Source organism: Tinamus guttatus, unplaced genomic scaffold (assembly GCF_059628265.1).
Source record: "Tinamus guttatus ecotype Peru unplaced genomic scaffold, ASM5962826v1 Tinamus_guttatus_pri_ptg000208l, whole genome shotgun sequence".
Lineage (NCBI taxonomy): Eukaryota > Metazoa > Chordata > Aves > Tinamiformes > Tinamidae > Tinamus > Tinamus guttatus.
Window position 1 is genome coordinate 6,692,762 of NW_028288742.1, and position 279,895 is coordinate 6,972,656.

A 279,895-nucleotide genomic window follows, 5' to 3' on the forward strand; every position below is an offset into this window, starting at 1 on the left:
GTCCAATCAAAATTAAGTAAGGTTATTGTCCCTACCACAAAGGCTCTTACTTGTCTGCATGGTGTCAACTGCGCTGTGACCAGCAGCATGGTCTCTTCATGGCCCTGCCTTACATAGGAGGTATCTTCCCTGGCGCTAACCGCTATTTTGAATCAGGCAGGTGAGCTCTTCTTAGAACTGTATTTTAAAGGAAGTTTTTCCATAGCCTTATAACTTACAGACATGCAAAGTGTCCTGCTATGGCCAAGCCACCTGCTTGCCCAGAAAACTGTCAGACCCAGCGCCTGGTGGACTGAGGATCTGCATGACTAGAAGCAGCGAGAGGACTGCACTGCGGAGCTGGGAGCCACCATCACGCTCTCGGGTGTTCAGCTGGGTCCTCTCTGCCTGCCATCACTGATGGCTGCGAGGCTGTTCGGCGGTAATGAATTTTAACCACCATGTGTCATACTAAGAGAGGTCTCTATTAAGAGATGTTCATTCCAGCCCTTGGGAGCTTCTGCATTGATGGAGAAAAAAAAAAAAAAAACAGAAAAAAGAGCTGTGAATTAGATCATATTTAATCCAGTACTTATGGTAAGTGCTAAACACTGCTGCTAAAAGCCTGGGGCGAGGCAATGGCTATAACCCTGTGGTCCTGATGCAGAGGCTTCCCAGAATATCCAGTCAGAGGTAGACTTTGTGGTGTTCCTCCTCCTCACACAGCCTGAATTTTCTAATGTGCTAAAAGCTTTGATGTCAGCTTCTGGAAACCCAGTGGTTCAAATGGGCATCAACAGTCTGGAGCCAGTGCCAAGGACTCCGTGGTGGATTTACTACCATAGCTTTTAGCCTGTCCTAAAATTGGATTTTATATATTAAAAAAAAAGAAAGAAAAACTTAGTGATGCTAAATTTGAGCTTATGCTGCAAAGCTTTGAATGTGGATTTCTCATGGGGAAAGGCAGACCCTGAGCAGTTGGGGCATTGAGTTCCCAGAGACTTGCAAAGGAGCTCACGCCCCCCAAGTAGGTGACCATGCGGAGAGGGGGTAGCATCAGACCACTGTGTTGTTTTGGTTTGGTTTGTTTTCTTTGTGGAGCTTGAGATGATCCTGGTTCATGTTTTTCTCTTTATACTGGAGAAGGAGAGACTTTGCAGCTCACCCAGAACAAACCCATCCAGATCAGAGAGGTTTAGGGAAAGCTCGGGGCACAGCAGGCCCTAGTCTTGGATCCTTCTTTGCCTGCTTGTAGCACAAGGAGATTCACTTGGAGCTTAGCTGGAGGTGGCAGCTTTTACAACTAAATTGATCTAATATGAATTTCACACTTTTCTACAACCACCCCCGGTGTTATTATTTGGGAACATTGCATGCTGCTGACTTCCTCTTTTCAGCACATCCTGCAATCTGTCCCCAGGGACTTGCAATTGCCATAAATATACACCATGAGGGCAGTGGGAGAAATCCTGCTGCTGCCGCCCAATGAGACAGTGAAGAAGTGACTTGGTAACAGTGACACTCCAGTGTCACCACCAGGCTTCTGCAAGCACCGGCAGCTCATGTCCCCAGTGCCTTCTTCTCTGGCTTTGGGAGCTTCTGGCTTGTGTGTAGGTGCTTTGCTGGTTCATTTTAAAATGAAGGCTAAATGTTTGGATATGAGGATATGATTTAGCAGGGAAATAAGTATCTTCCCCAAAGTAGTGAGGATGGGGAATCTGCAAGATGATATGCTTTTTAAAAAAAAACTTCTAATTTTAGTTTCTAAGTAAAAGTGACTAATGTCTGGGAGAGTTTTCCGAGGCTGCTTACTAACGTAGAAACCCCACAGCAGTCAAACTGCGAGTGGGCGCGTAAACCGTTGTGACCTTCCTGGCGTCACCACCTGCGACTGCGCTCTAGTTGAGCAGATAGGGCAAGCAAGGGCTGTGTGCTCAGCGTGGAAGCACCCTGAAGCACTGATGTATGCAGAGATATTTCTACACATATCTAGCTGACCGGGTATGGGGCTTGAGTTCACGTGCCCTCGTGGTTTGCTGTGGGACCGAGTACCCTGAATTCTACTGCACTTTGCCAGGTATGTAAAAATAGAATAAAAGTTTTTATTTAGAAATGAGTAGGTAGATGGTGTTTCTGCTTGATGAGCCTGACAGGCTGGGAGAAGGAGCCTGGAGGTGCAACCTGAGGGCACAAGCCCTCGGTGTTGATGCCTGACTTTCGGCCCTTCACGCGGCACCGCTTGCCGAGGGGCATCCTTGGCTTCGGGGGAGGGGGGTCGGTCGCCCGGCTCTTCCGGGAGGCGAAGCCTGAAGGGCACCGGGACGAGCTCCCGCCACGGCCCCGCACGTGCTCGTGTTCGTGTCCGCAGAGCGGCCGTCCCGGCCGGTTGCAGCGCCCGAGGGCCTCGCAGCACCGGCGGGAGCAGCGCGTCCCTCCCCGCGCGGAGCCCGCGCGTTTGGGCGCGCTCTGCCCCGCGGGGGCGGGGGCCGGCGGGCGGGCAGGCCCACGGGGAGGGCCGGGGGCAGGGCCAGCGCCGGGACCGGCGCGCCCGAGCCCCAGCTCCAGCCCCAGCCCGGCCGTGCGGCGCGGAGAGGGGCGCGGAGCGGCGCGGAGGGCGCGCAGGTGCGTGGGAGCCGCCGGCGGGGCGGGCAGCGGCCGCGCGCGGCGGGGCGGGCACCCCCTTCCCTCGCTTCCCTCCTCCCCTCTCCTCGCGCCTTCCCCTCTCTCCAAAAGGCGCAAGCGGTGCCGACCCCCTTGTCCCGCTCCCGCCGTCCCGGCTGGCGCCTCTGCCCGGGCCCGGCGGCCCCGCGGGCACCGCGTGGCGCCGGCGGCGTTTGAAGGCGGCAAAACGCGGCGTTTGAAGGCGGCAAAACGCGGCGTTTGAAGGCGGCAAAACGCGGCGTTTGAAGGCGGCAAAACGCGGCGGCAGCGGCAGAAGAGGAGGAGGAGGAGACTCGCGCCACCCTTGCAGGCGCGCAGCGGTGGCGGGAGAAGCGGCGGGAGGAGGGAAGCTGCTGCCTGGCGGCCCCGGGCGCTGCGAGCGCTGGGGAGCGGCGTGCGGCCACAGCCGCTTTCGGGGTTGACTCCGGATCGCCCAGCTTTTGTCCCCCCTCAAGCAATGGGGACAGTTTTCTTGCTAACAGCAGGCAGCGAGTGAGCGCCAGCGGCGCGGCAGGGCTCCCATGTGGCGGGCTGCGTGCGGGCCGTGGCTCGGTCTGGGAGGGGGGTGTTTCATGCCCTAGCAGCCTTTTGGGGTGCGATGTTTTCCTTCCTGACCGTTGTCGGTGCCGGGTCCCGCTAGAAGTACAAATCTCCACTCATGGCTATTCCTGGAGCAAGGGGGCGAGTGTGCATGCGTGTGGTTTGTGGCGCGCAACCTGTGCTGATGCTCCAGTCCCTGCGGGCCGGGCAAGCGGGTCCAGGTGCGGGATTTGCCATGGGGGCTGTGCGGTACCCCCTTCCCCCCGGCAATGATGCGCGTCTCCAGCACTGGGGCAGTCGCTGCAGTCGCACACGTGCTGCATAAACCTGCTGGCAGGCACATGGGCTGGACGCCACGTGCTGCTGCTCAGGGAGGTGAGCGGAGCCCCCTGCTCCGCGGGGACAGCGGGAGGTTTTAGTGCTGCTCTGCGTTCCTGTGCAGCTGAGCTGCGCTAACTGCGAGTCTGGTCCAGGCAGGAGCACAGATAGCTTCATGTGGAGCCCTCTGTGCTCACCCTCCCTATCCCCGTGGTTAAACCTCCTCCCTGCAAATGCTGGCGTGACTGACCACCCTGCCCTCACTCGGCAGCACTCGCTTACATCTGCCTTTCGGGAATGGGCTGTAGAGCTGCAGACTGTGGGAAGTCGGCAGTGGCCAAACCTCAGGGCTGTGGGATCGTGTACAAGTGAGCCTACATCCTCGAGCCCCATAGGTTCCCCAGGGCTAGGGGCAGCAATAGGAATTCATGCAGCTGTTGGCCACAGCTGGATGCGCTTCCTTGCAGTGTGAAGCAGGAAGCTGCTCGGCTGCCCCCGAGTTGCCTGTCGCAAGTCTACACAATTGAAGGAGCGCTGGGAATGTCCGCCCAGGAAATCCCACTCCCCTCCTGCACTGCATCTCATCTCCGCTGCATCTTTTCCACTCGTCAACCTCAGCAACCTACTGGGCAGCTGTTGGTTTCCCAGGGCCTGCCCTCACTACAGGGCCAACTCAAGATGCGACTGCGCGGGGGTGCTTTTCTTTGGGGCTTTTGGCTGGCTGGGCATGACTTGTGGGCTACGGTCGCAGTGCAGCATGGACACTGCTGAGTGCTGCTTTTCCTGCTGTTGCCTTTTCTTCCCCATTAAGGACAGGCAGGCTCTTTCTCATCCCACCGAGAGAGTCTTTGTGGAGCAGAGGAACTTTCTAGGTGGCATTAAGGGCTGTACATAGGCCTTAGAAAGTGGTTTGCAGCCTCTCTATTCCCCCCCTCTCCCGACCATTTCAGACAAGGCCATACACTGTACAGGGTACCTGAAGTGAAGGGAAAGGTCTCCTCATCCTGACCCAGCAAGCAGTCCCCTCTATATTATTGCCCTGCATATAGGGCAATAAAGTTGCTCCATCCTGCTATTGTCCGTCTTCTCCTTCCTTCCCCAAGCTGCATAATTAACTACTGGCATCATTTCCCCATCATGGCATTCCTCCTCTTATTATCTGTGGGGTGGGGGGTGTGCTAATGAGCCTCCTGCTCTTTGAAGATGAGTATGGGCTTTGTTCTTGCTCTGGCCTGACCAGTCTTCCTCCTTGTCACGGTCTGGGAGGAAGCCAGGGTGCAGAGGGTACAGCTCCGGGTTCACCCGCTCCTGCACCTCCCGCAACCCGTCCCCCGGCACTGCTCACAGCCGCCCTAGCAAGGGCAGGGCTGGAGACCCACTCCTGGGGCAGGAGGGAGCCCAGAGCAACCAGCTCCTCTGGCTGGGTGGGAAGGGGCTGGGCATAGACTTTGGGAAGCCAACAAGCACCCTCTGGCCTTTCATTGTTTTTTTTTTTGTTGCTGTTGTTGTTGTTGGGGCAGATGCAGAGCTTGGTTGTTTTTGCCCAGAACAATGTCTGGGTCGTTGGCAGCTGTGAAGGAAGCTGCAAGTCCTGCTCTTATCAGCATAGTGCTGTTTGCTTGCATGTGTTGTCAACTGACTACTGACCCCAAAGTGCAAACTACTTTGACCTCCACACATCTTGAACACTAAGCTCTGCCTCCTAGCGCTGCAGCCTCGCAGAGCAATGAAATGAGCAGCCACGGGGCTAGAGCAACTTGAGTTCTCAGGGTCTCTTCTCCATGTTACCTTGGCACTCCCCCATCCCTTTGCTCATCTTCCAGCAAGCACAGGCTTAAAGCACTGTGTGGAATGAGCTATGGGCTTTGGCGGATGGGCAGGAGTCAGGGCTAAGGGCCACACAGCTATTGTAATTTGAGTGGTGTGATGAAGATAAGCTGCTTCCTACATTAATAGGGTGCAAGAAATGGGACTGGGGAAGAAGCGTGTGGAATAGATGTGGTTGGTCACATGAAAATGTGTGATCTGGTGGGTCCTGGGAGTAGGACCTCACTGCTATCAGCTGAAGTAGCAGTGAAGTGTCGCACCCCCTTTCCCTGGCTGGTAGTCTGGATCCTGGCATGGGAGAGGAGCCATGGGCTGCGCAGGGAACAAATACGAGTCATTGCTTCCACAGGAAAAGTAAAGCTGTTGAGTAATGGCAGTGTTCTCTGTTGTAACTTCACTTTTGATGCTGGAGATGTGAAAACAAGTCAGTGTTGTGACATTTTGATCCTGCTCTGGGCTGGAATAGGCCTTTCCCTGATCTTGCTGTTCTTCGATAAAGGGGAAGCTCTGAGCACTGGATTTGCATGGCCATCCCAGGGCCAGGTGTGAGACAGGTCGGTGAGCCTGGTATGCTGGGTGCAGCACTCTAGGCTGTTTATCAGCCTCTTGGATAAGCTGCTGGTAAGCACAGATGGACTTCATCTCCAGGAGAGCTGTCTTCATTCAGGCAGATGAGGGGCAGAGGCAAACTCTCTGCCTGCCGGGTCATGCGGAGGAAGCCAGCAAAAAAACAGAGAGAATTTGCGAAGGTTTTGTGCTCTTCCCCTCACGCCAGTGCCAATGTTCTTTTTTTTTTTTTTTTTTAGCTCATTTCCTTTAGGATTTTTCTGATGGGAAAACACCTCATTGTGATTTTTTCAGTGCCTCCCATTGGGAGCTGGATATTCACTGAGTGAGAAATCTGGGAAGCTGCAGGGAGAAGAGGCAGGCAGGGGCTGGGAAATGGAAAGAAACAGGACTGAGGAGATGCCTTGGTGAGCTGGGAGCAGTGGTAGCACCAGCAGGGTACACATATGGCCTCTTGTGCCAGGCAGCGCAGCCTGCTCAGGGCACATACCAAACCGCTGTACCAGGGCTGAGTCACTGCAGGAGGGCTGGGTCTCGCTGCAAACATGTGGCGTCAGCCTACGAGCTCCGCTGGGCAAAGGACACGACGTCAACCCGAGCAGGTGTCGTCATCCCCAGGCTGGGAGCAAAGCAACCTCCTCTGCTGCAAGGGTCTGGGCTGCAGCCGCGGCCATGGCGCCAGCACGCTATGTGCTCCTGCGCGCCTGTGCCTGCGGCTATGAGTATGGTCACTGCCACTCCCCGGCTAATCGCACCGGGCACAGGAGCCGTCCGTCCCGAGCGGTGACGGGAGCCAGTTTACACACGCGGCTAAAAGCTGGGGCAGTCCCTGGCAGCAGCCGCGGCAGTGACTTCCAAAGCACCTCACGCGGAGCTCGCCGAGGAGAGCGGAGATGGTGAGGGCTTTCTGAGGGGTGCAGCCCTGCTTGTGCTTCTGCGTTTCTGCAGGCTTGCTTGTGGGAAACCCTCCTGAGAGCAGCTCTGACCTTTAAGGCTTGGGAAATACTCCCGGAGAACAGATCCGAGATGGTGGGTGAGACTGCTCATACGTCCTCCTTCTTGGTCTAGCCAGGAGCTCAGTGCTGCTTTCAGAACCCTTGTCTTTTTCTAGCTTTGGGCTCAGAAGTTGACTATTTTTTTCCCATGGTGCTGTGGACAAGCTCCCACGTGGTATTTTTCTACATGGCATCTCTCCTTTCTTCTGGAAAGCCCCCTGCCATGGGGTCACCCGGTGCGCGGTGCCCCCGGGGCACATGAGCAGCTCTCCACGCAGAACCGTAACCACAGCGTGTCGGCGGAGCAGCCAGGCAGAGCACAGGCAGAAATCAAGGGGAGGTGTGTGTTGGTGGAGGCTGTGACTATGGAGCCAGCGCTGTGCCCTCAATCAGGATTAGCAGGCGCTGTGGCTGAGCACTGTGGTCAGTTAGATCTTTGTGCCATCCTTACAGGAGCAGGAGCGTTATCCATTAGCCGTGGGAGGCGGCTCGTAGCAGCGCTCCGAGTGAAGCTTGGCCAAGCCATTTAGAAGCAATCCACCTTTTCCTGCAGCTTCTCCTTCCTGTTTTCACACCCGCTCCCCGCGGCAGTGCGAGCCTGACATGGCCATGCGGTGAACCACATCGGGCAGCCGATCCGCCGGCGCGGCCGAGGCTGGGCAGTTACCCGCGAGGCAGCGGGAGCGGGGCAGCAAGGCAGGCAGGCTGTGGCTCGCCAGAGCCGCGGGAGCCGCGCGCAGGAGTGCCGCTGGCCCCTCTGCTCGGGCGCTGCGGCTGTGCAGCCTTGGCCTGCGCTCGGCAGGCCCTCCGCTGCCCTCCGGCCAACCCTCCGCGTCCTGCGCGGCAGCTGCCAGGCCAAGGACACAGAGCGGGGCTCTCTTCACAGCCGCCTGCCCCCTGCGGGCCTGCCCGAGCGCGGGGGCACCAGCCCCTGCCCGCAGGTCGGCCTTAGTACCAGGCCGGTTTGGCATGGCCGTAGGCGTTGCTGCTTGTGGAATGGGGCATAGTTTCCTTGTACATCACAGCAGCCTTCCCCGGTCACCTCCTGAGTCCTGGCTCACAGGCTGTTGTTCCCTGCTGGGCTTCTGGCGTGCGTAGGAGCTCCAGGAACTGATTCCTTCCTTATGGCTGCACGGGGGAGAGAGCAACCTCGTTCAAGGGTGAAAGCACAGCATGGGCACTCGCCGTCCCCGTTTACAAGTTCAGGTGATGACGCTCTTTGTGGCCTTACAGCTTTCTGGTCCCCTGCCGTCCTTGTCTCAGAGATGGGCCTGGAGAGGAATGTGCTGCTTGGCTTGCTCGGCTGCACGGCTCAAGCCTTAAGGATGCGGTGCTCCTGGAAAGCCAGGAGTGCCATCCCCCCGCTCTCAGCCTGCTCTCTAGCTGCTGGCTCCAGGGGGATCCTGCTCTTCTCACCTTAGGACGTCCCCGCATAGAGACGCTCAGAGAAGGACACGCTCTAGCGGGAGAGAGGATGGGCCAGGCAAGGATCTCATTGCCAATCCTGGAAATAGGGCTAAGCTGAAACAGAAGCACATTTACCCTAGCTGTGCAGGGACAGCTTGACAGCTCTTATAACTACCCTCCATCATACAATGCTCATCTGGAGCAAAGAGGAGCTTTCAGCAAGAAACAAAACATAACACCAGTGAAGTGCCTGGCTGTCCACAAGTCATCCACTACCAGCTGTCCTTTCCTTCCACAGGATTTGGAGGAGGAAGTCTGTGCCAAAAGCAATTGCTTAGGCAGGGTTCAGCCAATGGACTCCATATCATCTGGGTTCACCGTGTGAGAACATCAACAACCCAACATGTTCAGACACCTGGATGAGCTCCAGCAAGACTTGGGTGCCTTGCTGGATGGCCAGCCCACTCTGACAGAGTGTGCAGTGCACTGGGTTCTGTTCAGCAGGGAGACTCAGATCTGTGCTCATCTCCTCCACTCCTTGAATGAACATTCAAGAGGCCCAGTTGTAGGCATAGTCCTTGCCCCAAGCAGCTTGCACGCTAACACCAATGTCTCCAAAGCCCTGTTCATCCAGATGAGCAGAGGAGGCAGCAGGTGGGCACACGCAAGCAGCTCGTGGGGTGGTGCATGCAAGATCTCCATGCATCCTTGCATGGCTGCTGGCATCCCTGACATGTCCCTGTGGACACTGCTTGTCCCGGACACCCTTTGACTTTGTGACTGTGGTGTAGGGGCTGGGTGGATGGTTACATGGAGTTAGTGGTGCATGCAGGATTTAGAGGGGATGTAACTTGCAGTGTCCTAAAGTGTGGATGGACTTCTTGTTGTTGGTCATGCAGGAGAATGCGAGGCCCTGTTTTGCTGGGATTCGGGCAGATGCGGGGAGACCTCTGTACCTCCTGTTGGCTCTGCCTGCCTAATCTTGCTCACATTAAGGTTTTCCTGTCCCATGGCCAGGCTGTTTGCCACGGGTTAGTTGGGGCCAGTGCTGAGCGCAGGAGGTTTGTGCTCTGACTTATTCCCTCCTAGGGAGGTGTCTGCCTGAGCCAGCGACACTTGGTCTGGCTGCACTCTGTGAGATCTTTATTCCTGATGGCATTTGGGGAAGCTGAGTTGTTCACAGAAGAAGGGAAAAGGAGGGAGAGGTGCCCTGTGTCATTTCCGCCATGGGCGTTTACTCCAATTCCTCCGGCCTGCTCCACTTTGCTGATGACTTATTGCTGCCTTTGCCGTCCGTTGTCTTGGTGCACAGAATGTACACAGACCACAGGTCCCTTCTGGAGCTGCCACAGAGCAGGGGTGTGAAGATGCCCATTCTCAGCACCCCTTTGACAGCAGCAGCATCTTCCCAGGAGCTTAATTTAAAGTCAGCTGGGGAAAAATATGGAGAGGTGATGGTGCCCCAAGTGAAGGTGCCCCAACTCCTTGGACTTACAAGGATGGCTTTGCCCCACCTTTGGGAACTGTCTGCAACGCTGGAAATGATTGGCTTTGGGCAGGGACTGTATGAGGTGAGACCAGCAGCACATCCATCCCTTTTCACTCCTCTTGGTATTGGGGATTGGGAAAATAATGGGGTGTCCCACACTGTGACAAAGGGTACGTGTGTGTAAGGCAGTGACAGCAGTGCCCCATAACCCGTAGCAGAGCTGTCTTGTCTCTGTCCATCATGAAATGGCTGCATTTAGCAGCTGAGGCCAATTTGGGATTTGTGAGATTCTACTGCTGTCCAAGAAGCGAGCTGATTTTGGCAGGACAGGCAGCTGGCAGAGGGACTGTGTGGGACCGTGGCTGGTGCCAAAACCTCCTTTCCTGCTCAGCATCCCCTGTTTCCCAGTTGGGCTGTGAACATTTCATGCCGAAAGCAGCGGTCAGCCAGGGTCTGTGTTCCTGAGCTGGCCTACAAGCGAAAGGCCAGCTCTTGGTCTGCAGAGCCCAAAATAGCCCTCATATTTTTGTCCCAGCCACTGACCACAGCTGACGCATAGAAGATAGAGCCAACCTCAACCCACCCAAAGCTCACAGTGGTTGGCTGGGCCAGGCATCCATCCCAGCTTCTGCAAGGAGCTGCCAATTGTCAAGGAAGAATGCCCCTCCAAATTTTGGGAGCTGGAAGGATGGTAGTGCCAGGGGAACATTGTGTTGTTCTGACTCTGGTTTCACTCCTCCACTCTCCCCTCTGGTCCTAAATTAGAAGCAGCTGCAGGGCTTTGTGGCTCACTTGGACTTCCTAGTCCAGCCTGCCCAAACCAGCCTCAAAGAAATTGCTAGGCAGGAGCACAACCAGCTGAACGAGAGCCCTGCCCCTGTGAGGGGCAGACCCCAGGAGGCAGGGCAGCCTCTCTGCACGGTTCACCTGCTGCAGAGGCTGCCCCTGTTCCATCTCAGCCCTGAAATCTGGTCTCTTGCCTGCTCATGGAGGCCCAAACCGGGGAGCATAGCATTGCCAATTCTGGTTGGTGTCCAGCAGACCAGTGCAGGACAGAGACTGCCAGAGGCTGCTTTCTTCAAAGGGTTGTGCTGTGCTATCTCCCATCTCATCCGACACAGGGCAGCTCATACCAGCTCAAGCCAAGGGTTTGAGCCCCAGGACAGCTTGGTTCAGTAATTCCCGCTCACTGCAGGGAGGTCTGGCTTGCTAGGGGGTCCTGGCCACTCCAAGCTCTGCATCCTTCCATCTGGGACCAGCTTGATATGGGAAAGAGCCAGAGCTGGAACAAAGCAGCAGCTCATGAGCCTCTCCCTGTGGATGTGAAAATACCCCAGGATGTGGGAAGATCCTGGGCTCACAGCAGGGAGGGGGCTGTTGTGGGAACGCATGATCTCCTTGGCATTTGGCTGCAGGCTTCCCCCACGCTCTTCCTCCCAGGCGCTTCTGCAGCTGCAAGAGCCCTTGCTGGGTTTCTCTCCAGAAGTGCCCTGCTTCAGGATGCATGAGTGAGGCCAGAGGCTCCTAGGGTGAGAGGAGCACAGTGACGTCTGAGAGGAGGACCACTGCTGAGGGCTCTGCCTTAGCCTGTGGAAGGATTTAGGGGGTATTTTGAAATCTCCAGTGATGCCATAAGCCCGTCCCACACAGCTCGCTGAAGCTGTGTGAAGAGGACCTCCCAGCTGCAGCATAAGTCATTCCTATCCTTCCCCCTGCAGCCTCATGCTGCAGGTTGCTCCTTGCTGAGTTCCCTTGTGCTGCTCCTGGCCTGATTCCTTCCCTCATCTGCCAGGTCTGAACTTGGTCCCAGGGCCAAGGACGTGAAGCAATCGAGAGAGTAGTCCTCTCCCCAGTCCATCCCAGCACACCAGGACCCACCGATGGGCCGGTAGCCTCCCAGGTAGTTCCTCCCCTCTGTTATTGCTTCCTGAGCAGTGACGGTGGGGCTGGGGCAGATACATGTTGCTGTAGCCATGTCAATGTATAGCCATACAATACATAACACTAGAGAAGGCCATGTAGGGAGACTCAGCCTACCATTCTGTTTCATTTCCCAGTTCTCTTAACCAGCTTATCTGGGCTTCTTCCCCTGAATTTAGTTGAGTTCTTATCTTCAGACTTGTCTGGCCACAGATAGTTTTCGTCTCACTTTGCTTCCCTGCTGTGTTTCCTCTCTCTGTCTCTCACTCCTCGTCCGGGGCGTGAGGAAGGATGGTGGAAAGTTCTTTTGAGATTGGCCCATCCCTTTGGCACACTGTTGCCCAAGGTACAGCCTACAGAGATACCAGCTCTACAGAAGAGGATTGCTCTTGAGCAAGCCTGGGCCTGATGCAAGGTGAAACTTCTTCTGGCAGACATGCTCTGGGAGGGTCTTACCTAAGCGCTGCCGCAGCCTGACACTTGAGTGAGTCGCCCTTGCAGCCTGTAAGGTCTGGCTGTGGGGAGCGCCTCAGCTCTCATCCTTTGGGGTGGAGATGAGAAGCACCTTGTGCCTGACAAGGTGGTGCTGTGGGCAGGTAGGAGCCAGCGCTGTGCCTTGTCCTGTGGCACGACTGAGGTTGCCTCTGGCCCCTGTGCGTGACTCTGTGGGTACATGGAGGCCTGTGTCACTGCGGCGCCAAACCGTGAACTCCTCCGTGTGAGGAAGACCTGTTCCTGCCCGGGGGCCGCCGCCGGGCCCCATTGTGCTCCCAGCTGAGTTTCGCATTGACGCTGTCCTGCTCAGGGGTCCTACAGAGTTTTCTTGATTGAGAAGCGGAAACGCTGCTTCCTCCCATTGTGCTGCTTCCCGATGTGTCCCCTGGGCTGGCCCTCAAGGGCCCTGGCTTGTAGTACCTCGCATGGGCAGCATTTATGGCCCATGGAGTGCCACAGCTGTTGGCCACAGAGGACAAGGTGAAGGTCTGGACTGAAGCTCTTTGGGGTCTCCACAAGGGGCTTTCTCAGCACGAGGAGGGGCTGCCATTGGTCTTGGAGGGTATCGTAGATTAGGGTTGCGTGTGGACAGTCTTTGAGGGTGCATCTGCCTTGGTCTCCTGCCATAGTTCTGCGCATACACCAAGAGGGGTAAAGTCCACTAGGGGATAAAACCAATTAGCCTCTTGCAGGCCAGCCCTTTGCATCCTGTGTAGCTTATCTTCCCCTTAACTAATCGGGTCTGGCCTATTAATTAACCGCAAGGCTGAGCCTTCTAGATACCTGCCCCACCTGGCCATCTCCTGCATTTTAGTGCAGCTTGGTGGTTGCCCACTAGTCCCACAGGAAGCCCTGGCCAGATGTTGTAGGCCTTGTGCAAACCTCCATGCCTGCCCTCAGCAGTTCAGAGCCTGCACAGGGACCACGCACTCATTTCCCCTTCCCTTTCCTTGTCACTTAGCCCCTGGAGGACTGAGAGCTGGGGGGAATTCTGGAAAAAAAAAATCTCCTTCCCAAGCCTGCTGACCTTCAGAAGGACCTCCTTCTTGGTGTGGAGCAGATAGTCTTCTTCCCCAAAGGTAGTGGCTGGGAAGAACTGGCACTGGTCATGATTTCCAGAAGGTGCTGGTGAGTCCTAGGGAAAGCAAAGGTAGGAAGTGTTGAAGGAAGATAGGAAGGAAATGAGGATAGAAAATAGCTCTTGCTTAGTTCTGTTTGTTTGTTTGTTTGTTCTGTTTTTTGTTTTGTTTTGTTTTCCTTCATTTATCCCATTTTTTCCCCTTTGAGAAGAGCAGAAGGGCTGAGGTATCTTGTGCGTAAGACAGTGCCGTCCGACGCGATAGCTCTTGGAAATGCTGTGACGAAACTGTGTCTCTGCAAACAGACCTCAAAGAGCTGCTTATCTCTCCCCCTCTGCTGTTGACCCTATCTAGAAGAGTTCTCTCTGCTTCCTCAGAAAGGACGCTCTCCTCTTAACTCCTGCCTTCCCCTGGCTGCTCTGTCTCCTCTCCCTCTCCCAAACCTTGGATATTTGCAGAGCTTTTCCGGGCTCTCCGTACCCTGTGCCTTCCTCCGAGTCACAGCTGCTTTGCATGGCCTGAAGTGACCAGTGCTGAGCGCCTGGGACCAAGCTGCCCTTCTGGTAAGCTTTTTGCGGCAACATTAAAATGCTGCCCTTTGGCAAAGAGGGGGATTGGCCTCTGAGCTTGGTGTAGGTGCCTAATGGGAGGCTGAGCATTAGGTGACATCTGTCTCTGCTACGTGGTGCCTTGAGGGTTTTTCTGCATCCAGGAGACCAGGAGTGCCTGTGGTTAGGTATTCACTGCATGCTGAGGAGAGATGTGTATGCCTTTACCTGTAGGGCTGCCATTGCTGGGGCTTCTCTTCTGCCGTTTGTAATTTTTTTTTGGTCTTTTAGTAGCCTGTCCTTTGCCACTTATATGACAGGACTGGAAGCACCCATGGTGGGGAGACAGAGGCCCGTGGCTGTGGGGTGAAGGAGCTCCTTGATGGGCAGTAGCGTCCAGTCTGAGTTGGTTTGAGGGGTCTTAAGGCTGGCCTTGCTCCAGTGCTGCCCACTGTGCGTTGTGGAAAGCCCTCCAGGGGCAGCTGATGACCTGGCAGCACTGCAGTCCCATTAGGTGCCAGGACCAATTTCCAGGCTGCAACGCGCGGTGACCGCACTCAGGGTCAGTGTGGTACACTCAGCAGCTAGAGCCTGTGACAAAGCAAGTGACCTGACACGGGGCACGTAAGAAGGGTGAATTGCCACATTTAGGACAGTACATGGCATGTGTGATAAATGGAGCAAGTAAATGGAGGGTGTGAGAACTCTTCTTCCCAGTTTACATGCATGTTTGGGCTGCTTTACCTGCTGGGGCCCCGGAGCCTCTCACGGCTTGTTTTACTGTCCAGATAAGGGTTTTTTTGCAGCTGGCTGACGTGTGCAGTTCAAAACATTGCCGTGCTGAGTGTTCCCCGCACCACCCGGCAGGCGAGATAACAGCCCGCAGCGGGTGCTGGCAGTGGGGACATCCCCCATATCTCTGCAGCTTGCGTGGCAGCTGCAGAAATCCCGCTTGCGTGCTGGAGCCTGGCGGCAGGGAGGCTCTGGGCAGCCTTCCCCTTCCTCGGGAGCTGAGCTGGGAGCAGCAGGCCCACGGAGAGAAACGGTGCCCGGAGCGGGGACAGTTCCCGGGCAGGCGCAGATGTGACACAACTCTGCTGGGCATGGGGCAGGAGCCTCTGTGGGGCAGGGGTGCTGGCGCCGGCTGCTTGGCAAGAGCGTGTGCAGCCTGCTAGGGCCCGCAGTGTGAAGGGGGTTGCAAGCAGCTCTGCAGAGACTGGCACGCTGCCTCGCCAAGCTGCCTTTGCTGGACTCCACAAGGAGCCTCTTTGCCCAGAGGCAGGGTCGAGAAAGGAGGAGAACAAGAATAATAGGAACTGTTATCAGCTCCTTGATGGTGAATACTTGTAAATCACATCAGGAGTAGGAAGCCTGCCCTAGTCAGCTTGAGGAGCAGGCAATCAGAAAATGAGGCCATAGCAAGAAAGCTAAAGGAAGGTTTTGCCTCTGTCCACTCCGGAAGAGCCTGGGGGCTTCCGCACCTGCATCCTTTTATTAGAGGGGCTTATTAGAGAATCTTTTATTAGAGGGGCTTATTAGAGTCTACAGGAAAGGTGATAAAACAGACAATATGAAAAGCAACAGGTTGCTAGGATGAGATGATATGCACCGGAGGGCTACAGGAAGACAGGGATGTGATATGCAGTCATTCATTCACAACCGCCCTGGTCCCTGAGGACTGGGAGGTGGAAAAATTAATGACTTTGGGTTTTAAGAAAGACTGGAGGGAGTGTCACAGAAAAGCTGCATAGTAAACATCTGCCAGGCAAATGGGTAGATGGTAACGGGAAATTGAAATCAGAGGCATGGGGAGAGCTGCGGTGCTGGTAGGAGGCGCCTGCCATGGGAAGGGCAGCCTCCCACGGCTAGCGGAGCGCTGTGCAGGGTCTTCCAGGTGAGGGGATGAGGGAGATAGCGCTGCTGGTGTCCACACGGCTTCCCGAACAGCATTCCACAAGGCCTTTCAGCCCAGACTTTTAAGGAAGCTGGCTGGTCAAGAGAGGAGGTGGTTGTGTGGATTAATAATTGGTTAAAAAACAGCAAGCCTCAAACAGCACTAAGTGCTCACTGTTGCAGTGGAAGTTGATCACAAGTGCAGAGCTGTCGCTCATACACCCGTATGGTGCCTGTGTTCAGTCTCATGCTATTTCTGACACATTCATGAGTGACCTAGAAAAGGGATGAGAATTGATATGACAGAGTTTGCTGATGCTGTCGGGTTTCTTAAGATAGTGCGGACCAGAGCCAACTGTGAAAAGTTACAGACCATTACAAGACTGGGCAGCAGGCAGATGGAATTCAATTTAGATAAATATCCAGTAAAACACAAGGGAGATAAACAGTCCCAGATTTGCAAACAAAATGACAAACTCTGAGCTGGCTACTCTCAGTAAGACTTGGAGTTATTTCAGATAGCTCAGTGTACAACCACAGAAAAACATATCAAATCAATAAGGCAAAAAAAAAAAAAGAAAGAAAAAGAAAACAGAGAAAGCAGAAAACAGCTTTGTGCCACTGTTTAAATCCACAGTTCACCTACCCTAAACCTTCATGCAGTTCTGGCCTCCCTGTCTCTAAAAGGGTCTAGTGGAAGTGGGGAAGATTCAGAGAAAAAGCAACAAGGAGGATCAAAGGCATGGAGCTGTTTCTGTGTGACTAAGTAAGCTAGAATTTTTGTGTTTGGAAAACATGATGTAGGGTGGATATGATCCAGTCCTGTAAACTCATGGCTGGCATGAGGAAGGGACCTAATGCTCTTTGAATACAAGAATGAGGGTGCATCAAATTAAGCTAGCACATCCTATGCACAAGGTGAACTTCACAGGTGTAGCCAAGGAACTCCTTGCTGGAGGATGTGATCATGCCTAAAGGGCATGTGAGTTAGAGGGGAAGATGGACATTTTCACAGCTGCAAAGTCCACTGAGGGTTACAAAACAGAAAAACTGTACATGGCTCAGGCAGTTGCCAGAACAGAATCGTCATAGGCCGTGAGAGTAACTAGAGACTTAAATATTTGTTTAACCTGTTCTTACACTCTTTTGGCATCCACCTTTGGCCTCTGGCAGAGACAAGATACTGAGCTAGACAGATTGGTCCGAGGTGCCTGCCCTTGCTGTGTGAGGGCTTGCCTTTGTTGCAGGATTGCAGTGAGATACACAGACGTGCAGACTCATACATCTTGTGAAACACAAGTGCACTCACAGCCAAAGGTGGAGGAGTGCAGGATGCTAATGCAAAAGGAGGGACTGGAGCCACTGCCTCCATGGTTTGTTCCTGGGACACAGCTGGCACGAGACACAAGGACCCTGTGCATGCAGAGGGCATGAACATGAAGTGTCAACAGGCAGTCTTAAAGCTTTTCCTTTTTCCTAGCAGAATCACGGCCACCAGGGTTTCATGTCACTTGTGCATCAGATATTACGCCTGTTCCCTGCCCTCAGATAAACCTTGGTGGGTACCCAGATCAGCCTATCTGCCTGGAGTTTGCTTTTTCCTTGCTGTTTTCCAAAACAGCAAACAGAAATAAGGGATGGGGTGAAGGTTGGGAAGGCATCTGGCTCTGCCCCATCTTGGCTGTGCTTGGAGGAAGTGTGGACCTGCGAAGTGATTCATTGTAATCAATGGTGGGATGACACTGAGATATTCAACATATTGTCTGCCAGCATCCCCTAGACTACAAGGTGTAAGGAAAGGGCTGTGGCTCTAGTGCAGGGTAAAGAGTTTTTCTTTAGAGGGCTGGTGTTCCTGGGTGAAAGGTGTAGCATGCCCATTCATTGCCATGAAACCACTCCTAATTGGAAAGCCAAACTCGTCCTTGCTAACCTTCAGTGAAGGCATCAGAAGCAGAAGAATAGGTGACATAGGGGAAGGGAGGGAGAGGGAAATCTCCAAAGCCCATTGGCAAACCACTGCCTTCAGGTGCATCCCTCCTGCAGCTCATGTTTTCCTAGGGATTAGGCATTTTTCCATGCAGTGTTTGTGCTGTGTTCCCAGGAGTTGGCTCACAATGCGCTTGTGTATGTCCCAATACAATAGGTGTCACTTCGAGTGTGTCATGGCCTTTGTGTTGAGCAAATGGGCAATTATAATTACCCTATCTCTGTTTGTATTTGTTACAAGGAAGGAGATAACCTGTCCTTTATTAAGCCAGTCCTGCTTGTTACCTTGCTGTGACATGGACACCACAGTAGTGCTTACGCATAGTGTGTGAGAAGAGGGGAAGGACTGAGGATGGACGCTTTGTGTCCAGGAACAAAGCGGGTGCTCTTACACCAAAGCTCCTCATCAGGTCCTCCTCCTGCCGCCCTCCTGGCCATGCATCCCACAGCACTGCTGGGACACCTTGCAGGGAGATGGGTAAGGTTGGAGCTGCAGCGTGCCAGCGAGGTGCCTGGGGTGGCCATATGCCGGTCTCTGTCCCCAGGCAGTCACAGGAGTTTTGCTCTCGCTGGGTCGGAGCGTGGTTGCCACCTGTTGCTTGAGCTGGCGGGTTTGACCTTCTGTGTTTATTGTGAGGTTGTTTGTAAGAGCTGGCGGCTGGACGCGTTTCCTGCCGTAATGAGCACTGACACGCGTGCCCCTTGGCAAGGACTGGCTCTTTGTGGAAAAAATTAGAAGGCACTTAGCAAAGTGAGACAGAAAATAAACAAAGCCGGCAGGAGGCTGCGGCCAGGCGGCCGGGCATTGCCTGCCGAGGAGGACAGCGCTCCCAGCGCTCTGCGGATGGGACGGGACGGATGGGAGCAGGACCGCAGGGCGCCGGGCGGAGCGGCCCGGAGCCGCTCTGTGGCTGTGTGCGCTGCCTCCTCTGCGGCACCCTTCCTTTCCTCCCTTGCCCAGGCATCCGGGCGCAGGACCGGGCCGCCCGCCAGCCCTGGTACCTGACACCTCTCCTCCTCCTCCATGGATGCCGCTGGACACGCGGTCCCGGCCGTGACTCAAGCGGGGGCCTGACTCTCGTCCCTGGGAGGAGGAGGGGAATGCGAGGGAGGGGAGAACGCGTCGCCCTCAAATACACTGCCCAGGCACAGGGTGAGGATCAGCCTGCAGGCCGGTGCTGCCTGTCCTCCCCAGGTATGTCCGTGCGGCCTGTCCCCTCCCCAGCGCCCCACACACCAGTGGGAGCTGCAGGAAGCAGGGGGAAGCCGAGAGCAAAGCCAGGGGCTTGTTGGCTGTTTGGGACCTGCTGGTTTTCTCTGCTCAGCGGGGGAGATATCCCAGGAGAGGTGGTTTTGCACGGGGCGACCCCCCGTGTCTGCATGTATGCAAAGGGGTGCAGTCGCACCAGCAGGTCCCCTGCCAACCCAGCGCAGCGGCTCTGCAAGCTCCTGCCTGCCCGCCAGCAGGGGATTTTCCTACGTTTTCTCTGGAAGCCTGGGTAGCTCACAGGGCAGAGAGGAGGCATCGTATCCTGAGCCATGCCCCGGGCGCCTTTCTGCCTTTCTCCGCTAAGAAAGGGCTGAGCTGAAGGACACGCGCGCCGGCAGCGAGGCAGAGCCTCGGTTGCCTTTAAGACACGCCGGGTCTGGTGTGGACTACAGATCCCAGCATGCTGCAGTGAGCCGGCTACCTGGCAGGAGCCGGGCTGCGGCGTCGGGGATGCTGCCGGCCGCGGGGAGGGAGCCGAGGCAGTCGGCTGAGGGCCATGCGTAGCGCCGTGCCCAGCAGGAGCCTCGGTGTGCGTGAAGCCCTGGGAGAAGTGACCGCATACCCAATGCTGTGCCGGCCGGACTGGAAAAGGACAAGGCAGGCCTGCGGCTTCTCCCGGGCAGCTGATCCTGCTCCCACTGCAGAGGGAGGGAGGGACGGAGTGGGGGTCAGGCTCAGCAGGAGGTTTTGTTGTGCAGAGAGGTGGCTAAAGGGGGAGGTAAGCAGTGCCGGGCTCCCCGAGGGATGTCCTGCGCTGGACCTGGGAATGCCGCTTCCAAGAGTGATGCAGGAACGGGCTGCAAGAGCCCTGGGGAAGAGGGAATTTGGAATGGAGGGTTTGTGCAGTTCTGATCAGGGGAGTCATTGAATATGTCCTTTGTCCTGCCGTGCCCTGAGTGTTGCAGGGACGTGGGGATGGCAGGGGGGACCCAGCCCGCTGCGCATAGGCTTTGCTTGCAGCATGAGGATTGAGAGCAGAGAGCTGCAGGCCCAGAAATCTCCTAAAAGAGCCTGCAGTGGAGCCGCCAGGCAGGTGGGTAGAGCAGCTTGGTAGCTCATACAAGTGTCTTCCTTTTCAGAGGAAAGAGTTAAGCATCCTCTGGCCAGCAGCATATGGCCCCGTCCGTCAGCTTCTCGGCTGAAGAACTCGGAGCTGCAGGTTTCCAAAACTGTGGTGCAATGCTCTTGCCAGTGGCAGGGCTCTGTTTGTCTCCCAGGCCTGTGGAGAGCTCACTTAGAGCAGAGGGTTAAAAGCAGTGCTGTCCCTGCCCGGCCTGTGTGCCTCACACCCCAGTAAAACCCTCTGTTTATTTTCCAGACGGAGAGCAACCACGAGACTTGCTGGGACCGTTGCTGAACCACGCTGCACAAGATGACAGCAAGAGACGGGCCCCAAGATAGGTAGGGCTGGGCCTCTCTCTGGGGCCATATCCAGGATACCAGGAGGTCTGAGGGGCACAGGGGCCCTGTCCTGCACGTTTTCTGTGCTACAGGGCTATGATACCAAAGGGCCGCTTGTGCCCTGCCCCTTGGGACACCATGGTGCTGTGAGCTGGAAGCTGGAGGGATTAGAGGTACCTCCAGGCCCCGAAGGCCATTGCCCAGCCCATTCCCCCCGCTGTGCCCAGTTTGCTGTCTGTTCCCTTCAATCTGTGGGCTGGAGAGCATGCTGGAGCTGCCCATGCTGGGTGCCAATCCACTGGCAGTCTGCCCTCCGGATCTTCGTGTTCCCTCCCTGTCTGTGGAGTCCCTTTCCCCAAGACACGCTTGCTGTCAGTTTTTCCGTAGCAGATGGGCTCTACGCAGTCAGTGCTGGGACACGGCACTGCTCTTCCTGGGTAGCGTGACTCCCTCTCAGCTCCAGCAACAGTCGCTGTGCATCCGGGTACCATGTGCCAAGGAGCAACCAGCCTCCCTCTGCTTTCATAGCCTGCTAGGAAACGGTGCCAGGGTCTGGGGAAGGGCCTCCTCTGGCCCCTGTGCAAGGCCACGTCTGCACAGGAGACGCTGTGGCTGGGTGAGCAGGGGCTGTGGGGACTGCTGAGTGCCAGTGGCAGAGCTAGGGGGAAGTAAATCCCTTATGCCACCCTGGTGTAACCCACGGTTAAGAGCACTGGTCCCACAGACAGCACAAGGTTGTGAATGTCCATCCTTGCTCCTCCTCATCATGCTGTGTCCCACAGTGGGCTGGAGGACAGTCAGGAAGAGAGGTGATATTTGTCCCCTGCACTGAACAGCTCTGTCCCCCTCACAGGTACAAAGGTGTGTGGCTGATCTTCTTCATCCTCGGGCTGGGAACATTGCTGCCATGGAATTTCTTCATGACCGCCAGGAAGGTGCCACCACTCTCAATGTCACTAATCATCCAATGTCACTTCTAGGGATGGCAGCGTGGGTGCGACAGCATAGGACAGTGTAGAGCCCCCAATGTTTGTAGATGGGGAGATGGAGTGTGGGTAACCTCAGTGGGATGTGTCACACTGAGGTGGCAGGAGGAGCCCTGGGCTTGGGGAGGTGGCATGTGCAGCCCGAATGTGCTGGAGGAAGCTCTGCAGCAGCTCAGCCCCACCTGACTCCTTCCCTTGCAGTATTTCATCGACCGCCTGGCAGACCCAAAGAATGAGAACTGCTTCTCGAATGAGACTGCTAGGACCACCTTACCCTGCTCCTACCTGCAGTCCATGTTTGACAACTTCATGACTCTCTGTGCCATGGTGCCACTCCTCATCTTCACCTGCCTCAACTCTTTCATCCACCAGCGGTGAGCCTTGCCCCATCCTTGCTCCGGCCAGCCCCTGTCCACAGGACAGCTCAACTCCCACCTGTCCTCCCACAGCAGCACTGAGCCAAAATGCCTGTAGAGGATGGGTTTTCCTCACTGAGATTCTCTCTTGCAGGATTTCCCAGCAGATCCGCATCTTGGGCAGCTTGGTGGCCATTGGGCTGGTGTTCCTAATCACCACAATCATGGTGAAAGTCACCATGGAGCCTCTTCCCTTCTTTGTCTTCACCATGATCAGCATTGTCTTCATCAACTGTGAGTGGGGCATGAGGAGGAAGGAAAGTGCCTCGAACTCTTCTGTTAATTTGAGCCGCACAGCTAGGACTGACCTCTGTGGGGAGGAGAGCACAAACCTCACTGCAGGAGAGTGAGGGGAAGGGGGAGGAGAGAGGTGCCTGTCTTGCTCCTCAGGGACACAGTGCCGGTTGCAAGGTAGTTTCTTGCAGAGGCACAGTCCTTTGGTTGCTCATTTCTGCTCGTCCTTCTCCTCTACAGCCTTTGGTGCCATCCTCCAGAGCAGCCTCTTCGGACTGGCAGGGCTCCTGCCTGCCAGCTACACGGCTCCCATCATGAGCGGGCAGGGCATGGCAGGAACCTTTGCTGCTTTGGCGATGATCTTCAGTATTGCCAGTGAGTAATCGCTGCGGTGAGAGCCCTCCTGCATCGCTGCTGCTAACGGGGCTGGCTAGAGACTGCAATCTCTGCCTGCAGCAAGCAGAGGGGGCGCAAGCAGGGGACCTCACCCTGGGATCACACTGTAGGGATGGGTGGGAGATGGCATCAGGACTTTGTTTTGCTTGCCTCCTTCATCTTGTGCCTTTTCCTCCTTGTGCTCCCAGTTGGTGCTCAGCAGCCAGAGAGCTACATTGGTTACTTCACCACAGCGTGCGTGGTGGTCGTGCTGGCAATCTCCTCCTACATCATCTTGCCTCGCTTGGTAAGACTTTTTCTTCTTTGTGGGGAAGGACATGAGATCTTTCCACATTGCAGCACAAGAACTTTGGCCCACTGACATTCCCACCTTGACTCCTACCAGTATCCACCTCCTGGGTCATGGCAGGGAAGATGTCTGTGGGACTTCCCAGCCCAAATCTCTGTATCCTGGGGTAGTGCATGGCAATGAGCCCTTGGGAGAGCTAGAAAGCATGGGTATCAGGTACACCTGGGACAAATGTTTTGCCCATATTGCGCAGCCTGCTGTTACCACCTGCTGCGCTGTTACCACATAGCCCCAAACACCCATTCCCTGGCAGCCTTCTTTCCCCACGTGGGAATGAGTTCCCAATGACTGTGTCTCTGCAGGATTTCTTCCGCTACTACTCCATGAAGGATAAGACAGAGTACAGTGTGTACCACGCAGAGCTGGAGACCAAGAGAGACCTGATTAAGAAAGGTGAGGAATGGAGAGGAGGAAGAGCTAAGGGGAAGAATGAGATAGAAGGACTGAAGATACCTGCTGTCAGATATGCCCTACTCTCATTTCTCTCTGCAGATGAGCCCAATGGGATGGAGCAGAATAACTCAAAGATCATCCCTATCCACAACCCTGATGAAAAGCCCTCAGTCTTCTCCATTTTTAAGAAGGTTTGTGAGTTACCAGCAACCCCTGCCCTTCACCTCGTGTCAGGGGATGGATGCAGGTGTAGGACATTACAGGTTATTATGGTCCCCCCTACACTGTGTTTGATACCAGCCCCTTCCTTTAACTTCCCCAGCTCTGGGTCATGGCCCTGTCCGTCTGCTTTGTCTTCACTGTCACCATCGGAGTCTTTCCTGCCATCACAGCTAAGGTGTCAACTGAACTTGGGGAGGGAAACAAATGGGGTAAGTGTGCCCAGGTATGGGGTTGGGAGGAAGATAAGTCTGGGAAAGAGCTAAATGGGAGGGAAGAAAGTGGGGTCTGAAGCTATAGGAGTGTCTGAATAGAGGAGTCCGTGTGCGATGACTTGGGTGCAGATGCTGACCTGACTGGAGAGTTTCAGTCCTTTGTGGGAAGCCAGGAGAGTGAGATGGTCTCTGTGCAGCTTGTCATGACATGTTTCCCTTCCGCAGAACATTACTTCATCCCAGTCTCCTGTTTCCTGGTGTTTAATGTCTTTGACTGGACAGGACGGAGTCTCACAGCCCTGTTCACATGGGTAAGTATGGGACAGGGAGGAAATGTTCGGGCTCTGCTCCTGGAGCACCCATGCACTCTCCATTCCCTGGCTGCCTGTCCTTGGCCCTTGCTGGAGCAGCCATGTGGGGCTCCAGGGAGGAAGGAGGCACTGGGCTGACTCCTGCCCTGGCTTTGAGTGCAAAGCAAAACTTTATGGGTTAGATCTGAGAGTCACAGTATCCTCCTCCCACTCCTCTTTTGCGTGGTTTGGAGGAAGCTGCTTTATCCATTCCAGCCTCTTTGTAAACAAAGCCAGCAGCCAGGCAGGATGGCGGCAGGGCAAGCAGGTGAAAGACAAGGCAGCACAGAATATAACCTCCGTGCAGAACAGAGCTGCTTTAAAAAGCCCTGCTACAGAGCAGTGCAGAGCTGTGCCATGCGGGACACTGAACTGTCCCCTGCCATGTCCCACATCGACTCTCCTGCATACTTTAGAGCATGGGCTGCAATGGCATGGTGTGAGGAAGGGAGCTGTGCTGTCTGTCTCTCTTCCTTTCTCTTTACCCACCCCCACAAGCTCAGTTTCCCCCTATATTGCTCAGGCTGTTTGTTTGAAGAAGCTCCTTACAGCACCACACAACATGGGGTGTGTCCAGGCCTAGCTGTGCTGGGTTTCCCTGCAGCCTGGAGCTGCTTCTCTCCTGGCCATCGCTGCTGGCTGCCCTTGGCCACAAGCCAAACTGCCTGGTGTCCAGGCTACAGCCCCAGGAGTGGGATGACCCAGCAAGGAGATATTTCCAACACAGCATTGCATGGAAAGTTTGACTGCATGTGGTTTGGGCCTTGTTTCCCTGGTCAAGGCCCTGCTCTGTTTCTTCACCCACTCACTGAGCAAAAGAGGATGCTGCTTTTGTGGGTTTGCCCACACATATAACAGTTAGTGGCACTTCAGTTACGCTCATGAGGAACCCCAAGGAGACACCACCCCTGGCAGGGCCACCAGCTCCCAAGGCAACTACAGTTTCCTGCTTTTTCTTGGATCCTGTCATCTGAAACCCTGACACACTGGTGAGGGCATCAAACAGAGCCAAGCACATAGGTGACATGTGCTGCGCTGTGGACTGCTTTGGTCCTGGCTGCAGCACAACATAGGGTGACAGTGCCTGCTACTTTGTCCCAGCTCCACTCATCCAGGTACTCCATTGAGAGTTGCCTGCTTGCCTAGGGGATGATGTGGGAAGTTGAAGAGCTGGTTAAAGCCCAGTTTGCAGGTGCACAATGGTCAGGGTCTGCTGCAGGACGAAATGGGGTGTGCATGTGTGAGGAGTGTGTGTGTGTGTGTGTGTAAGCCTCATCTGTTGTTTCCAGCAAGTGCTTAGCAGTTGCTCTTAAGTCTAGCGTAGTATTTTGATAGCCTCTGATGCTAACATGGGTCTGTGAGGCCCGTCTGGTCATCCTCGTGTCTGCTCCCTGCTGCAGCTCTCCTTACAGTGCTAGCTGAAGGCTCCGGGCAGAGCCCACAGCAGTGACAGACATCTGGTAGTGAGAACCTTCTTGTGGGTGATGGCCTAGCAAATACCACGAAGGTTAGTGGAAAAGAGAGAAGAGCCCCCCCAAGCTTCAAATGTCTCTGATGCTGGGGGAGCCCACATAACTGGATGCAGGAAGCTGCAGGATGAGGATAGACAGACCCAGAGGTACATACTGAAGGACAGTAGGCAGACGCTGTGTCAGGAAGCCTTGCAGAGGGGGGCTCAAGAACCGCCCTTATCTCTCCCTTGCATCAGAAGGTGACACTGGGATTTTTTGCGTCGGGAAAAGGCTCTGTGCATCCTCAGATCAGACAGCAGGGGCTGCCCCTTGCTTTGCAATGGGGAAATCAGCTCACTCAGTGTTCTGTGTTTCTCTCCCAGCCTGGGAAGGACAGCTACCTCCTGCCAGTGATGGTGGTCCTACGTGTCATCTTTGTACCCCTTTTCATGCTGTGCAACGTGAAATCCCGCAAATACCTGCCCATTATCTTCTCTCATGATGCCTGGTACATCGTCTTCATGATCTTCTTCTCCATCTCCAACGGATACCTGGCCAGCCTTTGTATGTGCTTCGGGCCCAAGTGAGTAGCATCTGGGCACAAGGGAAGAGCTGGCCTTACCTTTGGGTGCCAGCCCAGGCCCAACGCCTTGTGCCTAGGCCTACCCCTGGCACCTGCACTGCCCCAGGGCAGAGGGGGAGGGTCCCACTGCCTCCACACTGGGAAGACAACCCCTGCGTCCTCTCTCTGAGGCGTGTTACATCCTTAAGACGGGGGTGCTACGGCCTGGGCTCCCCATTTTCCTATATGCCCCCCAGGCAGAGGCTGGACACAGAGCTGAATGCAGCGTAGCCCACACGAAGGGGGAGCAGCCTGGGCCGACACGGGAGCGCAGGCAGCACGAGCAGCTCTGCTGGGGCGCAGCCAGGCGGGCTGCAGCGCGTCAGGGCAGGAGCCAGGGAGCGGAGTCCTTGGCGCCAGGAGCTTCAAGGCAGTCTGTGTGAGGCTCTATTTCCTTTGAGCCCATAGTTTAGAGACAGGCTCTTGGAGCCAAGTGGGATTTGCTCTTGCCATTCCCCTGCCCTGGAGACAAGGCTGCTGCTTAGTGCGTGATCTCCTCCCGTCCCTGCAGGGGAGCTCCCAGCAGGGCATGGAGCATGCGACCCAAGGACGGGCCTGACCCCTCTTTCCCCTGCAGGAAAGTGCTCGCTCACGAAGCAGAAACAGCTGGAGCAGTCATGGCCTTTTTCCTCACACTGGGCTTGGCGCTAGGAGCTGCCATCTCCTTCCTACTTGGAATTCTCATCTAGCAGAGGCATCCAGAGGCCGCACGGACACAGAGAGACAGCTCCACATCCTCCTCCGAGGCCCTGGGCACCTCAACTCTGTGGGGACAAAACACTGCACCTGCCCCAACAAAATGTACTGCCGAAGCACATGTTACAGCCAGAGACGGTTCCACTCCTCCAGGACTGGCCTGGCTCCTGCCACGCTCGGCTGTGTGATGCCTTCAGGCCCACGTGCCTTTGCCGTGCTGCAAGACCCCTGGGATCTCACAGAGGTCCAGTTATCCCCTCATGCTGTGTAACCCCCCAGCTCAAGACCTAAAGCCACTCTCAGCTACCTCCTCAGCAGAGCTGAGGGCTGGTGTCCAGTATTGTTTCCTCTCCTACTCGTGTTCCCAACACACCTGGGCACTGGCTCTCCTTTTGTCTCCTTCCTGCACCCCAGCCTGTCCCCTGCCTGTGAATAGGAAGGAGAGCCCCAGGCAGCCTTGCTGTCCTCATTCCCCCCGTCCGCTACGAGCATGTCCTCCTGCACAGGAGCATCTGAAGGGACCCATGCACGTCCCACTCAAACAGCTGCCATCCAACACCATGGCTAGACCAAGGAAGAACAAGGTGTCAACACCCTGCCTTTCCCCTCCTCTCTTTGCCTTCATCCCTGTCTGCTTATTTCCCAGCCCCCTCAAAAACTGGTTAGTGATCCGGCCTCTGTTTTCCATGTCCTGTTGCTGGGACAGGAGATGACATCATGAAGTGTGAAAGCAGGCTCCCTGTCCCCTGAGCTGCCCTGCTTACCCGTGTGCTGCAGGGGGAGCCTGACCTCCCCCTTGTTTCTCCCCTGCTTTGTATAAACTTTATCTGTACAGTTGCCTTTTTCTATAAAAAGACCAAAACTGGGTATGTGTGTGTGTCTCCATTTCCACCTAAAAGAGGGTCACAGGAGCTGACAGGGCAGGTGGCAGCTCTCTCTGGGCACTCCAGGCCCTGCTGTGGCCAGCACCAGTCAGGGCACACTGTGTGCTGGGCCCAGGGCCTTGCTGCTGCCTCATGCAGCCAGGGGTTCCCGGCACCCCTGAGAAGGGGGAGGCTCCGGTAGCAACTCACGCTCCCGGGGAGCCTCTCCAGTGCGCGAGCAGCTGGGCTGCCACCTCCTGCTCCTGGGGAGAACTGCACGGCTGCCTCCCTGCCACGGCCCGTGCCCCGCTTGCCGCCACCCCTGCTCCAGGGCTCACCCGCTGTGACCCTCCGGGCCCAGGGCGAGGGCCAGGCTCCCTCATCACACCTGCTCGCAGCCACCGCGGGCATCTCCGCGTGCAGAGCTCCGACAGCACCTCAGCGCTGCCCTGCAGGGCGTTCAGACCCACGTGCCTTCAGAAGAAAGGACAGGGCACAGGATTTATCCTGCATGCCCTTAGCTGCTGCTGAACATGATGCTTCCCAAATGCCGTCCCTGCCGAGCTGATTTCTTATGGAGGAAAAAGGCCTTCTCCGCTCCCTGAGCCTAGCTGCCAGCGCCCTGCAGTCCTGATGCAATCCCTGCAGCACATCCTCCAGGAAAATCCTTATGGTGCTGCCTGTGGCCTCCATCCTGCACCTTCCCACCCTGCGCTGCCCCATATGCGCCCCTGCCGTGCACCCATGGTCGCAGAAAAGTCAGGATAGCGGGGCCATGACTTCACCAGCCACAGACGTCCCCGGCACCTGGCACTCCGCACTTGGCTCCTAGACTCGGGAGAGCTGCAGCCTCCCCAGACCAGTAAAGCGTCCTGCACACGGAGGAGCCAGCAGTGCGGGATACGAGCAGCTCTGCTGCCTACCCCGGGCGCTGACACCTCCGCCACCCGCACCCAGGGGTGACCCCAGACCCGGCAGCTGCGCGGAACCCTCTGGAAGAATCCACCTCACCGCCCCCGCGCCCAGGGCGCCCCCGCCGCCACGGGAAATAGTCCCCCCGGCCGGCGGGGGCTGCGGCCCGCCCGGTACGGGCCATGTCCTGCCGGCCTTGCTCTTAAAAGGGCAGTGGCTACGCGACCCCACCGCGCAAGGCCTGAATCTGTGCTAAGCCCCTTTAAGGCGGAAGGATCCAGCGGGCGGCGCGAGGCGGTACGAGCTCTATAAAGACCGTTCGGGGGAACTCCGTCCCCCTTCTAGTGCCAGTGCCAGTGCCGCTGCTGCGGTCCTGGGGTGAGGGAGCGCGGGGCCCGTGGCGGGGCGCCCCGGCCCGGCCTGGCCCGGCACGGCCCGCAGGGCAGCACGGCCCGCGCTTTGCCTTGTAGATGCCTGAGCAGACGCAGCATGGCGAGGAGGAGGCGGAGACGTTCGCCTTCCAGGCGGAGATTGCGCAGCTCATGTCGCTCATCATCAACACCTTCTACTCCAACAAGGAGATCTTCCTGCGGGAGCTCATCTCCAGCGCCTCCGACGTGAGCGCCCCGCCGCGGGCTGTGCGCCGGGCCCCGCGCGGGCCGTCCGGCCCAGGCCCAGGTAAGCGCCCCGCTCTCCCCTGCAGGCGCTGGACAAGACCCGCTACGAGAGCCTGACCGACCCCTCCAAGCTGGACAGCGGCAAGGAGCTCAAGATCGACATCGTGCCCAATGCGCAGGAGCGTACGCTCACCCTGCTCGACACAGGCATCAGCATGACCAAGGCCGACCTTGTCAACAACTTGGGCACTATTGCCAAGTCTGGCACCAAAGCCTTCATGGAGGCCCTGCAGGTGAGTGCAGTGCTCTCAATAGGAGCGTGCTCGGGTGTTGGCACCCAGCTCTGCTGTTATCTTGCCCTGGGAGCTGTGGGGCTGCCTGAGCGCAGCTCCCCACCTCTCCTGTACTGGGGAGGAGCTCAGTGTAGGGCTGACTGCCTGTTGGCACTGCCTGCTTTATTTCTGCGTGCTGACCCAGTTCTTTGCTGCTGTGAATCAGTTGTGGGTGTCTCTTGTGTCCTCCCCTTGCCATTTGTCTTTCTCTCTTACAGGCAGGTGCAGACATCTCCATGATGGGGCAGTTTGGTGTGGGTTTCTACTCCGCCTACCTGGTGGCTGAGAAGGTAGTGGTTATTACCAAGCACAATGACGACGAGCAGTATGCCTGGGAGTCGTCAGCCAGAGGCTCCTTCACTGTCTGCACTGACCATGGTGTGTATTGTACAAGACCAAGTTCATTTCTCTTAGCCAGAAAGCCTCTTTTTGTGGTGGTGTTCTGGGCTGGGTTCTCATTTGTGCCTGTTAAAATGAGGTATACATCTAGTAGCGGCTGGCCCTGAGGAGCTTCCCTGTGTTCTTAGTGCTGATGTTTCTCTTCTTATATTATAGGTGAGTCAATTGGACGGGGCACTAAAGTGATCCTGTATCTGAAGGAGGACCAGACAGAGTACTTAGGAGCGGCGTGTCAAAGAAGTGGTGAAGAAGCACGCCCAGTTCATTGGCTACCCTATCACGCTCTATGTACGTAAGAGAACAGCTTTGGGGACCAACTGGAGAGCTAGAGTGGAGCAAGATGGGAAAGGACAGAGTAATGTCTCTTCCCCTCCCTGGTTCCTGGCTGCTGCATATGGGATAGCAGGTCCTAGCCTGATTTAGCGACAGGTGAATGTGGGCTGGGGGCATATCCAGCATGGAGAGTGGAGAGTTTTCTGCCCCTCACTTCTTTTTCTCAGGTGCAGACCTTAGTCCTGTGAGAAGCAGTAAATCTCTGAGATCTATTTTTGGGAGAGAGTGGATTCTGGGTATTGTGTGAGCTGGGCTTTCTGATACACCCAGTAATGCCTCTGTGGGGCAAAAGGACTTCTAATATTGTTTGCTTTGGGCTAAGCCCATGGCCCTGACTTCTTTTTTTTTGTTTGTCTCCTGGCAGCTGGAGAAAGAGCATTAAAAATAGATCAGTGATGATGAGGAAGAAGAGAAAAGTGAGAAGGAAGAGGAAGAGTTCAGCCTCTTAAGGATGAGGAGAAAACTAAGATCGAGGATGTGGGGTCTGATGAAGAGGAGGATGGAGATAAAGGGAAGAAGAAGAAAATTAAGATGATTAAGGAGAAATACATTAACCAGGAGGAGCTGAATAAGACCAAGCCCATATGGACAGGCAACCCTGATGACATCACACAGGAGGAATATGGGGAGTTCTACAAAAGCCTCACCAATGACTGGGAAGACCACCTAGCTGTCAAGGTGGGTTCTGGGCTATGCTGCCTTGCTGTCAAAGGCTACCAGTGCAGGGCTGAGGGATCAGGGGACATTTGAAAGTGCCTCAGCCTGCCCTGTGACTCCTGTTCAGGTGGCAGAAGGAGCAGTGCCACCCTTGAAGGGGTGTAGGAGGATGTTGGGCTTGGATCAGCATGGCCTCTTGGTGTAGAGCTGCTGGATGCCTGGGAGCCCTGATGCAGTTGGGGTACCAAGGGATGGAGGAGCTGAGGAGGAAGAGGGGGAAATGCAGGACCCTACTGTGTCTGTCTGTGTGCCCTGTGGGATGGCAGCTCAGCCTGCCCAGAGCAGGTTGCTGACTCCTGGCAGAAGCTGCAGAAGGGAATCAACACTGCAGCTGTGTTTCCTTCCTGGCCCCACAGCACTTCTCTGTAGAAGAGTAGCTGGAGTTCAGGGCCCTGCTCTTCATCCCGTGCCGTGCCCCTTTCGACCTCTTTGAGAACAAGAAGAAAAAGAACAACATCAAGCTATATGTGAGATGGGTCTTCATCATGGACAGCTGTGATGAGCTCATCCCTGAGTACTTAAGTAAGCTCCCCTGCCCTCAGCTGCCCAGCTATAAGCTGGAACCCCCACAGCCTGTGGTGCTGCCTCTGGTACAGAGGGGCTGGCTGAAGCACTGGCCTAATGTTGGGGGACAGCAGCCAGTGTCTTATTTGGCATTTCTCCTGCAGTGAAGCTCAGAGCTCCTGACCATATTTGTCCTTTCTTTTTCCCTCATAAGACTTTATCCGGGGGGTGGTGGACTCGGAGGACCTGCCTCTGAACATCTCCCATGAGATGCTCCAGCAGAGTAAGATCCTCAAGGTGATCCATAAGAACATTGTGAAGAAGTGCTTGGAGCTCGTCACTGAGCTGGCAAAGGACAAAGAGAACTACAAGAAATTCTATGAGGCCTTCAACAACCTCAAGGTGAGAGCCAGGCACCCTGCATCAGGTCATGGGTACCCTCCTCCCATTGTGCTGAGGAACAGGAGCATCTAGTGGGTATTCAGATGGAGGGAGTGTCACAAGTGTCCTAGAGAGCCTCTGTGGGCAGCTGCCTCTGCTGGCAGGGGCTATGGCCGAGATGGCTGTGTCCTGAGACTGACTCAGTGCCTGCAGGTCCCATCCTGGAGACTTCTCGTGTTTTCTTCTACCCTAGCTGGGCATCCATGAGGACTCAACCAACCGAATGCGCCTGTCGCAGCTGCTGCAGTATCCCACGTCCCAGTCAGGTGATGAGGTCACTTTGCTTTCAGCATATGTATCCCGTATGAAGGAGACACAGAAGAGTATCTACTACATCACAGGTGAGCCAGACCTCCCCTGTGCCACAGTGGAGGTGGAGAAGAGGTTACCTGCCTAAAAGCCCTGTTGTCTTCAGACAAGACATCTCCAGGCAGGTCCTTCATACCAACACAGCTCATTCCTGTGGGTTGGGGAAAGAAACAGGACCAGAGTCCCAGCTTTCTGCTAGGGGCTGTGGGAGAATGGTGCTATTTGACACCCTGTAACTACATACTAAATCTTGGTGACATCTCATTTCTACCTCCCACCAACCCAGGAGAGAGCAAGGAGCAGGTGGCCAACTCTGCCTTTGTGGGGAGTGTGCAGAAGCGTGGCTTTGAGGTGGTCTACATGACGGAGCCAATTGATGAGTACTGCGTGCAGCAGCTCAAGGAGTTTGATGGCAAGAGCCTGGTATCAGTCACCAAGGAGGGGCTGGAGCTGCCTGAAGATGAGGAGAAGAAGAAGATGGAGAAGAGCAAGGCCAAGTTTGAGACACTTTGCAAGCTCATGAAGGAGATTCTGGACAAGAAGGTGGAGAAGGTGAGATGGGCAAGGAGTTCGGCCCAGGGCTGTGCCCTGGGCTGAAGGGAGGAGGGCTGAGCCCTCTGTCATGCAGGCAAGGGATCCAGCTCAATGCATGCCTCTGATCTCCCTCATCTCCTGCAGAGGAGCTGCTAAAGGAGTCTGGAGGTCCCAGCATTCACTGCGCCATCTTGCTCTAAGCAACCAGGCTGCACACGAAGGGCACTGACCCAAATATGTGCATTGATGGGAGAGGGTAAGTGTGGGAAATGTACTGGGTACTGAAAGTGCTGGTTGAGCTCCCCCCACTGCCTTGTGCAGCGATTCTGGAGCTGCTTGTAGGATCCCTGTTTGCTTTGAGTTGTCACCAGGTGAACCTGGGACAAAGACCTAGGGTTGCTGTGTGTGCTGTGGCTAGGCACAGTCCAGAGCACATGGGGACCACGCTCTGCTAACTCTTGGCTGCAATCGGCAGGTGACTGTCTCAAACTGGTTGGTCTCATCTCCCTGCTGCATTGTCACCAGCACCTATGGTTGGACAGCCAACATAGAACGCATCATGAAGGCCCAGGCACTGCAAGACAACTCTACCATGGGCTACATGATGGCCAAGAAGCACCTAGAAATCAACCCAGAGCACCCAATTGTGGAGATCCTCCGCCAGAAGGCTTGATGTCGACAAAAACGACAAAGCTGTCAAAAACCTGGTGGTACTGCTCTTTGAGACAACTCTGCTGTCCTCTGGCTTCTCCCTGGAAGATCCCCAGACCCACTCCAACAGCATCTATAGGATGATCAAACTTGGGCTTGGTAGGTGTCTGTGCAGCTTCTTGGGCCTGGAGCAGGTCCCGAACTGTATTTGCAGGTTGGGCTTCAGCTCATTGCAGGTCTGCTTGTGATGGTGGTGTCCCAATCTGTTGTAAGTTCACCTGTATCAGCCACTGCAGGGGTAGCCACCCGTGGTCCCTTCTTGCCTCTTTCTGGCCTGAGTGCACAAGCTGCCTGAAGTGCTGTGTCCCACACAGGCTGTATTGGGAAAGGGGTAATAAGCCTTGGTAGAGCTGAGCATCCTGCCTTGTGATGGCCTGGGCAGCTGTGTAGCATGTAGCTGTCTTGAGGGCTGAAGGAGGCAGGTAGGTGAGCCAAACTGCTGTGACATAAAGAAGCAGCCATGTCTGCCTAGTGGCTACAGGCAAGTGGAAACTGGGAGCAAGTTGCTTATGGAGCGCTTTGTGCTTGAAATGGGCTGTTCTGTGAGGATAGGAACCACCACTGACAAAGCTGGGGCTTTTCAGGTCTTCACAGTGAATATCAGTTTGCCATGGGTGATGAGGCTTATCTAGTGAAACAGCTTGTGCTTTCACATAGCTGTTGCCCCCAAATGATTAATATTTTTGTCTAAAAAACAACTCATGAAGTGCTGTGATGTGTGATCACCCCTGCATGCTAATAGCCCTGTCCCTCAGGCAGTGGGCAGGAGCCAGCCTTTGCTTCATGAGAGGCTGATCCTCTGTGGACAGGTGTTGCCCAAAAGCCTCATCTGTTCCCTTCTCTTCCCTTTTCCAGGTATCGATGAAGATGAGGTGACTGCAGAACAGCCCACTGCAGCTGTCCCAGATGGAATTCCCCCTCTTGAGGGAGATGAAGATGCATCCCACATGGAAGAGGTGGACTAAAGTAGAGGAAGGGCTTCTCTCTCCTACCAGGCTTCTTTCTTATCTCATTTTTGCTCAGAAGAGGTTCTGGTCCTACCAGCTGCTACTGACTCCTTGATGGTGTCTCATTTTGTTTTTTTATTTTGAATGGGGAGGGCTTCTGTATTTGTCAGTAGTGAGATGTACTGCCCCATGTCTCTCTGGTCCATGTCTTTCTGCTTATGTAGGAACAGCTGCTGGGGAAGGGAGACTCTCCATGAGTTTCCTGTATATATCAGTAGTCATGAAGCATTTGCTTGAAATTAAGAAAGCCCTTCCTTCAAGCTGCTGACTCCTTGCACCTCCAGGATAGGTGGTTATATTCTGGTTAGTCTGTTTTTCTTGTTTATTTTTCCGTTGTTTTGTTCTACTGGTATTAAAAGTATCAGAATGTGGTTTACGTGGTGGTGGTTCTTTGTATTTTGTGCCAGAGGCTGGTGTGGCCCACAGAAGGGTAAGGGGTTGTCAGTCCAGAGAGGCCGAGTCCTGTGAGAGGGTCGGGCAGAACCCGGCTGCTGCTCTTGGGGGAATGGGCTGAGCACATGCCTCAGCTGTGGCAGCTGAGACCAGGACTGTTGTCTCTTGCTAGGTACAAGTAGCGGGGTTACATACAGTTAAGGCAGCACTTGGAGTGGCCAGGCTTGTAAATCCTTATTCTGGTTTCTCCTGCTGGAAAAATGTTCTGTGGGTGTGTGTCCCCTGTAAAACAAGGTGTGTGGAGGAGTTTCTGCCTCTGAGCAGGAATAGGAACCCACCTCCCCAACCCTTTCTCCTGTCTTGGATCAAGCTTTGGCCTTAGCTCCTCTCTTCCTTGATAAGAAGTATTAAGGTGGTCCTCTTCACATGCATGAAATACAGTGGAGCATCATCTGGAGAAGGTGGAGTTGAAAGCCTGCAGGTCATCCCTCCACCAGGCTCAACCTGGCAGCTGATCTCCTTGATTGGCTTTCAGAGCTCTGCTTCAACTGCTCCTTTCCTCTCCAGTCCTACCCAGGCAGTACTAAGGGATGAGGTGAGGCACATCCTCCTTCTGCTGGGCAGGCACAGCACTAGCTCTGCTCTGTGGTGGTCCTCATGCCTCACGGTCTAGCAAACCATTTCAAGCTGCGCTCCTCAGCTCAGCAAGCCGTGCTGGGATCTGAGCTCGTGCTGCTGCCGGCTGCTCTAATCTGAGCCTCTCTGTGGGCTGAAGCTGCAGCAGGAGCTGTCCCTTGCAGTGCAGCAGGGGAGACGGGACAGCTCAGCACAGGGCTTAGGCTGCCTCTGTTGGGCTTTCATGCTGCACTGATTTCCCTGTGCACTAAACCCCAGCCTCTCCTCTCACTGCGGTGTTTTTTCTGCGCTGTGACAAAAGCTGGGGGTGCAGAGCATCACGCTGCTCTGCTTCCTGCCCTTGCCAAACCTGTGCCCAGGCAACCTGTGCACTGTTGCCTTCAGTCAGGGCAGCCCCCAGGGCTTGGCAGGGGAAAGCGCCAGCAGCTTCACAAGAGGGGCACAAAATGGAGCGGGCTGCAGCGAGCGCCTGTCTTGCACGAGGGGCAGGCAGCGCCTGCACGTCCGGGCACACAGCACTGCGGAACCCCGGGCAGCCCCAGCAGGTGCCGCAGTCCTCGCTGTGGGGCGGCCACGGGCCCTGTCCCTGCTGCACGGCCGCAGGGAGCCCTGCAGCAGCGCTGGTGTCAGCGCAGCAGCCTGACTCCTGGGGGCGGAGGAGAGGAAAGCGCTGTTCCCTTCTCGTGTAGCAAGCGATGTTGCCAAAATAGCTCATGTCAGGGAAGCCAATTTTAATTTTTAACTTAGAAGGAAGAAGTTTTGCCTTTTTTTTTTTTCTCCTAAAGGGAATTATATTAAGAATTAGATTTAAATCAGAAAGGGTAGGATTCTCACATCTAAGCTGGCAGGTAGAAGCAGTTGGGTTTTGACTAAAGAAAAACTTCCCTTATTGGTTTGTTTGGGACAGCAGTAGATTGGAAAAAAAGACATTTGGGTGAATTTTTAGCTAGGGAGTGGAGGCAAAGGGCAGCATTTGGTGTTATAACATCAATAAAACTGCATTGACTGAGGACGGTGCTCTGCACCAGCCCTGTTACTGCTGCAGGCTGGGCTAGCATGTCCCTCTGCTGACTCACATGCCATGAGTGTGCCAGGACTACAGGTGTCTCCACCCGCTGCCCTGTGGGTTCTAATGAGAACCAGCACCATCCAACAGTGCAGTTGTTCCCTGCAAACCCACCTCTGGCCTACACTGCTGCTGTGTGAGGAAGGCTGCCCCAGCACAGCCCCAGGAGAGCACTGCTGTGCACTGCAGTAGGAGCAGGGAGCCAAAGCCTGGCACGCGGGGCCCTGCTTCCTTCCTCCAGTCCCCACAGGCCTCCACTCATCACCCAGCGCTGTGTAAAGCAGCCCTATCTTGCCTGTATTCCTCAGCTGTTTCCACTTTCTCTGGCTCTTTTAGGCCCAGTACCCATCTCCCACCCCAGATCTCATCATGATGGGTCAGCATTAACACCAAGGTTTTCACAGAGTTCTTCTGTGCCAGGGGCATGTGCCCTTCATGCACACACAGCCAGCCCTTGCTGCTGTGGGGGCTGCAGAGCTGGTGTTGGTGCAGCAGCACCTCACAGCAACCACATTGCTGCACTGTCTCTACCAGCTGCAGGGCACAGAGCTATAGGCAGGAGGGCTGACCCTGCTCTACCACGCAGGTGTCAAGCAATCAAGAGTCATGCTCGGGTCTGTGCAGGCTTCCAGCTCCTCCACGTGCACCCCAACTCCTGTCTGAAGGTGGGCTGTGGCCTCTGCTGTGCTCTCCCGTGGCGTGTGTGGGATTGCTGCTCAGAGCTGCCATCAGCCCTTGTAACTGAGTCTCCAAAACCGGCTGATACCTACCTGCCTGAAGGGCAGAGGCGCCCACGTTTGGAAAGGAAAGACAAAAGGTTTCATTGGTCCATAAAGACTATGGACATGAGAAGGGCTGGGGAGTCGCTTCCCTTCTTCTGGGTAGATGGAAAAAGGAACACTTACCCCCAGGATGTTATATGCAGCATATTTTTTAATTTAATAAAATAAAAAGAGAAAAAAAAGTTGCCTTTCAAAAGTACCAAAACCTGCCAGCTTGTCTGTCAGGTTGTGTTAGGGGAAAAAAAGGTTAACCACTAAAACCTGGGCTGCTGTGGAAGAGCTGGCGAAGCGGCTTTCAAGTGCTCTCTGGTTATGGCCAGGCCCCACAAAAAGCTGGGACTGATGGCTCCAGCCAGCAGGGGAACAAAAAAAAAAAAAAAAAAGTATTTGTGCTTTTCTAAATGGCAACTACAAAGCCCAGAAACTGTGGTACAGAGATACTCGCAGGTGATGCCGGAGCACTCTGGGCATTGCAGCCTTTGGCCTGTAACAGCAGCAGGTGTAAATGAAAAGCAACATAAAACAACTCAGCAAGCCTGCAGCTGGCCAGCCCTGCTCTCTGCATAAAGACCAGACTGGACTGGGAGAAGCAAAGAAAAGTGAGTTCGGGCAGGGGAGCGAGAAAACTAAACTGGGAGGTACCGGTTATGATTCCAGAGTGCTCTCCTACAGCAGATCTCCCACCAAAGGCAGGACAGGCTGGGAGTCCTTCCCCTTACCAGGGCTGTCCTACCTGGATGGAGCACATCCTGGCTGGAGAGCCAAGGCTGGAGGGACCAAGAGCTCCTGGCCTCACTGCCCTTGGGACAGGCTGAGTTCGGCACTCACCTCACACCGAGGCGTTTCAAAGGTAAAATGTTTTTCTTGCCCATTCCTCCTACTGAGCTCTGTAGCAGTGATAGAAACAGAGGAGCAGCGGCCAGAGGCAAGATGGTGCCAGGAAATAAAGCATCCCTGGTTCACCAGTGACCTTAGAGTTACACTGTGAGTCAGAGGCCGGGTAAGGGCAGGAGTCCCAGCAGCCCCATGCTGGTTTGCTCCCAGGATCCGAGCTTCCAGGCCCATGCCTTGGCTGGAAGTCTTGACCTATTAAGGCAAATGGAAAGGCTTGGAGTTGTAGCAGCTCGGAGCATGCCTGGCTTCTCTGGACTCGTTCTGGCCTCTTCCCCAAGAAAAGCAGGTGGGAAGGCAAGTCACTGGTCCAGCCTAGCCATCCCCCACCCTGCTTCTCAGTGGGTTCACAAAGACAGGAGAAATCAAGCAGGTGTCCCCACACAGGGGCAGGACAGCAGGCACAGCTCAGGTGCCATGGCCCCAGCTCCTTAGACCTTCTGTACAGGGCTCTCGCCTGGTGGTAGCTTCTTACTTCGCTTCTTCATGCGGCTGCGGGCATAGACACGGAGGAAGAGGGCCACGAAGACGACGGCTACACCCAGCCCACCCACAACGGTGACGGTGTGCCCATAGATGAGGCAAGAGAGGAGGATGGCGAAGGCCTGGCGGAGCGTCATAATGATGGTGAAGACAGCAGCCCCGAACTGGTTGATGGTGTAGAAGATGAAGAGCTGGCCGCAGGCAGAGCACACGGAGAGCAGCACAGCGTGGGCTGTGAACTCCGAGTGGCGCGCCATGAAACGCACCGACTCCAGCAAGGCGCCCTGCTCCAAGAGAGAGCCCACCGTGAAGAGGCAGGAGAAGACGTTGACGCCAAACATCATCTGCACGGGAGACATCTTGTAGGTGAAAAGGGCATCCTGCCAGTTGGAGGTGAAGCTGTCAAAGACGATGTAGCCGGCCAGGAGGACTACGCCTGAGAAAGTAGTGACAGTAGACACGTGCCTGTTGGGAGCACTGGAGAGCAGGAACATGCTGACCCCCACAGATATGAGGGCAGCAGTCAGGTACTCCCAATACTCATAACTCTTGCGTGACACCAGTTTGCCCATCATCATCACAGGGATCACTTTGGAGGCCTTGGCCAGCACCTGTGTGGGGAAGCTGATGTATTTGAGTGCCTCATACTGGCACCAGCTACTGAGGATGTTGGAGAGGGAGGCAAAGGAGTATTTGTACATAGGAGCGCCATGGCGTGGCTGCTTGGTTAGGGCACAGTACAGACCAGCCACCGTGAAGGCCAGGATGCGGTTCATGAACACCAGGAACTGGGAGTCCTTAAATTTCTCGCCGGGGTCTGTGTCAGTAGCACCATATGTCCTTGTCATCACACGTTCCTGGAGGACACCCCACGTCAGATAGGAGGCCTGCACAGCAGGAGGAACACGGGGACAGTCAGGATCACCAACAGGAGCTACAAGCAACCACAGGGAAGAATGGACCCCAAGAGGTCCCTGCCTGCCCCAGCAAGGAAACACTCAGTCCTGAGACACGGTGAGATGGGGATGTGCCCCGCTAAACCTGTCTTTGGAAACCCACACAGTTACAGCTAGGAACATCTAGTTCCAAGCAAACAAAAACAACCCTTCTCAGTTTACAGCTGCAATTCAAGGGAAGAGAAGCCCACAAAGCAAATCCTAGTGTACAATAAACAGTTACATTTTAAGCTGCCTGTTGAACCAGACAGACAGGATCATTGAACAGCACTGATGCATGGTTGGGGCTTTGGTGCCAAGTTCCCTTGACAGCTACTGGCAACTTTCCCAGTGGCCTCAGTTTTCACTTTCAGCTCCCTAGACCCAGTTCTTCTATCCAAAGTAATTCTAGTTTCAAATGTAGCAAAGGAAATCATCCTCCAGGGAAGACCACTGGCTGCCTGTCACCTCTCCTACTCCACAGCCCTGGCACAACAGCGTCAAGCCCCTCCCAGAAGTAACATGGACATCATCTCACCACACATCCCCTTCTGGGAAACTGAATCACAGAGAGATTAAATGACTTAAATGACATTCAGATCCCTGAAGATCTGAATGGACAAGGGAGAGTAGGACAGAGCACTGGATGTTTTCTGCTGGCTACAGGACACGTGGGCTTTCTATCACAATTGCCCGCTTTTATATTTTTAGTCTTCACAGACCCAGAAAGCTGTCCTTCCTAATGTCACTTGGGCTGTAACTGGGCCTTAATGATTAAAAATTCTTCTTTATCTGTAGCTAGATTCAATATTTCTCTTTGGTATCCAAATCCAATCCATCAAGGCCAGGACACACCAGCCCCAGAGGCAGAACACAGAGAAGAGCCTGAGAAATGAGAGGGGTTAAACTGTCACACTGTCACCCTGTTTGGCAGCGGGGCGAGAACAAGAGCAACCTTAACCATGCTGCATCACAGGATTTCCTTTATCTGTGATTGCAGATGACATTGACTGGACAGACAAGAGGTCCCAACCCAGATGATATCAACTGAACAGACCTCCAGAGGCCCTCAGAGGCCACACAGCAGTCGTGCTGGCCAAGAGGCTGTGCCTCAGCCTCCAACCCTGCCCCAGACCAAGGACAATGCTGCATTCCTGGTGTTAAAGGAGCTGGTGGCTAAAGGCCACACGAGCTGTCTGTCTCCTCCTCACAGAGTGTGCTGGCCACCCATACAGACACACGTGGGGCTCCTACCTGCAGACCAGCAGCACAGAAGAGCAGCTTGAAGACCTGTCGGGCTGTAGAGGACTCTGCGGGCTCTGCTCGGGCCGGGAGAGAGCCATCCTCTTGGTGCGCAGACTTCACCTCAGAGCCGAACACACATGATTTAATGACAGGGAAACAAATTCCCCGGCCTGAAGGGGATAAGAGAACACAGGAAAATAATCAGCGATGGTCTGGGAAGCCACAAGCCACACCAGCTTGGGAACGGAGGCCTCCCTCCCTACCAGCCATTTCACTACACAACAAGTGCTGCTAAACAGAGCCTGAGGCCTTGAGCAGGACTGAAACCAATTCTCGCCTTGCCCAAAGTCCTGCCTAGCCTGGTAGAGCAAGCAGGTCAAGATGAGCCCTTGTATTAGTTAAGCAGTCCTGGACTGTGCTGCCTCAGGCAGACTTCAGATTGCTCAGAGAACATCTCCACGTTCTGGCACAAGGGCCTCAGAAAAACACGACAGTTTCAGGGTAGCTCCTGGACAGCCCTGGGAAGCAACGCTGCGAGCACCTCAGACGCTGTCCGACAGACGAGGGCCAGGGAAACCCCCCATCACACTGACGGGGTTGGCAGAGGCGGTGGAGAGCTCGCAGGGAGGCAGGCTGCACAGGGAAGCTGCTCCTCTTACCTGTCTCCAGGTAATTCTTTCTCTTAAAGTAGTGGATGAGCAGGAACCCCGGCACCACAATACTCGCGTAGCCAGCAGCGTTAACGAAGAAACGGAAGAGCCAGAAGTCGCCCCACGCGTCCTGCAGGGCAGGGGCGACGTCTTCGCCGGCAGCCATGGTGGGCAGAGCGGCCAGCACGAGGGGGACGCACAGTCTGCGGAGAGACGGCGGCCGGCGGTGAGCGCTGGCCCCAGGCCAGCTCCGCTCGGCACGTCTGCACCCGCCGCGCGCACGGCGGGCACGCGGCGCCCGGCTCCCTCCTCGCGCGACGCAGCCGACGCAGCGCGCCAGGCAGGAAAAGCCCTCTGGAGTTCAGGAGTGCAAGCACAGCGTTTACTTTTGCTTCTGTTAACACTGTTTGCTCTGGCTTAGGAACACGTGGCCTTAGCAACTTCTTTTTCCAGACTTGCAGAGGATGTTGGAACACTTCTAACGGGCTTTTTCACAATGCCCTTGTACCGAATGCTTTGAAAAACTTTACTGCAGCCCCTGGGTGGGAAAAGGTCATCACACAGAGCAGCTTCTACACGGCAGCTCGCGTTTCAAGGCCATGGCCAGAGCTGCAGTTGGGGAGAGGAGCGTTGCCCGCAGAGGACCAGGGTTGCCAGCCTCTGCCATCTCCCGGCTGAGGCAGCATGCAGCCATGCCAAGGCATTCCCGGAGCTCGCAGGAAACCACCAGTGCTTACCCACTTTGCAGGGCACGGGCAGAGCGCACGGCTGCAAAGGAACTTTGCTATCAGCCTGCTGATTGGGATTTTACCAACACCATCCAACAGGGTAACTGATATTCTTGTAGCACAGCATTAGGCGCTAGTGTAGCCAGATTTAATGCAGCAGCTGTGCCCCGGAGGAGGCCTTCCCTCCGCCATCCCAGGTGGGGAACACCGCTACGGCACGCGTCGGCACGCCGGGGAAGCTGCCCTGCACCATCCCCTGCCGCAGCAGCCTGGCCTGCGTCGAAGCAGCCTCCTGCACAGGGTAGGAGGTATCCCAGGCTCACTGCTCCATCCCTGCCTCAGTTTCCTCGGTACAAAGAGCTATTTAGCCTGCGGTGGGGAGCGGGGTAGCTACATAAAGGAGCAACTGAGAAAGCGCTGAGCTTGGGCGAGGGAAAGGGCCAGGGAAGGGGAAGGTGCTAATCCCAACAAAACAAGCGAGCCTTGCAAAACCAGCCCCCCTGGGAACGCGCCGTGCCCAGAGCCATCCCCGGCAGCTCTAACGCGAAACGCGCGCGCGGAGCAGCGAGGGCGAGACGCTCCCGACCCCGCAGCCCTCCCGCCGCAGAGGCCGCAGCCGCTTCCCTACCCCAGCAGCCGGGAGCCCAGCCCCGACACCAACCCTGCCGCGACCCGCCGGGGAAGGGGCCGCTGCCCCAGGGCGGCCGCGCTGCCCGCGGCGCTGCCGCCTCCCGCCGCCTCCCGCCGCGCCGCGCACAGGGCCCCAGTGTTGGCGGCGGAGGGCGCCGGGCAGGGAAAGGCGCCTCCGCGCCGGTCCCGCCGCGACGCTCTGCCCCGGGCCGGGAATCCCCGCCCGCCCGCAGCGCCGCCGGCCCCGGCGATGCCCGCTTCGCTCGGCACCGGGGCCGCCCTCTCCCCGCCGCCGCACCAGGGAGAAGCGAGGAAGGAAGGAAGCACCGAAGGAGCGAGGAGCGGCAGCGCCGCGCTCGGCCCCGGCCCCGCGGCGCTCCCGCCCCGGCCCTGCCGCCCACCTGCGGGCCATGGCGCCCCGCGGCGCCCCCTCCGCTCCGCTCCGCTGCGCTCCGGCCGGCTCCGCGCGGCTCCCGGCGGCGGAACCCCCGCCCGGGCTGCGCGCCCGCGCCGCCCGCAGCGCCCCCTGCCGCCCCGGCGGCGCCCGGCTCAGCCCGGCCCGGCTCGGCTCGGCTCGGCCCGGCCCGGCGCTCCCCCGCGGGCCCCGGCTCGAGCCCTGGGGCGCGCGGGGAGGGCGGCGGGGGCAGCGCTGCCCACGCGGCGCCCGCGGGGCCGGCCGAGGCTCGGGGAGCGGCGGCCGCGCTGGGGCGCTCAGCGGCCCCTCGTGCGGGGCTGCTCGGGGGCCGGGCCTGCGCCCCGCGCCCTCCCGCGGCCCCCTGCGGGCCGGGACGTGGGGCTGCCGTCACCACTAGGTGGCCACCCAGCATTTATTTTACAAGAGGCTCGTTTATATATATCAAAAAGCATTTATTAAGAAAAAAAAATCACTATTGCTTCTACCTCTTTTCCTCCGTTCCTGCACAGCTGAAGCCCTGGCAACATCAGGCCCCTCAGCCCTGCAGCAGCCGTCGTTCCCACGCCAGGCCGCTTTGAGACCAAAGTGCCTGCTGTCCCACAAAGACAGCATGGATGTCGCACCATGGGTGCTGGTCGGGACCAGCAAGCAGAACAGCGCTTGCTTGCAGCAGGGTCGAGGTCCTGCTGACAGTGGAAGATAGAGGCTCAAAAAATGGAGCAATCCAGGCAAGGGCTGCTGAAGAGACCAAACAAGCTCCAGAGATGCTTGGGTGGAGGGGGAAGCTCATGCTGCTTTCCCAGCATCATTGCCTTGCATCTGTCTTTCCAAGAGGGAAGAGAAAGAAGGCGGCTTGCTCTGGAGCATCTCAGCTGATTGCATCATCCAGGATTTGCCCCCCAAAATAGCAGCTGCTTCCAGGCAACAAGCAGGGAAGTTCCCTGGCTGGGTTGCTGTAAGACACACTCAACATCTCTGTTCCCACAGCACCTTCAGTTGTTGGTTCCCTAATACTCCTTCACACATGCTCCTCTTGCTTGGTGAGGGGGCAGGGAAGGGTGGTGAGCTGCAGAGCAGGAGGGATGGGGAGATAACCCTGCCATCTCCTTGACCTTTAGCCCCAAGGAATCTAAAGTGCAGGGAAGATCCACGGTCTTTTTAAACACCCTCTCCTCCCAGGCCAGAATGTAGATCAGGATCTTTCCACCTTCTTTGTCAAAGAGGAAATCAAAACATGGTAAGGCAGAGAGTGTCAGTCATGACAGCAGAAGCAGGAATCAGTAACTTGGTCTTCCAGCACTTCCTATAGACCATCTTCAGCTCCCATGGCAGAAGGCTTGCTCGGACAGCATGAGAAGCCAGGCCAGGCTGGGACCTCCCAGAGCTGGCCTTGAACACCAGAAAGGCTCTGCAAGCAGGGACTCTCCTGCCCTCCTCTCCATTTCTGTGCCAGCCTCCACAGCAGGCAGTGCTCACCTGCTGCTGCACTAGGAAGGGCACAGGATCCGAGGGCACAGGCAGGCTAGGGCAGGATAGGAAACACCTGCAGCCTCATGCAGCCACGGGATCAGGGTAATTTTCTGCCTCTGTGATGCTGCGGGGGAGTGGAGTGGGTTAGATCACATGAGACCTCAAGCACCCACAGCAAGGACAAACATTTATTAGAGTGTTAACTCTCCTCACCCCACACTTATTCTGATAGTGTTCAGGGGTGCTGGAGGATGCTCCACTGCATAGTTCAGCTACATCTACCTAGTCCATGGCAGGGACAGGAAATTCAGTCTTGCTGGTCTGCAGCACAGACCCTGCCAAGCAGAAACCCTACAGGAAAAAGATCCCCCTCTGTAGTGTTCATGGTGTCACCTTCCTCCACATAGGAAGGCAGCCCGAGGCCTCCAAGGCGGGCAGAGGGGAACAGTATCTCCCAGGCTGGCTCTGTACCCGCTGAACTGCAGGCAGACTATGTCCCAGTGGGCATCCGGGCAACAGCACAGAGGAAGGAGGCAGCCCTATGGGCCAAAGTTGTCCAGCCACTCATTCAGCGCACACAACAGGCTTCCCCGAGATCTTCAGGTCGTCAAAGGGCAGCAGGGCGAGGAGCTGCAAAGGCCAAGGGTGCAGAGATGTAAGGAGGTAGGGTCACGTCTCCAGCAAGCTGGGGTAGGGGCCCAGAACTGCCCAGCCAGCCCTGCAGATTCTCCCACCTCCCTAGGGATAAACCACACCCGGGCTGTCCCTAGAGCTCAAGGCCAAAGGCAGCCACCCCACTGTCCCCCAGTGGGAAACATGCACCCTGATGGGAGAGGTTGACATGGACATAGCTAGAAATTCCTGCAAGGACTCAGGGTGGAGCAGGAGCTCCCCTTCATTAATACTCCAAAACAGCTGACTCTTGCACTCCCCTTCAGGCTCCCAGAGCGAGAGGCCTCTTCGCATGCAGACTCACATCATCGTTGCCATCAGCAAGGTCCTGGGCTGTCTCATTCTCCATGTTCCTCAGCAGCGTGTCAGCCCCAGAGTGCGAGAGGATGGCAGCAATGGCAGCATCCTTCCTGCCCACAGCCAGGTGGAGCGGGGTGCACCCGTTGTACATCTGGGCATCCACGTAGGCCCCGTTGCGCAGCAGGAACTGAACAGCCCTGCGGTTGTGGCACTCCACAGCCAGGTGCAATGGGGTCTTCCCACTCGTGCCCTCCTGGAACAAGCAGATGACAAGGACATGGGTGCAGGGTCCCCCCAGATGGGCCTCCCTGAACCCATCTCCCCCTTTTAGCTAGGTGAAAAGGAGGCAGGCCCCTGCCATAATTGCAGTCATGCAGCCAAATCCCCCCTTGCCGCCTGATAGCCCCTAGTAGGTTTTCCTCCCTGCTCTCTCAAAATCTGGCATCTCCAAGCCCCAAAGCAATCCTGACACTGCCAGTCCCAAGGCTGGAGGGAGCTCACAGCACTGCAGATGCAAAAGGGAGACTGGCTGAGCAGCACCCCAGCAGGGATTACAGGTTGCCCAACATTACCCGAACATCGATGTTGGCCCCGCTCTGAAGCAGCAGAGACATCATCTGAAGGTTCCCATTCAAGGTGCTGATGTGCAGACAAGCTAGGCCTGGGGTGGAAAGACAGGAGAGAGCACCATGGTCACTACAGGTCACCCAGGGGCATGTGACCATCTCCAAGCTCATTGTTATGCACCCAGATTACTGTAGATATAACCTGCACAAAACATACACAAAGCTTGCAATATACTGCAATGCTGCAACGTAAGCATATTATGTAATCCTTATGATTGGAAAAGACCTTCCAGATGATCAAGTCCAACCGTAAGTCCCTCAACACCACACCATACCCCCAAGTGCCTCATCTACACGTTTCTTGAAAACTGCCAGGGACAGTGGCTTCACTGCTTCCCTGGGCAGTCTGTTCCAATGCTTTACCACTCTTTCTGTGTAGAAATTTTTCCCTGAACCTCCCCTGGCACAACTTGAGATAATTTCTTCTTGTCCTATCAGTAGTTATTCTGGAGAAGAGATCGACCCCTGCCTCCCTACAACCTCTTCTCAGTGTAGCTGTAGAGAGCGATAAAGTATCCCGGAGCCTCCTCTTCTCCAGACTAAACAACCCCAGCTCCCTCAGCCACTCGTCGTAAGGTCTGTGCTCCAGACCCTTCACCAGATTTGTTGCCGTCCTTTGGACACGCTCCAGTGCCTCAGTGTCTTTCTTGTGGTGAAGGGCCCAAAACTGAACACAGTGTTTGAGATGTGGCCTCACCAGCACCGAGTACAGGGGGACGATCACTTCCCTGGTCCTGCTAGCTACACTGTTCCTGATACGGGCCAGGAGGCCATTGTCCTTCTTGGCTACCTGGGCACACTGCTGCCTCATGTGCAGCTGACTGTCAACCACCATCCTCAGATCCTTTTCTGCCGTGCAGTTCTCCAGCCATTCTGCCCCAGACCTGCAGCACTTCACGGGGTTGTTGTGACCAAAGTGCAGGATCCAGCACTTGGCCTTGGTGAACCTCATACGGGTGGTCTCAGCTCATGGATCCAGCCTGTCCAGATCCCTCTGCAGAGCCTTCCTACCCTCAAGCAGATCAACTCTTCCTCACATCTTGAGGTCATCTGCAAATTTGCTGAGAGTGCCCTTAATTCCCTCACCCAGATCGTCGATAAAGATATTAAAGAGGACCGGCCCCAACACCGACCCTTGGGGAACACCACTATCGATCGGTCGCCAGCTGGATTTAACTCCATTCACCACCACTCTCTGGGCCTGGCCATCCAACCAGTTCTTCACCCAGTGAAGAGTTCACTTGCCTAAGCCTTGAGCTGCCAGCTTCTCTAGGAGAAGGCAGCAGGAGAAGGTGGCAAAGGCCTTACTGAAGTCTAAGTAGACCATGTTCACAGCCTTTCCCTCATCCACTAAGCAGGTCACCTGGTCACAGAAGGAGATCAGGTTGGTCAGGCAGGACCTGCCTTTCATGAACCCATGTTGGCCGGGCCTGATCCCCGGTTGTCACGCACGCTCTGTAATGTAAATACTGGATGCAACATCCAGTTTCTGACACAGACACAGCAGCTGGCCCCCCTTGCATACACAACTTAGCTGCAGATCCTGGCACTTGTACCTATCTCCGCAGGTCTGGGCTTGCCCTCAGGTCTCACCTTGCCAGTTCTGGAGCTGCAGGTCCTGCTGGTACCCAGCGGGCTCATCCGTGCCGTCTGTGCCCTGCAGCAGCTGCTGGGCGCACTGTATCCGCTGCTGCTCGCAGGCCAGGTGCAGCGGGGTGTTGCCGTTGCGGTCCTGCAGGCCGAGGTTGACTCCCTTGTGGATGAGCGCCTGGATCACACTGGGCTGTTCCAGATACACGGCTAAGTGCAGTGGGGTCTAGTGAGGATGTGGGGACAAAAATTAGGAAGTGGGGGATCTCCAGCAGGCCAGACAGGCTTGCTCAGCAATGCCAACCTACACAAACCACCAGAGCAGCGTGGGCAGGATGTTGTGTAGGAGCAGTTCTCTGTCCTGGGGCTAAGTGTGGCTATTGCAGAGAGACCGCAGAAGGCTTGCTGCCCAGCTGCTCCCCACACCTCGGCTCAGGGGGGAACACCCACGCAGACTGCCCATCTCAACAGGCAGATCTTCCTCTCTGTCCTAGGCTATTTGCTCTCCTATGGTCATGCTGTGGCTGCCACACCATCTGGGGGCATCTGTGATGACCCAGGGCCCTGGCTGTCTAACATGTGCCCAGAGGTGTGTGTGGTAAAGGGCCTGTATGGGCACCTCCTCCCCCTGTGGTGCTGGGAACTGTCATGCCCCTTTCAGGATAATTCCTACTGCTTCCTACTGCCTTCTCCCCCTCCTCAGAAAGGGACTGCTCACATGGGAACTTCACCAAGTTCGGGAGGAAGGGGGTAGGGGAAGCCCAGGGGAAAGGACAAAAAAAGTTGGCACCTATTCAGGGAACAGCTGTAGCACCTGCCATCCTTCCTCGTTACAGCTGCCTACCTGGAAAAGGTCATTCTGGATCTCCAGCACTTCTCTGGGCAGCTGAGCAATGCAGCAGAGAGCCACATCGGGGACACAGTGTATAATGGCCAGATGAACCAACCTAAAAGGAAAAAAAAAAAAAAAAAAAACACAGTGATGAGCATCGTGATCAAGAGCAGAGATCTTCCAGTGCCGCAGAGGGAAATAATCTCCTCACCTTGCCTCCAGCCATCTTCCCTTCCCACCAATTCAGAGCTCTGTGATCCTGCCCTCTCCCAGGGAAAGCTCAGCAGCAAGACAGAAAGGCAGCCCGAGCTTTCCAGGCAGTCCTTCAGCCTGATCATGACAGCAGGATGCAACCTGTCTGTCTCCCTGAGCATCCAGAGGGTCCTGCCCTGACATCACGACATAAGCAAGACTCGATCCTAGCGAGAGCTGCTCAGAGCCAGGCGTCCAGCCTGAGGAGGGCTGGGATTCATCTTGCAGGCCCCATGGGCTGGGTTTGGCTGCGCAGAGGGAACCGGACGCTTGGCTCTGGCAGCTGCCAGGGGAATTCCGCTTCCCCTGTTGCCAGCTACACACCACACTTCTGCTTTCCCCTTGGCAAAGGCAGGCAGCAGAAGCTGGGCAGGAGCCTGGCCGTGCTCCAAGATCACCTGCACAGCACAGTCCCTGTGCCAAGCTATCAGCAGTCCACACGGATTTCCTCTCCTCCACATCCTTCTCTTTGGCACTGGCACAGCAAAGCTGGCACACGTCATGCCAGAGCAGAGGGACACCAGGACTAGGCAGCCTCAGCATATTTGACTGGGTTGCATGACCCTTTCCTCCAGATGTGGCATTTGTGGCTGTTTGGTGGTCCCAGAGCCTGTGGTCTCACAGCCCAAGGTTTTATTTTCAGCCTTCACAGCCCAAGGTTTTATTTTCAGCCTATCTTTCACCCTCCTCTGCCCCAGCACAAGACCACGAGTGAGAGCCTGCAAACTGCACTGGGGTGCGAGTTTCACGGCGGCCCTTGCTGTCCTCGGCACAGTCAGAACAGAAGCGAGACACAGACGCGAGCGGGCAGGGAATTCCCAGCCGCGCACCGTTAACCTGCCGAGCTCCAGCCCCCCAGGAAGCGGCCTCGGGCCTCTGCTCCCCAGCCTCCCTGTCGCCAGGCTGGGCAGGCGCCCCCCTTCAGCAGAGGGGCCTCCCTTGCACCTCAAGGCAGCCCAACGCAGGTCTCTGCCTCCCCATTCACGGACCGAGCTCGCGGGCACGTGCAGGTGAGGGGCGCCAACGAGAACGAGTGGGCGCCAGCTCCCGCTCTCATAACAGACCCAAGCCTTCGGCTGCCTCTTCACCATGCCGGGGCCCCGTGGTCGCTTTTATCTCTGGCAGGGATCAGCTCCAAGCCAAGGCCGAGCACTAACGGCACTGATGCTGCCCACGCTGCTTGGTGGAGGCAGGCAGGGCTGAGGGGTGAAAGGCGGGAGCTCCGCCAGCCGCGGCCTACCTGGCCGCACAGCCCCACGCCAGGCTTTCCTGGGAGCCGGGGCAGCTGCGCCTGGGACAGCCCGCACCCCCCGCACACACAGAGCAACGCTCGGCCCCACGGAGGCGAAGCAGGGCCTGCCTTCTTGCCACCTGCAGGGGAAGGGCATGGATCTGCTGAGCAGCCCAGGGGCCAGCTCCTCCAAAAGCCCTTTCTCTATGTGACACGCGCTCTCCGGTGCGGGCTCTGCTCCTTGTCCGTTTCCCACCTGACAAGGAAATGCAGCACGAGGGAAAACAGGAGCAATTGCTCCTTGGCCAAGGTAATGCGAATACCCCACAGGTCACTAACCCAGGGCTTCCCCACGGCAGGGCAAAGAGACACCAGGTGAAAGGACAGTGGGGGCATGAGGCCCCTAAAGGCTGGAGACACGTGGCAGGGCGGCAGCGCTACCTCCTCCAAAGCACTGCCCAAGGGTGGAGCCTGCGCGTGGCAGCCCAGAGCCCCGCAGCCAACCTGCCCATCCACTGCTAAACAAACACGTTCCTCTTCGCCAAGCCGTCCCAGGGGAGGGCTGTGCCTCAAAGGTTGTGTCCCCGGGGAAGCCCCAGGTCATGCGGAGGCAGGGAATTCCCCGCAGGAAGAGGGGGCCGCTCACATTTGCCTCCGCAGCCCCATGGGGTGCCCCCTCGCCACCAGTGCTCCCAGGGGCAGAGGCCTGGCTATGGGGCCATGCGGAGAGGAGGCAGCGCCCTGCAGCAGCCAAGGGGCCGGGGCCAATCTGGAGGGTTGTGGGGCAGGAGCGAGGGGCAAGAAGGGGGCCTGGCGCCAGCCTAGCAGGAGCTGCAGGGCAGGGGCAGAGCTATGCAAAACTCACGTGGTGGCACAGCCCTCTGTCCATCCTTTCCCACTTTTCCTAGTTCTGGTAAATCAGGACAGGGAGATTCCCTAGAAGGGTTTTCGATCAGACAAGGCTGTGGCACCTGTGCCAAGGTGTCCTTTGCTCATCTTCGGGGACAGCCCCTGTTCTTCCAAACATGCTCCCAAGTGCCATGTGTTGGAAGAAGCTGCAGGATGTGCCTTCTTTTTTTTTTTTTTTTTCTCTCCAGGTATAGAGCAGATAAGACTTCTCAGGCAAGGGACTTTCCAAGGCAATTCAGGTTGAACTTTAAGCCTCTTGCTGCTTTCACTTTCCAGAGCCAAACTCGGCTCCCGGGGGACAGAGCCGCACCAAACGAGAGTGTACGCTGGGGTCGCACCTCGCTGCAGTCAGCCCCAACGCCTCCATCCACCCAGGAATCCCCTGGTCCTTCCGCAGCTCCCCATGTCTTGCCCACAGCACCACATGGTGCGCAGTCACACGCGTGAGGTGGAAACCCCAGCGGCCTCCACCGCCAGCACCTCGCTCTTCCTGGCTTTGGTGGCTCTGCACTTCAGCAGGGTGGCTGAGGGCCAGGAGATCTGGGCTCAGCTCCCAAAGCCCAAGCCAAGAACTAGCAAGTTTGGACGTCTGTGCTGCAGAACATTAAACATTATACAACCGGTGACTTTTCCCAATCAAGCAGAGCTCAGGTTTTCACCTGGAAGCTGGGACATGCCTGCTTCTAAGGACTGGTTTCCCCCTCTGTTCCCCCGCTTCCCTGAGATACAGCCTCCTCCTGCGCTCTCATTTCTGCATTAATTTTCCTCTTTCCTTATTGCCAGGCCTTGACTTCCTAAAATGGGTGCAAAGCCTATGAGTTACTTAGGGGAAGCACAGAGCAGCCGCCAGCGTGGGATGAGCCTACTGCGTGTGTGTGCGCGCACGTGGGGACAGGGGCTCTTTGCTGCGGACAGATGCATTACAGTGACGCAAGGCAGGAATTCGGACTGTCTCTTGCTAACCTGGACACCTCCTAACGCCAGGAGAGGCGAGGTAGTGATGCTATGTGAACCCCCACTTTATGTCAGCCAAGGCAAAAGCCCAGCTCCTGTTTCGGCACAGTAGCCACGAGGCCAGGCCATGGTCAGACTGCTACGCCTGCTGGCATACAGTGCTCACAGCTGAGCCACAAACCCAGGGCATCAGGGATGGAGAGATCTCTATCTGCTGCTGGACACCTCTCCTCATCCAGGCCCAGACCTTTGCCAGAAGGTCCCTTTGCCCTACTACACACCATGCTCAAGCCGCTGCCCTTCCTTCAGCTGCCTGCATGCTGCTCCTCTGCCTTGCACCAACCTCCCTGCTTGCTCTCTCCCATACTCATGCCTGCAGCCCTGGGGAGAGGGCAGTGGGGACTTTTGGAAAGGGCAGCAGGGAGTTTTGAGATAGAGACGCTGTGGCAGGGAAAGCACAGCCATCTTAGGAGTAGACTGCTGGGTCCATCTTCGGCTTGACCACTTGCCCACTAGCTCCATTGTGGAACAAGGAGAATCTTTAGTGCTATATATCACAAAGGTCTGTGGATAGAGAACAGCCATAGCAGATGATGATCTACCCGTCATCAGAGATATCCATCATCCTGGAGAAAAAGGGTCAGAGCTGCCCATCCCTGAGGGTGAACACGCCAGGTCTGAACACGCAGGACTGCCCCGTGAGGCACAACCCATTCCTACAGCGCTTCCAGCTCCCAGGTTTGCAAGCTACCTGAAGTGCCTGGTAGGAAAAGCAGTGCCTGCAACTGGTGCTAAAGTGATACTCAGCTCTGACACATAAGCAGAATTGATGAAGTTACTTCAGTTCCCTGGGTATTTTTTTTCCCTCCCTCTGGAAAAGGCTCTGACTGTGGATACTCCCAGTCCACAGGGCAGGAACCTTGTCCCTCAGAGCTTTTTTCCCTTTCCCAACTCAGACTAGAAGTATCTAGGACAAGGAATCAAGCATCCAAAAAGATTTGCTCTGGCAAATATCTCTCTCTCCAGATAAGCTCACTATTCACAGGCCACAGTAAGAAGAAATTGTTCCTGGCTCCTCACTTTCTTTCAGCAGATGTGTAGGAAATCACACAAACGGTTCTCACAAGAGAAACTTGTTAACAGAAGGAAATGGCATTAGCATCAATATAGAGAAGAGATAGCAGAGAGGAAAACAGCAGGGGAATTCCACACTAGTCCTGCTCTCTCATTCCAGCCCTTTAACCTGCCCTGCTAACAGCTTCCTTGGAGATATCATGAACCTTTGCCAGCAGGCTCAGGAAACACAGCACCATCCTGCCCTGCAGCCCTCTGCTAGCCCAGCGCTCCGCTCCCTTCCTCCCCCCATGCAAACGCAATTCCGTCCTGCTCTGTAAAAACTGTTCCCGCTTTCCTCTGACAGCTCCAAGGAAGCAACTGATCCCAGCCAGCTGCAGCCTTATCCCATGCTCCCTGCCCTGGGTCTCCCACACACACTTGTGCAGGTCCCTTTTCTCCTCCCCAGGGCTGCACGCAGCTGCGATTTGGAGGGGGGCTCCATGGCTAGCAGGAAGAAAAGTCCTGTCAGCCAGAGCGCAGAGGGATGGCTCCTTGGTGGCTGCTTCAGGCTTTCTGACTCACTGAGAGCTCACTGGAGCTCTGGCAGCCTTGCTGGAAAGGGAAGCGGGGAGAGGCAGTGAGGTAGAAAGGGGGGTGTCCAAATGCTCTTGCTGCCCAGCCTCGGCAGCACCACTCTTTCCCAACCTGCTGCTCCTGGGAGCAAAGAGAGAGTTGAAAATCAATGCACAGAGAGGGGAGGCCCCCTTCCTACGTCACCCTGCAGAGGGCAGGTTTTGGGTGCTGACTTATGTGGGCAGGAAGAGGCTATTGGGAGCTGACTGGCAAGGGAGGCACTGAGACAGGACAGCAGGCACCTTGATTTTCAGGCACACACCAAGGTGGGAGAGGCAGAGGTAGAGAAAAGAAGGTGCCTTGTGACTCACCTGCATACTGCAGTCCCTGTGTCACAGCCTCTGCACCCACAGCTTTGAGCATTTGATGATGATGGGCCCCAAATCACAGGAATACTAAATGTCAGGTGCACTTGGACTGCCCTCTTCAAAACAAGGGATCTGTGCTGCAGTGCAGTCACCAGAGGGAAGAGGCAAGCGAGAAGGCAGATCAGCCCACCCAGTCCAGGAGGATGGAGCTAGTTTCATGGACATGGGCTGAAAAACAAGATGAAGGATTGCAGTAAAACCAGGAAACAACCTGAAAAGTCCACTGGCTGGCACAGCTCCATTTCAGAAAGATCAGATTCCCCTTCTTGCTCATCAAGAAGCAAAAACACCCTCCTACAGTTTCCGTACACACACAGGTGTCTTCAGGTCAGAACAGTTCCTTCCAAGAGGACAGTGCCTGGACTTTGCCAGAGTCTGTACAACACACCTTAACAATCATTTACAGCCCTGCAGAAGTATCCTCACCGCCACAAGAGTTTCTTTTAACAAGGCACGGGCTTTGGGTCTAGAATCTTACAGGGCCTCCCTTTCACCCTTACATCTGCTCTAATCACTGGGACTTCCTGTCTCTGGGAAGCAGAGACCATCCCGCACAGCTAACTGAGAGGAGCACAGCAATCACTTTCAGACCCCACATCCTCTCTTCCTATACTGCCAAATCGGACTCCTCTTTTATCCACATTGGATTAAAAAAAAAAAAAAAAAAAACCCCAGTAACTACTACAAATAAAATAAAATACTTTCTTCATTAGTTCAGCAGAGCTCAGCTTCCAAGCCTGCCTGCAGATTGCAAGGACTCAAAACGCTCCCACCTCAAACGATCTATTATACCAGGCAATGGGCTTCTGCAGCCCAGGGCATGGAAATTTCCAGCTGTTCTTTCCTTCTTACTGAAGTTCCCTATGTCTTTCCCCAGCTCCAAAGTAAATCTGTGCAGGTGGAAAGTCTGAAGAAACTTCCTCTAGGCCAGGCTGAAGTCATCAGAACAGGGAAAAATCCCTACCTCAGAGGACCAACCCCTACATAAGAGGCCTTACCCGTGCACGTGTGACCCTGCAGCATGCAGGAATGTCTGGCGTTTGGGGAAAACTCAGGTAAGAAGTTGCAGGCAGGCATCCTAAGGGAACCTTGCCCAGAGCAGCCTGCATTCACTTTAAGGGGCTCCAAGGCCTTCCCTGCTAACCCAAGTCCTGACATGCACAGAGCAAGAGCCGACAGTCCAGGCAAAGGGAGCTCGACACAACCCATCCCCTCCTTCCAGCCAGCCACGTTACACCTAATTTTCTTCTTTCCTCCACAGCGGCAAATGTGCTAAGGAGCAAACAAGGATGGATTTGAATTCCCTTGGCAACTGAAAAGGACAAGAAGTTTTCCAAAGTGCCTAAGGAGAAGAGCAGCAAAACAAGGGTTTCAAAATCGGTCCAAGACATGTTCCATTAACCTCATTTTCACTGAGTAGCTCTCTGGAGATTAGTTACTCCCAGGAAAGGATTCTGCCTGATGTAAGACCCTAGAACCTGGCCCACAGCGGGGAGAGGCCACACATGAGGACTGTCCCTCGATATAAGAGCCTCCTTGTCTGCATGCCTGCTCACATCTGGCATGAGGTCTATGCCTCTTAAATGGCACCAGCTGGTGTCCTGTGTGCCCAGTCTTGAGACATGGGGCAGCTAGAGAAATGGGAAGGCAACTGAGTGCCCAGCCATTGGCAAATGTGACCCGCAGCCTCCAATATGGACTCACCTGCTCATAGCATGAGGCAATCGCACAGCACATCTGACCGAAAGGCCACGTGCCTATTAATCAAAAGCAAAGTGTGGAGACACAGGCTGCGAGAATGCAGGCTTAGGGCATGGAAAGGGCCCGTGAAAATGTCCAGCTCCACCACAGGATGCCAGTCCCTATTAACTATGACCATTCCACTGCTGGGCAGCCAGGAACAACCCAGCAGAGCTATGCTCCCTGCAGTGAGCACCTTTAATCCTGCCCCTAAAACTCTGTCTCTCCGGTCCCCTGCTGTTTCTTTGCACAGTGGATCTCTTCTCTGCTCTGCCATGTTGAGTTTCCCCCCTAGCCTGCCATGCCTGCGAGCTGGGATCCAGAGTACAGAGTATTCAGCAACACTTGTATTCAGCAGGACAGGTTCTGAACAAGCGGCAACACAGGAGCAGACAGTCTGAATGGTGAATGTCTCTATTTCCCTGGACGCAGAAGAACCCTAGGGCAGGGCCATGGGAGATGGGAGAGTTAAGGCTGGCACATGGTAGTCAGCTGTTAAAAGGGGCTGTTTGCCCTACAAGATGAGGCTTGATACTTGATGGTTACCCAAGCCAGGAAGGGTTCCATGGGAAAGACCCTCTTCACTACCACAGTTGCCAGTTACCATCACTTGGAGGACAGACCAGAACATCAGCTCTTGCAGGGACCAAAATTTGCTTAATTAACTCTCCCCAAACCCCTTTTAACGCATCTCAGCCCACGAGTCACCAGCACGTGATTTCTTATCAGCAGCCAGGGCAGCACTTGTCTCTAGTGGAAGGAGGAAGTCAGGCTTCCTCTATCACCCTCTCTCCCCAAGACACTACCCACTCCTTACCCACAAATGTCTGACCAAAACTGCTCTGTCCATTTTCCACCTTTCTTCTCAGATTTGAGCTGGGGACCCCCGACCTTCAAAAAGCCATGCTGCTTTGCATGGAGAGCCCATGCAGAAAGCAAGCACCCCTCTGCAGAGGCGTAGCACAGCACAGCACGGCGGGCTGCCTCAGAGCGAGACTATGCAGGCCAACTTGCCTCATATACACTGTGCCTAGCTGCCCACTGTCAAGGAGTCCATCGCAGTGGCATCAGGTACCGATGACGAAAGCTGGTGTATGGCCCAAGGACCAAGACAGCAAGAAAGGGAAACATGCGTAAGATATACATATTACTAGAGAGGAAGCTCAGCCTGATTTCCTCCACTGATAAATCAATTCTATCTCTCTAGAGCTGGCAGAGGCTGCCATAAGACCTAGCGAAAGGAGAGGTTTTCCCTAGTGCCAGAATGCGTCAGTCAGTCCGGCCACATCCCATCCCACCCCACGGAGGCTGGCCCCACACCCACCCCTTTCCCAGGACACTGAAGCTCTCGTGATCAGGCCAGGGACAAGGGGGTTTCCTCCGTGACTCCTAACAAAGGTTGAGTTTGTTTGGAGGCCAGGGCACAACGATAACAAACTGCGGCCTGCCCGGAGTTAGCCATTCCTGCAGCTGGAAAGCCCCTCTCTTCACTTCCACGCAAAGCCATCCCTTTGGGATTAAATTCGTCAGAAGAAGAGCTGGTTCAAAAGGAAAAGACAGATGCTTGGAGGAGACAGCCTGAGCTTGAGGGCAAGGGAGCAGCCTCCTGACAGGACTTGCTCTCCACCCTGCCATGCAGTAAACAGGGTACTGCTGCCCTAAGTGCACCCGCCATCCTCCGCCTGTCGCTCCATGTTTCCTCCTGTTCCTTGACCTCTGCTGCTATTCCAGCTCTGCTGATCCAGCTCCAAGGCTGATGTGCCACTGCCCAGTTAGCACAATGACTTCCTCAAGGCAAAGAGGCTACCACTTGCACTGGGGAGGGCGCGGGCGGTTGGGTTTGGGTTTCAGCAAATGATTCTTGGAAGGCAGCTGCTCAAACAGAGGTGCCCACACATTTCACTGACCATTACACCCATAGCGCCTGTGTTAGCTAACTTCCTTCCTACGTAAACAGGTCCCTCTAATTTTGAGGGAGGGAAACAGTCAATTTTAGCCTCATTGCTTCATCCTGCCTTAACTAATGTCCTTCTCCTGCGGAGGTGGCAGGAAGCAATTCAAGGAAGATCCTCTTGAGATTGTCTGAGTGCACCCTTCTCCCCTCTGCCTTCGCCTGGCATACTTCTGCCACAAGCACCAGACTGACAAACACAGCTTCCCCACGTCTCGAGGCCAGGCTGGCCAGCCTGGGGAGGCTCTGCATGCTGGAAGGGTAGTGCAGAAGAACAGCCAGCCTTTCCATGAGCTCCTTGTGTGCTGGGTGCAGTGCTCCTCTCCACCTGGTACTGGCAGGGGCAGTTGGGGAAACAGGAACTGTTTGAATAAACCCTGAACTTTTTGTGTTTACAGAATTACAATGATTACAGGGAAATGTTATTGCCTAAGTCTGCTGAAAAAAAAATAATGATACTATGATTCTAGGCCTAGTCTTGGGTCTGTCTTGTGATAGACATTTAAGCAAGGCACACAAGATAAAGTGCAGCTGACTGAGATGAAAAGAAATAGTCAGGTCTGCCTCAATAGATGAAAAGGAATTGGCTGATGACCATATCTGATCCTTCCCACCCCCTGCAGACCTCTAATCATACGGCGAGTGATTTCTCCTTAGACTTTAGCACTGCTATCAGCCCGGATCTGTTTTTGCATAGAGAAGTAGCAGTAGTTCAGGGACGTGTTGGGCGCTCACAGTCCTATTTGCATTGAGTGGAGTGGTGGATGTTCTGCATTGCTAAAAATAACCCCCGCCTACCTCTCCCACAGGCTCAGGAGACAAATCAGGAATAGAAGAGGCAGAAGTCCACAACCTCATCACGCTGACCACAAGAATATGTCCGTTTCCCAGCACTGGGAGCAGATCTCAGGCAAGCAAGCTCCCTGCACTGACTTCCCTGGCCCCAAGTTCTATGAGCAGCACTAACAGCAGATTTTTCACTCCCTCCCTTACTCTTTACAGATTTCCCATTCTAAACTGCACACGAGGGAAAACAGAAGAGTGACTGCAACCACTTGGAAAGCTCTCGGAAAGCCTCTCCTGCCTAGAGTAACTAAGGCAGCACCAATTAATGTTTCCCTAGTTAATTAGATGCTTGTGTTATGTTCCAGCCAAGCAAGTCTGACAAGCCACGGGTTCAGCCACCTTGCGAGACAGACTCAAACAGGAAAAGCATCTCCAGGCAGCTGCATGTCCTGGACTCACTGAACAACAGAGGCTGGTGAGCCCTCCCACCATATAACATAACGGGACCACGGAGCGGGGGAGCTTTCCTGCGGCCTTACTTCCACTGGCCTAGTAAAGACCTGCGGTTCTCTCTGCGTGCACGTTGCCTCTGGAGTTGCAACTGTGTAAGCCAGCAAGGTCTCCCATGGAGAGAAGCTGCAAAGACAGCATAGAGACAGGGCAGCACAAGCACTCCGCTGGGGAGTGTGGGAGGCTGCGTTTCGTCTAAGCTCACTGGCTGTGAGACTTCCAGCCAATCCTCTGGGCAGATCCCCCGGCGAGCACTAATGAGCTAATTAACAGATGAACAGGTTCCTCGCTAACCAGGAAGTACACACGTGGGCTTGCTCCCATCTCAGCTTCCACCTCAGAGACAAACATGCTCTGCCAGGCAAGGGCAGAGTCTCCTTGCAGCTCCTGTTTAAGCCTCCCGCATGGCCGCCATTCAATTCATCTGTCTTGCTTATGTTAATGCCTCCTAGTTTCTCTTCCTCTTGCACCATTACTCAGTATTCAACTCTAGCCTGGGCTTGGGTCAAAGCTCTGCGTTTCTCAGATGTGAGCGCATTTCACTCACACTCTGCCCTCACTTATGATTAAGATCTTCCGTTGAGGGAATGTACAACAGGAAAGAGACATGATTAGCTGCATGTAGTTACCAGAAGCCAACCCAAATACCACCAATATGATGTTTCTGCCCTCGAGAGGGCATTACGAATGTGGGAAGCCCCTCTCATCAAGAAAAAACTTGTTCTCTCCATTACAGAGACATGGAAGGACTGTCCCTTAGCAGAGCGTGTGCCACAAATTTGCAGAGCTGTCCATCAGCTAGCAGATAGGCAAAGCAGGAGGATTTTGACCACAGAATAAGTAGTTCACAGGTTGCTCAACTAAGCAGCATCTGTGGGCCTAGCAAAGCTGTCACCAGGTCGTGTTCTGCCTAGCTACTCTTGTTTTGGGTCTTGCTCACGTGCCATCTCATACAGACAAGCCAGCCACACCGGTGATGAACATCCTCCAGGGTGTGCGTGTGGGGAGGCTGATTTGCTCCCACACCACCATCCAATCGCTAGTAGCCGCACAGCAAGTGGAAATTGGCTTCTTGCAGCACGTCCATTCTGTGCCCTGATGGTGTGGAGCAGGAAGAGCAGCAGGGCTGCCTCGTCCTACTTGACCCGCCGGACCTGCCTCAGGTGACTTGCTCGCCATCCACCCAAACCCGTGCCACGGAGCCGAGCGCTTGTGCGCGGCCTGAAACAGGAGGCCCTGGGGATCGGGGAGGCTCCCGCAGCGCAGCCGGCCGGCTGTTCCTCGGGAGAACTACAGATAAAGACCCCTTATCTCCGCGGCAGGGCTCCCCGCGAGGGGCCGCGGCGGCCGAGCCCGGCGCGGGGGGCAGCGGGCGCGGGGGGCACTCACGTGTCTCCGTCCTCCGAAATGTAGGCGAGCGCCTCGAGCTGCTGCTGGCTGAGCCCCGGCGGCGGCGGCGGCGGCGTCTCGGCGCGGCAGGCGGCCGGCAGCGCGCGCAGCGCCTCGGGGAGGCCGCCGGAGCCGTAGCAGGAGTCCAGGCGCTCCTCGGCGCCCGCGCTCTCGGCGGCGCCCGCGCTCTCGGCGGCCCCCGGGCCCTCCCGGCCGCCGGGCAGCGAGCGCAGCGACTCGATGCCCGAGTCGCACTGCCCCTCGTCGCCCTCCCAGCCCGCCGTGTCCTGGCGGCACTCGCCGCCCGCCGCCCGCGACATCCTTCAGCGCCCGCTGCGCGCCTGGCCCAGCGCCGCGGCGAGCCCCGGCGCCGGGGGGCTCATGGCCGGAAAGCCGGCGAGCCGCGGCCGGCGCGGAGGCTGAGGCGCCGCGGCTCCTCCTCCCGCCGCGGCCCGCGCTGAGTCAGCCGCGCCCGGCCCCGCCCGCCCGGGATTCCCCCGGCCCCGGCCCTGCTCCCGCCCCGGCCCCGGTCTCGGCCCTGCTCCCGCTCCTGCTCCCGCCCCGGCCCCGGCCCTGCTCCCGTCCCGGCCTCGGTCCTGCTCCCGCTCCTGCTCCCGCCCCGGCCCTGCTCCCGCCCCGGCCCCGGCCCTGGCCCTGCTCCCGTCCCGGCCTCGGTCCTGCTCCCGCTCCTGCTCCCGCCCCGGCCCTGCTCCCGCCCCGGCCTCGGCCCTGCTCCCGTCCCGGCCCTGCTCCTGCTCCTGCTCCCGCCCCACTCGCCCTCCGCCGCCCCGGCCCGGCCCCGGCCTTGGCTCCACGCGCAGGCTTGGCACCCCTGCTCCCCACACTGCTCCCACGAGCGTCCCCTGAATGGGGGGCTGCTCTCCCGGCCCGTTCCATCTTCCTGAGCGGGAAGCAAATCCCAGTGTGGGGTGTACGTGTGTGCAAGGGCTGGGCAGCCCGGGTGTGCAGGGACATTGCTACACTGTGTTACACTACCCGGGACAGCCTGTGCTGATGTGGCCCTGGCCCTGCCACCTCCCTAAGTGTGTTTGTTTGGGTTCTTTAAATAGCTGACAGGTTACCTGGAGGTGGGAGAGGGACCTTGTCAAACCAGGTTGTATGGGCGAGGATGCTGTTACATGCACAGGTGCTGACTACAGCTTCAGGCTCGTGAGAAACGATACGGTAGGTGTCACTTGCAGGTGTGAATGAGCCATATGCTTTTTCCATGTGCATGGTTTAACTCATCTCACCCATGGAAACACCGTCTTGCCTGTTCTGCCTGTACCAGTGAAGGGAAAGCCCAGGCAGTTGCTACAAGTCACTCTGTCCTCAGCTGCTTCATGCCGTGTTTCTATGTTACCAATAACCAAGGACTCACACAGGGACACATCCACTACACAACATCAAACCCGAAAATAAAAGCTAAAAACAAAGGTCCAGATCTCAGCCTGTTACTGACCCAGTTGCATTTTGGTGCTCTGCTTCCAAGATCAAAGTTACCCCACGGTGTTGTGTTCTTTGTGGACCTGCATAGCCTTTTTCTAGCTGCTTTCTAATATCCTGAGAAGTTACTTTTCCTCAGAAGAGAATCTAGATAGCTCTGATGACACTTCTTTAAAATCAGTTTCACTTGTTGCCTCTACCGCTTAGTTCATCTGCCTCCTCTGCAAGGTGGAGCAGTTTTTCAGTTCACCCAGCAGGAGAGGATCTGTCCATGGCACGCACTTGCAAAGGAGCTCACCTGGCAAGAGCTTGGTGCTGGACGTGGGGACAAAGCTCGCACAAACCGCATGCAAAGTGCAAATGACTTCCCCCTCCTGTGCTGCAGCTGCGCTCGGGGGTTGCGTCACTCCCTTAGCACTGGCCAGACAGGCCTTAAACCGCAGCCTTGCTGCTTGCGAGCTCACCAAGACAAGCACCTCTGTGCAGGCAGGAAGAGATGTTTTGTAGGGACAGAGGGAGCATAGTAGGAGGCAGGCAGAGGAAGTCTCTGTGGGCATCCATGACTTCCTGTCACAAGTTTGCCTCCCACTCTCCGGACCTCTTTCAAGTTCTCCACTTGTATTTTTGGCACTGTCTGGATGCAGGACCGCAGCTGCTTTCCGGTACCTCATCCCCTCTGTTCAATACAGAGCAAATATCCAAGTCACATATCTATGTATACTGTCACACTGTGGCAGTGGCTGCATCTGAACTTAGGGTGCAGCTGCAGCTGATGCTCCTGGGCTGCAGGGCCCAACACTGGGCAGAATCTGACTGTGACTCTTGGATCTTTCATGTTTACTATTTTACCATCACAGCTGACCCCAACTGCAGCACAGAACTTGTGGAGTTAGAGAATCATCTCAGTGTCCGTAACCCATCTGTCAAGCTTTTACATGTGTTCCAGTGCAGGCTGCTTTCACATCCACAGAGTAAAGCACAAAAGTTATCCCTTTATTCGCACTCACCCAGAATTTCTGCTTTCACTGTTATGTACCCAGCAGTTACTAGATTACCACCTTCCCAAATGCCTCTGCCTTTTTATCTAGCACCTTTCTTAAATCCCATCACAGACTGATGTCTGAAATTCTTTCGCATGGATGAAACCAAGTATTAGGTGAAATCCGTATTGATGTTATCAGTACTTTCCTGGTGTAATCAGTACTTTCCTAATGTCCTCCAGATTGATGACTGCTGATACAGAACAGGAATGTGATCTCCCCAATGGACATGCATGCTCCCATCACATACCAAAGCGTGCCTGTCTTGTCCTAGACACCAGGCATCTGTGTGGTCATCCACACAGGATTCATTTTTCTGCTAACTATTTGATGCTTGGCTATACCCCTAGAGACAGTCATGCCTCAATTATCTGGTGATGCCCTGTCCCAGTTGTAGCTCAGATGCACAGACTGCTTCCAGGGCCGGCACAGGTTCAGAGTGGTTCAGCTAAAGCACAGAGTCAGCGCTAATAAGCCCTGAAGAGCTGAGTGAGCTCTGTGGAGGTGCAGGTCAAGGTGCTTGACCCTAGGGTCCTCATACAAAAAATCTGCTGTTTCCTATGCGGTTAGTATAGATCTGTCGTATGTTCACTTACATGGGCTTGAAATGATTCCTAACTCTCCCCACTCTACACTTTCTGGCAGCGTTTCTCAGTCTCAGCGCAGATCTGGGGAAATGTATGGGAAGTGCTTATGTGAGTCTAGTTGGAGCGAGTGATCTAACAGCCTCCTTGACATGAGCTTTGAACTTTCTAGAGCAGGCGAGTGTTCTCCCAGGCTCATCTCACAATGGCCCAGGACTCATGTCATTTCCCCATAAAAGTCAGCTATACAACCCAGATCCAGGTCCAACCACCCTGTGCTCTGACCTTCTCACTACTACCCAGCTGTCTTCTGACTTCTCACTAACACCCAGCTCGGACACCAGGTTCTTCCCAGCCCTCTTACAGGTGTCTGTGCTTTTACTGTCCCTTTGGATAATGTGAGCGGAAAATCTCAGGCATGAACTTTGCTTGTCAGTCTCCCTCCTTCTTTGCCTTCTGTTCTTCATTCAGCAAGGCTTGGGCTTCCTTTGATGATCTCTTTCTAGCAGAAAAGTTTTCTGTCTAACCACACTGGTTTGGAACTTCCAATCTCTTCACAGGCTTTAAATCCAGACTGTTATATGTGCTTTTGAGGGAGGTGGTGTTGTAGAGCGTATGAATATTTAAATGCAATATGTGGCCAATCTTTATGTTCCAGATTTGCTTTTGAGAGTGTAAAAAAAAAACAAACCACCAAAACCCAAAGCTTTAATTCTGCTCTCTCTCCAGTTCCCGTTAAAATGTGTCACTTAAAACACTTAAAATAGTTAAAATTGCACAGAAAAGAAAGGAATCTATTCCCACTAGAGGTCAGTGTCAACACACACCGCTCAAAACTACCTGCAAAAAAAGCCTAGTCCGATAGAGACCAACAAGAAACCTAGCTCAGAGAGGTGGTCCTGCCACACTGCGCTGCCTGGAGTTATGGGACAGAGCTTGTCCCAGGGAAGGATTCCCCAGGTGATGTGCAGCTCCCAGTACTGTCCCTGATGATGTACTGCCCTGAAGTGCAGCCCTTTAATTTCCTAACTGAAATAGAGATCTCTGCACTTGGCTTCTTGGACTCAAACTCTGCCTATTTCATTGGCAGGTTGACTCTCGTGCCTTCCTCTTTTCCAGAGTTCCTCAAGCTGTTACCCTGAGGGGATAAATAAGATGAGTCTGGGTTACTTGCAGAAGGGGAGCTTATGCACAGTCTGTGTCTGGTCTGAGATAAAACAGAGGTACCTTAAGTCCCAGCTGTGTTTCCTCACCATGTTTAAGCTCTCTGGAGTCCAACAACCCCATATCCCCGTGTCTGGTTCTGGTTATTTTCTCATTCCTCACTGAAGTTAGGCTAATATCTTCTTAACTATTCATACTGAGTTTTATATGCTCTTTTCTATGACACTTAACAATTTGTTTTTGGCCCTCCACAGCACTAACCTGACGTTACGAAAGAATCTTCAAAGTGAGACATTTTGGCTTTTGTGAATGTCTCATTTCATCACAGGATTGACCCAGAACTGCATGGTTTACTGAGTAATAAAGTAGGGCTCCAAATGCTGTCTCCTGGGGGTACCAGGAGAGTGCTGTCATGGCTGCTGAGCCTCTTTCAGAGTGCAAAACTTGCTCAACCTAAGTGCAGCAACACTACTGCTCCTTCCCATGTGGATTTTCCCCCATGCAAGCTGTACACCACACAGCTTTAGTTCTACTCAGCACAGGTCTGCCCTGTTTCCTAGGGATGCAGCCCTATCCATGCTGTCTTCAGCAGGAGGGTTCCTGTGACCTTCAGGAAGATGCCAGAGCCCAGTCTGGCGAAGCTCCAAGCAAATTTTCAATACCAGGGATGCCTTTGAGTACCACAAGCAGCAACCTAGACCTCTACCTGGAATTCCAGCTCCAGCTCATCTTCTGAAGAAATATGTAGCAGGCTCCTGACTTGGAGCAGAGACCTCAGGAGCACAAGGAAAGGCACAGAAAACACAACAAGGCTTCTCATTGGCTTGCTGTTCTGTATATCTCATAGCAAATCAGCTCTGTGATACACCAAACTGGGTCACTTTGTTCTGACCTAACAGAGTAAAGCACAAACATGTTTCAAGGATCCAGTGCCTGGAGGCAGGGCCAAGTTTTCTAGCAGACCAGGGTAAATTGGGTTCTCTCCAACGATACTTCTCTGGGCACCTGTTTCAGTGCTTGGCTGTTTTTGTAATGAAGAACTTTTCAGTGAACAGTTTTCCTCATTACATTTTTTGTTGGTTGCATCTTGTCCTTTCATTTCGCACTCGTCCAACATTATGGGAACCACCACTTGAATGAGGTACCCCAGACTGCAGCAGGAGATCAATTTTGTCTGTGTTCGGTAGACAGCCAGCAAAGTTCTCAGCTGATGCGTTTCACAACAAGAAGACTGTTGCACTGCCTGCAGTCAGCGAGGCAATTTCTATCTCCTTCTCTCACTTGTGGCATATAAGTACATATGAAATGTATGAAATTGGGCAAGAGGAATGAATTTATCCTTTCAGTGGGGATCATATTTAACTTATCCCGCTTTTGGCCACTGGTTTGCCATTGCATTCACTTCACTGTGCATGATGTGATAGAAATAAATGTACACTAAAATAATTAAGCTTATAAAGAGAATAGAACAGAGAATATGCAGACATTTTAACAAAACTTTATTATAAATATGATCCTCCTTGTGTAACTGTCATCTCAGTGACTTTAGCAGCAATACTCTGTGTTCACATTTGTGCACATAACTGGATAATTAGTGCTGGAGTAAGTATGTATAGATATTTGTGTGTGTTTATGTGTGTGTCTGTGTGTTTTTCTTTTAATAGACCTTTATCTGAGGGATCTACAATCAAAACACTGTAGCCTGGGAAAATGCAGGACAGCCTGAAACTGCTGGCTTGTTTGTACAGGGAAATAATCTGAAGGACCTAAGCTGTACAGACTTTGGCTTGCATTAATCTCAGCCAAGTAAAAGCATCCAACTATGATACCCAATCTGGCAATTTTGTGATGGGTTTAAGTTGATCTACGGAGAGGCTGCTGTTAAAAGGATCTGTCTTATCTGTCCTGTATTTCTGCCCACTGTGGTATTCCTAGGCTGCAGCTATGGGAGCTCCAAAGCTCTCTTAAAGGAGATGGCACATGTAGCTATGAACAGGGGAAGGATGGTGGGTGATCTTAGTGGGTCACCCCTTAGCGGGTGACAACTGATAGCGAAATTCATGGTGAAACAGTGCCCCAGGTGACAAATCTCACCACTTGGGCCTCCCTTTATAGATAGTGGGAAGGCAGCCTCACTCCAGGAGGGTGGTTGTGATGACTTTTGGCCATGAAGTTTAATGAAAAGCGTTCCTCCCTCCTGTGAAAGAGCAGCGTGAGCTCTGTGCTCCAGCATTGGGCTGGAGCCATGACTCTCTAAGCACAGTTCACCCAGCAGGTGCTATCCAGGAGGGAGCAATAACCCCAGCTCAGCCCACCAACCCTCAACTCACCTTGCCGAAGAGTGCAGAATGGAGCTAGCCTCTGACAAGGCCTGTGCATACACAACCATTTTCCCTTGGTGTTTGCTGCATTTTGCTGCCAGCAAACCTGAGGTTCAGAGCTATGTCTCTGAACTTGATGGCAGTGGCAAGGAGGATAACTAACTTTCATTTGCTGAGTTGCTGGCTTTACACCATTCTCTCTCTTCCCCAGCCTTGAAGCCCCTCTGCTTGGCCAGCCCTCCCCTGCTAATGCTGAAGTGGCTACTGCTCTGGTCCCCAGTAAGCTATATAGTGCTGCCAGATGGGTATTGCTCATGTAGGCTCGGCTGTGCTCTCGGGAGAGTTAAACCTCTGAGCTGCCACACTGAATTAGAGCTTGTGTCTCTCCACCCTTGCATCAGCGTGATTTGCGAATAGGCCTGGTAGAGTCACACTACTGTAATTGGGGAACCCAGGAAGCAGTCAGGAGAGACGGGTGAGCCACAAGAGCTGGCGCTGTGATGGGAGCTGTTTATCTGCTAAATATTCAGGTGCTGAGCACAGAGCGCGCATGGGCAGGTGGCTGCTCCGCAGGGACAGAGGGGCCTTGGCCCAGTGAGGGCTGCAGAGCCCTGGCGCCATGAATAAGAGATGAAGCAGCCTGTGTTGCCCAGGTAACAGGCTGCTCCTGGTGTCCCGAACCTGCTCTCGGCCTCCAGGCCCAGGATGTGCTCCTGGCTGCCGAGCCCAGCGCTGGGATGGAGGCAGGAGACCAGCCGTGCAGGGGGCTTTGGGGCCTGGGGGGAGTTGGATGAGGTGAGGGTGCTGCTGTGGAAAGCCGTGAGCTCCCCTCAGTGCGGGGAAGGGAAATTTCAATAGGGACCTATTTTCTGCTTCTGGGGAATCAACTGCCCGGTCTACAGCTACTGATATGCTAAATTCTCTACATAACTTATTTCTGGGACTTATTCCTTTCCAGGAGTGATAGGCCAAAAAAACAGGCAGAAAAAAAAAATGTTTGCAATTAGCTCAGTTTCCAGGCATTTGGGGAAGTTTCCACTGCTCAGCAGTTATATTGGACAAGACAGTTGTTCTGAAGACTGTCAAGCAACATCTGGATAGCTGTGAATCCTCTTTTTATTTCTAGAGGAGGATGTGAGGAAGAGCCCTGAAGAGCCTGCTGGGCTGCTATAGAGGAGAAACCAACCTAATGTGAGCCTGAAGTCTCAGTGGAGCCTCACGAATAATTGTGATGAAGAAATAGACTCTCACGGGGCTGGATGGAAAATACACAGGCTGCATACATGTAGTCTGCTGGAAAACGAAGGATTAGAGCAGGAACCAAAGTGTTTCCAATGACAGCAGTTCCCATGTGTGAGCTAACACCACTGAGTATGAACTAGAAAACCACCCACTTCATGGGTTTTCAAGCTTTTCCAATCTGTGGACTATGGAAACCTTGCTGGTGGAGATGCAGACCTGTTCATTATGTTATGCTGAACAGGAGGTTTGGGTTTTTTAGCTACTTCTAGCATGTTCTCCAACACACCTTAAGAAACCGATTCCCCAGCCATTAGTGCTCTGGCTGGAGGAAAAGAACCCAATGAGTTTAAGTGGATTTCTTTCCTACAGTTAGAAAAAAAAGGTTGTAAAGAAGCGAAAATTGTGTTCATCTGAATCTCTTCCCAGCAGACATGAAGGCTGAATGTAGTCAAGAGAAACGTAATGGCACAGCTGTCCCACTGTTCCTGTGAGAACAGTGACTGCAAAGGCACGGCACCAGAGTTGTCAATAGTGCTGAAGAGCAAGAGTAAAGTGATATTGTTTAGCTGGACCCAAAGACATATTCCATCACCCGCTCCTGTCGCTGCATTATCAAGGAGTAATTTAATTGGAGCAACACATTCTGCAAGGCTCAGGCAGTCAGTACAAAATATCCTTGAAATTTCTAAATATAATAGACTGTAGTTTCCAAGCTTAGAAAGTATTGCATCCAACATAAGGGGATTCTTTGTTATAGGTCTTCTTAAGAGAAAAAAAAAAAAGCAGCATATCAGGAGAAATCAGTGGTTGCTTAGGAATAAGCATCTAAGGGTTGGTTGCATTTGCCCTGTGTGAATATATGCAATCTGTTATATATATGTATGTGTATATATATATGTATGTATGTATATACACACACACATATAGGATGCTGCAGAAATTTACTACAAATATAATTTTATATTTAGGATACAAATCTCAGCACAAGGACAGGTATCTATACACTCATCTGGTTTAAAACACAGCCTCTTTCAAAGTTAGTCTGGAAACTAAACGTGAATTTACCAGGTGGGTAAAAACTAACCACACGCTTAACCAGGATTTAAAAGTCTGTTTTCAGTAAATGCCAGAGACAGAGCCAGTGAGACTGTTTCTGGCTTGGCACATTATGGTAAACGGAGAATACTCTCAATATGACCTACTGCTTTATATCTGCTAAGAACAGATAAGGATGTTTCTAAGGGTGGTGTGGTAGGTACAGGCTATATCTGGAAAACAAAACTAGATACTGCCTCTAGTTCAGTTGCCATATCCCCTTACAAGCTCCTCTACTTCTTTCAACCATTTTATCACATCAGAAATGCCCCTGTATCAGAAATGCTTTGTTTTCCAACATGATCTTTTGGTAGGGCATCCCTACGCCTACTAGGAAGACTGTGGAGGATTTTCACCTATTAGAGCAAGGATGTTTTTGCTTTTTGTCCTCCAGAGGGTATTTGTGTGGTTAAGCAGTGGGTTATAATTAGCACCCCTTGATTCTCTCTCTGATGGTGACATGGACCTCAGCCATGGATGTTGGCACAGTTGTGGCATAGGGATTCTGAAAACTGATTGTTTAGGAGGATTGGGTTTTCATTTCACAGAGAAAGAGGACTAACTACAGGAAACCAGGTAAAACACCTCCCTTTCAACCAGAGAGAGACCTTTGTTCATACCCAGGTGGTTGTCAATCTGTAGAAAGGTGCTCTGGGAAAAAAAAAAAAAAAAAAAAAGGAAAAGACCTCTGCATCCTATCACCTGCATCTGTCTGCATCCTATCATCTTCTCTCTCCCATGCTCTGGAGGGTAAAATCTTGCGTTCTTTCCAACTCATGTTATCATCCATGCCCTCAGATTCCTGTCTGAGGGTAGAAAGCTGTCATATGCCTCCTTCACAGAGAAAGTAAGAATTTGCACAAGTTCAGTTCAGAGAGAGGAGAGGCATGCAACCTCTTTGTGACTTCTCAACTCAGAAATAACATAGCAGATGATGTGCTTGGCAGTTTTGTCGCAAAGATATAGAAAACATTTTGCCAGGGCCTAAATCCAAGATGACTGATATTAAAAAAAAAGAGAGAGAAAAAAAAAAGATAAAAAAGGTTCATCAATAGCTATGGAGTCCACTGAGGCAAGATGTGTTGCTGGGCTTTCTACGGATGGCTCCACCAAGAGGGTAGCAACACGTCTCCCAGTGGTTGGTCCTAACTGGTAACATGTCAAAGCAAGCGAAGAAAGGGAAGCTGCTTCTCAAAGTCTGTAGTTATGCTGTGGAGCTCTTGGCACAGACCACTGTGCATGTTAAAAGTTAACATGAATTCAAAAGGTAAATGGACAAATTAATTGGAGAAAAAATCCACCACAGGTTATTAAATACAAAAAACATAAACATTTTTTCATCTTTTTTTTTTCCTCCTCACTTTTTCTTTGTCCTTTTTGGGTGACTTGCCTGTCTTTAAGAAAAAAAAATCCTGCAGAGTATCTTTCTTCAAGCATCTTTTGGTGCAGCTTAGATCCCTTCTTCCAGGAGCATTATGCCCATGACACTGTAAAAAGCAGATACGCATGTATGTATGCAAATTATTTGCTTATGTCTATTAGTATGTATGCAGAAGCATACAGTACTGCTACAGCAAACCTAGTAGGTATGGACTTTTGCCTCTTTGCCTTGCTTTGCCATGGGATCCACCCAGGTGAGCTCTCCTTGGAGGTGCGAGATCTATCACTTGTGGGTGGTTCAGAAGCCCTTGGGAGCCAAAGTCTGCCCACAGGACTGGGAGGGGGGTGCCTGAGCAGTAGGCAGTGAAATTCAGAGCAGGCTGCTCCTGCTTGCTGCTGTTCCCATGGAAACAGGGGAAAGAAGGGAGGAAATCCATCCCCAGTTTCTTTTGAAGATGAGCTTATCCAGCAGCACCCCTTGGCTGTCACACCTATTTCTATAGGAACTGGTGGCAGGCAATTTCCTCACACACATTTCCTTGAGCGAGGCCAGAAATACTATCCCCACACAGGGTACGGAGTGGGCACAGGCAAGTCATACTCATCTCTGCCCCAAGGCTGAGCCCCAGAGCTCCTTCAGAAAGTGAAGCAATTCCCGGCCAATCCTGCAGTTTATGCATTTCCCCAGTTCGACTCTGGGAAAGCACTGGCCACCTGCTTTCCCACGGATGTCAGGGAAGCTAGGGTTACAAAATCCGGATCTAGGGGAGTCTGGACCATTCCTTGGAAGAAGCCTCCCTGTGTCCTGAGGACTGGCTGTGAGTTTAGTTGCGGGGGCTCTGAAGCGACTATCACTGCAGTAAGCAGGCACTGGTCCGGACGGGGGCTGCAGTCAGCCCTGCGATGACAGGGTCCATGCAGGTCTCAGAGCTGCCAAAGCCCTGTCCAACATAAGCTCCCCATGCTCCTCGCTGCCCAGGTGAGGTCTGTCTGCCGGCACTAGCACCCTGTGGCGGTGAGACAGAAATGTCAGCTCTGCTTCGCGTGACTCACTGGGGACTACCGGAGACACGGAACCGCAGCTTTGCCAAAACGCTCCCGGTCTCCGGGGCGTCAGCGCCAAGACCCGCCGCCTGCCCCGCGCTGCCAGGCCCGAGGGGGCACACGGGGGGCTGAGGCGGGAGGGACGAGGCCGCCCCCCGGCCCCACCGCGCCCCGCGCCGCCGCCTCAAGGTGACCGGGGGCCCCGCGCGGGGCGGGCGCCGCCGCTCCGTTATCCTCGCTCCTCGGCGGCGCCTCCGCTGGGCGGCCCTGCCCCCGCCGCCGCGCCCGCCCCGCGCCGCCCCGCGCGAGTCGCGCTGCGCTGCGGCGGCGGCGGCGCCGGGGGCCGGCGGGCGGCGGAGCTGCTGCCGCCGCTGCCGTGCCGGGCTCGGGCCATGCGGCCGCGCCGCCCGCCGCGCCCCCGGCCGCGCGGCGCCCGGCTCGGCGCGGGATAATGCGGCTGCGGCCGGCCCTGCTGCGCAGCCCGGAGGCAGCGCCCGCGGGGCGCCCCCGCCGCCGCCATGTCCCCGCCGGCCTCGGCGGCCGCGGCCAGCGAGGGAGGCAGCAGCACGTCGGTGCCCGCGGAGGAGGCGGAGGGGGCCCGAGAGGAGGTGAGGAGCGAGCGGCGCCCCCCGGGCCCCCACGGGGCAGCCCCGGCGCGGGGGCGAGGGGAGCCGAGGACACGGCAGGCGCAGGTGCCTCCCCAGGGGCTGCTGCGCGCCTCGGCGGGGGACACCAGCCCGCGTGTCCTCGCTCTGCTTCGCGCCGCCCGGGGCCACCCCTCCGCCTGGCCCCCCTCTCCGCCCGTGCCCGGGTTTCTGTCCGGCTCTCGCTGCGATGGCTCTGGAGCTCGTGCCTCGTGCGCCCGGGAGGAGCGGAGATGCCGGCATGGCGAGGGAAGGCACGGACGGCAGCGAGGCAGGGGGTTGGTTGGGCTTTAGGAGGAAAAGAGAAGATCCTGCCTTGATAAAAGCACTGCCTTGAGCGGGTGCTGGCTTGCAGCAATAGGAAGAGGTACTTGGTAAAAATGAATACGGGAGACCCCCCAGCTGCCTCCCCTGTGGCCCGGAGGTAGCACAGGTACCTGGGAAAGGCTGGGCTGGCAGCAGGGAGAGGGCTTGGGGACACGCGGAGTCCTGGGGTTGACCCTGGCGGACGGTTGGCTCCGGAGGACAGGGCAGACTGCCCGACTAGGGGAGACTGGATAGCAGCACAGCTTCGCCTGCAGGTGAACTGCAATTCCCCCTGGCTAATGGCTTTTCGGGAGTCCAGGCAGCAGCGTGGGCTGTGCATAGGGGGCAGCACAGGGGACGCAAGTGTGCGAGCCCCTCTGTTTACCACCACATACCATGCTTGCAGGTTGGGGTTCCGAGGAGGAATGAAAGCAACTGCACGGGTTGGGAAGAGCTGCCTTTCACCATGGGGGGCAATAGCATCCAGTGAACATCCAGGTAGCGTAGGAAGAGCAGTGTTACCCTGGCTAGGTGAGCTGTCCTCCTCACCTGTGAATACGCAGCTCAAAGGGCAGTTTGCTGTGGGTGCCTGGAAGCTGGCGCATTGCTCGTCCTCTGCTGCTTGAGGATCTGCAGTTGGCAAGTGCTGCATAATCACAGCATCTTCTCTCCCTGTGGCTTAGGAAGAACATGCAGCACGTAGTTAGTTAGTCTACATATACAGGCTTATATTTAGATAAAAATAATTGTGAGAGAGGAATACGTGGTTCAAGGACTGGGAAGCTACAGTTATTTATATTCCTCCTTGCTGATGTTCTTTATTTCCTACTACCGTTAAGCTGCTCCTGAGCCTAGGGTCTCCAAGCAGATCGGGACCATTGTAGCTAAACTGTGAGGTGATTTCCTAGAGTAAGCATATGCTTATGCCATGCTGGAGCAATTTCTCACCTTCTGTGCCCTGAACTGGCTCTGGTACTTCTGGGTTCCCTCTGGGGTAGCTGAGTGTGGTGGTGTTTCAGATGAACCTGTGCTCCTTAGCTGTCTGTTTTTATGAATTAGTGCCATACAGGAGACAGAGCAGGGGCTTTTGAGAAGTGCCAGGAAGAGAGCCAGTCTGGATGAAACAAGTGTAGTGGGGGCATTGCCAGGGTCAGTTTCCCTTGCCCACACCATCCCCTGCCTCACAGGGATTACGAGAAGATTGTTCTGTTGTGGCTGCCAACCAGGGTGTCAGTTTAGTCTTACAGTGCGGGAGCAGCCAGAAGGGCTCGAGCCTCTGACCTGTGCTGCTTAGGCTAAGGGCACACTTCCCTCAGCCAGCAGCTGTCACAGACTTCTACATGGAGCAGCCAGTAGAGGAGGAGGAAGCTTCACCTCTGCTTCGGTGTCTATGCTTGCTTGTGTTTTCTCCGATGCACCTTAGTGGCATGATATGGGGAACTCAGATTCATGGACTGATCTACATTTATCCTCTTGTCCCTAGAAGTATCGAGAGGAGGGGGGAAGGATGTTCCTGCTCTCTTACAGTGCTTGTGTAAGACCTCACTTCCCCCAGCAATGGGATGTTCCTGTTCCTGTCAGGAGCCACAGCTGCTGTCAATACTGATGAGCATCCAGGGAGCATTCCTGAAGGCCGCTTGCATGGGCTTTTGGGCCACAACTAGCAAGCAGCTGGAAGAGATACCTGGGGACTAGCAAAGGGGAAAGAGTTCTGTCCTGTCCTGTCCTGTCCATTTTGGCATAGCCCTGCAAGGCTTCAGGTGCTGCCCAGCTAGCCCCAGCAAGGTAAGAAGCAAGCCAGAGTGGGCTTCAGACGGGCTTCTGTGCAGTCTGAGCCCCTGGTTCCTCTTGGCATCACATGTATGCACCAACACTTACCAGTGCTGAGTTGAATATCACTCAGAGATGGATTTCTGCCTGGGGGGATGTGAAAAGTCACAAAACAAGCTCCTAAGCCTGGGAACAAGCTAAAAATTCCCTTGTCCCTACTGCTCAGGTGAGATCCCATAGAATGAATAGTCCTTTTCTACATTGCTTGTAAAATGGAGACCTTGATACTATTGCAGGAACTGCCTGCTGGCAGGATTCCCTGGCTCCTAGATGCTTAGCCTTCCTCTTTTCTCTGCAGTTGGCAGCCCTGCCAACCTGAGACTAAGCCAGCTGTTTCTTCAAGGCAGATAGTCCCCGAATCTGGGCATATAGAGCATGATTTGGGGATTTACTGGTACCATCCTGTGCGGGGGTTGTTCGTATCTGTCCAGTGCTTTGGAAGGTGCTGGCAGTTCCCAGAAGTGACTGTAGCCATCCTGCCTGCCTTGTCCTGGGGATCTGATGTTAAAGGGGACAAGGCATATTAAACTGTTTCATGATGTGAGCAAATCTGCAGGGCAGAGCCATGATAACTGATGTTAAGCAGTCCCACTGGAGTCTTCTGCAAGCTGCTGCCACAGGCTTGCCCTTAGGAGCTACCTGGACCTTTGAGCTACTGTTCAGGGGGCTTTTCATTCATTTTAAGCCCTGTAGGGGCAACCTCTATGGCATGTAACCCTGTGGCCCTGGGCTTAGAGTTCTGGGGATGAAGACCTCAGGCTGGGAGAGGCAGGCAAGAGGCACAGGAAGGGAGGGGCCTGGGTACACTTGTTAAGTGGAGGGGCTATAGATGTGGCCAGGGATGTTGCCAAGAAGACTGTAGGGCTTGAAGGACTTCAGGAGTTCAGTGTTCAAAGTTTAGGGTCATAGAGATAGGGGTGATGGAGTTGGTGTAGATATTTCTGTCCACGTACTTAGCCACTTGGGTTCCGGGCAGGTTTGTCCCCTTGTGGCTTCTTTTAGAAGAGGATTCGCCAGGTCTCAATATCAGGAGATGTCTAAAGAAGGTTAGCCCAGGCAGTGATGCTCCCATTTTACTGCCTCTGCCCCGTTCACTGTGAGCATCTCTGCTGGCTTTGTGTCTTTTCACAAGTGATCCCCTCCACCCCTTCCTGTTCACCCCAGAGCAGTCAGGACAAGGAGGGGACACTGTCTCGCTTCTCTGGGGGGTAATATCAGACCCGTTGAGTGAGCCCAGTGAGGCTGTGGCAATAATGTACCCCTTGCCTTTACCAACTGCATGTTATATATATGCATGTTGGAAGTTGGCTCCTAGGTACCTGGATCATCTACTGTGTTTTACACGATGGAGGGATCCGAAGCACCGAGAAGAAAAGGTAGTTGACAGGATTCGCACCAAGGCATTGGCCAAGCTGTGGCTGACCCAGTCCTGCCCTCCAACGTGACCAAGATGTTTAGGTACACCGGCAAAAGGGGAGCTGCCTACCACCCACCAGTGTTCAAGCCAGAGTGATGGGAGAGGCTCCAGGTGATCCCAACTGGAGGGAGCCCTGCTTACAGTGAAGCAGGGTGAAGCCTTCACCTCGTTCCTTCAGACTGCAGCAGGGAGATCACAATGGCATTTACAGCATGGATTCCACTCCTCTGAGTGACCCTGTTCTGGGACAGAAAGGATTTTGCTGTCCCCAGCTTTCTCATCTGCATGCTTGCTTGTTTGCCCTTCTGGGTTTCTCCAAGGTAGCTAAGAGCTTGGGGAGGCGACCTTATTGAGCTGCTCCTGGGGGGAAGCTGGATCTGGCTGCTTGCTCCTGTGCTCCTTTACAGGCAGGGAGAGGAGCTAGGATGCTGCAGTTCCTCCTGAGGTTCGGCTCTGCAGCTGGCTCCTCCCCCATCTCTGCTGTGGTTGTATCCCCTGTTACTGGCACCTCATCAGCTTTGGGCTGGTTTCAGAGACCCCACTGGAGCAGCTGATGCATATGTGTTTTACCTCAGAAGGCTGCAACAAAACCAGACTGCAAACAGTTTACAGCAGGGGTTAGTGTGACCCTGTAAAAGCGCTGCAGTATCTAAATGCTGCGTAGTCTTAGGAGGAGACTAATGTGTGGACTAGAGCCCTGCTAACACAGTTCCTGGAATGAAGCCTCTGCTGCATCATTCCCCCTGCTGCCATGCCTGGGCAGGTAGCTGCAATGGGATCTCAGAGGTGGCCTGGATCTCTGCAGGGCTGCAGCGAGCACTGCCTGTCCCCTGAGCACGGCCAGTGCAGGGTGTGAGGGGCCAGGGAGTGAGGGAACACGGGATCAGCTCTTCCCAGACCGACCTGGCCTATCTCCCTGCTGGCTGGGAGCCCCTTCCTCAACTTACCAAATGAACAGACTGAATGCTCTGCCTTATTCCTTATGCTCCATTTGCAGAACTTCCCTGAACAAAGAATGTTTCTATTAAAGCCCAGTCACCCCATATATATGCCGGGGCGAGTGCATGTCTCCTTTCTCCCTGAGGCCCCTGATCAGACCCCGTGCTTTCTACCCTCCAACCGAGCTGCATCTTTAGAGCCTCGTGCCAGGGAAAGAGCCTCATGCCAAGCAAAGAGCCTCATGCTGCTGCTGGGAAAGAGGGGCAGTGCAGAGGGCCGCTTTGCGGGGCAAAACCTTCAGCAGCCTCCATAGTGGCACAGCAGTGCAGTGCAGGAGAGCCTTGCTGCATTGGGGCAGGGGAGCAAAGCACGGGGGCATCTGAGAGACCCGTGTAACTGCAGTACAGGCCTGAGCTGAGAAGCTGGATGCAGCTCGCACAGCCTTTTCCACTTGCTATCTCCCCTTCCCTTCCCTGCTCCCGTTTCTCCTCCCTTGGGTTCCCTCCTCTCCCATGACCTCAGGTACGATGCTGCTGCAGCTGTGGGGCACAGGGAAGACCTTGTGCTGTTCACGCCAGCAGTGAAGCTCCCAGGGCAGAGCCATCCTGCACCTCTCCCTGTTGCCTGGAGACCAGCACCACCCCAGGTGCCTTTTCTGGGCTCTGTGTCTCTGCTCTCTGACAGCTCTTGCTGTCAGCTCGTTGCCTTAGACGAGGGATGGCTCAGCACTCTTGATGCTTGGGACCCCACGGGGATGTGCCATCTTTCCCCTTGCTGCCAGACCCCTCGGCAGCGGTCCCTTTTGATGTGCTGTCTGCACATGGCTGTGTGCTCCGCTCATCAAAGGCTGGCTGCTGGGGATGGGAGAAGGGGAAGCTCACTGCCTGCAAGAGGTAAACCTCTGTCAGAGATCTGGGCCAGATCCAGCCCTGCTAATCACAGTGGCAGAAGTCCTACTGGCATGGGGAGGCCCAAGCTTTGGCAAGGTGCAGGGAGGAAAGATGAGCACGTAGGGCTCTAGGGGAGCAACCCACAGAGAAGAGCAGGGAGTACTTGGAGAAGAGGAGGTCTAGATCTGTTCCTAGACCTGCCAGCAGATTTGTCACCTGTGGTTCCGTCTTTAATTCTCCTTTTCCTGCAGCAAATGAAAATGATCCCTCTCTCTGGCATCATGAATCCATTAAGCACTCTGGGATCCTTGAATGGGTAAAAGATTTCAGAGGTCTCGTGGTCTGGGGAGCAGTGGGGCTGTGCCTGTGCTGGGCAGCCCACAGAGCCCAGATGAAATGGGCAAGCAGGCTTTGTTTGAGAAACCTAAATTCATACAACTGCTTGTAGATTATATCTCCCAGGGACCCTGAGAAATAATAGCAGCATCTGCAGGAGCTGTGGTGCTACTCAGTCCAGATATGCCAACCTGAGGTCTAGCATTTCCTGGTCTCTGCAGTCTCTGCGGATCTGCTTCTTGTCACATCTTTGCTTGTTTGCACAGCAAGTAACATATCAAGGAGCCTGGTCCCAGCCCAGCCCAGCGGTCCTAGGAACTACAGAGAGAAAACAGAAGCAAGGGAGTAGGATTATCTGGAAGAAGTTTGGAACAGGGAAGCATTGTTCAGTAGCCACTGAAATGTAGCCACCTCTGGAGATTTCCCTCCCTGCACTGGGTTGACAGGGCACCTCAGCCCTTCATCTGCACTTAAATAAAGAAGGAAGGGAGAGTAACTGAAGAGAGTAGTAGGAAGTGACAGAGAGGGAAAAAAATGAGACTTTTATTTATTTATTTATTTATTTTGCCTAGGCGTGATGGAGTGATCCCTGACATCTAGGAGTGTGAGGGACTATTTTCCCTTTCTGGAGATTAGACAGCGCTATCTTTGCCAGGGGCTCACCCAGTTGGCAGCCGTTAGTATGCACAGGAAGCTTTGTGGAGCTCTTGACTTCTTGGTCCTAGGGAAACCGGCAGAAAGAATGACAGAACCTGTTGAGAGACAGGAGTCCTGTCCCAGGCTAGAATCAGGGGCTACATGACCCAGAGGTTTTAATCCATCAGCTCCAGGAAGTTCTCAGTACTCAGACCAATGTGTCAGGCTCCTGTTGCCCTGTCGTGTACCTGCACTGAGCCAGCTGGCTCTCCAGCCAGGTACGTTCATGTACGAAGGAGAGATGGGGCCACGAGCAGCATCATTACAGCTGCCTTAAGTCCCTGCAAATGGAGAAGTGGGCTCAGACAAAGGCAATACAGCCTCTGATGTGTTGAGGCATTGACTTCCAGAGGATAAATGAGTTCAGGACATAAGACATCCCAGAAAGAAAGGCATGCCTGATCCCATGCTGCATGCTGTTGGAGAAAGAAAGCAAAGCTCAGTGAATTTTGTGGCAGCTGCACAAGCCTGGGGTTCTAGCCTCTTCTCTCAGGACATACCATTGGAGATCTCTGTGCTGGATGACACACTTGTTGCATAAAGTTTATGTTGTCACTTGTCCAAGAAAGCAAATAACCTCTTTGTATTCTTCTCCCTTTGGGTTTGATAATGTCGGGTCTCACTGACCAAACAGGCAAATACTGGATCAATATTTGAGATTCTATGCTGTAGCAGAATGTAAGAGAGACTTCCTTAAGCAGGATTTTTCAAGGTCTTTATCAAACCCTGCATGGTTTATGTAGTGAACACATTGGTACAGTGTCTTAGGGCAGTCCTATTGCAGATGTTCTGCAGATGGTCTGCTACTAAAGACCTCGGACCAGTTTTCCTTCAAGGCCAGCTTTTCACACTTGAATCCCACTTGAAACCAATTACATTTGCCACCAGCCATGCCTTGCCTACTGCCTCTCTGCATTTTTTGCAGATGAAGAGTGTTTTTCACTTCCAGTCTGAACACCTTTTAGGATGTTATTCGATATTTGCTTTCTCTCATACAAGAGGTGACTGCATTTTAGTTATGGAAAAGCGTTTTCCTGTTTCTGTGGTTTATAAAGCACTTTACAAGCATTCCAAGAGTCCTTTGGGCTGCTGAATGTTGCTGTGGACATCACCATTGTGAAACAGAGGCCTACCCAGCTGCTGGAGATCTCTCCATTTTCATATGCACCCCAGGCCCCTTCTGCTGTCCTGGTAGGACAAACTTGCATGTTGCTGTTGATAGCAATCTGGGAGGGACTGAGCACAGCAAGGGGAATGTGGTGCCTTTGGCAAAGAGGGAAGGAGACAGCAACCCTCTCTGTGGGACTGTCATCTCAGGAGAGTCCTTGGCCTCCAGCCTGCTGGCTGAGTTTAGGAGTCCAACAAGTTCTGCTGTCCTGTTCTCCATTTGGGGAGCTATAGATGCTACCTTTTCCCCTGCTTGCCTTCCCCTTTCTGCTGCAGGCTACTGACTTCTCTTGCTTTCTCTCTCCTTCTCCCTGGTTCTCTGGAGCAGCAACGTCCAGTGAAGCAATCCCTCAGCAAGTCCCTGTGCCGAGAGTCCCACTGGAAATGCCTTCTGCTGTCACTCCTCATGTACGGCTGCATGGGAGCCATGACCTGGTGCCACGTCACCAAGGTGACCCGTCTGACCTTTGACAGCGCTTACAAGGGCAAGTCCATGATGTACCATGACAGCCCATGCTCCAACGGCTATGTCTACATCCCCTTGGCCTTCCTGGTGATGCTCTACGTGGTATACCTGGTGGAGTGCTGGCACTGCTACACGCGCAACGAGCTGCAATACAAGGTAGATGTGGAGAGTGTGCACGAGCGTGTCCAGCGGATGCAGCAGGCAACCCCCTGCATCTGGTGGAAAGCCATCAGCTACCACTACGTCCGGAGGACCCGACAGGTTACCCGCTATCGCAATGGGGATGCCTACACCACAACCCAAGTGTATCATGAGCGGGTCAACACCCATGTGGCAGAGGCCGAGTTTGACTATTCCAATTGTGGAGTTAAGGACATCTCCAAGGACCTCATTGACTTAGAGAGCTACCCGGCCACGCGACTCCGCTTCACCAAGTGTTTCAGTTTTGCCAATGTGGAATCAGAGAACTCATACTTGACCCAGCGGGCCCGCTTCTTCACAGAGAATGAGGGCCTGGATGACTACATGGAGGCCAGGGAGGGGATGCACCTGAAAAACGTGGACTTCAAGGAATATATGGTGGCCTTTTCTGACCCAGACAACCTGCCTTGGTATGTATCCCACTATGTCTTTTGGGTGGCTGCCCTGCTGACCCTATCCTGGCCTCTGCGGGTGCTAAATGAGTATCGCACCTCTTACGTCCACTACCATGTGGAGAAACTCTTTGGGTTTGACTATGTGGCGGTGACACCAGCCGAGGAGCGCTCCTTCTGCCGGAGGATGCCCCGTGTCAACACAGTGGACAGCACTGAGCTGGAGTGGCACATCCGATCCAACCAGCAGCTGGTCCCCAGCTACTCGGAAGCGGTCCTGATGGACTTGGTGGGGCTCTCTGGCTGTACGAGCTACTCTGCTTGCCGCTATGGGGGCTATCGTCAGAACTGCGAGCGGTGCCACAGGACTATAAGCAGCTCTTCCATCTTCTCCCGCAGCGCCCTGAGCATCTGCAATGGCAGCCCCAGGATCCCCTTCAGCAGCAGCCGCTTCTCGCTGGGCCGCCTGTACGGCTCCCGGCGCAGCTGCCTCTGGCAGAGCCGGAGTGGGAGCCTGAACGAGCAGAGCTGCCCCACGGAGCAGACCCGCCTCTCCAGCCAGGTCACTGTGGAGGAGGAAGATCCCCCTCCTTACCAGGACGCCCTCTACTTCCCCATCCTCATCGTTCACCGCAACGAAGGCTGCCTGAACCATGACCACCGTCACCTCCATCGCAATGGATCCTGTGTGGAGACCTCACTGTGAGAACAGAGGGCAGTGAGATCTCCTTGGGGATTGCCTGGCCTGGGCCGGTGTGGATGTGAGGAGAATAGTGCAGGGGAAGGAAATGGCCTAGGAGGGTGAGGCAGGGTGGAGTGGACCCAGCCTCTCACTCTGGCGGTCAGCAAAAGTTGCCCCCACAGTGGCTCTGACCTCATGGAGGGATGAATGACAGTGCTGTCCGTGGCATGGCACAGAACTCCAGATCATCCACAACATACAAAAACAAAACAAAACAAAACAAAACAAAAAAACACCCTCCAGAAACCATAAGTCATGGCATCAAATTCAAGGAGGGGAATGAAAAGACAGACCTGATGCAGGGAAGGGAGTGCTTTGCCTCCTAGCTCTGTCTCCATGCTAGCTTGTGCTCCGAGGAAACGGCAGCCACCAGAAAGTACCCTGCTGTACCTGCGACCACCCCTGCTACCACGCCGGAGTGAGACCCCTTGCACGATGGAGGGGAATGGGCCCAGCAGCTTGTTCCCTTTGGGAGCAGTGTTTAACTGCTCGCGCCTAAAAGTCTGGGACCTCCAGGCACGTGGAGCAGACTGGCAGGTTAGAGAAAAGGCAGAAAACCACAAATCCAGCTCTTCCCCTCCCCTCCACCATTCCCTACCCGCTCCATTTTTTTTTTTTTTTTGACCATGCTCCGACTGTTATACTGCTCTTATTGTTGGGAATTACATCACCTCCAGAGGATCCCGGGCTTGGCTCCTTAGGAAGCTTCAGCACACCAGCTCTGAGAATCAGCATACCCTAGGTAAAGGACTTTCTGTTTGGGATTATAGCAGGCAGGCAGTGGGGAAGGGATGAATGTGGCAAACTGAGGTGGAGTTGAGGAGACCTGCAGCAAGCATCACAGATCTGCTTGCTGGAGGAGGGTTCAGCTGAAAGAGAAAACAGGAGGCTCCTGGAGAACTGGGAAAGGGAGGAAAGGATGACACTCGACAGGTATCATGGCAAAATACAGTGTGTGAATTGGCTGAAATCCCTTCCTGCCCTGGAGCTGAGTCCTAATTGGTTCAGACAAGCATCAGGGAAGGCTGTGGTAGGTTCAGCTGTAGTTCACTATTGAAAAGAGACCAGCAGGTTGGTGCATGTTTTCAAATTAAATTTTGCATGAAATCAGGTTGGTTCCTGGCTGCAGACTTTGATCTTCAGAGTTTTGGCAGCCTGGTTTTGGCAGGGAGCTCTGAGAGGCGGGGAGGAAGATAAGCAAAGACATTTTAAAGCATATGGTGCATATTGCCCAGGCTAGTGGAATAAGGATCAAAATGATCCCCACTTTCCAAGGCTCTGCCATGGGCACAGAACTTCCAGTCAGGAGACAGTGAGGCATCTTCCCCGAGGGATGCTATGAAGAGTGACGCTGGGGACACATTAGGAGGGAACCTGCTTAAAAACAGTTTGCACGCAGAGCTTTTTCCAGACAGGTGTCAGGTCAAGAGTGAGTCAAATTCTCCTCCATATTAGCCTACTGGCCCCTGGCTTTGTCTGCCTTGCTCTTGTCTGGGCAAGTTGGTCTGCTCTGAGTTCTGTGCTACCACACTCAACCACCTAGAAAGAATCTCGGTTACACCGAGTAAAGAGCATTCAGGCTGCTGAATTTGCATCCATGTCTGCAGCGCACAGACACCCTGCTTTTCCTTTTCCATCAACGCATGCCCAGATCTCTTGTGTCCCTGTTCTCAGAAAAGCTGTCTCCTTTTCAGTCAGCTCTTTGAGGGTGTGGATACCAACTCAGCCAGTGATTTTTCTAGACAGCACCGTTCCTCAACCTCACCACTCTTCCCTCATCCCCAGAGCCAAAACGCTGCTGAAAGCAATAATTCTTGGGTCGAAAGAGCAAGTCCATTAACACCTGGTCATTTGAGCTTGGTGTCTTTCTCCAAATACATCTCAGAAGGGCGAGATATAACACTAAACAGTGAGACACTGTGTCTCACTAGCGAGGCTTCCTCCTGCCAGTGTTTTAAATAAAAGGTCTGTTTCTGTGGTCATGCTGCTGTAATGCTTTACTTACCAGGTCTTGTGGAGGGTGCAAATGTCATGTTCCATCACATCAGTCCTTTTTTGAAGTTTCTCTAGTGGACTGGTTTTAGAATTAGACCCATTGCAGGGTGTCCTTCTGTAACAAACATCACATCTGTTTTGGAGGATAAAATAGCCCTGCCTTGCTGGCAGGTCTAGGAATTGTAAGGCTGTGTGTGACTTTGCCCCCGGAGAGGTTTGTTCTCCTGATCTTCATGCCCTGGCATGTCCTAGTCAGTGTTTTCTTGCCTTTTCAGGTCGGTTTGTCCTCCTGGATCTCAAGTGCTGAACTCCGAAGAGTTGCGTTTTGAACTGAAAAGTCCCTTCAAAACTCAGTCTGTTTTGTTATGATTATGTCCATACTCCCTACCAGACCTATATGCTGGTTTAAATAAGAGGGCTCTTTTGAGAACAGGGAAGCATAAGATGCCCAGTGTGGGCACATCATTCTCTCTTTGTTCTCATTGTTACTGGCACAAATTCAGACTGGGTAAAAGAGGATACAGCTCTGTTGGCTGCACTAGAAATTTTTTGCTTAGTGATTGCATTTGGCTTGCTGTGCCCTTATTCTCATCTCTCCAAGGGCCTCTCACATAAGCCAAGGCCAGTGCTGAGCTTCCTCGTGACTCTCTCAGGGGATGATACATGCTTGTATGTCATGGTGAATGAGGAGACGTTCAGTCAGTGGAGTTGCAGTGGGCCATTAGCGGGGAATGTGTTCCGCTTGTCCTTCTCATCATACGCTCTTTGAAGTCTCTCACACATTGCTTAAATTAGGCTACGGTGCCTTGTCTTTCTATCCCTAGCCTCCAGTGCGCTTTGGACAGATGGCCAGATTTGGCAGGTCTTTTAGCACCGTAGGGCAAACAAAGTCCTCAGAACAGGGACAGATGAATAGGGTTTATGCGCCCCCATCCTTTAGCACCTACCTGCAGCGGAATTCTGCTCTCAGGCACCTTGGCCGTTGTTTTTGTTTGTTTGTTTGTTTGTTTTCCTCCTGGGCTGCTTTTTGAAGTGGCCTCAATTTAGTTCCTATGGCCTCATTTTCACCCACAAAATTTATTCTGGAGGTGGTCTATCCAGGTAGAAGGAAGTACCTTTGAGGCATAGCAGCACTCAGGCCAGTGGGATTCATGCAGTCTCTTCCTGCTACTGGACACCTGCCCCAAGTATAAAGTGCCAGCTGCAGCCAGGTCCCAGACGTAGTTCTTGACGTAGTTCTTGTTCCACAGACACTGCCAGGTGCACAGCACCCTGAAGAGAAATGGCATCTCTCTTGAGAGTGCTCCCTGCTGCATTCCAGGGTTTCTTCGAGATATGTTCCTCATATTCTCCGCCTTCCTACCGCACAGCACCTGGTGGAGCTGCGCCCAGGTCACCAAATATCAGCCAGCTGAGGTGACCAAAAAACATGACCCCAGGTCTGTTTGGCAGTGCCTGTATTGTGAGAGGAAGGTCTCCCCTTATTCAGCTGTCAGAGCAGCCTATTTCTATGTCCCCAAATGCTTGCAAGTTGTCCTGAGGTTAGCCCTGCTGTAAAGCCAAAGGGCAATTCTCACCCCATTCTCAAAAAGCTGCCCCTCAGGGCTGAGGGAAGAAGCGCTAAGAGCGGACAAGATAGTGCTGGCATGTCACAAAGTGGTGGCTTTGATGTGGGCTAACAGGACAGTGCTCAGGGCTGTCTGGCACCCACCACAGCCCCTTCGTGGCTCTAGGCCTACGGAGCTCTGATTTTTACAGGCAGATGAGAGGAATAGTGCAGCCAGCATGCACAGACAGGAGCAAACTGCCCTAGGCTCTCTAGGAAAGAGGACAAGTGCCTCTGTCCTTGCAGCAATCCATTTTGCTCCAGACACTGTAGGAGGGGTATGAGCAGGGCTGTATCCTCCTGTCTTGACATCCCTCCCCCTTCTTGAGTTGGGAAGAGATCAGGCAGCTGCTTTGCAAGCAGTGTATATTGGGAGTAGCTTTCTAGCCTGCTTGCTCTCTCGAGGCTGGAGACTGCCCTGCTCAGGAAGGAAGAAGGCGCTTGGGCATGGAGGGGAACAGAGCTGGGAAGCAAGGGCAGGGGCTGCCTCATGGCCTGGCAGAGAAGTGCTTGAAGCACAGACTGAACCTGGGGCTGTGCTTTCCTGCCTCCTGCTTGCAATGGGAGGGCAGCTGGTCCAGCCAGACAGGGAAATTTATGACTGACAACTGGGCGCTCCCTTCCCACTGCCAGCATGGGAAGCAGCTGGCAGAACGGGTGTGCAAGGATAGGCTTCCTAGTAAGTGTTAGCAAGGGACCCTAGCACGCTGAGCACAGGGAGACTAATTTTCCTTGTGGCTCAGGTTATGGGCACAGCTTCCTAAAGATGTCCTGTCCTGGGACATTCTGGGGCGCAGTCTCAGCATGGTGAAATGGTCCCATCTGCCCCCAGCACATTGCCTGGTCCCCCTGCACAGTGCTGGGCTGGGCAGCGTAGTCAGGCGTCTGCTCTTCCCGTGGACTCCTGCCTGCTCTGTGCCGTCTCTGTGTCACTGGTGATGATTCCTTTGGCAGCTCATTTGGTGGCTCAGTCTGCTCCTCTCATGGTAGCCTGATCCTTTGTCACCTGGTTTCCACCTGCTGTATCTTAAATCACATTACTTCTCCTCCATTGGCTAATGAGTGTAATTGGCCCTGCTCCTCTTCCCCATGGCCTTACCAACACAAGCAGGTGTGCCTGGATTCAACATCCCGCCCTTTAGCAGTCCCAGCAAGATCTTTTCCCAGATCTTACTGGACACCTTGGCTTATTTGATGGTGCAGAAGTTCTTTCTGAGTAGAGAGCATATCCCTCCTATTCTTATCCTGGCCTGAGTGAGAGAGACCGGGCCAAAGATGCAAGCAGTGACCTGGTCTGTCATGGCAAACAGATGCCAGTGTCCTCTTTTCTGGTGCAGAGGTTGTTTTCCAAGTGACTAAAGGATGTTTAGCTGCTGCCATTCGTTGAAGGAAAGCAGCCTGCAGCATGCTCTGGGAGGGTGAAATCTGGGTGCTTGTCAGTATGAGGAGGCAATAACTAAAAGTTCTCCACCTTCAGAGGACTTTGTTTCTCCTATTCATCACTCACTCATTGCTGAGTCAGCATTGGCATTGCACTTGTTAGAGAGTTTCCTCACATACCAGGACAAGTGAGGTGGGAATGCTGCCAGCTCCTCTTCCTGGTGCTTCAGGTCACTAATATAACCCTAGAAGAGAGCTATTGCCCACTGCAGTAAGGGTAGACAATATGATTTGGCCACTCGCTCTTTCTTCCTGTTGCCAATATACTTGCCAGATAGTTAAAAGCTCTCTAGCATTGTGATCGAGAGAGAGTGTGAGTCTGTGAGGGACTCTGGATTAGTCGGTGCTCACTCAAATGCACATCACCTCCAATTTATCCATCTTTCAACACACACTGAAAGCTTCCCAGTTAGTGCCACGTACTTTGCTAGTGTGGAAGCAGGCAGTGAAACCAACCAGCCTGCTGTTACCTTTTAAGTCAAACTAAATGTCTCACAAACTACACTCCAGAAGGAGATTTCAGAGAAGGCTTTCAGGCTGAATAACTGTAGGGACATTTGGTAGGACAGGGAGAAGAAACCTCAGTTAATTAGTCTTCCAGAATCATATACAAGGCAAATACTCAGGATGAGTGATGGAGAAGCTGCTATTTGCCTGACTTCAAAGAAACATCCTCCCACCTTTCCTTGTCCTATGAAATGCACAGATTAGAGAACCAATCCATCCCTGTTCTTCCTATGCAGTCTTTTCCTACTCATACTGAAGAGGCTCCAAAGCTCTTTAATACCTCTGGTGAATGCCCATGAGGAGGGGACTGCAAGAGGTTTAGTAAATGGAAGTTTAAGAAGGTTACGTGGCATCTGATGTCAGTTAAACATTGCTTGTGAGGAATAATACCTTCGAAGTTCTCCCCTAGCCTTTCCAGTTATGATTTTAGTAACTATGGTCTAAGTGTCACCAAGATGCTGCCTTGCTTACAGCCGGGTACAGCCTTGCTGAACTGTACTCCTGCGCTGCTGCGGTAGCTGTAGGGTGTGTGTCTGAATATCACTATACCACACAGAGACTGTGCAACTAAACAGTTATGTCAGTTTATGGTATGTCCTTCTAATTATGTTGCATTTATATTCAGTGGTGAGGATAAGGTCTGCATGAATATGGGTCTGCATGCGTATTATGGATCCATATTATCTCATAAATAGGACATGCTCTAAGTGTTAGCTGTGTTTGGTAATACTATCTCCTGTAATGCATGCAGACCTAGAATCTCGCCTGAGACAGATATACTTGGGGACCTAGAGCAGTTTCCTAGAACCTGGGGCTGAGACTACTCAACACCGTTTTCCCCAAAGGCATTTTGGTAAAAGGGAAATGGGTTTGGTCACATTTCAAGTAGAAATTAATGGGCTATGTTCATCCCTAGTGTAATTTTACTGAAGCCAGTGGAACTACACCGTTGTGAGCATGGCCCAGCATTTCATCGGAATGATCTGCCCCTGAATCCAGACAAATTGATCCATTCTAGTGCTGTTTTGATGCATGGGGCTCATGCTGGGATTTGGCCAACATGAAGGAATGTTGAATATCTGCTGAATCTCTGAGCAGTGGGTTGAGTTGCTCTGCTCTGCTGCCTCCACCACAGCAACTCCACGAAGGGGAACGTTATGCCCAAGGATGCGATCTCAACTCCCTCAAAAGCAAGCTAACAAGCAAGTTGACCTCTACTGGACTGGGAGAGCAGCCTTTTCTCCCAGGAGTATAGCCTTTCCACATGCAGAGGAAAAGAGGATCCAAGAACAAAACTGAATTTTCAAGACCCGTGGCTTCATGGACTTCCCTCTTCCTTCCCTCCCTGTCTTGTCCATCTTAACTTGGGCGAGGGATGTTCTCTTCATGTTGTTCAGCAAGCTCCTCTGCCAGCAACTCATAGCCAGGCTCTACTGACAGGTACATCATCCACCTATGCAACACTCCCAGAAACTGACAAGTTTGCAGAGCTCGTATCAATGTGCAGCGTGTCCATCCAGCACTGAGAATCAGCATAGCTGTTCCTGGAAAGCTAGTTGAGTTTTGCTCCTCCCCTCCTTACAATGGAGATTGTTTTTGCTGGGACTTCTTGTTTGTTTGTTTGTTTTTGTATATTTCAGATATTTAGGGAAATTAAGCTTGTGAGAAATGGGTGCTTGTCCTGAACCATTCCCAGTTCTTAGAACTTGGGAATGGGTGGATCACCTACTGTGATATAACTTAGCAGACTTAGTAGAGCAAAATAGCTTCAGTCACGCAAGGTTCTTTCACTCTCCATCAGTGCAAGCTGCTTCTGCAATCTTAGCTACTCACATTATTGAAAGAAACAGCCTAGCTAGAATGTGTTGAGATGACTTAGTATTTTGTATCAGTCCCAATGTCCATTAGCAGCACTGTCAGCTGACATGCCATGAATGCTGACTTTGGACGGCAGCCCATGAACCAGTAATGGTGAAAGTGTTTGAAAAACCCAAGTGTGATTCTATATGAGTCTCCAGAAGCAGATGCAGAGGATCAGTGGAAAGGTGGAAAGCAAACATTCCCTCCTGTTCAGTACGATGAGAAGTTTGGCGAGGGCAGGTTGTTTGTGTGTGTTGCACCTGCCTTTCCAGGAATGCCTGTCCCCAGGAGGTGAGGTGAGGGGAAAAGAGAAGTATGGTATCTGATGAGATGGAAGGACTTAGATAATGCTAGGGAAATGTTTCACGCGCTGTTCTTGCTCAAAATTTTTCGTCTTTGATGAAGAAGTTGTGCATTTAAACACTCCCTTTCTGCCAGCTCTATTAGAAGGGTGCAGTGGTGGTGAAAAGAAAGGATGAAGGAAGAATTGGAAGTAGGCCTGTGGTTTTGCAGTGAAGTGTGCTGATTGGGAACAGAGGGTGAAGTTTAAAATCTTCACCCGTAGGCAGTGAGGCCTGCCCTTGCTATCCAAACGAGCACGGGTGCATTGGGGGGTGTTTCTGCCAGTTCCTGTGCACGGCCAGAGGACTGCGGCCATGCAGGGGTTGGTGCATTTGTGGATTGGGTTTGGTGAGCCCATCTGTTCTTGTAGTGGGTGATTTACAAGGTGACAGAGCATTCCTCCTTTCTTGTGAAAGGAAGCTCCTGACCTGATTTATTTATTTATGTATGTATTTATTTATTTATTTAGTGAGAAAACGGTGTGAAGCATCACATTTGCTGCTGTGAATGGCAGAGAACAGAGATAAAAGCAAGTAGCAAGCAGTGTTTGAGAGCAAGTTAATCCTCTGCTCGGCTGGCTGAAGTGGGAGAGCTGTTGGATCTGCTGTCTGGCCAGTGCTCTCCAGCTATTATCACCTTCCACAAATTTGACTTGAAAAATGCCATTCTTTTGAGCTATCCAGAGCATCCCTTTCCCTGAACTCCCAAGCTCAGGACAACCTCCGAGGCTGTGAGTTTGTCCCATTTCAGTCTCCTCTCTGCTGGGTGCTGCTGGCCAGCCATGAAATACCAGTGAATGTGTATTTACCTCTGGCCGTGTGTGTGGCCAGACCTCAGGGTAACCTACGAGTTTGAGTGTACGCCGCCTTCAAACACTGCTTGTGCGCTTGCGTGCCTTGTGCTTGCCTCCAGGGGAAATAGTGTAGCCTCTGTGCATCCCCTTACGCTTTCCTGGGCAGCTGGACAGCACTTTCTTCAGCCCTTGTGGGCAGGCCGTTCAGAGCTTTGCGGAGTTCAACAGACTGAAGCCAGAAAACAGGAGCCCCTGGCATTTTGCTGTTCCTCGTCTCCAATTCCTTGGTGTTCTCCCGGAAGAAGAGGAGCAAGTAGGCTCCTGTAGCTGCGTGGGGCCAGGGAACGGTGTCAGGGTGGAAGCAGCGTGTCTGCAGGGGCTTTGCTGAGCACGGGCTCTGTGCTGCTCTGCTGAGATGGAGGGAAGCATTGCTGTGGGCTGAGCAAGATCCAGCTCATGGAGGAGCTAATTTAGGAGGGCAAAACAGTGCAAATGTTCAGCAAGATCTAGGAGGGGACGGTCTGTATGTTAGCGCCTGTTGTCGGCTTTGCAGATGGGATGGCTTTTGTGGGAGATGTGAAACAAGACAGAGCAGGAGCCTGTGTGCTCGGGCACCAGTGATTTGAGGGAAGAGACAGAGGGAATTTAGAGAGAGAGAGAGAAAAAAAAGCAGTCTGTGAACATGCTCTGGCTAAGGAGACAGGCAGGAGGCATTTGTGAGCTCAGGTGCCTAGGCCAAGCCTCCCTTCATCGTCAGAGCAGCAGCGTTGCCTCCCAGCTCAGCAATGACAGCTTGAGCACGTGTCGCCAAACCACAATGGATGCTGCAGCCACAAGGTGTAAATGTCACTAATGAATAAATTGCCCTGTGCCTCGGAGAGGCTAATCCATCAAGGCTGGAGATCGGGATCTGACAGTGTTGGCTATTTCAGGCACAGCCTGTAGGGAGGAACTGCTGCATCTCTTAGCTATCCCCTCTGCCTAGGAAAGCTGATGCAGGGGCTGGCTCTGTGCTGCTTCCCATCTTCCCAGCCACATGAGCTCCAGCTTCATCTCTTTTCACTGTGACTAAAGGAAAAACCCAGGAGAGGGTCCTGTTAGCAGAAAGCACAGACTGACACGGACCTCTGTCAGCAGAGCAGTGCCTGGGGCCAGGAGAGGCCTCACTGGTGGGAACATTTGGAGGGGAGGAGTTGTGTGTAGAGCACCAGCATTTTTGGTGCTAATGGGGTAAAACAGTGGGTCACCAGCAATCAGCAGAGCTGTGTCAGTCACCTGGGGTGCAGGGCTGTGGTCTGCACATTGTGTGCATCAGGGTAGTTGTGCCTGCCATACTGTTTTCCAAGCATGCAACTTACTCTCGAATTCAGAGTTCCCCTCTCCAGGAGAGACCTGGAAATGTTCCAAGGCTGCCTGAACCGAGACCCTCAGCCTGCCAGGAGACACAGCTGGCTCCGCTGTGCTCCTTCTCTGCTGTTCATGGCTGGTTGTGCTGAAGGCCAGCAGGTGCCCTGGCAGACAGGGACAGAATTTCAGTGCGCACAAGGCCAGCCCTCATGGAGCAAAGGGAGCATGAGGGCAGTAATGATTCCCATGTATGGTGTGTGCCTGTCCCCAAGGCAGCCTGCTCCTCTGTCCCTAGATGGTTCTTGAAACCAACCTGCTGTCACGTTTATGCCATATGCCAGCCTGACACCTTGCAAATCGATGCCTCCGTGGCTGCGAGCAGAAGCCGAGAGGCCTGGGAAAGCAGCCACCAGGTCCTTCCACCGCGGCGCGGCACTCCGAGCAGCGGAGCCCGGCTCGCCATCTGCTGCCATAGGGAGCCAGCCTCGCACCCTGTCACGCTGGAGCACAGGCACCTCCTGGCACGCTGCGAGCAACAGCGCGTGTGTCATTCCCCTGAATTCAGAAGTCTGGAAGCCTCTTTTCCTTCCTGGCGGCCCCCATCTCATTGTTACAGACCGATGAGCACCCTCTTAGCAAGAGGATGCTCCCAGCTTGGCTGCCAGTTGTCCTCCTGGGCTGAATGCGGCTCACAGGCCACCCACGTTCCTCAGTGGCGGATGGTGACGGGAGGGAGGAAAAGTTCCCCCAAAAGGTAATTCCCTCTTAGATTCAGAGGCCCATAGTCGGCATTCCTCCTCAAAGCCTCGCAATGACTCCTGGATATGAATTTTGTATCCAGGAGATTTGAAGGGCTAGGGGATCACCTCAGCCTGCATCAGCACCACACTGCAGCACGAGCCCTTCCAGATTCATTATCCAGTAGTTACCACATGGCAGGTCAGTCCCACACCTATGCAGCTGGGCCTGAATGTGGCAAGTGACCTGCCAGAAATGGGATTGTTCTTTGAATGAATCTGCTATTTCTGGCAGTTGTCTGAGAATGGGCTTCATTTTTTACCATCTTGTACAGCATTTGAGACAGTTTGAACCCTTATAAGCTGGTTGATAATTCACTCTGCTGATCTCTTGCATATGGGCAAGTGTCTGGCCACGCAGATCAAGCTTGGTTTTCGTTTTGCTCTTTGACAGGCTGAGAGATTTTTGGGAGGGATGGTAAAGGGTTCTCCAGACAGCTACCTAGCCAGGAGTTCGTGCACGTGATGGCCTGGAAACGTGTTTGGATGGTGTTTAGAAAGCTTCGGTGCTTTGTTAACAATCTTGGCCTTTTGCAGTCAGGGGAGCTGCGAGTATCCTGGAAAGCAATTTCACAGAGTTTTTCCTGTGACACATATTCACAGCCTTTTTCTTTCCAGCCCTGCTCTTTACTGGCTCTGCTGTCATGTTTGAAGGTTCACACGACTGTCCTTCTGCACTAGCCCTTCCTGCAGTGCTGGTTGTTCAGACACAGCCCTGCGCGCAGAGCTACACCCAGGACAAGGCCATCCCCTTCAACTGAAGTCCCACCTTTACTGCTGGAGCTTTTCCTTCTTCAGCCTGAATCTGATCTGGGTCTTTTCTGCCGTTTTCTAAACACAAGCTCTCATCTCATTCAGGTGTGTCAATCAGTAGAAATATTTTGTAAATGCAAATAAAAAGAAATTAATCTATTCAATACCTCGGTCTCGAGGATGGGAAACAAGTAGTTGGAGATGCCAGGGTGGGAAGGCTTCATAGCTGCTGCCACTGGTTATATTTTCTTGCAGACCTAGCCCTTGGAGCATCCATGAATAATTTGGAAGGGAGCTAATACTGATCTGCAAGAGTGTTGGGGTGATCTGTGTCGCCACCCCTGGTGTGGCCACTGCTGCTGGTGATAGCCTTGCACTCTATCTTCTCTGATCTATAAGGCCATGGCATCAAGCAGGTAGAGGCCCTGTTGGCCCGGGGTCTGCAGGCAGCAGAGCCACAGATGTCTGTATACATCAGGCAGAGCAAGGCACAAGCGGGTACATGGCTAACAAATTCTTTTGTGAGCACTGGGAACAGTTTTTACTTTTCAACTATGTCAATATGATCTAGCTCTGTCTGTCTCTCTATATATGTACAAACGGTATATCACAATGTTGCCTTTTTTGTTGGAAATATCAAAGTACAAAGATTGTAAACCAAATCGGTGTAATAAAAGTTTCAGATGATTCACTGACGTGGCTCTCAGCAGTGGGTCTGTGAGCACTGGTGCAGGCCAGAGTCGGGAGACCCTTGAAGCCCCTGCATTGCTCAGAGGGCAGGGAGTGATTGGAGGCCTAGAAGGGTCAGCCAGTTTCCTTAATTTCCTGCCAGCCTCTTCTGATTGGGCTGATCAAAGGACCAAGGCAATCAGGTAGGTGGCCTTTCCTAGCCTCCTTGGGTGACTGGAAGGGAAGGGTAAGTGACAGCCTGGGCTTCTTCTTATATCTGCCTCCCTCCAATCCCAAGGAAGTGGCTCCATTTACAGCAAGGCATCCAGGCTTTGCTGCTTTCTGTGAGATCTGTGATCCAGCAGTCCTGCAGGTTCCCAGGAGGGATCCCTTCCATTCAAAGATCTGCGAAACACAGATGTTTTTTGACAGGCTTGGATGGAAAGAGTCTTCCTGAGCATCCGGTTTTAAGGAATTCACCTGTTTGCAAAACAGGACTGGAAGTGCTCAAAGGCCTGACAGCACAAAGTAAGAAAGGATGTTGAAGAGATGTCATTTATTGAATGGCCTTCTTTACATTTCACTACTCGTATCACAAGCTAGACAGGCTTTGCTATAAGAACAGAGCTAAAACCTCAGCTGGATGAATTACAAGAAAAAGCTTCTGAGCAACTACGAACATCCTTCTACCCTTACTTCCTCCTCCAGGAAAAAGCCTGAAATAGCTGCCTGCCTTGAGGATTAAATCTGAACTTGTCCATTTAGGAGTGCTGTTCATCTTCGGTATTTTACAGGTGTAACAACATCCAGTTGCCCAAACTCATTCCCTTTCATAATCCTACCCTTCGATTCCTACAGGAGTATATAACGAACCACAGGAGAGGGGATTTAATGTTGAACACAGTGGGAGAGAGAACTTAGGAGGCAAATTACTTCTGTGAAGCCACTACAGTCCCATTAGATCTAATGCTTTTCTCATATTGAGCCACGGGCTAGGATGATAGGGATCTGGCAAAGAAAGGCTGTAGTAGCTGTCACAAGTTGAGTGCTTCTCAAAAACACACACACACAAAAAGACAAGTAAAGGCTGCCTTCCCAAAAGGCATTAAAACATTACTCTTCACACACAGAGACTGATATTAATGTAGCATTTGCTCTGCTATCAAATGGATGCTGTTTAGCAGTAAATTAAGGATGAAAAATCCCATCCTATATCAAAGCCTTGGACAAAGCAGGTGGTCTAGAAACACAGAAGACTGAGCGGGTGAATGTCTTTGCTCCTGTTGCCAGTCACTGTGTTGGTGACATTTCAGAGGCTGAATACCTTCCTGCAAACAAACCATGGCCAGTTAGAGCCACCGCCACCACCAGTGGTTGTATGACATTTTTCTGACAGACCACCCTTTCTTGCAGCTCCAGAGAGCTGTAATTTCTGGCACAAAGGTAACATGAGATAATTGAAATCTGTGGAAGAGCAGAATGTGGGAAATGGGTGGGGAGAGGGGGAAATGTCTGAAGAAACTGTAGAGGCCCTTCTCTGTGGTCTGTGGCTGGTCTGGATTATAGGCATTAAGTGCCTCCTATGCTTCCCTCCTGCTCACGTGCAGCAGGGAGGCACATTTGCCACAGCACTCAGATAGAATAGGTATTTCATGACAGATCTTACACAGTGGACTACCAGTACCTGAAAAGTCCATTGATTCCTGGAGATTTTTCTTCAGAAGGGTTTGACTGATGGATACTGCAGAGATTTCAGCCGGGCTCTCTCCTGGTTAGCCCACAAAATTTGGTTGATGAGATACTCACTCTCCTGGCCCACCTCAGCCAGGCGGAGGTCAAATTCAGTCAAGATCTTGTTATCCATGAGCCCTTCAAGCAGCTGCTTGCCACCATCCTGCAATTGGTGAGAGAAAAGAGGAGAAAGTAAGAGAGTGAATTTTAGTGTTGCCTGGTTCTCAACCCCAGAGCAGCTTCCTCTGCACTTCCCTGCTGTTGGTATTAAAGCTGCAGAGAAAGGAGCCCATCAGAGAGTGCTAAAAGTGACTAAGACCTCCACCCAAGCCTGAAACATTGCTTACAGGAGAAGTGCAGAGCAGTGTAACCTTATGCAGCACACCATGATATGACAGGTGCTAACATCTCCCTCTGGGTATCATGTCAGCAGTCCTCAAGCTCAGGTCGGTTCATAACACAGACAGGGATAATAACATGAAAGGAGTTCTAAGAGGCTCTCCGCCCCAGTCCTCACCACACAGCTGGCTTGGGAAAATGGCAGCATGATGTGTGCACTTTTCCTCATCTCCATGGAAGATGAGGTCTGTGGAGATGAGGATGTGGTTCCTGTGCTCATGCTCTCCTGCACAGATGCCATCTCCCTGGGAGAATCAGCTCTTGCTGGGGACACTGTCCATCAGGTAAAGCCTAGTCTGCATAGTAAGTTCAAACTCCAATGGAAAATGGCACATAGACATCAACTTTACGAACAGTCGGTGCATTTCCTTCCCTCACCTGAAAAATTATCTTTAGAGATATGACCATATGACTTCTCCTTTTTCCTACAGCTATTCTCTTTTAGATCCTGGATACACTTCCTGTTCCAACCTCTTACATTCAGACAGTCCACTCTCCCCAGCATCCCACTTGCTACACCTTTGCTAAAAAGGACATGATACTTTTAAGAGAGTACAGTGGCCAGAATTTGGCATAACTCTAGCAATTTGGAACCCAGGAATCTCAGCCCCTGAGCTGTATGGCCATGTTCAGGATCACTCTGTATATAAAACAAAGATGATAATACCAGTCCACTTGTTGGGATGCTGTGGAGCTTCACAGCTGGGTACTAGGAGAGCTCATCTTATGGAAGGTACTAAGCACAGAGATTATTATTTTCTAAGCAAAAATCCTTCTGTCTCCTTTCCAGGCTTTTCCCCTTGTATCATTACGCTCAAATGTTTTTCTGTATCCAGGATCATAAAAATCAAAACTCACAGAAGGTTTTCTGACATCAAATCTTTTTAAAACCTTTGGCAAATACATTGAGCCAATATTCCTGCCAGCAGGGACAGCTGGTCTTGCTACCGCTTTATTGTGACAGAAAATTGAGGCAGCACAGAAAGTTTGAAATCTAACATAATTGTATTTGGCTGTCTAGTTTCAGATTTCTAAAGATCTTTTTAATCAGCTGAAGAAAAGTGGTTTGTTTTGTGGAGATGGTGCATGCAGTAACTCTTAAGGATGTAGCAGGATCTGCGGATGCTCCTCCATCTGAAAATATGAGCCCATGGTTTAGGAGCCACATGTAAACATCCAGATGTGTAGTTTTTGAACCAGCCCAGAACTGTAGGGTGAGTTACAGCAGCTCAATAACCCATACAATTTTCTAATCATCTGCTCTGAGAGTTTGATGGCCAGGGGAGCTTCTGGAAAGGATGAAACTACCTGAGTGACAGGTGGCACAGCAGATCTCAGGCCCTAATATCATGCCACTTATATAGCATACAATGCTATTTTCTACTCTCCATGTGTGTAAAGTGGCTCTGATTTTCCCAATTTCCTAGATTTCTGTTTCCCATGGGGAAATTTGTCTGCCCAGAAGCTCAAAGCTTGGACACCAGACTCCTCCTGAGAGCTCTGTGAAAAGAGCTAGACGTAATAGCTGAGATATATCTGTGTGAGTGCATACAGAAAAAAAATGTGTTCCTCTGCTTCCTGACATCTGCTGCTATAGTCTCTTCATTACTTGTAACTGTTGTTATCACAGCAGGAGGGAAAAGTAAAGGATGCCCATGGCTCTGTGGCTTTGAGACAGAGTGGACTGCTTTGCAACACAACCTCTCAGACACACAAGCTGCGAAATGAAAAGATTTCTCTTACCAGCCCTATGTGGTTGCATGAGAAATTGATGCTGGTCAGTGTGCTGTTCTGAGCAAGGACTTGGCAGAAAAGCGTAGCGGTTGGCTCTGACAGCTCATTGCTTCCTAGATGGATAGACTTCAGAGTGGTGTTGGTCAGCAGGGCACGGCCAATTGCCTGCCCGCCTTCATCCTCCACGCAGTTGAGACGTAGATTCAGGGAGGTCAGGGTGGAGTTATTGGCCAGGGCTTGAGCTATAGCCTGAGCCCCCGGGTGACGGATCTGGTTGTTACACAGATCAAGGATTTCTAATTTGCTGTGGTTGATCAACTTGCCAACAGCACGTGCCCCCTTGTCCCCGATGAGATTGTGGGACAAGTTCAGCTCCATCAAAGAGGGGTGATCCAGCAAGTTCCGGATGAGCAGCCTGGCCCTGTCATCATCCACTTTACTGCGTGTCAGCTTGAAAACCTGTTGGGATAATAGACAGGGATATTAAAATGACCTGTACTTTGGAATGAACTTCTCAGAAGACCTCAAGTGAGTTAAGCCCATGGTAGCTGCTCACCAGAGGCAGAATTCATCTTGCTTTGCTTCAGACACCTTGTCATGTAGGCTAAATAAAATAGCTGCTAGGGCGGGCTCTTCCAGAAGGCAGGTCATGCCACTGACACCTCATCCCTATTCTAGGGTGAAATGGTTAACCTGGAAACGCCTGCACCTGTCTTCTGTCCAGATCTTGGACACAGAGAGTTAAATTAAATGAGATAAAGCTGCCCAAACTTCTGCAGAGAGCAACTGCAGAACTCATTCTAATAGCAGAACTTGCCGCACACCACAATCAAATACTTGCTGTCCAGTCTAGCGTGGGCCACCTTCATGTCCACTGGCAATAACCTGCAGTGCTCTTTGTTAAGCGCAACGCCCTAGATGGCCAGGGCACCTCAATAGTTACATGAAAAATTCTCTTTTCGAAGCGAAGTGGAAGGATATTGCCCAAAGTCTGCCAATCTGTGGGGAGAAGCCTGCAGACAAATCTCTCTGGGCTCTCTGGACAGCAATGTCCATGGACATTTGGTAGGTCTGAATTTCTGTGTTGTAATCGTCACAGAACTTAAGATTATATTGGTGCCCCCCCTAAAAAAAAAAAAAACATCACTGTAGGGAAAAATGTGAATGTTTCTCCCATGTTCTTCCTTGGGGTCTTGACTGCTCTGGGGTATTCTAATATGTACTGACCGAGCATAAGCCACCAGAAACTGTCCTAATGAAAAGCAATCTCTGGAATTTTCTTTTTCTTCCTCCCAGAACTGTGTTGGAAGTTAAAGCAGCTGTTTTCTCTCTGGCTACAGGGAGTGAGTTTTTGAAGGAGCAAATGTTTTGCTTACTGACCCTCAGACAACCTGTTCTAACAAAAACACACCAGACAAGATACTTAGCACTAGGCCAGCAAGTCAACTTCACTCTGGCACACTAGAACTATCAAAGGGAAAGGTGCTACCCTGCTACAAGACAGCATAACTAAAGGGGAATGAATCTTTATGCCCTGACATTTCACTCAGCTCAGTTAAGGCTGGTGCAGCTCTAGGGATTGCAGCAGCTATAGACCTGACTGGAGCAGTACAGAAGGTTACCACCTGGATGTCCCTGCTCTCTGTTGGCCAACACAGACTTGCCCCAGAGAGGCAGAGAATTTGAGCCAGATGCTTACAAATGGCCCACTGGGCTGGCAAAACTAGAAGTGTCTAGCAATGAAAAGTGGTCCCTAGGTTTATTCCCCCAGGCAATTTGAAGATCTAAATGAGGAATAAAGGTTCAGTTTGGGATACATTACTTTCAAGTTGCGGCACTTCTTCAAGGCGACAGCCAGGTTGGAACAGTCCTGGTAGGTGAAGTTAAAGAGGTTCCACTCAAAGTTCATACCACAGTCCTTCACACCGTAAGTAAGATTAAGCTCTTCAAGATGAGGGAGAGCAGTAATGAGGGGTCCCAGGTCATAGTGATGCACGGAGACTTCATTGAGCTCAAAATCACTCCCTGAATCATCAAAATCCTCTTCCTCCTCCTTTTGATCCAGCATCACTGGTGGCAGGAACTGATCAATCTCCAGTCTCCACACATACTCTCTGCAGAGCGGTATGAGCTCTAGGACCTGATTGGGGTCTGTGACATTAGGGATGAAACATTTTAGGATATTCTCCAGATGACGTTCAAAGAACATCCGCTTCCAGCTGTTTCCATAGTTGGAGACGACGCATACTTTCCAGCGCTGAGTGCAGCACCTCTTCCAGTAGTCCTCATCGTGTATTAGGTTGGCAGTCACAGTGAGTGGAAGGCCAGTGGAGAGCTTGTCCAGCACCTTCCTTTGGTGCTCAGGCAGAAGACGGTCTATAACAGGGTTTTCTGGAGGGGATGGAGAGGAGAAGAGATTGCTCTGGGCTGTAGACCCCTGGCCCCTGTAGGCCAGGGTTCTGTCCAGACCCTCAGCTGTGTGTCCATGCCCTTCCCTCTATTGATACTGGCTCCCTTCTGAATTGCCATTAGCTGATGCATGGAACTAAGCTGGCAGAAAATGACTCATTTTTGTGTAGGATTTCTATCTTTCACTATACAATATATGCATAATTGAATTTACTCTCATAATATTTGAAAACTGCATCAGAAACATAACTCCCATCTCTGTAACTACCGAAGCTGGGTACCACAAATATGGTCCCAATTAAGGTTATTGACCTACAAGTCAATACAGCTGGGAATTTGCATGTAGTTTTGAACAAATTTGGTTTTAATTCTGTTTATATTCAGAGGAAGACAGATGCCCCTAACACAGCTATTCTAGGCTTACAGTGATGGTAGAATTTGTCTTGTCATTCGCTGAACTTTTCTTTTGATTCTAACCATATTAAGAGATGATATTTGAGAAGTGAACTGTCTGTGCACTTTTCATACAAGTCTTCTTGTCTTTTCATCTTAACTCAGACGTCTGTCTAACCCCCAAATGATTCTTGATTCCTTCTCACTAAGACACAATTTTTCTTAGCCTTCGCATCCACCCCACTTAAATAAAGGTGCTTTCTCTCCTCAGTACCTTCCCTGAAGCCTTGCCCTGAGTGTTAGCTGACTTACCTTTGGTGGATGTTCTCCAAGAGATGCCAGAGAAAAGCTGTGTGTATATGCAATGTGAATACTTGGTGAAAAATATATATATGTGTTGAATCACAGAGCACGGGAAATCAGAGAAAAAGTGGCTCTTATATATGTATATCTTTCTCTCTGGAGCATGTCCTTCCTAAGAACACCCAGAGTTATACCACAGCTTCTTCCAGGAGTCTGTTTTCCAGTGTCCTACAGCTGTTACTGTAGTGATCTTTTCTTTAAAGACTCACAGTGTAGGCAGAAATGGGACATACATTGGCATAACTGAACTAGCTTCAGTCTGCCTCACTCAGGCAACAGCAGTGGACTGCACAGGTCAGATTCTACTATGAAGGACACCAAGAAATTAAGCACACTTATGTTCATACACTATGGTCCAATCCATCTGGCCTCAGGCAGACTGATCAAACTGACAGACCTTGGAAAGTCTCCCAGGTAGGATCCTCAAGCACTACTTCCTGGTCTCTAAAGCAGCACTGAGTTTCTCCATAATGTGTTACAGTTTCAGTGTGGACATACCCTATCTTCAGCCTTTTCTACAACTCCACCAAGTCAGCCAAATACACAAGAAGAGTTTGTCTTTCCCACTCTCATTTACTTCCCAGATGAGATGCTGTTTCTATGTTTTGCTGTGTTTCATCAGTCCACCTTCCTCAAAAGTACCTTCCCTGCCTGCAGACATGACTTGTCATATCACCAGCAAAAGCTATGGAAAAGGCCTGAAACTGTGAGTACAATATGAATTTTGAGATGGTGGTTTCTTAGAGCAGGGAGTATATGTTAGTGCTATGTCTCACTCAGCACAATGGGGGGCTCCATCCTTGAGTGCTACCATAATGGATGCATGAACCAAGATAAGGAAAGCAACTTCACAGTGCTGGTCACAGCTGACATAGTGAGTCCAGCAGACCATAGAAGGAGGAAGAAATGGTAGGACAAGGTTAGGACAAAGTCACATTCTGGGTAACAGCCCAGAGGACTAAAACATCTCTGGAGTGTGCAAGTACATGCTTAGCAACTAAACAGTTGGTTTAACTAGCTGATAGAGGAGATGTTTTTCTCCATCTGTTTCTGTCAGGGCTGGGTACCACCCTCTATGTCTTTCAGATGCACCTGCCTGCTCTGCTGACCTTCTGGTCCCCAAGACAGAGCTGTCTCCCTGTATGTCCGAGCGGACAGGCACTCCTGCTTACTTTCAAAATTGTGAATGATGTGCTGGAGGCAGAGCTCAGTGAGCTGCGGGACAATGGCAAGGGACCACTCAGGATCCTCAGCGATGACGCGTTGTATGCAGCGCGAATCTTCAGCAAGGCTGGCCTGGGATGGGAAGGAGGGAAGGGCTGTGCTCACGTCACCAGACACTGGCTCCTCCATCCTGCTGTTTCTACTTCTCCTTGAGACCAGAAGTCACCACCACGTTTTCCAGCTGGGCTGCCTAGAACAGAAAAAGTTAATTTTAGTAAAAGGCCAGACATAACAATACTTTGCTCACATTGCTCTTTTGTAGCTCACATTGCTCTTTTGTAATGCGCTCTCCCCCTGCACTTTGCTTGTTTCCTCTTCTTGGACTGGATGCAGCACCGCATCTATTATTTAGTCTTATCCTTATATATGGCACATATATCTATGTACCACATGTAATAAACAGATAATAATGTGGTGTTAATTCAAAGTGTTATTGAAGAGGATGGACAGGAATTGGTTGCTTCCTCTAATAAATAGATTTCTTCTGATAAAAGAAGTAGAGGCCTTAAGTGAAGCTGGCAGTAGCTGGGTTCAAAACACAGAAAAGAGATGGTTCCTCACACCATCTGTAGCTAATGCTGGGTAGTTTCTTGCCACAGGATGTTGAAAAATTGTGGAGTCTTCTATGAACAAGTTCATAGAAGATAAAGCTCTTGAGAATGACTAAACATACACAAAAAACACCTCAATATGAGTTGAAAATGGTTGGAGGTGGAGAGAGTGCTGGAGGGAAGCAACATGTATACCTGCATCTGGCCGCTGTCAGAAATGGGAAATTAGCCCAGAAAGTTCCCATCTGATCCAATATTCATACTCTTATGACTCTTTAAAAGCAGATGCATACTATATATTCATTTTTTTTCTGACTTTATCAATTACTTACCAGCTGAACCTCTTCCAAACATCCATTAACAGATAAGGTGGGTCAGATTTCTTCAGACCCACATTGAACACAGCCTTTAAGACCTAAAAGATCCAGCCTAGAGCAAAAGGCAGGATGCCCAAGTCTTATTAGCTCTACAAAGCTTTCCCAAACCAAATCTTCCCATTAGTTACTTTTACCCCAGCTTCAAGATCAGCACTCTTGGCTTTCATTATCACACATGTATGATTATTGTCTGAAAGTCCTAATGGTTCCCTCACCAACTCCACCAATCTGAAAGTGTCAGAGGACACGCTAGGAATGAGAAGGCTTTTCTTTTGTCTTACGAGTCCTGTGTTCAACAGCATTGCCCAGGCTTGGCAAGTCTGGCCCAGGATGCCCAAACCCATGATATCTCTTTATTGGGACTTAACAGGGCTGCAGTTCAGGGGGTGAGAAAAGGGGCCCACAAAAGCACGAAAGTCCCTGTTAGGACCTGAATTTCAAGGGAGCTGATTGAAATGGAGAGAGACAGCTAGAGTCTAGGGGCACGTGAAATCAGCACGAGGCAGAACGATGGCTGGCAGTGTCAGAGGCAAGGGCAGCTTCCTACAGGGGCAAGGGAATGCCTTGGGGCAGCAGGGGTGCTGCACCATAATAGAGTTAAGAGATCCTGTGACAACATCCTACATAGAAGCTGACTGCCATGTAGTAACTTGTGCCACAACTTCCCTCAACTGAACAGAGCTTTGATCACAAACAACTCCTTCTTTACAGAGGACAAGAGCCAGATGGAGCTCCCTATATGAAATGCCTCATTTTCTTCCTCTGCGTGAGGCTGCTTCCTTTCCTCTGAAGTCCCAGTTTGTGCAGTCAGCACAAGCCCCTCTTTTCTTGAAAGCTTTGTAGTAAGCTTTGCTAGTTTTCCTTCCTTTGCTCCTTCCTCCTCCAAAAGACATCTGATGAAAGGGTCTACAAAGGAATGTGCAAAAGATTTGTGAAATGCCAGGAACTTTAAGAGCAAAGCAAAATGATTCATATCATACTGCAGCAAGTGTCTTAGTAAAGGCTTCTTTAAATGCATTTTCAGTGGGTTTAATAACATTTTCAGAATGAGAATCAGGAAACAGGGATGAAGGAGATCACAGGGGCAGGGATTCCTCCATCACAAAGCAGGATGATGATGCTCTGCTCCAGGCATTGGTGAAAGGATGACGAAGGCAAAGGCCATAGAAAAAAAAAGTGCTTGATCTGAAGAAGGAATGGATGATGTGCCATGTAGCTGTTCCAAAATAAAAAATGAGAAACTTTTGATTGAAGAGCTTTCTGCCCCCTGAGGAAGGTGCTGTGATGGCAAGCTACCACTGAGGGCAAAGAGAACATGTTGACATAGTTGAAAACCCAGCTCTTAATGCTGGTGGTCTCTAGCGGAAAGGGAAAGCGCAACCAGACGGCAGTGAGGTGACAACAAAACAGGAGAGGGGCCCGGAAAAAAAAATGTTTTCTCCTTGCTCAGTCCTTCATCCTATTCAAAAAGCATCTGTGTCACTGTGTCCCCCAGGCCAGTCACAGCTGATTGGAGCTTTTGATGACTTTTCTGACCTTCTGGGAGCAATCTTTAAAGACCAGCTGTTAGGAAAAGCTAATGCGACATTGATGGCGTAGGATTATTTCATGGTTGTGTTCCAGCAAATAATCTGATTGCCAGTATACTGATGGTAAATCAATTTTTAGAAAGTAACCCATGGTGCATACAAGACTGCCAAATGGCCTCCTGCAGATCAAGCAGGAGACACAACTGTTTTCAGCCAGAACATAAGTCTAGCTATAGAAATCAGTGCAACCCCTCTGTATGTTGGATGAAGTTTAGTTATGGTTGCCTGGTGTGATGGGAATTAGTCTCAGTGAAGACTGATTCCAAATGTGAGGCTGCGGAACAGAGCTCAGGGTGTTTGCGGCCCAGCTGCTGAGGACTTTCATCTCTCTCTGAGCTCTGCACCAAGCCAGCTCCTCTAACTCTGCCATTCCTACTCAGTATTCAGCGTGAACATGAATCTAGCAAGAGGAAGGCTGTTCGTATGTGACAACTAGCCCACAAGGTGTCTGAATCAACCCCACAACTGAGGTGTTTGGGAGGGTTGAGTCTGGCACTGAGTCATTGATCACACTGAATCAATTCACACCACCTTCAGCGTGGTAACTGCACGACACTGCTTGTTTTCAGCACCTCATTTTTCTGTGAGCATCTGTGGGTCTGGATGTCCAGATATGTAGCCTGGAAAGGCTACAGTTGCTTTCAGTGTTGCACCCCTTCTGTCATGGCCTTAGGCATCTCATAAAGGCAGAGTTAATATCCTAAACCAATTCCCATGGCTGGATTTGCTGCGCATGTATTTAAACACTAGAAAGTGTTGTAATTCACTGATTATCAATAAGTCAAGTCAACAGCATTAACACATGCTCCTCTCCACCCACGCTATACTTAAGTCACCTACATTACAAAGGATTTATGAAATGATATACAACAAATGGGCCATGTAGTAAATTCTGAGTTTATATCATTTAATGTATGGATTAGACTGAAAGGTAAATTATACTCAGATTTCTAAAAAATCATATTTCCTTTCCCTCAGAGAAGGAAATCTTTTATGATTCCCTTCCTGTAGCCATTTACCTCCTTTGATCTGGAAATAGGACATCTGCTCAAACAAAAACAACAACAACAAAGAATTCAGTTTTTTTGATCGACACCACATCCCAGAAAGACCACTGAGAAAAGTCATGTGGAAACTGGTGACATTTGGCTGATGACTCCTACCAGAATATGTTGACCCAAGGAGCTGAATCATTGTAAAGGCCCCGCTAACTGGAGAATTTGTAAAGGTAAGGGGAAATTCTTCTTGAATATGCTTATGCCTTAGCTAAGATTGCATTTGCACTGAACCTTGGTTCACCCAGGAACTAAGGAAGTTCTCACATCATTGCTGCTGTATTATGGAAATGCTAGCTGAACTACAGCTATCCGCCACACTCTGCAGGGGCTAAGTGAGACATCAGCAAAGGATCCTGAGCACCAGCTAGGACTGCTAATCCCCATACCTCCAGCAGTGACACACGACCCTTTTGCTTATATAGAAAGGCTGATACTAAATATGCTTAAATATGCTTATTGCAGACTCCTAAAGAGCCTAAGTCTCTGGAATGGGCCTTAAGTAAAGGAAAAAAAATACATGCCAGATGACGGATTTATTGAGTTTCAAACTGGAAATTGTCTGTGAGTGGTGATCAAGCAGAACTGGATTAGCCAGCTATTAGGGAATACAATTAGTCACTGTAATATGATAGGTGTCGATGGCCAACAATCTGGTCCTAGATAACTGTCAACATACCAGACATGCTGTCCAGGTTAGGGTCCTGTTCAGAAAGGACCTTTCTGAAACATGAAAGCAGTTGAGGAACTGAGCACTGCCCATTATAGCCCTTGCTGCTCTGCACAGCTGCCCCCACCACGCCAGCCCTTGGAGACCCAGGAGAAAGGATATGCCGAGAGTTAAGGAGAACATCTGGCTGTTTCCAAAAGCTCAGCCCTCAGTCAAAGGCACTATTTGGCATCTCTGAAATGCCTGATGACAGAGACGTTATACTATCTCCTCCCAGCAATAAAACTTGTTTTCCTCTACAGAATCCCAAAAAGTGGGGGGAAAAAACCTCACTAGATTAGTCTGTTTATTAATAATAATTATGAATAACAGTATTTTTCTCCAATTTGTTCTCTCCAACTCTCCAAGAACTGCGAAGGGAATAAGGGAGCATTTGCTGAGGAAACGCAGGGCTATGGAGACCAGACAGAGGACACTGGGAGCCTATGATAACGCTACAAGCAGAGTCCAGACCCAAAATCATAGGCCTGTGCTTTTAACCAGCAGTGCCTGTTCCTGCCTGCTCCTCGCTGAAACCCTCCCAGAGCGGCTCCTTACCCTGCGGGTTGCAGGGCCCCCAAGGCGAGAGGCGTTTTGAACCACAGCGTGGGCAGGCACCGCTTCCCAGGGTGACAACCACAGAGAAGGAAGAGAAAAACACAAGTTAGTTAGAGGCCTAAAGTCAAATTTGGCAAACAAGTGACAACAGATCTAATTTGCAAGCTCTCTACTGAGATCTCCCCTGGTCGTGAGCGTCCCAACTATGGGTTCCTCATTTATACCAGTGCTTGGCTAATTCTGACCAGCAAGCCCCTGTTATTTCAGCCATTCCTGTCATAAAATAAGAGGTAAGCACCCAAACAGACAGTTCCCGTCGGGAGACCTTAACGAACTGCTGTAACTCGGCGGAACTCGGCGGAACTCGGTGGAAGGTGCAGAAATGGCGGATGGCAGAAGTGTTCCCCCACCCCGGCCCCTCCACCTCTCCGCCCCGGGAGACCGGGCAGGTCCTCGCAGCCAGCAAGGGACCGTTTCCTCTCCCCGGGCAGCTCCTCGCCGCCAGCAAGGGACCGTTTCCTCTCCCCGGCCCAGCCTTCCCGGCGGCCTCGGGGGGTTCTCCAATCGCCCGTAGTGCTGGCCTGCCCCTCTGCCCGCTGCCAGCCCTCACCTGGGCAGCCGCGGCGGCCTCCGCAGTGTTGCAGTCGCTGCGGACGCCGCGTTGCTAGGGCAGGCGGAAGCGGGGCTGGGGGGAGTGAGGGGGCCTGTGACTGTGCGCCTGGCCGCGCGTGTCTGCTTTGCGGCGGAGCGAGGCCACCGTGCTGTCCCGAGGGACCCGACTCCCCACACCGCTCTCTGAGCCGGTGCCCCAAGGAAAGGCCGATGGCTTCTCGGGGAAGTGGGAAGCCCTGGGGCTGCCGCAGACGGGCTTCTCACACGCTAGAACTGTCCTGAGATTGAGTGGATCTGCACTGATGTCTCAGTCTACCTCTGCTGTGCCCCGTCTGCCTGTTCTCCCCAGCCGCCTCTTCCCTCATTCTGCTGTGAGCACTTCTTGTAGCGCATGGGAGACACCTCAATCCTAAGCAAAATAACAGCCGCACACACAATACCATGGGAAACACAAAATAAACAAGGGGAACCAAGCATGTGTCCCCTTTTTTTCCATTTCTCATATCTAAACATGTCAGTATTTACCAGCACATTCTCTGACTGAAATGCGATTTTCCTTTGCTCTTTCAAAATGGTCATGCGCTCAATGGTGTGCACATCACAACCCCAGCCAGTGTGTGCCCCATGGGAGCATGTTTAATACTGTTGCCAGCTCTCACAATCTCTTTTTTTTTTATTGTGAGTCCCATGATAGATGGTATTCTGGGGAAGCTGCACTGGTATTTCATTTAAAATATACCTTCTAGTTGTCAAGAAAGTGTTACAAATGTGATCCAAGGTTATCCTAAAGGCTCTGCAAGAAAACAATAAATTGAAAGACAGGATTAATAAATAAATAAAAAACTAGATTTTGAGACCTGGCTTGTGAGTTTCAAAGTGCTGATACTTTAGTAGTAATTTACTTCTTTTCTAGGTGTAGCCTCATTCTGTCACTCCTTCAGTTGCAGAGAAGAAAGTGACACAGCTTGTGTTTAACACAGTGAGGGTGTCAGCATCCTTTCCAGGACCTTTACCGACACTGGTCCCACACTGGAGGTTAATTCTGGGAGCACTTTTTCAGCTTTTGAGATCTTCTAAAGCAGGAATGAGGACAATATATAACCATAAATATTTTCTCCAACATTGATTTCCCTGCACTTATTTATGAATTCAGTTTGATTCCTAATGTAAACACAAGCAGCAGAACCAGACCCTCCTTCCAGCTGTTAGATCTCAAATTTCCCACTTCCAGTTTTATACTGCTATTATGCATTATCCACTCAAACATCTTTGTCTGGAGTTTGAGGGCAATTAATATCAGTAAGTCTTAATATCAAAACAATAAATAGGAGAGCTGCCAGGTTTTGCTGTGCGGTGCATGCAATGGCATGGTATTCTCTGTGGCTCACGTAAAATTTCAGAACGCTTTCAGGAAATGGGGTTGCAGCTTTAAGGCAATAAGTTTTGTTAGTGTCGTAGACATGGTGGACTGGAAAGATATTACCCTACCTAGCTTCCCCAGCTTGGATTTCTTTGTCTCTCTGGGGGGTGTTTGTAAGCACTTGTAATAGAGGAGTCATATAAAGGATGAAGGAAGCACCAGGAAGCCCCGGGAAGATGAGAGGTGGGAGGGAGTACCTCTAGTTTTGTCTGTGCAAGGCTTACGTTTGCAGTTCGCTGTTATTTCAATGGCTGTGACACCAAAAGCCCAGACTTCATTGGAGACCTCCAAACCTTCTACTGCATCTCCACATGATCTTTCACAAGGCATAGCAGGTTTTTGCTGTTGAAGAACAATCAGAAAAAGAGACTAGTGGACTGCAGAGAGCCTACATGCTGCAGGGACCTGTAGAGGTTAAAAAACAAATTTTCTGTACTGGTCTGAGGAGCAATTCCGTTTGTTTTGGGCCTCTCCTTTTAAGTTACCCTTCTCTGTTGCTGTCTTGTTTTTTTTCTATTGACCTTGTGCTTCCCTTTCTCCCTCCAGTCCACTCCTTGTCATTGCAAAACTCTTCAGCACATTTCTTTTATGGACAAACTTCAGTAAGATGCAGGGCCTTTCCCCTCTCTCAAAGACAATGTTGGATGCATCTCATCTTCCACTTCAGGGTTGCTGCATGAGACAGCCCGATGTCACAGAGGGGAATCCTTGGTCCGGTAGTAGAGCGCAGGTTTGCTGGAAGCCATGTAGCAATGGCAGTGAATCCATGTTGAATGTTGCTGAGACTGGCACTATTGCCAGATATTAACAAGTGGCAAAGTGAAAAGTAGCAATATCTAGGTAGAAAAAGCAGCTCAGGTGCCCAGGTGTGTTTCTGTCCTCTGGCCTGCTTTGCCAAGCCACTAAAACACCCCGCAGCAAAGCGACTCTTCTGTCTGCTAATCTACTTCTTGGTTTCTCCCTGATGAGATAGCACTAGCACCAGCTGTCTCCTCGGGGACTGCACAAATGCATCTGGTGAGGTTTTTGCCCGTGGCAAGCAGCAGACTGTTTGTTTGTACTGGCATCTGGAGGTAGCAGGAGGGGAAGGGGAAAATATATGTGCATGTGTCCTCTGTCAGCTATGCTTTTGCAGCTTCTGCAGTCCCCTTTGTCCTCAGATCACACTGTGATGGCCAGAAGTCACCACACAGGTTTAGGGCATGATTTTAGGCAAGTCCTTTATGCCCTGTGGAGCAGCTTCTCTAGCTAATGCCTTAAATGGGACATACCCAATTTGCCAGATGTAGTTTGTTCTGTCTCTGGCACTCTCCTGGGGGAAGAACTGTGGGTACAGTTGAAGAATGTCTTTGGGAGGAGGCGTTTGTTGTTTGATGAGTGCCTGGTACAAAGGGATTCACTAGGGCAGGAAACAGTGAGGTTTGTCCTTGGCTCTGGGGGGAGTCCTCTAAAGGGCTTTTATGCTTTTCAGAGAAGCACAGAAAGTTGCCAAATTGGTGGAGACTCAGCAAATTCAGGATACTGAAAACCAGGGACAGGTTCCAAAGTCCTGTGAGATGGAGCCACTGCTCCTGCCCAAGTTCCCTTGCCTTGTGACTTCCTACAGTTCCTGCTTGAAAACATTGCTTTAAGCCATCTGCATCTCCTGCAGTCTTGGAGGAAGTGGCAAAAGAAAAGGCATCCTGGAAGGGGGAAGTAACCCCCTGGAAAGCTGGCACTAAAAGGGATGGGAGAACATGATGTGTCTCAGCACTGCATCTCCTCCCAAAACTTTCCGCTCTACTTGGGTCCCAGCAGGATCTGTGCAGCTGCTGACAGCTATTAATAAGCCAGGAGAATGTGGGTTCTGTCTCCTACCGTTTCCTGGGATGAATGGTAATTACCTTTAATTAGACTAGATTTGGTTCCACCTCCTACCTTCCAGCCCCCCTTCCCTGCACTTCCAGGGAGAGATGGTAACATAGGAACCAGCCCATCTGCTGCCTGAGCCAGCTCTGCGGGAAGCAACACTCAGCAACGTGAACATAGAGGCTTATCTGCCTAGGACATCCTGCAGGCCTTCGTCCGTGGATGCTGAGCATCCTGGAGGAGCCAGATGCAACCAGCAGACAGGCTGCAAAAGCTGATCTCACTCTGGCCCTAAAATGTGACATAAGACTTGCTCAAGGAGGAGTTTTCTTCCTACTTCCACCACTCCAAGCCTGGTCCGAACTCCAAAGCAGAAGGGTTTCTTTCACCCAGGTTGCTTTAGCTTGTATACAAAAATCAGGGCCAGAGATTTCCTTTATCCTTTGAGGCTGTGCCTCTGAGGAAGCACTGCCCAGGAAAAATGGGAGCTCTTAAATCTTTCCTATGTACCACAAATTCTGGCCCCAGAGCACAACATCCTCAGACTGGATGTATGCCCAAGGTGCTTAGGGAAGCTGCACCCTGCACCTAGCTTACCCCACTTCTTCAGGCTCTTGTCTGTGCCAATCTGAACAGCCACAGTGCCTCAAAAGTCAGCTTAATCCTTGCTTTCTTTCCACAGGGCTGGATATATCCCTGTTTGGTTCAGTTCCCTTTCCACCATGGAGACTCAGTACCCTCGCAGGCCCTTGCTGCTTTTAGCAGGAGGGGAAGAAAAGGGTAAGCTCATTGCCAGATCCTGCCCATCTAAAACTTCCAAAGTTAATTTAATCAGCACTTCTTATATTTAAAGTGTATTTTTCTGATTGTACTTTTCCTTGAGTGAATGAAGAAAATCTTCAGGAGCTCCTGGCAACCCCCTGTCCCCTTGCTGTTGGAGCACTCTTTCCTTCCATCTCTCTGAGATCTCTTTAACACCAGGCCAGAAGTTTCAGGCTGCCCCATGGACTCCCACTCAGCCCCTTCCATTACTTCCAAGTGCCAGATGACAAACTAGATTCCACTGGAAGCAGTGCCAGGCTCCCCTCCCTTTCTTTCCACAGAGAAGAAATGAAGAACAAGTCCAACTCTTCAAGTGAATGGAGATGTAAGGCTGTTTTACCTGGCTTAACTAGTCTTTAGCCCCAGCCTCAGTGGGACTCAAGAGGGAAGGACTAGTAGAACTTCAGATAAAGAGGTACCAGGGAAGAAGAGGCCTGGCTGGAAGCTCTTCACTGTGCCCAGCTCCCAGGCTATGTTATAATTAATACACAATTAATTGCCTTGGACGCCTAGGACCTGACCACAGCTGCTGCTTCCTCTTGCTCCCTCGCCCCCGCATCCTTCCTTACTGTCTGGAAAATGTCTTGGTCAGATGGCGTTGCTCACAGCCATTGAGTGGTTCCCTTTTCGGAAAGCACAGATCTGAAAAGTTTAACAAGATTCTCTCAGGCAGAACAAATCCCCAAATCCCTACTTATTCAGATTAGAACAAGGAGGGGAAAAAACAAAGCGAAAGTCCTGCCACAAAGTGCCTGGGACCCAGTGAGCAGCAGAAATATCCCATCTCTGAGTCCCGCTGGGAGCATGGAGCTGTGTTTGGATTGTGGAAGGGATTCAGGGAGGATTTGCTCAAATAATCCTGACCTTTTTACTTCAGATGGCAGCGTTAGCACAGTGCCTGCTCCTTCTGGCTTGGAAACTGGGTGCTGCTTGAGCAATATCCCCCTTCCTAAAAGGATTTTGACACATTCTTACAACTCTTCTTGACAGGCAGGGACAGAGATCTCCATGGGACCTGGATGGCTCCCATTAGTACTCTGTAACCTCTGGGGTCTCCCTTGCCTGAAATCACTGCTGTGTCACAGCAGTCCCCAGAGATCCTGGCCCCAGAGCATGTGTCCTCTCATTGCCAGGTCACAGCCCCCCCAGCTCCTTCAAGGCAATGGGGAAGCCATGCCCCTTAATAGAGTCTAGGAGGGAACATGCTCAGAAATAGTGCTTGCCATGGCAGCTCAGGCCATAAAGGAGACAGTTAATAGGATAACACTGTTACTGAACACGTTTAATAGCCTCCTCCTCTGCATTTCTATTTATGTGAAATGGGACAGTCATGTCCTGGCTAAGGGTGCTGGATGCAGGCCAGCTCCCTCATCTGTGCTAGCCATGCTCATGGTTGTCCTACACACTTGCAGCCTAGCGGTAGGGCTCCCTGGCATGGATGACCCAGGGGGACCAATGTGACCTCCCAGTGTGAGCCATGGCATCCGCTTCCCACAGCGTCTGCTTCGCTGCAGAACAGCCTGTTCTCAGCAGAGCTAAGCGGGCTTTTCTCAGCAGGCTGCTTAAGGCAAGAAGTGCACCTGGGTAGTGTCAGAGGGAGAAAGGTTTATAGCCAAGTGCAAGACACAGGTCAGATAGATGTCTCAGTGCATCAAGAGGTAAGAAAGCACCTTTCAGAGGGCTGAGTCTGGATCCTATGTATATGCTTCTGTGTATCTTCTTGCTGGAGATATCTGTGAGGAGACTTTAATCTGTTCGTGCTTCCCCCTTGTAGTGGGGGCTGGGGTCATCTACTGAGCCTGCCCCAGTATGAGCTCGTTCTTGTCCTCTTTTGCTCTGCTATGGGAGCCTGGCAGCCTGGCAAGCTATCTGCAGCCCAACAAACTTGGCACCAGCCATGTAAGCCAGGTTGGGACAGCATACGTGCTGCTGCAGCTCCTCAATAGCACCAAGCTACTACAGGCGCAGACGAGGGAGGTGAAGAAAGTTGGCTGGATTTTCACTTAGAGGAGGAAAAGGATCTAGTTAGTGACTTCTATTCCTGGCTTAGCTTATTGCAGCCTTCACGGGATGCAGAGAAGGTGTGAAACTTTTCTCTTCCCTGGCTGGGGATGTGCATGCTTTGCATTTTAGCCTGTGAATATGCTTCATTCCTCCTCCACACACACACAGATTCCCATCTCTCCCTTCTGTGCTGTAGTTCGATAAACCCGAGGTGTTTGCAACAGGGGTAAGTGTCAACAGGGGCAGGGAAGGAGAATCACATCCTACAGCACAGACTGTGCCCAGGAAGATTTTGAAAAGCATAAAGCAGGGAGGTGCAGCATCTTTCTTTTACATGGCTGTGAGAAAGCAGCCGAGAGGTCCGAGGGCTTGTCACACCTCCAATGAGGCCATTGTCCAGCTCTGCCAACAGCCTCTAGACAGGCTGGGCTGCGTGGGGGGCACCTAGTGGCAGAGGAGTCTTTTCCTGCTCTCTGACCCCTGGTATCTCTCAGCAGCTCCACACATACTGTATCTGCCTTTGCAGGGTCTGGTGCAAGACAGCCGGGGGATGTGGAGAGGGCAGGAGCAGACCCCATCCACCCCATCTCATCAAGGACAATGTCAGTATGGTCACTATGGTGGGAACCAGACACTGATGGGATAGGACAGCCTGGGAGTTTGTGCTCTGAGGGCTGCTGAGTTGACGCTGTCCTTTGGTGCCCTGTTCCCCCTATGCACCTCGGTCCTCCCGGGGCAGTGCAGACCAGCACTGGGAGGGCTGGGGAGCTGCCAGCTACCCATCACTGTCCTTCCAGAGACACTCTGTGACAGATTCACTTCCCACTGCTGCTGCACCCGGCTCCCAGGTCCTGCAGGGCACTCTGTCACCCTGCACCAGGGTGCTGGGACCACGGGAGAGCTCCAGCCCTGTCCTGTTCCCTTTGGCAGAGAAAATGAACTCAAGGCACAGCTGTGTGCTTGGAGGAAGCTGGGTGCTTGCTGCTGAACGCGCCTGGCTGCAGCTCTCTGCACAGCTTGTCTGGCTGGTGCTAACATCCCAGATCAAGGAAAATCACCAGGCTTCCCTGCGAAGGCCGTCACAGCAGCATGCTGGCAAAGGGCTAGGGCTCAGCCTGGGATGCTGCATGCTCTGCTTGGAAACAGAATGGCCAAGGTTTTTTTCAAGGACCAGGGGTTGCCAGATGACTGCAGGCTGCCTTTGAACCCAAGAGGAGTGACCCCAGAGTGTCCCCAAGAAATACCAAAGTTCAGGGATGTGCCAGGCCTGGCCTGTGGTCTCTCTACATGGCCTGTCTCTGGACTCTGGGGTGAACCTCATCTTCTGAGCACATCCCCAGCTCATGAAGGGTGAGGGTTTCCTGAAGGCAACAGCAGGACACAGGTGCCTCTTCCAGGCCAGTTTTAAACCTTCCATCTCTTCCCAGTTTTCTAGCTGCTCATGGTTCTGGTGGGTAGGAGAGGGTCCTTGATTTCTAAGCCCATGCGCACCCTTCGTCCTTTCCCATAAGGCCTTCTCCAGTTCAACCTGCTAGGGATCGCCTGCCTTAGCTGTGCTTTCTGGCTGCACTGCTGGCTGTGTCTCTTCCATGTGCCTCACTGTGTGCCAGGGCTGGGTGCCCAGGCCCAGGACAGGGGTCATGGTGAGCCCCCAGTGCCAGATGGCAAAGCCCTTGCTTGCTCACTGCAAGCAGCCATAGCCATGATGATGTCCGCAATAAGCAAGCTGTGTGTTGTGTGGAGCTCCCTGCCCCCTGGAGAGGACAGGGACAAGCCAGACTGCCCTGGGTGAGCCCTGGCATACCAGCAAGGAACCTGCAGGTGACAACAGCCCCTTCCTGGCTACCTAGCTGGCCCCTCCTTGTAGGGATGGGCATCATGGAAGGGCAGGGGATCAGGGAGGTTCCTGTGACAGGAAAGCGGCGGGAGAAGAGCATCTACCAGGCTGCTAGTGCATTCCTCTGAACTAGAAGGTGTCCGAGGCAGGTCATGGGACTAGAACAGCTGCAGAGCTGCGGGGACGGTGTTGGTGCTATGAGACCAACGGCAGCACGTCCCAGCCTGACCCAGAGCAAGAGAGTGTCTCTTCTTTTGGAGACTGGTGAGGGAGAAGTGGGAAAACCCTGGGCAGACTGTGCTGCGCTGCTGCCGCTGCTGCTGCTGCTGCTGCAGCTGCAGGGTGCAAGTGTGCGGGTTGCAGGTCACTTCTGCTGGGTGCAACTCACAGGCTGTGGGGAGCTTTTCTGCAAGGGCAACCTTTGGTCCATTCCAGATCGGTGATTCCTGTGTTTCTAACATGACAGAGGAAGGAAAATTAAAGCCCAAATGAGCAAAGCAGCTCGGGTGAGCCAGGAAATGTCAGAGATGCCTCTGTCAACACTGTAGCCGAGGAAAGCAGGCAGGCAGCTTCTTAATTATTGATAGTACTTATAAATAAATGCTGGAACAGAGAAGAGAAGGTTACAGCAGAGCACAAGAACAGCTTCTAGATGGAGGAGGGAACCTAAGAATCAGTTGTTTTAAAGGTCATTTAGTTTTGCATCTCTTTCCCCCTTTCTCCATAAAACTCAGTGATATTTGAGTTGATGGATTATCTTCCTTGTCTTCTTCTTGCACCTGCCTTACCAGGCCAAATGTGAGGAGGAGGGAGGAAAGAAGTGCACATGTGGGGGAAGCAAGGGAAGAAGGGAAGGAGGGAGGAAGTCAGAGACGGAGGGAACAGCATCTCAAATGTGGGACAAATGGGCAAATGAGGAGACAACAAAATTAGTAGAGCAGCAAATCCCAAACCAAGTGTAAATAATTTCTTACCATGTGAAAAGAAGGTCTACGTAGGCTCATATTTATCCTCCTGTTCCTGGATCTCAGACCTGGACAGCCTCTGATGCAAAACAACAGAGAAGTGAGTGAAATAAAAGGCTGGGTAAGGATTAGAAGGAGACGTGGGAATCTTGACTGGGGACGAGAACAGCAACCCAGTGTCTGTGTAGCCTAAGGCACTTCAGCAGCAGGCTCAGGGTGGACTATCGCAGCCATTTGAAAGAACAAAATATGTGATGGCAATAGCTCAGGCAGAGGGATCCTGCAGACAGCTGAAACTCCAGGAAGGGATTTGGCCTGGAATTGCAGGACTTTGAGGTTCAAAATCTCTATGAAAGTCATAAATGTTTGTATGTGGTAGGACTTTGCAACTCATCCCAAAGCCCTCCAACAGCAGGGGTTGCTGGAGATACATGGAGGCACTGGGTGCAGTACGGCCTGGGGGAGACAACTCCTTCTGGGTTTGCTCGCGCAGACCCTGCCAGGTAGGGGCTCCTTGTATCTCCTTTCCAGTCTAAGTGGAGATATCACACACTAATGCAGACGGGTGGCAGCACCCAATACCTGGGGGATGAGACTAGCTGTGCTCACTTCCTTGCTGCAGTCCCACTCTTGGCTGTGTGGCTGCAGTGAGTGTCCCTGCAGAGCAGCCAAGATAAAGCAGTGCCTGGATCACTGGATGGTGAATCTGTGTGTGGAGACCCAGCGTGAGCCTCACCACTGGTGCAGCAGGCCAGGCTGTACAAGTCCTTGCTGCCGGGCTGCGCTATCTCTGCCTGGACTGTTTGGAAAACTAGTCCAGGCCTCTCTTCCAACTGCAATGATCAACTCACTGCTGAGCAATGCCTGTAACCCCCACAGCTGGCAGGGAGAAGCGAGGCTGCTTTACCCACAGAGCCCATCACCTCCTGGCAGTGCTGTGGGCTCCCAGAAGAGAGGCAGCACTGTGGGTTCCCCAGGATGCTCAGGGAGGCACCAACACAGGCACTTCAACCATCGCCAAGGATCACAGCAGTGCATGGGGAAGGCCTCCTAACTTTTTGGTAGAATAAAGCCAGAAAGGCAGTGAGACTCACACAGAAGTTCAAGCCTCAGTTTCCCTCTGGTGGGCTTTGGCCCACCAGGAAGGTGGCCTGAGTGGCAGAGTGCTCCCAGAGACGGTTTTGAGGGTGCTGGTGGTGCTGGGAGGGGAGAGTGTGGCAGGAGAGGAGCCCTTCTCTCCATCTCAAAGGTTTTACCAGCACTTTCAGGAGGAGAGAGGAGCTCGTGTTGCAGCTAAGTAAATTGCTCCTCTCAGCAAGTAGCACAGAAACGCCAGCTGTAATTCAAGATGAAGAGCTGATTGCAAAGGGTGATCACCCTCACACAGTGAACTGTCTGGCCGTGAAGGACACTCTGCAAAGACAAGCTGCCGGGATTCCCTGCAAAATGCCTTTCCTGCCTCCTCAACTCTCGGCTCAGCACTGAGGACTGTGTTTGGCTTCGGCATATGCCTGGCCTTTTCCAGTGAGTGCCCTGATAACGCTCTGCGGGAGCTGTCTGTCCAGGGCAGAGCCTCCCTGTCCCCAGGAGAGCGCAGCAGGGCTGGAGGGTGACCTGCTCCAGGGACTGGTGCTGGCCTGCCCTGCACCCTGGGCACGGCCCCTTCCTGAGCTGGATGTCTCCAGTGCACAGCCCACCGCCTGCTCCTCGGGACAGCTTTTAGAGCCAGCAAAAGGAGTGAGGCAAAAGGTGAGAGCCAGCACCCACACCAGCCAGGCCCTCCCCTGCCCCTGAGCTGGTCTCAGGTTGTTGCGTCCTCATGGGTCAGCCTGGACAGCCCTTACGTGAGCCTAGAGCTGGAGCACGGGAGCTTCTGCGTGGGGCTGGAGGCACAGACAGGCTGGTCTGTGGGTTCAGGACTGTCACCTTGTGCGTGAGTCTGCGTGTGAGAGGGCTGTGTGAAAATCAGAGCTGGTGGGAGCACCAGCATTGCTGGTGCATGTGAGCAAGAGGTGTGCACGGGTATGTGAGTGCTGGGTTGCGCGTGGATGTGTGCGCATGTGAACGATGTGTGACTATCTCAGTGCGTGCTGCTGCCACACGCTTGTTGCCTTCGGCTCCTGGGCTTGACTAACCTGCCACTTAAAACTTACTTAAAAGCCTTGAACACCCTCCACTTGTTTAGGCAGCAATGCCTCACTGTGCAGTGGTCATGCAGGGGTGACTGGTTGTTCCCCACAGATCAAGTGAGCAGCACCAGCCCATGGAGGAAGCCAGGGAAAGGGAGAGCTGTGATTTTTAGCTTACCTCGCTGATTTCAGAGAGCTGAGGGTTGGGCAGATCATCTCACATGTGATCAATTCCTCCCTACAAGCACTGTGAGGGCAGGATGCACAGAACAGGGGGAGCAACTAGCTGGTCCTGCCCCACCTGGTGATGCAGTTGCCACCAACTGTAACCTGACTTCCTGGTAAACAAGGGCAATGCAAACACGGGCTGCAAGGAGCAGAAGGAGTTCAGCTTTTCTGGGAGCTGCCTGGCCACCATGGCTGCTGCGGAGGAAGGGACGAGAGCACCATCTCCCCCAAAAGGTCAGTCTGAAAGGACAAAACCTTGGCAGCAGGGCTGCACCCAGAGAATTTGCCTGTACTTCCTCTGGGAGCTTCTGTTTTGCCACAGAAAGAGTGGATTCAGAGCCAGCTTTGCTCCATGCTGCCCGGTCCCACAGGAGAAACCTGCCTCTGCATTTTTCAGCCCCTTTGTATAGACTGTGGGAAACACATGGGACCTCCGGTGACATTTGAGAACTTCCCAGATGTTCTGCTTAGTGTGCCACCAAACAGCTGTAGGGTGGGAGGTGGTGAACCAATGCTGGACATTGATGGCTTGGGACCCAACATTCCTCGGCACCTGTGACCACTCACATGATCTCCACAGCAGATGGGCCTGGAGCTCATCCCGTCTTGTCCCATCCCATCCCAAGCTTGCAGCCCTGTCCCACCCTAAGCCCAGCAGTGATAAGAGCTGGCAGTTCAGTGGGGCAGCTGAGACACCTGGTGAGGATGTCTGCCCAGCAAATAAGGCAAAGCCAGGGCTGGATGCTCCTGAGGCCTCCTAGCCCACATGTGTGCCTGGGGGGAGCCTGCCCAGGGCTCCCTTCTTGGGAGACCTGGGATGACTCGGGGAGGCTCCCTGGGTAAGGGAGGGATGGCAATGCCTGGTGCCATCCTGGCTGTCCTTGAGCCCTTCAACCTTTCTGTCTCTTGCTGCAGATCTGGAGGAACTCCTGACCTATGATGATCTTTTCCTGGAGTATTTCAACGCCTTCCTGGCATCCCCTGTGAGTTCCCCTCGTCCTGCTCCTGTTCGTCCCACCTCTCCAGCCCACAGGCTCTACCCTGGCCTGTGGGGCACAGCATGGGAGGGCAGAGTGCTCTGCTGAGGATGCTTATGTTTGCATCTGTGTCCTCGGATGGGCCCATCTGCCCTGGGCTGGCAGCTGCAGTGGGGCAGGGAGCAGGCCGGGTTCCTTTGCCCCACGGCTGCCAGTGCCCGCAGCTCCCGGGGCTGACGGGAGGCACTCTCGGTGCAGGCTTTCCCGCTGCGGCTGCGGTACGACCGGCTGAGGGGGCAGCTCCGAGAGCTGGGCAGCTCTCCCCAAGGACTGCCCGGCTTAGCCCATGCGAGCCCCTGCTCCCCTGGCTATGGGGCGACAGACGAGGAGAGAGAAAGGAGCCTGGGCTGGCTCATAAGGGAGCGTGCCCAGCTGTTCCAAAGGTGTGTGTGCATGTGCGTGCATGTGTAGGTGTTGCTGCTTCTAGCAGGCTGGGTGACAAACTGCTGTTCTGGGCCACACGCCAAGACCTGGGTCAGCCTGCGGGGTAGGAGGAGTTGGGTGGGGGCTTTAGGCAGCAGTGACAAAACTGTCCCTTTTGGAAAGCTGAGGGCCGGTGTTGGTAGCTGGGCTGTAAGGGGAGGCACATAACAAAATTTGCTAAGATCACATACTTAATTTATTGAGTGCCTTGGGGTGAGGTGGTGTGGGTCAGGTGCTGCTCTCCTGAGAGGTGTTTCTGTTCCTCCTATTCCCCTCCCATCTCTGCCCCTGCCCCTCATTCCTGCCCCACAGCCCCCACTAGCGTGGCCCAAGCCTCAGGGTTTGCATTCACTCGCTTGCTGTGCTGCGACACATTCCGGTCTGTGAATGCCCTTGGTGGTGGTGTCAGTGCTGAGTCACTGTTTCGGAGCTGCTCATGGCACTGTCCCCAATGGCCCCTCTGGCTCCAGGACAGCCCTGTACCTGGAATACAAGCTGGCGAAGCTGCTGATCCGCCCGCTGGATGGAGGCCCTGCAGGGAGCCAGCACAGCGTTCGTGGATGCAGCCGACAGTCTGATGGCACTGCTGCCTCCAGCCTCCCCAGTCGCCCCTCGGCAGCGGGGCGGCCTACGGGTGTCCCCAGTCGTGAGCTGCTGAGGCCTCTGAGGCGGATCCAGAGCACCCCGGCCCGCCTCGGTGAGTGCCTGTGCAGACACCCCATGGTCCCCCCACCTCAGCCTGGCTGCTTGCAGGACAGGGCTCTTTCCCTGCAGGTTTTGCTGATCAGGGAACTCCCTGGCCTGCCTGAGAATATTTCTTTCAGCTTGCCTTGATGAACAATGTAAAATATGGGTCAGCAGCAATGCCAGGAGTCTTGAGGATGTCTCTGAGACACATGTTGGGGGTGGCCCTCATGGTATCAGCATGCACAGAGCTGGAGAAGCTCAGCTTGTGTTCACAGCTCCTACTGTCATGTTGACTGCCAGCTTCTGCTGGTGGGATTCAGGCCTCTCTGGGCCTGTCTGGCTCCTGGATCTTGCCCTCTCCACCTCGACACAGCTTCTCCTGACAACTTTCCCTGTGATCTCTCCTTGCAGGCTGCCTTTCAGATATTCCTGACTCCTTGCCCAGACCTCCTGACTCCTCAGAGGTCCTTGCTGACATGGACCTGGGGCAGGCTTCTTCTGCAGTATGGCCAAGCAGACTGCAGTCCTGGGCCCTCTTCTCCAGCTGCAGCGCTGGATGGCCCTGTGGTGAGATTGCCATGCACAGAGAGAAGCGGGCAGAGGTGCATGCCATTTTCTTGGCATGCACTAGACACCCCTCAGAGTTTGCTGCCTGTGACACTTTCTGGTGTTCAGAGCAGCATGGTCCTGCTTGGAGGAGAGGCAGCCATCACCTACAAGACATGCAAAGCAGAGTTTTGGCCTCCTCTGTAACTATAGGATATCCCATAGCAGCTTTGCCAAGAATCAGCATATTCACTGTGGCATCATGGCCACACTCCAGTGGTGCATCCTGCCTCTCCGCTGCTCTCTGCTGAAGGGTATCATCTGGGGGCACTTCTTCCTGGGAACCTGGGCCGCACATGGCTGTCAAACAGCTGCTGTGCTCTGCCCCAGAAGTAGATGCGTTGTGTATCTGGGGGAACGATCTTGCCAACCACAGCACAATGATAGATGCTGGGGGCAAAGGGAGTGCTGCAGAAAAGAGAATAGCTCTGTGGGGTTTTACTTCTGGTTTCAGTAACAGGAGGGTATGCTTCCAGTTCAGGTTATGACTACAGCCTCCTGCATCCAGGAGGAAATCACAGGGGAGGTTTAGCCACCAGAGCTGCTAGTAGGGATATATTCTGCAGGATTTGGACTCATTCCTGATGTCCCTGGTGTCATGGCAACAGGAGGACCCTGGATCAAATGGATACGTGCAGGCAACACAGTAGGCCTGAGCAGTGCTGCCCCTCGTTCTGGGGGCACTGCCTCTCACCCTGGCAGGTAAGGACTAAAGGGGTCAGTGCATGCTGGGGATGGGAGATCTGGTGCTGGAAAAAGCCCTTTTATATAAGTGCTTATGTAAAACTACTGCGTGCCAAGGTCCTGAGAGCTGAGAGCAGCTGCAAACTCCCTCCTAAGGTCTGGGAATGGGGTCCTAGACACTTGGTGGTGGGCTGTGAGGCATCATGCATTGGGGACAACACATCTGGGGAGCTCAGTGGAAGTGATGAAGGAGATTCTCCATCTTAATCTATGACTCCTGTATTCAGGAGTTGTGCATTTATGGGAAAGAAAGGATGTAGTCTAACAATCTGTCCTGCTCTGGACTTGGCCCCTTAAGTCTTGTGCCATGTCTTAATCCTTCTTTGGCTTTAGTAAGAGCTGCTACTTTGGATCTGTCTAGTGAGATGCAGCTGGACATTTTGAGACTCCTCTTGGGGGTCTTCTGTATCAAGTAATGGGAAATACATTACACTGGAGTATACTGGAGGTTAGACTCTTTGCAACCTGAAGATCTGGGGATCTGAACACAAGACTGAATACAACCTGCCCTCTCACTTTTTTTTTTTTTTTAACTCTGCCTTTCATGTAGAAGCATTGATGCACAAATATGCTAGCATCAATGATGTGATGCATACTGTAAGTATGTGGTGTGTGTGACACTAGGGACAAGGGGTGTCACAAACTTAAACTCCCAGCAGACTGTTTTGATGACACTTGGGACATGGTATATGTCCCTGATTTGGAGGTTATGCTTCTATTTCTGGTAGCTGTTTTTGTACAGAGTCCCCTGAAAACCTCCAGGGCAGTTTTCCCGCTCTGGCAGGGAGGAGGGCCCAGCAAGAAGTGACACAGAGCCACAGTTGAGGTTCTGCAAAAAGAGTGCCTTGGTTGGGGGGAAGCAGTGGTAAAGCGCAAGGTTGATGTGCAAACCAGGGAGGGATGTGGGAAATTCTGAGAGGTGTGGTGGTTCCAAACAGGCCGTGTCCAGGCATTATGGGGAATCTCTCTCCTGCTACAGTAGTGCCTCCAGCCATGTGCTTTCTTCCCACGGCAGGTGTGACAGGGAGCTCTCTTCAGGAGCTAGGACTGGGCTGCAGTTGGACATGGCTGAGGCGAGTGACTCTGAGGGGGAAGGGGAATCCTGGCTCCTCGGGGACCTCCCCACCTCTGCCCTGCAGCGCCTGAAGGAGGACATTTTGGGCACGGTGAGGCGTGTGGGGCTGAAGCAGTGGGGTATTGTCAGCCTGGCCCCTGGAGACAACCTCAGTGGAGTCCCCAGGGCTCTGCCAGACAGATGGGATAGAGATGGAGAAGGTGGAGGTGGTGTAGCATTGCAAGAGTGGTTGAGACAGTTGTATCTGACAGGGGTAAGTCAGAGTCAAAGACTCCCAAAGACACTCTTGAAGCCAAGGGCTTCCCCAAAGATACATATGCTCAGGGACCTGCAAACAGCACATGTGAGGAGAAGGAGCAGAGCTCCTTGGGCTGAGGGCCAGGGCACCCAAGCCAAGCTGCCCAACTCTGCAGCAGTGGTCATGGTATGGAGGGGCTGCCTCTGGTCACCCTGTGCCAGCCACTCCTTGCTGCTCCTCCCAACCCCTCAGAGCCAGCCAGGCTGCTTGGGCATCTCTTGGGAGAGCCCTGGTGCCCCTCACCTCTCCCCTGTGCTGCAGAGGGCAGGCATGGACGCCTTCCAGCAATTTCTTCATGGCACCTTGGGACTCCGTCTCCTTCACCTCTGGCTAGACTGCGAGGATTTCAAGGAGAGCACCCAATGCCTAGAGGCCAACACCACTGAGGAGGAGGCTCAGCTCTTCCACACGGACCTCCTGCGGTAAGCATGGCTGTCTGGGAGGATGGCGCTGCTCCTCCATGGGCACTTGAGGCTGCACTCTGCATGTTTTGCTACCCCTGTGCCATCTTTCCTGAACCGATGCTATTTTTTTTTCCCCAGGCATATTCAGCAGAAATACATGCTGAACCTGTTTCCAATTTCCCCGGTGAGTAGGAATGCCCAGTGTGGCTTTCCTGCCCTTCCTCATGGGAGAGGATGGTGCCCCACAGCCAGCCGTGGCAGTGAGGGAGCAGGGCCTGAGGCTCCCCCTGGTGTGGGGCGGCCTTCCCTGCAAGCAGCCCTACTCGTACTGCTGTGGTGCCCAGGGCCTGCGCAGCGCCCGGGCTGCTGGCGCTGTGACTGGCCCGGAGCGGTGGCCAAGCTCAGGAAGGGCCCTCTGGAAGTCAGCAGGTGACACAGCTCCCCGTTCTCTCTTTCATGGTGCGGGCAGCCGTACCAGCGCCAGAGCAGAGCAGCGGCCACGTTTGCCATCCTCAGCAGGACCCAGTATGATGCCCTGAGACGCCTGCGCTCCTACTGGGTTCCCAGGTTTCTCATCCACTGCTGGCGAGCTGCTCAGCTCAGGTTGGTGCCCTATATGGTCTCAGCATGGTTTCTGTACTGCTACAGCACCACTCATGCCCTCACCAATCCCAGAAGCCACAGGCAAAGAAGGAGGCAGTCTGACCTGGCTTGGCCCAGGGCTCAGCAGCTTCCTCCTTGGTGGCAGAAGAACGGTACAGGAGTCAAGAGAACAAGTGAGGGAGAGCCACTTACCCCAGAAGGACATGCCTTGGCTTTCTCCCTCTGCCCGTGACTCACTGCATGAATCATGCAGTCCCATCTTTTCCCTCTGGCCCAGTTTTTCCCTTTGATGATTTTTTTTCTAAAAAAAAAAAAAAGTTTAAAAAAGTCTGATGTTCTCTTTAGTTTAGTTTGTCTCTGTTGTAGGCTTGCATCCCAGCCAGACAACAAGCCCAAGACTTCCCTGCCCACCGTCTTCCCGCCATCACTGCAGATCTTTGAGCTTCTTCCTCCTGTGGAAGACCAGTGTGGGGATGGTGTGGACAGAAGCATGGACTGCCTCTGTGTAGGTATCCTTGCTGGGCACATGTGCTAGTCCCACTGTGGCCAAATCCATTGCTAACAACTCTGCAGACTGCAGTGGTGAGAGACTTCTCCCTAGTGTGGCTGAAGCCATGCTGGGAGCAAGGATCCAGTTAAAATAGTACCAACACAATCTCTGATTCCCTTGAAGCTTTGCTTGCCTGGGCCTTACTATTGAGCCCCTGATTCACAGATCTGCAGTCAGATAATAGTGAGGAGAGGGAAGCAGATCCACACCAAAGGATCTGCAGGGACTGTAAGGCTTGAGAGCGGGTGGAGAAGGACAAGAGCATGAGTGAGAAGAGCCAAAAATATGACTTCCGTTCTCCCTCTGCCATTTGAGGCACCTTGGCCCTGTCTGAGGAGAACTGTTAATGCCTGCTGGGTTTTGTCACTGGTTATTTCCCCTCCCAATAAGCTTGGTCGCTGGCCATGCCTTTCGGCAGAGCTCTCCTGCTTTCCTAGGTGCATCTTTGACTGAAGGCAGGATGCCATTACAGTCAAGCTGTGCTGTGTGTTTGACGCAGGTCCTGCGCTCTGCAAACAGTGGGAGAGGCTCTGTGGAGCCAGCCTGGCAGCGGAGCTTCCCATGGCACATTCCCAAGACACCCCAGACCTCTCGCATCCTCCATGCATTGCAGTGTGACCTGAGGGATGGTGGCGGCTTCCTCTACTACCTGAGCAGGTGAGGCCAACTTTCACCATTGCCTCCTCCCAGCTCCCCTGAGTAGCCCAGGGGACAGCTACACTTGGGTTTTTCTGCTGTTCTATAGCTGTAACAGACAGAGCTCCCTGGGGCAACCTCAGTTGTGCTGTTTCTCTCTGTGAAGCCCTTGAACAATCAGGGAGGCTCTGCCTCTTTCAGCTTCTCCTGAGGAGACAGGCCAGGGTCACCCACCTCACTGCTTTCCTACTTCTCCCTGCAACCAGGTATGCTGATGCTCAGGCAGTCCAGAGCCTGCTGCTGTGGCAGGAGCTGGAACAGCAGCGGCTGGCGTGGGAGCAGCAGGCAAATGAGACGCAGTGGCACCGTGCGGCCTGGCACATCTTCCTCACGTACCTGGCACCTGGGGCTCCCTGCAGTGCTGGTGAGGCCCTGCAGCCGCATTCAGCACTGACCAAACCCTCCTTGCTCCCCCTGAAAGGGCTGCAGGGGAAATGAGGGAGGATTATGGCATGTTGGTGCATGGCAAGTGGAAATCTTTAGCTACTGGGTATATTGGGTTGTGTCCTGCTTACGTGAGTTAGTGTCTGTGGGACTGTCTTTTAAAATTAGGTGGGGAACCAAGTTTCTGATGTGCTCTGGAACAGTGCTAGTCCCTGTGGGCAGAAATAGCTTCCCAGTTCCCCTCGTGACCCTTCTGCTTGCAGACAGCTTCCAGAGGCAGACCCCAAGCCGCTCTCCCCTCCCTGCAGGGCTCGGCTCTGACATGCTGCCTTGCGTTCGGCACCTCCAGGAGATGCTCAGCTCCCGGCATGGACAGCTGGGCCCTGTGCTCTTTGAGCCTGTGGCACAGCGAGTGTTTGCCACCCTCCAAGCAGCTTGGCTCCGCTACTGCCGCTATGAGATCACCACCTTCCTGGAGTAAGTCCTTAGGAACGTGGGGTGCAGCACCGTGGGTCCCGGAGGTAACAGGCCCCACTCTGTGTGGCAGGTGGAGCATTTAGATAGAGCTGGGGTTTGCCCAAGGGTTACTCGCAGAGCTCCTGCAGTGCCTGAGCTCTCAGCCCATCCGTACAGCTCTTGCAGCTGGGAAAGGCTTAATTTGGCAGGGCAAGGAACTCCTTCAGAACTGGCACTTGCTCTGCGCTGTCAGCTGGCCACAGCTCCCTGTGGGAAGGGATGATTATGCTGGCTTTCTGTCAGCTTCCCCCTTTACATTGCACCAGAAAAGTAATTCTGGTTGTCAGGCATGCTTGGGAGAAGGCTCTTGGTGACACACATGCTCTGCTTGCTCATGGACCCTGTCTTGCAGATGCTGTGTGCCGATCTCTCACTCTGGAGCCCAGGCTACCAAGAGCAAAGCTCACAGAGCAAAAAAGGAGAAAAGGCACAAGTATGTACTTTCCCCTTTTGCCAAAGTCAAGTAGCTGTTTGGGATTCAGACTGGCAAGTCCTGCATTGCACATAACCTTAAAGGACCTCCAGGGTCCATCTGGACTCAGAGAGTTGTTGCCAACTTGACAGCACCTGTTCACAGCAAAAAAACTCATCTGCTGTTAATTAGGTTCCTGCTTTCCACCGACTCTTCTGCGTGAGCGCCGTCTTCACTGTTGGGACTTGTAAAAGCGTGTCCAGGGTACTGAGTGCTCTTTAGATCCTGGATGAATGAAAGAGAAGGCAGATAGCTACTTTTACCAGAGAATTGTATTTAAAACTTGTGTCTTGTTGCTTCGAGCCCTCCAGTTTACCTGTCACTGAAAAACTGAGGGTTTCAGGCAAGAAATGTGGCAGCTACTGTGTCTGTAGCATGGGACATAAACGTGTTCTACTTCTGTAGCAGGAAAAGGAGAAAGTGAGATGCAACTCCCTGGACTGGGATTTAGCCAGGAGAGCAGCATGAAATGCTATCTCCTAGAATCAGTAACAGTCTGGCATGGCCAGCTCTTGAAAAACAGCATTTCTGTAAGTGCAGCAACCCATATTATCAACCTGGGGTCATATGGGTAACACAGATGTTTTCACAAAGCTACTGTTTGGTAGGATGAGAAACATTTTATTTTTTCCCTTCAATTATAGAGAAGTATTAGTGCTACTGATCTCACGAGATCAAATAAGATCATGTCTTGGTTATGCTGTGACCTCATTGCTGATCCACTTAAATACTTTCAGGCTCAGAAAGGGCAAAGGAAATACTGAATATCATGTCCAGGAGGGCCAGGAGCATCAAAGGAGGAGAAAAAAATTGGTCTCCAAGCTGGAAAGTGCCCCCCGCACTGACTTGACCAGGGGAGGAGAAGATCCAGTGCCATGGCAGCAGACTGCAGCCCTGCTCTCTAACAAAGTAGTTTTTAAGGTTTATGGGAAGGCAGTGGAAGAGATGCAGCTTTCCTGTCTGCAGAGGGTCCTGGGGTTGCTGCAGATGCTGCAGTCATGCCTCACAGCCTTAGAAGACAGAAAGCGACTCAGCTGTGCACAGGCACTCCTGGGTCTTTGGAAGCAGGAAGGGAAGGGGCTGGACAGTCTTCGACTCCCTGTAGAGCTGAAGAAGAGGCTGAAAGCAGAGATCACCCAGGGAGCGGTGAGCAACTCAAGCCTGGAAGAAATCCAGGTGGCCTTATTTTCACATGTTGCTCCGGCTTTTGAGCAATTCTGGGCTGAGGTGAGCAAGGGGCTGAGCAGGCATGGTGTGCAGCCCTCCCAGATCCAGGGAGATGGCTGGTCCAGCCTTGAGCCCCTCCTGCACACACTGGCTTCCAAAGTGGCCCTCAAACACCTCAAGAAGAGGGAAGCTGCTGTGGCTCAGCCCAACTTAGATGACAAAGACACTCTCAGACACTCCCTCCAGGATGCTGCCAAGGGCTGGCCAACCCTGGAAATGCTCCATTTCCTCAACCACCTGCAGATGCACGGACCTGCTATGCTGGAGGATGGTCTGCGGTTCCAGTTAGAGGTGCAGAAGTTCAAGAACGCGTACCACACTGGTTCCAACAGGGCCTTCCTAAGGAGGAAGGTTCGAGTGATCCGGGACTGCTTCCTCCTGTCCCAGATGGAGTCCAAGCTGCAGGTAAGACTTGAGCAAGGATGGAGGGAGTGACATGGAATGGGGCTTGCTGGAGAGACCTTTAACGATCAAGCTAAGGGTGGAAGAGAGACGTACAGAAAAGGTCTTGCTTTGCTCTCTGAGGGCAGCAGTTAGTAGGACAGGGGAAGAGAGCTGTTTCTCGCTGGATGAGACACAGCAGGCAGCGAACAACAGTAAGTAGAATCCCCTGCTTGTTGGCTTAGTTTAGGGTAGATTCTTGAGCTGTTGCACCTTCACTTTTAGGAAACCCAAGGAGCTGCTAATGCAGCATTGGAGGTCAGTTTGGCCTGGAGACAGCTGGGCTGCTCAGGACCAACCTCATCCCCCAAGGCATCTGGAGGTGGCCAAGCGACTCTCCCCAGCCTGAGCACATCTTTTGGCTGATCCTGCAGGTGGCTGTGGGTGTGGAGAAGCTGGAGAGGGCTGTGCGGGCGACAGAGCGCGCTCTGCTCAAGGATGGGCCCCTGCCGCCGCCAGGGCTCTTTGATGAGCTGTGGGACTCCATCCTCAGCAGCCTCCTGCCATACTGGGCTGCCTTCCGGAAAGCCTGGCTGCAGAGATCACCCGAGAGTGCCCACACTGCCCCGGGTAGGAATGTCATATGGACACCCCTACTCTGCTTCAGGAGCCCTTTAGCCCCTGCTAGGTGACGTGCATACAGTAGGTGGTGGTGGGCCTATCTTCACTTACAGCTATCATGTAACCAACACTTTTGGTATCTCAAATTGCCTGGAATTGGCTGCAGGATCCTTCAGCCTTCCCTGAATGCCTCTGCTTAGGGGAGGTGAGGGCAGGTGGGGGGTAGTATTTCTCCCCATAGGGCTGAGTCTGTCACTTTCAGGGTGGGAAGCACACTCTGAGTGAGGAGAACTGGTGTGCTCACAAGGGGCAAGGGAAAGCGAACAGCCAGGTCCGTGTTGCCCACTTATTCAACAAGTCTCCTCCCACAGTGCTGCGGGTCCAGGAACTCCTGCAGCGGAGACGAGACTCCTTCGAAAGGCCCCCAAAGCCTCTGCCACTGGTTCATTTGCCTCAGGTGAAGCAGTCCTTGGCCGTCCAGAGTAACACTGGGGGCTTGACTTACACCTTTTCCATCAGTAAAGGCATTACTGTGAAGGTCAGTACATGGACCCCTTCAGATAAAGGGGCTGGAAAGAAGTTTACAAGGGGCTTTTAAGCTAAGAAACAGGCCAAAGGGAGTTAATTCTCTAAGAGTGCTGCTGGCAAGCTCAGGATCTGCTTTTAGAGCATGATGCAGGAGCAGCTCAACCCAACATTTGTCTCCTCCTCCTCACGCCTACTCTCCCATATTGAAAGGAGACATAATCTCAGTAGCAGCTATTAATATAGCACACAAAAGCACTTTGGGAAAAAAGCACTAAGATAGAGCATCCCTTCCCCTGCCCGCATCCAGTACCACTATGACTGGGGCGAAACCCAACAGCCATTTAACACTGGGCACTAATAGTGCTTTTGAACAACATAATGAAATGTCCCACTCAGCTCTGTCTTGCTACTCGTGCCCCATCTCCAACAGCCCCACGGCCTTGTCACAAGATTCTCTAAGTCCTTGTCTGAATGTTCCCATTCTCTCCGCTTTACACAGGTTCCCAGCAGAGATGTTACAAGCACCTCTGTATCCAGAAATGGAAAGAGGTCACTGACACCACGGCTCCCTCCTCTTCCCACAGTGCCGGTGCTCTTTTGAAGAGGACAGCAAGTGCTCTGTATCCCAGCACTCTTTAATGCTAGCAAGGGGAAAGGCAATGAGATGGTGGTTGCAGGAGTGAAAAAGCTCCGAGAAAGCACTGAGCTGCTCTAGCACAGGGTAAGAAAACAGGCTGACAGGCAGTCTGTGATGAGCACCAACCTGCACTACTAGAAATGATGTAATGGCCTGAGCTGCCTCAGCAAGGACCAATACCAAGGCACCCCCACGCACAGTCCCCTTCGCAATCAGCCGTTTTAACCTCCCTGGCTAGAAGGAGGTATTACTGAACCAGACAGCTTGAGGCAACTATCTGCATCCTTGCTGCAGTTGTAGAAGCTGTCAGCGCTTTAGGGAAGCACAGGCAGATAATTTGGAACACTGCTAGACTGCGAAGGCTTGCTCCATTCCTTCTGCTCTCAAGTCTTTCTGTTAACATCAGACACAAGGGCAAGATCCTGCCTTCTTCAGAACCAACTTCCTGGTCTTCCAGGCTGATCAGTTTTGTATGCATATGTTACAATTTACTGTATATACATATATATGTGTATCTACTGTATATATATACATATATATAATATATGTGTATATTCACTATGATTTAGTTGCTTGCATACCTTAGCTGTTAAGTTAGGCTAACACCCGAAAGGCCTCTCTCAACCTCATCTACACACTGATGGCACCAATACCACATCTCTCTGTAGCCAAGAGGTGGAGCATAGTGGGAATCCCTGCAGGAGTCAGTGACTGGCAGTGTGTGTGGTAGCAGCCCAGCATGTCAAACTACACAGCAACCAAATTCCCACGGAGGCTGGGCAGGCGTATTCCATCTTGTCAACAATGTCTAGCTGCTTCCTGGGCAGTAGTTTCTCAAGGCTCAAGGCTAATAAGGGAATAGCTCTAATAGATATAAGGAGCCCTTAAGATCAAGGAGTTGAGTCCTGCCCCCATGTCCAACCCATGTGTCTGACCTGTGCCTGCAGCAGCCTCCTGCCAGCAAGCCCTCTGCATGGGCTCTCCACGTCATTTGTGGTGTAAGTCCTTTATTAAACCTATCCTGTTTAATCCCTTATGAGCCTTGGGTGTCTCTCTACCCTGGTATCCGAGTCTCTCTTGTCCACCTCTCAGTCATACAAGCGTATGGCAAGAAAACAAAGCCTTTTTATCAGAGACTAGTCCTGAGCTGTGTTGCAGGATGGGACACCTTAGACAAGAATGGATGCTGTCTGATGGGGCTATACCAAGAGAGCTCCTCTGCCAAAACAGAGCAGAGAGAAAGATGCAGCAAACAAGAAACATCAGGGAATTGACCACTCTCTACCCTTTAATAGCTTTGGGACAGCACTGGTTCACCTCTCAGTGTCCTCATGGATCCTCCTGGTGCTTCTCTTATGCCATAAGCCTTACTCTTTCAGAAGAAGCAGCATCTGCTCCAGCAGCTGGTGCTTTCCAAGGCTCAGTTCCAGCACATGTTAAGAACAGGCAACATAATTTAGTCCTAATACCTGCTGGACACAAAATAAGTGCCTCAATGCAGTGGTGTAACAACTTTCAGTAGGGGAGCTGCTAAACCTTCCCACTCACTGGAGTACAACGCATCTCTGTATCAAGTGTTCAGGTAGCTGGCAACTTGCTGCACACAGCCATCTTGTCATAGAACATCACACTTATTTCCAAGTTTACTCTGAGCAAACTCCATTGCAGTAGTCAGGGCTCTCTGCATGCCTTTGGCGTTTCCACTGCCCTTAGCGACGACACAAGAGCCTCCGGCCTTGCCTTCCATCTGCGTGCAGACGGCTGCGGCCCAGTCAGCAGCGGAGAATATGGGGAGGCAATTCTGTGGAGAAACACAGAGCAAAGTTATTTGCGTTATGGTCACTCTGCAGGCAGAACTGCTTTCTCTTCTCACTCAACCTAGGCCTCTGCTGCGTGAGGCAGCCAGGATTGGTAGGAGCTTACATATTAATGCTGTGTCCTGCCATTGGGCAAACACGTCCTGAAGGATCCAGGGGTACCTGTGCCCAGCAGAGACTGCAAGCTTATCTGCTTCCAATACGGTCATCTCGAGTCCTAACTCTACACGATTAACCAGCAACACTTGAAAGAATCATGGGAAAAACCCTAATTGGGAGCTTTCTTTCCAAGAAAGGGAAGTGGGCCTGGTCCCCCTTTGTAGGCAGGTTCCCCATGTCTCTGCCAGGGCTCACCTTGGACACCTGACATGCACAGAGCACCTCACCAGAAGCCTGAGGGCTGAGCAGCAAGACTGATGTGCCAGGAGACTTGCCACAGAGCTGGTTCACTACCTTCATTAGGATCTAGGAGAGACATGGATAGGAAGGGTCAGTCAGATCCATGTGTGCAGCAGAAAACCTGCCCAGCAGCTCATTTTTACTATACAGAGTACCTGAAAGTACTGCTGGGCCAAAAAGTTACTCACAGAGGCAGAGTCAGCTGGGACAGTATCAATGATGAGAGGTTGGTTGCAATGTTTGGCCAGCAGGCCGTGTGCCTTCTCTGCTGCCTGGAGGAAGAAACACAGCACTTGAGGGACTACACATGGCATAGGGTAGGCTGGATGGGGATATACACATGCAACATAACATGCACAGCAGCAGTCCTTGGCCTCTCTCCTGTGCCTATACATTGCCATATATCTAAAACAGAGTTCTGAGGCATGAAGTGTTTACTTTAAGGAAAAGCTAGTTGCTACCAAGATCACTAAATCACCAATAAGCACTCTCAAAAGGATTTAAATGTAATCATGTCAATTGGAAAGATGCAGAAATGTACCGAAAGACAGTGATATCTACAGAGTTGGGAGACAGTCTCTGTCCTGCAGACCTGTCTTACTGCACGACCTTGTAAAGACCATTTTCTCAGGATTGTACTTGATTTTCTCCATTTATAAACAGGGAAGTGATGCTTATCTGCCTGTCTGCCAAACATGCTGACAGGGCTCTTCATCGTCACAGCAGAGAGACAGGGGGATTCTGCAGGTTTTGAAAGGCCAATCAGTCATTCATTGCACTTGAAACAGCAGTCTGAATTAAGGCCACTTAAATCAACCCAGCCCAGGGCCTGTATTACACTGTGTGCGATCACAGCTGATTTCCCCAGCTTTCCAATGGCATCGTAGTGACTGAGTTGCTGTGAAGTGTGACAGAGACACCAGGTTCCCTGGGGTAAAGCACACACTTAGCAGACTGCAGCGAGTGTGCTGCTGCCACAATACCTGCTGTATCTCCAGTTTCTTGATGGCCGTGTTGGCTGTTCGCTGAAGTGCTTTCAGAGTGGTCTGCAGTTCTTTTCTTTGCCACTGGGGCATTGCAGTGTTAGCCACCACCTGAAAGACAATCTGCTGTGTAAGGACACTAAACCGTACCTAGAAATAAACTGCTAGTTCTCTGGGTGGTCTGACTGGAGCTTGGCTTCTTCCCAGACATTCCTTAGCTTGACATGATCCAGCTAGCCAGCCACTGCTGCATGCGGCATTCTCTTTTCAGCTCGGCATATAAAGATGGAGAAAAAAATGGGAATCTTCTTAACTGTTACCCTCCCAATTATTGCTTCCTCCCATGTCCCTCTGGCAGTAGGATATCTGTAGTAGAGGCACCTAGATTGAACCTAGGTTGAAATCTTTCTGGCCAAAAGGACACTGTCAGATAGTAACTTCCTCTTGCTAGTGACCACAGTAAGAGGTGAACTTAATAGGGAAGAAGGGATGTGGTTCAGTGGAAGGAGCCTATGATGGGATCTTCCTGCACAGGAACACAATCCTTACTTGGGTTAACTGGCCTACTTCTTTGGAGAGGTGCTGCACATCAGGAATAGAGGTGCTCCCCTGCTTCATTCTTATGGAGACAGAGTCCACTTCCATAGCCAAGCACTGGCCTACTTCCCGGGCCTGGAGAGAGTGAGAAACAGAACATTTCAAAGGAGCAGAAAGAATGAGCAGAGACGGAGGAAGTGGAGAAACTGCAGGGTCAAAACCATTCAAGCACTACTCACTATCCAGCAGGAAAATACCTAGAAACAGAGGCTTTAAGAATGACTGTCCCCAAGAGAAGCCAGCATAAAAAATTATTTTCTAGGTTTGTAACCATTGCCAGATGGTCACACACCATGGGCCCATGTGCCTGGCAGTTACATCTACTCGGTATCTCTCTCACACCAAATCATCAGTAATTCAATGAAAAAAACAAACAAAAAACAAACAAACAAAACCCACAGGAGATCCATTTATTCATTAGAGCTCTATTTCATTAGCAAATGCATTCTTGAAACTAAAGAAAAATTGTTCTCCCCAACAAAAATGCTACCATTAATAAAAAAGTAAATGCATTATTTCCTCCAGGATAGCCCTTATGCTTTGGAGCATTTCCTTCCTGACGGACCTCTCTGCCCATGATGGTCCTGGGAGATTTTATATCAAGAGAACAGAGATGTGAAAGAAAAGTTGTGGAAAATGGAGAACACAAATGTGCAGGAGAAAGCCAGCTGGGAGGCAACATATTTGCTGGGGTGCGCCAAGGCCCCCAGTTCCACTGTGCAGTGGGTCACACTCCTCCCACTGCAGCCCCAAAGGAGGCAGGCAAGGCTGCGCATCCAAAAACGCTTCCAGACATTCAAGAATAGAGCTTGCTTATTCTTTGTACAGATAGAGCCAGACCAGGATCATAGCAGGAGAAAAAGACTAAAGGAAGAAGCAAGAGGGCTGTAAAAATGAGGCCACAATCCTGTCAGAATAAAAGGCCAATCCAACTGTGATAAGCAGAAGGTGAAGCCAAGGCACAAAGGTCCATGTCTTTAAACACCTATCTGGGACTGCAATTTATAGCTCAGAGGCTTCCTGATATGTTTTGTTAAGTCTCCATCTTAGAAATGGGGGTCTGAAGAGAAGAAAGAAGGGCGAGGAGCCTGAACTCCATGGCAGTGGTGACTGTAGCCAAGTAACAAGGTACAACTTATATAAGATATATACACATATACATATATAGCATATAAATCCATTAACAAATGCCTTAAGGAAGGGTATCAAGAGGATGGGCCCAGGCTATTTTCAGTGGTGACCAACAAGAGTCCTTTTTTTCTCACCTGTTTGGCTTGTCCCCCTGTCACTGCAATGACACGGCTAATCCCTTTAGCCAGCTGACGCTCACTGATAATGGCCAGATCCTCCATAACTCCTGTTTGTAGCAGATGCCTGCAAAGTGGGCAGAGAAGAGGAAAGGAAACAACCTTCTCTGTGAAAATCAGCTTTGCTTTTAGATGTGTCCCAGGTTCAGCACCTCTTCCCCAATCACAATAGCTTCAATTCCTTCCTGCCCCTATAATCCTGAGGGAACTTTGTCAGGCAAGAGACAGTAGAGTTGAGGCTAGTCAAGAGAAGCTGTGCTACCTGCCCAACGGGCCCTGCCAAACAGCACAAACAGCTAAGTTACGTTTTGCATCCCTTTCCTTCCCAGTGAGATGGACTGGGATTTATCCCTTCTACTCAGCTGCTGCTGCTAAAAGTTGTAGAAAGTCATTTTTCCTCCAACTCTATCCCTCCTTTGTCAGGCCAGCTCACAGACTGGCCAAAGGAACCTAGTCACAGGTGGAAGACATGACTGACAACTTTCCCTCTTGGTTATCTAACATTAAATATGCAAAACACTACAGTGTCCTCTGTTACCACAAGTAGAGACTGCAGACAGCTTCACTAAAATTGATCATCTCCATTCCCATGCAGTTCCTCGTTCCACTACTCCCACAAGAAAACTGCACTCACGATTAGAAACTTGCTCATTTCCAGCTACATCTGCTCTGAGGCCAATTTGTTCCTATTTTTTTCCTTGTGCCAGCACTGTCTTAAGACTGAGTCACTCTTCTACTCTCATTAGTACTAAAAGCAGAGAAGAGCTAAGATCATTAAACAAAATAATCAGTTAAACTAGCTTCAAGTTCACATATCAACTGTTCCACAACATCCTGCTGGGTCCCCAGGCCTCCTGCAATTGCACAATGAAGACCTTGTAACTCCATTTGGTGACAGTGAATACAACCCTTTCACACTCTGCTGGAGTCCTCTGGCTCCAGGCAGATGTGAGGTGTGCTCCTTCCCCTGCCCAACCCTCTCAAGGTCAAGACATTCTTTACCTGCAACAGATCCCTCGTAAATTACTGGTAGCACAATGATACTTTGCAAATTTTGCTGAGTTACATCTCAGATTGATTGCACACCTTGTCCTTTAGACATAAACTGTCCACCAAGTCTAGGACTAAGATTGGATCCAGCCACATCCAGACTCCTCTGAGGAGTTTAGAAAGCAAGGGGATCCATTCTGAACCTTATGACCTTATGTCTCCTTGATGTTTTTGTCCAACTCTTTCCTCCACGCATTAAATAATTGAGTATACCTTGTCATCAAATGTTACATCACTGTCCTATTTACCATTGATCACTTTTAAATCACTGCCTTATCTCAATAAAAACATATCGCTGTGTCTCTTTTATGAGTGAAATACATCACTCATTTGTGACAGTAGGTTTCAGACAATGAAGCAAGGAACAACGCTTCACATTTCCCTCTTGCTTTTTCATCCTGGAATTTCCAGAGCCTCACAAACACGCTACGCTATCACCACTAAATCTTTCAGGTGAAGAAGCCAAGTGGCACAGAAATAGGGACGTGGACCTTGGAATAAGGTCTCTGCCTCAGCCATCAGTGCTCAGTCTTCTTCCTCAGCTTCCAGACAGGTCTTGCGGGGCATACAGAAATCCTCGTGCAAGTCTGGACTTGGATCAGGGTGGGAGGCAACTCTGGAGAATCACAAGGATGTAGCCACCCACAAACGCACCATTCTGAATATAAACAGAGAAAGCCACTTACATCCCACAGCAGAGCTCCACAGAGGTGTGCATTGCAGCCTCGGAGTTGTGGATCAGCACACTCTCCACGGGAACGCCCAAGGACACTATCCTTACTGGATCTGGATACTCCTGACAGAGAAGACAGGGATCAGCAGTAAACAACAAGTTCTTCAGAGGCACTTAAAGACTAACCCAATGGTTTCAGGTCCCTGCCCCACTCTCCCCACGAGACGGGGCAGCACCACTTCTTCCCCCACAAACAACCACTGAGGGGAGAAAGAAGCAACCAAGTGACACTACAAGCTCTTGATCCAGAGAAATGAGCAGAAATCCCGCATATCATTAGCACCCACATATTACAACAGTGCTCCTGAAAACCTCATCTCCCCCTTGAGCTTTAGCAGTCAATTCCCTTGCAGAAACTGGTTGCTTCAGCACCTCATAGGATGTAGCTGACTCCTGCTGAGGGAGAAGGCTCAAAAAGACACATCCTGCCCTCCTGTCATACCTCATCCACACTACGAAGGCCCTGAACTCTTCTGGCCAGTGCGAGAGGGACCTCAGCCATGTGCACAACCTCATTTCGATTAATCACCTCCTGGACCACCTGCTCCACTTGCTGCAGCTGCTCAATGGTCACGGGGTCCTGTGGAAGGAAAGTGGCTTTCTTCAAGAGAAGTCTCCAGAGAGGCACAGAACCAAGAAGTGAGAACTAGGGCTATAGGCTCCAGGCAACTCTTCCTGGACAAACCACTTACCCTTCATGTCTCATCTTCCCTACCTGTAGAAGGAAATTGCGAGCATCATGGCCCTCCCACTCCTCCCCTGCAATAAGGATTAACTCAAGAGTTATCAACCAAATTCTTAGGGATAGATGCTGCCAGAAGTGACAGGTTAGTAGGGTCAGTACTCAGGCTGTCCTGACAGCTTTCATTACCCAGGCTCTCCCATTTGGGTGACCAGCAGAAATATCAGGAACACCCCAGTATGTGCCATATTTAAACTCTGAGTCTCTTGGAGATCTCCTCTGCACTAGCCAGGTCAGCTCCACATTCACTACCCCACTAAGTCCCTTCCTCTCTGTCCCGTCTTTCCCCACAGTAGGCCCTCCTCAGAGCTAGGTCAGCACAAAGCTGACCCCATCACCTCTAGAGGACCAAACTTCATTTCTCAGACACAAACGGACTTGTCTCAAAAGGAGTAAGCACAGCAAGTGGAGAAAAATCCCTGAGAGGATGGCCAGTTCCAAGATGCTGGTTCTGCCAAGGCCCACCAGAAGTCCAGAATCACCTTGGTATTGAAGTCGAAGCGCAGCCGCTCCGCTGTCACATGGGACCCCCGTTGTTCTGTGTTGTCTCCCAGCACGTGGCGGAGAGCAAAATTCAGCAGATGAGCAGCAGTGTGGTTGGTCATGCAGGCCAGTCGCTGGGCCTGAAAGCACAGGCAGGTTGGCAGTGAGTGCTGGAAGGTCTCCACAGCTGGGGAAGCAGGGAATGGGTTGGAGGCGTAAGGGAAAGGGTGCATGTGAGGGGATGGGAGGAGACAAGGAAGAATAGGCAGCACAGCTAGTAGACAGATCTGCCCTGTGACACAAGTTCATCTAGCTTCTTTCTCCATGGGAACAGCTCTGCAAAACAGCAAAGAACAGGCCAGGTACCTTGCAACAGATCCAAGACCCCTAGAAGATTACACACAGGGACACTTGTGAGCTCTCTCCCCCTCACATGTCAATGAAGGGCAGTATCAGGAGCACACGGGACAAAGCACTGCTGTGTCTAGGTTACTCAGGACACCGTAAGACTCTCAAAGCAAGGCTGGAAAAGGGTTAAGAGCAAATGAGCGTCACCTCATCCACAAAGAGCTGCACTTGGTCCCCAGCACGCAGCATTTCCACAGCAGTGACCTCATGGACCACGTAACCGCCACAGAGATAAACTGACTTTACAGGGAAGAGCATGTCCTGGACAAAGAGACAAAGAAGGGCAAATCAGGACACAGGAAGCATCCAAAGAGCAGTACCAGTGCCTGCATTAGCCCACTGGGAAACACAGCCGCCAGTGGTCCCAAGGAGCCAGGGATAGGGTGGGAAAAGCAATGATAAGCTTCTTGTCATTGCAACCAGAGTGCTTCAGCCATTGCTAGTGTCTGATCACTGCACACCCTGTCAAGGCTGCCAGCTTTCAGTGCAGGGACAGCAAGACCGACTATGACAAAGAATTTGCTGGACATCTGGACTTGTCCCTGTACTGTCAACGCACCTCTTGTGGGTATCCAAGGAATCACTGCATTGGGCTGGCAAGACCAACTCGCTGCCCCCTTCAGCCTGGGAGAAGTTCTGAGAAAGGCTAAAAAGGCAGCATCAACACCCTGACGTGATTCTCGAGAGTATGTGGGAGGGAGCTGAAACCGCAGAGAACGGTCAAAGCTCTCCCACTGGCAGGGTAGATGAAACATGCTGCAGGGCTGGGAATCCTTTCTAATGCTTTGGGGAGGAATAAGAACTTTTATACTATGTCTCAGCTTGGGCATCTCTTGTAGTTCTCCAGGACTTGCCAGAAACAAGTTATTTATCTGGCGGACTTTCTGATCACTGCATTATCTCCTGGCTGGAAAGAGGGAACATATCAAAGGGAGAGCCAAAAAGACTGTTTCAAGTCTTCTCCAGTAAGAAGAAATTGCAAAGGGCTGCAAGAGACAACCAGAGCAGCAGCAGATCCACCTCAGAGGTGTCACTGCTTTCACTTGTCCCTCCCGCCACAAGCCTGAGGCAAAGGTGAAGGAATTTCCAGGACACTGCAGCTTGAAAATTAACACACTAAAATAATTTATCATTTGGGAAAGTTTACATGGTCCCAGCAACCATGACTACCCTGGATCTAGTCGTCAAGGGGCCTCACCTGCTGTCCCAAGAGCATCAGGTAGCCCCGGTCAGAGGCTTGCCCTCCCTGCTCCGCATAGAAGTTAGTCCGATCCAGGATGACACCACAGTGTTGGCCTGCCCCAACCTCCTTCTGGAGGGACTGATTTCTGTAGAGCATCAGGACGGTGGCCTGGCATGGGCTGAACTCTGCCAGGGGCAAGAAGATACCAGCAATTAGCATGCACATCTCGTTAGCTCACAACAAAAAGGAAGGCAACACTTCCATGTGCCAACCCTGGCAATATCCAGTCTGCACCAAAAGCCAGCACTTTCCTTTGCCTTGGTAGGATAGGCCCATCGATCAGCAGAAAGGACAAAGGATCTCCTATTTGGAATCAAGTCCCAAAATAGCACAGTAATCTCTTGCTTACCCAGGGACAGACCTGCTGGGTAGTGGTTAACCTGGCTGCCAAATCAGGGACACCCCATCTGGCTGGAGACAAGTCTGCTCGAGAAAGATGCAGCACAGACACATCTGCACGGTGCTACATTGCAACCACCCTGATTCCCTCTATGATGAGGCACTGGCTTGCTGCACAGCGAAAATGAGTCACTTTCCTTGACTTAGCAAGGTTTTGACACCCCCTCCTCTAGTATCCTTGTAGTCAAACTTGGGAAATGCGAACTGGGCAGCTGGATTGCTCCTAAGGCAGCTGAATCATCTGTCTGAAAGACTGGAAGCACTCAAAGGTTGAAAGTTCAACTGATATTCAGTTACCAACACTGACACTACTGTTCAGCCTGAAGAAGGGAAAGCAAAGGGAAGATCTTAGTAATGTTAATGGGAGAATATAGAGACACCAGACCCAGGCTCTCTCAGAGATGCACAGCAAGAGAATGATGGGCAGTAAAGCAAAATCCCCACACAGGAAATTATGCTTGGACAAAAGCAAAAATTTTTTCACAGTAAGAGTGATAATGCACTGGAACAGGTCCCAGAGAGGCTGTGGTACCTCCACCCTTGGAAAAGCAGAACACTTAACTGGACAAAGCCCTGAGCAATCTGATCTAACTGGGATGCTGATATTTGTGCAGATCTTACATTGATCTCTTACACAAGAGATCAAATATCCAGAGATCCCTTCCAACATGAATCATTCTCTGATGCAATGACTGAGCAGGTGAAACAGTGCTAGCTTGCAGATTTCAGTCAATGTCACTGCTGGACTGTTTTTCATTGTGCTCTTGCTGTAATATACAGAGTTTGAGCTACCTCGCTTTTTGCCTAATGTGGGTTGCCACCAGTACACTGGGTAAGGAAGAGCTGGCTGTACACAGCTATCTCTAATTGCTTGTGACAGCCACATCACCTCTTACTCTCTGTGGTTTAGCTTTATACTTTCCCTGGAGCATCAATAGCCCATTATCCTAAATGATAAAAAAAAAAAAACGGCACTGGCATCTACTGGCCTGCCAGAGAAACAGCAAGTGCAAGGCCTTAGACAAACCCTCTTGAGCCTCCTTCACTCTCCCTTGCATTCACACTCCTGATTGTAAGGGACAGGCTGGGTGCTCATCTTCAGCACTGCTCAGCATTGCACAGTGACACTCACTCCGAGCTCACAGCCTCAGCACCACCCACGTCCTTCCTGGGGCACACCACCCGCAGGAAGATCAGCACCCACCTCGAGATCAGAGCAGAGCAGAGCAAAGATGCAGCAGCAAGGCGAATAGGTCTGAACCCCAGGGTGTGTGGCCTCCTGCACGGCTGGCACCAGCCACTTACCATATTGCCCACGCTGCCCAAGCGTGTAGGCGTATTTTGGCGAGTCATCAGTGACAGGCACATTGTTGCTTTGCAGCTGTGCCAATGAGTGCACATCGAGGCACCAATCTGCACCCTCCAGCTGTCCTGCCTGCGGGTCACGGGCCTTCCGCTACAGCACAGCAAAGGCACAGTTAAAAGGACAGTTATCTGGGGGATACCCAACCCAATATCTGGAGTTTTAAGGCTAAAAACTCCTTCCATCTTCCTGGATAAGGCTCATTTTTATCTGTGCTGCTGTTAAACCAACCCCATTCCCTCCAGCTCACAAACACTCAGTGCTGCCCTGGACTAGCCTTGAGGCATGCCATAAGCAACTGCTAACAGAGCCATCCCTCCCTACAGAGCTTCCTGAATCACTCTGAGACTTACAGCAAGGCCTTGATCTGATCACTCAACAGGGCCTGCCACTGCACAGCACCGTGAGTCTCCCGGCACCACAGAGACTACATTAACTCTTCTTAAACCACTTGCTGTTTTGGCCATCTAGGCTGCCCATGCTTTGAGTGGGGAGCTAGACCAGATAAGCACAAAGAGGTTCCTTCCAACTGATACTGTTCTGTGCTAATCCCCACTCTAGCAACAGCAAAAACTGTAACACATTTCTCAGATCTGTGCAGGAGTCACCAGCCAATGCTTTCAGCCCGAAGACAAAAAGGGAAAGCAAAGTGTTCCAGCTGCTGTAATCAGAACCACTTCCACTTCAGGGAAAGGGTGCTCTGGTCCTGGGGTACATCTGAAATGCCCCAGGAGCACAAAGAATTCTGCCTTCTTGCCCACAGGACAGAGGGCAGACCCCAAATCACTCTGACAAGCAGTTTCCTTCTTACCCTGGCATCCTCCAGAGCAAGTTCATCAAAAGCAGCTGAATCCAAACGGATCCCTTTTTCCTCAAGCATCAAGTCAATCAAATCCAGAGGAAATCCCAAATTCCCATAGAGAGACCAGGCTACTTCAGCTGCAGGATGGAAAAGAGCACATGAACTCTGCGTGGTTATTGAAAGCAAAGGCATTTCCAGGTGTTCAGATGGGACCAATCTTGCGTATGCCCTGGTGACTGGGTCTACCTGAACTATGCACAATTACACTGGTAACGATGAAGAGAAAAGGAGCCACGCAGTCCCTCTCACATGGGATGGAGTACACCACACTCAAGGGTGCACCACAGCCCCATCCCTGCTAAAATCCAGTGCAGCACAGCAGGATAAGCATTTGCTCTGGCTGGATTTAAGGCTACTTCTTTCAGCTCTGTACTTACAAGGAGACAGTGAATCAGTAAATAAAGCTGTGAGGGATGTTTCTAGCTTTTTTGGTGCCTAGCTGGTTGTAAGAACAAAGTACTTTGAAACAATCACAATTAGAAGACTGGAGCAATGAACATCACTGAAAACATGTGGGGAAGGCAGACAGGCATCCACCAAGGTTTTACCTGTGATGCCTGTAAGAGCCTGAATCAAATCATCTTCAAGCACAGCCACGCAGCAGAAGGAGACGCACCTGGGAAATCCGTGGAGGGCTCCATGTGCTGCACCGTCCGCTCGATGATGCGCCTCCCACGCTCGAGGGAGGACAGAAAAGCGGCCTCGTTCTCGTTGATGATATCTGCAATCTCCGCAAGGAACAGGAGAGTTAGCCTTAACACCACAGAGAGCGCCTCAGCGCAGCCCTGACAGCGCCAGGCTACTTGCCAAATCAGCTAAGTGAGTGTTTAACAGGTGCTGTGTCTATCTGAACCAGCCTTTTTGTTCTCTAGGTATCCACCACAACAGCCTTCTGATGAGTACGAGACAGTGCTAAACTCATTCTATCTTCTGTCACCCTATCACCCTTCCTGCTAAGACAATATTGACTACCTACTTGGGGGAAGCTGGATACTGGTTAAGGTGCCCTATCAGAAATTATTTCCTTTAATCCAATTAAAATTGCAAGACTAGAACTGCCAGAGAAATTGCTCATCAGAGTTGCTGTCAATAGAAGCAAGTATGGAGCAGCCTATAAATTACTTACTCTGACGAGCCCTAAACCTCCAGCCCACAGGGAACAAAGGACACCCACGCTGGGACAAGCTGCACTTCCATTCAGCAGAAGAGCTGTCCTAGTTTTGTCAGAATAACAGCTCCTACACCAGGATGAGAAGCCTCTGCAAGAATCTCATATAGCTCCCACATGGGGAAGTCTGCCCCAGGTACCTTGCAGTCCAGGCAGAGCTTGATACACACACATGCCCTGCACATCTCAGCCCACCCATGAGAACCCAGCACTGCAGCCCCTCCAACTGAGTCCCAAAGAGGGGCCCAATTCCACCTCCAACAGCAATGTCTAAGAAAGACAGTAAGTAGGGGTTCTGTCCACACTGCTCACCTGGTCTGTGTTCTTCCTCAGCTCTGGGTAGGCATCTCCCTGTGGAGTTAGCCTCACAGTTAGTGATAACAACATCCACAGCAGCTTCCTCGGGGGATCTCAAAGCATGCCACGTACATTACAGAGGTTTCTCAGGCAAGTGAGTATGCATTTTGAGCACCACTGTGAAGCCCCAGGGACAGCATTACAGGGGGAGAGAATCACACGTGGAATTACAGCTGCTGTCTCCTTGTGACCCTCCCTGCTAGCCCCTCTCTAACATCTCTGTGGTAACCACACCAGTTTACACAGGGCAAGGAAGGAGTTTCTTTTTGGAAGCTGTTAGTAAGCAGATGGCTTTAATGAAATATGACTGTGTGAAAACCACTACTTTTTGGAAAAGAATAGCACACACATTTACACACATACTTGTGCTGCGTCATGCTAGACCCTCTTCCTCCAATCACAGGAGGGTTTTTTTTTTTCCCACTGTGGGAACACACATTCACAGACACTCTCCTGGAGGTCCTTCCCATCCAAGTTTGCCCCTTAACAGTGCACAGGAAATGCACATGGGCCTATGCCCTGTGCGATACTCTTCCTCCCCAAGGCAGCAGTTCTTACTCACCAGCACGTCCACTACAGTAGGCACCAGGGAGGCCAGGAGCCCAGGAGGGGCATGTAGGACTTCAGAGCAAAAGCGGACAGCCCTGCGCAGGATCCGACGCAGCACCAGCCTGAAAACAGGGCAGGATTCCCCAGAGAGCCATGTGAGCATCTCAGCCCCATTCCCACACCCAGTACACCCCACACGCAGCTCCTCTCTGGCCTGATCTATCCATATAGGCCAGCTGCATCCTACGCTTCACGTTTACCTGGGGATGATAGCGCTGATCTCGAATGCCTCCAGGCCCTCTCCTTCCTGTCCCTGCACAGCTCACCCACTCGCTGCCTTTGACCCCCTCCTGTACGGCTCCTCATGTTCCCTTTCTTTTGTGGCCTGAACTGTCTCCCCCGCGCCGTTTCCACGCATCCTTACTCTGCTCCGGAGAGGCCCGGGTAGACGCCGTCAGCGATGCACACGCACAGGGCGCGCGCATGGTCTGCCACCACGCGGTACGCCGTGTCCACGCCGCTCGCGTCCGCCCTCCCCACCAGGCCCTGGTATGTGGGCCCCCCGCAGCCCTAGGGGAGAAAGCAGGGAGACAGATCAGCAGCGGTGAATGTGGCAGGAAAGCTGTGGTGTAGGACAGACAGCTACACTCTTTACTTCACACTTGTCTACTGCCTCTGAACCTACAATGTTAGGTGTAATCATAACATCTTTTGAGAACATTACAGACCAAGACTTGTGTGCCTAAGAAATGTCAACCAAAGCCCTAGCCCTGGGCTACAACAGTCCTGGGAGAAACACTGCTATCCCATTGGATTCCCAACCTTGAATTTGCCTCAGCTTCCCTAAAACATTGCTGTGGGCCTGGCTGGACATACTTGTCATCTTAAAATTCTGTACATTAATGTATGTAGACAAGGCTGGATTATGGTACCAGTCAAGCAGTCTGTATTCATGGGGCTTTGGTTTAGCTGAGACTCTGAGCAGGAGCATCATCACCTTGTGAATGGCATCCAGGATGGGAGTGAAGAGATCCGTGTCATAGTTGGAACGCTTGTTTTGCAGAACTGTCACCAGCCTTTCCAAGCCCATTCCTGTATCCACATGGTGCTGGGGCAAGGGAAGTAAATTCCCTTCCACCTCCCTGTTAGCATGTCAGGAAAAAAAAAAAAAAAAGGCAAATGAGAAGCAAGGGTCAGTCCAAGGCCAAAGAACAGGAGTGGGCAAGTGTCAGAGGATGGCAGAGTGACAAGGGGTGGAAACAGTGCTGGGGCAGGTGACCCAGAAGAAGGAATCCTAGGGACAGGACTAACAGCAGCCTGGAGTGTCACTGCTAGGTGGCCAGGCTCTGACCATCAGACAGTCAGGACATGCTGTAATGTATGGAAAAAGGCGTGCTCTGAACAAGGGTCTAAGCCCTTCTTCTAGAGGTTTTTCTGTGCTGCTGCAGATGTTGCAGACCTAACAGAACATCTGGGATGCAACAGGGAAAGAAAAGAGGCAGCTGAGATTGAAGGACAGGAGAAATGTGGCGAAGGGGGTCCATGGGCCACAGTGAACACATCTCTGCTGCTTCCCCTTTCACCTGTACTGCCACCTCCTGGAATGCAGTGAGATTTTCGAGAAAATGAGGTTTGATGTCAGCAGAGAGAACGGCTCTGGGGCTGGGACAGGGTGCCTAGTACCTGTTATACTGCATGAAGACCAGGTTCCAGATCTCTACTACATCGGGGCTGCCCTGGTTCACCAGGGCTGCTGCGTTTCTGCCACCACCCACGTGGTCATAGTGGATCTCTGTGCAGGGACCACAGGGGCCTGTGTCCCCCATCTCCCAGAAGTTGTCCTTCAATGAGAAAGGAAGCACGTGGCTGGCAGGCACCCTGGAAAGGCAAACAAAAGGGATGGTAGGGCTGGGCCATCCACACACAATACAGACTAGCCCAGATTACAGAAAAAGTTGGAGACAGGATCCTTTCTGACACATCATGATTTACTTGCTTTTTGTCCCAAGAATCCCATAGCACGGTTAAACTGAACAAACCAGGCAGACTCAGCTTACTGCTCAGCATGGCTGGCAAGCTCAATCCAGCTCCTGCTGATAGATGACCAGCTCTCTGTTGGGTCGATGGAGGTTATTCCAGCAGAGCTGGACACCAACATGGCATAGAACTAATAGCTTTTGGCCCAAGTTCACATACAGCCTGGAAAAAGCTCCCAAAGTACATCACGCTTTTTGCGGGGGCACCATGACACAAAGAGAAGGATAGTGGGAGAAGCATCACTGCACATGGAACAGAGATCAGCATCTCGCTTCATCCAGGTCAGGCTGTGCTAGGTACACAGCCCCTCAGGCTGACGGCTCTCAGGATCAGCTTAGAGATGAAGAGCATCAGAGTGGTCAGAGCTCAGCTGAATCGTAGCCCCAACAAAGCAGACACCAAATGAGTTTAAAGATCAATTTTTGGTGCCTGCATCTGAACTGAAGCGCAAATGAGAGACTCCAGAGACCAAAGCGCCAGTAACTGCTCTAATGTAACTTACCCCAGGCGGAGCCATACGTCCCTGCACTCCTCATCTGCGCTCAGCCCCAGCGAGGAGTCTCCGCCAAAGTAAGTGACGTACAGACGGTCCTTGGGGATCTCGTAGACCTCTGTCAAGAGCTCCCAGGCCATGCTGCATGCTTCCTCCTAAGCAGACAAGGAACAAAGAGGAAGCACTGAAACCCAGGGCGTGAAAGGAGGCACGAAGGTTCGTTACGATTGAGTCAAATAGCAGAGAACCTAATTTCAGTTTTTCTATCTCTTTGCAATTTTAAGGCATATGCCAGAGAGTGTGATGAGGGTCAGGCCCCTGAGACAGTTCTTCAAATAGCTGTGGAAATCTATGACCTTCCTAAATCCTTGGGAAACCTTCAGACTCCTAGCATGGGCTACACCTACCCATTTACCCGCAGAACCTTTTCTCATCCCTGTGAAATGGTCAACGCTGGTGCTTACACAGACAACTCTGGTTTGTATATGAGTGGAGGCTTTGGAAAGTTTGAGTGCTTTGTGGAAAATAAGTTCTCTGCAGGGAGCATTTAGTGGTTCAGTACACCAAGCCACTGCCTCCGCTTCGGGCCACAGAGCTTCCAGCAAGGAATTCAGGGCTTTCCACGTCCTTGAGAAGACACCTCCACGGTACTACAGCCCAGGGACGATGCTGAAAGGAAAAGCCTGGAGACGGCCGGTTCTTGTTGCCTCACCTTAAAGTAATCTCCAAAGGACCAGTTGCCCAGCATCTCGAAGAAGGTGTGATGGGAGGTGTCCCGGCCCACGTCCTCCAGGTCGTTGTGCTTCCCGCCAGCCCGCACGCACTTCTGGCAGTTCACCACGCGCCGGTGCTGCGCGAGCTCGCTCCGCGGGTGCACGGTGCCCAGGAAGACGGGCTTAAACTGCAAAGCAAGGCACAGAGACACCCCCTGTTCCCGGAGGGCACCCGGCGCGGCGCTCCTGAGAGGCAGGCGCGGAGCTGGGGCGCACCTGGTTCATGCCCGCGTTGACGAAGAGCAGGCGCGGGTCGCCGCGGGGCCGCACGGGCGCCGAGGGCAGGCGGCGGTGCCCGTGGCGCTGTTCGAAGAAGCGCAGGAAGGCGGCGCGCACGCTCCCGGCCGCCGGGCCTCCCGGGCCGCCCGCGGCGCAGCGGCGCCAGCAGCGGCGCCAGCCGCACGGCCAGGCCGCGGCCTGCACCACCCGGCGCCGCAGCCCCCCGGCCGCCGCCATGACGGCCCGGGGCGGAAGGAGCGCGGCGGCGGCTTCAGGAGGGGCGGAAGCGGCGGGGGTCGTCACCCGCGCCGCGCGCACTGCCGCAAGGCGCGTGCGCAGCCTCTCCGCGCTCGATTAGCCGGGCTGCTGGGCGGGCTCGCGCCGCCGCAGCAGCGATTGCTCCTGCCTGCCGCGGCGGCGGGAGGGCGGCATGGCGGCGCGGGGCGCCTCGCGCCTGGCCTGGTGCCTGCGCCGCGTGGGCGCGAGCGGCGAGTGGCTCCTGCTGGAGGCCGGCGCCGAGGTAGCCGCGCCCGGCCGCGCCGCGAGCGCGGGGAGCGGCCCTGCTGGCTCCGGGGCCTTGTTACTCGTTAATGCGTTTTCTGCTGGGGGGGGGTGGAGGGGGAGAGAGTTTCCTTTGGCTGAGGGGCGGCGGTTGCTGTTACCGTTCAGGGAAATCCCGATTTCCGAGTCCTTGCCCCTCAGGTAGCCGCTCCTCACTCTGCCGAGGAGCAGCCCCCTCCTCGGGAGGGTCGGGCCGCTGGACCCGGGCGCGGGATGCTCGCCAGGGCGCAGCGAGCAGGGCGCTGCCTCCGTAGCAGCCTGTCTGGCCAGGCCTCGGAGATCTGTGCTCCAGCGTGGTGGCCTGTCTAGCAGAAACTGTTTAGGTGATGGTGGTGTTGTAAGGAGGGAAAAAAAAAGAAAAAAAAACCGAAAATCTGAAGCCTAGTCACTACTGTGGTGCTCTGGCAAGGTTAGCAGTATGCAATATAGCTAGTTTTTGTGAGTAACGTTATTCAGGTGTAAGTGAGGCTGGTGTTTTCAGCCATTTTGGTTACATTTCAGAATGGCATCCGTATAAGCTTTTCTTCTGATAGCATATATTACTTTTCTAATTAGAAAGCCCAAACAGGCCTTTTTTATCCTTAAACTTGCACGGCAAATGACCGTGTTGGGGGTTGGGTGCTGCAAGAAGGCTGCAGGTCTGTGGCCGAAAGCAGCAAGATAAATGTTGGGTCACCCTGTACTCGATTGCTCTGTACCCAAGGCTGCTTGTGCCTTGAGCTTTATCTAGAAGTTTTGTGACTGGCTCTACGCTGTCATGGTTGTGCAGGGGCTTCACGCACCAAGATCTGCATGACCAAGCGCTAGTAATAGTTGATGTGGGTTTGCCTTCCTGTTACAGCTGCATGGGCAAAAGCGAAGGGTGTAAGTGAATCCACCTGGAGCTCCTGCTGTCATGGAGGGACCTGCTTGGGGTAGAGGGGAAGGTGATGACAGAGTCGCCCTCATCTTGCTAACTTGACTCATGGTGACAGAGTGTTAATAGCCATTAAGCACTTAAGAAGAAGTTTAGCTTGCTTTCACAGTCTTTGTTTCCTTTCATTTTGTTACGATGTGGGAGTTTGAGTCTTTTCTTTAAAAAGGACTGTTGCAGGTAACAAACGCAGCAAATTAACATTCCTTGACAGCAGAATCTCATTGTCATCTTGTAAGAATTGGAAGGTGTTATGTAATTGAGTTGGAATTTCAGGGGAGAAAGAGAGCAGTCTTCATCAAACTAGGATGTACTTTTATATTATGCCTAGTGGGATTTAGATGTGAGCTTCTGCTCTTGCTGGCTGCATGTTCTTGTATCTTTTGCATTGGTTTCGTGCACTTTTCTAACTACATGGCACCTGCACCTGTTCTTTTTAAAATAAATTACTTCCCTGCAGCATGCAAATGATGAAAAAATGTGTACTTGACTATCAGATCGCACAAAGAAAGCGGAGGAAAGAGAGTGAGCAGATCAATGCCTTGAATGGCAGCCTGCTGTTAGATTGTATTTTTTTTTTTTAAATAAAATATGCTGAAGCCGTTACAATTTCTGTCCATTCTTCTTCCAGGAGATACTGTGAAATCTAATTGGATTATTTAGTTATCAGTTATGGCTTGCATGTGGCTAAGTTTTGAAGGCCTGAGATTATGGTGTGATCTACAGAAGTATTGTAAGCTTAGAGTGTGGTTACACATGCACATTTTTGGGTAGCAGATTTCAAGGCTGCTTTTTCTGCTTCTGTTCTCAGTAGTTAAACAGATACAACTTGTGAAAGAAGAGAGTAGGAAATAACCTTGATCAGTTAGTTTCTCTGTGAGACCAACAAGTAGTTGTACGTTATTTTAAGAAATGGTGTTTCATCAGATAACGAATATGAGGAGGGGATGGATGGAGTGAGAACTGTTTTAACCAGTTTTACTCCTGAGAAAAATTTCCATGAAACCCGAGGCTAAAAGCTACCTGAGAGCTGAAAAATATTCCTCAGCGGGGAGGAATGAGAATACTTCTATCTTCTTCAAAGGTTTCATGTTTTCTATCAATGTGAATTTAAATGAAAAAATGTAAGAGATTTGTCAAGAACTTCAGTAAATTCTCGAATTATCCTGACTCTACCGGGAAGCAGCTGCCAAAGATGGATTTCTTCTATACTTTTAAGTACACATCATGAAGGCTGAATTTACTGTGTTGTTGCTGACTGCAATTACTAAACTCCTTTATTTTTAGGTATCTGTAGGCCGAGGATTAGATCTCACCTACCAGCTGCTGTCGAAAACCTGTCCCTTGATGATCTCTCGTAAACACTGCATTTTCCAGCAAAATGCAGAAGGACAGTGGACTGTTAAGGATAACAAGGTACAGAGATGGCTTGGAGACTTTGTATTCTGAGATGAATAAAAGGGAAAGCTTTGTTTGAGTTCAAACAGTGTATGAGCTATGATAGAGTATAAAAATGATAGAAGGCCCTTTGGAACAGATCTCTTCTGCTGTGCCCCTGTAGCAAGAGGCTTCAGTTTGCTGCAACTGGGATGCAAAACTTAACTGCTTTCTATATAGAAATTTATCTCTTGGTCTAATGGTTTTCAGGTGATTGCAGTTTTGCCCAGGGCATTTTGCATCCTGTGAGCCTGCTTTGTGTTATATTCTTGGAAAAGAAAAATGAAAGAAAAGGAATGTTTGAAGCGGTTATCGAGAGAATCTAATATTAGGAAAACCATGCTTCATGCACTGTTCAGTCAAAGAGTTTTCCCTTGGAATTTTTTCTCAGCTGATTATAGCCAAGTAATGAGATCAAGAGTCCTCAGATAACTTTTGTTTCGATTTCAGTAGTGATCTGATTTTTATATCATTGTTTATTTCCACTTTCTCATTCATGCAGAAAACTGTTTTAAAAACCCCCAAAAACTAAGACACAGGAACTTATTTGAAAACAACATTGAAAAAACAGTTAGTGTTGAACAAGTCATCCAGCCTTAAAGTATTTCTGGGTCAACAACAGATAAGCCCAGAAACAGTGAAGTGGCTACTATTAAAATTATGCAGTTACACTGCTCTTAAATGAGGGTCTGTTCCAGTCGATATATGAATCCTTCAGGTTTTACATGATTGGAAACGCATATGGTAGGTTAACTATCAATGTTTTTGAATTCTCGCTGCTATAATTTTACCATATTGTCTTCCTGAATGTATTTGGGATATGTCAGTTGCTAATAGCTTTGTAGTTCATCTTGAGCGTAGCTGGGTTTTATTGTTTATTTTGAAACTATTTTTTTCTGTTAGTGCTTAGTGTAACAACTTCTTTTCTGCTTTGAGCATTGAATCCAGAAGACCTTTTTTCTTCTTTTTTTTACATTCTCCTACCTATGGACTTTCATTCCTCCCTCCTTTTTAAATTTTTATTTATTTATTTTATGTATGCAATATAAGCTACGTTTCTTTTTTTTTTCTAGTCTTTTCTTGATTTTTTTGGGGGGGTGATATTAATTGTCAAGAATAATTATTGCAGTATTCTATATTCATGATCTATTGTGGAGTCTTTTGTTTAGGTAATACTTTCTTAGAACCTTTTGGATAGGTTTTCTTTTTTTTTTTAATTTTAATAGTTCATTCTTTTATTTCTGTGCAACTGCTTATGTTCATCTTACTCATAGTAGTTGCACAAAATCCGTAATGTAGCCATAATACATAGTAAATAATGTAATGATTATAAGAAACGGGACACTGTCAACAAATTGGATATTGCAAGATGTGTTTAAAGAGGTACCTTGTTCTGACTGCAGCACTGACGAGACAGGATATGTTGAGAGCATCCAGAAATAATTTTTTGAAGGTTCTGTATAACTGTATGTTGAATCTTGTTGATTTCTATCCATTTGTAGAGTCTAAATGGAGTGTGGCTCAATAAACAGCGCCTGGATCCCTTAAAACCCTATCCTATAGCTGAAGGAGACCGCATCCAATTAGGAGTGCCTTTGGACAACAAAGAGGCTGCTGAATATGAGTATGAAGTAATCAAAGATGAATGGGAGAATATCAAACCCTTCCTAGCCCAAAGAAGTGACCTGGGAAAAACTAAGAGTCCAAGAACTAAACGCAAATATAGTGTGGAAGAGTCTGAAATATCTGGATCAGAAGGCCCTTCGGATTCTAGATCCAAAAGAGACAGAGTGTCTTGTGACAGTGAACTTTCAGGTAAATCATGGGAAAGTGTAGAACAGGCCAAAAAGACAACAGAGAAGATTGATCTCAAGGTACCTACTCCTGGACCAAGTGAGGAGCACAGTGGTCCTGTGCGCTTTGAGAAAGCTGTACCTGTCGCTCATAGGGACCAGAAAGGCTCTAGCCTTGCACAGTCTTGGACTGGCTTGGAAATGCTGAGGAAAACTCTGGTAGATATAATGAAGCTGAAAGTCAAAGTGCAGGAGAAGCAGCGAGCAGTTCTGAACGTGAAGCAGAAGCGCAGGAAGTGTGCTCGGAAGGAGATCCTGGCAATGGAGCAGGAGCTGCGAGAGCTGCAGGACCAGTTGTGCCTAGAACAAGAGCAGCATCAGCAGCAAGTGGAAGAGCTGGAGAAGACATTCTGTAAAGAGCAGCAGAAACTAGAGGTATAGTGGTAATCTTTTTGGTCTGGGTGTTCTGTTTTTACGGAATGACTAATAAAAGGCTTTGATCCAAAATGAGTTACAGAACAGTACAGTAATATATTTAATAGTATTCACATTAATTGTTCCTATTAAAACCATTATAGATTTTTTTTGCTTCCAAGCAAATACACCAAAAGAATGTGTGGAGACAAAGTACTGGGCTGCACAACCAATCAGGATAAAAGTGCAAAATTTATCAGCATCTAACTTCTGAGGAAATTGCTATATGCTTAATCTTTTCATTTTAATTGCTTAGGGAAAGGAGTTCTTTTCTTATTTGCAAAAAAAAGCCCCCTCATTTACAATCCACGAGTGTCTTTGAACACAACTGATAACTAAATCTTTGGGAGAAAAAGCTAGAAGTTTATGTATTTCTATTTGAATTTATTCAAACAGTTTAAAAGTAGTCAGAAATTAATTTTGAAGTGAGTTTGTCTTGGAGTTACCAATTCCTTCTACTGAAACCTGCTGTTTAAGGGAAGATAGGTGTATATGAAGTACAGGATGTCTGGAGTAATGTGCTAAAACACAAAGGGAGCTTCAGCTGGAATTCTAGGGTGTCTTAGCACTTTGTGCTCATAGATGGCATTGCTGGTTTTTCTCATGCTTAAGCTCTTGCTGACCTCTGCTTCTCTGAACATAGTTATTAGAGCTAGAATAATTTGAAAGTATTTCAAGGATGCAATTCTGAATGACAAAGCTGTTTTTTTGATTCATAAATGATATCCCTAATTTCTACAGAACCTGTGAAGGACTAGAAGGACTTCTTAAGAATTCACTGTGTGCTAGTGGTGTTTCTTTGCTTATATCCTCTAAAGAGAGAGCGTAGTCATTTTCTGTCCAATGTCTTCTGTCAATCCTTTTTTAATTAAAATTTTTCTTCCAGCTAAAGAAATATTTATTTATTTATTTTCTCCAGGGAGTTAAGTGGCAACATGGGGAAGAAAACCTGAAGGAGCAACTGGCCCAGGTCCTGCAGGAGGCAAGTAGTTACAAGGCTAGGCTAGGTCTGACTGTGTAGCTGAGATACTTAAGTCTTTTCTACTGCTGTGCCATCCTGGTAGAAAACTAGGAATGTGCCTCACTTGCAAATTGGAATGGTTTTCATCTACAGAGCATACTTCTGTTGGGAAGTGGCAGGACTCCCTTTTTGGGAATTGTCTTTCTGCCCACAGTGACAGGTTTTTGTGGTCCATATGCATCAAATACCCCTTGATACTTAAGTGTGTCAGATGCACTCAAAATGGTGACAGTAAAACATATATGGAAGGCAAAATAAACTGCAGATACTGGCATGACTTTTTAACATGTCTTGAAGCACAGTGGCCTGTTAAGACAGGTTCTGAAAGCAGGTTTACAAGCCACACTTAGTAATTTATTAGTATTGGAAGGTTTGTACTAGATGACTAGAATAATAAATACACTGATTTTTATCCAGTATCAACAGCCCAGGCCTTGTTTTGAGATGTTTAAAATTGAGGTAAATGTGCCAAGATGAGAGAATGCATGCAGCCAGAACATAGCACTGAGAGCCAGCATCTCTGAAGCTGGCAGTGGTGCTTAAAAAAGAAAAGGAGTAAATGAAAGACAGTGCTAGGAAGAGAGAGGGTCAGGGCAAGCATGGAGTGATGGCAAGGCAGAGAGATTGCAGGATGGGGTAGTGCTTGGAACGTCCTAGGTCTGGGTAGGGCATTCTTAAGTTGTCCTTATATCCAAAAGCCTTTTATGCTTCTGCACGTGGCTCGGATGGTTATGGAGTGGTTGTCTGCTTCCTCTTTGCAGGTTTTGTGCAATGCCATAGTGTGTGTAGTAATGAGGAATAATCTCCAGCGGGGTTGAGGATGAGTCTTCAGAATTTCCATATGTATCTGCCTCTTTTCAGTATATATGTCTTATATGCTCATGAAAATGAGGTTATCTTGGCACCTAGAGGTTAAATATGGCGGTGTTGCCAGATAAAACTCACAGATTATTTGAGTCTTGAAAGCAGGTTCCAAATTTCTTGTAATTTTTTTCAAGATTTCTCTCAATCGGTTAAACTAGTTTCTAATTATTAGTGTTTCTGGTAGATTCCAGTGTGTTGTAAGCTTAAACTCTAATTAAAGGTACACAAAATACAGTAAGCCTATCCTGATTGTCCTTTGGAAACTATTATATCGTTATATAGTTTGAAAATGCTGGTAAGAGAAATGATTACCCACTGTCTGGTAGGTGGGTCAATTTTACAGCAATACTGACAGTGCCTCATACATGGCACTCATTGTCAAATTTGATTTTTTACTCATGTTCCATAATGAGTTTTATCATTACCAGTGTGAGCTTGTTTGCTGTACTCTTTATGCTTTTTTCCATTCATGCATGACTGTATGGCATATAAGTCTTGATTAATTTATCCTGTAGAACTGTGACTCTTTACGCTTTCTCTAGGGCATAATGAAAGAGGAGGTTACCAACAATGCGCAGAGAAAGAATGACCTGGGAGAAGGAGTGCAAGTGCCATGGTATTGGGAAGGTCATAAATAACTGTCTGCTTTCAAGTGAAGGCTAAACTGCTTCTAACTTAACAAACCAATTCATACAGGCATACATTGCTTTTTAGAGGAGGATTAGCAGAAATGAGTATATGGAGCCTCATGATTAAAGCTATGTTAATTTAATAGGATAGCTTATAATCACTTTCTTCTTGAATGGCATTATTACAGCATCGTGCTTTGATGGAAGAATTGAGCCGTAGTAAAAAAGACTTCGAGGAGATAATTCGAGCCAAGAATAAAGAACTGGAAGAAACCAAGGTAAGAATTAAAATTGAATTCTCAGTTTCATTCATAAGCGATGAGTTGAATTTAATTAAAGAGATGCTTTGTGGTGTCTTGCATTTGGAAATGAGCTCATTTCCCATCTCTGGCTATTCACTTTGGGTTTTGTCTCCTTTGCAACTCTATTGTTGTTTCAAGTGTAGCTTCAGTTGGAAGAATTCTTTCATTATTTTTAGAAGACAGAGCAGGTCTATAGAAGCCTAATTTAACCCCAAACAACAAATTTTATTAAGGAGCTGAATGGAACAATTAGAAATATAAATTCTAATATAAAAGGAAACGTTTGAAATTTAGGACTTTATTATTTTTAAGATATTTTGGCTAGTTGGTGTTCTGCTTTTTACATCAGGCATCAAATGAATTGTTCCTTTGTTCTTTAATTGTTCTTATTGGGATCTCATCCCAAGAAGATTTTTGAAAGAAATTTTTGAAAAGATTGGTCCAATTTGTAGGTCCCTTAGGCTAAAGGGAACTTTAATAATGGTTGCTGCTCTTGCTTGTCAGCTCTCAGCAATGAATGGGGGTATTCTCAGTACTACCTGTGACTGCAAAGAGGAGAAAGGTTTCAGATCTGCATATATAATAGATGCAGAGTTGATGTGAGAGGCCTTGCAGGTGTCTGCTCTTTTTTTCCCCTAGCACTGCCTTTGTCTCTCTATCTCCAAATTAAATAAAACATGTTAAGTATTCATCAATATGTGACCATGTGTGTTGTTTTTCCTCTAGGAGGAGAAGGAAAAGGTGAGAGCTCAAAAAGAGGAAGTGTTGAATCAGATGAATGACGTGTTAGAGAACGAGCTACAGTGCACAATCTGTTCTGAACACTTTATCGAGGTATGTTTAAATGAGTAATAGGCTTTGCTACTAAAGAAGAAACATGAGACTCTCTCAGTAGCGCTGATAAAGCAATAGTCAGACTTGTTTCTTTAGTTCGATAGTTTAACAGTCTGAACAGGTGACCTGTGGCTGAGACCTGGCCTGGAATTGCAGTCCCTCCACCCTAAACTCCTCTTCTGGGCAGCAAGTTCTGCTGTAATGTCTTTACCTGCACAGAGATGGGTGCTTACTCCCAAGATGTGTGCAGGCTTGTAGCAGTTGAGTATGTTCTTTGAACTGGTGTTCTGAGTTTGTTCCCAGTAGCCTGCTCTGGGAAAAGCAATTTTTTAGACCTTGCTTTAGACTGCCTGAGGTTAGATTGCTTCTGGCCTAGGTATAGGAAGAGATTCTTAAAGGAGAGAGAGGCAATATTCAGTCAAGTTCTGAACCACTCCTGTAGTTCAGATGAATTCTGTTTCTTGAAAGAGACACATGTTTTTAGAAGCATTGTGTGTGATTGCAGAAGTATTGTGCAAGCTATGCCTGACATGTAGGCTGCTATTTTTGTTCTTGTTTTGCTAGAACTTCAGTTTTGAGTAGTAGAAATTAATATAATGAAACATGACATGTTAGCTTTGTTCTGGCACTTTTATTTTTTGGTTTCTCAGTAACTTAAGATGTTATTCTACAGTATGCAAGTTTTTCCTTAATTGATCTTTCTCAAATTGGGTAAACTTACGGTATCTTCCTGTCTTCACCACAAGCTTGCTATGGACTTGGGTGAATGAATTAGCCAGTCTGTAAAATTTGCCTGTACTCTGCTTTCTATAGTTTGTTCTTTATAGCCATGGAAGGCTCCTACGAAGGCTAAAGATGCTTTTGTTTTTCCGTTTTCGGTAGGCTAAAGAAAGAGGTTTTGTTTTCTTTCCCCTACGCCCCTACAAGGATACTTCCTTTTCCATTTAGGAAGTATCATGTCACTTTTCTGACTTTGTTGTTTTTTCACTGCAGTGCTAGTGCCAGTGTGGTTGGATAAACATCCCTCCCTTGAATTTTACAGGCAGTCACGCTGAACTGTGCGCACAGCTTCTGCTCCTACTGCATTAATGAGTGGACGAAACGTAAAGTGGAGTGCCCTATCTGCAGGCAGGAGATTAAATCAAAGACACGCTCTCTCGTGCTAGACAACTGCATTGACAGGATGGTAGAAAAGCTGGACGTAGAAATGAAAGACCGCCGCCTTGCCCTTATCAGAGAGCGGAAAGGTGAGAGGTGGGTGGATGTGGCATGATGAGTACAATCTCTCTTCCCCTGTATTTTATAGAAGTTTCTTTGGCACCTATATACTAAGGAGATGCTCAAGGAATGCAACAACAGTATTGGAAAATGACCTTGTACTTGTGTATGAGGCTCAATATCCATTATTGGTAGATTGATTGGGAATTAAGATTAGGAAATATTTTAAGGTATACTGTACAACTTGCTTAACAAAGTGAAAATGACTAAAAAGTCTGGACAAAGGCTTCAGTATGAATTCCACGATCTGGTGGGATGACTTAATGATACTGAAGTTTATGCTGGTTTTGAAGAGATCTCTAAAGAAAAGTCAAACTGTACAGCATGGGCCTTTAGAAATTTACCAGATGCCTTCTGGTTGATTAAATTATTGACTCCATCAGTTGTAAGAAAACTTAGCAGAGCAGTGGCTCATAACAAACTCTGAATTCTCCTCCGTGTGTTAGATATGCCTAGGAGATCTCTGAAGGGAACATTGGTCTGTTGTGTTAAGTGTATGGCAGAACTGGTCCTCGATCTCCATTAGGAGCTGTTGAATTCACCACTCTAACACATTATATCTTGCCTAGTTGTAGGTAAATGACTGCATGACTGAGCAAATTCCAGTATGGGGTATTCCTGTTCTTTTCCTCTTGCAAATTTGTTTCTAGAGCCCTTCCAATGGTACATAGGTGCTGAAAAGTAGAAGTTTTTTTCTACCACCCTCCTTTAAAAAAAAATTCTATTACTGATTTCTCTTAAATAATTGTGTTGTTTCCCCCTTTGTAGAGGTGAGTGCATGATCTTTTATTTGCAAAGTCAAGCCTCTTAAAGTCCTTCCTTATGAGAGATGCTTTTGAAATATTTCGATTTCTCGAGGGTGTGACAGAGTGTGACATCTCTAGATAACAATTTCAAGTTACTGTGACACTGTCTGCTTGGCCGATTCAATCTGCATCCCTCAAGAAACACTACACTTCTCGGAGGCTGTCCAGCACTGCTTCATGGGTTGTTTTCACCACTGCAGAGCTGACACTGCTCATGCTTAATGTGCACATCTGTCGAGTGCCTTACAGATGTGTGAACTGCCTTTGAGTGCACATCTGCAGAGTATGCCTTGGCACTGTTGAAGTGCCTCGTGGGGTAGTGGGTAATCCTGTAGCTTCACCGTGATACACTTCAGGGAAAAGGATGAATTGCTCCCATGCTGTTGTCTTATTCAGTGGGGGAACCACGTAGATTAAGGTGAAGGGTAGCCGCCATATATCTAGTTAGACAGGAATTCCTGAGAAGAAACCAGCTGTAAGATGGGCCAAAAAGGAAACAGTGACACAGGTAGCACTAGGGAAGCACAATCAGATGGTGGACTTCAGTGTAACAGACACCATGTGATAATTTACACTCTTTATATCCAGGTTTTGATGAGGCCTTAACAGTGTCCTGAACAAAACGCTGCTTGTTTGAGAGCACCTCATCCCATTTTGTTCTTTCCTCCCTTCTTAACTGCAAGACCCTGTATTAGCCAGCTGCTTACGTTGCTAATTCTGCACTAGTGGAGGGGTAGGAAATGTCTCTTTCTCACTTGTGCTATCTTAACAAGAAAAGACATGTAGGAGTTAAAACTTGGATTTTTTTTGGTTGTTTTTAAGCTTGTAAGTTTTCACATTTGTAATTTGAAATTAAAAAATATGCAATGCAGTTTGGAAGACCTGTTGCAAACTGACAATAGGCAGCTCTAAGTCTCAAAGAGAACTAGTAATTTAGCAGTATGTGTGGGTAGAGCAGCCATCTGCTAATTCTTCTGTCTGTGTGTTTTTGTACACAGAGAAACAGAATGTGTTGGTGAACCTAGCCACAGACAATGACAACGCTATCATTACCTCCATCTACTCCATCCTGTCGATGAGCAGTTGTGATAATGAGGATTCTTGAGTACAAGGATTCATACTGCCATAACTACTACATTATTTAAACACTACTACTGCAGACTGGTTTGCCTGTACGGCACCAGCACGACCTGATGGTGTCTGATTAACTACTGCTGGAGGAGCGGACTGGACATCTGGAAGGAGAGATTCAGCGAGGAGGCTGGAGCTGAGAACTTGCTGCATTTGGAAGAAGGATTTTGTTTTTTAAATGAATGTACAGAAGCTTGATCTCCAAAGCAAAATTGGAATTGCGGGAGAAAGGAAACTTGTTTCATACTAGGTGCTTAACATACAAAACTTAGGTGTCCATGATCATTTGTGACCTACCTGGTATAATGTATTAGTGTGTTTGCATTGCTGCCCTTTGCTGGGTGAATGACATGTTTAAATGTGCGCATCAGCTTTCTCTTACTTCAGCCAGCAGAGGGAATGGCCCAAGTTATTTGAGACTGGCCATCTGCACCAACAGACAGCAGAGGCAGACCAGGAGAAAATGCCCTCGTGGGTGGGGAAAAAATGCCCTCTTGAGTTTTATATGGCAGCTGGAGCCATCCCAGGCTTGTCTGGCAGTAGAGGTAACACTCTTTCCAGAGTGTGCTCACGGACTCTGCCAGCCTTCAGTGCTTGAATGCATTGTTAGCTGGCTGCTGGGAAGTGAAGTGAGAATGCTGCTGCTTCTCTATTAGGTAGGGATGGAGATTTAATCCTCTAGAAGTTCCCAGCTAGTGCTGTTTTCAGGTAGCATCTTTAGTTTGTTTCTTCTTCTGGCTTTTGCATAAAGTGTTTTAGAAATGGGAAGCAGCAAATCCAGAAATTATTAGCAATGACTTAGTTGCACATTTAGTTCTTGCCACTGGCAGAGATGAACCTTGGTCTCTTCAGAAAGGCTGCTAAGTGAATTAATGAAGTGCCCTGTCGATAGAGTGCAAAAGCAGCATTTGTAGGCAACCACAAGGCACAGAGGGAAGCATTTTGTTTTACTGTTTACAAAATACTACCTTTGAACTGTGGTACATACTACCCTCACAGCAAATCAGTTATCCATAGAAGTCTGAGCAAGACTTCCCTCATCCTATCGAGGATTGCCTAGTTCTGTTTTCAGTGGCTGGTACTTTTGACATAGCTGTTAATGGAAAAGACTGCTCTGCAACAGTGGGAATGGGATGGGGGAAATCCTTCTGGTCTGTAATTTATTTCGTCATTTCTATGTACTTGTTTTTATGTTTCTCCTGTTTAAGGAAGAAAATATAAACACATTTCTGCATTTATCTTCCTTGGTGCAACTGCTGAGACAAGTATCTTTTTCCTAGTTAAGTTAAAATTTTCAAGAGAACCCAAACTGTCTCATTTTAATGGCTCTGTTTGCTTAATGTTTTGATTGCTTTAAACCATTTTAGTGTTTGACTGTTTTTAATTTATTTGAAAGACTTGTGTGTTCAATACATTCAACTCTTCAGCCCTGTGTTAGAAGTAGCTACCCTAACAGTAACTCAACAGATACAATCACACATCTTTATTTTCTTCTTCTTCTAAAGAAAGAGCTCATTTAAAAACACAGGTAAATGAAGGAGAATGCTGTCCTAAAAAAAATACAGTAGTGCATTGAGGGGTGGTTTTTTTTTTTTTTTTTTTTTAAGGATTTAAAGAATGAATAAATATCTGATCTGTGGGCCAGGCAAATTCCTTAAAATAGGAATGGAAGAGCTAGTATATCGTGAGGTTTCCTTTTAATATCTATTTTCTACATGCGGTCTTGGAAATTTGTTAATGAATATGTGCTCTCTAGCGTGTCTGTGAATTCTACAAAATGTTCATGAAATATCCACGCGTTGGTGTAAGGCCCTTTTGTGGAAGTAGAGTGGCTGGAGGGAGGGGAGGGGGGAGGAAATACTCTGGTCACCTAGGACTGCAAATTATGTTGTGTATCTCTTCCATCTTGCTGTGCTTTTTTGCTTCCTTCATTTTGCTCAATACATTTATTTTATTATGTCAGCGTTTCTACATACTGTAGAAAAGAATAATGCTTCTCCTAGTTATAGAGTAGCTCTTCAGTGTGCCTGCTAATTCTGTCCACTTTTACCAGCCATGCTTAGGGTTTAGAGGTCCAAGGAGAGATGCCAAGCAGTAACACTGTTTACTTCCCACAGCATTTCACTGGCAAAACTTCCTTGGGAAAACTGTTAACGGATACAGAGCTGCTCAGCAGACATACAGAAGTGTGGGGTGATGTTCCAGCTGTTGCCCTTCTGGACAAGCACACCTTCCATACTATGATCTCCTGAGGTTTAACATCTGGATCCTTTCTTCTGTTTGTTGGCACAGTGAATGACTAGAAATCAACCTTGCTTGCTGTTTGGCCCTAAATCACATCTTTCTTCTTAGAGCATACCAAAAGCAAAGAAAGATTTGGAAGACAAATAACAAAATATAACAGAAGACTGAAAACAAGTTGAAGTGCAAGCTTTTAATTGACTTCCAAGCTAAACACAAGGAGCAGGTAGAAAGTGGGAGTGAGTGTAGACTACTCAATTCCTTCATACTCAGGATGTGTGCATGCAATGCTGGTGACCAAGGAGAGAAACATTGGTGAGGAGAGAAACTGGCTAGAGTTTTGAAAGAATGGCTTAGAGAGTATCTAGATGTTTGCACATAACTAGGAAAGGTGAAATCAATCCTTGAATCCTATGCATGATCCTAGAATTATTACGGTTCTCTTGCGGTTTAGAGCACAAACTACTAGAATACTGAAAACAGATGCTGTATCTTTGAAAAGAAGGGAAAGGTAGAGATGAGGAATCGTAGACCTGTGAGCTTAACTTGACTTCTTCCTCTCCACCATTCATTTAAAAAAAAAATTATAAGCATAGTGAAGACAAGATAAATGATAAAAGTTCTCCACTACTCTTCTCCGCTAGCAAAATATGTTAAAATAATGTTACTTTGATAGAAAAGTTAGAAGAAACTATAGACCTTTTTTTTTTTTTGTGGTTCTCCCCTTCACAAGCCTGTATGAGCAGACTGTGAACAGGCAAACAGCTGTAACATCAGAGTTTTCCCCAGCCGGTCTCTCATCCTGCAAAAAGAAAAAATTGAATGTTTTGAGAAAAATTTCACACAATCTGTGCTGTGCAGTGTACTACACAACGTTGAAAGGTGCTGCCTTTCCTCTACTGGAAGCTTTTTGCCTCCCTTGTAGCTTTTCCTTCCCTGGAATGCCCATGTGCAGGTGTCCTGCCCTGGCTTGCGTTGGAGGGTGTCCCAGGACAGGTAACCTGCCTCGCACCCAGGATTACATTACATTACAATGCTGAACTATTCACAGCTGCTTCCCCCCAGCAGGCTTGATGCAGGTTCAGGTATTTAGGGAGGCAGTTGTCAAAAGCGTCAAGATAAAACACTTTCAGAGCAATGTATCGCTTACCAATGTGAAGCTGGAATATGTGGGAAAGAAATTCATGGCAGGAATGGGAGCATCAGGCTGAGATGTTGACTTTGTGCAGGCCTGCCGCAGGTGCTGGTGAGCCTGAGGGAGGCCTGACAACTGCTTTTTCTTCGCCTGTACCTTTAGGGTTGGACATGAGAAGCCTGGAGGTCTTTTCCAACCATAATGATTCTGTGTAGTGGCTTATTGCCGGGTGAGCCGTGGCCACAGCCACCGTTTAACTTTGCAGATCCTGTATCTGCCGGTATCACAGAACCATATTTAAGTTTAACTCTCCCCCGCAAGAGCCTCCTACCACCACTTGGAGCCTGTTCCCGAAGATCCTCCGTCTCGTCCTCACCCTGCAGCGCCCGGCGGCTCCCGCCTCGCGCTCGGCCCGGGGCCGCCGCGGCCCCTCCCGCCGCGCGACCCCTCGCGCGTTGCCCGGCGACCGGGGCCTTCGGCGGCGGCGGCAGCCGCGGCTACTTCCGGGCCCGCTTCCGGCCTGCCCGGGCGCGCCGGCGGGGCGGCCGCGCGCGGCGGCGGTTGCGTCAGTGGCGCGCGCCGGGGGCGGCCCCGCGGCAGGGGCGGCTCCGAGCGGGGAAACGAAAGTGCGGGCGGCGCCGCGCGGCCCTCCCCTCCCCCGCCGCTGCCGCCGCCGCGGGGACGCGGCCCGTTCCCTCCGTGAGTGCCGCGTCAGGCGCGGGGGGAAGGAGGGAGGCTCCGCTGCCCCCGGAGCGGCCGCGGGTCGGTGCGGGGCCCGGGGCGCGAGCTGGGACCTGCCCCCCGGGCCTGGCTGAGCCCGCGCAGGGGCCGCCGCGCGTCCCGTTACCTCCGCGCGGAAACGGGCACGGCTGGGAGCGGGAACGGGGAGTCCGTGGCAGGCCGGGCGGCGGCCGAGAGGAGGTGAGGCTGCGGTCTGCTCTGAGCACCCTGCGGCTACGGGGCCTTCTTCCCGCCCTGGCCGTGACACGAACGGTCTGCGTGTGCAAGAGAGCGAGAACGCGCGAGGCGGCGGCCGTTACCTGTCAGTCACCGTGGAGGAGCTGCCTAGGATGGAGCTCCGTGAGGCCGTGGGGACAATTCGGGTGGCAGGGCCAGAATTAGGAACTCGGCACACTTTTCCTAGTCCCTCATTCCCATGTACCGTAGTAAATGTTAACTTTTTTTTTTTAATCACTTGTCACTAATAGCAAAGAAATTTAGCTGGTCCTTCAATGATCGATGTTATTTTATTTTCACTTATTCTCCTGTTTCTTGCTCTTTCACATAGGTCCCATTAAGTTGGCCTTGAGTGTTACTCCTTTGCCTGAGTTAGGCAATTTATCTGGCACATCCAGAAATTTGATGCCTTGCCAATGATGTCAGATGGTAGAAACAAGCAAACAAATAGAAAATATCAAATAAAAATAAACCCAAGAACCTTGTGTCTTTGTGTTTGATAAAGTTCTACTGTAGAATTAATGTAGAAAAGCATATTTTATAATTACTGTTTGCATGAGCAAGGTCAGAATTCTTGTAATCCTTTTGTCAGAAATTGATTCTGCCCTATGTGTTCCCCATTAGATTGATTTTGCACCTTTTTTCAGGTATGTTTGAAGGAAGTGAGCCTTGATTCAGTAATAATAACTGACTGTGGTAGAGCTAACTTTTGCAAGTGCTGGAACGTTGGTTCTTGCCAGCTGCTAGTGTTTAGTGGTGAGTGGGTTGTAGAAGTGATCCTGAATTCAAGCTATTGGCATTAGGGAAGCCCCTGTATAGTTTCCTGTTTAGTTAGATCAGCTGTGGAGTAGGTGATTTCTAAAGAACCCAATGTGTCTACCTAAAGGAAACTTAAGTTGAGACCTATATCACTGAATAGTCCATAAAATTATGTATGCCACAGTGCTGCTGGTATGAGATTTGTACCTTACTGTTCAGCAAGCTGGCGAAATTTAACTTGCTTAATGCTTACCAAGTGTACTTTTTTCCCCTCCTTTTCAGTAAAAATGAAGCGAAGGGCAGAGCCAGAGTTTGGCAGCCCGCAAAAGAAGCAGAAGAAGAGGATAGAAGACTTGGGATTAACCCTCAGTTCTACGTCAGATGATGAAACTCAATTTAGCAATCATATGACTCAAGGTAAGGTTGGAGGTAGTATGTGTATCACTGCAGGGGATCTAAATAATCGTTAGGGGTTGAACATAAACCCCAATTAATGGCCATGAACTCCTGGCGCATTCTTTCTGTTTGGGAGAAAAAACGCATTATTTTTGTTAATAAATTTGAAATTTTGAAGCTTTCATTTTTTTTCAAACCTTTTTTTTCCCCTTCTAAAGTGTTGCGCAGACACTTCAGTCTGGCAGTTTTATGAATTCAGACATAGAAAGTAAAACTTGGGAATAGATGACCAAAACCACAGCCTAATATCTGTAAAGATTCTGATTATATATTAGAAGCGTTGATCTTATCGTCTCAGTGGATTTTTCTGTTTTGGAAACTTTTATTCTTGAGTAGTTATGTGCAGTAACGAAACATCATGATCTCCCTTGTTAAGAACAATTCAGAAATATTATTCTAGCTTTTGCAAATAGGACAAACTGAATTGTGTATGAAAAGAAGGGTTGATTTGGATTCTTAGGTTGTAACACTATCTTTTGCTAATTCAGTGTAACTTTTCTGTAAGAGTTGGGTGCTCACAGGAGTTTGATTTCACAAACTAAAAATGGTTTAGAATCAATTCTGTCAGTTTTGTGCTTTTCTCAAGGTAAGTGTGCTTTGTCACCAGGCCTTGGAGTATACCAGGCATAGGAAGAGTGCCCTACACAATTGCTATCCCTCTTGTAGGGCACTATAAGCACTCCCAGTATGGCACCTCATGCTGCCTCACACTCATGTCTGTTACTTCTGACTCTTGGGATTTCCCCTGGTAATAAAGTATTAGTGAGATGGGTTCTAGGACCAGGATCTTGGGAAAATGGGAGCAGGATGGGTATGGACGATGCGTGGGGCAGTTGAGCTGGTAGTAGATGCAGTGACAGAGAGGGGTCTGCTGTGCTTTTTTTGGGGCAAGACTGGAGCTGAATGGGGAAGTTAGAAGTTTAGGGTGTGAGAGTTGTTAGGGCATGCTGTGTGCACTCAGGGTTGGGCTAAAAAAATCAAACAAATACTTGTTTTCCCCCTTTTTTTAACATGTTTTTTCCTGGAATTAAAAAATATGCTTAGTCCTCCTTTGCTGGTGATTGTGTCTCTTCGTACTTTTAAGCAGTTTTTCCTTTTTCTTTCTTAAATGATAAACAAAATAAAAACGTACTCTGCAGAAGATTTCTCTTAGCAGTGTCCCAAGGAAACGTGTATAGTTCAATCTCTCCTAGTAGCACTGGATGATTTCTAATGCTCATCAAACAGGGGACACTCGAGGTGAAGGTATGTTGCAGAACGTGGCTGAGCTTGTAGTAGAAGGATGCTCTGGTAGTCTGTATGGACTGCTTGGCACTGTGAGATTAGTGACTGCTGTGGTGCTAGACAAGTTTCAGGGAAGAAAATCATCTCCTCCTTTGTAGATGCCAAGAAAAGGGGAAGGACTCAGTGGGGTGTAGGGAAGTCCCTTCATACTGGTATGAAGCAGGCTGTGAGTCAAATGATTAACAGCTGATTTCCCAGTTGCATCCAGCCCAGAGCAAATGGGTTTGGGCGTCTCACAACTGTAGAGCAGCTGGGGTGATTGTACAGTTCATAGAGGCCTAGGTTTTCCTTGTCTAGATCCCACGGTAGAGCTGGGCAGGGGTACAACCCTCACTCAGACTGTTACTTGCTTTTGACTTCAATCAAACCTATTTTGAGTGTGTGCTGGGCGTTAGATTACATTTCTTCCTGGATTGGACCATTGACTTGACTAACGTCTCCCTCAAAATTTTTAAAGTAAATTGGTATTTAACCTGCTTGAGTAAGTTACCCTTTGTCTGTAGCTGTCAAAAAATAGTATACTAGTTTGTCTTCTGTAAAATCTATTATATATGCCTTTATTTTTCTACTTGACTGATGTTTGATATTCAAAGCAAGAAGATAGCCTGAAAGCTATTACTCTGATGAAAAAAATATTGCGACTTTTCTTTCACTGAAGTATTATATCTTTTTCTCTGGAAATAGTCTCTTTATCCCAAATCCGTAAGTAATTACTTCATTAGTCCACGTGAGGAAACTATCTTCAGTGAAAATCCACAGTAACTTCCTGAATTCTCAGCAGTAAAACTTTAGCTGATTTTCTACAAGAACCACATGTGATGCAGTTTTGGTTGTCACTTAACCTTGTCCAAGTCCAATTCCTCAATTAATTAGTGATCTTAGGAGGGTGATCATATCAGTCTAGTTAATTGCACTCTCGTTACCTCATTGTTTGTTATGACTTGTAAGGGACTTTATCAAACATTTTTTTTCTTCCTTAGTTTTATTTTGTGGCAAAGAGGAAAAAAAAAAAAGTGCCCCTTTTTTTTTTGGTTTTCATATTATTTTTTACAATAATAGCTATTTCATCTGTAGATCTGACCAAATAATTTCATTCTGCACTGTTTACAACATTTGCCTTTGGTTTTATTTGAATCAGACTACAGTTAAAAAAAAAAAGTCTTGGATTTTTAGATTGCTTTCTTTAATATCACATTCATTTTACTGGGGCACTGTAACTGACTGTAAATTACAAGCTCTTTTTGTACTTCTTTGCTCTGTGTAAGAGTTTTTTTTTTTTTTTTTTTAAGAGAGGAGCATGCTAACAGTGCTCCCTGCTCAGAAGAATTTCTTTGTATTGTCTAAAGCAAATTTTAAGTAACGTCACGGGCTTATATAGCTCTTTGTGATCAACTGAAACGTGCCATCAGCATGGGTAGTCTAGGGAGTAGAAAATACTCTAAAAGCGCCTCTGCATCATTTTATTTGGATATAGAGGAGCATTTTATTTGGGTGGATACTTCCTAGAGCACATGCAGGAGGTAAGGCCATAGAGCGCTGTGCCTGCAAGGATGCAGTCAGGGAGCTTCACTCTTGCGAGGAGCAGCTGGGGCCCATAGCCCCTTTCTAGGCTGGAGCTTTCTGATTCGGGTAATCGGTAGTTGGAGTGGGTTTCTTCTGCTTCATTACTTTCTCTTTTGCTTCATTTCCTTAAAGATGGATTCTGTAGGGGCAAGGTAAACTGCTGCTAAAAGAGATGGTTATACTGAACAAACTAATGTAGGCATAGAGGACCTGCAGGGATTGGACTTTACACTATTTCAGCACCCTGCTATATGTGTGATTAGATCTTGACAAACCAAAGTGTGCAACTTGCTCTGCACCAGGGCAGTGAGCATATGTAATAATCTGGTGCAAATATCCTTAATGCAGTTGCAGTGGCCTGGATAGTTTTGACCAGCTGGTTGGAGGAAGGCATGCACCAAGCTATTCTCAGAAAAGCAATAGCATTAGGTTGGGAGTGTTGTTGTTATGAGTTTCATTGAAAAGTTTATTATTATTATTATTTAGACTCTTGTTTTTGAATAACCTTGCATGCTTTTTTCCAGGTATCTCTTATCACCACGTGGGAATCCCTTATGATTCCTCAGGCTGCTCAACATGCATCAGGCATGGTGGTTTTTCTCGGGGAAGGGATAGAGACTTTCCAAGTCCTCTGTGACAGAAGGGCTGGTGGTCATTACTCCATTCTAATTTAATTCTGTAACAGTCTTCCTACTCTAGTAGAACATTCTTTTGGAGGGATTTGCTACTCCATGCTTGCCAGAATTTGTGCTTTATTCTGCTTTCTTTCTGTTACCGAAGATATCACGCCTGGGTGTATCAGGAGAATCTAGCTGGGTAAGGCACTTGTGCTGCTTGAAGCTACAGTCCTATGCAGGACACATGCAGGGTAAAGAGTAACATGCATGCTGACCTGCTGTTGTGATAGAAGAAACCAGAAGCTGTTTTGGTTAGGTCTTTTGGAGTGACTTGGAAAAATATTAATAGCATGGTTTTGTTCTAGAATGTAGCAAAGTACAGCAAAGAAGTGTGTTATTTACTTACTATTTCTAAACTGTGGCCCTGAGATCATTAGTGGTCTATAGCAGCTCCATGTGACTGTTTTCAGTTAAGAGTTTGTCAAAATATGTAGCTTGCCAAAAGGGATATTGGGGATAGCTGGATGTGTTTGGGAAACACCAACTTAATGTACTGGTAGATCCACAAGATTAATGAGATTCTTTGTTCTAGTCTTTGTCCTTTTACGCTATTTGTAGGTTATACCTTTGCTTGAAAGACTTATGGGCAAGTAATGCTTGTGCAAAACTGCTGTTTTTTAACCTTACCTTTCCCTGGGATTAAAATGCATCGGTAAACATCTTTGAAGGTGAAAAACTGTCTCATTTTCCATAGAGAACTTGTGGATCACAGTACTGAAGCGGGTAATTGAGTCAAAGTGAAGTTTATTATGGGGACTGAAAGGACCTCAGTCTTCTCTTCCTTCTGCAGTATTGGTCATTTGGTGCATGTCTATGTTGTATGATGTGAATTTGTAGTTAAGTGAGGGAATATGCTCACTTCTGTAGATGGGTAGGGAAATTAGGAGAATCTGGTATGACTTAACAAGGCATCAGCAATTTTTATTATGCTCAGGAGGGCATTTTTGTGGACTTTCTCAGCTGCGTGGGATCATTTGAAATGTGAGGCAAACTGTAATGTGCCACGATGATTGTGTTGTGACATTTGCTGCTGTTGTAATGGTGTTTGCCAGCCTGTTGGAGTGTTTGAAACTCTGATGTCCAAAGTGCTTGTTACTGGCTGAAAGAATTAGGACACATCTCTGAGACAAAGCAGTGTTAACCATTCAGTAGAGTAAATAAGTCACACTTTACAGTTCTTGATGTTGTTACCAAGATGCCTTCCTTCCATTTTTCTTTTTATTTTTATATTCACTTCTCCCACTCTTTTGTTTGCAGAGTCTTCCAGTAGCAGCAGTGGGTCTGACAGTGAGAGCGATGAGAAAAGACCAGTCTTCAGCAATGAGTTCAAGCAAGATTCCCTCGTGGAGGGTACTTCATCCCGCTACTCTATGTATAACAGTGTCTCCCAGAAGCTCATGGTAGGTCAAAATAATTTTGTATGACACTATTACATGAGAGCACATGAGTAAATGAGAGAAAAGTGAAGAGAGAAAAAAAAAAGTCTCTTTTAGGAGATTTTTCCCTAAGTTTGCTGCTGAACTTTTCATGCCCTTAATGTCTTTCATTAGCAGTTCTGGCTGCAGCAAGGCAAATCAGTGATGATTTATACCTTGTTAATTACAAGCCTGAAACTGCAATGAATTTAACCTTTCCTTCTCACCAGGAAGACCTCTGTGCTCGTAATTGTATTTCCATTCAAATCCAAGTCGGCCTTTCACTGCACATGCCTTCTGCACAGAAACTTATTCCTGCTAGCCCTAGGCCTCTAGAATTTCAGGAGACTCCTCTTTCCACTAATCTTGGAGTTTGGTTTAAATGCAGCTGTTAACTTGAGGAGCTGTAGTTCTGCTTGTGTTTTGTCCTGCTGTAAAATTGTTAATGAAGTTCTGACTTGTGAAGCTTGTAATGTTTTTTCCAAGTGGGGTTGTTTTTTGAAGGAGATCTTAGAAGCCTCCAGTGTAGTAACTATGTGCTTGGCTTTGTGGTAATTTTAGATTTGGTATTTAATACCAAATCTAAATTTGGTAATTTTAGGTTGGTATTTAATAATTTAACCTTTTATAGCACCATACCCTTGTTTGCCCTTGTCTGTGCTTTTGAGGATCAATATGACTGAATCAAGTATGTTGAAACAAAAAGTGTGAGGACAAAAATTTTTTCCAAAGCAAAACAGGATTAACCGGGGTATCTGGTGTCGTGTGAAGCTCAGCTTACATATGCACAGGTAGTCCTACATCATATGGAAGACTTGGCAAATTAACTATACTGTGGCTATTAGGATGTAAGTGTGATGCTTGGCTCCCAGGTGCTCTCGCAAAGCACTTGCTGATCTGGGAAGATTCCTGGTTTGAGGCAATGTGGTATGTCCTTTAATGGCCAGATTTCCACTTAGATGTGTTACTCTTTGTATAACTGTTTACGGGAACTGAGTGATAAAAGAGTTTAACTGTTGCAGGATCCTACCTTTGAGCAGGATCCTACCTTTACAAAACAGGAACTTTTCAGCTGTTGATGAATTTAAAACTCAGCAGGTTCCAGATGCCACTTTGCTAATTGCTAAGGTGCTCCTCTGTGCTCAGTCACCTCTGTTCTGGGCACTCTGCATGGCTGAACTAAGAAGGCTTTTGTTTGTATAGCTTTATAGACTTGGATATAAAGATTGTTCTGATTTGCTGAATAGCATTAGGTAAGTAAAAGATATTCAGAATTCTCTTCTGAGAAAGTTAGTGTGCAACAGGCTGAGTGGCTGTCACACCTGATGTACCTATTTCAAGGTATGATAACGCAGAAAATTCAGACCCAGATAACAAAGGCAGTGGTGGAACACCATGTACCTTTGTATAAAGCCTGAGTCATATTTTTTCATCCCTTCTCATATAGACCAGAAATAAATAATGTAATTGATGCTTTACAGAAAGCAACATATAAAGTAATTTATTCTTTGAAGTGACACTTTTTTAGGTCTTTTATTTAGTTACGGTCTTGTGGATGTATACTGGAAGAGGTGGAATTGACTCTGTTCACGTTCATGTTGCTTTTATGTTACGTTATGCTCATGTTAAAAGCCTTTAAAAGAAGAGGTTAATGAAGATAGCACTGCTTTTCTATATCAGTCTTTCAACCCTTCTCTGAGTTTTAGGTGCAGTTTTAACTGGTGCTTGCAGGTGTGTCTGTACATATGTGACTGCATTTTCACAGCAAAAAATATCATTGCAATATGATTTTTTTTCCCCTTGTGCTAGTATCTTTTGGTTTATGAGCCATCCACACTCACTGAACTTGGTGTTCAGTGGCCTCCTGGCTCGTCACTGCTTTTTCTTTTGAGCAGCCTCTGTTTCTGCATTACTGAACTTTTTGTAATGTCTTTATCTTTTCAAGCATCGTTTTCTGGATCTCGTTCTTTCCCTCCTGCCTCAGTGAAGTGAACTTGATTCCAAGTTTTGAAAGCCACAGTTGAGATTAACAGTGTTCAATGCCTTCAAGTCACTTCAGTGTGATGCATCATTTTCCTTGCTAATCTTTGACTCCAGCAGTGCATAAATTCATGTCCCTTTGTCTCATCCTTTGCTTTCCTTATAGGCCAAGATGGGCTTCCGTGAAGGAGAAGGCCTGGGAAAATATGGCCAAGGCAGAAAGGATATCGTTGAGGCCTCCAATCAGAAAGGAAGGAGAGGCTTTGGACTGACCCTCAAAGGGTTTGATGGGGAGCTGAATATTGACTGGCAGGATGAACCAGAGGTGAGTATGTCCTGTTTTGAATCAGTTTTCTGTTGATGTTTTCAGGCTTCACCTGGGGGGAATGTTTTTTACCATTTTCTGATAAAACTGGCTGTTGTCAAATGGCTATGCTGGGTAGATCCAGGTCTCATTCTGTTCCAGAAAAGCACATCAAAACTTGGTTTTGGTCACAGGTATTCATGTTCTAGTGCAAGCTTGGTCTGAAGATTGTTCCTGTGATCTGTACAGTTTGTTCCTCTATTTGTAGGAGTGGATATAATTGAAGATTGCTATCAAGCTGCTTTATATTTACCATTTTTTTTGTTTGTCAGTGGTTTTCTGTGCATCTGTAAGTGGGTGTTTTGTTTATTTGGTTTTTTTAAGTATATTTTCAGGTTGTGCTTAATAGCCCCTGTATTCCTGCATCTTGTCAAGCTCTTCAACAGGGAGGAAAACTGGGAAATAGCAATGAGTGTCATCAAAAAGTCCAGCTTTGATATTGTTTGGTGTGAAGTAGCTGGTATGTGTTATGTTAAAAACAAACAAAACCAAAACTGAATCCTAGGGATTTGGTTCTCTGGAGAGTAAGCAATGAAGTCTTGTAAGCCAAGGACAATAATGCTCATCACATGAAGTATGATATATATTTTACCACTTTTTGTTTTATTTTCAGCAGTTACAAATAACCTCTGCTGTTATTTCTTGAAAGCCAGGAGTTTGAGAACTCTTCTGCAGGCTCTTTGGGTCAGGACTCATTGTCCAATGTGTTTCTGTAGCTCAGTTAAGCACAATTAAGTGCACAATTAGTAGCACAATTAAGTTTTATGTGCTGTTATAATAGCTTTAATAAATACAATTAAGGGAAAGGCAAGTGATTATTAGCACCCTTCTGTGAGGAGTCACTTTAATCTTTACTACAGAAACAATTCCTTGTCAAGACTGAACAAAAGTTGGTTGAAGCTTGAGCTAGCTGTGTTATGAGAGTCTTTCAAAAAGAACTAGGGAGAAAGGATGTGTAAAGCATCCTCAAGATGTGTGTGTTGGTGTTTTGTTTTGTTTTGTTCCGCCCCCCCCACCCTTAACTATCTTCTTTGCAATATCTCTAAAACATACCTTAAGGCATTAACTTTAAAGTGTACCCTGATTATTTGTAGGGCTCTGATCAAAGAAAGTTTGTTTCTTCCCCAAAGGAATGACGTTACAAGCTAGGAGTAGCTGGGAAATCCTACAAGCTAGGGTTTCTGGTTGGCCCAGAAATCATCGTGTAAGCCTGTTATAGTAGGGCAGAGTGGCAAGCTTTTTAGGAACATTTAGTTGTTACATTTTATTAAAAAAAATATATATATTCTCTGACCTTTCTCATGTCTTGTGCTTGCAGCCCAGTGCCTATGAGGAGGTAGACTGGTGTGCAGGATGCACCACAGAAATCCCTGATGCCCAGGAGCTGAAGGAATGGATGACTGTGGGGAAGGTAACTTTCTAGATATCAGTACTTAGCAGCCTAAGAAGATGCATGAGCACTTGTCCTGGAATGGTTTTCTTGTCAAAGAATTATAGAATAATTTAGTCTAGAGTGAACATCTGGAGGTTACTAGTGCAACCTCCTGCTTAAAGCAGGTCCAACTGGATCAGGTTCTTCAGGGCATTGTTTGAATGAGTTTTGTGTATCCCCAAAGATGGGAAGATCTCAGCCTATGTGAGCATCTGTTTCAGTGTTTGACTACTAACTTGGCAAAAAGAAAAAAAAAAGCCTATATAGTTTATTTTATGTTGTAGCTTTTGTCCGTTGCTTTTTGTCCTATTACTCTGTACCTCTGAGAAGAGTCTAGATTAATCTTCTCTATATTCTCTATTTCCTACCACTAGGTAGTAGACAACAAGATCTGCCCTCTAAGCATCTTGGTGGCTCTTTTGCTGTACTCACTCCAGTATCTCAATCTCTCTGTCTTGTACTGGGGGATCCTAAACTGGATGTGATACCCACATGGATATGGTCTCAAGATGCTGAGTAGAGGGGAATAGTTCCTGAGCCTGCTGGCTGCCTGTTTGCTAATTTGGCCCAGTTTGTGCTTGGCAGGCTTCACCATCACTGTTGCATGTTGCATTCTGAAGTGACTGATCCCGTGTGTGCTGACTGCTGTCTGTGTGTTCTCATCCTTCTCCAGAGGAAGATGGTGATTGAAGATGAAACTGAGTTCTGTGGTGAAGAGCTTTTACGTAATGTGCTGCAGTGCAAGGTGAGTTCCCTTCCCTGGAGAGGAGTTTAGACTTTAGAGAAGCAAGTGAAATGGATGATTGGAGGAGATTGAGTAATGTGGTCAGTAGGTGCCGGGACATCCTCACCTCTATGCCACCAGTATGGCCTCGAATCCTAATTGTTCTGTTATGTCCTTTGCATCTTGGCATTCAAAGAGGTGAATGAAACCAGTGTTCTCCCTTTTTTAGCCACCTCAGGTGGAAGTCTGAAGACTTGAATGAGCTAAGGAATTAAACTCCCTTTCCTTTCTTGTGTGTTCCATCTCCCCTTCTAGATTTGATCATGCCGTTGTGAAGTGCAGTGGAAAGGCAGAGTGTGGGTGTGCACGTGTCTGAGAAGACTCTTGGGTTGTGACTGCTTCTTAGGTGGCTAACCAGGCTATCAGGTTGTGGAGCCGTTAATACAGAATTCAGTGTTGCTGAATTCCATTGAGAAATACTGTGGCTTAGAATTGCTAGATACTACGTGACTGATTAAGTAATTGTGTTGTGCAGACCAAATGCAGTACAGAGTTAGATGTCCAGGAAGAGAGAAATGTGAGGATAGGAAATGGTCATGCCTAGCTGTCCTTCAACCTTGTAGCAAGTCTGGCTCAGTTTTATTTCTGTTTGTGCAGAGTGTATTTGATGAGCTGGATGGAGAAGAAATGCGTCGAGCCCGGACGAGGTCTAACCCTTATGAGATGATCCGTGGAGTCTTCTTCCTGAACAGGTTTGCAGGGGTTGTGGTTGTGTAGCCCCCTTCCTATTTTTGCCTACTTTTGTCCTTGGGAACCAAGATTGAAACCTAATAGGTCCCTTTTTGTGTGTTCACAGAGCTGCAATGAAGATGGCAAATATGGACCATGTCTTTGACTACATGTTTACAAATCCTAAGGACTTCCATGGGGTGAGGCCTTCTGTTTAACTTTCAGACAGTAGTGCTGTCTCCGAGAATGGGGAAGATGGAGAGAGAGGACAGTCCATAGTACATTAGCTGAGAAAGCAGGTGCTTAAAAGAGACAGTCTAGGTGGTGCAGTTGATGGTATATCTGGTTTGACCAATGTGAGCTGTTACTGGGTCAGTAGAATGTGCTCGGTTTCCTTTTGCAGAGGCCCTTGATAAAGGAGCGAGACGCAGAGCTGCTTTACTTTGCTGACGTGTGTGCTGGTCCTGGGGGCTTCTCTGAGTACGTCCTGTGGAGGCGGAAGTGGCACGCCAAAGGATTTGGCATGACCTTGAAAGGACCAAACGACTTCAAACTAGAGGATTTCTATTCTGCCTCCAGTGAGCTCTTTGAACCTTACTATGGTACGTAGCACACACGTGAGTTACCTCATCTTTCCGCTTGTGCTGCAACCGCTGTATCAGGAGTGGGGCTGGTTTTGATCCCAGTGTGAGGATCTAAGAGAAGTCTGTTCCTGGAAACCACTGTGGGATAGGAGGAGGCTGTTGTCTGAGGAAGGGCTTGAGACTGGTGGTTTTGCAAACTGTCATGTTTCCACAGTTATTTCCAGTCCTCCTCGGGAGTGTGTTCCAGTGTAATGTTTTGTATTTGAGTGCTTATTTGAAAATTAAAGTGTGCTTTAAGGTTGCCTGCTGATATTGTTCTCACTTTACTGCTGTTGGCCTGAAGCAGAGTGGGTGAGGTGACTTGCCTAAAGACCTGTTAGCAGAGCCAGAAATAGAAACCTTCCTTGCCTGACTGGCAGTCTGCTTCTGTATCAGGCATGACTAGCTCTGCTTTCATTCTGGATTTGTAGTAAATCAGATTGCATTTGTATAAATCAGATTTAGCCTGGAAGCCAAGACTGAATCTCAGGCTTAAGGTACTTTTTAATGTAGAGAGGTTTAAACTGATATATTTTGCCTTGCATTTGTGATGGACTAAGTACATGTAAACAGACAATTTACTCTCATCTTGTGGGTGATAAGCAAAACTTGCTGATACACTTGAGCCCTCTGTCTGTGCAGCCTGTCTGCAGGAAGGGAAGTACACAGATTGCTGATCTTCCTGCTTTTTCTTTCAGAGTGTGCAAAGAGAAGTCAAGTGTGGCTATCTTGCAGAGAAGGTGATAGCCAGCTTGCTTTTCCACTTAGTCATGCTTTTATTTTTCCCCACCACTGTGACTCTTGCTTACTGCCACTTCTGACACCTGGTTGTAAACTCTTAGAGAAGGGTTAGCATTTGAGGATTAGATCAATTAAAGAGAAAGCTCATGGCAGGTGCAGTGAGGCAGATAAACACATTGTTCTAATCGTTGCAGCATGTATACTAGTGCTCTTAAGGAGACAGGAGATACCTGCAGAAACGAACAGCCCAATGACTTTGATGAATTTTCTTGATTCCCATCCTCTGTCTCCTATGTTATAAAGTCTAGTTAAGACACATACAAACTTTCTTCCAGCAATGGGAAGGAAGCAGACTGCCTTAATATTTCTGCTGTGATGAATGGCAACAAATTTTGGGTTGACTTTACTTAATGACAGGGTAATTTATGAGAATTTAGTTTTAAAAGCACTATCGTACTTCCTGGTCTCTGCTGCTTTTTAGTCATCCAATCGTTCAGTTATTAGAAGCTCCCGATGTAGAAGATTTATAGGGGTCATACCAGCTAGAGGTTCTGACTTCTCAAAAGTCAGAATTATTGAGCTCTAGAACAAAACTTAGACTAATTTCTGAAAAAGCCAACCTGGAGCATTTTAGTACATCTGATTTTAGAGATATATCAGAAAACTGAAATATTCCTTTTATGGGCAAACCCTACTTTTTTCTTCTTTCTCTACTCACATTATAATCTAGTTTGCCTGGGGACAATGTTGTTTTATTTTTGTTTTTTTTGATGCTTTTTTTTTAATTGCAGATTACACTGTGTTTGGAAATAGATAATTACATTAGTTTGGAATGATGCTAATTCCTAATAGAAGATTACCAATGCACAATGAAGATCATTTTACCTTGCCTGTAAAATGTACTATTCACAAGGGAACTGTGCAATGAGATTAATTCTTACATTTTTAGTAGATACAACTATGTGTCATTCCTACTTGGATGAGACAGGGTTATGTTGTAATGGAGTCAGATCCCATCTCAGAGGGGCAGTGAATGATTTATAGTTTGGCCAAGGCTCACGTACAACACATTTTGAGCATGGTTATTATATGGCTTTGTTTAGCTCTGTATGTAAATACCTGTAAATAGACCACCTGTATGTATTGGTCTTTTGTCTGCAAACATGTTGGTAAACACGTCCTCTTTCCCTCTTAGGAGAAGAAGGGATTGATGGAGATGGAGACATCACCCGCTCAGAGAACATCTCTGCTTTCCGGAATTTTGTTTTGGACAATACTGATCGGAAGGGAGTGCATTTCTTAATGGCTGATGGGGTTGGTCCCTTTCTTTTTCTTCTTGCACTAATGACCCAAACTGATATTTCTCTATCTGTGTATCGTGTGTGATTTACCATTGGTCCATACTTATGGAGTGAGATTTATCAATGCTTGCCATTGTAATTCCTGGTGGCAGTGCTTTCTATCTGAAGAAGTAGGAATTGTCATTGTTCCATGATGCAATTTTACAGAATCCTTTGCTTGAGGAACAGCTTTGTTGAGATGCTAATCACATCCTATGTGCCTTGCAGGGCTTCTCTGTGGAAGGCCAGGAGAATCTGCAAGAAATCCTAAGCAAACAGCTTATGCTTTGTCAGTTCCTTACAGCGCTGTCTGTTGTCCGAACAGGTAGGTTTTGTCTGTAAAGCATAAGTAGTTCTTGTGGATGGATACTTCAGAATTATATCAACTTGCCATAATGTCCCCTCTGCTGTGAGGGTGAGTTGTCAAGAACATAGTAAGTCCCATTCATCCTGAGATGGCTATCACAAAGGTTAGAAAAAATAAAACATAAGATTATATATGTGTCTTTTAATTACAAACATGAGGTAAAATGCGTTAGTTTAAAGCTCTTTTGTGGTGTTATATTTTGTAGTTGTCTTGGATTAAGGGCACTGGTACAGTGAGTGGACAGTAAATTTGAGCTTTATGGTTTCAGCTAAACCATCTGTTTCCTGAATATTTCAGCAGGCTGGTTGGAACAGGCAACAGCGTTCATGCAATTCATTCTTTCTTTTAACTTGTGGCTTTTATGCCTTCAATTTATCATCTCTGTGTTCTGAAAAAAATGTCTTGGGTTGTCCAAGTTGTACCTCTTTTGCTGCCAAATGATGGACACAACAGTTGCATCTAGTTTTCATGGCTCCTCTTTTGAAGGCCGAATTTAGTTAGTATTTGGCACCGAGGCACAAGAACTGATGAAGAAAAAAATTTAAACGAGTAATTGTTTACTTTGTGCTGTACTCAGAAGCATCTGAAGCAGTGATCTGTTTAGCAGCAGCATTTCAAAGTTGATATGGTTGAAGGAGCAACCTTCAATCCTTTCTCTGGGTAGGCACAGCCCTCTTTTTTCCTTAGGGAAACTATGAGCCTTGTTTGTAGGCAAAGGGCATAGATGCCTTCTCTCTAGGTGACAAGTTATTTTGTTTAGATAAAAAATGTGTTTTTTTTTCTTTTTTCCCCCCCTCCATCCTGAAGCTTCTCATTGGACAGATCAGAGCTCTGTTGTCAGGGTTTTTGCATAGCGTCCTGCTGTGCCTTACTGTGAAATTTGGTCTCTACAGGGTGCATGAAGGAATTCTTCTTGAGACTACAAGAAGACTGATTGGATCCTGGTCAGGAAACTACTTTTCTCTTTGCAGAAATTTGGAGAAGACTGTTCATGCAGCCTCACTGATTCACCTTATGAGAGTGTTTTAGATACTGTTTAATTGTACAAAACCTTTTTTTTTCTTTTTTTTTTTTCCTGTTTCTGGGGGAGAGAAAGTTACAGAGGTGCTCGGTTTGTCCCTGTTATCTCATAATCTGTTGGTGCTGATGTGCTTTCTCTCTTTTCTCCAGGAGGACATTTTGTCTGCAAAACTTTTGACCTGTTTACCCCATTCAGTGTGGGGCTTGTTTATCTGCTGTACTGCTGCTTTGAGCGAATTTGCATCTTTAAACCTGTGACAAGCCGTCCTGCTAACTCAGAGAGGTGAGACTGTAGAACATGAGGGATTACTAAAGAAACCCTTATTTATTCATTTTTTTATGGAGTGATAGATGGATTTGGGTAAATTTAGGAGAAACTCTGTTAACTCACTTATATGGCAGCTGTCTTGGAGGAGGAAGCATTTTAGATGCTTAGCAAGTGATAGTGGTTGGTAAGGTAAAGAATCTATTCACCAAATTATCGTGATTTTTCCTGACTCTGCTCATGTCCTTCTGGGATAAAAGCAATGAACCTAAATATGTAACAAATTGCTTTCGTAAAAGAACTAAGGTTTGAATGAAGTTAAAGCATATGTTATTGTACCTCTCCCCCAACCATCTGCCCCAGTTTCGTTTGCTGCTTGATTTACTATTTTAGGACAATCTGAGTTTTCAAATAGCATTGTGTTTTCCAGTCTTTTCAGACAGTAGAAAATATTGTATAAAGATTTGTGATAGATGAGGCTGCCTCTTACTGGAGGAGCCCGGGGCAAAAAAAAATCCTGAGATCTGGAAGAACAAAGCTGCCCTAACAGTCATGAGTGTGACATGAAAGTTGGCTGTGTAGCAGGACTGAACCCATATGTTCTTTTGGGCTTGTTCCTCAGGTACGTGGTATGCAAAGGACTAAAGCAAGGGGTTGATGATGTGCGGGACTACCTCTTCATGGTGAACAACAGACTCAATCAGCTGCGCAACTCGGACGTGGATGTAAACCTTGTCGTCCCGGTGAACGTGCTCAAAGGCGACCAGGATTTCTATAATTACATTGTTCACTCTAATGAAAAGTGAGTGTGGGCAAGTAGGGCCACTGGCTCTAGTGGGTCAGCCAACTTGGCTCTCACTTGTGATGCTTATGCTCTTACGGGTGTTTGATTGCTGGTAGATGGCCCTGGTTTTGCTCCCTAAATGGCTTGGCAGAGCAGAGCCTGTTCCTCAGCAATGAGAAATGCCTCATATTTTAGTGACTGATTGGCCTCTGAATGCTGTCCTCTTGTGCAGAATGGAAAGGAGGCTATTGCCTAGTTCATTAGTATGGACTTCCATCACTTTAATTTGACTATGGTGATCCAGTACTGCTTTGAGGATCAGCCAGACTTTTTGGTGACCCAGCACTATTCCTTGTTTTGAATATTAAAACAATCCTGGCAGTGTTATTAGCTTGTTTGCTGACTGAAAATTGTCCTGTCTTTCAGCCACTGCAAAATCCAGATCAAGGCACTAGCCAAAATCCGTGCTTTTGTTCAAGACACGTGAGTATATTCCCCTGGATTTGGATGAGGGTTGACCTTAACCTACTATAAATGAATTGCTTTGTCCTTTACTGTGTGTTTTTTGATTTGAGAAGGTACTTGACTTGGCATGTGGAGTCAGGAAAATTAATAGTGGCTTTAAGTAGAACAGTTTGTTTCTGAGTTGCTCCCTTAAATATGTGGGTAATTGAACGGATCTTGAAAGTTGGTGGTCTGATACCATCTGTGTTGAGAAGGGTTGTGTGAACTGCATGCTTTCCAGTTACCATAAGTGGGCCTCCTTTGCAGAAATCTGTGCAGAAAAGCAACTCCTGAGTGGTGTTCTCAATTCTAGTGTAACCATTTAAATTAAGTGTGTTTCATAGTTCTTCATTTTCCGGGGGCAAATTGAAGTATCTAAGTTATGTACCCGGAGTTACTTAAGTCATTGCAAAATGTAGGCTTTTCTCTAGCATGACTTACTGTTCAGATATCATTCAGAGAGAATCTTTAGTAGAAAATTGAATGAGCTGGGAGCCATCTAAGCGTTAATCCTAACACTGAGACCATTCTGTGTGAGGCCTTCAGCCTTCATTGTTCTTTGTAAAGAGGCTTATGTAGCAACTTCCAAGCTCTTGAAGATTAAAGTAATTTCATACTAATACATCACTCTGTGAAAACATTGTTGTTTCCGTAGTGCATTCCTGGCATAGAAGGGTGGCCACTAAATGGTAATAAACCATCAAATAAAATTAGACTTGGTAGGGATGAGGACACCGTCTTTTGAATGTAACCTGTTGGGGAACACTGCGTGTGTCTAGCCAAGCCACACACTCTAAAGATGCAGAGCGGGTAGGGCAGGTAGGGCTGTGCTGTGTTAACACTGCAGGACCAAAGGGATGTCACCATTCTAACTGTGTGCTGGCTTTCTCTCAAGGACGCTGATTGAGCCACGGCAGGCTGAAATTCGAAAGGAGTGTCTCCAGCTATGGGGGGTAAGTAGGCTGCTAAGCAGGGAAGTTGTGAGTGTGTCCTCTGGGGTGCTGTTGCGAAGGGAAGTTGTGAAGATGCTATGGGGAAATAAGGAAGGAGCTGGAGTACAGACAGGAATCCCTAGATAGGGGCTTGATGTCTTTAAGACCGTCCTCTGGAAAATTTGGGAGATCACTTGAAGCTGTTCAAATAAGTAAAGTCCGTGTTGCTTGTAGGTTTTGTCAGTGGCTTAAATGAAACATCCTAATTGCAGAACAACAGAACAATCAGAAGGCTTCTCATCGTACACACGGTGAACTCGGGAGCTAGTGGCTTTGTGGGTCTGCAGCTTTTCATTCCTGGGCTTTTGGCTGCAGTGAGATCATACAGCTATGGCTAATTTTATGTCTCCAGTTAAACAGTATTTCATTACTGTGGAGAGATGCTGTTTCAGTTAGAACATGTTTTCTTTTTTTTCCCCATAGCGTGTGAAACACATGGAATAAAATATTTAACTTGAATCTTTTGGAAATTGCCTGTGTCTGTTGTTTCCTGTGACATAGTTTAACTATATAAGGTTTGCAGTATGTGTTAGGCCTTTCCTTTGCCTTGAGAGCCCTCCAACACCCAGAGCGCTGACAGCAGGAGTTGTAGGGGGCATAGGACATTACTGAGGCCACTATTGCCTTGTGAAACCAGAAAGGTTTGCACATGTAAAACTTACTATCTATCCTTTGGATTTTTTTTTCTAGATTCCTGATCAGGCCCGTGTTGCTCCTTCATCTTCAGATCCCAAGTCCAAGTTCTTTGAGCTGATTCAGGTGAGACCTTACCCAGGAACTTGTTCTGAACCTTTTCATACAAATAGGCCTTTTCCCTTGAAGAACTGAGAGATGAAGAAGCTAGACTGGTGTTGTCAGTTTATGTAGAAATTCCATTTACCTACTTGTTAATGGACTGTGTCTAACCTGCCTCTCCCATATTCTGCTCTTCAGGGCACAGACATTGATATCTTCAGTTACAAACCAACTCCTCTTACTTCCAGTACACTGGAAAAGATCCGCCAAGTGTTAGATTACCGGTGTATGGTGTCTGGAAGTGAACAGAAGTTCCTCTTGGGGCTAGGGGTAAGTCCTGAGAACAGTCAGACTTTTCAGCAGGGAGTTTTCTATTTCATTTCAGTGCTATTACTCTGCCTTGCAGATTCATACCATCACTGCTTTTCACACTAATTAACTCTGTTTTTCTAATCCCAGCCTACAGGGAAAGCAATATGCTCACTAGTGTCTAATTCTTCACCGTCCTTTTAAAAATTCTCTCTTTCTAGTTCAGGCTATGAAAAGTCACTGACAGATGAGAATCAGGGTTTTATTCCTTTGCTGTAGAGATTAAGGTTCTTCATTAAAATTTCCCACGAAGAAACTACTTCTGACAGCCTAGAACAAGAAAATTCTGCTCTAAATTTAATTTTAAATTTGGAGCTGTCTTCTCCAGTTTCCCATCAGGCCTGGCTGAATACAACTCTGCCTTCTGCACACACAGAAATCACAGATCTACACCTGGGATGGTCGCCAGTCAAATCGCTGGACAAAGCTGGACTTGAAAACTGAACTGCCACGAGATACCCTTCTCTCTGTGGAGATTGTTCATGAACTGAAAGGAGAGGTGAGAATTTATTCTCTGTTTTGCCTAGGGCATGAAAATTTGTTTCAGTCATTTTCTGTAGGGTACTGCAGACTAAATATTCTGTCCATGAATGTGCCTCACTTTCTGTGCATGATTTGTAAGAAACTACTTTAGATTAAGTTCCCTTCTTTTTGTGTTTCTATGAAGATGATCATTTAACATAATTTTGAACCCCCTTTGGAGATGACTTGATTTTGTCCCAAGTGCAGCAGGGGATGGCATTGTCACCAAGAGTTAATGTGTTCAGTGACTTTTTGGGTGCGTAACTGCTAGCTAGTGATTACGAACTTTAGGAAAAGACCCTGGAGCATACAGCATTGCTACCAGGGTGTTTACTGTCCTCTGCCCCTGCAGAGAATGCTGCACCGCACTTAAGTTTGCATCGTGGTAGCTGATGAGAGTTAGTGATGGCACTTTCAGGTAATTGTGGCCCTGCTGCCTTTCTGTCCCTGGGAACTGGGCCGGAACTGTGTAGATGAACTACAGTGGTTCTTGAAGGATGGCACATTACTGAAGCACAGACTGTGGGGAATTTGCTGTTCTTCTGATATTTGTAGAGGTGTTTTCTTGCTAGAAGAGAATGATCTGCTGACGAAAATACAGACTACAAAACAAAGCTGAAATAGCAACAAACAGTCTGAGCAGTTAAGTCTCTGTGTTGCCCTCCTAGGGGAAAGCTCAGCGAAAAATCAGTGCCATACACATCCTGGATGTCTTGGTGCTGAATGGCAACGATGTTCGAAATCAGCACTTCAACCAGAGGTATGTAGGCTCTGAAGAACCCTTTTTTCTTGTGGAGCTTCAGCACCTTCTGCATGTATTAGGGCAAGTTTAGTTTCCTGAGGCCTGGGTTGAACTGGGCAGTCTGGGTCAAATGATCATCCTAGGAATGAACATATTTGGTGTTTGGCTGAGAAGGGAGTAGCCCCTCTATTTCCTTCCTCAGTGACTTAGTGGCTCTGCCCATCCCGCTTTTCTTCTGGTGCATGGATGTGTTCAGCAACACATGGGTGTGTGAAGGAGCTACAGAAACTTATTTTTTACTGAATAGTAGCTGTTTTCACTGGGCACTGAACTGGGAGGGCAGAGTGAGAAAGGTCCTTCAATATCCTTTTAGTGCCTGGTGGAGTCAGTCTGTCTGTGTGTAAGATGTTGTCCTAGGGTTGGACTCAATGATCTTGAAGATCTTTTCCAACTATAATGATGTTATGCAATAATTCTTATCAATTGTTTTGCTGGATCCATTGCCTACCTGTTATGCAAAGGTCTAGATAAATGGCAGGATTATCTTTCTGTTTTGATTTAGGATCCAGCTTGCTGAGAAGTTTGTCAAAGCTGTTTCTAAACCTAGCCGGCCAGATATGAACCCCATTCGGTGAGTAACTCTTCCCTCAGCCTGGGCTGCTTTGGTCTCAGCCTGGTGTTCAAGGATGAAGATGAAATGCTGAAGGTGTTGGACTTCATAACAGAATTTCAGCTTCTTTACTGGGAGGATGCTAAAGACCTTTAAGATATTTGAGAACTAGGAGTTGACCTCTCTTTTCAGATATTAGGCAGTCATTGCAGTGGCTGGTGCTCATATCAATAGATCTATATAAATGCTATGGTAGCCCTAACCCCCAGTTAGCTTAATTGTTGTTAGTAGAGGAATGAAGTGCTCACCACTGCTTGCAATCTCCATAGGCTTAATATGAGGAGAAGGCTTTGGTTATAATCCCAGGAAGGTTCCTGACAGAGGCTTCAGCTGTGGTTGCCTTCTGACTTTCCATCTTATTAATTTTGCCATGCTGGAGCATCGCTGTGGTGGATGTCAGATAGATAGTGCGTACAAAATAGTTTTTCTCTGAGAAAGCTATCAGCCTAAGTAGAAATGCCATGATACAGTGAGATAAGCTGGAGTGGAGGGAAAGTGAAACCTCTGCTTAATGACTTAATTATAGGTCACGAGTAGGATCTCAAACTCAGTACAGTCACACCACTTAGAGTGAAGAGTGGGGAGGGCTAAAGGGGAATTGAAAAAGAGGGCTGCAGAAATGGGTTAAAGAAGGGGCCTCTTGCTGCTCTCGTGGTGTTCAAAATATGCCTTGGAAGCCTGGTGCTCATAGGTGTGTGTGGGAAATGGGTGGTTGGTGTGTGTGGTCAGAGGCAGTGCTCTTGAGATTTTCTCATTATTTTTGTGTCTCAGAGCAATAAAAATAAAAGCAGATTGACACAGTCATAGAATTATGATTCCAACTTACGGTATAATCTCATGATTAAAACAAATAAAGTGCATTTACCTCAGAGTTACTAATAATTTTAGGTGTCCCTGAGGATAATCACAGCAAAAATTAGACTTTTTAGTTCTACTCTGAGGCCAGCATGCCAAAGCGAGAACTGTATCTTCTGTCTGGGGCTGGTCTTGGTGGATTTACCTTGTGAGAAAGCAGAAGTGATTTCACTGTTCTTCTGTATACTTAGGCTGAGGTAAAAATACACGACTACTTTAGCAGTGAGGACATTTATATACTGCTTACAGCAATCCTGTGAGTGTGTAGGTGTCATTTTTTTTTTTCAAGCCAGGAGAAACAAGGCATTGGGGCATAAGAAGGTGAATCTTAGTCAAGCTTGAGCACTTTGTGCTGTACAAAATGTATTATTTGGCTGTTTGCAGTATCTGGGTGAGAAAAGAGGGCGTTTCAGATTTTTTAACAATGCTTCATCATGCTTTTGTCTCCTCCAGAGTGAAGGAAGTGTACAGATTGGAGGAGATGGAGAAAATTTTTGTGAGGTAAGTGACCAGCGTAAGGGAGGCACTTCTGGTTGTACTGAAGACATCAGCCACTGTGTGTGGCAGCACAGGAATGGGAGGGACATGTTTGTGGATCCCTGAGGGAAGCTCACAGCTGATAGCTGCTGTTTTTGGAGTGCTGTTTATGCAGAGAATCATTCTGCTGGATTCTAATGCACAGATGAGACCAGTGTGCTTAACAGGAGTAGAAGCAGCATTTTCTTTAGCTCTAGTCACCAGGGATCCTTTGCCTTTTCCCTTGACATGCAAAAGACTCTTTTGAGCTTGTGTACAGGAATGCAAGCAGCTTGAAAGATTGAGTTTATACCTGAAATGGCAGTCTCATTTGGTTTAAGTATGGTAAATCATCCTAGATCCTTCATTCCATCACTTGACGTCTGGTTGTATGGAGATTTCTGACTGTTTTTCTAGCGTGGGGCTGAGGCAAGAGACTGAATTCTCCAGCAATAATGGATGCAATAATTTGACCTGTCATGAGCAGTGCTGTCAGTTTTCACTGTGGTGCTCTAGAGAGGATGTACAGGTGCATTTTGTGTGCAAGAGAAGAGTGGAGGAAGAAACGAGGTGCTGCCAAACGCAGTTTCTGTCGTTGCCTTCTCTCAACACTCAGGTTAGAGATGAAGATCATCAAGAGTTCAGGGGGAATACCCCGGCTATCCTACACGGGCCGAGATGACCGGTACTTTGTGCCCACGGGACTCTACATTGTACGGACTGTGAATGGTAGGAAGAGAGAGTCTTCTGCTCTCATTTTCCTTTTCTCCATATCTTCAAGTGTAAAGTAGAGACCAGAGTTGTTCTTGCTTAACCTGTTAAAAATTAATGGGAGTAATGGGAGGCAAGTTAATGGGAGTAGTTGGAGATTGGTTATACCTATTTGAAAAGAGGGTAGATTGAGTTGGGATGAGATTTAGGTGGGGTTTTTTTTGTGTGTGTGTGTGAGATAAGTTTTTCTGTTGTGGTTTAATTAGTACTTAGTCTGTGAGCAGTTCTTCTTGTTTACATGACTGATGATATTTCTTTTGAGTTCATATTGTTTCACCAAGAAGGTATTTTCCAAATTAATAGTACATAGACATAGAAATATGCTACTTAAAATGCCCATTTTGAAATGCAGAGAGTAGGGGATTTTCTCAGTGAATTTAGAACAGCTTGCAAAACAGATTCTTCAGAGGGAAGGGAAAGGAAAAGGAGTAAGGGAGGGATGACAGTATGTTCCTAGAGATTATGCCTCCCTGCTCTCACTATACGTGTTTATGTTGTGCTCTTTCCCCCATTCCATTTTCCATCTTGTTCCTGTGACTTTTTCCCCAAGATCCCTGGACAATGGCGTACAGCAAAAAATCCAGGAGGAAGTTCTTCTTCAACAGGATAACCAAGAGTTCAACATATGATCTCCCTTCTGATTCCATTGCACCCTTTCAGTGAGTACAAGCCTGACTATTTGCCAGAGCTGAAACTATGGAAGGACTGCACAAGGGTTCATGCAGCCCTTGTTCTCTGCAACAGGCCAGTGCTTAGATCTTTAGGTAGTATCCTCAAGAAGTTCTGACTATTGGTGCTTCCCTAGACCTTATTTTTGGGGACTTGGAAGGGAATCCAGGCTGGTTGTGCTGTTTGTAGTCACTTGTAGTGCAAGCTCGGCTTGGTCACCAGCAGGGTGTGCTGCAGAAACTGGAATCTTCTTGGAGTTTAAGGGCACTGCTGTTTTGTGGTGGATTGATAACTGAGTAACACAGATTCTCACATCTTCCATTTCTGTTTTCATTTCCCTGTCTGCAGCAAGTTATTGAACCTCCCTGCATGCACCGAAATGGAAGCTGAGTCCGGCAACTGCAAAGTATCTTAAGATGCTTGCTTGGAATTTGCTAATTTAAAAGCAAATCCCAATTCATTTAGGCTGGGCTCTGGAATAAGTTATAGCCAGCTGGGACTTGTTTAATGAGAAAGTGAGAAAAGCAGTAGCAGCCTCTCCTTGGGAGAGGACAGGAATGGATTGTCATTAGACAGTCGTGAACATTGTAGCTGCTGAAACCAGTCTGTTGTGTGATAAGCCCAGGCCATCTAAGGACACCGAATTCTGAGTCTGTTTGACAGCTCATGGGTGGAGGTGTTCTGGACACCTTGCCTCATGTGGTGTCTGAATATCTTCCCTCCTTTCCTTCCCACCCTGACTGTGCCTGTGAAGGAGATGTGTCCCACTCTGAATCTCCTTGTCTGACTTACAGCAGTGCTGTTAGGAATCCATAAACTTCCTTAAACAGCTAAATAGAAGAGACTTGAAACTGCAAAAACAGTGGCACATGGTGCTTTTATCTCTCGCTGCCTCAGCAGTGAGATAAACATTTCTCTTTTTGCAAGTTAGACCAGCATGGATGAGGGTTTGGAAGGCTTCTGGGACTCCAGAAGGGCTGTGTTGTGTTGTCATTAGTGCTCACTAATGTGTGTGCAATTGGCCATTGGCTTGTGCTCTGCACCGTGCTAATACTGTTCTGTTGGAACAGTAGCGCCAAATAAGCTGCGTGAATAGTAAGTGTCAGGAGTTGTACCAAACGAGAGGCTGGCTGTGTCAGCAGCAATTAGCAGCTCTGTCTTCATTTTGGTGGGGACTCTGTTGATGCCCTGAGGGAAGGCTGTGTTTGATGTATGGGGTGAGAGGTGGGGCAGGAGCAAAGTCTCCTCAGCTGAGTGTGGCTTGGTTAGATCACCCTGGGGCAAGAAGGGGTGATGCCAGCCTCTTCTGTGCAGCATGGAGTTCTGGTCATTTGCTAAGCTTGGTAGGACAGGTATTACTGGACTCTAGTAGGTTAGTGGTAAGTGATCAGATTTGCTGCTTTCTGCTGCTCTCAGACCAACTTCTTCATTAAGGTCTTTACCTGCAACAACATTCTCTGAGTTTCATGCTTTGAAAACCTTTCAGGGGAGGTAAGTTTTCTCCAGTGACTGGTCTCCTTCCAGGAAATTCTGAAATGACCATCTTGAAGGGCGTTTGTTTGTTTCCATGGAAATCTCTTAAACTTGGAAGTGTCTGCACTTTACATGCTGTACAGTTGACCGATGAATGAATGTACTGGCCTTCTAATGTGCACCTTAGACTATTTCTGTGTACTCCCCATTGCCAGGATAACTGTTTTTGTAGTGCACCTCTGGGCTGAGAAGTGTGTTTTTTCTATTCTCTTCCCTTTTTTATACTAATCTTGTTCTTTTCTCTGCCCACAGTGTCTGCCATTACAGCCGTCTCCTCTGGGAGTGGGGGGAAGGTGTCAAAGTGCATGACTCTCAGAAAAGGCAAGATCCAGAGAAGCTATCAAAGGATGATGTCCTGTCTTTCATCCAAGCACACTACCCCTGATCCATGCACTCAGGAGGCACATAGGGGAGTGCTGAGCCTCGCTTGGATTCTTCAGGACTGGCTGGACTGGGAAGATTCCATAACTTCTATCTCTGGTTTTCTCCAGAGCTGATTTCCTGGAGGTGATCTAATCAGGGGTGATATGCAGAAGCATAGGACAAGGCTGCAGCCTGGGATGACAGTGTATGTAAGTGTATGGCCCAGGTAGTGCCTACTGCAGGAGTACCCATGGAGACTCCTGGAGCCAAGGTCTAATGCCCTTTTGTCCCGACCTACTGCATGCATAAGGCCAAGGAGCTGGCAGCTTTCCTTGTCCCTGTTCAAACATTCAGCTAGGTTTGTGGAGCTCTCTGTGTGCCAGAACTCTCTCGAGGTGGCACATGCTTCCTTGGCAGTGTGGGAAGGAGCAGAGGATGGTGACAGAATGGAGAACAGCACATTCAAGCAACCCCACGTTGTTCCTAGCAGCTGTCTGTCTCCTTGGCCTTGTCAAGGGCCTTTGCTACCCAACAGTGGGTATAACTCATTAAGGGATGCTAGCTTTGGGACATGAGTATTTATTCTTGCTGATGTCTCCTGCACTTGTGCTGTCAAGGCACTAGGCTGACCACTGGCAATTCCTCTGTGATGGTATCCTGGTGAACAAAAGCCAAACCAGGTGGTAAGAGGAGAGTTCCTGACCTGGTTTTGATGTGCTGAGCGCCAGGGTTTTCTCAGATCTTTAGAAGCTGCTGTGACAAGGATTTCCCCTCTCCAGGTCTAAGACTGACTCTGAGCCACCAGACTGGTATTAGTTTATGAACATGTCTATGCCTCGTGGTATTTCTGAGACCAAGGTGCTTTGATTTTTTTCTTGGGACTCAGTTCTTGGTACTGTTACGCATTTCTTCAGGAGGAAAGCAGAGTGAGGGAAGACACAAAGTTTGTGACGCTGGAGCTCTTTAGAAGAAATGATGGAAACATCTGACTTTAACAAAGACCCAGAGCTTTGATGAAGTGAGATCCTGACTTTGACCATGTTGGTTATTCAGAAGAAATCCTATTGCCTGAGTGTGACAACTGGAAAAGATATTAGACTTTTCTTTTTAAATGCCAGAGTGGTCTTTGAAACCCTCCGTGCTGACGTGACCCTGGAGCTGCAGCCGGCGCGAAGGTCCTGAGCTGTGACTCTCCGCTGACGGCGTGTCCACAGGCTGCTCCACGCACTTCTGCGCTGGGCTCAGAGTTGTCTTCTGTTGCATGTTTTTCCTTCACTTCTGGCTTCCATGTGTCTTTTGCCAGGTCTTCCATGTAGATCAGAAGATAACACACAGTTGACTGCTTTGGCTGAACAGCAAAGTTGTGCTTTTTTTTTTATTATTATTTTTAATTATTTTCTTTAAACACAGGTTGGCAGTAGGGAGGAAACTTATCTAGGGGTTGCCTGAACTGTGCCTTAAAGAAAACTATAGTTGCCCCCAAAACTATAGAAGTTGTTTAGATTCTTATTTCTTTCTCCCCATCCCTGCATGTAGGATTTGAACAAGCAGTCTGTAATGAGGCAAGGAAAGTTGGACTCTTGCAGGAGCACGGGTGCATGGGTGGCACTGCACCCCTCACAAAGAGGCCAGAGCAAGGACGATGGTTTAAGGTCCTACCTCCACTCACCTAAGGCCCAGTGTTGTGCACAGGTTTTGTGCGGACTCTCTGCATGCGCTGAATGTCATCCTGTCAATGTGAGAGGGCTCTGCTCTCTGAGCCTGGAGCACCTCCATGGCTTCACAAGCAAATTGTGTCCATGTACCTGTGCGTTAGTTCTCTACCTGTTTGACACAAAGAATAGAGCTGCTGCAGTTCCTTATACTAGGGAAATTCGTATACAGACTTCAGCACTGCAGAACCACAAACCCTGGCTACGGGAGCAGCACAGGGGCTGGCATGGGCTGTTGGCAGCTGGGAACTAGAGGAAGGAAAGCTGGTTGCCCATGGGAGATCACGTAACAGTCCTGAATAGTGTGCAGAAGAGCTATTCTGTTTCTGTTTGAACTCAACTAAAAGTAGTGAAGAGGGTCCGAGTGTTTTGTTCCACTGCCCCTGCCCCCCTCAGCAGTTGTTAACCCCCAGAGCCAAGCAGTGCTGGGACTGTGTGGTTGTTGAACTGCCATCCCCTGTGCTCCCAAGCCCTGGTAAAACAGGAGATTGCGGCTTCTTCCGGCAGAAGACAAAGTCCTGTCATTGGCAGTTTTGGCAAAGGCACTTCCAGGAAGAACAGGGAGCAATTTCTAGTAGGCAAGAATGCGCCTCCGCTGTGCGGTTTCCAGGCCTGTGTACAGTTGGCTTTTTAAATCAGTAATTTGAGTTTTGGCACTCCTGCTGACTGCCTTGAGGCAGTTATAATGCCAGCAAAGCAAACTGCTCCCTTTACCAGGCATCTTTGCTAAATGTTTTATTCTCCACTGAGGGCTTTGGTCTGCCCTCTGGGCTGACAGACAGGAAGGTAACTAGGGAAGGTAAGTGTGGGCTTTGGAGGGCACAAAAGAAATCTGGTTTGCCTGCAGGCTCACTTTTATGAACAGATGTTTCCTGTTTCCCCTGTTGTCTCTAGCTCCACTTAATCCTAATTTGCTTTTATTTTTAATTTTATTTTTGATTCACTGAATCTTAACTCTTAACTCCCTTTCAAGAAGGCAGCATGAGCCACCAAGCTACTTGCTTCCCTGCTGCAGGTTGAATATGGAGGGAGCATGCTGGGAAGGGGAACGAGGAAGGTCTTGCTGAAGGGAATGTTCATGTACATTAATTGCACAACGTATTGGCTGTGTATCATTTTGTGTTGACTTTCCTGCCTTCTCTGTCTCAATTATCAATATACCCCCTTTAGTTCACAAAGGTGCTTGTTTGCTTTGTTTCCCATATGTTCCTAGCCAGTGGTTTGTGTTAGAGAGAAAGGCCTTGCATAGTTAAATTTTAGAGAGTCCTTTCCTCTAAAGGCCTTCCTGACATGCAGGAGCTTCCTCAGGGCTCCCCTTTGTGTGCTACTAGATTGGAATGAGAGGGGAATGCAGGACAAGTGTCGGTGGCCCCTGGCATTCCTCTACCTTGTCCTAGGCTGCTTTGCCACCCAAAGGAGGCACATGGGACAGTGAATGCTCAAGCAGATTGCAGGCTCCAGGAAGCCAAGAGGCCCCTGCTGCGAGCCAGTGTCAAGCATGCAGGCCTCACTTTGGCTTGCTGGGGTGCACAGCATGTCAACAGGGCTTGGTGGCACCAGAAAGGAGCAAAGAGTGGATGAGAACTGTTAAAAAAAAAAAAAAAAAAATGGGTGAGAGGGGAGGAAAATTTAAAAAAAAAAAAAAAAAAAAAAACACAGCTGAAAGCTACCATGTCTAACTGCTTTATTTAAAGCCCTACAGAGGCACTTCCATACCTGGAAGGTGACCGCAAACTCTTATAGCCCAATGCTGATTCTCAGAGGCACAGAATGGTTAACAAACTCAAATAGAAGCGAGGTAGGCAGATCTTTCATAGTCCAAGCACCAAGATCTCAAGTTGGCTCCTACCTGTGTGCAGAAGTAGAGATACTCACATCCCACCTGATCTTGTGGAGGTAGGGTTCCTCTGGTCCTGTCAGACTGTATGGGGGAGGAAAGGGGTCTTTATTTAGCATAGCTCAGGGGCTGTTCATGTGTTTGGGGGCACAATTCCCATTCTTCCCTTTTGGTCCAGACAGCTTGGTCTCTTAAGCTTGTTGCTGAGGTGCAGCAACCAAGAACGTGGCCCAAAAAGCACCTGTTTGCAACCCAGAGAGGTCATTTTTGTACCAGCCAAGAGGGCCTTGACTGCATATTGGGTAAAAGGGCTCTACCTTGAACCCTGCTTGACTTCTTTACAAGTCTGTTTTGATTTCTAGTTTGCTTCCCAGCCTCCTCAGTTTTTGCAGAGATAGCATCTCCACAATGAGGCTCAGGGAGCATAAACAAGAAGAGCAGTGTGAAATGCCCAGTCCCATGGGAGGGAGGTGTGCTGGTGAGAGAAGAGCTCCTTGCAGAAGACTTATATGGTCAGCAGGGAGAATCCTGTAGTGCAATCACATTGTCCAACAGGCATAAATAAGGGCAATCAGCAGCCCCATGGCCACAGCAAAGGCAGCGTTCTTGCGATTTTCCTTGCGAAGCACCCTCAGTTCTTTCTCTGTGAAACAAACAAAAAAACTTTGCTTGCAGTTGCAGCACACAAAATCATTTCTCCTTTCAAAGCTATCTTATAGGATCAAGGCTACTCTAGGCTAGTGGCAGGTCCCTTGGGATCAGTATGCGAAGCTGATGATTATGGGAAGTGCTGTGCAGGAAGCAGACAGCAAGAGCTCTTATCCCTGCCCCTCCTGCCCTCCACTGACTGATGCCAGTTGGGTTTTTTTTTCCAGCTCAAGAGGGATAAAGAGGGTCTGGATTCTTTTTACAAAATGCTGATTTGGCAGCTGTGTCTTGTCTGCCTGAGTCCAAATTCAAAGGCAGAAGTTGGAGGTGGCAGGAGCTTGAACAGGAAGCTAAGCAGAGCACTGATCCCAGCCAGCCCAGAGGGACTGTTTTTAATGAAGCTCTTACCATAGTTGTCAGCTTTGGTCATTAGTAAGTTTTTCTCTCTCTCCAGCGACTTTCTGTAATGAGAAGACTTGATTACCTGCAAGGCACAACACAGTCTGTTTCTCTGCTTACATGATGGAAGAGAAACTCTGCCCCACCAGCAGTGATAGTTGTTCACAGAATGTATGAGCCCCCCACGCTTGCAAAGGGCTGACAGTTTGGAAACGCCTAGCTGAACAGGAGGAGAGCTGCAGCAGTTCAATGACAGAGCTTTGGGGAGGGAAAACGTTGTGTGTCTGCTTTCAGGCCTGTGCCACTGTATGCAAACAGGCTCAGAAGGGTCTGTCAGAGATCCCCCTCCCCTGCTCTACCAGGTGGAATAAGCAATTCTGCAGTAGGTCCAAACAGGGTAGGGCGCGTACGTGCTCTCTGCTAGATCCTGCCCCTCCAGCACAGCCTGGCTTAGTGCTAAAAGACTGTAACTCTCTGACCTATTAAAGCTGAGATCCTTTTCTCAGAGATACCTGCTTTATATAAATTCCTCAACTCAGGGAGATAAGCTGTACCCAGACCCAGTAACAAAACATTTAAGCTGTTACTAGACACAAAAATCAGGATAACAACTAACACCACCACCTACCCAGCCTGTCTTCAGCTGCACAAGATGATTAATTAATATGCAGTTTAAAATATAAAAGCAAAACAAATTGCCTGAAAGCAGCAGCCTTTCCACTACAGCAGTGAGAACACTGCCACTCCTTTCAGACTGTGTACCCATAAATAAACATGCACTAACAAATTATCTCCCTTTTCAGAGCAGACAGTAGTATTACAAGAGGGAAGACAGTAAGTGTAATAGAGTTTGTTGTTTCCCTGGAGGTAAAGCAAGAATCTGTAAGAGAGAAAGATCCAAACCTAAGTGTACAGCCAGTTAAGTGACAGGCAGCAGGATAGGAAAGAAGGGCTCTTGGAGACTACTGGGGGAAAAGAAAGGTAGGAAGCAGGCCCCGAGGAAGTGAGAAGAGAGATCTGCCACCGCCCCTGCAATGCTGCTTGGAAAATTGCTTTTTGAAGCAAGTCAAGGGAAAGTGGGGGTGGGCTTTGGGGTGGCAGAAAGCAAGAAAATGTGATAATTGAACTTCACAGTGCAAAAGCAGATCTTCCCTGTGTGTAGTGCTTCCTAGATCAAGATTCTGATCGGGGGACAAGGACTTTCTTCCATGGCTTGGGAATAATCTGAGTTATGACAATAGGATTTTTCTTTCTACCTGCACACAAAGTGTGAAATTCAGAAAAGGCTCAAGGAATTCCCACATCCCAATTCTCTGCTCTGGGTCCCACACTTCAGAGAGAAATCTGCACATGTTTCATTCTGTCAAGTTACTGCACCTGGCAGCAGACAAAGCATCCAAACAGTAAGACAGAGGACCTAGATAAAAGACTGATGATGTGGAGATACAGAGAGGAGGGAGACAGGCCCCTGTCCAAATATGAATGGAAATACAAAATTCCAGTAAAGGAAGAGAAAAGAGAGAAAGGGGCTGGCTCAAGGAATGGCAAATGGAGAGCAAAGTAACAGAAGGGAAAGGGAGAGCAAAGAACGTAAGTTGAGGATGGAAAATCTCAGTATGTGAGTCACTGCTAGGGCCATTTCTGACTGGATTCTATGGGATATGTTCCTGTAGAGCAGAAAACGGGAACCAAGAAGACTGCTTCTTTCCTAGGCCTACATCTGAGCTTTCCATATTCTGCTAGGAGCAGAGCGATAGGATGTTGAAGACTCCAGAAAAGGCATGTCCTCAAGCTCACAGATTTAAGAATCTGAAGACTTTAGTTGGGGGAAGCCCCCCAGCTTTTGCAGCCTCCTAAGAATTAAAGACTGATCTCTTGCTTCACGTGCCAGGGAGATATCAGTTCTGCCTCTGTCTCCTAAAAAAGTCCCAAAGCCCCTTGCTTCAATCTCACCTCAAAAGACTATAGTTGCCTGTTCTATGTCAGCAACACATCTCAGGGGAATTGTCCCTCATCCCTTTCCCAAGGAAAGGCAGGCGATCATTGCATCCCTGCACCCAGGTGTCCTTGCAACACAAGCAGGGCTACAGTCATTTCCCTCAGCCTCCTGAGCTGAGCAGCCTCCCTCAGCTGAGCTCCTGAGCAACCTGAGAAGTGGTTGTTACTTGGCAGCCTCCACAAGCTTTGAGTAGCAGGATGTAGTAACCTTTCCATGTCTTACAGAGCTGTTTTCTATCAGACCTGGAGCCAGTTCTGCAAATAAACAGGGAGGTCCATACACTGCCTGGCTAGATACGCTGCAGGTCTGAGTGAGGCTCAAGATCAGCTCCGTCCCTGTATCCCTAAACTTCTCACACAGGTTCAGTTCCCCCACTAAGCACCAAGCTGGGGGAGGACAGTTGCTCTAAGAGCTCTTGCTGGGCACCACAGCGGGACGGCAGCTGCCTGACGTGCATGGCCGAGCTGGGAAAGGCAGGGACCACAGCTACCTTCCTTCGGGGCTGAGCTTCTCCCTGCGCAGCTTCAGGTCCACCTCTTCCATACTCTGTCTGCAGAGCGCCAGCTTCTCCTCCAGCCCATCGATCTGAAAAACAGAGCAGTCACTCATTGCTTCTCCCAACCAACGCGGATGCATCCCTGCTCAGAAGGGAAAGAAGTCCAGCCGCTCCACCTCTTGCCTCCACAGCTAGGCCTGCAAGGCCTGTAGAGGTAAATGATCCTGAGCTACATGCAAATAATGCTAAGCTGAACAGAAAGGTTAAAATCCCTGAGAAATGCACACCATGGCTTCTGCCCTGCTCACACACCTCCAGCCTACATCAAGTTTTGGCAGCAACATGGTGCCACAGCAACGAGAAACCAGTTTTCTTCCTGGCAGATTATCTTCTCCACACACACACTGGAGTATCTTCCCATAGGAGAGAGCAGAGGCAATTCTGTATAAACACAACAGAACTGATCTACTTGCCTGGATGTGGGGAGTCGTTGCACAACAGGGAATCCCGCTGTGGCCCAGGAGTTCTAGGAATCATTGCTCTTACATGTCTGGCAAGCAGAGCGTAGGCATCACAAGGAAAACTTTGTGTTTCATGCTTGTTCCCAGCTGGGATTCAGTGGGACTGATCACATAATAAGAACATACCTTCCCAGCCTGAAAGACACTAGTCCAAACTATGAGCAGAGCAGTATCCTGATATGCCAGTGCTATTGCCTCACTTGGAGTTTGGGACCTGCTCCTGCATGCTAGGAGTCTCTCACAGCTAAGCCATCCAAGCAACTCTTCGCTGCGAGGCAAAAGGAAACAGAGAAGAGTTAATAAACACAGGAGAAATCAGAGCAACCTGTCTGAGAACTACTGCTTATTCTTGAGGCTGCCAAGGAATCTCCTAGAAGCCTGCAGCACAAGGGAACCTGTAAAGCTTTGGCACAATCTCCAGGGGCAGCTCTGCAGGAGAGGGCAATCCTGGATGCAGTTTCACACTTGAGCTTACTGTGGATGAAAGGAAACCTTTTCCTCATACTGACAAATGCAACAAGAGGTTAGTTGGGGCCCAACCTAGGCCTGTCTGAGGTCTGCATGAAAATGAAGAGCTGAGCTCTCTAGCAGGATGCTGAACCATCACTGCACCTCACATGAACATGTCTTTGTAACAGCAGTCTGAGCACCGTTGTGAATGAAGTATGGAGCGCAAATGCTAAAGACAGTCCCCTGGGACGCAGCTAAAGCACCGCTCTTACACTACAGCTCCAAAAGGTACCACTAGGCAGAGTCATTTTCATTGAATTCTGACAACACGCACAAAATCTGGAGACTCTTCACACCAGGGACACACAGAGTAGCTTTCAGTCTAAACTAACTTACGCATTTATTACAAATCTCATTTGTTGGGACCCTCTTGGGAGCGCAAGTCTAAAATGGGTAGCACAGAGGGAGGGAGCTTTGCTCACAGAGCTGAGCTGTATCCCTTTTAATTCATTTTGCAATGAATTAATAAAAGCTTTCTTTTCAGCATGAAGGCTAAAAGCACTTTTCAAGAACTAGCATCCTCCCTCTGCTTTCATGAATTTCCTAATTAAGATGCTGGCAAAGAGCCATATCACACATACATTGACATCCAGCAGCGTTAGGTAATGAGGTTTTCATCTTCTGACCCTCACATAAATCAGGTTAAATCCAGCTGAAGAGGTGGAGGCAAAGAAGAAATAAAAGTTTTTGCTGAGCAGTCTCCTCATGCCCATCACCTGCCAGGACACTTGAATAGTTCTTTTCACAAGGGAATTAGGGGTTCTTGCATCCACAAATTTGTCTGGATTATTAAAATCAATCTAGCAGAGATGAGTTGTGTTTAAAATCACAACCTTGCGCTTAAAGGAGTCACTCAAATTTCACCATTCTGACAAGTCATTTCATAGATGCTGTGCCCACAGCACGCTTGGAAATATTTGCCAGGTAAGCTACTACACCACCGAAGATGATCAGTCCACGAAGCCTAACATAAATCCTGCAGATGAACCCTCTGTTTTGGTAAAGGAGATCCCTCCTGCCTCTTGTCCTTCGCAGCCCATCCAGACTGTCTCAGCTCACATCAGAGGCCCTGCAGGGTGTCACGCGGATGTAACCACACGGCACCATCCTCTGCGTTCTGGGAAATTCTTTTAACAGCTTTTTTGAGTAGCGACTACATGCTCCTTTTCCCCTGTTCTAATACTCCTACCTAGGCACTGATCAGTCACTGTGAGGAACAGGATCTGAGCAACACATGTTAACAATTCCTTCTGCAAACACACACGTGGCATTTGCCTGAGTAAAAGGTGTTTTCCTTGTATTTAATAACACCACTTTTTTTTTCTCCGAACATGTTTAGCTGCTGTCTACACCCAAATATGTATTTTAAAGGCTACAACATCCCATGATAAGGAGTTTCATGTCCTAGTCTATAGTTATGTGAAGGTTGGTACGCTTGCCTTGTGTTTGCATCTGCTAGTTTCATTTGATAGACTTTTGTACTGAGGAGCCTATGAACATGTTTTATGTTACTGTTTGAAACCACAAGTAGTGATTTTATGAGATCCCCTTTTGGTCATTTGTTTTCTAGCTTACAGGGACGTTCTCTACTTCATCATTTCTTGTGCCAGTTGTCCACACCTTTGATTATCCTTGTCTCTCTCTCCAAGATCTTCCCAGTTTTATGACACTGCTGCCAGAGTGACCAGGGTCTCACTACCTTCATTCTCCTCATCAATTCCATCAAGGGCAATTTAGTGTCATCTTCTGACATGTGGTCCCACTGACAAGAAAGCCGTACAAAACAAGTGGCATAAACTTAAATGACCACCATAGTATAGAGAAGCATTTATATCCATTAAACTAGACCACATTAATTGCAGCTGTAATTTGTAAGTGCAAGCTCATCCGATATGCAGATTTAAACAGACATAAGTGTCCATGTAGAAAATTGCATTCATTTAGCATCATGACTTTAAACAAGCATGACACTGCCTGGAATAGGCCTTTCAGAGATAACCATGCACCATGTCGTATTAAGACTCATTTGGAAGGTTTTCTTTACAACTGTAACAGCTCAGAAGGTAATATAAACTGAATGAAAATTTAAATTATGAAATCACTATCACAGCTGTGAAGCATTCTGACACCAGATATACCTAAAACAGAAACTTTTCTTCCTCTAGCTTAAAATGATTTTGTTTTCTTTCTCCACAATTTGTGTTCAGTACTTTCTCTTCATTGCAAGCAAAATGATTTTATTGTTTAGTAGTAATTTTGCACAGGGGTTAAATTTTCATCTAGAACACCCCCAAGAAGAGTAGTCCTATGGTCCTTTCAAATGCAGCTTCTACCATGATAGCTTTTTTAAAAAATAAAGATACTCGAAGTCCCCAAATGTAATAATTTTCTATGGCAGCTAAACCCAGTCCCTTTTCATTCTGTGATGAGGAGGTCTCAGAGAAAGGCTCATGGTTGTTATCACTTCCCTTTTCAGAAGGCAGCATCTCATCTCTCATTGCCTGTCAGAACCCTCCCCTCTGGACTCCTTTTGGCTGCTACATTAGGGTTAGGGTGCTCAGAAATGTCTATCTTCTCCAGCAAGGCCTAACTAGATGAAGTAGAGCATAGCATTAGCATCAACTGCACTCCCAGTCATATGGCACAACGTGACACTCGCATTTTTCATCAGCAGCACATGAAGCACATACGGCATGTCCCAGGTCCTTTTGGCAGCCCTCCTGGGTGTTTTGTGTAAGTTCATCCAAAAGACTTAGTGAGAGAGAGAGAGAATCTACAAGATCCATTGGATTGGGTCTGCCTCATTTCTGCCATTTGTTAGATGGGTTCTGGCTTCTGTTCTCCCAGTATTTATAACCCACAGACCTGAGGTGTGGGCTCTCCCCAGCCTCTTCTACCACAGTCAAGGCAGCGCCCATCAGTGCAAGAGCCAAAACAACATCTGCTTCAGAGGGACCTTAGAAATGTACCCCATTTGTTACATGCAGGGCTGAAATGAAACGTGCTATGACAGCAGACTTGCTGCTGCTCCAAAGACTGTGAAACACCCAAAGGTAGCAATAAATACAGTTTCAGAAGGAGGACAAATGCAAGTCTTTTCCCTTTCTGTGATGTACTGGCACCCTCCTCCACCCTGCATACTGCTTCACTTACTACCGCAGAGTTGCCCAAGAAACAGCCTGGCCTGAGCTCATTTAATCGCGGTCTCGAAGACAGGGCTGCGCGTGGGCGCACGAGCGAGCGAGGAGCAGGAGCTCACCGCAACACCTGCTGAACTGCCTCTCCACGCACGTCACCCAAAGCCTCTTCTCAAGGGTTCTGCCAAAGCATCACACGGTTCGAGGCTTGGGATTAGGAACCTGGCCCTTCTGCAGGGAAGGAAACGCAACCCACAGGAACACTAGAGCCGGAAACATTCCCGACTCGTGGCAGTCACAGAGCAGACTGATTTGTGGTGCCTGGCTTCATGCCAGGGAACTCCTCACAGGTGAGGGATGCACTGCACTTTGCCCATTAACAGATGCTTTAGTAGATCAACACACTGCAGCCTCTTAATAGGGAATTTTAATAAGATCAGAATAGCAGCTGTGGCCACAGCTAAGCTCAGCGTGGCGCTTCCCACTTGCAGGAGAGCCCCACCAAGGGACTTCGCACACAGAGGCTGCAGCTGGGCTGAACTCCAGCAAAATGGAGAGCAGGGCCGGGGCAGACAGGAGGGCAGCGCCCCAGGCCTCTGCCCCTGCCCCATCCCTGCCCCACCAGAACACCCCAGAGCACGGCCACCCCACAGCTACCCCATAACCTCGCCCCCATGCACAGCCCGCCCCATCTCACCTCGCAAGCCACGCTCTGCCCCGCTCGCTTCTTGCCCATGGTGGTGCCGGCCCGGCGCGGCCGCGCATGCGCGCGCCCCCCCTTGCCCCTCCCCTCCGCACAGCCCGCCCGCGGCCACGTCCGCGCCGCCATCTTGGTGAGGGGCTGTGCTCGGAGGCAGCCGCCATCTTGGTGAGGGGCTGTGCTCGGGGGCAGCCGCCATCTTGGTGAGGGGCTGTGCTCGGGGGCAGCCGCCATCTTGGTGAGGGGCTGTGCTCGGGGGCAGCCGCCATCTTGGTGAGGGCGCCCTCACCGCCGGCGGGGATGGCGGCGGGAAGTGGCCGAGGAGGGGGCAGCTGCGGCCGCCAGGGTGGATTCGGGGCCCCGTGGGGCTGCTCTGGGAGATGACACCATCCCTAGTGCCTATGGAAGGACTGGTGGTGGCGCAGAGCAGGGCACAGCTCTGTGGTGTCAGCAAGCGATGGGGGAGAAGGGGACATGGGGCACGGAGGGACCACCGAGACCACCCAGTTATCACCTTTCAGTGCTGGGCCTCATCCTGCCTTTCCATCTCCCCGAGACCCCTGTGTCGTCCTCCCTGAGGGAAGGCCCAGTGCTGGTGGCCAGGCGTGCCTGCCATGTTGGTCACAAGGCAAATCCGGACTGCTCAAGGCCTTCCTACCCGGAGGCAGTCATATATGCATGCTAGCTAGTTCATTGCAGACACCAAGTGCGCTGTTAACACGGCTGCTTTTGTCCTGATCCCAGAAAGCTTTTTATGAAGCATTGCTATCTTGTATTAATAAATAAATAAATAAATAAATTTAAAAAAGGTAAAACCAAAACCAAACAAAAGCCAGGAAGTTCCTGTCCTTCTGTTTGTAGCCGTTCCCTCTTGTCCTATCATTGTCCATCACTGAAAAGAGTCTGGCCCCAGATAATAAGATAATATTTATGCATTATGCTTTTCTTTTTCGATTTTTTTTTACTACAAACGGTATAGAGGGGGGTAACAGTATCTGTCTCTTCTCTCTCAAGAAAGTCTCCCTGCCCCATCTCCCTGCTTCCCAGTCCAGTGCTTGCTTTATGTTACGGAGCTTACTCTGCTGAATCCAAAGGAGCCTGAACTCCTGTTTCCAAAACAAGGACCAGATAGCTGTTTTTGAAACAGAAAATGCTCAGTGAAATGGGAGAATGGAGCTGAATTGTACATAGCCAGAGGAACAGGAAACCCAGGAAAGCGCAGCACCAGGAAAGGGGATAAAAATGAAGGAACAGGACAGTGTTATTTTTCTCCTTTTAGACAGAAGACTAACTGAGTGTAAGCGCAGTTTTTAAATGCATAGAGGTTTGAAGAAAACCCATCTGTTATGGTTTGCAATGGGATGAAATAGCCATCTATTCAGCAGAAATCATTTTCTTCTCTACAGAGCTGAGTATTGATTCAGGGGGCACTGTGAGTTCTCACATGCACGCTGCTCCACACAGACACACACACACACCATTTTACAGGCAGATGAGTGTGACCTTCGTTGTCACATCTTTTGGGAGGACAGAAAGGGCAGATGGTTCCTCCCTCAAGGGGCAAGCCACTACTCCCACCACTGCAAGCAGCAGTTTTTAATTGCCCTTGTAATGTTGCTTGGGCCATCTTCTGTGTACAGACCTAAGAAGAAAAGAAACTTGTGCCTTTTCATCACCAAATTTATACTCTTTTCCTTCCTGAATCTTGAAGAACAGATCTGAAAGTTGGTTACATACAATGACATCAACTTTTGTAATTTAAAATATTCACAGACATGAATATGAATTCAAGTTATTCCATATTAAGTGGCTTGTGACAGGCCACAGTATATTTAAGTTGGAAAGGTGCTGCTGTTGTGAGAGCAGTCAGATTCTTCACATCTTCACATTAGAAGGGTAAAATGTAAAAAAATAAATAGTTTTTAGACTTAGTAAGCACTTGAATGATATCATCTAATACAGGAGGGCACTGCCTATGACGACTTAGGGTTGAACACCAAGTTACACAGCCAGCGGTAAGCCTGGATAAGTCCCTGGCGAGACCCTGCTTAGGTGGGGTAACATCCCTGCACACAAAGTGAGAGAGGGAGTGACATTAGAGAGTGCAGAAATTACATGAGTATCAGGCTGAAAGGAATGTTCAGAGGCCGCTTATTAGTCTATCTATAGGCAAGGTCAGATATGTGGACGCTACCCAAGCAAGTGTTTGTCTTATTTGCCCTTAGCACTCCCCAGGGATGCTACCACCTCCCTAGGTACCCCTTCTGCTGCTCACTGACTGACCAGTGGGAAGGTTTCCCTCCCTTTTATAACGTAATTAAGCCTATGATATCCACGGCTTTTCTTAGGGGACATGGGAAGCAATTGATGAGCATTTTCTTTCTAATAGCTGTACATATTGGAAGTTTGTTATTATGTCCCCACCCTTTTGTTTTCTCTCTTCTAGACTAAAACTCCATCTTTCAACTCTGGTCATTTTTCACCTCCTACACCTTTTAGCTTACTCCAGTCCGAATCTGGGCTAAACTTTTTCCCCTGAGGCCTTGGGCGTATGGAGGAAGTAAGAAGGTGCTTCCCTTGTCTTACCTGCAGTATACCCTAGTAATACAGCCAAGAATGACATTTGATTTTTTATGCAACACCTTCACAATGTCAATTCATATTCAGTCCATGCTCTTGATAACTCCTCAGTGCTTTTCCTCAGTGCTAGTATTTAGCCAGTTGCTCCCCAGTTCTCTACTGGTGCATTTATTTATTTAACCTTACCAGTGCAGTATTTTGTACTAGTCCTTATTGAATGTTGTCTAGCTGATTATGAAGCATTTCTCCAAGTTGTCAAGATCATTTGATTTCCAGTCGTGCCTTGAGTCCTGCAAGGTCTTCTAGACCTGGTGTGAGGGATGTATTTAGTAAACTTACTTTACTCCATGATTTAAATTGCTGAGGAAACTCCTTGACAGCAGTGGTCAGGGATCCCTGGGATGCCATCCCAGGCATCCATCCAGGTGGATCCCTGGAATCCACCTCAACATGTCCTCCTGGTCTGCCTGCAAACCACCGATAGCTCCTTTCAGAGTGCATACCCATAAAGGTTAGAAATGTTTCAGAAAGCCTTACTAATCATCAGGATAGCTTGTTTTGCTTCACTTGCTCTCTGCACTAATTCAGTTACTGTGGCAAAGAAAGTTAAATTACATGATTTGTTTTGGTTTTCTCTCTGCTGGCTTTTTCTTATCATCTGATTATCTTCTAGGTGATAACAAATTGATTATTTAATGATTTTTTCCACTATCATTCTGGAGATGGAAAGATCTGAAGGGCTGAAGAATCAAAGTTTTCAAGAAGGTTTAGGGACATTTGCTGATTTTTATCAGGGCAATGCTAACTTGGAGGGTAATTTACTAGAAAAGAGACTTGGTCTTTGCTAGTAATTAAGTTTTTAATCACAAATTAAGCAGTGTCAGGGAATGTTCCCAGAATAGAGGCTCAATCATGTGTATTAAGTGTCAGCACACACCTTGGCAAGTTTTTCACTGACTCCCACTAGGAGTGTCCCGAACACTGTCCAGGCCTGATAGGTTTTGCATGAGGTCACTCTGTTCTGGAGGTGAAGAGAGTTCAATAATAAGGATGTGAGCTATTCCATGCTAGCCTGCACGCTGTGTCCAGAAGAATGTCCCCAGCCACTCCTGATTTACTACCTTCCTACCTCTTTTTGCCTTTCCCATCTGCAAGATTCACTGTGCATTGTAAACATAAATGAATTGATCATCTGACAAGTCTGAGAGAGAGCTCAGAGTGGACATCTCATTTTATAGACGTAAAGAACAAGGCAGTATCTGGCTTGGTCTCCACAGTGAGTGCGTAGTTGGCCTAGTGTTAAATTCAGTTGGCCTTGAACCCTCCCCTTCTACCATGGGTAGCAATCCTCCATCACCCAAGCATCTTTCTTTCCCATCTTGTCAGACCATGCCTCGTGAATCCTGATATGAGACGGGATCTTTGAGGTACATTTCCAAAAAGTGCTCCCATTGTAACACAAGTCCAGCTGAGCCTGTGCCTCCTCTCCCATCCCAGCCCTTCAGTACCAAGTGCAGCCAGTCACTGGGTGGATCACGGAAGAAGGGAATCACTGCCCTGTGTCAGGGAGAAGGTGTCAGCAGAGGAAGGAAAGGGTGAGAGCAGGTGGGAATGACTCTTGTGCTCCACGGGCTGCCGCGTCAGTGCTCTGCTCACACACTTGGGTGAGAGATGGAGGGAAGTGTCTTGCTGCTGTGAGGGGCAAGAAGGGAAGATCCCTGGGACAGAAATGACTCCCAGCGTAGCAGAATGAGCAGGGGGTGTCAGCAGGCCTGGAGCAGAAGTCTTGTATTGGCTTTTTGGAGGAAGGAAGGGCTAATTGCACCAGAGGCAGAAGGTAGGCCAAGAGGTGCCCTGAGCTGGATCTGAGCTGTGCAGCAGCAGGAGTGGGGAGAGCGGGAGGCCACCTGTTGAGTGGCTTATAAAGCACACAGAGCTGAAAGTGGCCAGATAACTTGTTCTTAAACCTGCCTGTGTTGACGAGAGCTTCATTTTTCACTCATCTCCCTGCTATAGGACCAATACCTAAATTCCTCCTTTTCTCCCAATGCCTGTCCTCTAACTGCAGGAATTAAGTTGCATCTTTGTTACAAAGATTGAAGGACACTTAATTTCAATGCAGTCATGCCTGCCTCTAACTAGATTTGGGATAACTGCAGATTTAAACGCCACCAGCAAACACAAGAGTGACTGAAAACACTATCAGACTTCTAGAGATGAAAGATGCACTTGTTGGATTTTTTTTTCCTCTGGTCAGATAAATATAGAGAAGCAATGGACTGTGTCTTTAGTGTGCATTGTGTTCTTCGCTCCCATCTTGAAAGACTCCATACAGATCTGGGGAACACCATGAGATTATGGAATTAAATGAAATTAATCAGAACAACCTCCCCTAAGACAAAACTGGCATCACTGAAGTGCACAGTTGAGCCAAAAAGGGATTCTGGAGCCCGGGCTGATGGCTACTTTCATGGTTACATCTTGTTTGGATAAAATCCCATGTCCTGCATGTCTGCGTCATGTGTGAGGGGCTCTGTGGACTTGTGTGTCTCATGCAAGATCATGGCTTGTCCCCACAGCACAGTAATTTCAGTGGGAACAGATGGAGCCCTGCCTTTCGCGGAGCCAGACACAGTGTGTAATCAGAGATCTTGCTTCGCTGGGACGTCTTGCTGAACTCCAAATCACTCTGTTAGTCTGGAAGGCCTGGGAGGACAGGACCTGCCTCAGTTGCTCTGTGAAAGCATTCCTGGGCTCGCATGAGCATGTGGGCTTAAAAAAGCTGTGTAAGCATAGTTCCTATCTACAGAGTAGGGCAAACAGTTACAAGAAGAAATATGTTGTAAAGCATGAACTGCTCAGATATACTGTGTGGATGTATCCCTTATAAATATCTGAGAACAGAGAGAGAACCTGAGCAGCTTTATGAAATATTTTCTTACTGGGGCCACAACCCTGTGGGCTGAGCTTGTTCTGCAGCCTAGCAGGGGTGCATCCATCACAGGGATGGGGGCGGTGGGTCCCAAGGAGCCATGTGTTTCTGAATCAGGAAATGGCTGAGTGAAATGCTATGCCCTGCTCTTAATGCGTAGTGTGTGTTGGGTAAGGAAAAACACAGCTATCACAGTTCCACAGAACAACCTTGCCTCTGACCTGTGCATGTGGGAAGGTGGGGTCTCTTGGGTGACTTTCCTGAGCTTCCATGCCATTTTGAAATAGGGTGGCTGGCTACATAGACATATTTTTAACTGGGGGCCCACAGCTACATTCAGAAGAGCTTAAGCCCTTTCTTGGAGATTTTTCCCTTGAAGAGGCTCCTTGGAGCCAAGAAGTGCTTCACCAGGCCCCTGGTGGGGTGCAGTGACTGGAGGTGACAGTATTAGCTGGCTGAGGCTGCGCTCACCCGTGCGTCCGTGTGGGCAGCAGGGACATTGCTGACCCCACGCTGGGCAGCTGGTTCCTGGCCCATGGTCGGGTGCCCACAGCCTCTGCTCCTGGCTCCAGCCGCCTCCTGTTCTGCCTCCCCCACCTGTCAGTCCGTAAGAGTCAGTGGGGCAGTGCCTGAACCTCTGCTGTTTCCCTGCTGCCATTCCCATTCAGTGTGGTGTTTTCCCAGATCCTTGTCTCGGGGGTTTTAACTCCTTTCATTCCAGCTGGTGATGCATGAGGGAAGTTGTGAGGAAACTGAGCCAGATGCGCTCGGATTTGTCCTACAAGACTCCAGGTGCAGGTACAGTAATAAAATGCTCTAGGATTTTGTAGCACTACTGGCAGAGATGGGAGAAGGGAAATCTCTGCCTCTTACTACACTGTTTCTGCTGAGTGTCCCTGCTGATCCACACAGAACTGTCACTTGCTATGAAAAAGGACAGCCATGTAAGCATATTCCCTGACTCAGAAACCTCTCTGGGAAGTCAGGCCGTGTCCTTCCTCTTCTGCAGGGCCTGAGATTGACTTTCCCTATGAAGTGCTCTGTGGTTTTCCAGATGATGAGATGCCTTTCAATGGAAAGTGCATAGTAGCAGTAGCAGTGCTACGTACTGTGCTTTCCAATCACACTCCTGCTTTGGTTGCCCTCTCACTTATGTTGGTGCTCACTGCAGGGCCTTACGGACAGGCCCTCTTGCAGTGGTGAGCTCCTGGGAAGATATTGCTGACTGCCTGTTTCTGTTTCCCCCCTCAGAGTGAGGATGGGAGGATGCTGGGGGCTCCTCCAAACAGGCAGCAGAAAAGAGCTTGTCCCTATGCTGAGATGTCTGCAAATGGGACATGACAGCCCTCCGCATCGCTGCATGTGCTTGTGTTCTTTAAGTAGAGGAGAGTGAGTATATCCTTCCACGTCTGTACTGAGCTCCAAGGGAACATGCTGCTCAGTGCTTCTCGCTGCCTCTGATCAAGGGGCTGCTAGGGAGTCTGGAAATAGCATTGTTTCTCCTGATATAATTTCTCCTTCCTCAGATGCCTTCTCGGGCGATTGGTGGAGGCAAATGCTCCCAAAATGGGAACTTGGCAAGGAATCTGAATGCCCCCCAGTCTGAGGTGGCCAAAGTGCTGAAATCAGACACACAGACACTCGCACACATCATTACCCACCAGCCTGTATGTGAAATGAATTGAGATTTCTTGAGCTGGGCTCCAGCTGGAGCCCTAACGAAGACTTTCTTCATTTCTGAAACAGAGAATAAGAAACGACCCAGCTACACACCCAGCTTCCCCAGGCATTTCTGTTGTATAACTAGTCTGGGTCTTGATCAGTGTTTCTTGGATTATCTCTATGTGTCCCCCTAAATATACTGGGTGTGCATAGACACAAAATCCATCTATTTATCCATCCCACGAACCATTTTGCTGGGAGGCAGTATGGTCTCCTGAATTTTTTATGGCTCCACTTAGCTTGGAAACAATCCAAGGGTCAAACACTGTGCAGTACCTCCAGTCACCTTGTCAGCCAGCAGAGAGCATGGGTCTCTGATACTTTCTGAATCTCTGATCACCCACAGGGCACTGAATTACTGCTATTACACTGCAAATCGCTGTACAATTTTATTTTTTGATACACTACCTGTCTTTGTCTGTCTCCATAGCAGTGAGAGCCATATGCATTATTTACCAGACTAAGTACACTGCTCCTGCTACTGTTGAAATAAAAAAAAAAGTGGAATGGACTTGAGATATTAAAAGATGGCACAAATACAGCTGCCTGAGAAATGATTTAATAGTTTCAGTGCTCAGGATAACTTTCTGAGATTTCACAGTCCCTCTTGCCTCCCTGCACAGAGGTGTGCCCGTGGCCTTCCAGAGCTTTTCAGGAACAACAGAGGTACCAGGCAAGTGCTGGGTCTAATGGGTGTGGAGAAAGATTGCTGCATAGTGAGGAGAGCAGGATTTAGGGATTTGGTTAGTTCCAGGGGATTTCCGCTGAATGCAAAGTTGGTTGTAAAAGACAACAGTCGTCATCTTCATCAGCCCGAGAAAGGTGTTCTGCAAGCGGGCAGGCGTGAGCTGGGCGTTCTTGTCCTGCGTTGGTTGTAGTGTCCTTTGAGCTTCCTTCTAGGGCAAGGCTCTGCCTGTGAGGCAGCTTTTGGCATGTGGCTCTTCATCTCCAAGTGCCTGGGCAGAGCCATCTGTGGTGATGCTGTCCCCAGCTGACACACTGAAAGGCAGCTCGGGGCTTCTCTGCAGTGTAGGCAGTTGTAGCAGAGCTGGCCTAATCCTAGCAGGAGAGAAGGACTCGGGGGAGAGTCAAGGCCAAAGAGGTAGAGCCTTGGAGAACCACACTCACTGCTTGTGGCTGGTGACAGGAGGGATGTGCGCAGTGACTAAGTTGTTTCTCTCCTTCACAAATCTCCTGTAGATATTTCCATGACTTTCCTCTTGTTAGTGACAGCAACAGCGGAAACAACTTGTCATGGCTTTGGTTTAGGCACTATGGTGGAGCAGTGTCAGAAAACACCTTGTTGTGAGTGTACCAACGTGTACCAACATGTGTTTAGGCAGAGCTGATCAGAATCACACACTCAGACCAGCTCCTATATTTGTCAAGATAAGCTGCAGCCAAAGTGGTTTTAAATCGAGTCTGTAGTCAAGAAGATGTTTGCTCACTAGCTGAATGTCATGAGGCAGATGGAGAGGGGAGAGAGAGCTGGGGCTCGTTACTTCAGAGGAGGGTGAAGTGGTGTTGGCCTATACTACAGTAGTCAGCGCTCTGTTTCCAGTCTCCCCAGTGTTTGGGGCCCTATTCACTTTCTCTCCATCCTGCTTTCTGTCTGGGCTGGCCCCATTATTGCTCAGCAATAGGAAGTAGATTGCAGGTTGCCTTCTGAGTTCAGCCCCCAAAGCAGTCCTTACAGGAGATAGAATTCTGATTGAAATCCTCCCTTTCAATTGCTGCTGGGATTTTTTGACACAGCATGAACACACTTTCTGTGAAATCGCCAGCAACAGGTACACAGTCCCGTGTCCTTCCAGTCGCTGGCAGTGCAACACTGTCCTCTTTTCAGAATCTTCACACTCCTTTCAGCATTTGAAACTCCATGAGGCAGATGTATCAGAGCAGCCCATGAGGGAATGCCCTCCACCGTCTCCTTTAAATAAGCAAGACTGCCAGCTGTGTTTCCCCAGGTATACATCTTCCTGACTCCAGTGCTGAGCATGAGATTCCCTGTCCCACTGAACCAGCTCTGGGTGCCCCACAAATGCTGTTGCCCATGCACACAGTGTCTGCAGTGCTTCAGTCCTGCTTGGGGGGCTGGCCTTGGGCCACCAGCAGTGATTGGGCTGGGATGCTGGTGCCATTCCCTGGACCAGAGCGGTCCTGACTGGAGGAGCAAGATTTGGGACCCAGACTCACACGTGATGCTTAAAGGGGCTCTGCCCTTGTGGAGAGCCCCTTCCAGCTCTTCCCATATAGGCAGCCCTATGGCATTGCTTCAGGGCTGACAGTGTAACTTTATTTAGATTATCTGCCTTGTGTTCAAATATGAGATTCCTCCAGGAGGCATGTGTACAGGTTAAACACAGTCTAAAGACTTGTGGGAGTCCACATAGAGGCTGTGATTTTTTCAGTTATTTGGAGTTATTTCTCTGCAATTTATGTTTGGGAAGGCTGTGGCTGATACTGCATCATCTTGTCTGGGCCCAGCATAGCTGTGCCAATCTAGCCTGGGACACCACACCACAGAAGGGCCAGCAGTGGTGTCCCAAAAAGGGTTATCTTGACCCATGAGGTCTTGTCACGGTTTGCTGTGATAAATGCCTCCTGGATAGCAACTCTGGAGGTGAGACTCTGGTTTGAAGGATTAAACATAAAGAACAGAAGAATTTTGCCCCATTGGCAGTCCGGAGCACACAGGGCCCCGTGTGTGGACAGCAAGTCCACACCCCGTGTACACCCCGTCCTGCTTCTGCAGCCTTCTCAGAGACAGCTGTGCTAGGGGGATGCAGTTGCTGCCCATCCTTTTCATGGCTTAATCACAGCCTGTTCTGCCAGGGCAATGTCGATATAGCCCAGGTGGCTTTTTAGCCCAGACAGGAGGCACTTCAGGCATGGTATGACATGCCACAGCCTCTTTTTTGGCGGGAGTGGGGGGTGTACTTCAACCATCAGGATGGTCATGTAAAAGGAGAGTTGCTTTTACCAAGGAGCTTCCTTACTAAGGAACTTCCTTCCTTTTCCTTCTGCAAACAGCAGCAGCAGGAGCTATGTGCAGAAGCTAATAACCTTATTGCTGTTTTCTTTCCAATTGTCTGGCTGATTAGTGTAAAGAAGTAAAAAACAGCATTATTTTCTCTATTCTGTCCTTGATGAACTTGACATCTTAATGTTCTCTACTTCTGCCTCAGACCCGAGCAAAGGTTTAAAGGCCCCAAAGCACGTCTGTCTTTTCTACTAAAGCAGCTGGGAAACCACCTTGCAGATTAGGAATATAGAGGCTGCCTTGTAGGGTGCTGTTTCATTGCCAGGAAGAATATAATTGCTCAGTGTTCCTCTGATGGCTCTGAAACAGGGATGGCACGTACCTCTCCAAGACGAGGCCAGGTACAACTAGCTGTGCTGCTCTAGGCTGTGTCTTACAGCCATCATCTTGGCTATAAGTGCAGCATTTGCAGGCAGTGGGAGGACTACGGCATGGAAGACATGCTGGGAGAAAGAGGCCGCAGTGCCAGTCATGCATTTTCTTTTCTAATTTGGGACTTAAACTGCACGTGGCACACGTGGGTGGGATTTGAGTGCATTTTAATGACACTACAAAAGGACTTCACTGTTCTTAGACAGCCCGGGGAAAGAGAAGGAAATAAGTCAAACTATTTAACTTCAACCTCCGGTGGGTGGTCCTTGAAATGAGATGAAGCATGCTGCTTCAGAGATGTTGTCCAGGGCTTGGAGGAGATGAAGAGGTGCTATAAAACAGGAAAAGATGTCTAAAAGTAACAGGGAGAACAAATTCACCAAACCAATTTGTATACCAGCTGCTGTTAAGACAGACAAGCACGGCTTGGCTATATTTTGCTCTCAGGTGGAGAGCACTCTGTGTTTTCCATTCACAATCACCACAGATGCTTATCTCAGAGGGGAATGCTTTGACTTGCTTCACAAACTGTCCAGTTTGCCATGGCACACTATGCCTTACCAACACCAGACATATTAGCAAATGCTCCTTTGAACACTTTATCAAGAAACTGGCTTTTATCTCACTGAAATGTGAGGGGGCCTCATGCCAGAGCACCAGTCTCTAATGCATTAGAGTTGCTGTAACTTCCTTTAAAAGAGGAACCAGGCAGGGACTGAAGATGCCGAAATACGATGAAAGAACTGGTTCCTGGAGCTCTGCCATGCAGGGACACCCTCCTGGCACTCTGCGGCTGCCAGGTGGGTTGCATCCCATGATGGGAAATTTGCAGGTGGATTTGGATCCTTCTCTATAAAAGAACATGCCATTCTCTTTGCTTCAGGCTCCAGCTAGCTGTAGAGCGCATAATGAATTAGAGATAAGGACTGCAGCAAGTGAGTAATCCCCTTTCTCTTCCTGGGCTTTCATGCAGGCAGATCTGTAGGAATGCACAGAGGGTGCTGTTGAGCCCAGCAGTGGGAGCAATCCCTGGCATCCAGCCCCAAGTGCATTGCTTGGGAGGAACCTGGGGCACAACTAGACCTCCCATGTCCTTGTCTTACCAAGGGTAATACTTTCTGACACGTGTCCCCCTCCCTGTCCCCCACAGGTTTGGCCTGTCAAGGCAACTGGTCAAACAGCTGAGGCAAGATCTATTTGATGAACTGTTTGGATTTAGGAAAGTCTCCTTCCAACTTAAAAGTCAACTCTCCTGCTGAGTACACTTAAATTATCAAGAGCAATTTTAATGACTTCTGTTGCAGGCCCTGTATGTCTGCCAGCCCTGTAAGCAGCAGAGATTCAAAGCTGCCATTTGAAACCCCTGACAACAGGGACTGTCAGCAGATGTGATCTGGATGAGCTATTTAGAGAAGCCTTCAAAGCCATGCGATTCACAGACTGATGGCATTAGCCAGCTTCTGCCTCTCACTACCCTTTGTTAGGATCCTGGAAGCAGACAACTCACCCTTTAAAATGTCTCCTGGCTCTTGGCTGCCAATCTCCATCTCTTGTCACCAGCATCCCAGGTAGCTGCAGAAAAAGGTACTGAAAGGTCTCAAGAGGAAGATACAAAACAGGACAAACACCAGGCTCTGTTTGACGCTAACATCCCAAGCAATAGCAGTGCTCCAGGAACAGATTTGCAGGTGATACCTGATATGAAAGCAGAATTTTCTCAGCAGGATGGCAGTTGCAGATCACAAGGAACCAACACCTCATTAATTTTCTCCTTAAAGCTGTTAATGATATTTAGTCCTCCTTTTATACCTTCCTTTTGAGGAGCTTGAAAGCATTTTGCACATGCTAATTGGTTAAGGATTGCAACTCTTTGTGAAAGAAAGCCAAAAAAAAAAAAAAAAAGTATAGGCCTTTTCATTTTTCCTTGGGAGACTGAGGCACAAGGGCAATGGTTTTCCTACCTGACAGCAAGAGAACACAAAGCTGCAGGCAAATAAATCAGAAGCACTGAGGTTCTCTCCCTGTGTCCCACATTGAACCCATAGAAGTGGGAGAAAACAACGGGTCTTGTTTTCTCAGAGCAGGCTAGTGCAGGAAAGCAGGTAACACAGGAAAATCTGCAGCATCCCAGAGTTTGCAGTGTCAGCTTATTGGACTGGGGTATTCTGGCTCCCCTCTTCTGGCATAAAACTGGAAGCGGAGCTGAGTACAAATATTTTGTCTAGTGAAACACAGACTGAAGATATGACAATGCTTAGAAAGCTGCTCTGCTGGAGAGCTGAGAGTAGGGAAGAGAAGATCCCCTTGGCTACTGGTCAGCTGGTGCCTCTCTAGAATTAGCACATACTTTATGCAAGCTTTGGTCTTATCACCACAAGCTCAGGATCTACAAACATGCCTCCATTTGGTAGGCTACAAACCCAGCATGTACAGGAGGAGAAAAAACAGGGAAGCCTCCTTGTCCTGCCCAGTTAATACAACAAATTCAGGTGTCCTGCTGCTGCTGCCAGCAGCTTGTTAATCTGGAGAGGTTGCTCTATCAGTGCTTTTAACTGGCAGACTGCTGGGAGAAGGATCATGCTCTCCAGGATGACTATGCGCTGGCCTTCAGGTGAGGCTGGAGTATGTCCCTCAGACTCACATGCCTGCGCTTCCGCCTGGCTGCAGGAGAGACCTGTGGGTGGGAGGCAGACAGTGACTTTATTACGGCTGCTCTAGAGGCTGCTCCTTCAGAGCTTCGCAGGCACAGGTAGTGATTCATAGGCCAGACAAACCATTAGCTCATCCTGCCTACATATAACAGGCCATGGGACTTCATGCTGCTCCCTTGTGTCAAGCCCAGGTGAGGGGATGCTCAAACACATCAGCTGTCAAACACAGTTCCCTCTGCTGCTCTCCACTGAGCTCTGTTCTGTATTGACTGGGAGGGTATGTCTCTCCTGCAGGAATGCTCCTTTTGATTCTCAATTTCCTCACCTTCATAGTGACAGACAATGTATTTCCCACCTTCTCCGCAGCTGAACTCCACTCTTGAAAGATCCTTTGTCCAGAGACTCTGCTCATATAGTCACCTTGAGACCTAGCATGAGTCCTGCTGTGGAGGACACAGCGGGATTTTGGTCACAGGATGAGGACTGGAAGATCCTTTTTTTTTTTTTTTTTTTTTTTTTTTTTTTTTTTTAATGCTATCATCTAAAGAAAACCTTTATGCAATAAACGGCTAAGTGTACTCTGCTTTATTTGGGTGAGGAGAGGCACTGTTCCTCATACAAGCAAGGAGGCTGTTGTCCTCCTTGGCCACCTGGGCACACTGCTGGCTCATGTTCAGCCAGCTGTCGACCAGCACCTGCAGATGCTTTGCTGCCGTGCAGCTCTCCAGTCACTCTGCCCCAGGCCTGCAGCGCTGTATAGGGTTGTTGCGACCAAAGTGCAGGACCCAGCGCTTGGCCTTGGTGAACCTCATACAGTGGCCTCAGCCCATTGATTCAGATCCCTCTGCAGAACTTTCCTACCCTCAAGCACATCAACTTTTCCTCCCAGCTTGGTGTCTTCTGCAAATTTGCTGAGGATGCACTCAATCCCCTCACCCAGATTGTCAAAAAAGATATTAAAGAGGACCAGCCCCAACACTGACCCCTGGGGAACATCACTCATGATGTTGCCAGCTGGATTTAACTCCATTCACCACCACTCTCTGGGCCCGGCTGTCCAGCCAGTTCTTCATCCAGTGAAGAGCCCATGGGCCTAAGCCTTGAGCTGCCAGCTTCTCTAGGAGAAGGCAGTGGGAAGAGGTGCCAAAGGCCTTACTTAGGTCTAAGTAGACCATGTTCACAGCCTTTCCCTCATCCACTAGGCAGGTCACCTGGTCATAGAAGGAGATCAGGTTGGTCAGGCAAGACCTGCCTTTCATGAACCCATGTTGGCCAGGCCTGATCCCCTGCTTATCACGCACACGCTGTGTGATTGTCCTCAAGATGATCTGCCCCATAACTTTCCCCAGTACCGAAGTGAGGCTGACAGGCATGTAGTTCCCCAGATCCTCCATCTGATCCTTCTTGTGGATAGGTGTCACATTGGCAAGTCTCCAGTCATCTGGGATCTTCTCTGTTGACCAGGACTGCTGATAGAGGATGGAGAGCATCTTGGTGAGCGCTTCGGCCAGCTCCTTCAGAACCCTCAGGTAGATTCCATCTGGCCCCACAGACTTGTGGGCATCCAAGTGGAGTAACAGATCACTGACTGTTTTCTCCTGAATTAGGGGAGTTTCTTCTGCTCTTTATAGATGCCTTCCAGCTCTTCCAGCTCAGGAGGTCAATTACCTTGCAGATAACTGATCTGGGTGTTAAAAACTGAGGAAAAGAAGGCATTAGTACTTCAGTCTTATCCTCGTCCTTAGTGAGGATGTTGCCTACCATATCCAATAAAGGATGGAGATTCTCCTTGGCTCTCCTCTTCTTGTTAACGTATTTGTAGAAATATTTTTGTTGTCTTTTACAGCAGTGGACAGATTGAGTACCATCCGAGCTTTTGCCTTTCTAATATCCTCCCTAGGTACCCTAGTGACTTCCTTGTACTCTTCTTGAGTTGCCTGCCCCTTCCTCCAAAGATGCTAAACCTATTTTTTTGTTTGTTTTCCTGGAGTCTCAGCAATAGTTGCCTATTCAGGCAGGGTGGTCTTCTTCCCCTACAGCTCATCTTTTGGCACATGGGGACAACCTGCTCCTGTACCTTTAAGATTTCCTTCTTGAGAAAAGTCCAGCCTTGCTGGGCCCCTTTGCTCCTCAGGGCTGTCTCCCAAGGGACTCTCCCAACCAGTCAAAAGTCTGCCCTCCAGAAGTCCAACGCAGCTGTTTTGCTGACGCCCCTCCTGACTTCCCCGAGAATTGAAAACACTGTAATTCCATGGTCATCAGGCGCCGAGGGGGCCTGGGTCTGCCACTTGCTCCCTGTGCTTTCCTGTTTCACGGCTTTGGCTGTGTTTGTGTTGCTTGAGGCGAGGTCCCCGGGCACAGGCCTCTGCTCTGGAGCCCTTCCCTTGGAGATGTGAGTTAAGCAGGTGCTTGCAGGGGTTTAAATTGCCACCTTTCCTGCTGGTGCCACCCATACTGCCTCAAAGTTGCCTCTGTGAGGGCCTGCCCACTCGGGAAAGCTGGGCCTACCTCTTCCTCCCCATGCTTTACTGCTCTGCAGCTTTGGCTGCGGTTGTGCTCCTCCAAGCTTCAAGGTACCCCATCTCAGTTGTCTTTTCCGAAGCCTTGCCCTTTGAGACCTGAAAGATAACTGACTGGTAAGTTAAGTGCTAATAAAATGTTTATTTGAGGTAGCTTTTACCTGAATGCATTGCTGCAGCATTCTCTGATCCATTAGAGCTTTATCTGGAGTTCTTTATTATTTTCCCAAAAACTCCTTAATTAAAGTTTTCCTAGAAAATTATCAACCTTCTTCTGCCTTTATCCTATCGTGCATATAAGTGTATATAGTAATCCACAAAAACAGCACTGATACCTTGCTACTTCGGTTAGAAAAGCCTCTTTATCCTCTTTAAGAAAAATATTTTTCTTCCTTTTTCCTTAGACAGATTAATAGTGTCCTGGGTTTATCACAGCCTCCATGAATGTTGGACTATTCCCCATGCCTCCTATGTACTGTTCTTTGAGGATAAGTTCAGCATCCCTTCTGATATTTTAATAGCACTCCATGTCAAACAGTTGCTTTACATCTGCTACACATTCTGAACTTAGTGCCTTTCTCATTTTTTTCTCTAGTGCCACACAGTGGTGATTTGTTCTCTGTGACACTGCAATATTAGTTGGTACATCCAACATTGATACATGAGAGCTGGGTGTCCTGGGTTCAGTTGTGCCATCTTGCTTCAGGTGGGCAGGAGCCCAGCACCTGCCTGGATCTGCAAAGATGAGCTGCTTGATACCTCATCTAGATGCACCTTACTCTCCAGTGCCCTGGATTGAGCAGTTTGGCTCCCTGATGGGGTAGCTCACCATTAAACCAGCCTTTCTCTAGGACTTGTACACCTCCTTTTCCTTGAACCTCTGCAATTCTCTCCTGAAAGCAGGAAGCAGTGCTCAAAACACAGTCTCTTTTCGCAGTGGCTAGGTGCTCATTAAACTTTGCTAACAGCTGGTAGGTCCAAAACAGAAAGCAGCTGTTCTTCACTGATTATCTAGCTCAGCTGCAAAAGTCCTTGCCACAGGGTGAGAGTGTGTGCTTAAAGTTTACATTTATCCAAGAGAAAATTGGATAGGTTCATGGAAGAAATATTTACAAAATTTACAGAAACTAGCAGAAAATATCTGGCCTAGAAAAAACCCTGAGCCTCAGGCATTGGAGGCTAAGAGTCTACTTGTAAAAAAATGTCTTTTATGCTCCCCCTACTTTAGACCTGTCCTATGCATCCACTTTAAATCCAGCTGATGACCATATATTGGCTAGATGGGCTTTGGTGTGACCAAGCCAGTCTTAGGGTATGCCTTGGAGGCTTGCCTTGAGTTCCCAGGAGCTTATTAGGGGAGTCAAGGCCAAATCTCTTACAGGATCACCAAGCTGTATACCAGACTTGGTAGCAATGGGTCATTCTCCAATTCTGCTGGAGCTGATATAGAATCCACACTTTGATTTATCATTTCTTGGCTGTGCCTGTCACCTCCTGAGCTACAATATCACAGGGAAGGTGGCAACACTTTTTCCTGGCTCTGCTTTGTCACTGTGAAGTGACTGGCTCCTACAGCTGTGCTCTGAAAATGTGGAGCAGAGTCAATGAGGCAGTTGGAGGAATGCTCAGCTTATGTATTGCAAAGCTCCTAGCTGCTCATGGAGCAGTAATTGTAGATGTAGGCTCTGCAGGGATGTTTTAAGAATCTGTATTTTGTGGTCTCATATCCTGCTTAAGTTCCTTGTTAATTTTTCAGTTCCAAATGGAGATGATATTCACCCACCTGTTTCCCTGGGATGTGGGCTGCATCAATAATCCTGATGAAATGTTCTGCATGCTTCACACAGAAGATTATCCACAGAGGTAAGAGCTAACATGTCATTAACCCTAAATAGGGAAAGGTGGTCTTGTGGTAAAGGTCTAGGAGACCTACTCCAACTCTGCTCTTTGGAATATCTGGCAAGCCACTTTGCTCTGCCACGCTCTTCTTCTGGAAAGAAACGATAATACAACTTGTCTTTTTTTATTTTTATTTTTATTTTTTTTTAAAAAAAGGAAAAAAAAAAGGTAAATACTGACTACAAAATGGCACAGAAACAAATCCATGCTGCTCTGTATGTCCTTTCAAAGTTCATTAGCATGTAAGTGTTTGTTCTGCAGCTCTGCATAATGGAAGGATTTTGTAACTTTCACTTACTTGAATATGAAAATGTTGAAGGCATGGGTGAGGTCAAAACAACTGGCCAGGAACGGTTAACTCTTCTGTCAAAGAGGGTATGCTTTGATCAGATTTGTAAGAGATGAAGCAACAGTCTTGTGTGGCAGAAACCAGGCAGAATTCTCCTTTCCTCCAGGGTCATGAAGCTTATTAGCCCTCAGTAGCTAGCAGGTGGCTGAATAATGTGGAGATGGAAATGAAAAGCAATTAAAATCACTTACATGGGAACATTATCTGCTGTCTTTTCAGACTGATATGTACCCCCTTTCTGTTCCCCATACAAGATCCTTCAGAGAAGGATACCACAGCAGCTACAGGGGGAATCCATAGTTGGGAATATAGTGTGTGTACAGGAGACATTTTCTCTATCTACTTCTAGTCAAACAGCAAAGATCCTAGACTGGGCCAGGAGGAGTTAAAAACACTTGCAGAGAGATTTTATTCTGTCAAGTGTAACAGTGGATATTTTCATTATTCATTTCCATGGCTTTTCCTGTTCTGAGTGCTGCTAAGTCTCTGTCCCTGGTAAGATCCTGTGGCAGTGAACTTCACAGGTTAATTATTCATTGTGTAAAAATAGACTCTCCTTTTATCAGTTTGAAATGCATTACCTTTCACTCTAATTGCATGTCCTCTGTTTCTGTATTATGGGAGAGCATATAAGAGGGAATGATTTACTTCCATTCTTTCATCTGTTATTTTGTATCTGTTTTTCACATCCCTTTTACTCATCTTCTCTCTGTATTAGCTGATCCAATCTCCTCATCTCTGCCCATTCAAGAGGCTCTTCTGACTTCTAATCTTTTTTTGCTTACACTTTGGATTTCTACTGTATCATTTTGGAGACAAAGTGGCCATAGGCAAACCCAGAGGGTGGGACTCGCCCTCACTTGTTGAGTTTCCTGTTAAGTGGTATTTAAAATGTTTTAGTAGATGCAACTTCTAGCTTTTTTTTTCCAGTTATCATGTGGTTAGAAAATCTATAGGGGGAAAGCAAGCCGAGATGCTCATGAAATAGCATGCCTTCATTAGGCCCCCTTTTCATATCCATTAAATAGTATAAGATTTATGAAAGAAAGATGAAAACTGATAACACAGGCTCCACTGGCTTGCCACAGAGTTTTGTCCAAGATTGATGAACACAGACACTCTTGTGTAATTTTAAGAGTTTGAACAAGTACTCTGATAATAGAGCTGCATAAAGAGAGAGGGTGATAACTAAAGATTTCTTGCCTCTCTGATCATTTGTTAACTCTATTATCCATTTAGGTGCAGAAACATTTGAAATCCCTTACTAGACTGACCACTGAATATGTTTTTGCATTTCTTTGAAGCAGCTTTTGATCATGAATAGCTGCTTACATCTTATTTTTGACTGCTTTGCTTTCAAATGGTGCCAGTCAGTGTAATGAGTGCGGATGGAGGCTTTTTGAAAGTCCAGATAAACCGTTTCACTTTTCCTTTATCTGCTGTTTTGCTCACATGCATAAAGCATCTTAGTAGATGTGTGAAGCTTGAATACTTTTGCAGAAGCAGCACTGATTTGTTCCTGTTATATCACTGCTGTCATCTAGATGTTTTATTCTTTGCATTTTAATGATCTTTTCAGCTAATTTGCCTAGTTCAGAGTAAGGCTCATTGGTCTGTAATTCCCAGGATCACCACTAATGCCATTTTTAAAGACAGATATAATTTTACTGCCCTCTAATCCTCCTTCAATACAGTAGCTTATTTTAATGGGATATCATAAGCATTAGAAGACCCAGATAAACCATTGAGACTCTGTGCCTTCCTGATCTATGAATTCATTAGGTTGTTCCTGTGCCTATTCTCTCAGCTGCTCAGTCCTTTGCAGTTCCTTGTGTGTTTTACCTGGAAAGAATGGTCCTCATTCCGTTACTCAGCTGCTCCCCAAGCAGGTACGAGGATGGATGTTGGGAAGGAGAGATCACCTTTTTTCCCTGCAGTATCTTTCCTTCTCCAAGTAGCCTCTTTCAGTCCCTTGCAATCTGGCAGAGCTGTCAACTCCTTGCAATGCTTCTTGCTCCTGGAAAGACCTGGAACAGCAGTTTTCCAGCTGACCTCTGGAGCAACTGTTGTGCTCTCCCAGTGGTGATGCAGACTATTGCATACCAAACACAAGCCCTCTGGCAGATGGTGTGTGATCCTGCCTGCCTTCACATCCCCAAGGAGGGCTCAAGGGCTGTGGGGGCAAACTGCCTCTTGGCGAAGCTGTTTTCTTCAAGGCTGCATCTCTACTGTTAGACCATGCAGCCTGATGGTGATGGCCATTTGTGGTATCGACGAGGCTTTCGGAGCAGCATCCTCAGAGGTAGCAGACCTACTGGTGCGTAGGAAGGACCTGCATTTCATGCAGTGGGAGCAAAAGGAGGACAAACTGTGTGAAATTTCTCTGTGGTTCTGTGGACTGTTGCTGTCTTGCCTCTTGCTTCCTTTGATAGTGCCAAGCTCTTGACAGGTGAGGAGGAGAGCCCCAGGTTAGAAAAGGTCTGCAGGCTTTTAACACTGCTCACCTCTCACACTGCCCTTGGACTGGAGTGCCAAGCAGAGGCAGAAGCCTCCAGGCCTCACAGTTTGGAGCCTGGATCAGATGGAGGGCTGGAGGGCTTGCCTGGGTCAAAGCAGGGGGAAAGGCTGGGCTGTGAATACTGTGAGGATAAGACAGAAGTCTTTGCTGTTTGATGCTACATGGTATATCCAAGTCCTGGTAAAAGTGGCTGAAAGTTTTGCATAGGCTATGCTGGGGGCTACCATGAGTGTTTTTCTTGTCCAGCTTCCCTCAACACTACAGAGAAGGTAACATATGTGCCAGGTGTCTTACAAATGAGCTTATGGGTGAATAAAGCCTGGGGCATATCTCCTGCTAAAAATGGGTACAAAGCAGAAGAGCAGATATGTCATTGGCTTTCCCTTCACCCCCCACCCCATGCCGAACTGCTGTTTTCAACTAGGATTGATTTATCTACTGAAGAATGACATTTTAAGAGCAATCTGTTCACATCTGGTACGTAGCAATTTATAATCCATATCTGCACCTTGTTTAATCCTGCTGCTCTAAAGTGTGTCTCTATCATCAGCTGGAAGGCTTGGCAAGTGAAATGATACATCTTTGCTCATTAAAAACACCACTTCCCTTTTCTGTGATGAGTATGTAGCGTAAAACATTTTAGCATCCCATTTCCTTTTCATTTTCTCATGCTCACTATCTGTCAAATGAGCCTTTTGCCTTTTAATATACTGATTTTGTATGTGTGTGCATCTGTCTTGCAATAGACTTCTCAGTTCTTGTAGGCTGCTCTTCTGGAAATCTAAGGATAGTTTCAAAACAGCTACTCATATAACCCCCAGGCAAATTCCTTCCTGGCAATGTCACACCTAAGGACTTTAACATACATGTCTGAGACCTCATAATATGACGCTTAAACATATACTCTGTCTTGCTGGCACAACTTAAGCTATAACAGCTAATCACATGAGGTGCAAAGATAATTTAATACTATTTGCTGTGCTCTGCAAGAGGCACCCAGCTTATCCAGCTTGGGTTGTCCAGAGGTCAGTAACGGAATGGAGAAGGCACTGAAATTTAGCTGCTGACATATAGATAAGATACCTGCTTATGAGCCACATCTCAGTGCTCCTACTACAGTCAGCAGAGATGGAGTCAAGGCAGTCAGCAGAGTCTGGAGGGCAAAGCAGCTCATCAGAGGGCAATGACGGCATTAGAGGGAGCTGAACAGCTCTGCAGGCTGCACTGACAAATGCAGGATTTACTTGCCTGAATGCAGGTGCCTCATGCTGATTTGAGATGCCTTAGAGCATCTGGGGACCCACACTGGTTGAGTCTGTTGAGCTGACAGATAAAACAGAGGACCCGTGCCCTTCTGGTGTGGCATTTGGAGCCCAAACTGTTTTGATTTGTGGAGCATAAATATTTCCTAGCAGGACATTCATGTCTGTAGGCAGCTGCATAGCATCAGAATTTCCTTCCATAGTCCCCTGAGGGGTAGCCCAGGGAGGCTGTATGTCTGCAGAGCTACAGTACTAGAATGGTGTGAATGGCTTGCCATCATTGCTTTCATGTGGCAAAAAAATGTTGCCTTGAACTCTTGAATGCAGTCTGTTTTTGATATCTGAAATGGGAAAATAATTAATAATTTCAAGTATTAAGCAATCATAGTTGTTGCTCAAAAGGCATCGATATAATCTCAGGGCATGGATTTAGACAGTGTTATCTGAACATCATGCTACTGAATGACATCAGTTTTGTTTGGATATTTGAAATATCCAATATTGCATATTTGATATTGGAGATTTGAAAGTACTGTAGAGAGCAGTCAAACTTAAATAAGGCTCCTTTGAGGATGCCCATTGGGGTAGACATTGAACAAGCATAAGCATCTACTTTGCTTAATGGCATTGCTGGTAGAGAAGGGGGGGGGGCGGGATTGGGAATGTATAAAAGAAAGGCATATTCCCAAGGAAATATGCGGATGATGGAAACTCTGGAGACTTAGATTATCATACAGATACTTTCTGGGCATTCTTTACGGGTGTGAATAAAAATAATTTGGGAACAATGCCTAAAAACCTCTCTCTGGGAGGCTAAGGGACAAATGAGGACATTGTGTTTAATTTTAACTGTTGTCTCCATGTGCTGTCTTCATTTGTCACTATGCCAAGCTACTAGCATGTTTTTCTGTTAATTTGATCTACTTCTTCTAACCTGTTTTATTTCTAGCACAACCTTTCACCACAAGTTACCAATCTGACAGCTACATAACCTTTTTTAGTGCAGGGAGTAAAATAAAATATACCTTTCATTGCTGAAATTCCCCAAAGCCCTGGATCTAACCCAAGGGGTGACACCTTCTGGTTAGGCAGGCCGTGGTGCTGCTTGGAAGAGTCCTTGCACCTCTCGCACCCACCAGGCACGAACCACTGGGGACTGCTGCCTTTTATTTCTCACCTTGGCACTTCTCAGTTAGCAGTTCCACTAGAGGCAGCTTTATTCAAGTATCAGCATGTTCTGCCTCTTCTGATGGCTGCCTGATAGCACCAGGTACCAGGGAGTCCAATGGTCACATCCAGAGTGGAAGCCAGCTTTCTGTGCTGGATACTCTGGGTTTGGGAAAAGTACCAATAGTGAGCATTTCCAGATTCCAAGAGGAATGACATGCAAATGACAAGCAGCTGGCATGGAGCTTTGATACATCTTTCAAACTGTGAATGCTTAGAGATTAGCAAAGGTAATATCTATAGTTAATGCGGATGATAAATGTGCTCTAGGAATGTGTGTGTGCATGTCTGACCTCAACAGTATCTAAAGCTATTGAGCAATTTATGAAGGATAGACAAATTTGCAGTGGTAAATGGAAAAAGTCACACAACGAAGCATGGATTTTGCCGTAGGCAGATTGTGCCAGAGCAATATGATATTTTTCTCTGAGAAGACAACTGATTTTATAGACAAAGAGGATGTTCAACATCTACTTCAAATATGTTTTTAAATGTGCTCTACTGAGAAATCAGTGAAGCTGAAGGATTTGGGGATCAGTAGAACTACCAAGAAAGGTAAGAAGTGGCTCAAGATGGGATGATGAAAGATTGTGTTTCACAGCAATATACCGACTAGGCTGAAGGCTCTGTCAGTGTTTCTTAGGGCTGAATCTTAAGACCAATCTAATATTTTCATCACTGAAAGTATAGGTGTTGTCTGGTGAAATTTGGTATTCACTTGAGATCAGAAGGCTTCAGTCTTCTGGACAGGCAGAAGAGGATCAGAATATTACACAGAAGGAATTGGATCAATTTGAAGGCTTAAAAAATAGAGAGGTAATTGCACTCAACATGATGAAATGCAGTGCCAACCAGTCTTAGAAACTGCTTATGAAAACCTCAGCTATAAACTGTGGATCCATGTATTTGAAACAACCAAGAAAATAAAGATCCTGGGGACACCACTGAGTTGCATTCGTCTCCATTCCGCAGGTTTGCACCGCTTGGCAGCCTGCTAAGAAAAACTGCGTTCTGATGGTATGACTGGTAAGCTGAAGACCCCAATTCTGTATACTGGCCCAGCAGCTGATTTCTATCCTTACTTTGAATTTTCTTGCTCAAACATGATGACTTACCACTCTGTTGGGAACCGTCTGCCTCCACCTTTTTAATCCTGCCACTGTTCCTAGATTGCCTTTCTGCATGAGAGCAGAGGTTAGAGCTTTAGGAGGCTTCATGTCTGCTTTTTATAGGGTCTTGGTGTGTTTTTGTTCTGTATATTCCAAATGGTCCCTCTTCTTTCCTGCAAAATACTCTTCAGGCACCTGTCAGGCACCTCAACACATCATGGCTTCCTGCTTCCTGCTTTACTCAGTTCCCATATCTGACACCTAGACTGATGGTTACTGTCTCCTTGCAGCCCAAAGCCCTCTCCCTTGCACTGAACCCAGAGGATGCAGGAGCAGCCAAATTAGAAGTTTATTGCTAGAAGTTATAAACATGGGAGAGAGTGTGAAAACTCATGATCACTCTATTATAGAGCCTAGCCCAATACTCAGGTTCTGGTCAATGTTGCATCTTATTTGGGGTTAATGGAGGATCTGTGGCATGGAGTTAAACACAAGACAAAGGGAAGAACAAAGCACTGAGGTCTCTGTCTGCTGAGAAGTGTCATTTCTTTTTTTTTTTATTCTGGCATGGAGGTGTGTGTTTTACTGACAGCTTCAGCAGTAAAATAACAGATATTTGTGCTGAGATACAGTAATTTGTGACATGGTGGGAATTTGCTACTCTGAACTCTGTGTCATAGGTAACAGTAGTGTCACAGTGCATCTTTCTAATCAAAAAATACTACAGGCACAGGCCAGATGTTAAAGGCTCAGAGTTATGATGGTGTTGCACTTGTGGCTGTTCCTCAAATATATTCTCCTTTCTATGAACATGCTGCATGCGTTAAGGAGTTTGTACCCAAGATGCAGACACTAATTCTGGCAGTATCTATCATCTGGAAAAGGCAGTGTTGGAGGAGGCTTTGAGGTTTTGTGTTCCTGGACTGACCTGTATCCTTGAGCACGGGCTGATGGTCACTTTTTCTTGTGCCATTTATCCAGCCAGTAAAATGGGGATAGTGAGTCCTCTAGCACAAACTTTATTCTCCTCCTGTTCTGCCACACTGCCAATTGGTTGCACAGTTTGCAGAGCAGCCCTGCCAAAGACTGGCTGCACTGAGCCCATTAATTCCTAGTTTCTCATGGAAGCTGCAAAAGATGTTTTTTGTTCAGACTCAGGAGACTGTACGGAATATTTCAAGACTCATTGCATCAAAGCCTCCCTTGCTTTAAAGCTGAGATATGGAAAATATGGAAACAAATCCCAGTCTTTTCTAATTATTGCTCTGTGCATGAGATCTCTCATATTTATGGCTGCATGGGAAGGTTGTGGTGTGGAAAGCTGATGTATATTCAAAGAGTGCTGCAGAGCCTGCAGTACACCTTGATTTTCTGTAGATGTTGCTGCTTACTTGCAGTCTTGAAGCAAGGGTTTTCACAGATGGAAGTCTCTAAGTCTGAAGCATCTGGAGAAGGGAGCACTCTCTGAACAACTTATTTCTTTCTTGGGTTCCAGAAGACAAAGATACAGGCATGGAGGGTGATTTCTGCTATCTGGAGTGAATCTTGAAGAACCAGATATCTAGGACAGACTGGGATGGGTGTTTAGAGGTTGCTGTGACTAAAGTCAGTGAAACTGCAAAGTTAAACATTCAGTGTAAATTGGTGCTGTGTTTGCATGTAGTCAATGTGTGTGTGTTGCAGTGTCAGAGCCACTAAACTCATCAGTACTGGTCTCACATATAGGTGCTGTCTGATCTGAAAATATTTGGAATGTGGCTCTTTTTTTCACATCATGGTTCTAATTTACATAATTAAAGAGTTTGCAGGTGTTCCGGAGCTCTAATATGTGCCAGAGCATGAAACAGGTCTGAGCCATGGCCTTCCTCAGCATGGCATATACTCACCCTCCTGTGTTACAGGAAACTACTGACTCAGAGGGGCAAAGTCTGAAGGTAGAGGGGGAACCTCATCTGACTTTGACTGCTGGGCCCTCTGCAAAGCAACCTGCAGGGTTACCAGTTGGGATACGTGGTGTTGCAAGCCTATGTATTTCCTATGACAGGTCCTGCCCTGGGAATATTACTTCAAGCCAGTTTAGAGATTGATGTGACTGCACTTGTTTGAGGCAGGTAGACAGGAATCAGCTGGGATGGGAACCCAGAGTAAATCCCAACAGATGGGAAATACTACTTGTGACAGATGGAAGTCCTTAGAAGGAAGGAACCTTCAAAGACGATTACCCTGAGATGTGATCTGTGCTGGGCACACACAGAATGACTGGAGAGACATTTGTTTCCATGCTCTCAGTGCCATGTACTGCTGGGCTCCTGCAGCTGTATAGGATGGCAGGCAAGGGAAAGAAGAGGGACAAAAGAGCTGGATGCAGCCAAGTTACAGACATGGAAGGATTTATGCTGCTGCACAGCTGCTCTCCCTCATCACATACAGAAAGTAATGCTCAGGGTGAGGGTGATGAAGAGGCTTTAGGGCCTTAACCCCTTTTGTCTCGGGCTTAGGGCTAGTGCTGGGGTTTGGGGGTTAAGAGAGGGAGAAAGTCTGGAGGCCTGTAGGGAATGGGCATGCCAAGGGAAATATAGTGATATATCCAGTGTGGTGCTAGTGCCATATTTGTTCTTTGTCCAACACTAGGCCTGGTGACCTCAGGCTTAGGGCTAGGGTTTGGGTTTGAGTTGAGAGAGAGAAAGCCTAGAGACACTTAAGAAGCGGGTGTAGAAAGGACATGCCAGAGAAAATGTAGTGCTATATCTAGTCTGGTTCTGGAACCATGTATATGGTTTACACAACACTAGGCTTTGTGGCCTTAGGGCTAAGGCTAGAGTTAGAATTGAGAGAGAGAGAAAGCCTAGAGGCCCATGGGGAGTGGGTAGAGAAAAGACATGCCAAAGGAAAGGTAGCTCTGCATCCAGACTTGTTCTGGGACCAGAATTGCCATTTAAGGAGTGCTAGGCATGTGACCTCAAGCTCAGGGTTAGGGATAGGGTTAGGGTTAAGACAGAGAGAAAGCTTAGTGTGCCATGGGCAGTGGATTTACAAAGGGCAGGCCAAAGGAAATGTAGCACTATATCCTGACTGATGCTGGGACCATATTTGCCTTTTAGAGAGTACTAGGCCTCGAGACCTTAGGTTTAGGACTAGGTTTAGCATGAGGATTAGGGTTGAGAGAGAGAGAGAAAAGCTAGAGCACCATGGACAGTGGTGCTCGCAAGGACATGCCAAATGAAATGTAGTGTTATATCAAGCCTGGCGCTTGGACAATAATTCCTGTTTCATCAGCACTAGGCCTGGGGACTTAAGGTTAGGTCTATGGTTAGGGTTAGGGCTAGGGTTAGAGTTAAGAGAGAGAGAAAGCCTAGAGGCCCATGTGGAGTACTGCTAGCAAGGACCTGCAAAACGAAATGTAGTGTTATATCCAGACTTGTTCTGAGACCATTTTTGCTGATTAACAAGCACTAGCCCTGGTCAAGATTAGGGTTAGGGCTAGGTTAGAGTTATGGATAGGGTTAGGGTTAAGAGAGACAGAAAGCCTAGAGGTGCATGGGGAGTGAGACTAGAAAGGGCATGCTGCAGGAAATGCAGGGAATGCTATATCCAGACTTCTGCTAGGACTTTATTTGCTGCTTGGCAGCACTAGGCCAGGTGACTTTAGAAAAGGGCTAGGGTTAGGATTAAGAGAGACAGAAAGCCTAGAGGCCCGTGGGCCCACGGAGGGTCTAGAAAGGGCATGCTGAAGGAAATGTAGCACTATATCAGAATTTTTCTGCAATCATATTTTCTGTTTAGCCAGCAATATGCCTGGTGATGTCAGGGAAAGGGCTAGACTTAGGGATAGGGCTAGAGTAATGTTTAAGAGAGGGAAAGCCTAGAGGCATTTGAAGAGTGGGTCTAGAAAAGACATGCCAAAGGAAATGTAGTGCTATATCCAGTGTATTGCTTGGACCATATTTGCTGTCTAGCCAGCACTGGGTAAGGTGAGGTCAGGAAAAAGGCTAGTGGTAGGGCTAAGGTTAGGGTTAAGAGAGAGAAAGTCTGGAGCACCATGGGCAATGGCTTTAGTAGGAAAATGTTAAAGGAAAGTTAGCGCGATATCCAGACTTGTGTTGGGAGCACATTTGCTCTTTACCCAGCACTAGGCTTGGAGACCTTAGGCTTAGTGTTTAGGCTTAGGTTAGGGTTGGTTGTAAGGTAAAGGTGAAGAGAGAGAGAAAGCCTATTACACCATGGGGAATGGGTCTAGAAAGGGCCTGCCAAAGGAAATGTAGTGCGATATCCAGACTTCTTCTGCAACGATATTTGCTGTTTAACCAGCACTAGGCCTGCTGCTATCAGGAAAAGGGCTGGGGTTAGGGTTAAGAGAGAGAGAATGCCTGGAGGCCTCTGGGAAGTCAGTCAAGAGAGGACATGCCAAAAGTTATGTAGTGCTCTGTGCAGCGTGATATTCCAACCATATTTGCTGTCATATTTTAGTTAGCACTAGGCCTGGTGAGGTCTGGAATAGGGTAAGGGTTAGGGCTCTGGTTAGAGTTAGGAGAGAGAAAACGTCTAGAGCACCATGGGCAGTGGCTTTAGAAAGGGCATACCAAAACAAGGTAGCACGATATCCAGGCTTGTTTTGGGAGTACATTTGCTCTTTGGCCAGCACTAGTAGGCTTAGGGATCTTAGGCTTAGGATTTAGGCTTAGGTTGGGTTTGGGTAGGGTTAGGATTAAGAGAGAGCAACCTTATCATGCCATGGGGAGTGGGTCTAGAAAGAACCTGCCAAAGGAAATGCAGTGCGATATCAAAACTTGTTCTGTGATGCCTAGTGCTGGCTAAACAGCAAATATTCTGGTGAGGTGTGGACAAGGGCTAGGGTTAGGGCTAGGCTTGGCGTTGAGAGAAAGTCCACAACACCATGGGCAGTGGCTTTAGAAAGGACATAGAAAGGAAGGTTACCATGATATCCAGACTTGTGTTGGGAGTACATTTGCTCTTTATTCAGCACTAGGCTTGGGGACCTTAGCCTTAAGGTTTAGGCTTAGGCTAGGGTGGAGACTAGGGTTAGGGTTAAGAGAGAGAGCAAGCCTATGGGCTCACTATGGGGAGTGAGTCTAAAAAGGGCCTGCGAAAGGAAATGTAGTGTGATATCCAGACTTCTTCTGAGATGATATTTGCTGTTTTGCTACAGCTAGGCCTGGTGACTTAAGGCTTAGGCTTAGGGTTAAAGTTAGGGCTAGGGTTAGGATTAAGAGAGAGAGAAAGTCCAGTCCCACCATGGGCAGTGGCTTTAGAAAGGACATGGTAAAGGAAAGTTAATGTGATATCCAAACTTGTGTTGGGAGCATATTTGCTCTTTAGCCAGCCCTTGCCTTAGGGACCCTAGTTTTGGGGTTTAGGTGTAGTTTAGGATTGGGGGTAGGGTTAAGATTGAGAGAGAGAGAAAGACTGTCACACCATGGGGAGTGGTTCTAAAAAGGGCATGCCAAAGAAAATGTAATGCAATATCCCAACTTATTCTGTGATAATTTTTGCTATTTAGCCAGCGCTAGGGCTATTTGATTTAAGGCTTAGTTAGTGCTATGGTTAGGGTTAAGAGAGTGAGAAAACCCAGAGCAAGACAGGCAGTGGCTTTAGAACATTGCGCGATGTCTAGACGTTATCGATATCTGGATATCAATAAAGCCATGGGCTCCAACTCCGCTGGCATTGTAAAGGGAATGCCAAAAGTAATGCTGGGCTACAACAATATCCCTTCCCCATCAACGTTTCCCTTTCACCAAGGTGTAGTAGAGGTTGTCTAAGAGTATGCAGATAACCTAGACTATGACTGGGGTAACGCATAGGAAATCCATAAAGCCATGAGCTCCAACCATGCCAGTGTTGTGAAGAGAATGCCAAAGGAAATGCAGGGCTACAAAAACATCCCTTCCAAAACAACTTTTCCCATTAAATGTCTCGTACACCTTAGTAACTAAGAGTGTCCTCATACACTAGAATATATGTCTCCGGTTAGGGTTAGGATTAGGAAATGGATAAAGCCGTGGGCTCCAAATACACTGGTGTTGTTAAGGGATTGCCAAAGGAAATGTGGGGCTACAAAAAAAATATGTTCCACAACAGCTTTTGCATTTCAACCTCTACTCTGGCTCGATGACTATGTATATGCCTATACCCTAGAATATGTCTGCAATTAGGATTAGAAAATCCATAATGCTGTCAGCTGCAACAATACTAGCGTTGTAAAGGGAATGTCAAAGGAAGGGCGGGATTACAAAAATATCCCTTCCACAACAACTTTTCCCTTTCAAGCACCACTATACCTCTGTACCTAAGGGATGTCAAACCCTAGAATATGTCAGCAGTTAGGGTTAGTGTTAGGAAATGGGTAAAGCTGTGGAGCCTGATTACAGTATGGTTGTAAAGGAAATGCTAAAGGAAATGTGGGGCTAAAATGACATCCCTTCCACAACAACTTTTCTCTTGGAAGCAGCACTACACCTGGGTGCCAATGATTTGCCCAAACAGTATAACATGTTTAGGGTTAGGAGATAGATACACCTCCTCGACCTAGCTACAGTAGGGTTGTAAAGGCAATGGCAAAGGAAAGGCGGGGCTACAAAAACATCCCTTCCACTACAGCTTTTCCCTTTCAACCTCTACTACAGCTCGATCTATTACACCTTACTCTAAATACAGTGGTGACGTAAAGGGAATGCCAGAGGAAATGTGGGGCTACAACAACATCCCTTCTCCATGAACATTTCCCTTTCAAGATCTATTACACCTTGCTGGCTAAGAGTATGCCAATACCCTAGAATACGTATGCAGTTAGGGTAAGGCAATCAATAAAGCTGTGGGCTACAACTACAGTGATGATGTATAGGGAATGCCAAAGGAAGTGCGGGGCCACAACAACATCCCTTCCACAACAACTTTTCCCCTTAAATGTCTCCTACCCCTTTGGTAACTAAGAGTTGGCTCGTACTCTAGAACATGTCTGCAGTTAGGGTTTGGATTAGGAAACCGATAAAGCTGTGGGCTTCAACTACACTGGCTTTATAAAGGGAATGCCAAAGGAAATGCGGGGCTACAAAAACATCCGTTCCACAACAGCTTTTCCCTTTCAACCTCTACTACAGCTCGATGTGTATGTGTATGCCTAGATTTCTATAATGTGTCTGCGATTAGGGTTAGGGTAAGAAAATCCATGAGGCTGTGAGTTCCAACAATGCTAGCGTTGTAAAGGGAATGTCAAAGGAAATACAAAACTACAAAAATATCCCTTCCACAACAACATTTCCCTTTCAAGCACCATAGCTCTGTACCTAAGAGTTGCCGAAACCCTAGTATCTGTCTAGGGTTAGGGTCAGGAAATCGATAAAGCTGCGTGCTCCAACTACCCTGGTGTTGTAAAGGGAATACCAAAGGAAATGCGGGACTACAACAACATCCCTTCTGCAACAACTTTTTCCTTGAAGCAGCACTAACCCTGGGTTAGCATGGCCCAAACCATGTCTAGGGTGAGTGGTAGTTTTGGGAGAATGAGACGAGCCGACTCCTGGACTCAACTACGCTAGAGTTGTAAAGGGAATGCCAAAGGAAATCTGGAGCTACAAAAACATCCGTTCCACAACAGCTTTTCCCTTTCAACCTCTACTACAGCTCGACGAGTATGTGTATGCCTAGAACCGTAGAATATGTCTGCGATAAGGGTTAGGTTTAGAAAATCCATAAGGCTTAGAGCTTCAACAATACCAGCACTGTAAAGGGAAAGTCGAAGGAAATGCAAGACTACAAAAATATCCCTTCCACAGCATCGTTTCCCTTTCAAGCACCACTATAGCTCTGTACCTAAGAGTTGCCGAAACCCTAGTATCTGTCTAGGGTTAGGGTCAGGAAATCGATAAAGCTGCGTGCTCCAACTACCCTGGTGTTGTAAAGGGAATGCCAAAGGAAAAGCGGGGCTACAACAACATCCCTTCCCCATCAACATTTCTGTCTCAACCTCTGCTACACTTTGGTGATTTAAGACTATGTCCATACCCTACAATATGCATGCAGTTGGGGTTAGGAAGTCGATAATGCTTTAGGCTCTAAATACAGTGGTGATGTAAAGGGAATGCCAAAGGAAGTGCGGGGCCACAACAACATCCCTTCCACAACAACTTTTCCCCTTAAATGTCTCCTACCCCTTCGGTAACTAACAGTTGGCTCGTACTCTAGAACATGTTTGCGGTTAGGGTTTGGATTAGGAAACCGATAAAGCCGTGGACTTCAACTACACTGGCTTTATAAAGGGAATGCCAAAGGAAATGCGGGGCTACAAAAACATCCGTTCCACAACAGCTTTTCCCTTTCAACCTCTACTACAGCTCCATGAGTAAGTGTATGCCTAGAACCATAGAATATTTCTGCGATTAGGGTTAGCGTAAGAAAATCCATAAAGCCCTGAGCTCCAACAATACTAGCGCTGTATAGGGAATGTCGAAGGGAATGCATAACACCAAAAAGATCCCTTCCTCAATGACTTTTCCCTTTCAAGCACCAGTATAGCTCTGTACCTAAGAGTTGCCGAAACCCTAGAATATGTCTAGGGTTAGGGTTAGGCCATCGATAAGGCTGCGGTCTCCAACTGCGCTGGGTTTGTAAAGGGAATGCCAAAGGAAATGTGCGGCTACAAAAGCATCCATTCTACAACAGCTTTTCCCTTTCAACCTCTACTACAGCTCAATGTGTAAGTGTATGCCTAGAACCGTAGAGTATGTCTGCGATTAGGGTTAGGGTAAGAAAATCCAGGGGCCCTGAGCTCCAACAATACTAGCGCTGTATAGGGAATGTCAAAGGGAATGCGTAACAACAGAAAGATCCCTTCCTCAACGACTTTCCCTTTCAAGCACCACTATAGCTTTGTAACTAAGAGTTGCCGAAACCCTAGAATATGTCTAGGGTTAGGGTTAGGAAATCGATAAAGCTGCGGGCTCCAACTGCGCTGGCGTTGTAAAGGGAATGCCAAAGGAAATGCGGGCCTACAACAACATCCCTTCCCCATCAACGTTTCCCTTTCAAGATCTATTACACCTTGGTGACTAAGAGTATGCTGATACCCTACAATATGTATGCGGTTAGGGTTAGGGTTAGGAAATAGATAAAGCTGTGGGCTACAACTACAGTGACGATGCATAGGGAATGCCAAAAGAAGTGCGGGGCCGGAACAACAGTAGTAGTTTTGGGAGAAAGAGAGGAGACAACTCCTGAACCCAACTGCGCTAGAGTTGAAAAGGCAATGTCAAAGGAAATGCAATTCTACAAGTATATCCCTTCCACAACAACTTTTCCCTTTCAAGCACCACTATACCTTTGTACCTAAGAGTTGCCGAAACCCTGCAATATGTGTACAGTTAGGGTTAGGGTTAGGAAATCGGTAAAACTGTGGGCTCCAACTGGCATTGTAAAGGAAATACCAAAGGAAATGCGAGGCTAAAACAACATCCCTTCCAAAACAATTTTTCCTTGAAGCAGCACTACCCCTGGTTGCCTTTGATTTGCCCAAACCATGTTGAGGGTTAGCGTTAGTGTTGAGAGAATGAGATGAGAGAACTCCTGGACCCGACTGCACTAGGGTTGTAAAGGGAATGGCAAAGGAAATGCGAGGCTACAACAACATTCCTTCCACAACAGCATTTCCCTTTCGACCTCTATTACAGTTCAATGAGTATGTGTATGCCTAACCATAGAATATGTTTGCTGTTACAGTTAGGAGTAGAAAATCGATAAGGCCGTGGGTACAAAAAATACTAGTGTTGTAAAGGGAATGTCAAAGGAAATTCATGACTACAAAGATATCCCTTCCACAACAACTTTTCCCTTTCAAGCACCACTATACCTTTGTACCTAAGAATTGCCGAAAACCCAGAATATGTCTAGGGTTAGAGTTAGCTTTAGGAAATCGATAAAGCTGTGGGCTCCAACTACAGTGATGATGTATAGGGAATGCCGAAGGAAATGTATGGCTACAAGTACATCCCTTCCCCATCAACATTTCCCTTTCGACCTCTACTACACCTTGGTGACTAAGATCATATCAATACCCTAGAATAGGTATGCGGTTAGGGTTAGTGTTAGGAGATCGATAAAGCTGTGGGCTTTAAATACAGTGGTGATGTAAAGGGAATGCCAAAGGAAATGCGGTGTCGCAACAACATCTCTTCCACAACAACACTTCCCCTTAAATGTCTCTTTTTTTCCCCTTGGTTACTAAGAGTTGGCTCGTACCCTAGAAAATGTCTGCGGTTAGGGTTCAGGTTAGGAAACTGATAGAGCTGCGGGCTCCAACTACGCTAGGGTTGTAAAGGGAAGAGCAAAGGAAATGTGGGGCTACAACAACTTCCCTCCCCATCAACATTTCCCTTTCAACTCTACTACAGCTTGGTGACTAAAAGTATGCTGATACCCTAGAATATGTATGTGATTAGGGTTAGGGTTAGGAAATCGATAAAGCTGTGGGCTCCAACTGCACTGGCCTTGTAAAGGGAATGCCAAAGGAAATGTGGGGCTACAACAACATCCCTTCTACGACAACTTTTTTCTTTGAAGCACCTGTACCCCTGGGTGCCTATGATTTGCCCTAACCGTGGAATATGTCTAGGGTCAGGGTTAGGTTTAGGAGTTTGAAAAAGCTGTGGGTCCAAGTACACTAGAAATCGAAAGGGAATTTCAAAGTAAATGCAGGCCTACCACAACATCCCTTCCACCACAACATTTCCCTTTCAACCTCTGCTACCTCTCGGTGACTATGAGAATGCTGATACCGAGGAATATGTCTGGGGTTATGGTTACGGTTAGGAAATTGAAGAAGCCGTGTGCTCCATACTATACTTGCGTTGTAAAGAGAATGCCAAAGGAAATGTGGGGCTACAATGACGTCCCTCCCACAATAACTTTTCCCTTTGAAGCACCACTACACCTGCGTGCCTAACCTTATAACGTTTAGCGTTAGGGATAGGAGATTGGGTTATAGGTTATAGGAATGATTGGCTTACCACTAGGGTTGTAAAGAGAATTCCAAAGGAAATGTGGGGCTACAACAACATGCCTTCCATCACAACTTTTCCCTTTCAGCCTCTACTACACCTGAGTGTATCAGGTTTTGCCCATGCCACAGAATATATCTAGAGGTAGGGTTAGGGTTCAGAAATCAATAAAGTCATGAGCACTATCTACACTGGCTTTGTAACAGGAATGCCAAAGGAAATACAGAGCTGCAACATTATTCCTTCTCCAGCAGCTTTTGCCTTTGAACCAGCACTATACCTGGGAACATTACGGTATTCCTTTCTAGAAAAAAACATAGCTAGTTTTAGGGTTAGGCAATAGAGGAGGGCATTGGCCCTAACTACAGTGGCAGTATATAGGCCATGCCAAAGGAAATGCAGGGCTATAAGAACCTCCCTTCCCCAACAACTCTTTCCTTAGGGTTGGTGTAGGGTTAGGCTTTAGAGAGAGCACAAGCCTGTCGTGCCATGGCGAGTGGATCTAGAAAGGGCCTGCGAAAGTAAACGTAGTGCAACATCCAGACTTGTTCTGTGATGGCATTTCCTTTTTTGCCTGTAGTAGGCCTTTGAGGTCTGGACAATGGCTACGTTTAGGGCTAGGATTAGTTTTAAGAGAGGGAGAAATTGTAGAGCACCATGAGCAGTGGCTTTAGAAAGGACATGCTAAAGGAAAAATAGTGCGATAATCGGACTTGTGTTGCGAACACATTTGCTCGTTATCTAGCACTAAGCTTGGGGACTGTAGCCTTTAGTGTTTAAACTAATCTTAGGGCTTGGGGTGGGGTTAGAGTTAGGAGAGAGAGCAAGGCTATCACCCAATGGGGAGTGTGTTTAGCAAGGGCCTGCCAAACGATATGTAGTATGATATCCAGACTTGTTCTGTGATTATATTTGCTGTTTAGCCAGCGCTAGGCTTGGTGATGTCAGGAAAAGGATTAGGGTTAGGATTAAGAGAGAGAGAAAAATCCTAGAGACCGCTTGGAATTGGTTCTAGGGAGGACAATGCAAAGGAAATCTAGTGCTCTATCCAGTATGGTGCTCAGACTGTATTTTCTGTTTACCCAGCACTAAGCCTGGTGAGGACAAGAAAAAGCGTAGAGTTAGGGTTAGGGTAGGGTTAGGGTTAAGAGAGAGGGAAAGAAAGAGTAGAGCACCATGGGCTGTAGAGCACCATGGGCACTGGCTTTTGAAAGGACATGTTAAAGGAAAGTTAGCATAATATCCAGACTTCTGTTGGGAGCACATTTGCTCTTTTTCCAGCACTAGGACTGGGGACCTAAGGCTTTGTGTTTAGGCTTAGGATATGGTTGGTATTAGGGTAAAGGTTAAGAGAGAGAGCCTATAGCACCATGGGTAATGGATCTAGAAAGAGAATGCCAAAGGAAATGTTTCATGATACCCAGCCTTATTCTGAGATGATATTTGCTGTTTAGCCAGCACTAGACTGGTAATATCAGGAAAAGGGCTAGGGTTAGTGTTAGGGATAGGGTTAGAGTTGGGAGAGAGAGAACGCCTAGAGGCCCCTGGGAAGCCAGTCAAGAGAGGACATGCGAAAGGACACATAATGCTCTATGCAGCATGATGCTCTGACCATATTTCCTGTTTAGCTAGCACTGTTCCTGGTGAGGTCTGGAAAAGGGCTAGGGTTTGGGTTAGGGCTCGGGTTAGGGTTAAGAGAGAGAGAAAGTCCAGAGCATCATGGGCAGTGGCTTTAGAAAGGACATAGAAAGGAAGGTTACCATGATATCCAGACTTGTGTTGGGACCACATTTGCTCTTTATCCAGCATTGGGCTTGAGGACCTTTGGCTTATGGTTTAGGCTTAGGTTATGCTGAAGACTAGGTTTAGGGTTAAGAGAGAGAAAAAGCCTATCGCGCCACGGGGAGTGAGTCTAGAAAGGGCATGCCAAAGGAAATGTAGTATGATATCCAGACTTCTTCTGAAATGATATTTGGTGTTTAGCTAGCGCTAGGTCTGGTGATTTAAAGGTTAGGGTTAGAGTTAGGGTTAGGGCTAGGGTTAGGGTTAAGAGAGAGAGAAAGCCTAGAGCGCCATGGGGGTGGATCTAGGAAGGACATGCTAAAGGAAATGTAGCACTATATCCAGACTTGTTCTGTGACTATATTTGCTTTCTAGCCAGCACTAGGTCTGCTGTCTTCAGGATCAGGCCTAGCGTTACAGATTAGGGTTATGGTTAAGAGAGAGAGAAAGCCTAGAGGCTGAAGGGCAGTGGTGCTGGAAAGGGCCTGCCAAAGGAAATGCAGAGTTATATCAAGCCTGTTGCTAGAATCCTACTTGCTGTTTAGCCAACACTAGGCCTGGTTACTTTAGGATTAGGGCTAGGGTTAATGTTAAGATTGATACAAAGCCTAGAGGTCCATGGGGAGTGTGACCAGAAGGGGCATGCCAAGGGGCAATGGGTACAAACTGAAACATAGAATATTTAATTTGCCTGTTGCGAAAGGCTTCTGTACTGTTAGGGTGAGAGAGTACTCGAACAGGTTGCCCAGACTTCACTGTGGAGTTGTTGTCTTTGAAGGTCTTCAAAACTTGCCTGGATGCATTTCTGTGCAAGGTGCTCTAGATGTCCCTTCTTGAGCAGGGGTTTGGACTAGATGATCTCTTTATGTCCATTCCAACATCCGCCATTCTCTGATTCTATCACTCTGTGATTCTCCATTTCCCTATTATTTGCCCATGTGTTTAATTAATACAAACACAGGAGAAATTTCTTATTAGAGAAATTATTTACTCTTGTTTAAGAAAACAGACCAAAAAGACAAGATGGTCATATGCTCAAAGGAACAGTCCTGGTTTAAAAACACATAACCAGAGCTGGAACAGAGTTTTCACATAACTGTGTCAAAACCAACCAGGATCTTCTGGCCTGGCTAGCATCACACAGTGATCTTAGCATGAGTGTTTGGCATGCTTGCCTGTTTGTATTGTTTCTTTGCAATGCTTATGCTTAAAGGGCACTGTGTTCTGTGGAAGCTGACAAGTCCCTGATAGTCACTGTCATTAAGCAGGGACAGAGCTGCTGAGGCTAATGGTGCTCAGAATAGTCAGAGTTCAGTGCAGTGGGGATGCTGCCGTAAAACTATGAACATGCTCCAAATTGGTCAGAGTTGAAGGTCTCAGCACTAAGTTGGGTATCTGGCAAAGGGGAGGTCAGAGGAGTTAGCCCTCCCCACCCTCTTGCTAAATGTCAAAGCAGCTGAGGCCAATTAGCATGTCGAATGGAGTGTGAATAGTTACAAGGCCAGATGAGCTGGCAGCACTGGGTGCAGCATGCATGGCACAGGAGAAATGCACCACTTCAACCTCTTTGCTGCATTTGGCTCAGTGCTCTGCTCCTTGCCAGTGGGTAAGTCATCAGCTCCCTGCTGAGCTTTGCAGGGGACTGTCAGACTGAGTGCAGAACAGCAGGATCCTGCTGGTCTGAGCATGAAGTTCCCATCAGCACCCCGTAACAGTGGCATTCACCAGGAACCCACATGACAGGTTTACACCTCACTTCTGTCTCAACTCTAATCCTGCAGTGTTTGTCCTGCCTGCCTCAGGATGCAGACAAATGCCTGTCTAGCTAAGTATCTCAGTGGCCAACAGTGCATGCTTTTGCAGCAGTCTTCAGCTGAGGGACTCCCTGGACAGTGGTCTTCACTTTATCCTTTTGACTTCCTTGAGTTTGGTCCATCCCCTTTTGAACCTACATAAATGCTGAGCATCCCCAACACATTATAGCAAGGAGTCCCAAGGCTTAGCAAAGCACTGTGTGAAGAACCATCTTCTCTTGTTTGCTTTGAACTCACCATTTGTGATTCATTTGATGTCCTCCTCCCTCTCACCCAGCTCTTCTTTGGAAGAGACAGCAAAAATCTGTGTTCACAGGCTTAGGCTGCATTCAGCTTGCAGGCTATGGTTTGGCCACCACTTTTAGGATTTCCATGTCATATGGACTCAGATGTCAACCCTACAATTTCACCTTTGGCAAAGAAAGGGAAACCTAGTCAGGAACAGCCCCTCCTCTCTCAAAATACGTGGTCAGAGTTAAGGTGCAAGCTGCTAGGAGACTCTTATTATGCAGGTGAGCCCCAGGTGTCCCAGCAGCTCCTGAGGTCTGCGTGCGGCTAGATGGGGACCAGGGCACACTTGATGCAGCTAAGGCTGGGCCCCAGCTCTTTCCCTTGCTCTCCACATCCATGACTCCCCAGTCAGGTTACTCATGCTTGGCAAGCAGACAACCCAAACAGAAAACAAAAGCTATACGGCAGAGAGTGGCTGCACAGCTGTCTCTTCTGTCCCTTAAAGATTTTAACAAATCAGCTGCTCAAAGGCATGGCTGGAGATGGAGAAGTGGAAAGATAGATGGTGCAATCAGATTTGCAGAAACTGTCAACAAGAAGAGGGAGAGAGGAGGGCATTTAGACTCTGCAGGGCGAGGCCCAGTGGGAGTGTGGTGTGTGTATAGGCAAGACACCTGTGTCCCAGTCTCCCTGTTGCTCTCACTCTTAGAACGCAAATTTGCTCTTTCCCTCCTGGCCATAGCTTTTCTTGCTGTTTACAGCGCTGAGATGTTGGGAAGGAGCAGAGACAGAGGGCTGCTACCTCCCAGCTCTCCTCTTGCAGCCCTTCACTGCTTCTCTTGCAGCCCTGCCTGCTCCGCCAAGCTCTCCCAGCAGAGGTGATCACAGAACAGCCCTCTCCCCACATCCCCGTCCAACACTGGCTTCACTGGGCTCCCATTTCTGCCTGCTCAGGCAGCCAGCAGCACCAGCACCAAGCTGGGAGATCAGATTGCAGGGCTCACGGCGCAGAGCGCACGGCCCGGAGGACCTTGCCACAGACTGGGAGATGAGATGCAGATAAGACTGCTCACCCCAGCACTTCGATGCCTTGCGCTTGCAACAGGTGGGAGATAACACTGTAATGTTACAGGACACAGCTGCTTCCCAAAAGGCTGCGGACGGGTGAACGTCACCCGTGTCCTATTCACCGAGCAGCGGCTGCTCTGCTTCATAGCGGCTGCACTTTGCACATCTCCCCGCAGAGCTGCCCTTTCTGCAGCCGCCTGGCATACAAAGGCAGCTGTGTCCACGCACGCTGCAGCCACCCTGGCCTTTAGGCAGCACAATTGCCTCTTTCACTCCTTTCAGAAGCTTTTCCCCTCAGGAATATCAGACAGAGAGAGTTTCTGGGCAGCATCGCTTTGTCTTGCCTGGCACTGGGAGGCTTCTGGCCAGCTCTGGAGTTGCTTAAGGGAGCTGGGAGGATCTGGATTACTGGGAAGCGGCTGCCTCTCAGACACCTTTACTCAATTCCTTTCAGATTACCTCCTTTGTGTGAGCATTTAAAGCACTGAAATGGCAATGTTGCAGATTTAACTGCTGGTGAAGAAGGCTCAGCCTCACACAAGGGCCTTGTTCTCAGCTGGGACATCTTTTCTCCTCCAAAGAGAGATCTAAGCAGCACCCTGTGTCTGAAACCAGAGTATGGTGGTGCTGAGCAGCCCTGCAGAGCAGCCTGGTTTAATCTGGCGACCTGGGGGTTTTGGGTGCCACGATTTACACCTCTCCGGAAATGCTGCGCTGGGGTGGCAGTTTGCCCCTCAAAAGGAAGCGCACTGCAACAAGTGACTACAGACTCCACCCCCCAGCTAACACAAGGGCGAAGAAAGCAGCGCTACAGTGGATGGATAAAAGTCCAGGCTCCCAATGGAAAGAAAAAACCTTCCCCCACCTTACTCAATCTGGTACCCCTAGCCAATAGATACAAGGAAGAAGGGCAATCAGTAGATAGGGTAGGCAAGAATCGCTCTCCTCCGAAAATAGTAACACAATCAGAAAGGCAAACCCCACGTATTGTTACCACAGGTATGAGGGAGAAAAAGCGGGTTATAGTTGTGGGCGATTCCTCAATTCAGGATACAGAGGGTCCGATATGTAGGCACGATCCCTCTCTAAGAGAGGTCTGCTGCCTTCCTGGGGCCCAGGTTAAGGATGTCACCCCAAAAATTCCCAGCCTGGTTAGACTCACTGACTATTATCCATTGCTGGTCCTACATGTGGGAGGAGAAGAAGCGGCAACACGCAGCCTGAGGGCGATCAGAAGGGACTTTAGGGAATTGGGGCAGATAAATTAGGAACTCAGGCGCACAGGTTATATTCTCTTCCATTCTTCCCGGTGCTGGCAGCAATATAGAAAGAAATAGGAGGATATGCACCATTAACACATGGCTGCGTGGCTAGTGTCATTGCCACAACTTTGGTTTTCTCGGTAACAGGAAGCCTTACAGAGCGGCAGGCGTGATGGAATCTAATGGACTCCATCTTTCTCAAAGGAGGAAGAGAGCCCTGGGGCATGAGCTAGCAGTGTTCATCAAGAGGGCTTTAAAATAGATTCCAGGTGGGAGGGGGATATCACTGGGGAGGCAGGTTATGGGGTAGGCGATGGCCTGTCATGCCACGCACAGCCGCCTAATTCTGTAGCCTGTGTAGGGCACCCTAAGTCTGAAGAGTCTAGATGGGAAAAGAATTGAACTTCTGAAGGCTCACATGGTCAAGCTCCAGCTGCCCCAGCTAGAAAGAGAGGCACATTAGGTGCCCAACTCAAATGCTTCTATGTAAACACATGCAGCATGGGGAATAAACAAGGGGAAATGGAGATGTGTGTGCGTTTGCAGGCCCATGATCTTATCGCAGTTACTGAGACATGGTGGGACAACTCTCATGACTGGAACGTGGCCATGGATGGCTTTAGGCTTTTCAGGAAGGGCAGGCCGGGAAGGCGAGGTGGAGGAGTTTCTCTTTACGCGAGAGAGCAATCAGAATGTATAGAGCTCAGCATAGGGGAGGACAAAGCACGGATTGAGAGCCTGTGGGTGAGGATTAAAGGGCAGGCCAATGGCGGCGACACTGTCGTGGGAGTTTACTACAGGCCACCTGATCAGGGAGAGGAAGTGGATGAGGCACAGACAACTGCAAAAAGCCTCACGATCTCAGACCCTGGTCCTTATGGGGGACTTCGACCACCCTGATGTCTGCTTGGATAATCACACAGCTAGGAGCAGACACTCCAGGGAGTTCCTGCAGAACATTGCAGATAACTTCTTGATGCAGGTGGTTGATGAGCCAACAAGGGGAGAGGTGTTGCTGGACCTGATACTAACAAACGGAGATGGTCTAGTGGGAAATGTGAAGGTTGGGGGCAGTCTTGGCTGCAGTGGCTATGAGCTGTTGGAATTCACGATCCTGCGAGGAGGTAGCTGGACAAAAAGTAGGATTGTAACCCTGGACTTTAAGAAAGCTAACTTTGACCTCTTCAGGGAGCACCTTGGAGGAATCCCTTGAGCAAGAGTCCTAGAAGGAAAGGGGGTCCAGGAGAGTTGGCTAATATTCAAACATCACTTCCTCCAAGCTCAGGATCAGTGCATTCCTATAACAAAGAAGTCGAGCAAGGCGGGCAGGAGAGCTGCGTGGATGGGCAAGGAGCTCTTGGGTAAACTTAATGAGAAAAAGAACATGTACATAATATGGAAGAAGGGCCAGGCCACATGGAAAGAATATAGGAACACTGTCAGAGAATGCAGGGATGCAACGAGGAAGGCCAAGGCCTGTTTGGAATTAGAGTTAGCAAGAGATGTCAGGGGCAACAGGAAGGGCTTCTATAAATACATCAGGAGCAAGAGGAAGACTAGGGAAAATGTTAGTCAGCTGCTGAATGGGGAGAGTGTCTTGGTAGTGGAGGATGCAGAGAAGGCACCCTCCCCATCTTGCCTTCTTTGCTTCTGTCTTTACTGCTAAGGCTACTCCCTATGAACTACTGAGTCCGGAGACAAGAGAGATAACCAGGAGAGAGGAGGACTTTCTGCTGGTTGAGGAGGATTGGGTTAGGGATTATTTAAGCAAACTGGACACCCATAAATGTATGGGCCCGGATGGGATGCACGCAAGAGTGCTGAGGGAATTGGTAGGCGTTATTGCTCAGCCCACTCTCCATCATCTTTGAGAGGTCATGGAGGGCGGGGGAGGTGTCGGAGGACTGGAAGAAACCAATGTCACTCAAGTCTTCAAAAAAGGCAAGAGGGAGGACCCAGGAAACTACAGGCTGGTCAGCCTCACCTCCTTCCCTGTAAAGTTGATGGAGCAGCTCATCCTAGAGACCATCTCTAGGCATGTGAAGGAAAAGAAGATGTAGTCGGCATGGATTCACCAAGGGAAAGTCGTGTTTGACGAACCTGATAGCCTTCTACAGTGAGGTGACTGGCTGGATGGACGATGGGAGAGCCGTGGATGTTGTCTACCTTGATTTCAGCAAAGCTTTCAACACCGTCTTCCGTAGCATCCTCATAGGGAAGCTCAGGAAATGTAGTCTGGACAAGTGGACAGTGAGGTGGATTGAGAACTGACTAAATGGCAGATCCCAAAGGGTGGTGATAAATGGGGTTGAGTCTGATTGGAGGCCTGTGGGCAGTGGTGTCCCGCAAGGGTCAGTACTGGGCCAAGTGCTGTGCAACTTGTTCATCAGTGACTTGGACGAGGGCACAGAGTGCACCCTCAGCAAGTTTGCAGATGACACCAAACTGGGAGGAGTGGCCGACACTCCCAAGGGCTGTGCTGCCATTCAGAGAGACCTAGACAGGATGGAGATTTGGGCAGAGAGGAAGCTCGTGAGGTTCAACAAGTGCAGGGTCCTACACCTGGAGAGGAATAACCCCAGACACCAGTACAGATTAGGGGTTGACCTGCTGGAAAGCAGCTCCGCAGAGAGGGTTTGGAAGTCCTGGTTGACAACAGGTTAAGCATGAGTCACCAATGTGCCCTCGTGGCCAAAAAGGCCAATGGGATCCTGACCCGCATCAGGAAGAGCATTGCCAGCAGGTTGAGGGAGAGGATCCTCCCCCTCTGCTCAGCTCCGGTGAGGCCGCACCTGGAGTATTGGGTGCAGTTCTGGGCTCCCCAGTACAAGAAGGACATTGAGCTTCTAGAGAGGGTCCAGCGTAGAGTGACAAAGAGCGTGGAGCATCTATCTTAGGAGGAAGGACTAAGTGAGCTGGGCCTGTTTAATCTGGAGAAGAGAAGACTGAGAGGAGATTTGATCACCATGCTCAAGTACCTGAGGGGTGATTGTAGGAAGGATGGGGCCAGGCTCTGCTCTGCAGTGGCCGGTGACAGGACGAGGAGTAATGGATGTAAATTGAAACATAGGAAGTTTAATCTCCATATGAGGAAGAACTTCTTAACAGTGAGAGTGACAGAGCACCGGAGCAGGCTGCCGAGAGAGGTGGTGGAGTCTCCTTCTCTGGAGATCTTTAAAACCCACCTGGACGCCACCATGTGCCACGTGCTCTAGGTGTCCCTGCTTATGCAGCGGGGTTGAACTAGGTGATCTCTAGAGGGCCCTTCCAACCTCAACCATTTCGTGATTCTGTGATTCTGTGAAGGGAAAACGATGACCTGGCCCCTCTTCCCAGGCAGTTTGTGTAGTGACTGCTATGCTGGGAAAGTGTCAATGCTCAGGAAACCCCATATTTTCAGCCCCTTCTTTCCTCTTCCCTGTCATGTGTTTTTGGACCTCTGTTCCCTGTCTTTAGTCCATCCTCCCCCTGCTCATCCTGCTCATCCCCCCTGCTTTGGAGAGGGGCAGCTGGGTGGAGAGGAGGCTAGGGGAACAGGTACAGGGAAGTAGCGAGCATGGAGTGGGCTGGAGGGGAAACAGATCTCTGAAACTTATTGTCAGGAGGAAACCTGGTTGAATGTGCTTGTTTGCCTTTAGATAACTTATGACCTCTAAATCATACTCAGAGGGCTGCTTTGTCAAGGGGCAATCTTGCTTCCATTCTCCCTTTGGCTTTCTTTTGGTCTCTGCTCCCTTCATTATTTTTGTGCTCTTGAGAAATCTTCCCCTAAATATATTAAGAAGCACTTACTGACTGACTAAAACAAAGCCTCAGAAAAGGAATAACCTAAGGATTTAATAAACTGCAAACAAAATTATATATAAAAAAATTTCCCAGACAGTTGAGTTTTAAGTGATTAAGAAAATACAATTTCCTGTAATTAAATCTTAACAAGAAATGTTATTAAAAACACTCTGTCCCAACTTTTGTAATAATTGCCCATTCTCCCAGAACAGTAAACAGAATTAGAGCCTGCAACACACACTGTCACCATAAAAATGACACCATGTGTCATTTTTATCAAATTTACCTTAATAACTTTATCTGGAGGAAAAAGTATCATCACAGCATCTGTAACGGAAACCTCCACCTGGCAAACATGGCATGTGACTGCTGCAGGGGCCGAGGCTTTTGCAGGGGCTCCCTGGTGCTAGCCCCTGGCTCCTCATCCTTTTGCAGCCTCGCTGGTGCTAACCTAGCATGGATGGGAGAAGAGGGAGGTTTTTCTCCCCACCTCTCTCCTGGCAGGGCTAGGAGGGCATTTCCTCCTTGAGCCCTGTGAAGCCTCCTGTGTGCTCCAGCTGCACGGGTAATGCCAGTGCCCCCTTGCAGGGCAGAGGGGACTGAACAGGAGCTCTGGCAGCTGGATAACAATTTTCCAGCCTAGCCTGGAATCAGCCTGACAACAACTGGACAGCATGCTCACCCAGGGGCTAATTTTTAAAGCTGGTAATTGGCTGTTGTGGCTGTTGTGTCAGGCTATGCCACACACCCTCTGGCAAAGGCTGGGAAATGGATGGGGAACCAGCTTATGCAAGAGACAAGGGAGCCTCACGCGGGCCCAAGCAGCAACAGGTACACGCGGTTGCATGTGCTATGAGGGAAGGCTGATGCTTATGGCAGTACAGGTGATACTCCTATTCCACATCTTATGGGGCCAGAGGAAAATAAAGCCCCTGCTACAATGGAAGCTGTTTTCAGCCCAAGTGCAAGACAAGGGCTCTTGGGAGCTGCTTTGCTGCATGGAGCTGCTGGCATCTTTTTCTAAGAAGAGCAGAGAAACTTTTTGAGTGGCTCCAAAGGTCCACAAAGCATTTAAACTGGTATGCATTTTTTCACCAAGATGTATCATCTGGACACAGCTAAAATGGGAAGGATGGAGCAATCCCAAGCATTGCTACAATTATGTTCAGTTGGATGTTGCATTTTCCCACCCAGCCTCATTGCCCCACTGAGCTGTAATTTAAGACCCCTCTCCCGCCCTAGTTCTCCTATAAGGACCCAGCTTCCCCCATCTAGGAGTACCCCGGCACTTGTGGCTCTCATGGCACCCTGTCACCCACAGGTGAACACTGTCTTAATTGCACTGTAGGAGATAGATACCAACACGGATAAGGAGGGACCTCACTGGAAGATTATTCCCTGGAAGTAAATATGAAGCCTGAACTAGAAGCCTCATAAGGCTCTGTACTTACAGGGACACCCAGGTTCAAGCCAAAAGGGCCTAATGAAGGCTAATATTGCACTTGGGAGGGGGAATAAAGAGCATGCAGTATCTCGCAAACAGCACATACTTACCAGAAAGAGCCAGGAAGGCAAGAGTTGTCCCTCTGTCAGCATCAGTGCAGGAACCATGGGGCACCTACATACCTATTCAGGAGCTTCTCCTATGACTTGCTCAGACCCTAATGCTATGGCTGTGCCTGATTTGCACCCGTGCTGCAGTGGGCAAACTCAGATAGGAAATGGCTGCGCAGTAGGCACACCAGCACCATGCCTCATTTAATTTCCAACGTGGTGTGCTTACTTGCTGCAGGTCAGCTGTTACACTAGGGATATTCCCAGGGCAGGCCTCGCGCACGCGCAGTGCCAGCAAAAACAGTTATACAGCAATGTAAAGTGGGTTTAGCACCTGCGTGTGCGTGTGAATGACCTTTGCAAACCTCCATTTGCAAGGTGAAGTTTTATCCCGTGCCCATTTCCCAGGCCAGGTATGCTTCTGTTTCCACACTGAAGCTAACTGGGAAGTGATGTAGGCTGAGCATAGGATTGTGCCATCCTTGGAACATCAAACACACGTACTGTAAGGTCTGACAGCTCCTGAGAGGTGCTGGTCTAGGCTGAATAAGTGTTGCAGTGAGTCTTGATGTCTGTCTTCTGGGAAAAATACCATAATATCATGATGGTGTTTTGAGTGGTGGGTGGTGACAGGACAAGGGGTAATGGGTACAAGTTGAAACACAGAAAGTTCCATCTCCATGTGAGGAAGAACTTCTTTACTGTGAGAGTGGCAGAGCCCTGGAACAGGCTGCCCAGAGAGGTTGTAGAGTCTCCTTCTCTGGCGATCTTCAAAACTCGCCTGGATGCCACCCTGTGTCCCGTGCTCTAGGTGTCCCTGCTGGAGCAGCGGGGTTGGACTGGATGATCTCTAGAGGTCCCTTCCAACCACAACCACTCTGTGATTCTGTGATTCTATATGACACTTTCAACTTCTGCTGGACTAGTTGTTTTCCAGCTCCTAGCCCAATCAGTGCAATGGCACCTTGCTCTGAGAAGAGGACAGATGCTACCAAGGTGGGGTTAGTCAGCCAGCACAGCAAATAGCAGAAGGTAAATGGTTAAATGCATCTGCGTGTGTCTGTATATTTGTATATTTGTATTTTATCTACTTCTCACCCTAACCTTCCTCTCTCTATGCATGCACCAGTCCATCCTTCCATCTTGCCCCATCACCATGTTTGATCATGGGTCTCTCTGAGTTGTGTTTCTGTAGTTGTAATCACCACTGTATCAAGGCATCATCTACTTGCAGAAGAAAAGGCTCAGAAGATGCTCCGTGGCTATGAAATATGTTGATGAATCATTTTCTATCTCTGAACCCTCCAAACAAACAGACAACAGATGCTGTCTTTCTGAACAACAGCTTCTTGCAGAAAATAAATTATTGGCTACATGGGATCTAGCCGTAACTTTGTGAAAGCTGCACGCTCTGATGGAATCAGTCCTGCATTATTTCAGGAGGTGGCAGGGCACACACCTCAGCCCACATACTCCATCAATGCATTTTACTGGCCAATTTCTTATCTGTCGGAGTCTAAAATGCCTGCTGCTCTCAGAGTGTTTGAACAAACTGCCAAATACTTGCTCCATGTCACACTCCTGGCATCTGTTGCTTGTTCTGGCAATAAACCAGTTTATACTGTCACAATCCAACCCAACAGTCCTTATGAGTCTCCGTGCTTGATGGCTCAGAAAGGCAGTTTCCTTCTCATAAGGTTTTTATTAAAAACAACATTTGAAAAAGGACTTTTCTGTGATGAGAAGGTGGGAGCATTTGGGGGACTACTTGTATAGCATATCGTGCATTCAGTATTTTATGTGTATCCTTCCTGCAGGGGATAACCTTGATTCTTCTCTTCCTTTCGCTGGTGTAAATGAGGAGCCTTTATAGTGGAATTACCCTTCTGTGAAGCAGGTGTAAGTGAGAGGAAAATCAAACCCCATCTAAAGGAATTGGCAAAGATAAGGTCTTGGCAGCATGTCGGAGATTGCTGCTTCAGTAGGTACTTGAGAAATTTTCTCTATCAACCCAGACAGCAGGGCCTTTGGCAGTAGAAACCATCTTTAAATAAAAAATTCCTCAACCATTCGGTGGAAAGTGAGGCTGCAGAAGTGCTACGCTTCAAATGCTGGCATGGTTCTCTATGCCGCCACGGGAGCCTCTGCCCTGGGGACCTGCTTGTCTCTCAGGGGAAGGGCTTGGTGCAACCAAGCAGCTCAGATTAGAAACCAGGAGTCCTGAAGTTGGTTTGAGTGCCAAATGGCTTTTGAAACAGGCAGCTCTGAAACTCTGTGCATAAAAAAATATGTACTTGAAAGAGTGTAAGGAGTGACTCAAACACACTGCTTCTGAAGCTGACCTTTCTGTGTCATCTCAGCTGGAAGTGTGTCTACACCCAAAGTCTGCTGGGGGCTAATAGGCTAATAGTTCTGCACTCCAGGTGCCCACAAGTAGTGTTTGTAGATGTGAATCCCCTGGTGTTTGTAGGGCTCTTCCAGACCCATTTCAAGGAGCTCTCTTCCAGTGGGTTGGGAAAACCTTATGCAGACTGAGATGTGGAGTCATCCCAGCTATTTCTTGCTCCCAAGTCTGGCTCAGGGGAACGAGATACTCCTGATATTTCACACTGCGGCTCTGTCTTTATTAAAGTCTGGCTTTATTGCCGACTGGGAAGAGAGGAGATGGAAGCCCATCTACCTCCAGTGACTGGAGTATGTGAGCAAAGGAAGGTGAAGGCATGCCACTGGGACTCAGTCAGTGCTCCAGGAAAACCATGGATGGATTTTAAAAGCTTGAAGAATAATAGTGAAATCTCTCTATATGCAGGGTAGGCAGCCTTCAACTGATACTCAACCACTGCCCTAGGGTACCAACACCAGCATAGCTGCTGTTATTATATAGGGCACTGACCTGCTAGAGACCTATCATAAAAACTTCTCTATGTAGTGAACCTACTCTTGCAGACCCCATGAGCTGCACTGAAACACGGCTGTAGCATTGGAGGGATTTAGTTATTAGGAGACAGACATGCTGATTTCTGTGATGAGGGCTTTTAACACCCTTGGCTCTGCTTGTGCTCAGCAGTATAGAGACTTCTCACCTCATCTGTTTCCCCTGACCAAGCCAATACCCAGACAGTGGCTAAGCTCACTTGGCTTATGCTTGCCTCCAAACTTCAGCATCCGTTGCTCCATCTTCTTCCACAGGTCACAGTCCCCTCTTTCCTCCACCTCCTCTAGGGAAGGGACAATATGATGTAATTAAAAGTAGAAAGGTGAAAGCAAAGGTGTTTTTGTTGTAGCAACAGATACCAATACAAAAAAAGACAAGAAACGTGTGCCTGGCTCAGTTTCATTAAAGCCTCCAGCTTTAAGCCAGTGACAAGTATTGAGTTAAATCACACAGGTCATGTTGTACAAACATTTTCAGGAAAAAAAAAGGAGAGATCTGAAGCTATTTTTAGGATTTTCTCTCCCTTTCGTTTACTGAAATGTTTTAATTATTTTGCTTTGCACTTTGCACTGGTATTTGGTTGTTAAAAATGAGACTTTAAGGTAAGAATCATACTCTAATTTGTCATGGCTGTTGCATGGTAATGTAGCCTTGGCAATTTTTGCAAAACTTGAATTCTTCTAATTCTGCACTGACTATAGAGGCAGCAGAGATCTCTGCTTTGGCCATGATGCTTTTGAACACCATCCTTCAGATCCCTCCTTGTCCTAGGAGGCCATGCAATCAAAGTGACATGCTTCAAAGTGAGCATACCCACTAGATATACACATGCAATTAGTAGTCTTCTTACACCCCTAGCTGTTTGATATCAGTCCTTTCTTCCCTTTGAAAACAACTCAAGAGCAATCCCCCTGTGGCCTCACTCATCCATCAGAGGTTTACAAATACTGCACAGTTGTAAAGGTGAAAATATCTGTTTTCCTCTATGCTCACCCAAACTAGTGAAGATGCGCAGAACTGTGAAACTGTGGGACTCCTTGCCAGAGGATGCTAAGTTACCAAAATTTTTATGTTTCCAAAAAGTGATTGGACACCTTCAGGGAAAACCAGATAGATCTTTTAAATATAAAGACAGAACATCTGGTTTAGAAGTTTCCTGAACCCTTGATTGCTGGACTATGTAAAGAAAGTGCCATCATATGCTGGCCTCGTCTTCTGCTCTTCCCAGTGTAATCCTGGCTACTGCTGGAGCTGGTATACCCAGCTAGTTGGATCTCTAGGCTGTCCTAGCACAGCCTTCTGTATAGTCTCCATTTTTTCTCCTTCATCCTAAACTGTTAACATGTGGGAGACTAGATGCTCAGTGTTGTCTCAGAGACTACAGGCTGGACAACAGCTAGGTCTGTTTTCTTTCTCTTCTCTCTCATCTCTAGAAACAGCTTCCAGCAAAGGTAGGGAGTGCTGCTTGGATTTGCTCTCTGGTTGGCCAAGGATAGTGGAAAATCTCCAGATATCTGTTCAGAGGACTCCTGCGTGCATCTTAACAGGGATAAAAAGCATTGGAGAAATCATTCTTAAAGCCAGATAAAGAGCAGAGAGAGAATGTGACTGTGAACAGGCTTGTTTTCTGGGGATCACAGCTTTATGGTGATCAAGATCAGCCTGGAGTCATGCACCACATCTATACTTGTCCTTGGCCCTGACACCTCTTCTTTCCACCTGGTGAGTGGGTTGGGTTGATGCACTGGCCTGCAGAGTGAATAAAAACATGTGTGCTCATGTCCTGCTTATTTTAGGGGCTAGTGACTTCCAGCAGGAAGGAGAGTCTAGGGAACAGGCAGATGCAGAATTATGTTGAGTTGCTGCAGGTAAATATTATAGTGCTCATTTTCTGGAACTCACAGGCAGCCTTAAAGCACAAATGTGCTTGTCTGCTGCTGTTCATTTGAGCTTTGCTTGGCTGTTTTTTGAAGGCTTTGAATGGGCTGTAGGTTTGCACTGTTATGCACGTTCAATAATGCATTTCCTGCTCACAGTTTTTAAATTATCTTCACTGTTATTTATTAAAACATCTCTAAACATCTCTGAGAATATCTGCACATTCATGACTCTGCATCTCAAGTGATTCATTAAAATACCCACTGTCACTGTCAGAAACTCTACATTGTTTTCTGATCCTCACCACAGAGTGCATAAAATGCCCCATGTAGGGCAGGATAAAATCTTTATTCCACTGCAGTGCATAGGACAAGGATGCCTGCACCAAGGTACTGCATGCGAGCCAGCTCTTCGTTAGTGTTAACCCATGCCGGGAGGGTGTTGAGCTCCAGCTGTCATGCTGCCTTCTCAGCATGGCTTTGTAATTTAGGTGTCACACCTCAACAGTCCAGCTGCGTGCCTTGGGGATTAGAGCCGAATGTGCTGAGCCAGCTCAGAAGATGGGCAGCACAAAGGCAAAGGCTGCACTGATACCCATAATGATTATGATGGAAATCTCACATAAGAGCGAAGACAATATTTGCAAGCTTAGGGAAAGCACACCATCTTCATTAACACTCCTCTCTGTCTGGCACTTCTGCATCTGGAATATGGGGCCTAGTTTGGAGCTCCCCAGGGACAGACACCGTCAAACTGGCATGAGTCAAGAGGAGCGACACTGAGATGGCTGGGGCAGGGGCATATTCGACCTGTGGGAAGAGTCTGCAGAAGGAGCTATTTGCTGTCTTCAACTATCAAAAGCATCATAGTATAGAAGATTAAGCCAATTCTTGTCAGAGATGTGCAGCAAATGATGAGGGGCAAAAATTCTCTCAGTAAAGAGAATTCTGACTGGGCACAAAGGAAAACATCTTCCTCATAAGAGTGATCAAGCACTGGAACAGGTGTCCAGAGACTGTATGGGATCTCTGGAAATATTCAAAACTTAATGAGATTAGGCCCTGAGGAAGCTGATCTAGCTTTGAAATTAGCCCTGCTTTTGGGAGATTGGACCAAGTGATTTCCAGAGGTCTCTTCCACCGTGACTTAATCTGTGACTATATTGCTCTCTTGGCTGTTACTTAGTGGAAGTAACATTGCATAACAGCCTCTCTCTACCTGTCCCTCTCTTATCTGTATCTGCAGATACAACTTGCTCCTCAAGTTATACAGCAGATCTGCCTTTTTCCTCTCCTGATCCTTGCACAAAACACAACAGGCTGTTGTCAAGCAAAACATTTCTCCCTAGTGTCCAAACTTGCCAGAAAGTTTCCCTATCTATATTTGGGTTTCCCAGATGCATACTCCACCGTATTCTGCTGCTAGGCAAGAACTCCTTCATCCTAGTCAAGGGTCTAGGAAGGAACTTTGTAGGTGTGGGAATCAGAAGCAAGCAGAGCTTCTCAGGATGCATGTAGGGACAGCAGTGCCGTCAGGTCACAGCAACTGTATAGATCCAAGATGGGACAGGTTGATGAATCTACTGAGAATTGCTGAATGCAGAGTAACGAGGGAGGATGCAGAGTAAGAGAATGTGTTGTACATGTTCTGACTGCTGTTAGGGATAGGATCCTGAGCTATGGGATCCTCTACAGATGTTCCTATAGAGGGAATAGTGTCTTCTTCACAGCAAAACTCACTTTACAAAATTGCTAACAGGAGACCTACTACTAGCCTTTTCTGTCTGGCAACTAGCTAAGACAGTGAGCAGCTTGACGTTTTGTGTTTATTGGGAGAGTGTGCCACGTGCTTTCCTAGGCAGATGTACCCTCTTCGGCTCTTAGCTGGTCAGTAGAGAATTCTGAACAATGTGATGTTTGACTATAGCTGTGCAAGGAAGCACTTCTTTGGTTTGCTACAGGAACAAAAGTATTCAAAAGAACTGGGATCATTGTAAAATTCATTATTTTTTCCTGCTGAAATGAAAAGCAGAAAAAAAAAATACTGGGTACATGGCTTAGTTCAAAAGCAAATATTCTGTTTGGGAATTTTTAAAAATCTCAGATTAATGGACTGCTAGAAATCTTTTAAAAATGAATAGTTACTTCAACAAGAAAACTTGAAGTAGGTAATTCAGAAAAAGCTGAAATTAAACCTTTAGACATTTCTGTTTTTCTCCATCAGAGGAAACAATTCACTTTTTTGTTGGTGGTGGGTTGATCGATGCAAAAATTATCTTCAGTCTTTAGGGTAACCCCTTAAATTTCTTCCTTCTCTTGCTGCCCTGATGTTCGATTGCTGCTGATACAGTGCTGTCCTTGCCACTAATCATTTCCATGGCTCATTCCTGAGAGACTGATTTCCTGGGTGAAGGTGTTCTAAAAAAAGCCCTAGCAAGATTGTCTGCTTCATTTCATCCTTCTCCTCCTCAAGGGTCCTTATCATTTTGGTTCTGAAATCATCGAGTGTCTTTAGACACAATTTCAACGGTCTGGGTGTGTGTTGCACTGTAAGGAACACAGTGCTTGCTATGGTCTCTGCAGCAAGGGCTGCAAAAACCTCATGGAGGAATATAGGGAGGAGTACAGGAGGGAGGAACTATGGCAAGTGCCTCATCTGGCCTGAAGTCTTAGGATCCCATGGCCGTGCATGCAGACCCACCCCCTTTCCCAAATAGCAGGGCTGAGCTGCTTTAAGAGGGGCCATAACAAGGACTGGACATCTGTTTTCAGTCTTGCCAGGGGGCCGCAGTGATGTGGAGCAATGGGGCACTGTGGATCGGGGTCCCACTTGGCTATGTAGCACAAACAAGACAAATCCCAAGCACAGGTGAACCAGCCAGGCTCCGTCCCTGTAGGTACATCTATACCCTCGTGGTAACTCAGGGCTTTACCCTGCACTTGGACTCAAACCCCCAGTCATCTGTACTGCCTACAGGCCAACTTGTCTGCTGACTTGAATCTGGAGTGTGTCCAGCACCTTAACCTTGAAGCCTGTCCCAGACAGCATGGACAAAACCAGCTGAAGCATGTGATGGGGTGTATGTGGGCTCTGCTTAGCAAGCATGACTAAATGAGACAGGGCAGAGAGAGATTTTCCACATTCTGCTGCAGATGGATTGTGTGTCCTTGGGAAAATAATTTCCTCCATCTGTGTCTCAGTTCCATCTTCAGCAAGTAGAGCACAAAAAGAGTAACCTATTTCCTTGGGGGCTATGAGGCTGAATTCATTAATGTCCGCAAGGAGTGTGGAGATGTTTGCATGGAAGACCCTGGGGTAGGCAGGGTGGTGATTAGTCACTTGAAAACACCCTCACACACTCATAGGGATCTGGGCACTTGCTAAACCACGGTCTGCACAAACACAGAGCCACTTCTGTCAGCTGCTGTTCCTCTTGGCCCCTTCTTGGTTCCCAGAGCTGAATGCAAAATTAACACATTTATCACACACTGTCTAAAAAAAAAAAAAAAAAGATCAATTTAGAACAGCCTGTATTTGCAAACATCTGAGCCCAAAATAATGCAAACAAACGGATGTATGACAACTCCGCAGTCACTTTTTATCCAAAGCTCTTTGGTAGGACCCAGCATGGTGTCCCCTTACCTTGCTTTTTGCTGTTCTCCTAAGGGTGATGCAGACAACTGCTCGCTTGAATCTTCAGGTACACTAGCAAACACTTTTCAAGGGGTACTGCAGGTACCTCTAGTAAAGGTGTCTTTATACTGCATGGCTGGAGTGGCCCTGATTCTGTGATCCTCAAGAGAAGCTAATTCATTCTATGGCAGACTCCCATTTACGAACTGGAAGAAGCTGAGAACGGCTGAACTGAGAGACTAGGATATACACTTTCTTTCCTGCAGGTAAAAGGGGGACTTGATTTGCCTGTTTCTTAGTAAATTTCAGGAAAAAGGCTGGCTCTCCAGATGAACGCTCCACCTCTGTGAAGCAGATATAGTACAACATCAACCAGCTCCTCTTCCAGTCTGGCATTGCCAATGCACCTGGACATGCCCTCAAGAGGTAGTGGTTGGGACAAGTAGCAACTCAAGCTGCCATGGCCTCCAAAGCTCCCAGGTGGTTCTGTGAAGAGAGGCTCTGGTTCCCAGCACCTGCTTTGGTAGTGTATGTTCTGCCTGGGCTGCAGATCCTGTCTCTTCCATCCTCAGGGGATACGTGCCGGTTGGCTGTGGTGGCAGGAGCTGTGGGGAGCAAGTCTGGCCCTCGCTCCTGGAGCAGACCAGCTTCTGTGGCTGCAACAAGGGTGACTTGTGGCTAGGGGTTACAGAGAAACTTTGGTAAAGCAGAGGGAAGAAGGTAAAGCAGAGAAGCTTTACCAGGGCCAACCTCTGCTATCCAGTGGATGCCTGTGCTGTGGTGCCCCTGGCTCCTTCACCCAACTTTGCCTGTCTCCCGGTGGCCAGAAGCAATGGGCTCAGCAGCATGATCAGGTCCTACCTCTGGTCCAGAACAAGTTATTTGTGCAGGCAGAAGTGGATGTTAAGATGCATGGGCAGCATCTTAACATTATTTTATATTTAATCTGTGTTTATTTTTAAACTGTGTAAAACCTTCAAAGCCAGCTCCCTTTTCTGTGTTTCTTTCTCAGTTCTTCCTCTGTTCCACCGTCCCTTTTGTTGTCACTGTCACAGGCCTGCAAGGGTGATGGATGAAAGGCCTTAAAACCAACTGTTTTCACATTTCATCATTGTCGCATAACTCATTTCCCTCTTTGCCTGAAATCACTCCTGGTGCCAGAAATGCTCTTGGCATCCCAAGGTGTGCTCCTCCCTCACCAGGGCCCAGCCAAGGAAGGCCCCTGGGAGCCCAGTCCCTCTATAGCTTTGAGGAGCCCCCAGACAACAGGAGAGGAAGGATTCATCACAGTCCTGTGCTTCTGACAGCTCTGAATGACAGCATGGACTTCCATCACGGCACAGATGGGTCATCTGAGTGCAACAGGCTTGTCCGTGAAGAGACGACTGAGCAGCACTGAAGAGGGAGGTGGGACTGGGGTGGTGTCCCTGATCAGATCTCCTTCCCTCTACCAGAGCACACAGCAGGAAGAGGAGTCCTCTGGCGATTTGCCCTGGTGTCCTGAGTCCCCCTCTGGCACCAAAGAGGATTCTTGTAGCAGACAGTGGCTCCTTCATGAGGAAGCAACTGCCAGGGGGGCAAGTTGCTGACAACCACACTATCCATGGAGGAAAGGAAGGAGCAGGAAGGGAGTTGTGTGGAAGGGGCCAGCCGTGCACGGCAGCCCCAGCCATGTCACGGATTGATCCCGCCGGGCAGCCCCACAGCCCATCCTCACTCCTGGATACTTGCAGACCACTGTAGTGCTGCTGTATTGCTCATGTGCAAGGAGATGCTGCCTCTGCTCAAAGACCTTCCTGGGGCAAACACCAGCTCTCTGAACTGAAAAGGGCAGGCTACAAATAGGCTAAAAAACTCTCTATCTCCAGTTGTCCAGCCGCACGGTCCAGTTACCTCACTTCATCAGGAGGTGACACGGCTACAAATGCCACTGCTATGCTTTACTGTGCTTTGTTCTCCTCTACCTCTTCCAAAGCACAGAGAGGGGCAGGGGACTGGAAGGAGGTGAGGAGGGATTAGTTAAAAAATATTTTTTCTGTTGTTTCTCATGTTTCCTCGCTTCCATAGTTCCAAGGTGAAAAGCTTGGTTCCATCCCCCAACAACACACACAGGCAGCTGTGATTGAATGTGATTGAAGGAGGAGAGAGGAGCAAGGGAGAAAAGGAGAAGAATAGAAATGATAGAATAAAAAGACCTAAAGTAAAATAAGAATCAGTATGAAGCAAGAGAGAGTGTTATAAATCAAATCCTGCTAAAGGAAGCAGAGAGCAAACCGTTCAGCCAGGTCTGAGTCACTACTAGTTATTTATTCAGATAACATTTTATTAGTGAGGAGAGACCCTCACATCTGATGTATATCTCCCACTCCCACAGAAATATGAAAAGACAGCTGGCTCTGCTCCTATCAGAACCATTCCAGATGTTTTCAGCTAGTGCCAGACATGCTGCTTGGCACGACAAAGAAAAGAAAAAAAAAAAAAAAAAAGGAAAGAGGAAAAAAGAAAGAGAGCTGTCATCATCATATTTCTAAAACATGGAAGAAAAAAAATCCTGGCTTTCAATATTAAATGTTTCCCCTGGCAGCTTGTGGTATAGTTGTCTTAACAGCTGAAACAGCAAGAAAGATAGCAGAATACAGGGCTCCTATTTACCGTTGTTAATCAAGCACTAATTGGTATTTTAGACATCCTCACATTATTGTGAGGAACAATTCAAAAGCATCAAGAGCCCAAAATCCATTCTTGAAAATACCTCCAAAATCAGATTTCAATGCGTGAGCCCTTTAGATGTTTATGGAAGTTCTAAACCGAATGGTCACAGCTGAGATTGGAACCTAATTTTTTGTGCAAGAGGAAGTGCAGTTACACAGATGGGGAATGAAGCTACACAGAGATTAAGGGTGGTGCCTGTGTTGCTTTATTAGGTTATTCTGGAAAACAGCAGAGTGAGAGCAGCCGGCGTGTGCCCTCCTGACACTTGCAGCGTGCCCATCGGAGACGCTCTCCGGGCTCCCCGCTTGCCGGCCCGTGCAGCTGGAGCCCGGCTCGACGCTTGGCAATGCCGGCTGCCACCTCGGAGCACAAGGCACGAGGCAGGGGGAGGAGCAGACCTGTGCGTACCCACACAGGTCTGGCTGGCAGCACGGTTGGCTGTGCAAAACTGTTCTCTCTAGCACCACTTGGGCAATATCACAGCAGACTTCCAAGGCAGGGGGCTAGAGGCACCATCTCTGAAAGGCTGGAGGCTGGACGTGGGTATGGTGAGGTGCTGAACATCAGTTAATTTGTGATTAACACTGTCTGCGGTGGGTGGGTGAGCCTGGAAGCTGACATCAGTCTGTGCTTTCCACCTTCCAGCAGGAGAAAGAGTAAATTGTAAAGGGAGCAGTGGAGTTAAGCACAAGCAGCACTGAGGAAAGGTAAAGATGGAGGTAGGAGACAGCCTGAAACAGTTACCATAGTTACGCATGGCCTGTCCAAGTAGGGAGGCCAAAGAGAGCTGCCTACTGCCCTTGGCACAGACAGGAGAGGTGTCTTGCCGAGCCTGTGAGTGCCAGTGGCAGGAGAAGGCCTCTTGAGGGACACCCATCTTCTTGCTCTGGGTATAACCCCCTAGGTGAGACAAACTGGGAAAGCAAAATGTCCCTACCACGCCAAAGCCTTGAGGGTGGTGAGGCACAGTCGGGCACATGGGAAGTGGAAGGCTTATGGATAAACATGGCTTCCCTTGAGGTTTGGGATCAGGTCAGAAATCCCAAGATAGTTGGCTGCTCCTAGTCCAGCTGGAGCTCTTCAAGCTCTTTCGGGTCACTGTGGGAGCTGCTTGGAGGGTCCATAAACTGCTCACCTGTCTTGATTATGCAGATTTCCCCTCTGCTTTTGGGCTTCCTGGTTTCAAGGAAAACATCAAAGCTCTGACTTTGGGTCCTTGGGTGAAGAGTTAAGCCATTACTGGGATGACATAGAGCATGCTTCACCTATACTCAAGATGGACCTGAGCAACAACAACAACAACAACAAGAAAGCAGCTGGAAACTTGAGTCTTGTATAACAATGGAGAAAAAGCCTTTGGCTCAAGTTAGCTGACATGCTTGGCATCTCCTTGACCAGTGACCAGCCTTTTCTCTCTCAGAAAGAGTTATATGGAGAAAGATATTTCCATGTGAATGAAACATGAGAGAAAATCTTGAAAATGAACCAGAAGGCCCTTAAATTTATCTGCTCAGCTCTGCTGTACTGCCTAGCACCTGCAGCAGACCGGCCAAGGGTTCGTCTCCTGACGGGCAACTCTAACACCAGTTGGCTGGGAGCACTAGTTGGGTGTGAGTCTTGCCATGGACAGTGAGGTGCTTGGTGCCTTGGTGTAAATGAGCTCTGCTTAGCTCAAAGCCAAGGAGTTTGAGGAAACAGAGATCCAGTGCAAGCATGGCCAGTGAGCAGCAGCTGGGGACAGGGGGACAGTGCTGGGCAGCGGGGTCCTGGTGGAGGGTGACAGAAAGGAGTTGGCATGTCAAGCTGATTCCAAGGACTCAGCTCCCTCCAGAGACTGTAGCTAAGCCCCTGCCGCACCTCAGCGTGTCTTGGGGACACTAACAACAACAACAACAAAGTGGGAAAAAAATGAAAAAATAAAAAAGGAAATATAGGAAATATTAGACATTCTAATAATTATGTAAGTTTGCTGGTAGATCTGGTTTCCTAAATTTCACCTGTACTGGGCTTACCCCTGGGCATCAGCTAAAGAACTGATTTCTAGAGGAAGCCAAACATGCGCCCTGAGAAATCAGGCTGTGCCTGTTCAGCTGGAGGTGTGGAAGGGGCTCCACTCACCCCTGTACCCCTCCAAGCTTTCTCTGCTCTAATAGGGAGCATAGAGCAGAGGCTCGATGCTGGTATCTTTGCTGTGCACTTAATAATGTAGCAGGAACTCCTCTACATTTTCGTATTAAAAAAATGTCAGTGTCTCCGTTGAAAGACAGTGGGGGGGTGACTAAATTGCCGTTAAGCAACATGTTGAGACATGAAATAGAGTGGAACACTGCATTTTTAAATTAGTTTTTGACAGTTCTCTCTCCCCAGTGTCTCACCAATCTACTGCTCCTGGAAGAATTTGTCCCTTCCCTCTCCCATTGCTTTTCCTGGGATCTACAGTACCAATTTTCCCTGGGTTAGGGAGAGCAGAGCAGTACAAGCTTTGCAGGCAGGACAAAAATCTGCTCCTCTGCATGCCCTGTTCAGGTTCCCTGAACAATGCCCTGTTCACCTTCCTTCTGCCCTCCTTCACCCCACAATTCTGTTTGGGTGGGACAGTATTTTTGATCTTTACATGATCAGAAAGAAGCAGGAGGGAAGGTTGGAGGATTCCTTGAAATGTCTGGCCAAGTCAGAGTTATGGGCATGCATCCAGGAGGCTGCGTACATCCCAACATAACATGGCTATAGTGTGTCTCCTACAGTGAGGCATCTGGGCAAGGGGCCCAAGCAACCTCTACAGATCCTGGCTAAATAGCAATGTCTTTGAGCTTAAAGTTCTTGAAAGCATCATGAGCTGAGACTCCTGGAAGACTTTCTTAAGGTACTTGGGCTGTGTGTCTGGGTGCAAGAAGATCAGCCATAAACAAAATAAGGGATTGCCTCCCTTGCAAGCTTCTTGAGTTAGAGACATTAATGCCAGTCCCAGCAGACAGGGAGGGCACAGGCTGTCATCTTTGATGAGGAGAGCTTTGCACAGAAACAGAGAGTTTCCCGCCTGACACCCGCTCGCGTCTCCCATCCATTGCTTCTGCTATGGACCATTAAATATTAACCAAAGCATGTTCGTCATTAACACGCATTGCCTTTGTTCTCCAAACTCCCAGTGCCCATTTGCAGGGTTTTTGTTATGTATTTTTCAGCACTTTGTCTTTTTAATTGCTCGCTTCTCTCTGATATGCCAAGCTGTGGTTTGCAAGTCAGCTGAAGGGAAGAGAGGGGCAGTTTTATTGCTCTAGGCTGGTTGGTTTCCCAGCAGTGAGAGAAAAGGCTTTGCCAGTCCCAGCTATTGCAGCCTAAGTGGATCCTGCAGTCTGTGAGTGCTGGTGATAGATGCTCCTTGCCTACCCCGGGGCAGACAGCTCCAGAGTCTTTAATCTGTTGCAGAGAAGAGGAAGGAATCTTTTTCTGTAGCTCAGAGTGCTTTTGCTCTGTTTTCTTTTCTTATTTCCCCCCCTCAGTATTCTGCAGCTTTTCTTGCTCTTGAGCAACATATGTGTTTTCCTCACCCCCCATGCACAGTGTGGGGCTGGCCTGCATGTGTTGCTATGCTGGAGGCTCTGGACTCACCTGCTTCACTACAGGTATTTGCATGGGATAAAGCAGCAGGACCAAGCTGGAGAAAGCTTTAACGTCCTTTTGTTCTGTGTGAGCTTTTATAACATTGCAGAAAATGCCCCGATATTAATCCCTTCGTGTGGACCTTAACACTGCCTTCACTGGAGCTTATCTAGGCTGAGCAAGCTCCCTGGCAGCTGGCATGAACGGCATCGCTATGAAAAATGGATGCTGTGCAATGGTCCTGCCAGCTGGGTTGATGCGGAATGAATGCCAGCATGAGGTGTGAGCAGGCCCCAGTGCCTGAGGTTGTGGGCTGACCTTGGTGCTACTAATGGGAGGTGGGAATGCCAGACTGCAGCAGCTGCTGGCCTGGAGATGCTGCCTCTTCTTGAATACTCCAGAGGTAGAGGGTTAAAGCAGACCATGGGTCAGTAGGAGGCACACAAGGCATTTCTATCACCACAGCAGAACACCATGAAATCTTTCTTTCTGACCTCACGGATGCCAGGAAAGGTGCCTATAAGAAAAGGTACCATCACTGAGTCTCCGGTGAGAGCTGGACACATGAAGCCATCAGGCACTTCAGCAGTCAGCTCAAGCAGAGCATGCAGAGATGGGTCACCTGGTTTGGAGATGATGGAAAGTGACTCAGGTCTCTGCTGAGCACAGCTGACAAGGAAAAATGAAACATCTGCTTCAAGACCTCATTCTTTGCAAGCTCAGCAAGCCAGCAACCAAGAGCTCACCTCTTGCAAGAGAGGTGCCCAAGGGAAGACGCACGAGGAGCTGGAGCCTCTGCTCTCTGGCTGCTTGGGTACAGTTTCTCTTTGGATAGAAACAGCAAGTAGCACTGAGGTTGGCATTCAGCACTTTGATCAACAAAAAGGGATAGATACCGGCTTTCTGGATTTAATTCAGGGGTTGATGACTGCAGTTCTATGATCTGTGCTGTAAGGAAGAATACAGGTGAAGGGCTATTTTCTTCTGCCTTGAAGCTCTGAATCACACTGAAGGCAGGAGGATAGCTGGTCTTAACTACATTAATTAGTCTTCTAATGTTTCTTAGCATCCAAGTGGTAGATCTCAAAAGCACTCATGCTGTACTTTAGGCCTTGAGAAAGTTTCAGGTCCCACTGAACACAATATAACTCTTTTGCTTGATTTAGCAGGCTATGGATGAGGGTTGAACTCATCTCATTCTCCTTATGCAAAGGTAAAATAGCACAGTGATTAAAACATTAAGGAATGGACGTAGCAGCGTTGGTGAAGGTAGGAAGTTTTAAGAGCGGAAAGGCAGGTCTCCTTCCCTCTAAGAACTTTAATAACCAGCATGTTGAAATTTAATAATTAAGGAGATGGTTTCATGTGTATTTTTTTAAATAGTTTAATAGCTTGAAATAAGCCATTCAATAATTCATTGACAAAGTCCAACTGCAGATTTCAGTACCCAAGCTGAAGGTGTGGGCTCAACCTTTGCAGCAAATGATGTGAGAACTAATTGCTTGATGAAGAAAAGAAAGATATCAACATATGATTTGTCAGTTCCCTCATAGGAATTCATCACAGTAAGTCTGGGGCTTCAAATGGGATTTGTGCTGCCAATTCATTACTGATTAATGCTCTAAATTGGCCCAGGCGTGAGGGGAAGTAGGGAGACAGGGGGATTCTAAACCAGCAAGAACAGAAAAGAGAGAGTGAGAGGAAATCTTTATTTGTAGGGGAGGAATCAGAGCAAATAAGGAAATAAATAAAAATGGACTGCATGTGTTGGACAACATCTGCACATGCATGCTTGTCATAGGGGAAGTGTCTCGCACTGCTGGCAGCTGAATGGGTGATCCCAATGTTCTGGATGGGGACTCAATCCTAGTGAAATGGGTTTTAGTCCCAGCTCCACGCTTGGCTAACTTTAGTCTCTTTCCTGCCTTTGTCACCTCATCCATTTGACAGAGAGATTTGCTGGAGACCAGGCAGAGACTCACAGTGCTGCTGCTGCTGTTGCAGATGTTACAGCTGTCCTGGCTGGATGAGATCAGTGATTCAGCCGCATGGCTGTCCTCCGCAGCCAGAGCCTGACTCCACATACAGTCTGTAGAAAGAAGTAGACTGAAAACAGCTCTGAAATGCCACTGCAGTAAGTGAAATAACAAATCTTCCCAGCTGCCGCCTAAAAGTGGCAGCCCTGCATATAATAAGAGATGGCATGTAGAAGTGGTAACTCTGCATATAATAAGAGGTGGCATTGAAAAGTGGTAACTCTGCATATAATAAGAGGTGGCATTGGAAAGTGGCAACTCGGCATATAATAAGAGGTGGCACCATCAGGTTACTCCAATAAATTAAGACTGAGTCATATATCAGCAAATGGAGTTAAGTGAGTCTGCCAAGCACAACAACTGCTTTAGCTCCTAATGTCCTTGTTTACTCACTGTTTATTGCTGGTACTGCTTTAGCAGTGCAGCTATGAGTTTCCCAGGAATGCAGCTCTCCCCATATGGGTGCCTTTGGAACTACTTGGGAATTTCTCATCAAACTGAAAAGTTTTAGGGGAGAGGGACTCTGAGGTCACAAAATGTGTGTTTGGGAACTCAAAACCATCTGCCAGAATGTACCATTTTTCAGCAGAACTTTGGTCAGGAAAAGTTGCCCAGCAGGAATTTATGTTTGAGGACAGAAAAGATCACCACAATAGATTGCAGTCTGGAAGTGAGATTTCAGACATGAGATATGGAAGTGCTGAGTAACAGTCGAAGCCAACAGATTGCAGATGTGAGACTACAAGTAAATCTTGCTGGGCTCTCTATAGGATGCTAGAAATGTCTCTTGTGGTCGATGCCCTTGTTCATATTGCTCTCCCGCTCCCTTAGTATCTTCTGCCTTGGGTTTCGTGTTGTCTCTTGGAAACTTAGCTAGCCTGACAGATGTGGATTCATCACATTCTTCCTGCTGGGCTGTCTTTCTAAAGCTGTTCATTAAGGGCAATTCACAAAGTCATGCTATTCTCATTTATTTTCCTATCTATTTCCATGACTTAAGCAACAGGTTATCTATCAGTCTCTTTGTATGTGCACATTATATGACTTGGGTATCTCATAATTACTTGTTCCCACATAAGCTCCACCAGAAGAGACAGACTGGGCTCAGCTGGCATGCCATAAGCTGGCAGTTGGGATACTCTTGAGAGCTGTGGGACCTTCAGCTGCATTTTCTGTCCCACTATATTCAGGGATTTGAAACTTGGTGTTGTACATTGATTCGCTGTCTGTTAAAGGAATGTCACCCTTTCTGGGATTTTTCTTTTTCAATGAGAAAGCTCAAAAGTCTCTCTCTGCCTAATACAGAAGGAAAAGCACTGAAATCCTGAAAAGCATTCATGAGACAAAAACCCTTTCCTTCCTGGCTCCAAGTTTATTCCCAGGATAACACATTAATAGTGTTTAAGGCCAGAAAGGATCAGTAGCTTCATCAATAAATAAAAAAGATCTCTGTGCCAAACTCTGATTCCTACACTACAGTTTACATGGCTGCCTGCCCATCTATAGCATTTTATAGCACTCAGAGTATCTGTAATACCCCAATCCAATTTATGCTCTAATCTTAACTAATTTACCCAGATCTTTGTTACTCCTTCTCTCTGGTGCCTCCCTAGATGCTCTTGGTTCCTTGTCCTGCAGCGTTTCTGATGCTTGCAGTACGTGCCAGGAGGAAAACAGGACCATGAACTGCTAAAAAGCTCTGTGTGATACCTCCTAGGCAATGCAATGCAATCTCCATGTTGGATGCTGTTTACTTCAAGACTAGTTACTTATAACTTGGATTAGAGACTAGTCAGTGAGAACAGGAAGGGATGATTTTTCTCTGTGGACTCTATGGTAGGAAATAGAGGAAATTCCAGCGGAGCCTGCTACAGTGGTACAAAAAATGTTTTTTTTTCTGATGAATAAGAGGTACTTTTCTGTTTTCACCCTTCCCTATCTTATGGCAGCTGAGTCTCTTTGCTGTTCTCACCTAACCTATTTTTGATCTTTGGTTCTCTGAGTGGCGATAACTGAAGCGCTCTTAGAAAGGCAGAGTCAAGGACCTCAGACTAAACTCACTGCTGTCTGCTCCGCTGCAGCTCAGAGGCAGGATGGGCAGTAGAGAGGTCTATGGCAAGAAGCATTTTTGCAGTGCATATTCATATAGCATGTGGCACTGTGGAGTCCTAATCTGAGATCAGGGCCTGAGTATGTCGGTGGTATAAACAAGTAATAATAGACTGAAGACAAATTATCCATAGAATGCAAGGGCAGGGGGAAAGCACTGCAACCAGGAAAGAAAAGGAAATGGATAAAAAGAACAAAGATGTCTTACCAGAAAGTTAGTTCCGAAAGTCTCCTTTTCCTGCCTTGATGTGACTAGATATGTGGGTGGATTGGAACGCTGCATCACAACAGGCCAAAGAGAGAAACAGCATTGATAAATATTAGTGCTTCCCTCCTCAAGCCTATTCCAGGGACCTTGCCACAGGAAAGGTGTTACCCTTGAGAAATAGAGCAAGAATATCAGGAGGTTAAAACCTCCTTCATAAAAGGTCATTTGGGTTCCAGCCAGGATCCTTCTAAAGAGTATCTCCATATGCTTTGGGATCTGGCTATCTGTGGATTAAATACACAAACATATCCCTTCCTCATATTGTATGCACTGACAGGAGCTTAGGTGGCAGTTGCTTTATGACTTCTGGATTTTTCGAGAGTCAGAAAAACACAGGCAAACTTTAGTGGAGGGAACCACAAATCCACACTCTGTTCTCTTGGTAGGAGGCTCTGGAGGACTTTTCCTTAGATCTTCTGCACATAGTGGCAATTTCTGCCCCAGATATGATTTACTTGGCCCTGAGGTTCCCACTCTGTGGAAAAATGAAATATCCTCAAATGAAATCCATAGAATTTCATAGAAATCCGTATTTCTATCTTCAGAGATTCAATCTTCAGAAGAACCGTTCTTGTTGTTGCACTATGCCAGCAACACTCCATCAGACCTTTTACGTTGACATTTCTGCCCACTGAATTAGGAAAGTGGGTACCAGCATAGTGTTACCTGGAAGACATATCTGCATCCTTTCTTTAGGCTTGTGGCTCCCTGGAAGGGCCCACAGCAAAGCAATACATTAGAGTATTGCAAAGAAAAAGCAATACATTAGTTTAGTACAAGTGATAATGTTTCCCTGCGATAGCCAGCTCAGGCAACTCTAATAGCTTTCTATAGACTTTCTGTTGAAAGAACAGCTCTTAACTCTAACAGCATAGATATATCTTCAGGTAGAGAAAGATCCCCAGTACCAGAGACTGCTTTCAGCTTTATGAGGGAAACTCTAGCTCATACCTTCCAAACTGGAGAATCTGCAAAAAAATGACCTTAAAATGTACCCTTCAATTTAAAAAGAAACTTTGCAGCAGCATAAATCAAATCACAGTGGGGAAAGGAAGTGGAGGTTAAAAAGCCTGAAACTGGAGGGTTTAACCAATGAAAGGAGAACGTTGGGCCTTTATTCTCAGTGTCAGCTCTATCATATTTTTAGGTGCAAGTGTTGGCATCCTGGCCATCTAATGTACGGCCTAGTAACATCTGGGGCACGCAGATCTACAGCTGAGCAAAAGACAGAACAAACAATATATATCAAGCAGTTCATCCTTCTCTCCTCCTGGTGGGAATGCCAGCCATCTGCCATCTCACTGAACCAGCTAGCATTCAAAATAATAGGAGTGACTTGTAGAGCAAGAAGATAAACATATTTTTGTAAGTGATAGCAAAGGGTCAACTACAAGGATCTGATCTGCTACAGCTCATGGCAAGAGCCCTAAAAGTGTTTGCCGTGCTGAGGAGAGTGTGACATTTGCAACCAAAAAGGGCCATCCCTTAGACATGTTCAGCATTTGCTCTGCTGCGAAGGCCTCTGACAGGAGGAAATTGCTTTCCATAAACAACCCATCCAGGAGTGTTCTGCGTCTCTTCCTTGGGGATTGATGTCCTCTCCTTCCTGCCAGCGACGAGGTTCGGGCAGAAGGCAGGGATGCTGCGCGTGGCCATGAGGAAATGGCCATGGGGGGCGGGAGGTGCAGAAACTCCCTCTCCGAGACTGCCGCTCATCCATGGGAGTACTGCAAGGCGGGCATGGAAATTGCCCATTCTAGGCAGGGCTACTTCATAAGCGATGAAGAGAGATGACCCGATGCTGCCACAAGTCCAGGCCCAGCAGGGAGAGAAGAAGGATGTCCCCAGAGCCAGTGTGGAAAGGAGCAATGTGTCCCGATACCTCTGCAGTCCTGGCTGGGTGCTGTCCCTGAAGCAAAAGGGGGATGGGGAGAGGGTCAGCCCACATCGAAGTTTGCTTGTGGATGGCAGTAGGTCTGTAACTCTTCCCCCTGTAAACACTCTGCTGTTCCTTGTGTTCCTTCAGACGGCTTTAAAAGGAAATCCAATGCGCATTTACAAGCTCCCAGCCCATTAACGAGTGGGTTCATAAAGCGGAGAACAAAGGCTAATCAATATGCTGAGTGCAGGGGAGAAGGAGCCTGAAAGCATTTGCTAATCACAGGGACACTTGCTGGCCTTATAAGTAGCAAGGGTCCCTCTCCGTTGGGGAGTGGGCCTAGGGAGCAATTCAGCACCTTTCATCTCAGATTGCCGGTGAACGCTCCTCTCCAGTAATGAGCCTGCTGCTCACTCTCCTCCCCAGAGCACAGCAAGGACCGGGAGGAGGAAGAGGAGGAGGAGACAGGCGGAGCTGCTGCTGATGGTGACTTGCCACAGGGATCAATAGATGGGAAGCAAATTAACTGGGCTCTCGTGGGAGGGGATTTGTCGATACGCGGGGCGGCAGGGAGTGACACCTGATCGGATGGCTGTGCCGCTTCGCAAATACAAGCGTCTAATGAACACCCGAGGGACCAGGAGGACGGGGGACACCCTGGCAGTCTGGATTGCTGCCTTCCACCACCTAATCCTCTCATTAGCATGCACTCAGCTTTGATTTTTTCCCCTAACAAGTTTGCTTCCTCCCTATTTCTTTCCATGAGGTGCTGCTCCTGCTGACAGGCCCCCTCTCACAGAAGCTTTGGGAGGGAAGAAATGATCTTTGGAACCCAGATCTGTGATGCTTGGAGCCTGCTCTAGCATGGAGAGGACCTTTTTTCAGGAATGATGGTTCCGTTACCTTTGCCAAGATACCTTCCCTCGCTTTGGAATGAGTCTGGACAGCCTGCCCTACAGAGGGCAGCCGGGGGAGGTTTGTCTTAGGACACCTCCAGGCCTTTTCCCAAGAGGCCTGCAGACCTGTTCACTGCCTTACCTGACGGAATTGATGATCTTTGCTTTAAAACTCCTCCTCTCACCCCCATGTCTTTTCTCAGCCTCTTGGCTGCTATGGCACTGAGTTTTGAGGTGGCAAGGGAGGAGAAGTGCTCCCCTGGGAGATGCCTGCATCCATCCCTACTTTCTACTGAGGACTAGGGGAAGAGGAACAGTTTCTCTGGGGGATAAAGGTGGTAAAATCCACTCCCTTCCCTGCCAAGCGTGGCAATTTGGGCAATCCCTTTTCTTTTTTCATCACTGTCAGAGAAAGAAGTGTCCTTAGGCCCCTCTGGCAGTAGCTGGAGCAGAAGGCTGGAGGGGAAAATTGTCCCTACTTAGCCAGCCTACAGTATAACCTCCTGGCTATTGGAGTTTGGGGTTATGGAGCAAGTGTTTCCGTGAGAAACTAATGCAGTCCATGGATGATTGGATGATTGCTTGACCCAGAAGCCCTCCAGCTACACAGAGGGACAGCCCTGCAACAGTGGGGCTCCTGCCTCTGGTCTTCACCTGCACATCCATGAGTTTGGCACTGTGGCCATTAGTGCTGGGGTTTTGCATCTGAACTGGAGGCAGCAGAGCAGGGAGGAGGTGGGTAGGGAGCCACTGCTTTCTGGGTCAAGCCTGAATGGAACAGGAACTGGGAAAGGGCAGGAGTTGCAATTTCTCACACCCGCTGGAGGTGTTTTGAACAGGAAATTTGTGTACAGTAGTGATTTTAACAACTGGACCAAGTCTCATTATCTTCATGGTAATACTAGGCGATCGTGTCAGGAGAGTGGGTGGAGAGGAAGGACAACAGCAGGGCAAAATAGTGAGCTAAGAAAACAAATTGTGAGCACATACAAAGAGCTTTCAGTGACCCTGCTGGAGTGTGGCAGAGTGCAGTGTGTCTGCAGAGCAGATCTGTGTTTAGTGGCTCTCCTTTGCTGCAGACATCAGGGTGCCGTGTCTCCAGGGCACCAGCTGGATGTGCCGAGATGGCCAGGACTGGATCTCCCAGGGCAGTTTGGAAAGAAGAGCCTCTCCAAGAGAAAAACATTATGCTTGGGCAACAACTAGCATTTCTTCTGGAGCAGACCCAGGAGACTTTTGCGCTTCTGGAGCTGCCCCCAGCCAAAAGCCATGAGATGGGTTTGAGTTGAGCAAGTTTTAGGGGGGATTCCCTGGGAGGCAGGTGTGTGCACACCTGTTTTGGAGATCTGCAGCTCTGAGCATGCAGGTGTGAGCGTCACCCAACTTGCTGCTTGCTCTGGCCACCAGCAGAGAAGGACACTGGACAGAGGTCACCTGCACTGTTTCTGGCAGGCAGCCAGGGCAGCTTTCTGGCAGCAAGCAGTCTGAAGGAGCAGGGCAGTCTTCAAGGGCCACACTCTCTGTGTGACTTTGGCTAGGAGAAGTGCGTGCTGTGCTGGGAAGTGATGCTCCTCCTCCATCACCTGACAGCTCATGCCCTGGAGGGCTCATTTGGTGCAGATCCAGCAGCAAGTTCAAGTCACATTTAATTTTGCCCACACACACAAAAGAGAAAATCCCATTGTTTCTGCTCTGAGCTGGTTGCCTGGCTGCCCAAACAAGCAGGCATGATAAAGTGACCATGGGCACCTCTGCTGAGCCACAGCCAAGGCTTCACTGAGCAAATGAACCTTCAGAGAAGGAACAGGAGAGGCCAGTGATTTGTTCTGCATTGGCCCTTCAAGCACTGCTGGCACCCAAGGAAGCAGAGGTCAGGTATCTCTCACATTCAGCAGACTCAGGGCTCAGCCCCATGCGTGGCATGTTTGCCCTCAGCACCTATCTACCCCATCGTGCCCATGGCTGACGGAGGCAGGGACAGTAGCAGCTCTATGGGGGGAGAAGACGGAGGAGAGGGAGTCCTCATTTGGGAAACAAGAGCACCCACTGCTACCCCCCTTTTCTGTACTGTCCTCTCTGCTTATGACAAGGACTGCAAAGTCCCAGTGTCTGCAGACGCGCTTAGGAAGATACGCTCAGGAGCAAGTTGCTAGTAACGTGAAAATGATCCCCTGTTTCCCTCCTTCCCTGCTGTTATCTATCCGTCACCACCTCCTGCTCCCTTCTTTCTCATCTATCCGTCTCTCGTTCCTACTGCTTAGCTGATCTCCACCTCCCTTCCTCATCCTATCTTCAGTGGAGCAGTGCTGGAAGCGAAGAACAGGCCTGTGACGCTGAAAGGAGCTGGGTTGGAGTGAGGGAAGAAAGCGTTCTTCTGCATTAAGCAGCTCCTTGCTGCCACAGTGTTCAGAGCAACCCCCTTGCCATACATCAGTCAGCCACACTGCAACAGCCATTCGTGAAATGATTTCAAGCAGTCCCATCTACATTCCCTAATGAAGGTAGTGACTCACAGATCCATTGCCTCCCTCTTCTCTTCCGCCCCAAGATGAGAAGCACAGGTTTCCTGTTCTTCTGGCAGAGAATGCCTTTCACTGCAAGTTTGGAGAAAGAAAGGTGTGAATATGAGAAGGAAACAGGGCCTAGGAGAAATGTAAAGTTGACATCAGAGGCTGGCAAGTTGCTGGTTTGTTTCAGGCAGTTAGGAAATAGGTGGGAATGAGCGTATTGTCCCAAGAAAAACACATTGGCTTGATGACATTGTAAGGGCTGTGTGTGAGGATATCTCAGGTCTTGGTTACTGTTAGGAGCCTGGACAACAGGTCTATGTGTAAGAATGGGAAATAAGATTGGTCTGAACCCCCAACCTTACTACGTCAATCTTCTCTGAGTACGGGTTGGTAGAGCCATCAGAGCATTCGTTAGCCCTTTTCCTCCTGTAACAACAGAACCTAGTTCTTTCCCCACTGTTACTGTAGCAGTTTCTCTGCAGAAAACCTCTACCGTAGCAGGGACCCAACGTGTGTCCCCAGACTTGCTCACTCTTTCTGTGGCCTCTTTGCCCATGGCTTGGGCACAAGAGTGTGGACTGCTAGATCCTGAGCAGATGTGCTCACCTCATATCCACCAAAGGGGCAGAGAGGTGGTGTTCCTTTCCGTGTTGGTGCTTCCCAAAACCAGTCCTCAGCTGCACAGTAGGCAAGAAAGCTGAGAATTAGATTAGGACATTAGGCTGGACCATGAGGCTATTCTTATGCTGATAAACTGAGCTGGATCAGAGCATATTTTTGAGCCATGCCTCGCACTGTTTAGTCATTGGTGTTCTCCTCCTTGTCCTCGTGTTCTCCATTCTCCACAGTTCTGGCTTGCTCACCCCATTGAGGATGCCCAGGCATGATTCAAAATAGGGACTGTGGATGATCCCATACTATCCTATTATGGTGAGGAAGGCGAGATTAATCACACAGATGTGAGTCTTACCATGATATTTGCCTTCTGGGTCAGAAAACAGACCCCAGTCCATTTTACCTACTAACCCTGAGAAACATGGCTTGAATTCCAGCTCCATTATATACTTCTTGTGTGATTTGGGCAAGTCACTCATTACCTCTGTGTTTGGGGTCTCTGTATTATGACATCCTTGATTATAATATTTGATATGAATGCAAAATAATTATTATTTTGCCAAAATTATTCATTTCATTTCATTATACTCACGCACCAATGAGTATGTTGCCATTGCCAAGAATTTGTACACAGTCTCCAGAGAGATGCTTGCCTGATGTGTTTATTCAGTGTAAATAAGGTAAATGTTGAGGAATGAATGAGTTCTACTAATTGAATTTATTCTTGTAAATTTAATGCCATTCTCTCCAAATGTTCCATCAAAAATGTGCATTATTTTGTTCATCTGCATGGTCACCATTGAAATTCAGAGGATGCATCTGAAATCCTAGTGCGTGGCTGGAGGAAATGGTCTTTACAGCAACGGAAATACCATTTGGAATTTAAGTATTTGTATATTCAGAATGCCCATATGTGTTCTTATAACAGAAGGATCAGTGACTGCAATTGTGAGGCTGAAGGGTGCCCACTGTGAGAGAAAGCATGTAATTTTTCTTCCTTCTCTCATGTGCATTCCTTTGAGTCTTGCATTCCCTATGCTTATTCTCTGCTCAGCAAGGATTTTTAAAGATGAAGGGGCCAAGGCAAATCTCTCTCTATATATATTTTTCTATACATATGCTTCATGTACAAGGTAAGAATTATAATTCAACAGCAGTCAGGTTTATTTTATTCAAACTCAGTTTCTTTTATAGCTCTTACAGAAATCTGACAGCAGTGAATGAGCTGTTTGTGAGAACACTATTAATTCCTTTGAAAGTCCTGAGTTTCCTTTCATATCTGAGTATTAAGACCATCTGTTATGTTTCTTGACGTTCTTCACCCATGTCTCAGGTCACAGTGGATCATATGTCCACTGCAAACCTCGTGGGATCCTTTTAAACCTGTGCGATCCTAAAACTCCCTTGAGTGAAATGTTTTAGGGGTGTAGGAAGGAAAATTAAAAAAAAAAAGAAAGAAATCAGAGAACATAATTATGTCACTGCCTGCATGTTGAGCATGGTATACAGTTCTGGCTTCTCTATTTCAACTGTAGCTTGTGCACTAAAGCTAAAAAATATCAGAAAAGGGCAGCAAGGATGATCAAATGTGTGTAACAGCTTGAGCGTAAAAAATAATTAACTGGTTTAGGACTCCCTGCTTGGAAGAAGACAGATGAGGAGATAGAAGTTTATGAAATTACGAGTACCATGGAGAAGGAGAACAGGGAATGACTGTGTTTGTCCAGCGTAAGGATTGGGAGGATCAGAGGAAGGGAGGAGGTAGCAATTTCAGCAAAGACAAAAGCAGATGGCTCCTCACCAGAGGCATTGCCTGGTGTGGGATGCATTGGCACCTGGCATCTAAAAGGCCTTGTTGCAACTGGAAATCTGAAGGAGAAAAATCAGTTCTGGAGCCTGAAATACAAAGATGCCACTTGCTATTCAGGAAGTCTCTATGCCAGGGGAGGCTGAGAAAGTAATCTGGGGAAATACTGCAGTGTGCTTGCACTGTTATCATAGGCTGCTGGTTGGAGACAGGCTGTGAGACAGGTAAGCCTCTCATCTGACCTGGCACAACTATTATGTCTGTTGCACAAAAAAATCCCTATCACAGTCAGTTCGGCTTTAAGAACACTAAACTTTACAGAGTTATGTAACTATTAACTGCTTTATCTTCATGCCATTAAGTATCATTAGGTCCCTACTATGGTTTTAGTTAAACCCAGATGAGTCAAAAGGGAGAAATAATTGCAACCCATATGCCTGAAATCAACCACCCCACTAAGGACTGCAATTCAGCTTATGAGCCGTAATCACATCAATTAACCTTTTTCCCATTGAACATTAGGAGGGCTACAGAATTACAATTTTCCTAATTAATCTCCTAAATAGGGATGCATCCAAAATAAAGATGCATCCTTACGTCTCCCAAGTCTGTGGAGAGGCAAGGGCAGAGAGAAGAGGGTTGTTAAACAACAGGAGAGAGAGGCTGAGGATGACGAATGTCCTCTGAGCCTTGCTTGGAATCCTCTGGGATGGGCTGAACACACCAAGGGCATTGGGTGCAACCCAGCACCTGGAAAAAGGAAGCGCTTCCAGGCCTAAGTGAGAGCAAATAAAAGATGCTCCCTCCCCAAACACGGGACCTCTGTCATGTCCCAGACTCCCTAGGAACAAATGTCTAGCTGAAGACACATGTGCTGTTTATAAACTCTTCTTTGCTGCCCCATTAGAGGGTCAAACAGCAGAGATAGCCTCAGGGAGGGAATAACATGGAATGGCCATTTAAAAGGGAAAAAATAAAAGAAGAAGAAGATTCAATGAGCAGCAGTGGGAAAGTAATTGAGCTAAACTGAAACATAATTGGAAAATAATCATAGTGAGCAGCAGTTTAGTGTGTTTTATTTTAATTTGAACAGAAGTAGCTTCCTCAGTTTGTGTTCATCCCCAGCTTGGGGTTTCTGATGTGCTGTCTGGAGCATAGACAAAAGCCTTTTATAGTAGCCTGGGACTGATGCCAGAGGGAAACAGCCAGTGCCCCTCTCATCCTCACTGCTATCTCCATCTCCTGTATGGTGCTGGGACAGAGTGACAGGAGGAATCCGCTTTCCCTGGCAGCATGGGGGGAGGACAGCAGTTCCACTCACAGCAGGAGGGGGACGCTGCCAGGGGATGAGGCGAGGTGACCCCTCTTGCTTGCTCCATGCTAGTTAAGGGGAATTCCTGACCGTGCTTTCTCTGTGCTGTTCTGCTCCAAAGCTGCTTATGCAAAGCGTTCAATAAATACCCCCTGAAACGCAGAGGAGATGAACAAGGAAGTGTGAAGAATAATGAAATGTCCCATGGGAACATTTCCAGCCCATGGGAAGCAATATTGACCAGCCATAGAAAGAGCTGGTAATGAGGCCCCTTTACCCTTTACTTGTCTTCTCCACACTCCCTCCTTTCCGCCTTGCCATGCCTGTAAATTGTCTTCGTTCAAGAAAATGATTTGTTCAGGAAAGGAGCCAGGTAGCAAACACTGGCTGGAGGAGCTGGTGTGGAGGAAAGGAGAAATGTTAGTGGGGGGAGAGTCCTGAGTCAGACGTGGTGTCCAAGCTCAGATGTTGTCGCAGACAAGATCTGCTCAGTAAAATATCCTGCTGGGTCCTCTAGTCCAGAAACACAGGGAACGGAGACTGGAAGTTTGGGAGCAATAGCTGAAAAGAGAGGGTGTATCCTTTATTCAGTGAATACCAGCTTCCTCCCAAATGTGTTCTTCCCTTTCTTGACCTGAATGTCTCTGTTCCAACCTCTATTCTCAGAGCAGTTTGATCTCTCTGCAAGTCTCACTCTGACCTGGCAATTACCCCAGCTTCTAGGTAATCCTCCTGTCCCCTGACCCCTAGCCCTCGCTGTGCTGCAAAAGCTTTGCGGGATGTGTCTGGATTCAGTACACTTGCAAGGGGATTAACCCATTACTCTTCTCTGACCTGTTTCCCAAACAATGTCTGCTTCAGTGGCTTATGTTGTCCTTGGTCCCTGTGAGCTGTGGAGATCTCCTAAGCTGCAGCTACAAAACTCTCCCCATGCCTGTGGAGCATCTGGCAGAGATTGTATTCCTGGGCAAATGATGAGTGCCAACAACAGCATAGTCCAGATAAGCTCCGTGCTCAGCACATGTTGTTCAGCTAAGGGTGGCTGTGGTTTCCCACCCACGAGCTCTTGTTTCCTAGCCATGACCCAGCATTCCCAGAAGCCCTTTCCATAAATGATGGCTTTCATTTCAGCAGTTGCTGAGATTTCCAAGAAGTATTATTTACTAGCCTGGGTTCAGCTGTGCTATCATCTGCATCCTGTCTACATGAACATTTATTGCATTATTCCTGTGTCTTGCAGTCCTCATTTCCATTCCTTTCCCCCTTGTTACAGGAGAAAGCAGCAGGTTTCTGTCACTTTCCCTTGCTCTTCTTCTTACTCGTTTCCCTGCCTTTTATTCTCAGAGCTTCCTCTGCCTGCTGCCTCTTTGGGCAGCATCCCAGATGGGAACTCCATCTCATTATATGGGAGTTCCCTTTGCCGTAGCCCAGCTTGCAAAATACCAGGACATCTGAAATTGAGCTGGGGCTCTTTTCTTGCAGTCAGCAAGGTCACTGCAATGCAGCCAGCTCCTAAGTGTGTGCATGTGCAATGTGGCCAACATTCACCCAGCCAAAGGTAGGTTTGCAAACTTCAGAGCTGGTCTGACTCCTTAAGCTGCTGTATCCCACACAGCATGTGCTATGATGAAGCGGGGATGCAGGTTTACTATTATAGTAATTATTCATTTTTTTTCACCAGTGATGTCCAGAGGGTAGATTTCTGCTTTTCTCTGCGTCCATAGCAGGTGAGAAGGTCACAGGAGAAAGCACCAGAGAATGGAGAGCTGAGATAAGGCAGGAACCTGCTGGATAAGGGATGGTGACTGAGATCTGTGTTTTGGTGGATTACAGACCCTTTGAGGTCATCAGTCATGATGGCTGGTCTGCCCCAGGTGTTTTCTCCTTCCTCATTACTGCTCTGATGAGATCCTGCATATGGTCAGTCCAGACCAGGATATTCAAAATGTTGTGGTGCCCTCAATGGTGGCAACCCCGCCCTTCGAACAAAGAAGAGTCTGCCCCCACCAGCTATGGACAACCCCATAGGGTCACTCTCAGAGGATGTCCTGGTGAATGCTCCATGCATGGGGCAGAAGGGCTGGATTTCACATGCCCTGCCTGGATGAAAAGGTCTAGAAGCAGTCAGCCTAAA

The 279,895-nt window shown here is 49.1% G+C and overlaps 11 protein-coding genes and 1 long non-coding RNA gene across 13 annotated transcripts; 7 read left to right on the forward strand and 5 right to left on the reverse strand.

Moving 5' to 3' along the window:
- The first annotated feature begins 13,773 nt into the window (after positions 1 to 13,773).
- Positions 13,774 to 26,948, forward strand: SLC29A1 (solute carrier family 29 member 1 (Augustine blood group)). Its single transcript, XM_010219804.2, has 13 exons — positions 13,774 to 13,840; positions 20,293 to 20,375; positions 21,229 to 21,310; positions 21,563 to 21,735; positions 21,872 to 22,011; positions 22,252 to 22,386; positions 22,596 to 22,693; positions 23,059 to 23,149; positions 23,249 to 23,340; positions 23,472 to 23,580; positions 23,809 to 23,894; positions 25,768 to 25,967; positions 26,584 to 26,948. The coding sequence occupies exons 2-13, from the start codon at positions 20,347 to 20,349 to the stop codon at positions 26,693 to 26,695; spliced, it is 1,347 nt and encodes a 448-aa protein (XP_010218106.2). The 5' UTR covers positions 13,774 to 13,840; positions 20,293 to 20,346; the 3' UTR covers positions 26,696 to 26,948.
- A 1,999-nt stretch (positions 26,949 to 28,947) lies between these two features.
- Positions 28,948 to 34,344, forward strand: HSP90AB1 (heat shock protein 90 alpha family class B member 1). The gene is given in 14 exon segments (XM_088524217.1): positions 28,948 to 29,094; positions 29,181 to 29,387; positions 29,645 to 29,804; positions 29,982 to 30,045; positions 30,047 to 30,113; positions 30,523 to 30,592; positions 30,595 to 30,836; positions 31,232 to 31,397; positions 31,594 to 31,781; positions 32,014 to 32,161; positions 32,416 to 32,681; positions 33,139 to 33,333; positions 33,335 to 33,473; positions 34,230 to 34,344. Coding segments are annotated over 14 exon segments (2,169 nt in total). The 3' UTR covers positions 34,340 to 34,344.
- Positions 34,345 to 38,182: 3,838 nt separating this feature from the next.
- On the reverse strand, positions 38,183 to 43,241 carry SLC35B2 (solute carrier family 35 member B2). Its single transcript, XM_088524219.1, has 4 exons — positions 43,222 to 43,241; positions 41,472 to 41,665; positions 40,822 to 40,982; positions 38,183 to 39,519 (listed from the first exon to the last, which is right to left on the reverse strand). Exons 1-4 carry the CDS (start codon positions 43,230 to 43,232, stop codon positions 38,581 to 38,583), a joined length of 1,305 nt encoding a protein of 434 aa, XP_088380345.1. The 5' UTR covers positions 43,233 to 43,241; the 3' UTR covers positions 38,183 to 38,580.
- Positions 43,242 to 44,877: 1,636 nt separating this feature from the next.
- On the reverse strand, positions 44,878 to 60,824 carry NFKBIE (NFKB inhibitor epsilon). Its single transcript, XM_088524220.1, has 6 exons — positions 60,505 to 60,824; positions 48,738 to 48,840; positions 47,897 to 48,119; positions 46,250 to 46,338; positions 45,682 to 45,930; positions 44,878 to 45,335 (listed from the first exon to the last, which is right to left on the reverse strand). The coding sequence occupies exons 1-6, from the start codon at positions 60,822 to 60,824 to the stop codon at positions 45,270 to 45,272; spliced, it is 1,050 nt and encodes a 349-aa protein (XP_088380346.1). The 3' UTR covers positions 44,878 to 45,269.
- An 11,479-nt stretch (positions 60,825 to 72,303) lies between these two features.
- TMEM151B (transmembrane protein 151B) lies at positions 72,304 to 82,154 on the forward strand. Its single transcript, XM_088524221.1, has 2 exons — positions 72,304 to 72,428; positions 80,374 to 82,154. Exons 1-2 carry the CDS (start codon positions 72,339 to 72,341, stop codon positions 81,808 to 81,810), a joined length of 1,527 nt encoding a protein of 508 aa, XP_088380347.1. The 5' UTR covers positions 72,304 to 72,338; the 3' UTR covers positions 81,811 to 82,154.
- A 165-nt stretch (positions 82,155 to 82,319) lies between these two features.
- LOC104567209 (uncharacterized) lies at positions 82,320 to 89,298 on the forward strand. The gene is made up of 2 exons (XR_728493.2): positions 82,320 to 82,588; positions 88,311 to 89,298. It is a non-coding gene; the product is annotated as an uncharacterized LOC104567209 (long non-coding RNA).
- Positions 89,299 to 95,672: 6,374 nt separating this feature from the next.
- DRC5 (dynein regulatory complex subunit 5) lies at positions 95,673 to 102,337 on the reverse strand. Its single transcript, XM_010214014.2, has 4 exons — positions 102,157 to 102,337; positions 99,642 to 100,210; positions 97,829 to 98,278; positions 95,673 to 95,849 (listed from the first exon to the last, which is right to left on the reverse strand). The coding sequence occupies exons 1-4, from the start codon at positions 102,335 to 102,337 to the stop codon at positions 95,673 to 95,675; spliced, it is 1,377 nt and encodes a 458-aa protein (XP_010212316.2).
- Positions 102,338 to 119,100: 16,763 nt separating this feature from the next.
- Positions 119,101 to 130,765, forward strand: LOC148594769 (uncharacterized). Its single transcript, XM_088524222.1, has 19 exons — positions 119,101 to 119,146; positions 119,828 to 119,895; positions 120,148 to 120,332; positions 120,843 to 121,069; positions 121,471 to 121,626; positions 122,274 to 122,367; positions 123,425 to 123,575; positions 124,044 to 124,204; positions 124,325 to 124,370; positions 124,656 to 124,789; positions 125,156 to 125,294; positions 125,839 to 125,996; positions 126,242 to 126,399; positions 126,728 to 126,896; positions 127,288 to 127,368; positions 128,145 to 129,039; positions 129,450 to 129,645; positions 130,008 to 130,174; positions 130,664 to 130,765. The coding sequence occupies exons 1-19, from the start codon at positions 119,101 to 119,103 to the stop codon at positions 130,763 to 130,765; spliced, it is 3,333 nt and encodes a 1,110-aa protein (XP_088380348.1).
- Positions 130,766 to 132,269: 1,504 nt separating this feature from the next.
- On the reverse strand, positions 132,270 to 149,020 carry AARS2 (alanyl-tRNA synthetase 2, mitochondrial). Its single transcript, XM_010214017.2, has 22 exons — positions 148,781 to 149,020; positions 148,504 to 148,692; positions 147,801 to 147,946; positions 146,945 to 147,139; positions 146,259 to 146,403; positions 145,686 to 145,831; positions 145,275 to 145,383; positions 144,668 to 144,706; positions 143,804 to 143,915; positions 143,137 to 143,264; positions 142,268 to 142,418; positions 140,519 to 140,688; positions 139,468 to 139,581; positions 138,912 to 139,052; positions 138,130 to 138,267; positions 137,641 to 137,750; positions 135,863 to 135,971; positions 134,550 to 134,672; positions 134,001 to 134,111; positions 133,206 to 133,289; positions 132,973 to 133,083; positions 132,270 to 132,602 (listed from the first exon to the last, which is right to left on the reverse strand). The coding sequence occupies exons 1-22, from the start codon at positions 149,018 to 149,020 to the stop codon at positions 132,417 to 132,419; spliced, it is 2,997 nt and encodes a 998-aa protein (XP_010212319.2). The 3' UTR covers positions 132,270 to 132,416.
- A 148-nt stretch (positions 149,021 to 149,168) lies between these two features.
- RNF8 (ring finger protein 8) lies at positions 149,169 to 161,243 on the forward strand. Its single transcript, XM_088524223.1, is given in 9 exon segments — positions 149,169 to 149,303; positions 151,545 to 151,673; positions 153,197 to 153,922; positions 154,881 to 154,943; positions 156,664 to 156,753; positions 157,504 to 157,611; positions 158,654 to 158,858; positions 160,694 to 160,797; positions 160,799 to 161,243. Coding segments are annotated over 9 exon segments (1,557 nt in total). The 5' UTR covers positions 149,169 to 149,213; the 3' UTR covers positions 160,841 to 161,243.
- A 3,634-nt stretch (positions 161,244 to 164,877) lies between these two features.
- On the forward strand, positions 164,878 to 192,040 carry CMTR1 (cap methyltransferase 1). Of its 2 annotated transcripts, XM_088524225.1 has the most exons (24): positions 164,878 to 164,901; positions 166,201 to 166,335; positions 171,156 to 171,298; positions 173,460 to 173,618; positions 174,976 to 175,068; positions 175,763 to 175,834; positions 176,471 to 176,565; positions 176,670 to 176,742; positions 176,946 to 177,144; positions 179,102 to 179,220; positions 179,475 to 179,571; positions 180,784 to 180,916; positions 181,521 to 181,700; positions 182,109 to 182,165; positions 183,082 to 183,139; positions 183,869 to 183,937; positions 184,112 to 184,243; positions 184,659 to 184,781; positions 185,473 to 185,564; positions 186,109 to 186,177; positions 187,525 to 187,572; positions 188,204 to 188,316; positions 188,909 to 189,017; positions 190,813 to 192,040. In XM_088524225.1, the coding sequence occupies exons 2-24, from the start codon at positions 166,206 to 166,208 to the stop codon at positions 190,943 to 190,945; spliced, it is 2,496 nt and encodes an 831-aa protein (XP_088380351.1). In that variant the 5' UTR covers positions 164,878 to 164,901; positions 166,201 to 166,205; the 3' UTR covers positions 190,946 to 192,040. The 2 variants fall into 2 exon arrangements, with proteins under 2 accessions (XP_088380351.1, XP_088380350.1); XM_088524224.1 differs by lacking the exon at positions 164,878 to 164,901 and having other exon boundaries at positions 166,143 to 166,335.
- A 2,952-nt stretch (positions 192,041 to 194,992) lies between these two features.
- Positions 194,993 to 202,940, reverse strand: CCDC167 (coiled-coil domain containing 167). Its single transcript, XM_088524239.1, has 4 exons — positions 202,880 to 202,940; positions 198,009 to 198,103; positions 195,529 to 195,581; positions 194,993 to 195,115 (listed from the first exon to the last, which is right to left on the reverse strand). The coding sequence occupies exons 1-4, from the start codon at positions 202,916 to 202,918 to the stop codon at positions 195,012 to 195,014; spliced, it is 291 nt and encodes a 96-aa protein (XP_088380365.1). The 5' UTR covers positions 202,919 to 202,940; the 3' UTR covers positions 194,993 to 195,011.
- Positions 202,941 to 279,895: the final 76,955 nt, after the last annotated feature.

What these genes read in the sequence shown, in the direction of transcription:
- SLC29A1 (XM_010219804.2), top strand. Translation starts at nt 20,347, where the DNA reads ATGACAGCAAGAGACGGGCCCCAAGATAG. An exon ending in ACATCATCTTGCCTCGCTTG is followed by an intron (nt 22,694 to 23,058) that starts GTAAGACTTTTT and finishes GTGTCTCTGCAG; the next exon opens with GATTTCTTCCGCTACTACTC. An exon ending in TGGGGAGGGAAACAAATGGG is followed by an intron (nt 23,581 to 23,808) that starts GTAAGTGTGCCC and finishes TCCCTTCCGCAG; the next exon opens with AACATTACTTCATCCCAGTC.
- SLC35B2 (XM_088524219.1), bottom strand. An exon ending in AAAGAATTACCTGGAGACAG is followed by an intron (nt 40,983 to 41,471) that starts GTAAGAGGAGCA and finishes TATCCCCTTCAG; the next exon opens with GCCGGGGAATTTGTTTCCCT. An exon ending in TCTGTGCTGCTGGTCTGCAG is followed by an intron (nt 39,520 to 40,821) that starts GTAGGAGCCCCA and finishes CCTGCTGTGCAG; the next exon opens with GCCTCCTATCTGACGTGGGG.
- NFKBIE (XM_088524220.1), bottom strand. Translation starts at nt 60,824, where the DNA reads ATGTCGCGGGCGGCGGGCGGCGAGTGCCGCCAGGACACGGCGGGCTGG. An exon ending in ATTTCGGAGGACGGAGACAC is followed by an intron (nt 48,841 to 60,504) that starts GTGAGTGCCCCC and finishes TTTTCCTTTTAG; the next exon opens with GTTGGTTCATCTGGCCATTA. An exon ending in GCAGCTCCAGAACTGGCAAG is followed by an intron (nt 46,339 to 47,896) that starts GTGAGACCTGAG and finishes TTTCCACCCCAG; the next exon opens with GCCTAGCTTGTCTGCACATC.
- TMEM151B (XM_088524221.1), top strand. Translation starts at nt 72,339, where the DNA reads ATGTCCCCGCCGGCCTCGGCGGCCGCGGCCAGCGAGGGAGGCAGCAGC. An exon ending in CGGAGGGGGCCCGAGAGGAG is followed by an intron (nt 72,429 to 80,373) that starts GTGAGGAGCGAG and finishes TCTCTGGAGCAG; the next exon opens with CAACGTCCAGTGAAGCAATC.
- DRC5 (XM_010214014.2), bottom strand. Translation starts at nt 102,337, where the DNA reads ATGGAGGAGCCAGTGTCTGGTGACGTGAGCACAGCCCTTCCCTCCTTC. An exon ending in CATCATTCACAATTTTGAAA is followed by an intron (nt 100,211 to 102,156) that starts GTAAGCAGGAGT and finishes CATCCCCTCCAG; the next exon opens with AAAACCCTGTTATAGACCGT. An exon ending in CATGCAACCACATAGGGCTG is followed by an intron (nt 95,850 to 97,828) that starts GTAAGAGAAATC and finishes CACCAATTGCAG; the next exon opens with GATGGTGGCAAGCAGCTGCT.
- LOC148594769 (XM_088524222.1), top strand. Translation starts at nt 119,101, where the DNA reads ATGGCTGCTGCGGAGGAAGGGACGAGAGCACCATCTCCCCCAAAAG. An exon ending in TGGCGAGCTGCTCAGCTCAG is followed by an intron (nt 124,790 to 125,155) that starts GTTGGTGCCCTA and finishes TCTCTGTTGTAG; the next exon opens with GCTTGCATCCCAGCCAGACA. An exon ending in TTCCTCTACTACCTGAGCAG is followed by an intron (nt 125,997 to 126,241) that starts GTGAGGCCAACT and finishes CCCTGCAACCAG; the next exon opens with GTATGCTGATGCTCAGGCAG.
- AARS2 (XM_010214017.2), bottom strand. Translation starts at nt 149,020, where the DNA reads ATGGCGGCGGCCGGGGGGCTGCGGCGCCGGGTGGTGCAGGCCGCGGCC. An exon ending in CTACTGTAGTGGACGTGCTG is followed by an intron (nt 144,707 to 145,274) that starts GTGAGTAAGAAC and finishes CTAACTCCACAG; the next exon opens with GGAGATGCCTACCCAGAGCT. An exon ending in TCCCAGCTGACTCTGCCTCT is followed by an intron (nt 133,084 to 133,205) that starts GTGAGTAACTTT and finishes TGTCTCTCCTAG; the next exon opens with ATCCTAATGAAGGTAGTGAA.
- CMTR1 (XM_088524224.1), top strand. Translation starts at nt 166,164, where the DNA reads ATGCTTACCAAGTGTACTTTTTTCCCCTCCTTTTCAGTAAAAATGAAG. An exon ending in AGTTCTTTGAGCTGATTCAG is followed by an intron (nt 183,938 to 184,111) that starts GTGAGACCTTAC and finishes TCTGCTCTTCAG; the next exon opens with GGCACAGACATTGATATCTT. An exon ending in GATTCCATTGCACCCTTTCA is followed by an intron (nt 189,018 to 190,812) that starts GTGAGTACAAGC and finishes CTCTGCCCACAG; the next exon opens with TGTCTGCCATTACAGCCGTC.
- CCDC167 (XM_088524239.1), bottom strand. Translation starts at nt 202,918, where the DNA reads ATGGGCAAGAAGCGAGCGGGGCAGAGCGTGGCTTGCGAG. An exon ending in GGCAGAGCGTGGCTTGCGAG is followed by an intron (nt 198,104 to 202,879) that starts GTGAGATGGGGC and finishes TCTGTTTTTCAG; the next exon opens with ATCGATGGGCTGGAGGAGAA. An exon ending in AAGCTCAGCCCCGAAGGAAG is followed by an intron (nt 195,582 to 198,008) that starts GTAGCTGTGGTC and finishes TTCTCATTACAG; the next exon opens with AAAGTCGCTGGAGAGAGAGA.